This window comes from Heterocephalus glaber, unplaced genomic scaffold (genome assembly GCF_053883595.1).
Source record: "Heterocephalus glaber isolate CG9 unplaced genomic scaffold, H.glaber_assembly_v1.0 deba00001465, whole genome shotgun sequence".
Classification (NCBI taxonomy): Eukaryota; Metazoa; Chordata; class Mammalia; order Rodentia; family Bathyergidae; genus Heterocephalus; species Heterocephalus glaber.
In genome coordinates, this window is record NW_028258312.1 from 22967171 (window position 1) to 23255528 (window position 288358).

Here is a 288358-nt window from a genome sequence, read left to right on the forward strand (position 1 = left end):
CTGACATTGTTTTGGCAAAAATATTCAGTTTAAAGCTATTTTAAAATACCTATGCTGTTGGGCCGGGGATTTAGTTCAGTGGTTTTGCCGCCTGCTGCGCAAGCACAAGGACCCGAGTTCGATCCCCGGTACCAAAAAAAAAAAAAAACCTATGTTGTTAAATACAGATGTAAATTGACTCAAGAAAGGTAGCATACAACCTGCAAAATAAATAGGGTCATCATTTCTTCTAATCCTCAGAGTTGCAGTTGTTTTATTTCCCACTTTAGCTCCTCTGGTTGCATTAAGTAGCATAATGGTAAATTCTTCGGTTTCCTCTGGAATCTTTGGGAAAACAGTACATATTTTAAGTTGAATGGTTTACACATAGAATTGAATTATATGTTCTTAAATTATTTCTCTTTTTTAAAAAGTTCTATTAATTGTGCAAATGTTCATTTCCATTTCTAAGGCAGAAGCTTCCTAACGTACTCCTATGAGATTCAGAACGCTCCTAAATTATTTAAATGTTCATTCATCTAAGCAACCACTTTAACTAACCATAAAAACACAAAGCTTCTATTTTTTCTGTATGCAAATGGGAACTACGTTGTCTATAGAAAAAAATGGGACAGAAACATTACTTTTTTACACACACAGAAGAGTGTTCTCACTAAGCTCAGCCACCACTCAAAGGCCTCTTACAAACTACTGAGCCCCACATTAGTGGGCATGAAGACCGTACTTCCACCTCCTAACAAGGTAGTATTCCCACACCACTGAGCCTACATGAGGCCCTGTGCACAGTTTCTCTTCCACACCATCCACATGAAATAGTCCTCTTCCCATTCTAAAACCAAAGTGCCCGAACTGTGTCTTTTGAGGAACAGGCCTTCAAGGCTGATCTAAGTGCTGCCTCCTTGAGAAAGCCATATTCTCCAGTTTCCAACTTGTTTCTCTCTACTGTCAGGAGATGAAACCCCACCTGGGATTGTGATCCCCACAGCCCAGAGGCCTGACTCTGAGCACAGTAAACGGCCTTTCTTCAAAGGGCTTAAGTACAAGCAAAGGCTACACCTCTCCCCCAACTCTGAGTCCCTGATATTTGACACGAGTGTGTCACTGACCACTGTCAGTTCTAACAGTGAAACACGTGCTCAGGGAGGCCAAAAAACATTGTCCTTTCACCTTATAGTGAGACACTGTCATGTCTGAGTTCATCACAGAGTCTATTACCATGTACTTAATTACTTAATTAAAAATAATAAGCAATAGGCCAGGGATTTAGCTCAGTGGTTTCGCCGTCTGCTGCGTGGGCACAAGGACCTGAGTTCGATCCCTGGTACCAAAAAAAAAAAAAACCCTAAGAAACTAAAATAAGAAAAATGGAGAGTGACAAGTACAACATTTACCTCATCTGGAAGGGAGTATATGGTGATATTTTTTGAAAATTCCTGATCGCCAAAGAAAATAGTCCCTTGCACAGGAAATACATCTTGTGTAAAGTCAGGACTAATCACCCATGATATGCTAACGTCACCAAAGTTGCCTCGATTTCTTATTACACCATAAACAGCTATGAAGTACAAACATAAATTATAATAAATATGAACACATATACCAAACTTTAAAACAAGTAAAGAAATTGCTCAAAATAAAAATGACACCTCTTTTCAATAAAAGCCAATTATTTGTTCAGCACATTCTCCAAGGCTCATATAAAAATATACTAGCCTAGTCATCCTTCAGCAGTTAAACGATTAATAAAAAAATAGAGTTAATCTTTTCCATCACCATGTGGAATTTAAGAGTCATGTGGCCCAGGGACAGAAGAGTGGTCAGTTTGGTGCAATTACAACGAGGTCCTATAGAGGACCCGAAATGTCGAAGGCCTTTAGAGGAAGCTTCACTTGCCCACCCAGAGTGATTTTCTCACCATGAACTGCTTTAAAAGTAAAATATTTCTCATTTTCTGCCACTGAAATAGTTTACTAGCAGTGGCACTTACTTTGCAGGTTTTTCCAACTTATTGGACTTGATTCATCCCTGGGTGTTCGAACTATATTACATATGATTAACTGAAATCATCAGTGTCCTTCCAACACTTTGTAAGAAATAGAAACTGCAATCCTAAGTATGATTTTTAAAAAGACCAATTTCTATACTACTTGTAATTGCTAAAGCACGATGGGCAAATGAAAAGAACTAACTGCTGAAGAAGTGAATTAAAAACATGATTCATTTCCTATTCAGTAGATGGAAATAAAACATAAGAAACAATAAATTACCACTATAGATATCGTCTCCTTTGCTTTCATTTATCATCACAGTGAGCCCGTCAGAAACAAACTCTATAACTCCATGAGGGTCGTCGTTTTTTAGAATCGTTATGTTAACAACTGTCGCACTTCCCAACTCGCTTTCCCTTTCACCGTGGCTGCTGAGGACCACCCAGTAGTACTCATCCAGCTAAGACGAACAGGCCAGATGAGAAAATGCAAAGACATTTTCACAAGTAAAATGTGCAGGTATTTGACAATAGGAATACGCTCAGTTTTTCAGAAACACACAATGCCTAAAAAGGCAAAAGAGCTGATATTATTCCTAGAAATATTTTTAACATTCCCCTATCAATTAAAATATATCAGGATAAGAGTACATTATCCAAAAAAGAAAAAGATGAACACTGACACTTTTCTAAAATGGCAAGAAGTTAGGGTCATGTTGCTGACAATCTACAGTCAGCTGTGCACTGGTGTGTAAACATAATGGTACCATATGGTACCTGATTAAAACTTAAATCCACTGGCAAACTTAGTGCAAAGCCACACCATTAAAAATTTAGTCAATAAAGATCACATAAAATAAGGCTGATCATAAATAAAACTTAACTGATCACACACAGTCTCACTGTTTGGTGGGTTTAGTTATTTCTTTCTGGAGGATAAAAACACACCTTTCTAATTAGAGCGTCTATCTAATTTTCCAAACATGGGTACTTGTCCCTTCTTATGTCTTCTTGCCAATGTTCAAAATATTTATTTCATGATATACCAGATACTACCAACCTTCCATAAAACACAAAGGAAAAATGCAATCCAGTACCTCAGGAATGCCATCCAGTCTTGAGAGCAAGGTGATCACTATTTCCCTTTCCCCGGGTTTGAATTCCAGGACCCCCATGTTTCCATAGAATTCATTGCTATCTCTTGGCTCTACTCGGTAGTACAGAAACTGCTTTACAAGAGCTCCCCGGGATCGAATAATGTGGAGCTCTACAGATTCTCCTTCCTTAAAAAAAAAAATCACAAAAGTGCAAGTCCTTCTACATCATTCCTCTGAAGTGGTGAACACAGAATGAAGTTTAATACTTACATGTATAACATAGGGTCCTCTGGAAGCAGGAGAAAATTCAAAAACTCCCCCAGGATCATCATTTTCCAAAATAATTAGGTCACAGCTAGTATACCCAGATTTAAGCACCTCATTTTCTACATTAGCCCTGGAAGTCAGAGGGCAGAAAGGCACTTGTTAGCAGTAGTCTTACTTCTGAAATCTGCAGGCACCAAAGGCAATTCACAAGCCTTTCAAGTAATTAAAAAAAAGGTGATTAGAAATTAAACTTTAAAGTGAATCACTTAAGACACACAGTTTTACTCATAACCTTGTGGAAAAACTAATTTTGGCTTCATTAAATCTTTTTTCATTTGAATGAAATAAACACTGCATATGTAAACCAATATAATACCCAAAAGCTGTAGATATTTATAGCATATCAAAATTTACAGATTTTATTCCAGTTTTAGAAATATTTAATCTGTAATATGTAGTTAGAAAATATTTTAAAACCAAACTTTTAATTTTACATACATTGGAATTTCTTTTAAAATCTCATTACATAAGATTATATTGACTGACTAAAGTTATATACACATTAGGTCAAATAACTATACAAGCTAAAGCAAGCCACAATAAAAACTAAACACAATCATAATTCGGTTTTGAAGTATATTTTGTGGCTTTCAGATCCCTTCTTATGCCTCAATTTTTAACCTCATACATTTTTTCTTTTAATCTAAGACCTAGATGGAAGAAAGAAATAAAATGGGTCTGTGACACATAACATGCTATAACAATTTATAAACGTATCTCAAAAGAACATACTAATTTTTTTTAAAGTTCTGGCTTTTATCCTCAGTGTAGAATTGGAATGATCAAAGAAACTATGTGCTTCTGAGGGTGTAACAGCCAGCAAGCTCTTAAGAATTTTCAATCCTGCAACCAGGTCTAAATCTTTCCAAATGTGACTTCCTATTGAACCAAAAACTATTCATGATCAGACCTCAAAGTCACAATTAAAATGTAGGAACATGGAGAACGGTCAGCTCAGTTCCTACATAATAAATAACATAATTCCTTAGCTTTTGGAAATCTGACAACCAACCCTAGCATGCCAGTGACCACAGATGAGATAATTCAAATAAAAGGACAATTATTTATTATATTGCTAATTCTGTCATACAATTTTCAAAGCAAATCTGCCCATATTTCACATATATCACTATCCTAATTAAAATTTCCTGTCCACATTTAGCTTATGTAGACATGAAAGCTGGATCAAAATGTAAAATATGAGCATTAAACAAATGAATTTATTTTAAAACTTTCTTAAAATATGCTACCCATATATAAAATGCAAATTCTGCAAAGTTCTATATATTTAACACTCTGATTAAAGCAAAATTGCTTAGCTACATTCATAAAAGCAATAGAAGAGTTTAAGTTATTCATTGCTAATTCTTTGTTATACATAAAAGCTTCCACAATAAAGCACAATGATTGTGCTCTAGGTTATGTGTAAGCTATACGGAGATTTACAGTTTTAAATTCCTCAAAATATTTGATAACTAATTCTCAAACATTTTATCAAGCATTTTAAATGTATTCATATTTTACAACTCTTAGGACCAAATAACCTAAAAACTTCATAAAAGTCCATGTTAGCATTAGAAAATAAAGCTACACACAGGCATGCACAGGCAAGTGGACAAGAAAAATTTCTCAAGACGTGATCATGCAGAACAGCAGTCTGTCCAAAAACAATCACTAGCACTACAAAAATGTCAAATCACCAAAAACAAGCCATTACTTTGTGCACTTACCCAAAATGCACGACAAATCTTTCAGTCTCTACCCTGTCAATACAGAAAGAATTGTGGGAGGGGGCAAAGGAGGTGAAAGCACCATTTGCCAAAATCTCACGAATACTGCTAGAAATGTAGAGTGGCAGGGTAAAAATAAAGCTACAGAAAGCCTTTCTTTCTTTCTTTCTTTCTTTCTTTCTTTCTTTCCTTTCTTTCTTTCTTTCTTTCTTTCTTTCTTTCTTTCTTTCTTTCTTTCTTTCTTTCTTTCTTTCTTTCTTTCTTTCTTTCTTTCTTTCTTTCTTTCTTTCTTTCTTTCTTTCTTTCTTTCTTTCTTTCTTTCTTTCTTTCTTTCTTTCTTTCTTTCTTTCTTTCTTTCTTTCTTTCTTTCTTTCTTTCTTTCTTTCTTTCTTTCTTTCTTTCTTTCTTTCTTTCTTTCTTTCTTTCTTTCCCGAGAGCCAGTAATCTTGGTGTTATGGAAACTGGGCACAGGGCTCTTTGCTCTTGACAACTGCTCACAGTCCCCACTCAGGGAAGATGACCCTATGGCAGCCAGCATGCCAAGACCCATTCACAGCATTCCTTTCCTGGCCTCCTCTGAGCACTGCCTGCCAAGCACCTTACAGGCTCTCAGACCACAGCAGCTGAGCAGATTTCATTCAGCCCTGCTTATAATCACTTAGTGGCTTTGATTAAGTTTTAAGAAATTCCATCCTCGGATCCAGAGCCAGTTGTCCCAAGTTAGTAAAATCAAATCTCTGTAAGCACAGAAATCTGTGCCTTTCATTGTTTACACATGAATGCATCCAAGAAGTTTTAAAATATAACTTTCAATTAAAACTTTATCAGGAAATCTAAATATGTTTTCAAATATCCAATTTACTTCATTTTCAAATAAGCCTTTGGAACCCCATGTCAAAATGTAAAGATTATGAGCTTAATTTTTACAGTCAGATATACCATTTAGAAATAATGGCTTATATACCAATTACATTTAATTAATTACATTTCTCTAAAATAATCTGGTATAATGAAATTGTTTCTGATTTGGAAAAAATTAAACAGAAGTTTTTCAAGTGGTATAGTATTAGAAGTATCATAAATTGTTTAGTAGGAAGGCAACTTTTGGCTATACAGTACTTAGTTGGTATATAAAGAATTTCACTTGACATTAAAAGAAGTTATGAACTGTATTGCAATAGTGTTATTATTTTTGTTGCAACATTGTATTGCTTCATTGTAATCACACAACCACTCATTGCTTCACTTTTGTTAAAATTTTGCACAAATTAGAAAGTTTTGATATAATAGGCACTTCCAAATCAGACTTTATTCTCACATTCATTTAAGTAAATCTTTGAACACTGAAGCATAATTTCTTTATTCTTCTTCATGCAATAGTTACAAACAGAATTAAGACATTTCAATATATTTTAATCAATTTCTTCTATTTAAAACGAATCAATAATTTCTAAAATTTTCTACCTTAGAATTTGTACTCCTTGCATACCGTTTTTAACTCCATAGGAGAAGGAGAAAAGAGTAAAAGCAAAAAAGGAGGGAAAAAAGAAAGAAGGAGGAAGGAAGGAAGGAAAGAAAGGAGGAAGGAAGGGAGGAAGGAAAAGAAAATAGAACTTTTAAATCATTTTCATTTTAATTTCAAATGTTTACATGATGTGATAAAAAATGACTACTTGAAAAAATACGAAAAGTCACTATGAATTTGCAAAAACATGATTTAAAAAATTAAACATTCAATTGAGAGCAAAAACTCTTGGCTGAAGGACCAAAGTTTTTATGTATTGCTTTTGGTTTATAATCACTCAATTTTTCTGTGATTTTCTCCAAGACTGTTCACTGACTTAGTAGGTATTCACACCTAATGTAAGGCAAAAAGGACATACATAAAAAAATAATTTTCAGTTTACTTTACATTTCACTGATTTTTTCCTCATATAAAATACCTTTTCTTAAGATGACATCTAAAAAATATACTAGGCAAAAAAAAAAAAAGTACAAAGAAAATTTAGGCCAGGGATTTAGCTCAGTGGTTCTGCCGCCTGCCTCACAAGCACAAGGTCCCAAGTTCGATGCCTGGTACCAAAAAAAGGTATAAAAAGTATACTAGGCCCATGTCATTTGAACTGTGTGTGCATGATATTTGGTTTTCATTTTTTGGTTTTTCTGTTGTTTTGTTTTTGTTTTACTTTTCATGGAAGGGAGAAAGTAAACATAATGTGGTTCTGAGAACAAAATAAATCGTGGTCATCCAATAGATTTGTTCTCTGCAGTCTATATTTTTCTTCACATAAAAATAAAAGAACAACTACTCATCAGGGTTTTAAAATGTGTTCAGACAAAACACCTTCATAGAAATAAAACCTAATAAAGACTGGTAATAGGATATAGAAAGGTCCAACAATTATATAAAGTAATTTTTAATCACTTAATACTGGAAGAATATAGTACAAAACAGCTCATTTACCCATGAATTTTACTCTTTCTAAATATGAAGTCTGCAACATCTTCACTTCACAGTAACCTCCACTAATCTGTATCAGTATCAATACAATGAGGTCCACACGAGATGAGTTTGGTTTTGATTTTTAAAAATCATTAACATCAATTAAACACAGTTTTTTATTTTAAAAAATGATTTTCTAAATTATTGGGGGAAAACTCTCTTCAGAGATTGTGATAGTAACATAAAGTACATTGTCTCCAAGAAATTCTAACTTCTTGTATAACTGAAAAGTACCCTTCAAATTTATGTAATTTTTGGCTGTCTAAAAAATAGGCCTTAGTCTTTAAATTCAACGCAAAAATAATGAAGATTAATGCTTTCTTTTTAACCAAGAAAGCTCTGATCCTCTCCTCTGTCGAAAATGAAACCATTTTGGATGTTTTCCTGCCTTTTTAAAATATTGAAGTGTACTGACCATGCTTCAAATATATCTGATATTCCCCATAAATTCTCTAATGCTCCTTCATGACAAATAGCAAGGCAAAAGTTTACTGAAAGATATAATAACATTCATAGACTAACCAGAAGCCATCAATAAATAACAAAAGTCAGCATAACACTATTTGATTTTTTAAATTTCATATAGAGAAAACAATTAAAACAAAAACAAAATTATTTAAGAGAACTCAAACATATAAAGGCTACTAAACAGTACCTAGGTGGATTATTACCTGTCTAGAGAAAGTGTTACAGTTTCATTCATTTCTGGTATGTCATCGCCTTTGACAGTAATGTTGATTGTTGTGTCACTTTGACCAGATAAAAATACAACAGAGCCGTTAAAGGGACTGATGTCATCCTTGGTGACTGCTTGTGAGTTAAAGCCTGAGGCCTTCAAACTCCAGTAGACAGTAGCCTGGCCATCAGTTCCATCCCGATGCAGAGAAATGTATACCTTATAAAAACAAAGCAAAACAAACGCACAGAACAATTTCTGCTAAAATATATGCTCAATGCATTCCATGCATGCAGTATCATCAGGTGGATATGTGGACTCCAGAGACGTAAACTATTAAATAACATCAAAAAGACAATTGAAGAGACCCTCTCTAACCGTGAAGACAATTTAAGATACGTTTTTTAGTTTTGCTGATCAAATTTATTTATAAGGTCACTCCCACACAAAAACATGTGAGACTTGGAAAGCCACGGAATCATGAAAAACAGCAACCCTGCTTAAAGAATAATTTTCCATCAGAGATTCTCTGGAAAAGGAAGCAATAATATCAAAATGTAAACTGAAAAACTAACTTTTATAATTAAAACTAGAAAATTATGTTATATGAAATGCATCCTAAAGTGACAGGTGGTAAAATAAGAAAACGTTTCTAATCAATACTATATACACAGCAAAAATAAAATCAGATATTGTTGCATGGCTCCTGGTTACCCTGGGCAAGATATTTAATATGATTTTGATTTTCTGGTGCGTACTGAAGCTAATGATTCCCAAGTTTGCAAGCTTAGTATGAGGTCAAGAGATAGTTTAAATAAAGCTTCTAGAATACTGTCTCTTCGCAGTATGAGCTACATAAATGGGTGCTAATTCTTAAATCCAACTTGGCAGTTTTGTTCAAATGTACTACACTTTAAATATATACAATTTAAAAGGCTCACTATTGATCATAATGAAGTCTTTTCAATGAAACAAATAATGGTAGATATGCTATTTTATGCTCCTAAAAGAGCCATCATTCTTTTTCTTCGCCTTTTGACACACTTCATCGTGGGACACGCACAAATATGTTCACCCCTGACCATTCTGCTACTCATGGTCAGAAACTGAGACCAGTGAGCCAAGTAAGATTCTCTGGGGAGACAAGAAGACTAACACCGGGCTGACCCTACCCCACCTGGGGAGTGCATATAGTCAAAGAGAAAAAAGGGAAACTCCTAGTTTTAATGCTATTTCCTAGGAGAGGAAGAATGCAGATCTAAGGAGCCCCAAACTTTTCCTAAAAGTTAACTTTTCTCAAAGGAAAAGGCTGAAATGGTAAATGCATAGATTTATAAGATAAAAACAACCAACCCACTCTTTTAAGAACAAACAAATGCTAAAAATAAGAACTAAGATACACCATGTAAAGATACAAGATCCCAACGAGGAATGTAACTGTATTTTATACCTAAAATGTACCAATAAACTTTAATGAAAATAAAAAAGAACAAACGCTTTTTAGTTTTTGAAGAAAACAGTTTAAGAAATATGGAAAATCACAACTATTTTGAAAAATGGATTTTTTCTTTTTTGTTTTGTGGTACCAGGGATCGAACTCAGGACCTTGAGCTTGCCAGGCAGACACATGCCACTGAGCTAAATCCCCGGGCCAAAAATGGTTTTTTTCTGCCCATTTACAGAATCTAATATACAAACAAAGGAAACTGCATATTCAGATGTGAGGCTTTGATGACAAACTCTCCTTATTCCTAGTCTAAGTTGCAACCCAATTTAAATCAAATCTAAGTGTGCGGGGCTTAGAGAGGGTCTCAGACAGATTGTGGCCCATGGATTAGTAAGGCAGAAGGACAGAGCTGTCCCTTGATAGGTGGAAGCTTGGGAAAAAGTTGAAACAGGTGTGGGGGGCTGTTCTGTATGTGACTATGCTTGTATGTGTATGCAAAAATGTACATGTATACATTTTTTCAATTCCAAAGTTTCAGCGTTTCACAGCTTTACCACTATGGCCTCCAGCATCAAGCACAGGACAAAAGGCTGCCACCGCTGTCTTACCCAAGGCTGGTGTGCGGACTCCTGATATGCAGCAGGTCAAGAATACCTGTGCTACCACAACCTGATCATTAAAAAACTGATTTATGTTCACTATCATTGTCACATGTTAGCAGACTATTTGAAAGTAGTCCCATTTAAACCTCCTACTCTTACCATGAGCAATTCATTTTAATTTTATTGTATCAAATATAGGAAAAATGATGGAAAAGTCACACATTAGTGACATGTTTAAGTTACATATCGAAGGCCTGCTGTAAATGGTGAAGCTTTTTAAGATCCATTAACTTTATACTGGAACCCTACAAGAAAGTGTCTGTGCTGTGATAGTTAAGTGATTGCTGGCTTGAATGTATTAAGATGAGATTTCGAGGGTGCTGATGGACCAGCCCACTGATGAGTTCACAGATGAATGTAACTTAGGAGGCGGGCCTGCTGGAGGAAGTAGTTCACTGAGGGTGTGCGTTGAAGGGAATAGCTTTCTCTGGCTCTTGCCTTCCTTCTCTGCTTCCTGGCTGCCACGATGTGAGCAGCTTTCCTCTCTTGTGCCCTTCCACCATGATGCTTCAGCCTAAAAACAATGGAGCCAGCCAACTGTGGACTGAAACCTCTGAAACTGTGAACCAAAATAAATCTTTCCTCCTTTAAGTTTTGTTATGTTAGGTATTATGTCCCAACCACAGAAAGCTAACACACGGTATGAATAACTTAAACTCATTAAACTCCATCAACAATAAAGAGCCTACTTACCACTTCAGTCGCAGAACCTTCTGGTTCATGCAAAATGATCGGAAGATTGCTAATAAAGCCAATTTCTCCATTTGCAATGGCTGGAGTAACCAGTAAGGAAATATTTCGGATTTTCCCAAATCTAGGACTCACAGGTGGAATTGGGGGAAATCTGTTCATCAATACCACAGTTTCCAACTATAATAAACAAATAAAACAATACAAACAGATAGCATAAAACATTTGTAATTTAAGAAAAACCTTGAACAGCACTGGATGACAGTAAATGTAGGTAAAGGCCACCGATAACTTGACAACTTTGTTCTCCTCCTCCCTCATTCGCCTTTCCCTTTCAATCTGATCTTCAATTATTATTATTATCTAAGTCCAAAAACTATGCACCCTTAATAATCAGCTAAGCCTACCTGTCTTCTGTGGAAATTTCCTTGAATTCTCCAGGTCTCTTTGTCTCACTGAGGAGCTCTACTGCTATCTCATTAAACATAGGCCTTATTATAAACTTCGAATAGTGCTTGTTCGTCATTATTACCAGGTTTATGGTTTCTAACATGCCTGCCAAACTCTTTGAGGGTCTACAGCCTTCTCAGCATTTTCCCAATACCTGACATAGACCTGAAGCCACAGCAGCTACATGGTTAGCATTTTTCAATTCATCCCTCCAGCACGAACCAAGCCCCATAGGAATCCTAATGCAGCACAAACCTTCAGCCTCTCAGATATTCTAACTTTTCAAAATCCAACTTATCAATACACTCAGTGTCACTAGAGGTATGTGGCGATACAGAATCATTTTAGAACTGCAAAAACCACAGGGATTTTAAGTTAAAATGCAATAAACTTAATGAAACATGACACATCTCCCACTCTGTAGAGCTCTCCATTAGGCTTTGTAATGCTGAAATGTTTATCAGAAAAAAGTATAAAATTAATTCTAGAGGTGGTATTCTCTGAAAAATACAAGAAACTGTACAAAGTTTACAAAACAAACTGATCAGAAATGCAATTTTACATCAGCATGGCTTATTTCCTAGTCTGTAAACATTTTTTGGTCTAGGTTCCTTAAGCATCTGCTAAGTCCAACTGTTCAACTGCTCCATTCACTCATGAACAATCATTCTTCGCATTCAGATCATGTGCTATGGGACAGCACACTGGCCTCCCAAGGCCTGCCAAAAGCTGAATCTCAAACTGATGGATTTAGCTGAGCGAGTTACCAAAGAATGAGGCCTGCATGTCTCGGATTCTCCTTTCTTCACTCCCATTCAGCTTTCCACACAGTCTCATACTTCTTGTTCTTGGGTTGTGCTTCCATTATGCATGATGCAAACCTCACAACCTTTGGGCTTCTCCCAGCTCTCCAGACCCTACAGCTGTTTTAACCCCAAGGAATCATGTCAGTGACTAATAGGCCTTTTTATCCCCTGGTGTTACATTAACTGTATGCAGTGGGAGCCTTCTGTTTCTTAAGTGAATGGAGAGATTTAAAGAACTGAGTCTGGAAGTAGTGGTGCAAGCAACTTCCCAACCAAGATCTCCAAAACTCAGGCATCATATCCTTCCACAAGTCCCCTTAGTTTTCAAGGGTCATCAGAAGCAAATTCAGGCATTTTTATATAGGACGGTGGAGTGAAACAGAATTAGAAAGTTAGAAAGTTCTTAATGAAGTTTTCTTTATATAAGAATTCTCTGCAGCTACTTTGAAAGAACTAATGGATATTTTCAAAACATTAAAAGTGCAAGGTTACTAATATTAGCATAGATACCGAGATCTCTATCCACAGTAAAAACTGGTTCTGAGGCAACACAAGAAAAGAAATTAGCCAGAAAAAAACATGTTTCTGCATCAACAGCACTCATTTATATCACAGGACTGGATGGCTGTCCAGGATGCACAGGACAGGTGAAAACAAAACAACAGTGTAACATATCTGCCTCATCCCATGTGTTTTAATGATTTGCTTTTCATATGAGTTGTAGCCTATGCAAGAGCAGAGACAGAGGAGAGAACCGAACACTGAGAAGTGACAAATGACCTTAAGCAGGTACTAATGAGAACATTAGAATCCACAGGACACCAACAGCATATAGGAAAGCACTGGCATCAAGAGCAGAATAAAATAATCTACAGTAAATCCTGAAATACCACTCACCAAGTTATGTCCCAGAAACACTTGAAAATTTGGGAAAAGTTACACTAAGTGTGAACTGATAAAGTTAGTGTGCCTTTCCATTCAACAGAATCAATTTAGAAACCAAATGAGTTATGGCATGATTTTTGTAGAAAGGTAAACTTAAAGTTGTTGTTTAGTTGTCGAACTAGATGTCTAAGTGTGTTCTGGCCACAGCACTCCGGTTACTTTAATTCTTGCTCAACGGGGCCCTGGGCCTGGGCTTGGCCATCTGCCCTTTTCCACTTTACAGATCCAGAGTCCCTGCCACCTGCATTCTCAGGCATCTCACGAGGGCATTCCACAGGCCTCAGAGGAGAGGCCCACAGCTGTGAGTGAAGCTGTGTTCTGGACACATAGCTGTCCACGGGAAATCCAAGGGTCCCCCAGGGTGGAGATTGTCATCATAGGCAGAAGCACTCATGATACCAAAACCACTTGCGGGAGACACAACAAAACAATAATAATAATGAACAGCAAGATAGGGATCTTCCACCATTAGTGATGTCAGCAAGAGGGCAAAGGCCTCCCTCTGAACAGGGACACTGCAAAAAGGCTACATCCTGACAGATCAGACGTCCCTTCAATGAGCCACCCACTAGGCCCCTTGGCCAAGAGTCTTCCTGGAAGGCACAGGGAACGAGGAATGAGCAACAGCTCGGCCTCCAAAAGACAGAAGCTTACTGAAGGAAAAGCCCGCCCCGCTGAGTGCTGCGCAAGGAACATTCCCTAGGAGAAGCTCTAATGAATTTCCATAGGTAAACAGCAAGTCACCTCAAGGGTAAATCGTTTTTTTCCCTTCAAATTTTTCATCAGGAACTCTAGAAGCTAAAAGGCAATACCTTTCAAGTGCTGGAGAAATTATTTTCATTGAAAAATGTCAATCTAGCCAAATTATCAATGTGACTATAAATTTTCACAGCTTAAACTGCTCAAAGACCCAGCAGGTTGACCTTTAAGTACCCTTTCTGCACGTGTATATCTCAGTAAACTAAAACACAGTTCAGGAAGGGAAAGGCAAGAGATTAAGAAATTAAAGAATGCAGTAAGAAATATCTCAAGCAGGCAAGAGAAGTGTAAAAAAGCATGATAATTCGACATACATGTATAAGACAGATGGAAGAGCTCAGTAGCAGAGAGAGGGTGGCAATATAGAAAGGGGACAGTCAGACACTCCAGAGAAAGCAATAACAAATCATAAAACAAATCTATACAAAAATATGAAATAAATTTAAATGTGGCAGGCATAGTTCAAAGAAATTAATGGAATATTATATTTTATTTAGCATATAATGCTTCAGGTGACAAAATGAATAGTGCAATAAGATTTTAAATTTATGGATCTACTCACACTAGCTGATTCTATATAAATGTATTTAATCAAAATTTGATTATTTAATTTGATTGTTTTCTCATTTTCATAATCAGCCAGTATCAGCACATGGAAAACATAAGAACTGAATGCAACTACTTTAAATTTTGATAATAAAAATAATGTTTTAGTTAATAAGAAGTTGGGCAATAAGAGTGATGAGCTGTAAGGATACAGTTGTGGGTCCTTACTTCTTATTAATTAGTTGAAACTTCAGAGAGTCTATCTACAATTAACATATAAGGAAATATTTTCTTGAGTCTATTATTTAAAAGAAAACCATTTTCATCTTCCTATTTTAAATTCTGAAATGTCTTCCCTGTAGCATCTATTGTGAAAAACATTTATTCCATAAACCTCATTCCTATTTTCCCAACTTAACTCAAAAGAATGGTGACTCTCTCTTTCCTGCTCCCTGCTATAAAAGTCTGTTAAGTTACTCCATTATGTCATCCCCTACAATGTAATTCGCACTTCATGTCTGGTTAATTTTAAATATCACCTGATAAAAATACTAATTTTAGTAGAACCATTGTCTTATTCAAGATTATGCATCTCAGGAGTGACACAGTCTCTTTTGATTCCCTAAATAACTTTAAATAATAAATAAAAATCTAAAATATGAATGAAAGCAAAAATAACTGTTGGCAAACTCATACAGATAAATATATGGTCAATTTTGGACCAAAACGAGATGATTTTAAACCCTCAATTACCTGTACTAGGAAGTGGGCCCCATTTTGAAGGAATGCATCATTTCTTATTGGTAATTTTCTAGCCACTTGGGTCTTATGCTCCGGGAAAATGAGGCGGTTTCCCCTGGATGTGTTTAAGACATCATCTTTTGCTCTCAAAGGGTCCACAGCTCCGGGAGGAATATAAAGTGCAGAATAGAGCACCCGCACATCGCCTTTAGCTCCTCCTAGTCTTGTAAAAGTCAAGGACAAGCATCGTTCACCTGGACTGCTTTCAATCCTCTGGTTTTCCATAGGAAAAAATGTTATCAGTCCATAAACATCATCACTATCCTGGATGTAGAACAAAAGCTGCAGACGAGAAAAGAAAATATTGAAGTGCAAAACTGTCACACCTGAGATTCTCAAACTCTGTATTTTCTAGGCTACTTTGATTTGCAGTGTTTATTTATATATCATATCTAAAATTATCACTTCTCATATGTAAGAGAGTAAAAAGAACCAAAACAAAATCTGAACAATTTCCTAAATCACAATCTGTGAAGCTTGTTGAAGAGTGCAGTGCGAAAGTCGGGGGTGCGGCTCTGAGGTGAAGCACTTGCTTAGCAGGCACATGACCCTGGACTGAATCTCCAGCACCACCACGAGAGAAAGAGTAAAATATTTACTTGCAGAAGGGACAATGTCGAACAAGAGAAGCAAGCCTCATTTTCAATGTCCTTCATATCACACTGAACTAAACATAAATTTGATTATATTTGGTTTTGGTTCTTCTATAGCACAGAAAAGGTGGCAGGAGAAAGTCATATGAGAGCTCTACCTCTGCTGGTTCGCTCACTTCGGCACCGCCACTGATGGTGTGGGGCAGGATTCTAAGTAGATAAGCTTCGGCCTCTTCCGGGAGGTCATCCTCAATGACAGTCAGAGGAACTGAGGCCAACATCTGCCCTTGTGCAAAGCGGAGAACCCCAGAGCTTGGCCTGATATCGTCGGTCACCGGTGAGGGGTCACTGCTGTTCCGTGTCAACACCCAGCTCACAGAGACATCCCCATGGGTGCCACCATTTCTAACCACTGAGATGTCTTCAAATCTAGAACTGTTTAAGAGGAATGCATGTTGTCACATTATACACTCTACATTTCCCTTAGACAGGCTTTCCCAATGCCAAATTGGTTGTTGGACACTGGTGAAAGCAGAAGCCATGACCCAAAATTGATTGTTTTCAGTGTGAAGGAGTGGATGTGTGGATGTCTCCTAAGAAACTACTGTAATAGGAATTCATCTGCATATTGAAATCATACTGAAATTATAAAGAATATAGTGAAGTCAAGGTAGAGAAAATACAAAACTAACCATTCAGCACAGTGTCTAACATCACAAAAATTAAATCTTGTAATAATATAGTAAAATAATTGTAGCAACAGGTTTAATATAAATCATACCTTGATGTTGCATCTTCATCGATTATAACTGGCCTTTCAAACAGGATACTGTTGAACGAGAGGACGCCGTAAGGCTTGTCATTGGGCTTAATGGTGACTTGCACGACAGAAGGCCCTATTAGCACAGCATCTCCCTGTAAGGTCTCCTTTAATAACATGATGTGAAATGACTCAGCGATCTCTGGTATGGCATCATCAATTATTTGAAATTTCAGATGTGACTCATGAATAAAAGGTGGAAAAACAATAGTTGTATTTGGCTGAAGGTCAATAAAGTCTAAATTTTGCTGGGCATGTGTTGTTGAATTCCCAGTGGTAACTGTGTATCTGATTGAAGCTTCATATTCATTGGATCCAATCAGATTTCCATTGTCATCCTTTCCACGAGCCACTGGAATCATAAGTATGTGATCTTCCTCAGGTACCAAGTAAATGCTCTGGAAGAATCTCACGGGAGCATCATTTTTCTTAATGATGATCTCAACTGAATTCCTAGAGATGTTAATCTCAGCTCCTCCTTCTATACTTTTGAGTTGAATCAAAAATGTTTCATCATTTTCTGGTACCTGTTGAACATAAACAGTGGTAAAACATCAATAGCCAAAAGATCTGCAAAGAAATCAAAGTATAAAAAGTTACTGTTTTTCAATAGAATTATATAAATACAAAATAATCTTTAACTGAAGGGAGCAAATAGAAAAAGGCTTTTTTATTCTCCACTTACTAAAATATTTTCCAAAAATAATCTATTTTAGATAAGAATGGAAAAGCTAACCAAGCAAAAGTGAAATCCCTGCTATGACTGTGAACATTTTAAATACGCAAACAAAAATATCAATCACAACAGAATTTTCTTGCTTTTATAATAGGTAAGCAGCACTGCTCCTATTCAGACATGAAATCACTAACAAAAATCAAATATCAGAGTTCCCAAGATGCTTAAAGTTTTGTATTGTGTGTGTTTGTCAGTTATATTCCTGTTCATCGTTTTTAAATGCACATTTTTTTGGGTGGTAGTAGAGTTTGAACCCATGACCTCCCATATGTTACGCAAATGCTCTACCACTGAGCTACATTCCCCAGCTTAGATGTACAATTTAATGTTAATTAAATAAGGTAAATAATAATAAACTATATCCCTCAATAGCTAATAGCTAAAGTATGATTGGCCTTAATTTACAAATTACAGTACTAATTTATAAAAGACTGTATTCTTGAAAAACTTCAAACACTATGATATATCACACAGATTCTCTATCATGTCTATAACAGAGTCCTTGTCACCTCTGAGCATTTAATAATGTCTTACCTCATCATCAAGCACTGTCAAGTTGTAAATTACTGTTGCTCTGCCCGGGGGAAAGGTGATATTTCCACTAATTGGACTCAAATCTTCTTCAGGGGGGTTTGGGCCACCCTCTACCTGCAAAGGAGTATGTGATGCCATCAATAAATACAAAGCATTTCACAAGACAGGTGAAGCATTATGGTGGTGCCAGCTGACAATAATCTCAAGTTTACCTAAAGATGCTCTTTAAGAATTGTACAAGCCTGTACATAAGCCTGCCCTTTTAATTTAACAGTCAATGTCTATAAGGTATTTCTATATCTTGACCATATTTATGTTCCACTATATAGTTCCTAAGATATTTTTATTTTTTCTCAACCATTATATTAAATTTGAGAGGGAAACTTTATAAATACTTCTTCTTGAGAGGAAGGGTATTCAAGATTAGCAAATTCCCTCAAAAAAATGGGATCAAATACAAATCAGTTCCACCACTGACTGTGGGACCCTTAGAAAGTTATTTAAAACTCTGTGCAGCATTTTGCTCATCTTTAAAATAAGCACAAGAATTTCCATTTTGCATGTTTGATGTGAAGATCTAATAAAAATCAGTATTTCAAAAAATATTGAGTACTCAGTGCCTGGTCTTTTTCAGCTACTACTAAGAATATAGCAGTGGGCAAAGCAAAGCCCCTTCTACACGGGCCTTACAGTTAATGGAGGAAAACAAAAGATGAGAAAACACATGTGTATGTGCTAGATCGTGGCAAATACTATGAGGAAAAACTCTAAGAGGATCATAACAGAGCCCGAGTGCTGGGGAAGACTGCTTTTCTGTATGCAGCAGTAATCATCGTAAGGCACACAGAGCAACACATGTCAACAGAAGGTGCTCCACAAAGGTTACTACAACTATTTAACAAACCAAAGGCTACACACATCACAGATAAGTTGAAAATACTGTAACTTTGATAGTGTATCCTTTCTATAGCCAAACTATTTTCTAATTTTCTGTATATTTATTTTTAGAAGTATCTTCAACAATTTATTATCCTAAGTGTATGAGAAACTGCTTGAGGCTTCCTATAAAGAACTTGCAAGAGTACTGTATGTTTAGTTGGTTTTTACTACATATTTTATGCTTTACTGTGATAGTCATGAGCATAAATAGAACTCTTCAGTGCTACAACAGAACTGTATTATGTACATCGAAGTGTTTGCTCTTGCAATTAATAATTAAGATAGAAACTGGTTAGTTATTTTCTAATACTCTAAGGTTTGAAAACAGCATATCTGATCATGTTTTGGATCTCATAAAAAATCATTTGAAAACTGAAATGTGAATTTCACAGAGCAGCGTGTTGTGGCAATGTTCAGTGAGAGGTAAAATGAATGTAGTTAGCACCCAGAAAATGGTCTGCCCACAGCCTCACTCACCCACACGTACCTACGGGTCTCCACAGCAGAACCAACACATCCACTATTATTCCTGATGTGATTTATTATGACTGCATATCTAAAACACTTTGTGGTTCACATAAACATAATACATGCAAGTAGTAAGGAAAATATGTTTATATTAACCATGAAATTTATCAGACAGCAAAGGTATTTTTATTAAGTGATGTGTTCATTGTACAAAGAGACTTTACTTTTAAAACAGCCATCTGGTATGGCCTCTGCAGTGTCACCCTTTCAGGCGATTTCCAGGTAATCTCACCTCAAAGGCCACAGTGACCATACCGTAGGTCCCCTTCTCCCTGAGGAGAGTGAGAGGCACAGACTCATTTCTGCCTCTTGGCTCCCTCGCTGTGACTGATGAGGGCTGTTGGGAAGAGCAGAGGCAATCGGGGTTTATCAAGTGGAGGTTGGAGGTAGTAAAAATCTGTTTACTTAAACACTACATTTCCCCACAGGCAAATCAATTCATATTGCACTGTAGGAAAAATGGTATTTCTAGCAACAATTCACTGTAGCTAATAAAAATACTGAAATCTTTAAAAATAATATTATAAAGGGAACATAAAACTAACCAGGCAGGTAGGTCTTGAACTGATTCTACCACCCAATATCCATCCCACTGAGGAATCCTAAAGGTGATCTAGCTGAAAGCAGATAAATTAAATTCCTCCAGGGGACCCTGGAGGTCCTGAGCTGAGTTAATCCTCCAGAGCAAGGCAGTGGCCACTGGGACACACTCGGCCTGCTTCCACCACCCCTCCCTCTCACCAGCAGGCTTCCACTGAGAAGCACAACTGATAATGACTCGCCAGACACAACCACTGCCAGAAGCAAGAGTGAGAACTTCAAATGTTGAAACTCGCCCGCTTGGCCGACAGTAAGTCCAAGGCAGAGGAGGAGGTAATGAGCAGCAGCCACCTCTCAAGGTGACACTAAGGCTTAATATCTCATCCACAGATAGAGAGAGGGACCCCTGTCCCAACGGGCTTGATGAGGTTCCGATCCGATCATTTTTCTCAAGTGCTTACCCAGAACCTAACATGGGCTGCTTCCTAACAATTACCTTTTACTCACATAAAAAGATTAATTTCATTAATGTGTGTGACAATGGAATTCAGGTTACTAAATATCTACTTATTAAACTGAGGTTAGCAAATACTCTTTTCAATGAAGATAATTCAACTCTAAAACTCATATAGCTCACTGTAATTCAAAGATAAGGAACTAAGAAAACAACATAAAAAACAATGAATCGTAACAGTGATCTAAACTAGAAAATAACTGAAAAGCTGGGAAGTATGGCAGCATGCTGTAATGATACTCTGTAATATTTTTTCAAAAGACTATCAGGAAGGTTACTGTAGCCTAAAATTTAGCTTATAAATGTTTTGTTTTGTTTTATTTTAAGAGCTGGAAACAATCCTCTCAAGAAGGGACCCATCTTCTATGTTTGTTTCAAAACCTAAAATCTTCTGAACATGAGACTGGCCAGAAGCATAAGACAGGACTTTGGTATTAAGGGAGAGAAAGTAAAGTGAAACTGGGGGTACAGGGGTCGTGGAGTTCATAAAGCATGTATCAGCCAGAAAATGTTAGGGCATGCACTGACTCTAGAACTTTGCAGAACTGTAACATCTGCTACCAAATTTTAAGTACTGTAGGTGTTTGGTATTCTTTTGATGTATTTTCTCATTTCATCGTCACCCCAAACATTCAGAAGGGCCTAACAAAGGGATAGTGCTTACTTTAAGCTATTTGGAGGAATCGAGCAAAAGGCACATTAGAGCTACAGATCAAAATAGGGAACAAATGAGTCAGAGAGAATGATCATCAGAAAGAAATTATGAAAAGGGATGACCATGATCATGGAAGCCTCTTCAATTTGCAAACATCTTAGGTAAAACAAATGAAAGGTCTACAGAATGTGGGACAGGACGGGCTTAATGCAAGTTTTATTTAAATATCAAAAGACAGGATGACATGAGCTAACGTGAAAAATAATCAAAAATTAATGTACTACTACCTAACAACTATGAGACTCATCAAACTGTAACCGTACCATATTAAATGAAATAACTCCAAACGCGTTGTCATTTGATAATATTGTTACAGTAACATTCCTGGGCCACCCAAGTTTCACATTTGCTGAAGGTTTCTAAGATAAAAGTCCAAAAATAAAGTAATAAATTAAACAGTAGAATAAGAATAATCATTTTAATAAAATCTGTATTTAAGCAATTATTTAGAATATGAATAAAAAATATTCTTTCAATGCACAGATTAAGAAAACATATTCAAGTTAAGTCAACATCTTAAAGAAATTCCAAATGAGAATTTCTTAAATTATAAAACCATCACTTTTAATAATATATAATTGTATAATTATAAGTAATAACTGACTAGTAATATTATATTATAAATTATGTTATGATTACTACAATGTCCTTACTAATTTACAGAATTAAATGTGCAATATGAAATTCTACTAAATGTGATTTTTACACTATAGATTGTGCTATATTTAAAAATTAGTTATTCTATCAATCAGCAAGCCACATGAAAGTAAAATGCTTAGCAATTTTTCTTATAAATCTAGAGTTTTCTGCAATGTTTCTGTTGAACAGCAGCAGAAAGGAACATAAAAAAAAGCAAACGTAACTGTTTCAAGTATAACGTTCATAAAAATTTCAGTCCTACTGACAGAATTATTCTTTAAAAAATTCTCCATGCCCTCTAGAAACAGTAACTATCCTGGTGCTAGTCGTCACTGCTTCAGCCTAACAGAGCAAGCCACAAAGTCCAATGTACTCAAGTGTTTTCTCAGAGGTGCTGTGGATTCATTCTAAGCAAAGGAACTCCCACTTCCATGCTTGCTTTTTTTGTATCCTTCCCCTTTGAACTCCAAAGTCATGGTCACTCTTTGTGCATCTGGTGGTAGGGGAGGAATAATAGAGAAAAGGACCAAAGGGAAGACGAGGTTTTCCAGAGCATCTGTCCAAGCGATTCCCAGCAAGTTGAATGGACTCAACTCTACAGGACCTTCTAAACAGACTGGGGTTGCCAGAGACGTTTTATGAAAACCACTGCTAGGAGCTCATTTCTAGATAAAGGCAGAGTCTAAGACCAAGGGGGAAGAAAGACCTACCTGTAATGTTAAGTGAAAAGTAAAAGTCTCATCCGGCTCTGGCAGGTCATCATCACACACTGCTATGTACACTGTCCTGTTTGTTTCTCCAGCAGGTATAAAAGCTGCAGCATATGTGTCAAAAAAGTCACCAGTATCTTCCCCATGCAGCTATGAAACGCAAACAGAGGTGGCTTTTCTTACTTAACACAGAGTTAGGACAGGCAAAACTGACACTAATTGGAGCAATGGAAAGAAAATGTAAAAACCAAGTATCACTGAGATTTACAGTAGGATGTACAAAAACATAATATTTCACAAATGGCAAAAGTCATCTTCAGAAAACAAAAGGTCGCAGGAATAAATAATTCCACATAAAAGTATTTCTTTATATTGTGAAAGAAAGAAATACACAGGAAACTAATAATTGCATAGAAAGTCATGTAGTAGATTTTCTCCTCTGATTGCTGGTTGATCTGGAGTGGACTACATCGACACTAACAAGAAGAACTGCAGCTAAAACTCTCACAGAGAAGAGGTGGATGCAGCCTGCTGAGAGCTGGCAGGAAAAGCAATTCCTTCTCCAATTAGTTTCAAATAAAATGCTCTTTCCAAAACTCTCCACCCGAAGTTGTATTTATGTTGTCCCACAGCAATTCCAATTAAGACCCAATTCTTTTAGCATGCTAAACTTCTTAGTGATTATAAACTTTTCTTAATTTTGTAAGATTCTATTCTGTAAAATCAGCATTGCTAATAAGATTCTCAGGGAAGTAGCAATTATGAAATTATGAAGTAGCAATTTATTGTGCAAATACAAATGAGATTTTTCACATATATATATGATTTAGGACAAAAAATTAACAAAATGTATAGGGAAATTTCAGTAAACTTGTAGTCCTAATTTATAGAAATAAAATGTTTTAAAATACTTTATTAGTCAAAATAGCTGGGGATTTAGCTCAGTGACACAGCACCTCCCTTGCAAGCGCAAGGTCCTGAGTTCAATCCCCAGTACCGAAAAAAAAAAAGAAAAAGAAAAGAAATTTTAAAAAATTGTTGGGCCAGGGATTTAGCTCAGTGGTTCTGCTGTCTTCCTTGAAAACTCAAGGACCCGGGTTTGATCCTCGGTAGCCCCTCCCCAAAAAATGTTAAATAACTAAATTGTCAAGGGTACTGGAAAACTTATTCTCACATATTACTGTAGAAAATGGCACACTATCAAGAGCCACCGAAATAAACAGAAAAATACAGAAATGAAGCTATAAAAATCATTTGACAATCCCAAATAGATAGGTATATAAACGGTTTCATCACAATAACATTCATAACAAAATTGGAGGCAACCTCATTGAGAGCAGTGGAGGGCTGATTAAGACGACTTAATGATGATATGATCAAGAAAAGTGAAAATAATAAAAACCTACCAGGATACAACTGAAATAATATGAAAATATTATCAAACAGAATGTATACTCAAACTAAAAATAAATACCCTCTATATCATAAATACAAGCTAAAAGCAATGTACAAAATTTTAACATTGGGTTGATTTCATAAGTAGCTTTTCTTATTTTTCTATTTCTACAGTGTTTCATATTGTGGCAATTTACCCCACTGATGAAAGTTTTATTTTTGTGAACAAAAACTTCCAAGTACTTCTGTCAGCAATATCTTCAGCTGGTCATACGACATTACTTTCTGCTTAAAAACAAGAGACATATACACATGGCACACACAGTTGGTCAAAACTTAAACTATGCAAGGTAAATCAAGTTTCACAAATTCTACTTAACTTTTATCTCCATAAAAGAATTATCTAACAGAAACGAGGTTTCTTTTTTTAACTGCCATGTTTTCTTTTAAATGTTCATTAAAAATACACAATCTACAAAAAGCTACAATCATTTCTTACCGATACAAGTGCAGTAACATTTGCTGGTTCTCCTATTCTTTCAATGATAAAACGAATAACTGTTGTGCTTGTTTCATTAACAACAAATTCTGTTTGTCCAGCAAACCTTATTTCTGTTTCTCCAAATACGAAAGGGATGAGTAAAGCTGAAAGAAGATTTACTAATAAAGATGCAGAAGGCATCCCTATGGGAAAAAAGAAAAAAAGTAAGATATATCTAGTACATTTTCTTTAGATTCTGTTGTCCACAGATGTAAATACAGAGTACATTATTACACAGAAAACAACAAGGACATAAATACATCAAATAGTAAACCATCCAATTCAGAAGTTAAGGAAAAACCTTTATCTCTTCTATGGCTCTCCTTTTGGGACTGTAATTACTTTTTGTTCTTCAGCTTCTATGTCCAAATACTCATAAGGTAAACTTTATTATTTTATTTAAAAATTTATTGACATGTTAGTCTAAGAAAAACAAGGAAAAGCAGATAAAGTCTACTTCCCTCAAATGAAATGGTTTGGCTTTGCCAAAACTAAAACTGTTGATGCTAAAGCTTTAACAACAAATTGATTTCTTGGTTAGTGCCTACATTTTCCCATATATTTGTCTCGAGTTTTTTTTTTATTTTTAGTTATTGCAAGGAATTGACAATCCTTTCAAAGAAGAGGTTAATTTTGAAAGCTTAAATTTCTTCCATTTTACTAGTTAAAATGCTAATATCACTTCTTAGAAAATGTCCATGCTGCTTTAAAATAATCAAACTGAGCAAATAAGGAGAGTGAATACTATCTTCTTCTCCCTAACTCTACGGCCTTCTTCCCACAATGTGTGTGTTTGTGAGTCATAGATATTGTTCCTACTTTTAGTGCTGTGATTCAAGTGCTTTCAATAGTACAGAACCGCAGTGGCCTCTTGAAAGCACTGCTGTTTTGTGATGTAGATGCACCTCTAAACATGTGAACAATTCATCTCATGGGTCGTTAAGATTCCAATGGGTCTACGTGAGCAGTCACACGAACATAACAAGTTCACGCATTTCAGAGGGGAGTTGCACTACGTACACCGGGAGCCAAAATTCTTCCTATTAATCTTTACCTTGGCCAAGAAGTGATAAAACTTTCATGCATGTGGTATTTCCACATAACTACATGTAGTGTTATAATTAGGAATCACCAAATACATGAATTCTTGAAATATTTTAGGATATAAATGCAGTTTTCTCAGCCAACTACATTCAAACAACCCAGTGTGAGATTGACCAATGAGCTCTTGCATGATCTTGACTGCAAAATCCATAGACAGACATACAGAGTTTGGAAGGAGTGGAAGGAAAGGAGACTCTGGAGGACTAGGACATGTCTTGCACCTGTCTCTGCTCTCCAAGCAAGCCTGCCTTAAGGCTAGGGGATTTGGGAGAAGAAATTACAAAGGGAAAAAAATGAGAGAATGGGAAGGCAAAAAGCAAAGCAAGGGTCAGAAATGCTCCCCCACGATTCTCATGGGTGAGGCGGTTCTGAGTCAAATCACAGCATGTGGAGAAAATCTTTTGTAGAATTCTATAGTAGAATGATTTCACACGTCACTTAGGACAAATAGTGGGAAAGAAATACCTAGATATGGAAAGAAGGGACAATAAGGTAGTAATTTAAACCTTGGTTACTCAGATTTCTGGGGGAAAAAAATCTCAAATCCTTGAACAGATGTGGAAGAACTTGAGGAAGTTAAGACATCTGACATTCAAAGTGAGAAAGAGTGCCAATGAGATTATAAGATGAGAGGAGGGAATTACAAACAGCTGTGCACAGTTCCCCAAATTTGCCCTGCATAAGAACCAACCCAGGTAGTTGTTAAAATGCCAATTCCCACTCCCAGAAACTCTGTCCAGTTGGGGCCCAGGAGCATGCATTTCATAAGCATCTTTGTTCACTCTGATTCAGCTCACCTTCGGGATACACTTAGAAATCTCCTCTCCTGGAGTGAGGAATGTGTCCTTGGATGGACCCACAAAGGCCACATTTCCAGCTTTAACTACTGAGTTTTGCATGCTATAGAGGTGAACTTACTACAGACTTCCTCATGTGTTTTTCTAGCTATTCTGACATTGCATTTTAATACTGCATGCATCCTAAAGAAAAATAGTAATGACTTACAGAAGTACTCATAAGAGCAAACGCTTTTATAGTTCTATTTTGGTACCTTGTAAACACAAATGTGTAATTTCCACAACATCTCTGTGAAGGTCAGAGCATCACTGGCCCTGTTTCATAGTTGTGGAAACTAAGCCAGAGACAGGTCAGTGAATGTGCACAGCATTCAGCTAAATGAGTGGCGAGGGAGGATTTGCCCCTGAGACCATGACCAGTCTTTCCCAGAAACCCTGGTACACGGCCTCTTCCACTTCATTCTTACAAATCTTCAGCTTGAATAATACGGTAGACTGTTCATACTACATGTTCCCCAGAATTCAGACACTCTAAACTCATGCAAAATAACCAAACTGCCACAAAACTCAATTCTGAGTCTTGTAAAAGTTTATACCTTATTATTCTGATAAACATTACATGTGCTTAAATGAAGCTACAGTTCTGTTGACTACTTTAAATATTTAACAACATCTTTTAATGTCAGGATCAATGAGCTCAAATGCTGCATTCTTGCCACTTCTCAGGCAATTAGAGCTCTAAGAGCTTGTGTTTATGTCAGTAAATTCATTTTGAATCGGTCCACATCAGTGAGTTTTGAGATCATGCAAGATGAACAAGCAAGCACGATGGAAATGCCTCAAGCTGCGTGACATCATTGCTAACAGCATCTCCTTCGCTTTCATCTTTCCACACTGTCAGAAAGGTTATTGGGGCAACGCCGGCATTCAGTAGAAACTGAAAAAATGAAAAACAACTTTGGAAAAGAGGTTTCCATTAGAAAAAAAGCCATAATTACACAAAAGCTGAATAGTCTCTGTTTTTTAGAGTAACTAGGTACATTTTCTCTTATCATACTGAAATGTGGTGTTTGGAACTTCCTTTATTTTTTATTAAACTCAGAAAACCAAGCATTGGTAACTGACATGATTACTAACATTACTAATATTTCATCTTACTTCTCCCTTTCTTTCAGTAATTGTTTTCCTTGTTATGAGTGCATGCTTGCAGTACGTAATGGTTATGCTCGCTGTGGGGGGTTGGTACAGGTACACAGCTCATTTTCAATTATCCCTTCCCCTCCACATCTCTTGGTCCTCTTTCCTTTTACAAAAGTTCCATCTTCCTGTTTCCTATAGTCGACTTTTACTTTGCTCTTTATTTGCACTCTGGGTTTCTCGTAGTCACATTAATTTTTCTCTTATTATATTTAATAAAAATTGTACATGCCCCATTAGACCACTGATTTAAATAGCTCTATTAGATGAGTTGCAGACAACACATTTTTAAGGATCATAATGTTCATAATTCCTGTTACATCACCATTGGGAAAGAAGGAATTTCAGAGTCACTGCCATTCTCCCTCCTCTCTGATGGCACGATACTCTATACTCCATATTCAAATCCTCTCGCTTCCAACCAACACCTGTGTCCTCCTCACACCTCCTACTCTTGTTTGGTGTGATTCACAGGAAATTCAAACTTCTTCTGCCAATGGAGCTCTTGCCTCTTAATAGATCTCCTATCATGTTAAGATGATGTGATTTGGGTTATTCTCTTGCTTCTTATTTCCTGAATTATACTATGAAGTTTTTATTGTTTTGATGATGCACAGGTACAAATACTCAGGCCCTTCAATTCCACTAATCATATTAAGGCTATCCAACTAGTCACCTAATTCTGCCCCCCAAAAAATTCAGAATTAAAATCTAGAATAGACTCGAGTAGATCTTCAAATGCAAACTGGTTGCTGAAGAGCAGCGTACAGCTTGGTATAACCTTTACATACGGAGTGCCTAACAAGGCTGTGCAATATTCTGTGCCAGTCACTGAGGACACAATAACACTTAAGATAGGAACCCTGGCTCCAAGCATAGGACTCGGATGAGGGAAACCAAAGCCCAGAAGGCAGACTCCTGAGACTGTCATTTACACAGAGGGATGTGGAGTCTCTCTACTGCTGGGGATGGGATTGTGATGACCTGGGCCAGTCTGCCCTACAATCTGGAAATGAAACCCACACAGCTGAAAACAGAGCCAAGAGGCAGAAAGAAGCCAGGTCTTGAGAATCAAGCTTAAGTTTAGGAATTCAGCATTACCCTGGATTTTTTAATTACTAAGGCAATAAGTTACACGATTTGCTCTAGCTGGCTTGAGTTGAACTTTCCATCACTATCTTCTTTGTAATTTCTTCTCCCAAATCCCCTAGCCTTAAGGCAGGCTTGCTTGGAGAGCAGAGACAGGTGCAAGACATGTCCTAGTCCTCCAGAGTCTCCTTTCCTTCCACTCCTTCCAAACTCTGTATGTCTGTCTATGGATTTTGCAGTCGAGATCATGCAAGAGCTCATTGGTCAATCTCACACTGGGTTGTTTGAATGTAGTTGGCTGAGAAAACTGCATTTATATCCTAAAATATTTCAAGAATTTTCAAGAATTCTAAATTTTGTTTATCTAGGCTAGTGTGTCTTTCTCTAAGAGATAGAGGACCTTAGCATGTTCTGAAAAAAATGGGAATAGTTTTTTTAAATGTTTTATGTTTATTAATCTATGTTTGTAGTGCATAATGATTACTTTCCTTGCAAGGAGTTGGTACGTAACACAGCTTAATTCTTTTTACTTCTCCTTCCCCTCTCTTCCCTCTCATTTCTTGTCTCAACAATTCTGTAGAAGTAGAACAGAATAAGGATGGTAAATTTTTAGAAATTAGAATCCAGACCCCCCCCCAAAATGGCAATGTAAAGAAAAACATAAGAACTCAACTGATTTTGCAGTAATCTACTTCCATAAAACCTTTTCCTCAATGTGAAAGTCCACTGTCCTTATTCAATTTCAGAACAAGGACCTGTACAATATTTATGAGTGAGGGGACAAGGTCCTGTAGAGACAAGGAGGACTAGTCAGAACTGAAGGGACACACTGACCTTTCAGCCTCAGGTTTTGCTGTCAAGGCCACCGTGAGCACCTTCCCATGGCGTGACCACCAGGTAATTAATACTGAAAATACGATCCTAATGGAGCAGGGTTTTCAAGTTTAGGATTACTTGAATTCTATTACATTTACTAAGGGGCATTCTAAAACTATAGAATTACTCCTGTGGAACAAGAGAAGTTGCATCATTCATATCATCAATGATTTAGCCACGAAGAATTCTTAATCTATGTCATCTGTATTTAGCAAGTACTACAAAAAATTAACCTTTACCTTTTTTACATCAAAATAGGATTAAAATTTGCAACTTTCAAAAGAAAAAAACAAAGTAGTAATCTAGTGTTACAAAGAAAAGGAATGCTCTTAATATATTACTGTTTTTAATTGACACATAACCACTGTTCGTATTTCTGGGGTACACTATGGTGATTCAATACATGGATACAACTGTAATGTTCAGCTCAAGGTAACTGGAATAACTACCACTTCAGACATTTGTCATTTCTTGAGTGTGCTGGGAACACTCAAAGTCCACTCTATTAGCTATTTTGAAATGTTCAAATTATTGTCAATAATAGTTACCTCCAAATGCTGTAAAACATCAGAAACTGTTCTTACAATCCAACCGCATGCCTTTACCCATTAACCATGCTCTCTCCACCCTTTCTCCCCTACATCGTTCCCAGGCTTTGGTGACCACTATTCTGTGTTCTACTCCTTTAAGATCAACTTTTTAGCTTCCACAAGTGAGAAAAATGCAGTTTTGTCTTTCTGAACCAGACTTATTTCACTTAACATAATGACTTCCAGTTCTACCTATACTGGCGCAAATGACAAAATTTTATTCCTTTTTATGGCTGAATAATACACATACACACAGAATTTCTTTACCCACTCATTCATCAGTGACATCTAATTCCATATCTTGCCTGTTCTGAATAGTGCTGCAGTGGACATACAAGTGGAAATACTTTTTAAATGATAAAGGGCTTGTGCCGGGGATGTAGCTCAGTGGTTCCGGCGCCTGCCTCACAAGTGCAAGGACCCAAGTTCGATCCTGGTACAAAAAAAAAACAAACACACCTCGTGTAAATGATAAAGGGCTTAATCACTTATTCAGACAATGCCGAATATAATTACATTTCTTTTTACTTATGTTTAAACTTTAAGACATTTATCTTATTCTTTAAATAACTTATAGCACAGTGTTTAAAAGCCAGAAGGTTAATGGTGAAAAGTCAGTCTCCCACACAGCAGGCACACAAGCCATACACTTCTCCAATCTGGTCAACTACTGCTGCCAACTTCATCAGTGTCTTGCTGGTGTTTATAAATACACAGTATTTATACGTGTATCTAAAGCTCTGGGACATTTTTCTCTTCTGGACAGACTACAGGACTTCAGTGCATCTTTCCCAGATGTCTTAGCAGACAGCTGCCAGGCTTCTGAGCAGACATTCATGCTGGGCAGACTTTTATTGTCTCAGCTATTCACGATCTCACTGCAGACCACATCAATAAAATGATGGTTTCCACTGACTTTCATTTACTTATCAATTCACTCTGCAAGGAAGCAGGAAGCGGGGACACGAATATGACCCCTGGCACTTTCCTAGACCACACACTGACACACCCACATCAGTCAGAAGTGGCTGCCCTCTGTATCTGGGGAGCAAGTAATCCCGGGGTCCCCCATGACTCTATCTTGGGAATGTCTTTGATTCTTTCCTGTGTTCAATCTCCTGCTTGCTGATCTGTATTTTCTTCTTTCTTGGTCAGAATTATTCTCTCCTTTTGATGGAAAACATTCCCCTGAAACCTTCTGAGTAAGGGTGTGTAGGGATGTTTTAGGTCTTTTTAGGAACTATTATGATAGTATCTTTCCACTTAACTGATAGCTTCACTGGGTATAGAATTTAAGGCAAAAAAAAATTTCCGTCAGAATTTTGAAAGCCTTGGTCCAGTTTTCAAGCTTCAAGTGTTGCCTCTGAAAAATCCAAAGTCATTTTGGTACTGAAGTGTGTGTGCCCTGTTGTTTGCTGGTGGGTGTTCTCCACTTCCTCTTTTCGAAAGCTCTTCTATTTTTTCCCAAGTGTTCTGAAATTCCATGAGCATGTATCTTGAGATTAGTGATCTTTTTGTCCATTTAGCTGAACACTCAGTCTCCTTCAAGCTGACATTTATGTCCTTCAGATCAGAAGAATTTTCTCATATTACTTCACAGTGATTTCTGTCCCTGCCCATTTTCACTGTTCTGTCATCTGTACTCCCTATAATTTGATACTGGGACTCTGAGACTGTTTGCTCATTTTCCTATCTTTTATTCTAATTTCCAGTTATTTGGTTTTTGCTCTACTTTCTAATAATTTATTTCAACATTTTGGAGTCTCCCCTTGAGTGCTTCTTAGTTTATTTTCATCACCTTCATATTCTGAACTAATCTGTCTTCACTTTTTCATGTACTTTCATACATTAACCATAAGAGTAACAGTAATAATAACTGAGCACTGAATTGGGAGTCAAAAGACCTGAGAAACAGTCCCAAATTGGGTGAACTTATTTGTTTCACTACACGACTCCTTCTACTTTTGTGTAACACTTTCCAGAGTCAAAATTTCCAGAAAATAATCTCCAGCGGCTTCCAATTGCACTCAGAATAAAATGCAAACTCAGAGCCGTGGTCTAAGTCCCAGCCCGGGAGACCCCACCTTTGCTGCCTGGCACCCATCAGCCCCCTCACTGGACAGGCTGCGCTGGCCTCGCAGACCTGGGATGACTCCAGCCCTTGCCCTGGTTTCTGCCACAGCTGGCTGGTCCCACAGGCGGTGACTCTCTTCTCTCCACTTTTCGCAGGACCCTCTCTCATCTCTCACATTTTTGCGTAATGTTCCCTGGTAGGAATGATGTCCTTTATGTAAAGAAGCTTATCCTCTGATGATAGTCTTCTCTCAGCTTTCTGTTTTCTTCACTGTACTTATCACAATTCGCATTTATTCCGTCTCCTTACAACAAAAATACACTCAGGACAATGACCTTCTTCATCCTGGATGCTTCTGCATCCCAATGACCTAGTACACACTCTGGGATACAACTGGTCCTCAAAACATGTTTATTTAGCCCTCTACCTGGAACTTCCTGGACCCTGTGAGTGCAGACGGCGTTACCTGGACCTTGAGCAGCAAGCATCACGCGGATATCAAAGGTCTGATGAAAGGGTGATGGAACTTTTCGGCAATGGCCAAGAACAAATTAAGAGGGCAAAAGTCCAGGAATGTATTTCACATAGCCAGCCAAAAGAACTTGAAGTCCAAAAACAAAGCGAAACCAGTCACCACTAATCTTAAAAAGATAAACACTGTAAATGATGAAAAAATTCGTAGAGTGAATAATGCTTTTGTAAACATTCAGAAGGAACTTGCAAATTTCTCAAAAAAGGCTTACTCTTGAACCACTGGAGAAAGAGCTGAATCAGCAGCATCATGAAGATGAACCAGTTAATGTTGATGAAGCTGCAAGATTAATGGCTCAATTGTAATACAATGGAGATGTATCAAATTCCCCCAAAAAACTCAATAAAATAAGTATTTTATACAAAAAAGACATGTTTATTTAATGAGAAAAGGGGGAAAGGAATAAATTACCCCATCTTTATGCACAAGGGAGACTGGAAGTATGATGTGAGAGCAAGCGTGTGTCTTATTTAGTTGTGTATGGGCCAGAGAGACACAGCTGTACTTTGATTCTAATAGCATGGGCTCAGCCACGAGGCTCATAGATACTGATTAAATTATGAAAAAAATCCAAAATTGGGATATAAAGCAAAAAAAGTGTGACTGTTACTTTCAGTATCATGCAGGCCACAGACCTACCCAAGATTAAGAGAAATATATTCTGCTTAACCAGCAATTATTCATTATTGATTAAAAACATCCCAGACTCAAAAAAGCTAAAAGCAAATCTGGAAATTTCTGTCTTGTAAAAAGTGCAAGCAATCTTTGTTCAGTGAAACAAATAATCCATAAGTTATAGTATTTTTTTTTGCCTGATAGGACATTAACCAGCTTTACATCTAGCACAGAAATCTTAATATTCCTTTACTAATTCACTGATAGAATCTTTACTTCCCAAATGCTCTCTGAATTAGTATTGCTACCCTATTAGCTCCCTCATTAAGTAACAAGGTACATAAAATATTTGAGATTGCTTTATTTTATGTTCGTATGAAAGTCATGTTTGAAACTTTTGCAAAGTGTACTTTAAGACAAAGTTTTCAACAGAAACCATGAGATGGCAAATTACCTTAATACCTACAGAGAACTTTGGTTCCACAATAGTACTTCAGTGAGCAACAGTGCAATCTGGACTAAAAGCAACCTTTCAGTAATACAAACAGGTAAGTTGGTTTGTTTGCTTTTTTTGGTACCAGGGATCGAACTCGGGTCCTTGCACTTTTGGGGCAGGTGGCGGAACCACTGAGCTAAATCCCCAGCCCATAAACAGGTAAGCTGATACTTGATTCAATACATAAACTCTTTTAACTCATGTATCTGGACTTTTGATCTCTCTCTTCTTTCCAAAATATGTGTGCTTGACATTTTCCAGGAGACCATCTACTCCCATTTGTATGAGTCACCAAGAAACAGATCAAGAAGACATCAAGCTGCTCAGATCTGGCTCACACATGCCTATCAAGGAAGCAAGAAGAGCCTCTGTTGTGCAGAGCTTTACTTCTGGAGCTACCAGGGGCTCTAGAAGATTATGGATCTCAATCTTGCTTTCTCTATCTCACTTTTGTAGAGTACAAAATCAGAGTCTCACTATTCTCAATCTCTTAAGGCAAATTTGGAAGCAATGACAGAAGTCAAGACTTGTCCATACAGCTGAGCAATCTGATATGTGCCAGAATCTCTACATTCTAAAGAGTAATTCACACTTGTCTTTTGGTGAAAATAAAAATCAAGTGCTTAACTAAGATTTCTTGAGTCACCATTAGATGGCACCCCTCCATCTTCAAAAGCAACCAACAATTTCTTGAATTACAAAAATGTATCTTAAGAAACTAAAGATTTCTGCCACCTATGTCTCTTCACAAACAAAAATAATTTTGTAATTCCACATACATCTCAAAGACAACTGTCACAAAAAGCAATTTTCGCTAAGATTTCACAACAAATAGCTCTCATCTGTTCTGATCAAGCAAAAGTGGTTTTTCTCCCCTGAGATTCAGTATTACCTAAGAAAAGAAAGAATGCTTTCTTCTAGGCATTCTGTCTCCTTTGAACCTAGTTACTGAAGATACTCTGTTTTGTGCTGAAGAATTTAGGTTTGGACCTGAAATTCCCCCAAACCCTCATGCACTCAGATGCAGGGCTTTGGATGGTGGCTGTATCAGGAGAGAGCTATCCTCATTGGCAGATTCATCCCTTGTGAGTTCAGTATCTGAACTGCTGTTAGGAGGTGGGGTCTGATGGGAAAAGGCAGGTCACTGGGGGTGTGACCTGGAAGTGTGTGTTTCCCTTCTCTCTGTTTCCCTGCCACTATAACATAAGCAGCTTTCCTTTAAAGCAGGTCACTCCACCATGCTATTTCTCCCTTGGTGCCTACTAACCATGCACTGAAACTTCTGAAACCATAAGCCAAAATAAACTTCTCACCCTTAAAGTTGTAGATGTCAGGAATTTTGTCTCAGGGACAAGAAAGTATCTAAGACAGATTTTGGTAATAAAAACAGAGTTGTTGCTATGACTATTATCTAAAAGTGAAAGCTACTGCTTTGAGAAGAGAGCCACAAAGCAGCAGAAATTGAAGAAATGGTTCCTCAGGATTTGATTCACAGATTTTGGTTCATCCAGGCATTCAAGGGTCCTGTGCAGTCACAATCCAAGGGGGCCCAGCTACTGCTTGAGCTGGCAGTACATCTTGTCATTATCTAGGTGGCTGTGATTTTACTGGTATACAGAATGCATGAGTTATGGGATCAGGGAAGCTTCCACTCAGATTTCAAAGGTTATGAAGACCAGGCAGGGTAAGAAAGAACCTGTAAGAGTGACACCAAAGGTGCAGTGGAGAACATAGGAAGTTGTAGATACTAGGAATGATGATCATCTGGTGAGAAAGTCACAGATAGCAGGCAAAGCCAACCTAAGAAACAGGCTAAGAGGGCAGCATCTGACAATACCACAGGGGCAGGGCCACCTAAGTCCTTTGGAGTTCACATCTCACCACATGTTGCCCTCAGTATCGGACACAGACCTACAGGATTTAATTTTTGCCCTGCTAAGTTTGGATCTTGCTTTTGTCCCTTTACTTCCTATTCCTCTATTTCTCCCTTTTTTACTGGGAATGTTTACCCTCTGCCATTGTATTTCAGCAGCATTTAACTTTTATTTTTATTTTCAAAGGGACTCACCATTAAGAATTTGCCTTGAGTCTCACAGGAGACTTTGAATTTGGACTTTACAGCAACACTATAACTGTTAAAATTTTGGTGTCTCTTAGAGATGGACTAATTGCATTTTGCACAAAGAGATACACATAAGTCTTTGGGGGGCCAGGGGTGAAATGTGGTTTGGACCTGGAATGCCTCCTAAACTCTCATATGCTCAGAGATGGGGCTTCTGGGGTGGTTGGATGGGGGCAGATATGCTGTACTTAAGGGTGGATTCATCTACTTGTGAGTTCCAGCAACTAAGTGTACTGTTGGAAGGTAGGGCCTGGTCAGAAAAGATGGGTTACTAGGAACATGCCCTGATGTATCTCCTTCCCTGGCTCCTCCCTTCCCTCTCTCTGCTTCTTGGTCACCATGATATTAGAAGCTTTCCTCCAAGGCAGGCCTGTCCACCTTTCTGTTTCTCCCTTGGAGCCTGCTGAACATTGACTGAAACAGTTTGACAAAGGTCAATACCTTGTTCACATTCCTTACTTTTTACTTACTGTCCTGTTCTAGAATGTCTTTAAAGGAACTACATTACATTTAGTTCTCATATTTCCTTAGACTCTCTTGGTTGTGACAGTTTGCTAGATTTTTATTTTTGAAGACCCAGGTAGTTTCAGTACTTCTCAGGTGTTTTTAGTATGTCCCTCGACTGGGATTTGTCTGATGACCTTCTCAAGATTACAGTGGGGTTTGGGATTGGGTTTGGGAAAGACCAAACAGGTTTAGTCACATTGAAACTCATTACATCAGCATCTACTATCAATATCACATTGGTTTTGAGCTTGATAAACTAGCTGAGGTAGTGCTTGTCAGTTTGCAAATTTACTTTTTTCCCCTCTATTTATGCCATACTCTCATAAAGAAGTCCTTTTGTATAGCATCTCTCCTCACCCTCTTTTTAAAAGAATCTTATTATTTTACTTTAAATCAATCTCACTTCCACCAAATCATACAATCATACATTTATTAAAAACTGTAGCAGGCACTGAATTGTTATCTTGATGTGCTGTACTGTAAATCTGTGGTGGCATCTAATCAGAAGATGCAGAGGGTACATATGGGTGTTTAGTGAAATTAATAGAATACAGAATCATTTTAATGTATGTTTATGAAGACATGTTGCCAAAAGGTTAATTGACAATTTCAAATTTTGTTCTTCAAATCTCTGAAGTCACATATGTCTAAGCTCATTGTTTCTTCTGTTAATAAACTGTTGAATGGAATGTCCCAATTTGTTGCAATGTTTGTGCATCCATCCTTCTGATTGCCCAAGCAATCCCAACTGACCGTTTATTTCTATGATATTTCAATTTCTTGAAGCAACTGTAAAATACCCAGCAATATCATTTACAAGCCACATTCGAGCTATTAAGAGTTTAAACTGTTCACCAAAATTCAGACTAATGGACTAGTCAGTTAGTGTCAATCTTCACGCTAAAGAACAGGCAACAGGCCCTATCGGCGATGCCCTCCGGATGCTCTACAACTTATCAGCTGGCAACTCTGTGCATCACTGAACCTCATGAGTCTCCCCCTCATCTAAGACTACTAGCTGCACCTGGTTATTCTGTGCTTGGGTTTATTTATATCAAGTCCACAAGTTTTCTGTTCTTTAATTCACTGATTCCTTCTATAGTCTTCATTAATTCTCAGGTCAACTAAGTTTATTGTGGTATTAAGATTCATAAATTGAAAACTAATTTACTTTTCATTATTCCTTAGCCTCTAAAAATATGTCTTGCCCCAGAGATAATTGTAGCTGCTCTCCAGTTTTGATAAGCTGAGTTTCTGATGTTATGATATTCTGAGTTTTAGTTTAGACACTGCTGCCACTGATCATCCTTATTTAACACAAGCGTTGTTTAAAAGAGTTGGATTTTCTCTTGTTTCCAAGCAGAAGGATTTTTTCTGAATTTATTAATTTATTTTTTAATGAAAAGCAGACTTTAGTTTTGCTAACAAAAAACTGTCTTCTGGTCATCCCTTTTTATATTAACAACACAAAATAGATTTATGTGAGCATGGTAATATTTTTTTAAACTTTCCTTCTTTGGTATTGACTGAATTTTGTTAAGGTAAAGTAACTTCAATAAAGTGGCCACATGGGCTAAATGTGGGATGTTCGAATGAATTAGACAAGTCACTGCATGATGACTTCAGGTCCAGCCATGTAATACATCTTTCCCATTTAAGTTTTTTATATGCTATGCTACATATTGTTGGTAGGAACCATTTTCTACCTTAAACAAGAAACCTGTTAGATACAAAATCCCTTCAATAAATAATTTTCAAATTTTTCTCAAGGCCTGAACAAAATTCTGTCAAAACAGGAGCTTTAATGTTAAATGAATATATCTGAACACACTCTACTCTTTTCCCCAACTCCTACAATTCTCAGTGAATTTGAAACTTGTAAAACCAAGTCTGGTTTACAAACATTTCCATCCCAGAAAATTTGAGGCCAACAACCTAAGGTATTAATATATTTCTCTATCTGGCTCACAAACACTGAACTTAAGGGAAATGTATTTCAGGTCACCCCTGCAGGCTACAGTGTTTTGTCATATACTTTTGCACTTCTAAAGAAAAATCTCTGAGCAAGGGCTTCTCTGGCTTCCCAATATCAGAGTGGTTGATAAAAAAGTATAACAAGACCAAGATCTATTTTTGGTGAATTTTTTATAATGGTTGACAAGATTACCAAAATATGTAGCAATCAGGTGAAGATCTTCCTGATGCTAAAGTGAATCCATTAAAGATTTTAAGGGCTGGGGATTTAGCTCAGTGGTTCCGCCGCCTGCCTCGAAAGCACAAGGGCCTGAGATTAATCCCCAGTACCAAAAAAAAGATTATGAAACACCCTCTGGAAGAGGCACAAACTCCAGGACAGAGTCATTCCTGACTAGCTTTTAACAGCATCTACTGGACATTTAAAATTCTACATCAAAATATGAAAATTTTCCAGGCCAGAGAATTCCTAAAAGATTATTAATAAAGGATTGTTCAGATGGGCCTGCACTATATAAAACATTTTGTAAGATTTCTGATTTGTAATTTTAAATCAAGTATTTATTAGGTTTGATTTAAATTTATCTTTAAAGAAAAGCAACATGGGTCCCAAGTGGGCTGCCGAGAGCCCCTGGTGGGCTAGACCGCCTTTTGTCCCTTCCACTGGCTGCAGGCTGCATGGGAAGGACTCCAGGGACCAGGAGCCATGCAATGGAGGCAGCAACTTTTGAGGATGTGCCTGTGAACTTCACCAGGGAGGAGTGGGCTTTGCTGGATCCATCCCAAAAGAAGCTCTACAGAGATGTGATGTGGGAAACCTTTAGGAACCTGGCTGTTATAGGAAGAAACTCAGGTGACCAGCAAATTGAAGATGAGTACAAAACTTGCAGGAAAAGTCTAAGATTTTCCTCCATTCTTACAAAGAAAATTTAAGCCCCAAGAACACTGATCTCCACCAAAGCCATAAACCTCATAGTGATCATTTCTCCCATGGTGAAGGCCACATGTTGGCATCGGTACTTCACACATCACAGACATGAAGTTCAAATATGCTGCTCATGACTAATGATTTTGTGCATCTTAGAGACACTGAAAACAACAATGTCAATAAGTCTACCATATACTAGCCCATAAAGCATTCCTATGTAAAAACAATAGAATCAAAATTATTGCTTGCATATTTTCAGATCAAAGGACAATGACACTAGAAATGTATAGAAACTATGGGAACTTGAGAATATAATCTTCTATTAATGAGTCTCAGAACAAATTAAAGAAAACATGAGTTTCTAGAGTCCAGTTATAATACCATTTGTAGGAAAATGGAAGCACCTTGAGACCATAATATTAATTGAAGTAAATAAGACACACAAGCTTAAATAATACCTGGTTTCTCGTAAATGATAACCACAATATATAACTGAAGTGCAGAATAAAAGATAGGCAGTAGGAAAAATCAAAATGAATGTTTGGCATGTGGGTAGTGAACTGAGAGATAGGAGGAAGGAAGGGAGGGAAATGAGATCAGAAAAGAGTGACAAATTGTGAAGTGCTGTGTACACACACCAAGTCCCTATCAAGAATGTGCTCATCATGTACTACACACATACTGTAACTATACATAAAGAGGCCCAGTGGATTCAGGGAGGGGAGGGGAAGGGTTAAAACTGTATTACAAACTATGTACATGTACCAACTCCTCACCATACATGTAATCATCAAGTACTACAAACTTGTACTACCAAGAAACAATTTGACAATTAAAAACATCAGACTTGGGCTGGGGATTTAGCTCAGTGGTTCCACTGCCTGCTTTGCAAGCACAAGGTCCCGAGTTCAATCCCCAGTACCAAAAAAAAATCGGACTTGCAAGCTTAAATATTACATGGTCTGCCATATATGAGTAACTAAAAATAAAAATAATTTGAAGAGAAACATACAAAATACATAGTAGAAAACAAAGAGAAAGTTCTTTTTCCAGAGTTGGGGTCAAGGGATCGATGGAGGGAGAAAGATGGAGAAGTGGATGAAAAAAGATGAAGATCTGTTACATGTGTATGCACCAACTTTCCACGATGAATGTGATTATTAGGTACTGTGAACATTTACTGATACAGATAAATAATAAAAAAGAGAAAAAAAAAGAAAAGCAACGTGCTTTATACCTGTGCTTTCCTTAAACAATTCACTCTAACTCAAGTCATTTTTTTCCTTTCTTTCCTTAAAGTTCTAATCATTAGAGTTTTTTGTGGTCATGATCTGCTGGTGTACACATATTCCAAAATTAAATGTTTCTCTTTTGTTCTTACTTTTACAAGAGCTACCATTTGTATTATATGAACTGTACTAAATCCAGTCCAAACCTGCTTGAGTTCTATGCTCAAGTTTTGGTGATTCAAAAAGTCCACTAAGCAAGGACACAGTGAATTCCTATTAGTTGCTAAAAAAAATTTCAACTTACAATGCTACTGCTGGAAATACCCTTGTAAAAGTTTTATGCTTTTGTTAATGTAAAGTGAGTAAATTAATGATGATGCACACTTATTAAGCAGTTACTGAGGGGCACTGTGCTAAGTGCTACACACATTATTTCACTTAACCTTCATCATGACCCTTTAAGGCGGACAATTTAACTCTGTATTTTGAGGTGAGAAAACAGGTTTAGAGGCTGCACTGAAATTTAGAGATGCCGAGCCATGACCAAGGTAACAGAGATGTTAAAGACTGAGCCTGGCTTTAACCTAAGCAGTATGATTTGGTTAAATGTGACTAAAATTTCATTATGGGTGTGATGTGATAATCCTAGGAACACTTAGTATGAACGAAGGATGAGCCAGCCAACAATAGCCATGGTGTATTGTTTCTCCAAATTAAATTAAATCCTCAATATGTCATGCGCCATGCAGGCATGAAGTCCACTTTACTTCCCTATTTAAAAGCTCCGGAATTCCAGTGGCTTATGCATTCCTAGAGGAGGCCCAGCGTCTCCCAAGCGACAGTGGTCTGTCTGACACTAAGCCTCAGGGCCCGATGCCCTGTCTGAAACTGGTCTTCCTCCATGTGTGTGCCTGCCTCACTGTGACCTCCTGGCACAGATGCGTGTGACCATTCAGAGATGAGCCCTGCTACTACCTATGCCTCTCCTTTGGTGCAGTTTTCCAGCCACAGGGTCCCTACACAGCTCTCTCCAGCTACAGAGCTTATGGACAAGTCCTTTCAAAAGCTTACTCTTCACAGTCATATGCGCAAGTTTCAGAGCTTAACCAAATCCCATGTGTGAGCCGCCAGCACAATGATGTACTGTGCCTGTGTCCACAGTCACTCCTCATTCTCTGACACCCAAAACACACTGTCTGTCGCTGCCATCTACCTGACACTGCCCAAGGCCTGTGTGCACAGCAGTAAAGACGATCAAAACCAAGACGCTTAAACAGAACTTCATCTTGAGTGAGTTATTTCCTAAAATCTATTTCAATCGGCCTTTACCTCCTTACTGTACCCTTTACACTACTGTGTGAATCATTACTGAAAAATGAATGGTGCATCTTAATACATGTGAAGTAATGTCTGTTCTTATTTTCAGCACTACCCCAGAATCTCCATCCATATTAATTGTCCACCCTTAAACTGTTCTAATAGTTCAAACACTTAAGGGGCCGCTACTTTCAAAATTCTCTCCCCCTCCAGTTCCACGAACAGAGCAGCCTTACATTGCTCTATGAATAATCCATACCTTTGCTCCTGACTCCATTCTTTCATGTTTCTTTGCAATATTAATTTCTCTTCCTTTTCACTTCCTCTTTTCTTTTCCATCCTTCCCCTCATTCGTCTCCACTCTCCATTCTCTTCTTTCTCACAAACAGCTCCCTATTCTCAGCCTGACTTCATCTTCAAGCTTCTGCCTCAACTCTCTGCTTTGCTTCCACCTGAGGTTTCCATGTTCACTCAGTTTCCCTAGTCTCCATTACTAGTCTTCAAAACTACCGACTACAACTTAAACTTTTCAAATGAACTCCAACCAAGGATCCTTAAATCGGTTCTATGCAATGCTAAGTCCACACCTTCATGAGAATAAGAGTTCTGTTATGAAATTCTTTAGGAAATAAATCTGTATAGATACTGCATGTCCTCTTAAAAATTGAAAATAGTCATAGTATATACTGAGGCTTTAAGCCTAAAAAGAACACAGACTCAACTTCATCTAATCCTCCATTTCCAAAATCTTAAGGATGACAGAACTGACCCCTACTGATACTTACTTACCTCCTGCAAAACTAGAATCATATTCTTAGCTATGAGACCCTTCTAGTTTCCCCACAGCCTTTAGCAAACTATTTGGACTACAGAAGGCCATAACCCTTGTTAAATAAAGTGCCAATCACAGAGCTGAGCTTGAGGCTTACACTTGCAACTCGCTGCTGTGCATCTCCACACAGATTCTCTCACCAGTCCCTCAGCCACATCTCAGACCCAAGCTGTCACAGCTCCCAACTGCCCTCAGCCTCTGTCCCCTGCCTCTGCATCGCCAGAGGGAAGGAGCACTGGGCGCCACTCTCTGCTAAGTTGCTCATAATGTTATCCCTTCACTTACTACTACACAGATCAACCACTGTACTTTGGTCTCCTTAAGACAGAGCAGTTATTTCTTATTTATCACTGAATCCTCCTTACCCTGATCCCAGTTTTATTCCAAGCCATTAATCAACATATTTTAATTCCAAAAAGGCACCATACTACACAGATTTACAAATACTTCTTCTAAGTTCACATTATTTAGTTAGAATATATGCTCAGTCTTTACCACCTGTAAGTAAGCTTGACTAAAAAATCTCAGATGTCCCTTTAAATCTTCTTTCTCATCTAAATATGTGGGGTTAAATCATCGACTTCAAAGAGCGGTTGTGAGGTTTAGACAAAATTATATATATAGTACTCGGCCCAGTGCCTAATTTATAGTAACCACTCAATAAGTCCACATTAGCATGAATTTATCCAAATTACAGCAGCAAAGGAATGTTTCCACAAAGATATTTCCAGAAAGTAGGACTTTGAAAGTGCTTTTAGCAAAGAAGACAGGAACTCATTTTAAATGTTCTAATTAATTGACTTTTTCAACCATTTACAATTCTCTAGTAGCTACTTAAACACTGAGCCACTAGCAGTTACTTTTCTTTTACCCAATCTCTAGTTATTTTAGCTCTTCATATTAGTTTGCTTAACCTCTCTACAATTCAAAGTGGACAATTTGTTTTGTCATTAATATAGTAACACTATTAAATAATCTTTCTGCAAATATATATTTTCATAAGTAATATATCAGAATAATAGGAAGTCATTAAAGATACTTTATAAAAATTTATAGAGGTGGGGAAGTGGTCAAGGATAACAAGTAGGACAGTTACAATATTATACTTTGATAGTATTTTTATTTTAAAGCAATAAAAATTAAACACACAAATTCCAGTCCAATTTTCCAGCAACAGTATTTAAATTAATACATAATATGATGGGTATGGTTACTATTATAGAAATCAGAATGAAAGTACAATAAAAATTGATGACACAGATTACAGATGGCTGCAAATTCTTTGCTACTCCTCCCTTTGAGAATGGAGTGAATTCATCTCCCCTTGAATCTGGGCTCCACTGACTTGCCTGACCAATAATACTCAGCAGAAACATGACGTTCTGGGTGTTCTGAGGCTGAGTCCTAAGAAGTTCTGCAGCTTGTGCCTCAGTCTTCCCACACTGGAGGGCCTCAGTGGAAGCCACCACTAGGTAAGCAAACCTGTTACGGTTTATATGTAGATGTCCACCTAAAGCCTCATGCGCTGCTAGGTGGGCCATTTGGAGGGGGAGATTGGACTATGGGGGCTTACAGCTGACTTGATGTTAGGAGGTGGGGCCTGGGTTGCTGCTGGCCAGACCCAGAAGGTTGTATCTCTCTTCCAAGTTCCTCTCTTCACTCTCCCTGCTTCCTGTCAGCCATGCTGTGAGCAGCTCTCCTCTGCCACGCCCCCCTGCCTTGCCATCCTGCCTTGGAACCGGCCCACTATGGACTGAAACCTCCATAAACCCTAAGCCAAAATCAAGTCCTCTTCCTTTAAGTTGTGGGCATCGAGTATTGGGTCCAAGCAAAGAAAAAGTGACTAAGACAAAGCCATGTGGAAAAGCTACACTGGAAGAGAGAGAATGCAGACATGCTCCAGTTGTCCACACAGGGCCTGTCCAGACGTTAGACATGAGAGCGAGTCAGCAGTCAGATGACTGCAGCCCCAGCCATGATCTGCTTACAAGTCCGTGATGGACCCCTAGCAAGAAGAGCTCACCTGAGCCCCCCCAAATCCCACAACTTCGAGAGAGTATCATAAATTTAAGCCACTAAGGCATGGAATGGTTTATTATGCAAAAATAAAAAAGTAACTGGAATATCTGTTTCTGACTTTGCTGTTTTTAATATACATTAAATCTTCAAACCAAATACAATATGGGCCACTTTAATTCTTATGACACAATTATTTAAAATAATGAAGACAGTTACATTATGAAATAGAGTATATTTCATTTAAAATTTAAATCTATGACTCCATGTTAATTTAAAATAAAATACTTTACATTCAATAAATAACAAACATACACAAATATTTATGTATATAAGAGAATATGTACATGGAAATGCACTGGAAGATAGCAGTCAACCTTAGCTGCTTCAAATGCTTTTGGTATTTCTTTGTCCTTTTCTATCTTTCCCATAGTGTCACACTGAGTACATTTTACTATGGTCATTTATGATGCTGTTTTTGGACAAGCAAAATACTAGGAGTTAGAACTCTGAACCCAAAACTTAAAAACAGGACCATTTAACATCCCCATTTTAACACTTGAATCATGGATATGAACCCCCAGGGCTTAATTACCACCTAAGAATTAAAATCTTGGAATTGGAATTAAATGAATGTATTCAAGAATGGGTAAGTTCTTGAAATGCTTCATATCCAGGTGTTTTTTAATAAAATAAAAAGACAAATGTCTCCTGTGGTCAAAACTGAGAATCCAGACACTGAAACGAATCTCCATCATTTGTTGTATTTTCCCAAGTGATTTTCTTATCTTCTATGCTCCATCGTCTTCTAGGCTGCACATGACTTGAGAGAAGCCAGTTTCCCTCTACACACAAGTATTTCACATCCTTCTGTGAAATGCTTTGTACCTAAAACTTACCTCTGAAGAAAACTCCAAGTATAAAGAAAGCCTTTACTAGAATTCATTGTGTGTGTCCACCATGACGACACCTTCCATCTTTGCCTTCACCTTAGGAGCACTGGTGTCCGAAACTGAAATATGGGAAGTCTTTTTCTAATATTACACACTCCCTTCGACTTACTTCCTGCATTGTTTTCCCTTTGATCAGTGGATCCAGGGTACAGAATACACTAAAGTTATACCACCTGCTCTACCTTCACTTTATAACATAATTGTCTGTCTGTTCAATTCTAAAATTTAGGTTACTTAACACTTGGATTTTTAAAAAGATATCTTTCTCATTTTATGCTTTGTTTCTTATAATTCATGAAAAACAATACTTTTTGTTCCTTTGTTCTTCTAATACTACATTTTCATTAGATCCGCTTTTAGATTTGGAGTTCAATTTAAGTTCAGCAAAACTAACTGCAAGTTTTGAGGTCATAAGCAAATAGTAATTGTACAAGAGAGAAGAAAATTATAATAAAATTTTAAAAGTTATGTAAAGTCTCTATGAGATTAAAATTAAACTTGAAATATTAGTTATTATCTCATGACTCCTTTCTTTGTAGAATTATATATTTCTCTGTCCATTGAAATGGCTTAGGAACAATGACAACTCAGTAACAATAAGCACCACAAGCACCTAGATTTTTGTCACTAAACATCATTCTCCCGTAAAAGGAACCAGGGTAAATTACAGAAATAACTGGTATCTGAGGAGATCAATATGCAAAGTGAGCCAGCAAGGAAGCTCCTGAAGATTAATGAGGCCATACCAAGAGGACACTAAAGAAATATGAAAGGGCTCCCATTGCTCCAAAATTAAAATTTTTGAGTATCTAAAAATATTGTGACTATATTTTTGAAACACATTAAACACATAGATCCATATGTTCCTAACAATAATAAATAAATTTCAGTGCCATCATGGAAGGTAACTAGGGCAACAACCTCTTACTTTGAAATTAATATTTAAAGGGGAAGAATTAAACATTTATCCTACTTATCCTAGTTAAACTCCTTTCCAGTGAACCTAATAGCCAACCTGTAAAAGAAAAAGTTTTTCCTCACAGAACAATCCCCGCTAACATGACAAGAAAGAAAACCACCTGCGTATATTCTCTAACAAGATCATAAATGAAGAGAGCACTGTTGGATGAAACAACTAGATGAAAAGTTGAGGAGAAATTCAACAATAGAGGGATTAGGCTTTGGCTATTTGAACTTTGCTGAATCCTAGTGTCACTAAAGGGACCAAGCCACACATGCTGTGGCTGCTGATATGATACAATGTGAACTTCAGAGCACCACCTTGGTAGCGTTCTTGCCAAAAAAAAAAAAAAAAAGTAGAACCTGATCCTAACAGAGGATGACCTCTAGTTTACAAGAATGGAAAACAAAGAAATACATTAAGTAATCCCAAAGGAGGGAAGCAAATTCAGAGCATGGACATTCTGTAGGACAAACTGTCAAACTGCTTCAACAAATTATGGTATGTCAGAGAGGTGGAGATCCAGAGATTTCAAGAGTCTGTCAGGTAGACTATTTAGAACTTACTTAAACCATAATCAAAAGAACCCAACTATAAAAAGCCATTTTTGAGACAAGAAAATTTGAAAGTAGACTCATTACTGAATGATACCATGGAATTACTGTTAATTTTTTAGGTAGTATGATAATACTGCAGTCATGTAAGAAAATGTTTGTGTAAGAAAATGTTGTGACATGCAGACATTCCTAAAACAAGTATGACAAAAATCTTGATCATTGCCTATTCTGGGCCATGAGTGTAAAGGGATCCTATTCTCTGTCCTTTTTTGCATGTTTAAAATGTTCATAGCAAAAGAAACATGTAAACTAATAATCAGAACTCTAACCTAGTTACCATTAACTTCTTTTGATCCAAGTAGGGGCTCTGATAGGCTGGGGCTCACTTGGCAAATAGGTTGTCCTTCTTTTCCTTTTGCTTACCTGCAGTTCTCGGCCTCCCCACCTGACCAACTGGACTGCCAGGCCCAGTAAGGGCAGAGAAGCTGGCTGGATGAGGTCAGGAATGGGAAGAGGTAAGGACGCCAGAGGGCTGACTTGCCTGGACTGCCAGGAGGCCTGTTCTCCATGGTGCTGCCTGAGTCCTTCTCAGGGGCTCCCTCATGGCTCCACAGACCTTCAGTGCTGCCCCCCTCAGCTTCATTCCCCACACACAGGCTATGCACTTCTCGCTGGCTAACCCAGCCTCTGCCCTGGCAATATGCCCACAGCGGATTACTATTGGGCTCTCCTCTCATGAACAGAGCACCATCTTGGCGAGATCCCGACCTCTAGCTAACGTCCCTTGGCTGGGTCTTGCAGCTGGTCTTCAGGCTCACTTCTCTTTGTGCCACTGTGGTAGTTGGGGCAAAACTCCCTGGACTCATCCCTCTATCCTGCTGTCCTGGGCCACCTTAGCTCTCTCAAAACTTAATCAGGACTGTTTTGCTGTCATCCTCAAACACAAGCCAAACTCTCCAGGCAGTCTTGCTGAAGTCTCTCTCACTACACTTGAAGCAATGCAGATGCACTTGAGTGGCAGGTGACCAGGCATATTCACAACACTTCCACAGATCTCCCATTATAAATTCTCCTCAGAAAATCACCTCTCATATTTCACTCCTTTGAAATCTTTATATAACTGATGTGAGGAAACTTTTCAGTGTGAGGGAATTCAAAAGTTATGCCAGTGGTTTTCTGTTATTCTCTCTGAAATTCTGGGTCTTTATAATCTCTCACAACTCATTTGACATCAGATTATGGGGTGTGATTAAAAGATAGGATTACTTTACATTTTTAAAAATTTATTAGAAACAAATCCCCATTAATTCCTCCCAAAGCTTGCTTTGAATACACTTTTTCTATCATTCTTGCTGCTTTGTGACGCAGTTCTAGAAGCCCTCTTTCACGTGTCTTTAGTGACACACTACATGACTGCCTCAATGTGTGAACTGATTCAAAACAAGTACCTTTCCTGGTCATTCTGCCTTTGGAGAAGAGAAAGAAGTTGCACGGTGCCAGATGCAATGAGTAAGGTGGGTGAGGACACACCATAATGGTTTTTTTATTACCTATTTTTTTTGTAGCAGAACATTTATTGGTGACACCATAATGTTTTTATGCCTATGTCTTTTCACTGGATGGCACCTATTTGTGATCATATCTTATAAAGATATTCATGAAAGAGGACTTCCAGAACAATGGCTCCAACAAGAGGCAAGAATGGTAAGTGTGTTTGAAGCAAGGAGGAGTATATTGAGGAAGATAAACAGCACTGTATCTTAATGTAATCTTTTTTTTTTTTGGTACTAGGGATCAAATTTGGGACCTTGTGTTTTCAAGGCAGGTGGTGGAACCGCTGAGCTAAATCCCTGGCCCTTAACGTAATCTTTTTAAAAACTTTAAATGGGACCAGGGATTTAGCTCAGTGGTTTCACCTCCTGCTGCGCAAGCGTAAGGACCTGAGTTTGAAACCTGATACCAAAAAAATTTAAAAAAAAAACTTTAAATGGTCACCGTATATTTTGATCATACTGCCTATGTATGTATATGTGCATATATATGTATAGGTATATGACTTAGTTAACATTTTCCATTTAATAAATGCATAAATACATGGTCTTCAGTCAATGGAAGTAGTTTTTCTAAAGTAGTCCATGTAGCTACGTTTTGTTAGTAACAGCAGTTTCCTGGTTTTAAAATATTATCAGCATCTGTGATCCCAGCTACTCAGAAGGCTGAGGAGGAAGATCACTTAAGTTCAGGAGTTTGGGGGCAGCCTGGACAACACAGTGGAGCTCCACCTCAAAAAAAAATGATCCTACAAATTTCTGACACTTCTCCATTGAGAAGCAGACTAATATGTCCCCTCTTACTAGATCTACATTCTCTGGCTGCTTGGCCAGTAGAACACAGAGGAAAGGAATATGCTGCTTGCTCATGGACCACAGTCACCATGAGGAGGCCCACATCTCCCCGACGAGATCCACGGAGAGGAACTGACAGTCAGCATGGACTTACAGCCATCGAGAGCGAGGCGTCTTGGAAGAGGATCCTCCACCCCCAGCAGACCCTGTGTGGGGCACAGATGAGCTATCCCCACCCAGGCCTACCCAAGTGCAGGCTCATGGACATTCCGTGTTAGGGTGGTGGCAGTTATGTCTGCAGTGTTTATATCTTGGCGATCCTGTCCTAGTAGAAGACTACAAAAATAATACAAATGTCAGGGGCTGAAGCTTCAGTTGCAGCAGTGTTAAAGTAAATTTACATCTCTGGGAATCTGGAAGAGGACAAAGGAACTAAGGAAGAAGGTAACCTTCAGGCACCCTAACCACCAGTGATCTAGATTTTATGTGTGATGGTATTAGCTACGGTAACTGCATCTAACTAGTTCAGTGCTCAGTGTTATGCTGTGTGAACTGTGTGAACTCATTTAATCCTTAAAGCAATGATATGAACCTAGGATAGGTACAATTATGCCCACTTCAGAGGAGGACCAGAGATAGAGATTTTCTGTCAACAAAGTGATCTTACTCATAGTCACATAGGACAAATAATTTGGAATATCACTGTATCTGTATCACCTGTCATATTCAAAAAATCATTAAATGTGGGCCAGGGATTTAGTTCAGTGGTTTCACCTCCTGCTGTGCCAGTGCAAGGACCCGAGTTTGATCCCTGGTACTAAAAAAAAAAAAATCATTACATGAAAGACACAAATTTTATTCTCCTCTACAATCAAATTTGGTTTCTTATTGGCAGCATAGTTTGTTTTGGGCAATATTAATTAACAGAAGAGCCCCCATGCCTAATAATTATGTGATAGTATGTACAACTTCAAACCCACAGTGATTTGCCATTTGCAAGGGAAGTGGGTGCAGGGAAACAGGTTATTTGTGGCTGGGATGATACTTCAATAGAGCAAAAGCAATGAAAGGTGGCAAGCAGAGAGCGAGTCCACGCCCAGCTGTGTGACTGTCACAGCCCTCTCCTGTGCCCAGGGCAGCAGGGACAGGGGACAGGTGGCTCAATGGGGAAGCCTGGCACTTCAAATGGGTGGTGCCCAGAACCATAAGGATTTCTAAATGTCCCCTAAAAATCACTATAATCCAGGGATAAGTTTTGAGGTCCATAGCTACTAAAATGCCAAAGTTGAAATCAGCAGCAGCTCAGTGTGATTCTCAAGTCTGTGTTAGAGAGCTTCAACAAACAACAGGTGAATGACCAACGCTCAGTACAATGCCACTCATGAGTATCAGTTAGAAATAAAAAGGGAATCATGTAAAACCCACTGGAAGCTACAACAGCATTCAGAAAAGTCTATTCATCATAAGAACTCAAGTAGTAGGCATTCTGGTGAGTTACAAAAGCTAGTGTACTCAAGTCACCTAAAGGCTTGAATAATTTTTAAAGTTTCCTGTCTTACTATAAAGATAGGTACAGTACTTAAACACTACATAAAGTTGCCACACAAGTATCAAAGTGCTTTACACTGATATTTTTAAATTATTTTCAATTATTTGTAACTGTGAGAACAGATGTTCAAAAGAACTAAATTCCTTGCTGAGGTTTGAAAATATTGTTATAGTAAGGCTGTCAATGTAACACTACCCAACGGAAAGGTCTAGCACAGATGTGTTTATATTGATATGTTTATTTACACTAGGGATAGCAGACAAATGAATCTATTTTAAAGTCAATTAAAATATTTTTGTGAAACAGTGAACAACTTTGAACACAAAATTTAAAGCCACAAAAGGCCACATTCACTGGACTTTCAAAGGAATTTTGTTGACTCTCATAAATCTAGTTTCATCTGTAAAGTAAAAATAGTTAATAATATGCAATCATGCAGTTATTAACATTACATGAATTAATTTATGTGAGCATATGTTGTAATTCATAAGGCACTAAGCAAATTCAATTTTCAGGTTCTTTCTGAAGAATTTAAAATATTTTTAGATTATCAAAATTAAACAAATTGGTAAAATGACAATTTGTATAATAAAGTATATCAGACCCATGTCAGATACTACTTAAGGTATCAAATAAATTAATGCACAAACACACACTCATGAATTCACGTTCTTACACAGCTTGGTTAACTGAATGACAGGTCCCAGGCTCACGTGCGAGGCTTCCCTATGCCCGGACAGTGAGCTTAGCAAACATACAGAAAAAAAGGCCTGAATTCCTTCTAAGACTGCCGGGCCTCTCACACACCCTCCTGTTGGGTGGAAGAGGAGCGGAGATCCTCTGACACACAACCCTTTCGTGCATTCCCTTCTCCTTCTACTTCCTCCCAGTTAGATAGACCCTTCTACTTTCCCCAGGGCTAATCCCAAAGTGCACACCATGGCGGGGGGGCGGGGGGGCGGGGGGGCGGGGGGGGCAGGCCTTCACACATGAGCATTCCAGGGATATTTCATACCCAAATAATAGCAAGTAATCACGGAACTTAACAAAAGACATGTAAGGACTGTGCACTTAAAAACTACAAAACATGGCTGGGCATGGGTGCTCATGTGTAATACCAGCAGTTGAGAAGCTGAGGCAGGAGGATCATTGTGACTTTGAGGCCAGCTTGGGCTCCACAGTGACTTCAAGGCCAGCCTGAACTATATAACAAGACCCTGTCTCAAAAACACAAACAAACAAAAAAAGAAACATGATAAAAAATAAATGGAAAGCTATCTGATGCCCATGGATTGGAAGAAGATAGTAATACTGAGATGGTAAAACTTTCCAAATTGATTTACAAATTTAATGCAATCCCTATGAAAATCTCAACATGTTCCTTCTAGAAGCTGACTATTCCTCAGTGCATGTGGAAATACAGGGGACCCAAGGGAGCCTTTCAGTAACAACAGAGGACTCACACCTCCTATTTCAAGAGTGACTACAAAACTATAATCATCAAGACTGTGAAGCACTGGCAGACAAACAGATCAATGCAGCAGAATTAGGAGCCGCAAACCAGTCCAGCATTTATGGTCAGTTGGTTTTTTTATAACTATCCTGAGCCACTGATGAGGAAAGAACAATCTCATTAATAAACAGTACATGAACAACGGGATATTTACATGCAAATTAAGGAAGTCGGGCCCCTAATTTAACCTATACAAAAAATTAACACAAAATGTAATAAAGACCTAAATGTAACAGATAAACTCATAAAATTTAGAAAAAGCATATATATAAATATCTCTTTGGATTAAGCAATGGTTTCTTAGAGATGACACCAAAAGCACAGGAATGAAAGAAAAAATTGATAAATTGACAATAAAATTTTAAACTTTTTTTGCTTCAAATGACCTGCCTGATGAGAGAAAATATTTGCAAGTGATATATCTGATAAGGGATTTGTATCCAAAATGTATAAAAAACCTCTTATGATTCAATTTAAAAAACAATTTAAAAATTGCCAAAGAGCTTGACTAGACATTTCTCCAAAGACAATATACAAATAGCAAATAAACCACATGAAAAATGCTCAAGGAAAATGGAAATCAAAACCACAATGAGATCCCACTTCACACCTACTAGAATGGCTAGAACCAAAAAGACAGACAAGTATTGGCAAGGATGGGGCAAAACTGGAACACTTGTATATTGTTGGTGGGAAAACAAGATGGCAGACACACTCTGGAAAACAGCTAGCAATTCTTCAAAAAGTGAAATATAGGTGACCATAGGACCCAGCAATTTCACTCCTAGATATACAACCATGAGAACTGAAAACATAAGTCCACACAAAAACTTGTACACAGATCTTCATAGCAGCATTAATCATAATAATTAAAAAGGAGAAACCACCCAAATATCCATCGATTGATAACTGAATAAAACTGGTGCATGATACATGTGTGAATTTTTTTTTGGTGGTGGTATTGGGGATAGAACCCAGGACCTTCACACTGAGCTACATCCCCCGCCTGTTTTTCATTTTTTATATTGAGACAGGGTCTCACGTAGTCCCCCACAATGCTAGGCATTCACTGCTAAATGAAAGAAGCTAGACACAAAAGGCCACATAACTGTGAGTTATATCCTAACTTTAAAAAAAAAAAAAAAAGCACTTCCAGCTATCTCTTCCTCTTCCTTCAACAGTTCCAATCAGGTAATTTACAATGTAACTAGGACAAGACAACTGGATCCTTTTCGCCTCCATACCTTCTATCCAAGTTACTGCTCAGGCCTTTCCAGACCTGTGCCCTTGTCTGTCTTCCACCATTCTCTGCACTCCAATCAAGGCCCTCCTCTTCCACCCCACTGCAGAGGGCACAGAGGACCGGTGAGTCCTCTGCGTTTCCTTCCTACTTAGCAACACTGCTGAATTTAGTTGCAGATACTAATGACTGTGACTCCAGCTACAGACAGGGCTTCCTCTGTGTAACCACAGACTGAAAACGTAGACAACTACCCCATTCTTTCATATGTTCCCAAAATTATAACTGAGCGCCTCCAAGGTCTGTATCTAAAACATTTCTATTATGTGTTCTCTCAGTTAAACATTATCTGATGAGTAAGAAATATATTATTTTACTTCCAAATAATTGCATAAGTGCAACTGTGCCAAAACAGTGTTGTCGAAAAAGATAAACTAAGTTGATTACTGCCCTGTGATATAGATTAAAGGGTAATATCATTCCAATCGACCTAACAAAAGAATTAGCATAACATACAGTGGATCTTGCAACAGAATATGAGAAAACACATGAGGTATTTTAATATCACCTAATTACCAAAATTCAACCAAGAAGTTGACAAAATCTTATTTTCAAAGAGCACACAAATATAAAATATAAAAATTTTCCATAATATGCCTCAGAGTACCTGTTCATTTGTTATAACCCTTAAAAATCTTTTTCTTTAACTCATATTCCCCTACAGAGTTCTTTCTTGCATACGGAGAGTAAAGGCAATATAAATAATTAGAAATTTCTTTATTGTTAACATTGTATCATGCATTTTACATGAAGAAATAAACTATTAACAGTGCCACACAATGCCTTTTTGGAGTATTTGAAGCTATTTCAGATCTTTCAACCTGTACCACATTTCAAAAATGACTATTTATAATTACAGTCATCCTCTTATTAGCCTGGCATTTTATTTTCCCTACCCTCTGGCACCCTACAATTGAAGGCAAGGAAAATTCTCCGTTGATCAGTTATTTAAGATCAGGAACAGTAACTATGCTGGAGAGAAGGCTACTTGGAGAGGATTATATAAGAACTAGCACTCAACAGCCTCAGACAGAGAGCAGCAAATTATAAACCCAAGTACTTCATTGCATGTAACCAAATTGGCTAGTTGAAATGCTAATTGCCTTTCAGCCAAACTAAAGACAGACAGGGGACCTTGTGCTTCTGAGAATGAAATGCACTTTTACTCCAGGACTGTGCCATTGTCTTGCTGAGAATCATTTGAAATCTATTCATAAAGGTAGCTCTTTCCCTAAGCTTAAAATGTGGGAAATGTATTTAGCCCTACCAGCACTCGGACATGCTGATGCCAAGATGTGAGATGAGAACAGATGGTTGGATTAAAGCCATGCTAAGCCCCTGCTAGAGGAAAGCATGAAAGAACTCTAGGCTCACATATACAGCATAAGCCAAGAAATGTGCCTGGGGGAAAGGAGTTTTGGATAAAAAATAAATTTATGAAATTAAAATAATCAACATAATCTTATGACGTAGATTGTCAATATAATCACATGTCCATGAATGTGGAAAGAGCTGTCAGTGGCTCTCTCAGAGATTCCCAGCTGACCTTTATACCTAGTAACTTTGCAGCTATGACTGCAAAACTCACTGACGGAGAGTTACTCCAGCAGCAATGTAAGAGAGAGGGAGAAATGCCCACCCGAGCCCTGCCCTCAGTCTGGGATACGGACATACTCATGCCTGACTGCACCAGAAAAGGCCCGTGCCCACCTGCCCGGCAGCTGGGGGAGGCCCAGGCAGTGTGTGCAAAGTGGATAGTGAGCCACAGCGGGATCAACCAACACAGCCTCTGTCCTACTACAGCCTCGTGGGACCACCCCGCCTTCTCCTCTGCCGCTTCCCCCCAGGGCCACAGAGCAGGGGTGCCGTGGGCTTCTGTGCGGCCTGATGGGGAACTCTCCATCCTCCGTCCAAAGGTGTCTCCTGGGCTCCCAGGAGGGAGGGAAGCAAGCACAGGGTGTGGGCAGCATTCTCTACCACTTCATTCATTCACCACGGAGTCCAGTCTGGGTTATGGGTATCATGTGTGTCTGCGTTTCTCAGTAGGTCTATTTATTTACATAAAGTCTCATCGGCCTGGAAGTGATAGAATACTAAGGCCAAATAGAGCTTTAAATCGTAAATGATGTCAATAAATAATTCATCTCCCAGCTTGATTCAACAGGAGTTAAGGGAAGAAAGACATCTCTCTGGCTGGTTGTTCCCCAAAACATTTGAACAGGGACCTCCTGGGATTTTTCCTTATTTCTTTACTGTCTGAATTTCCTCTGTGACTTTGCATTATCCTTACAATCAGGGGGAAAAATGTTATTTCCAAGTCAACCAGAAGAGACAGCAAGAGAGAACAAGAGAGGCGAGAAAGACAGAAAGACACACACACACACACAGAGAGAGAGAGAGAAAGAGAGACAGAGACAGAGAGAGAGAGAGACAAGCAAAACTTAGCTGTGATTCCCTTCAAACTCAGGGAGGGAAATATACACTTTATAATTAAAGAAAACAATCACTAAGGAGTGAAACACACTTCACAGTACCTGCAAACTGTCTAGTTGCCCACTGCATGAAGTAAAATTGATTTCACAGTGCTTCCACTGGGCAGATTCATACTTGGTATATAAAATAATGAGCTGTTACAGGCAAACAGATTAACAAGACCATTTATTCAACAGCTTAACAACTTTGTTAACCACATAGATATGAGAGAAATACACAGTACAGTCACTGTGTTCAAGAATTTGGGGTTCTAATTGGTGCAACCTTGAAATTTTCAATAAAAAAGGGCACCAATATAAGAAAGGGCGTGTGGTGGCATGTGATTGAGTGGTGGAAAATCAAATGATTAATGAACAAGTTTACCAGTTCAGACGCTTCTCAGCCAGGTGCAGTAGTCCATGCTGTAATCCCAGCCCTCTGGGAGGCTGAGGCAGAAAGATCACAAATTCAAACCCACCCTGGGCAACTTAAGTGACTTAGCAATACCCTGGCTAAAAATAAAAAATATAGTGAAGGTGTGGGCAATTGGTACTTTGATTTACTGCTGGGAAAATTACAAAGAATGATGAGCATTTTGGGAAAATAGTTTGGCTGAACATGGGCATCCATCCCCCGACCCCAGAATTAATTCTACCCAAGACACATACCCCTCAGAGATGCCTGTGACTGTTCACCTAAAGATGTGCTCTAAAACATCCCACGGTAGCACCATCGTGACAGTCTGGAAACTATCAAATGCCCACCAGCCATTGATTGAGTAGATAAACCAAACACCAGAAGGGATAAGAATGAGTGATTTACAACTAGGCAAACATTTGACAAAAATGATATTGCACAAAGGAACCTGGACACAGAGGAGGACCTATGTGGCGGTGAGATCACCCTCAGTCACTCCTGCCTCTTGATGTTTACGCCCTTGTTTGATACCCACCCCTTGAGTTTGTGCCAGACCTAGTGAGTCATTCTTATGATAAAAAAGGAAAAAAGCATAAAAGGTCACCTCTAAGAGTAGGTTACAAAAGACTTCGGATTACATCTTTGCTGCTCCCTCATTCTGCCAGTCACTGCCCCTGAGGGAGGCCTGTTGCCATACTGCAAGCTGGCCAATGGAGAGGTTCGTATGGCAAGGAGCAGAGGGAGGCCTCAGACCAGCAATCTGCCTAATCTGAATCTCACTGACAGGAACACAGGATCGATATCAACATGAACATTAAAACTCCACACTGGGCTGGGGATTTAGCTCAGTGGTGCCCCCACCTGCCTCAAAAGCACAAGGTCCGAGTTCGATCCCTGGTACCAAAAAGAAAAAAAGTCAACATTAAGCCTGGTGTGGTGGTGCATGCCTGTAATTCCAGCATTCTGGGAGGCTGAAGCAGGAAGATCACAAGTTCTAGCCCAGACCCTGTCTCAAAATAAAGAGTGAAAAGGGGGGTGGCTGAGAATGCAGCCCAGGACAAAGTCCTTGGTTCAGTCTCCCATACCACAAAAGCGAACACATAGATAAATCACCACCAAACTGGGCAGTACACATCTGTACCCCAGCACTCTGGGCCACTGAGACAGGGGGTCACAAGTTCAAGAGCAGCCTGGGCAACTTAGTGACTTAATGAGATTCTGTCCTAAAATACAAAACAGAAAAAATAGAAAAAGGGCTGGGGGGTAGCTCAGTATCGCACACACCCAAAACTGATAATACAAAACAATGAATCTTGTCCACAGCTGCCAACTGGGCCTGATGGTTCCCCTGCTGAGTGTGCAGATTCCAGCACAGTCCTATCTTCAGCCCGACTGTAAATTCATGACAGACTTGGGCCAGAGCCATTAGCTAAGCCACATGTGGATTCTTGACCCATAGAAACTGTGACATAATAAGTATTTTTAAGCTGTGAAAAAAATATATATACAAGGGGCTGGGGATGGGGATGTAGCACACTGTGAGGACCCTGGGTTCAATCTCCAAGTACTGAAAAACAAAAAGATGTTTCTCACTTAATAGTTTCCAAGAAGGTATAGGTAATTAAACTCATAATTTGGAAAATAGAACACGTGACCTTTTAGCTTTTCTAGGACCCAGCTTCCTCCAAGATAACCCTGCCCAGTTTGGCTCTACGTCTTCTCCCAGTGTTGTATAAGTTCATGTTGTGTTCAGAGCCTATGAATTTCTGATCAACAGAAGATTGCACACCTAATCTAAGACAAAAAGTATTTTCTTCGTAGCCCCTCTGCTTCTTCCATGCATATCAGGATGATAAATTCATGGTTAGATGTAGTTATTCCATTTAAAGGGCTTAGTAGAATTCCTGGTGTGTAGCGTGCACTCGATAAATGCTGCAACCATTTCCATTCACCATGGGAAGGCGAACGAAGACTTTGGCCATGGGTAACTCTGCCCCGAACGCCCTCCCCCTGGGTGTAGTGTTCTTCACAGTCATGGCCGTGGGCCGCTCCAGGCAGAAAGACAGCTCCCATACTTTGACTTAAATAAGCTTCTTCCTTCCCACATTATTTCTAACAGTTATTCTGATTACTATAAAAGTACTTGCATTCCCAATTACTGCATTATTCCCAATTATTATTCCCAAGTACTTCATCTCACATTATCAGTGTCTGACAATGAATGCAATAAGCATCCAATTTGATAAATAAATGTAGAGCATAAAACTATAATTACTTTTTTTTTTGGTACCGGGGATCGAACTCAGGTCCTTGCGCTTGCGCAGCAGGCAGCAAAACCACTGAGTTAAATCCCCAGCTCTATAATTACTATTAAATATTACAGATTTTGACCATCACATCATTTCTATATCTGACACAACAAGACTCAGCATTGTCCCGCAATTTACCTTTGCCTCCCCTTGGACTCACAGTGTCAGCTCTAAGCACTTTTGGCTTCTAGCCTCACATGTAGGTGCTAGGAGAGTCTGGCAAAGATCTCTCCCCCAGCTCTTGCTGATGGGGGATTTGGGCAGGGAGCTGAAACAGTCCACGCCTCAGTGCCATTTTATTAAACTGTGACAATATGATTTATGATGGTGATGTGTTAAATAGACAATGCACATGAAAGACTTCTAAATTCATTACTTAACAGGTACTAATAAGGGGTGACCTATTTTCACCCATCACGGAAATAAGAACAGTAAGTCATACTTTTAGTGTATATACTTCTTTTAACAGTTACCTTCAGTGATACATCTAGATAGATACATGGATATCTGAAATAAGTCTTTGCAAAATCCTAACCATTGTATAAAGGAAGACACTGAGGCCCAGATGCATGGTTCAATGTCCAAAGTCACCGTAAGTTAACGGTGGAGCCAGGATGTTATACCTAATTGCATAAACTTATTTTATTATAACACAGTTCAGTGTGCATTTGGAACCTCTCTTTAGCCTCCACTTTTCTGGAACAACATAGATTTAAGCATGTGCCACTTAGCCTAGGAAATTACCCAAAAAGAAACTCCTGGTGTTATGCATCTTTAAATTTAAGTATCATTTCTAAAAGCGTGCACTCCTTACTTATAAAAACATTACATACATTTTTAAAAGGTGCGCATTTCGTGAAATGTGAAAAGTTTTTGGCTTAAAACAAAAGTTCCACGTGGCGCTGGCACAGGCCCATAGTCCCAGCTATCCGGGAGGCAGAGGCAGGGGGACTGCGAATTCAACCCCAGCCTGGGCAATTTACCGGACTCTGCCTCAGAATTAAAGAGGGCGGGGGCTTGGCTGTGGGGTAAAGCATCCCTGAGCTTGCCCTGCACAAGAAAACTTCAAGATAGTTCAGGACGTCTAAAACGTCCGAGCTTTTTAAGAAGGTATGTATTATGCTACCGCTCCAGGTTCATTCCAGACTCCCTGGAATGAATGGGCAGATTCCCCTGAAGTTCTCCAAGGCCGAGTTCACTCTGGGACACGCAGGAGACCCCCGAGCCGACCGCAGCCTCCCCATCACTGGTTATGCGCTTCCCTGGGCGCGCTTTTCTGACCCCTTACTTCCCACGCAGCCGGGCTGGAGTCCGACGCAGACCAGAAGGACGCGTTCCGCCCCGCTCACCGTCTCGGGGCTCGGGATGGGGAGCGCGCGGGCAGAGCCGCTCGGCCGCGGGGCGCAGCCCGGGCGAGGGCGCGGCGGCTCGGGGGTCCCCCGCCCGCGGCCCGGTGCCGTCCCCGGCCCGACCCCGCCTCGCGCAACAGGTGCCGCAGACGCGCACAGAGCCCCGGCAAGGCCGCGGCGCCTCCCGCTCGCGCCTACCTGGCTCCGGGGACAGCGACATCCGCGCGCCCTGCGCCCCGCCCGCGGCCGCTGCTGTCCGCGCGTCTCGTCAGCCGCGGCTGCTCTGCCTCTGGCTCCGAGCGCGGCTGGCCCGCGCGCGCCCCTCCGCGCTGCGCCAATAGGACGCGTGCCGCCCGGGGCCGCGCTCACCTGACCGGCGGGCGGGGGTGCGGGCCGCGCCAGTGCGCCCTCCTCGGCGCCACGGGCTGCCGGAACACCCTGCCCGGCGCCCCTAATGGACTCTTCCAGCCGCGCGACCGCGGCCTGCGCCCCGGCTCCCGGCGCTGGGAGCTTTCTTGCCTCCGGGGCTCAACTTTCGGGCTGTTTCCTTGGGCACCAGCGTAGCAGGGCGCTTCACTCTGGCTCTCACTGTCAGCACACCTCGGTCTTTTCAGAGGGAAAACCTGTTTACTGAATCTTGTCCCATTCCTAAAAGGAACATTTTAGCCTTCACTGAAGCACTCCCTGGTGGTGTCCATGGGAGAATGTAAGCACAAATCGATGGAATATTAAAAATGAAGGCTCCAATTTAGCGCAGTGGTTCCACCGCCTGCCTCACAAGCGGAAGGTCCCAAGTTCGATCCCCGGTACCAAAAAAAAGGGGGAAAATGAAGGCTCCTACACACCACCAACAAACACACGCGCACACACACACACACACACACACACAGAGCGGGGACTGAGGTCAACATCTGGGATGACTTACCTATCTCCTCATTTATACATAGGACTGATCCCTACCTCGTGCGCTGTTAGGGTTAAATGAATTAGATCCCGGGAGAAGTGCAACTCCTTACCATACACCTGGCGCAAGGTAAATGTTGGCGGTGCCACCCACCAGGACTTAAAAGTAGAGGCTCAAGTGCTAGACTATAACATCAGCAATGGGTAAAACCCTTCTGCATTGGATACATCTAAGTATTAATGCCACATCATTAGAATAAAAAAGGCTCAGTGGAAGGAAGGTGAAAGATCAGCCGTCCAACACTATGGCACCACTCTATGGGGGGAGGGGTAATAAAGTAGGCGAGGACGGCTACACACAGAGCAGGACCGGGTCCTAGTTCTCCCAAATGCAGTGTACATAAGAGCCTTTCCTAATGAATCAGAATAGGAATACTATGAACTCTCAGTTACAAATGCTATCCAGGGTACTAATGTAGCGTTCTGATGAGCTTGTACTAAATACTTCATCTTAAAGCTGCAACATCTACCAAACAGCTGGATAGCAAAGGCGGTGTTTATACAGGCAAAACAGAGACTGCGCAGGATTCAAAGCGCCACACTTCCAGACACTACTAAAGGGGTGAGAGAGCAACCTAGATGACCCAGGCGACTGGACAGTTTTCCTGGGAGGTGCAACTCCAAGGCTCCAAGCTGGGTCTAGCAGCAGAAAATCCAGGAGCACATTAACAAGCAGACACAGACAGGCAATGCCTCCCAGATTCTGCACTGCTGGAACTGGAACTTAAGGCAACACAAAGATCAAAAGAAAAATCAGTCACCCAGGTACTCATACTGCAAAACAAAAAACTATGACAACAAAATAATATTTTCTTGCTATCTAAAATGTCTTACATTTATAATATGCAATGTAAAATATATTTGAATAAAATATATATTTAACCTACGTTTGCTCATTAGCGTATAGGAAGACTTTGTGGCTGGGTGTTACTTTAATGTCTTAAGACACTGAGTGTCTATTGGTCAAATCTTCTGCCTTAGTCGGTTTTCCTGCCTCCTCTCTATGCTCGCTCTCCTCCACGAATTCTTTGTGTGACGTCCTCCCAGACCCCGCGATGACATGAACTGAAAATGTACATTCCCAGCGCCCTCTCATCTACTTCCGGGAACTAAGTCCTTTATTAACGGTTATTACAGAGTGTTTCGGAAGCAGCAGAACCCGGAAGGCAGTGTGGGGCGAAACAGCCACCTCGAAGCGCAGGCTGTTTATTGAGCTCGCACTCTTTCTGGGGCGAAAGTTTAAATCGACCAAGAAATGAGAATATGCCAAGCAAAACAAATTCAGAGAGTGCTACTGCTTTAGTGCGTTAGGTACTCCAAATGTGTATCAACAGAAAAAGCAACAAAGAACATGTTGTCAAAGGCTGACGCTCTCAATTGCGCTTAACTCTGGACTCCTTACCGGGCCCGGAGGACTCTCCGGGATTCCGTCGCTCTTTCCTCTCCAGGCTCATCTTCTACCGCACACATTGACCTGTCCTCAGTTCAAACACAACAGCTTCAGAGCTTTTGGGGGGGGGGGTGATGCATGCTTTGATAAGGAAAACATAGACAGGAAAAGGACTACTGGGCACTTAGAGGCGCATTCCGGCAGATGCCACCTACAGGGTGTGAAAGGAAAGGTGAAGGTCCTGAAGACAGCTTAATTTCCAACGCTGCCTAAATGCCGTGTCCAGGAATAGAAGCCTTTCCCCTACAGCCATCTTCGTGGATGACTTGGGGAGGGGAGGTGTCCTGGGGATTGAACTCCGGGGTGCTCTACCATTGAGCTACATCCTCACCACCCTTCTTTTGTGATCTTAAACAGGGAGAGTCTCACTATGTTACCCAAGCAGGACTTGAACTTGTGATCCTCCTCCCTCAACCTCTTAAGTAATCGTCAGCAAATCATTTCAGTAACTCTAAGCATAGCACAGTAAAGAGTAATTAGCATCTTAAATCCAATAAGAAAAGCACCAATGTCAGACCATCCTCCCCCTACTCCAGTGAAGCTCATCTTGCTTATTAAATAATCTTTCAGAGCTTCACATATTTAATTTGAGCGTGCATAAAAGAATTTCACCGAAGCAGCAGAACCAAGCTCAGTCATTACCTACTTTCTTTTACCTGTTCCCTTTCAATCCTCGCCCCTGGAAAAAAGAATTAGGATATTCTTCCAAAGTGCCCAAATCTGCCTGCCAAAGGCTCCTTCTGTCTGGGCCCAAGGTCCCAGACAAAGAAAAGAGAACAGGGATTCTCTAGGCCCCTCTCCTCATGCCCTGGACAGACCTACTTGAAATCTAGGAATCTGGTCACTCCAGCCCTCCACGCTTGTATAGCAAGATGTAGTAATGTTCTTTGATGTAGATGTGATTACTGTCTTAGAACCTCATGACAAAGAAACAGAGTTCCAAAGAGCTAGAGGCACATTAACCGCTCCAGAAACTTCTGTCCAGTGAGTGGCAAAGGGGGAGGAGGAGGAGCCCTCCAGCAGAGCCACAGTGGGAATCCGTCAGCCAGAGGAAATCCTTCCTCCTCCCAGAGGGAGCTGAGAACCCACTTATCAGAGGAGAATACTTGAAGCAGAAGAATCTGCTACTGGATCCACAAAAGAGCCTCTGGGGAATAAAAATTCTCGGAAAATCTGAGCAAGTCCCAGCACAGTTTCATACAGAGCCAACTCAGGGCCACCACCCCTCCAACACTCTGCTCAAAACGGATGCTCAATTAACTGATGTTTTGCTTAATAAAACTGAGAAGTCTGCTGCCTCTGAGGGCCAGACCTTGCTTGATGTTCTCCTCCCATGGTGTCGCAGTCCTGCCTCTGAAAGGTAACAGTGAGTGAGGAAACCGTGCCTGCTCTTAGGACTCTTTCTGTCCAGTCCCACGGATCCGTCTCTATAGCACATGTTATATGTGCTCTAGCCCTGATTCAGGAAACAAATCGAGGCCACTCCCTGTAATAAATAATCTACTATTGATTTTTGCTCTGCCTAATTTCTGATCAAGATCTTCATTTGAACTTTACAACTGCTATACTTCCAGATTCTGGATAACTTCTTGTTTGCAATGATCTAAAATTCTGACTTTCAGCAAGTTTCCATGCTTAACTTCCAAAAAGAATCTAACAACAACTATCTACCACCTAAAGCTTACGATCTGCCTCCTGTGGACATTTTATGATATGATCAACCAGTGGACTATGCTCAGTTCCTCTAGAACTGAGGCATTAGGCCTAAGCTGAGACCAAGGAGACAAGAAGCACAACACTTCTAAAGAAAATTGTTGAGCATTGGAACAGACTCCCAACTCTGCCTCCACAGCTTTGTGGGGGGGGGGGGGCAGGTACTGGGAATTGAACCCAAGGCTTTCACACTGAACTACATCCCCAGTCTTTTTTGAGCAGGGTCTCACTAAGTTGCTTAGTGGCCCAGGCTGAGTTTGAAGCTGTGATTCTCCTGCCTCACCTCCCTGAGCTCTGGGATTACAGGAGTGCACCACCCATGCCTGGCTCTCCACAGCTGTTTAAACGTGATGGCAAAAATCAAATGAACAACAATGAAAGTCTTTTCTGTCTTTTTTTTTTCAAGAAAATTGTATTTCACATTTTTGGTGCTGAATTATGCTTCTCTTTTCTAAGTTTCAATGTGTTTAATATGTAATTTTTCTAAAATTAGTAAGCCAGGGCTGGGGATTTAGCTCAGTGGTTCTACCACCTGCCTCAAAAGCGAAAGGTCCCAAGTTCAATCCCCGGTACCAAAAATAAAATAAAATTAGTAAGATAACATGATGGATTATATTCTGTTGTGAATATCTTAATTCTTTATAACTTTACATCAAAAAAGTTTTTCCTAAGAGCTCCATTTAAAGGATAGGATATCTGAGTCTGTACATCAGTCAGCAGCACAGTTTCTATTCAGAATGAGAGAAGAGCAAATCTAAAAGCATCTCACATGATTAAGTCCAGTGTAGATTGGTTGGGTGAATTTAAATAAATTTGTTAGTCTTTCACAGTTTAGTTTCCTTGTCTACAAAATGGAGATTCTTATAATACTTACTGGCACAGGCTTGTACGTAAACTGAATAAGATAATGAAGAGTGGTGAAACAGTAAGATTTCAATATTTGACAAGCAGAAAAACAATGCAATAAGATTTTTAAAACAATGTATTGTAACTGTAGTTTAGGTGCATTTGAAAACATTTTTCTTTAGTCAACCAATCTAATATTAAAAATACTACATTAATTATTCATAAATAAGTATACTAAAAATCATGTATTTCAAAACAGTTTCATACTAAAAACTTTAAAATAAGTTCTGTTCATTGTTCTGATCTGAATTGTATCTGCTTTTAATATATCTGGATATATTTTAATTTCTACTAATAAAGCAAAGAGCATATTTTAATTGCAAAATGATTCCATTAAATGAATAAAAGATTAAGGAACAGCCAAGTGTATGTGTTGCTTCCTAGCAAATAATCTCATCTCTCTAAAAATCTAAACATATATCATTGTAGCATTTGATTGCAGATTATGTTTTATTACTAGACCTATATAATATTTTATTACATTACTTAACAAAGGATGAATTGAATATAATTTTATGTCCAGAGGAAATTAAGTCTCTACCTTTCCAAACTAAAGACAGTTTATCTTCAAGAAATCTTTTTACAAAGAATACTAAGACTTTCAAATCATGAATAGTTTCTCTTTCTAAGCAAGAAACATATTTCTGAACAGGTTTTCTCATATTCAAAAAGGAATTTCCCTATAAATCAATGTATACAGAAATTTTAACCCTTTAGGAGAGCCAATTAAAATCCTTTTTCTTTTTTTCCTAGTTGCTGCTGGCTTCAGCAAGCTGTGTGTGGCATTTCCTGTGGTTTGTCCTTCTTCTCCATTGGGAAGGGACCCTCAGGGCTCACCAAGGATACTGCATTTCCAAATGTCACCATGGCAGCATTTGTCCGCCTGTCTGAGTCTCTGAAATGACTCAGCCGTTCACTTTGTTGAATCAATATTGAAGCTTTTGAGATTTATTACTCTGGGCTTGGGAAGAGATGGGGCAAACAAATCCTTCATTTGTAAGTAACCTCAAGTACTGCTTGGGCCAGGGTTTCTGTCTACCTTTTATTATGAGACATACACAGTAAGGTTTCCACTCCTTGCATAATTATTTTGTAAAAAGTTTGTAGTTACATTCTTGGTAATATAATGAAAAAGAATTTAAAGTTCCCAAAAACATTCTGTGGGTAGTAGTAAACATATCACATACTGAATTCAAATTATTAATTTCCTGGGAAGTACTGGGGCTGATACAAATCTTTTGATATAAAAATCTATAAATCTCTGATATAAAATTCCTTAAATTCTACTTTTATATATGCCATTTTGGCATGTAGTTAATAAGAACCAGAATGAACAATATGTGTGCCAAATATTCCTGTTAATCGCTTCTATTTAATAGTTTTCCCACTCAAATATAAAATTATAAAGCTGATTTTTTTTTTTACTGAGTTTTCTTCAGAGACTTTTTAATTCTGTCATAAATTTCTGGTGCATTGAGTCCCAAAACGAATCTGCTTTCTCACCCTAAGCCTCTGCTGAGTACATTTTCAGCTCTGGGCTAAGTTCAGTGCAGCTATCGTGAACGCTGCCCGAAGGTCAAATTGTGAGGAATTCTTGAGACGAAGGCTCTGCCTGACGGGGTTCTGAAGCCCTCTGAAGATTCAGTGACTCACAGTGCCAGGCTAAAGGGAAAGAGGACAAGTTTCTCTTCGCTGTGCCTCCTCTGGACCCCTTTCCAGCGGGGAGGGGCCTCCCCCCAAGCTCAGTCCTATGCGGCTCCACGCAGGGGGCTGTTACCCAAGCGTGGAAAACGGGAGGAGCCTACACCACGTTCATTCTCTGATGAAGTCCTCTGTGTTGGGGTTTAGGAATTGCTCTCCCAGGACCTCCAAGCTCCATCAGGGCCTTCACCAACCTGAGGTCATGTTTATTTTCCCCGTGGCTGCAAGCAAACAAAGCTATCGCAAACAAAGCCCCCAGTGTCTCTTCCCACAGTGGGTGGGAAACTCACGCCCAGCAGGAAGAGAGGTTTGACGGATGGCACCATTCCCTGGGCATCATGCGGGGCCTGGCGGAGATTTTATCCTCAGTGTCTCGTCCACTGAACAAAGACATCTCTGCTGGCAGTTTTGGACTTAGGTTTGGAGTGCTCTGCCTTTCCAATCATACTGCAATGCATGTAACAGTACCCTGCAGAAAGCTGTCACGCTTTATCGGCAACTTTTATGAGTCAGGTCCTGTCAGGGAACTTACACTGGAACTATCTCACTTTTTATAAAATAAAATGCTTTGAAGTTTTCTTCTGGGTTGGGTTCTGAAAAGGTGGAGAGATTGGAGAGTGTGCTTGCCTGCAGACAGGTGGCGCTTTAGCACCGGATTACAGCGCCCCCTGGGGAACACGCCGAGTAAGACGCAGTTCCCTAATACTCCTTAGTTCTTTCCTTTTCTTTTTCTTCCAAAAGCAAGGAAGTGAACTGTATTTCCTACAAGGAATGCTGAGTGAGTTAATTTCTGATAATTAGAAAAGCATGGGTGGCCACCAGTTCAAAAGAAAATCTTTCCCAAATAAAACCAATTATGGGCACAGACTTTAACTGCATACCTTTATTCACTGCCAAAAGGCAGAATCAATAGAACAGAATGTGAAAGCTGTGGCTTTGATATGAAAGGCACTGAAAGTATTCACCTTTTGGTGGTTGTCGTGCCACCATATGGACTAGAATAAAAGAAAAAAGAAGTATGCAGCATCAAGTTGAATTATGCAAGTGGAGAGCAGGAAAGGCAAATCATAACCAGATGCATGTTTATGCCTAGCCTAGATGTAATTTTCAAGTTCTCCTTGATATCAATTGCAGCCAATGCACTCCTCTGACAGCGTGAAGTAACTGAAAATAATGTAAAAGCAAAACACTCTGGGAGGCTGAGGCAGGAAGATTGCGAGTTCAAGCCCAGCCTGGGCAGCTTGGCTCTTACTGAGGCCCTGTCTCAAAATCCAATAGTGATTATTCATTCGAATCTTTGGCACAGTTTAGGTGTACAGTATAATGGCATTCATTGTTGGAAATTTGCACCTTTACGTACTCTCTTGGTTCTTATTTTTCACCCTTCTCCTGCCCTCCCTTCAACCCCTCCATCCCTCCCTATTTACAAAGATTTTGTTCCTATTTTTCCATTTTCCCATATTAATCCCATTCCCTTCTATCCTTTCCCCTAGCCCTCCCACTTCCTTCCCCTTTGCCCCTTTTCTTCCTATTTCACATTACCTGTTATACCTTTTAGTCCTTATTTACACTTTCAGTTTCTCACACCAGAGAAACTATTCGGTATTTATACATGTGTGTCCTATTTATTTCACTTAAGAGTATGGCCTCAATGTTAGAATGAATAATCGAGAATGCAAAATAGGAAGAAAAGGTCTAAAGGGGTAGGGGTAGTGGGAGGGGCAGGGGAAAGGAAAGAAGGGAAAGGAAAAATAATGAGAAATGGAAAAAATGGAAATAAAGTCTTTGTAAATAGGGAAGGGTGGAGGGGGTGAAGGGAGGGCTAGGAATGGGGAAAAAATAAGAACCAAGATGCATCATGTAAAGGTATAATTCCCAATGAGAAATGTAATTGTGTTGTGTACCTAAAATGCACCAATAAAAGAATTTAAGAAAAAAAATCAAATAGTAAAAAACCCTGGGGGCTGGGGATGTAGCTCAGAGCAAAGGTTCTGGGTTCAATCCTCAGTAATGCAAAAGAAAGAAGGGAGGGAGGGAGGGAAAGGAATCAAAAAAGAAAGACCTATTTGTTTTGGTTGAATTCTACTGTTTGAATATTATTGTGGGTTTTTTCCCCTTGCATTGTTCTTCTTTGAATGGTTTCAATCTTTTGTATGTGTGTGTGTTTGATAATGAAGTTATTTAAAAAACATAAAAAAGAAAGGCCTAGACTAACATATTATTATTCAAATAGAAGAGTGTTTACAGCAAGAAAATACCAGAAATATCTTTAGAACATCAATATTAGGCTGAACCACACAAAATTGATATTTTCCTTTTTAAAATGGTTAAATATAACAAAGGGGTTGAGTAATAGCAATGTGATATGGTTCAAGCTGAAACACAATTTTCTTCCTAACTTAAAAAGGCAATCTACACTGATCTTCGTCATCATCACTCAAAGGAGTGAAATATAATTAACTTGAATTTATCTCACTTAAATTTTAAGTTGATAAGCCACATCACAGAAAATGATTCCCAAACACATAAGTCAATTGATATGGGCTTTTTTCCCCCTTTGAATTAAGAAAGATTTTAAAGCTGGATTTCTTGGAAAGTCCAACTCCTGCATCCGCAGCAGACTCAGTATCCCAGTGAGTGGCTCTATTCAGACAACTGTAGTTGTCTCCCATTGCAGAGGCACAATTTGGGTAGCAAAACTGAAAAAAAAAATTTCACCTTCTCACTGATAATCAACTCCACCTAATGCTCAAAAGAATTCTATTTTCAGTTCACACAAAGACAAAACACCACACAATTCTGGACAGTCTCCCAGGAGAAGAATAACCCTTAACCAATCCCTTCTACATCAGAGCTAAAGGTGAGCCACAGCATGACAGTAACTGAGAAAGTAGTTCTTTCCCAAACATCAGTAGAAGACCAGCCTGAGGAGAAAATCTGGAAAGAATTCAGTTCTCAAGTAGCCAGTTCATTGTGTTAACTCCATTTCATTCTTTCTCACCACTGACTAGTAAACCTGTACTCTTAATCATTCTCTTCTGTCCTAGCATGAGATCTTGGGTGGATCCTGTGTTTCGCATTCATTTTCAGTTATTAGCAAGGCATCTCATTTCTCAGGCAGTACAAACCATAGCTTAGCCTCCCACTTAAGCTTGGAGATCTAATTCCTTGCTTGGCCCCGATTGTAAAACCTATAGAGGGGAAGGAGAATATGGCTACCCTTTTTTTCTCAATTCCTCCCAACTCTTATATTTATCCCCTTTCACTGTGATCTTTTATGAATCCTGCAGGGTTGGAAAGCAAGAAAAGAGATAAAGAGGTGAGAAAAAAATCCTCCCCAAAGGAGTTCTTTGGATATTCGTGTCTGTGAGGATACCTGACATGGACTCACTAGGGCTTCCTGGCCAGGCTGCCTGCGATTAACTTCTCTGTGCCTACCTCCTGGTAGCCTGCCACAGATGCTGTCAGTACTCTTCCCTCAGGAGGTCTCGCAGGCAGAAGAACTTAGAAATTGAGAGCATCCATCCTGTCTACAAATGACCCTCAGAACACCACACTTCCCACATGCAGTGCCTGCAAGGCACCATAAGCTCACCATCGGACTCACCCAGGAGAATGCAGGTACCATTCTCTCTGCTCCTCAAACTCCCTGTCAGGTGGTCCAGGTAATTCTCTGACTCTTTGCTACTGCTGTGGAAGGATGGTGGAGGTGCATGCTCAGCTCTCCCTACAGGAATTCTCACCGTGGGCTTTGGATTCACTTTCCAGTCTCTCCTCAGAGGCGGTGGAGGTAGTGGTGAGCTCAGAATCACACAATCAGCTGTGTCTCTTCACGGTGTAGTTATTGGCTGGCAAATCCTACAGATTCTGGAAAAAATGAATTCTGAACTCTGCTCTACTGTTTAGCAAACACCTGTCCTTAGACAAGATGTATAGTCTCCCAGGATGTGCAAAGGAATTTCATCTATAAGGCATAGAAATGGTAGCCTCAGCACAAGGTTGTTTTGGAAATTAAATGCACAAGATACTTATAAGAGTCCCCTGTCATCCACAATGAGGTGTTGGACATCGTGTGCCTTCCAGAAAGATGCACTGAGATGAGTCTAACATCGCCAAGGGAGGGTAACTGCTGGAGAATAGTTAACCTGAATCTAAGCCCGAGGAAACAATTGAATAAATGCAAGCTCAGACACAGTCTACAAAGCAGTAACAGCCCAGATTCTTCAAAAATATAAAAGTCATGTCAGCACCCCCCAAATCCAGATGGGGGAGGGGAGGAACTGAAGAAACATGACAAAGAAATGCAATGCATGATCCTTGATTAGGTCCTGGACCTCATTTTAAAATAACCACAAAACAAAACCCAGATAAAAGGCATAGTCTAGGTAGTCTTGGCTATGATATGAACTAAATATTGGGTGATGTGTTTCTTGAGTGAAAAGTATGTGCAGCTATGTATAAGAATATCTGTTTCTAGGAGACATTTGCTTGAGGGTTTAGGGTAAAGGGCCATGATGTCTGGAACTTATTCTCATATCACTCCCTAAAATATTGTATTAAAAATAAAAATAGTCCCATACATAATAAATCTTTTAGAATACCTAAAATATAATAAATAATCACTATGTGTATACTATGGATTATTAGTATACTTAGACAATAGCAAAAATCACATTTCAGATTATTAGACATATATTAAATTGAAATACCGAGTGGATCCATGAATTGCTTAGGCAGCAACCTCTTCACCCACCAGCCACCGTTCCTAGCCCACCCCCATGACGGTAGCGGCAGACTCGGCCGGGCTACTGACCCTTGCTGCATTTGTCCTGATGGATCCCTGGAACTCTCCTTTCCACGGGCGCCTTCATTCCAACTGTACCACTCTACCTTTCTTCTTCTGCCTCTCCTTTTTTCAACTTCCCCACTCCTCCCTTCTGACCATGCATGCCTCCCGCTGGTGAGGTAGCTTCTACGCTTCTAACCTACACTTTGATAGCCACTAGGATCAAATGAACATTTCTTTTAGTTATACTTAATATGCAATATTAAGATTCATAACTGACTTCTATTAGACCATCTTTTGACATTGAAAATGGACACAGTAACTTGGCTTACATAACTCCGAGGTTATGCCTTAGATTTTAGTCAAGACACCTTTGCTGTCTTAAATATGGAAGACGTAAGTGTTAATGGCTTGAGTTGAGGATGTCCTCCACAGCCTCACGTGCTCACAGGCAGGGCTTTTACAGGATGAATAGATTATAGGGCACGATAGCTGACTTGCTGGTGGGAGGTGGGGCCGGGATGGAGGAGATAGATCACAGGGGCATTACCTGGAAGGGGACATCTCCCTCCCGGGTGTGTCCTTTCTCTCTCTCCTTCCTGGCCACACCAGTTGGAGCAGCTTTCCTTCAACCAGGACCTTACACCCTGCTGTTCTGCTATGGAGCCAGCTGACCAGGGGCTGCAACCATGAGTCAAAATTAACCTTTCCTCCTCTAAGTTACAGGTACCAGATATTGTGTCCCAGCAACCAGGAAAGTGACTAAGCTACCAATATTTATAATAGTTAAAACTAAAGCTAACAGCAATTCAAAATATCTATTAACTCAATTAAAAACAAACTCATGTAAAGTTAATACACATAATAAATTTTATGAGAATATATTTTGCAAAACAAAAATACTTAGTGTCATTGTTCATCATTTTACAAATCTCTTGAATGTCTAGCATAATAGAAGATAGATTCTTTTTAAAAAATTTGTAGCAAAGCACACAGAACACAAAACTTTACCATTTTGACCATTTTAAAATGTACTTAATGACATTTAGTACATTCACAATACTGTGAAACAATCAACATTATCTAGTTCCAGAACATATCTAGGATCCCAATAGGAAAATCTGTAACCATTAAGCAAACACTTCCTATGGCTCCCTCCCCCACCCCCTGGTAATAACTAATTTGCTTTTCATCTCAGTGGATTTGCTATTCTGTATATTATCTGTAAACAGTCATATAATATGTAATCTTTTTTTGTCTAGCATCTTTCACTTAGCATAATCTTTTCATGGTTCATCCATGCTATCACATTATGGTATTTCATCCCTTCAAGTCATAAATGCCTTACACATTTTGTTTAGCCATTCATCTGTTAATGGCCATTTATATTATTTCTGTCATTTGGGCATTACAAATATCTCTGTAATGAGCACACACAAGTTTTTGTTTCAACACCTGTTTTCAATTCTCTCAGGCTTAAGTCTTAAGAGTAGAATTGCTGGATATTATGCTAATTCTACTTTTCAACTTTTAAAGGATTGTCAAACTATTTTCCATAGCACCTGCACCATTTTACATTATCAGCAGTAATTTATTAGGGTTCCAATTTCTTTATCGCCTTATCAGCATTTTTCACTTCAAAAATTATAGCCAATCTAGTGCATATAATGGCCCACCTCCTTCTGATTTGCATTTCCCTAATGACTAATAAGGTTATGCATTTTTCGTGTGTTTAATGGTCATTTGTACATCTTCCCTGGAGAAATGTCTATTCAAGCCCAAGACTCATTGCTTAATTGAGTCATTGTCTTTTAGTTGTTGAGCTGTAAGAGTTTATATATTTCTGGGTACTAGAACAGAGAGACATATTATTTACAAATATTTCTCCCATTTTATGGGATTCTTTTCACTCTCTTGATAGTGTTTGTTTGTTGTTTTTTTTTTTTTGGTACCGGGGATCGAACTCAGGACCTTGAGCTTGTGAGGCAAGCGGCAGAACCACTGAGCTTTGAGAGAGGTCTTAATCCCTAAAAGGGTTTGGTATTGATGAAGTCCAGTTTATTTATTTTTCTTTTGTTACTTGCACTTTTGCATCATATCTAAAATTTTTTTCAAAAATTCAAGAATATGAAGGTTTATGCCCATGTGTTAAGTGTTTCTTCTTATATTTAAGCCTTTGAGTTAAATTTTGTATATGCTCTGAGGTAGGAGTCCAACTTGATTCTTTTGTATGTGTAGAATCAGCTCTTCTATCCCCATCTGTTAAACAGGTTATTCTTTTCACACAAAATGCTTTGGTGCCTTTGCGAAAAATAAATTCATCTAACCAGACATGGTCAAGCATGCCTCTGATCCTAGCTATTCAGGAAACTGAGCCAGGAGGATCATAAGTTTGAAGCCAGCCTAGGCAACTTAGTGAGACCCTACCTCAAAATAAATCAATAAACACAAAGGTTGGGGACAGAGCTCAGTGCTTCTCAGGTTCCATTTCCAGTACCGCAAAACAAAGAAACCACAGATGTATGGCTCTCATTCTGAACTTTTAATTCTATACTATTGATCTATATGCCTATCCTATGCCAGCACCCTACTGTTTTGATTACCATAGCTTTGTGGTAAGTTTTGAAATTGGAAAGTAGCATCTTCCAGCTTTGCTACTCTTCTCTGAGATTTTGACTATTTAGGAACTCTTGTTATTTTATATGAATTTTAAGGATGAACATTTTCAATTCTCAAAAACAAAAGGGTCATTGGGATTTTGACAGGGATTGTATGGACTCTGTAGATATTTTTAAGGAGTATTGTCATCTTAACAATATTAGATCTTCCAATTCATCAACACGTCTTTCTATTTACTTATTTTTTTAACTTTCTTCAGCATTGTTTTATAATTTTCAGTATAAAAGTCTTGTACCTCCTTGACTGGATATATCTGTAAGTAGTTTATTCTTTTGATGCTGTTGGAAATAAAAGTTTTTTGTTAATTCTCTTTCCAGATTCTTCATTGTTAGTATATAGAGACAACAGTGATTTTTGCATATTGATCTCATATCCTGCAACTCTGCTAAAGTCATCTATCAGCTCTTATGGCAGGGGTATTTTTACATTTGCTCTGCATTCAGTCTCTTCCTGTTATAGCTTGTATTTAGAGGTGCCCCCAAAGCCTCAGGCACTTGTAGGTGGGGAGTTTCAAAGATGGCTGAATCAGGGTGTGTAAATTTGGAGTAAGGATATGATTCTGGGATTAAGAGGGTGAATAATGGAAGCCCCACTTTGGGTATGATTGGCTTCAATCAATAGGCTTGCAGCAGGCATGGAATATAAAGGAAGAGAGGGCAGGCAGGGCTTACTGTTGCTGACTCCTGCCTGCTGTGTGATGCCACTCTGCCATATGTCCTTCCTTGGAGCCAGCTTGACTTTTGGACTAAAACCTCTACAAACTGTGAGCTGAAATAAACCTTTTCTCCTCTAACTTCAGGCATCATATGTTTTGTCTCAGCAACAAGAAAAGTCACTAGACACTTCCTATATGTTGTTTTGACCCAGGTATACAAAAAAAAAATCTGGCCTTCCACAAATATATAATTGGAGTAGATAGAGGAATTTTAACAGTTATATGCAGTTAATTGTGGTTATTTTTCTTCGACAGCATATCAAAACTGAATAAATTATAGTTTCTTAAGGGTTAGTTACAATGTAGTATCTGAAGTCATATCAATAATCTTTTTAATTTAGTTATGTCAAAATCCCTTGAACTTACACTTTGATTGAATCTTTCATCAGTACATGATTGCATAGTATTATACATTACTTATTTGGAAAAATATTGACTCACTGATTTATGCAGATTTCCCAAGTGTTGGCAAATTTCATTAGATGATATTTGAAAAACTGTATTATTAATATTATCATCAATCTTGTCACAAATTTTTTTTACTTTTGGGAAGCTACTGCCTACACAGAGGCAATAAAAATCTTCTAAACATTTTTATTGAGAACTTTAGTTTTGTCCATATAATCAAATAATGTCCTGTTTTTCTTGAATTAACTGGCCTACTTTGTTAATTTTGAAGAAATACCCACCAAATATTCAGGTCTGATTTACCATACTTTCTCCTTCAGTCATTCTTTCTATTAAAAATAATGCCCTCTATAAAAGAAAAAAAGTGGTTTGTTCTGTTCCCAAATCACACAAAGACACCAGAGCTTTTGCTCCTGTGACCACTGTGCTTTTCTGTGTGGCAGGGCATTGTGTGTATTTCTCATTTCATCAGAAAGAATAAAAATTCATATGCTCAACAACTGAGATTTAAAATGGTGAATACTTTTTTCCTGCTTAATCAAGGAACATTTTAAGTGAACATTCTTCTTTATTTCTATTTGTTTTTAAATGGGGATATAGGAGGGGAAATGCAATGTGTATTGATATAGCTCCATGACCTTCCTTGATTCATGCTAAGGATTCCCTATGAATGTCAGCAATAACACAGTGAGCAAATGAACAAGATTTACTGTGGAGACACTTGTGGGCTCTATGGCGGACACTGGCAGAGGCCGGAAGACCACACTTTGATAAGAGCTGTAGGGATAACTAAAATGATAGTTTTACACAGATTGCCTTAACTTCATAAATGTTGGAACAGGTAGATGTCACCCACTTTATCATAATCTCCTTGTGGACATTTTTCAGTTCCGTAGCAATGCATCTGTGTGCTCTCATTACACACATACAACATGTAACTGCAATCTCTCCTTTGAGTTTTATGAAGCCACAATTTTAATGAGTAAAGGGCAGATGTTGAAAAAGGTGACCATGACTCATTGAAGGGCACAGGGCAGGAAGGTAAAAGAATTTACTATGAACTCATCATATCCTCCAAGGTATGAAATTCTTAGTGCTTGTTTCGGCAGCATATATACTAAAATTGGAAATTCCGTCTTAGTCATTTCTCATTGCTGAGACACAATACCCCTAACTTAAATGAGGAGAGGTTCATTTTGGATCATATTGAAGTCTGGCTGACTCCAAAGAAGAAATGGCATGGTAGAGAGGCCTGGTAGAGGAAAAGTTGCTCTAGTCATGGCAGCCAGGAAGCAGAGTGAAAGGGGGAGCTTGGGAGGGAGATAGACCCTTCCATACCACACCCTCAATGACACAGCTCTTCTGATTAGGCTCCACCTCCTTATCAGAGACCTGTGATAGGTTCTGATCTTGTGCTCCATGCTACAGCAGAAAGCTGAGAGTAAAACTAAAAGACAGAACTAAAGAGACAGAGAAATAGGGAGGAGCCAGGACAGCCAATGTTGCTTAACCAGCAAAGGCACTGGTCAGTCCAAGTCACTGATTTTTATTGGTCACCAATTGGGGTAAAGGCAAACTACGTGCGAGGATGTGCAGTGGTGCAGTTGCCATGGACACCAATGCAGACAAGGCTTGTAAAGGAAAAAACAAAGCATTTTCAAATTATGAAAGGAATAGGAAAAAATATAGGGTTGTAATTAGACCTTGTCCTTCTAGTTAAGAAGGTTTTAGTGGTGGGAATGGAACTTGGGTGTGAGTCACTCTGATCTCCGCCCATAGGCTTCTTTCTGCAGGACTTGCTTCTTGAAACAAGCCAATTGTGGGGTTAACTCTTTACAGCCTGCTTTGGGCATAATCAATATGGCGGGTCCCCCACACCTCCCAACAGCACATTTAGCTATAAACTCATCAGTGGACTAATACACCAATGAGTAGAGCATTCCCATGATCCAGTCACCTCCCTCAAACCCCATCTATGAGTGTATGAGCCTTTGGGTAACATCTAGACATGAACAATAACACCATATTCACTTCCAAACTTTATCCTACATATTTGCTAAAATAAACAAACAAAACAAAAAAGAAGGACTACGGCATCAATTTTATTAGAATAGATTATGTGTTGTTATTATGGTTTTGCCTTAGCAGCAACCACAGTATTTTTATACCAAAAAAACCATGTTTCTGAAACTAATGTTTTCTTCACCATCAGCATTAATTATAAAACCTATGCAAATATCTTTCACAAAACCAAAAGTAACACCCAAGAAATTTTCTTTAGTGTACTGATACAGTAAAATTTTTATCTTTCAAAGAAATGATTAAAATACTAAGATTTAGAAACTTTTATAAAACAAACATTCACTTATTGATGTTGTGCTATCTAACCAAATCATCAGCATGAGCTTAAGGACAGAGTATTACAAGGAAGTTAATCAAGTTCCAGTTAACACAAATTGTTTCTCCTACAAAATAATAGATTAGATTTAGAAGTGAAAATCACTCCAAAGGAAAACATGTCCTTTTCAAAACAGCAAATCAAAGAAATGACTTTCTATACATTTTTTTCTTAACAGGCTGCTCATTGATCAGCATGTATCATTGTCAGATTCACTAGTTTTCATGGGAGGAGGGAAGGCTTCACTACTTTTGCTGTGTATCCCATGGAGTACATCCAAGAGTGAAACATGCTTTGAAGCCAGCAGGCATTCTTTGCTGCAAATAATTCTGAAGGGATTTAGAAGCCAGATAAGGATTAAAGCTTGCGAGGAAGGGGAAAAAATTCCACTCAACCTTAACTATAAATGAAAGAAAACAGAGTGAGAAAGGAGAAGGGAAAGTCCTTAGACCCAACAGTTACTGAGCAGTAAATTTCTCTTGTTTAGAATGCATAGGGAAAGGAGATCCTAGGTACAGAGGCACTATCTATGCATGCAAGAAAGAACTGGTGAAAATCTTCATTTTGTTTGGCTTTGTTTATAGCACTGGGGATCAAACTGGGGGCTTTGTGCACACTAAGCAAATGCTACACCCCCCAGCCCATGAAAAACGTTTCTTAAAAACAAAACTGAACACCCTTGTGGAATTGGGGGCTTTGAAAAAATGTTTTAAAATCAAGTGTTTTTAATCCACATCAGCCTGGGTTCTTGCTCCAGCTGTCTCCTAAGCTACCCTCCAGCTTCCATTCTAATCCTCCTAGGGACCCTTGGAAAAGGTAGATTATGTTGTATTTTGCTCGACCACCTCCACTGATTTCCTGTCTTGTCCAGAGTGAAAGCCTAAGTCCTTGCCATGGTCTACATGGCTGCCTCAGATTTCCTGTCCTCTCCTACTTAATTTCCATCCATCCATCCACTACCAGCATCTAACACATTAGTGTTTCATTTACTTGTATAATTTTATGCATCTTCCAGCCCAAGAATGTAAGCTCCACAAAGCAACAATTTGGACCTGTTTGTTCATGCACATCCCTAAGCCTCAAGCTGCTTAATATTTGGCCACTGAACAGATGTCATTTCTGTCTTTATTTTGCCTGATAAACACCACCTTCACCTGAGGTATGGACACCTCACTATTCTACGATTTTTAATATAGGCAAGGAAACTGCTTTTCAAGTTCTTGTTTGGCTTTTCAGATACTGTTGGTGAAGCTGAGGACTATCACAGAAGTGGTCCCTAACTATCTGGAAAGACCTAGAACAGAATAAGAAGATGCTGTGGCCTCTTCTGTTCTTCTTATGTACTCTTCCATTCCTAACTTTCCAGACTCTGTGAGTATACAACTGAAGACCTACAAACTCTGTCCACCTTCTGCATTCTTTCCTACTTGTTCTTCCCTCTGGGTGATCACCTTCTGCCCTCACCCAATTCCAGACTGGGTCATGTCTCGTGTTTTTTCAGTGCAGTGGACTTGACTGATTCTGACCAGCTTGAGTATTTGGATGAGCAGGTACACCCACAAGTAGGCTGCAGGTTCTGGACACATTCACCCGCACCAATTTGCCTCATAGCCACCATTATGGTACAGACTGTGTGAAACAGTATTTCCAGTTACAGTCTACTTAAGTATAGGCATAGAGCTACTCCCTTCTGCATGCACTAACTACCCAGCTAAGGAATTTAAAATAGTGTATATGAGGCTAGCTTTCACTTAATAAAGTTTGCATTGGTGGAGTCACTGGAGATGGTCATTTTCATGTCATATTTAATATCCCTGAATGAATGACGAGCATCTATGAGCAACTCTTTATTCCTAAGCTATATTTGACGCTCCCTTTTATCTATATTATGGAAAAGCTGTGATTATAATATCACCATGTTTAAAAGCACATGGTGACAGAAAAGTAGGGAGGTCATCCAATACAGCTGCTAGCACAGAATAGATCTAAATCATTTAGTCTATTTTTCCAAGACTTCTAGAGTAGAGACACAATAATTCTCTCCATTTGTAGATTGTTTAAAGAACAGAGATGAGTACACCCTATAATCCAATTGCAAATTCATCTGAAATTACTTTAAGGATTTCCTTAGAGTACAACAGTGTTTCCTAGGTTTGCTCTGGAAAGTAAAATTAGGGAAAGTAAAGGGCGAAAAGAGGACAGAGGAAGGGTCAGAAAGTAAACAGCCAGACTGAAAGAAGTCAGAGGGAATCAAGAAGAAATGTAAAAAGAATTGAAGTTCTCTTTCCCTTTCATTTTTTGATTTCTAAAGGAATTGATCTGGGTCTTTCCCCCAGGCATTCATTACTTGAACACAAAGTACAAACAGACTCAGGAATGATAAAGAGGTGCATGGTTAACACTGAAAAAACAAGGCCAGTTATCAAAAAATAAAACGTGTTCACTCTTTTTTCTTTTTTTCGGTACCATGGATCGAACTTGGGACCTTGTGCTTGCGTGGCAGGCACCAGAACCACTGGGCTAAATGCTTAGCCCAAAGGATCTGGCAGTGTGTTCACTCTTAATATTTTTAATAGCAAGAAAAGCATGCAGTGGTCAAAATTCAATCTATACAGAGATACCTGAAAGGAAAAGGAAATATCTCCTGCCTTTCTTCCTGCCACATCTAGTCCTTTGCAGCCACTGTGTAACAGTCTTTGACTAACTGTCCAGAATGAAAAGTTAAATGCAACTCCTGCATAGATAAAGGTGTGAGGGGTGGAAGAATAAAATTTAACCTTTTATTCCAAAAGGAAAACATCATATCTCCTATATGGTAATTAACTTTTTAAACTTTAAATTATGTTTGGAGATCTTTCTCTGTGCCTCCAGTCATGCAAACTCCATAGCTAAAGGACTTTGACTTTCTAAGCACAGTATCTGCAGGGCCTAGAACAAGGATCCTGTATATACATTTTTTTCCACAAAAATTTTTAGATAAGCAAATGAATAAAACAACAAATAAAGATTAACTCTTTTTTTTTTTTTTGGTACTGGGGATCGAACTCAGGCCCTTGTGCTTGGGAGGGAGGCGGCAGCACCACTGAGCTACATCCCCAGCCCTAACTCATTCTTTTGATCCAAAGTATAATACTGCATTGTCTTGACATACCAGAACTATCTAGCTGGGTACTGATGAATATTTAGAATGTTTTTTTGGCTCTTCTTTTGATAAACATTCCTGAATAATCTGTTAAATCTCCTACACACGTACATCTACACGTGAATCCAAGGTAATTGCTTAGCAGTATAAAAGTTCAATCCATTTCTGACTTTGATAGGTATTATATTTCCAAATGACACCCCAAACAGGTTGTATCAATTTATACCCTTTCCACAGCTTTTACTCTGGGGCAACTCAAAACCTAACCATTAGTGACAAAAACACATATTTCTATAATCTAAACAGTCTTTCAGCTACAGCTTTTTAATGGAAACTATATCAGATGAGATCTCAAAAAACTCAAAATCTTTTTGGCTTTGCTGAGCATTGAGGACATCCTTTTTTTTAAAGACAAAGTAGTTGTTCCTGCTGGTCAGCTTTTTGGAATGCAGCCAAAATTCACGGCTAACTGCTTCCTTTGTATATTTTAATAATAAAATATAATTCTATTATGGCCTTTTGGTAAGAATTTTAATTACTGCACTTTTGTGAAATACAAATCATGATTTAAGAGCAAGTGGACATCACTGAGAAAGTATGCATAAAGGATACAGGTAGCAGTTGTATACAAGTGCTGGAAACTTCACCACCCAGGCTCTCACAAGGATTCCACTGCCCATTGACATTAAAATAGAAAAGTAACCTATATGCAGAAAGAAGGTTGTATTCCCATTAACATTCATGAGGCTGAGCAGCTGAAGCCCTACACGCCAAGTAGGGAATATATCCTTTGTCTACTGATGAGAAAATGTCCCAGTGATAAATGGTTACAGACAGGCGTGTCACAAGGCCAACAGCACACAGAACAGTTCCGAAGAACTTCTTTTTTTAGTCTTCTGCAGCTCTTTTGTAGGATTGTGGAGCATGGTGCCTATCCCCTCAAATAAAAGACTAATCTTGTAATGCAGGATTCCTAATCTTCACGAGGCACTTCTCAGAAAGCCAAAGGCAGACCCTTTGAAAATAATTTAGAATAAAGTTTCGAAGGCTTCACGAGATACTCTGAAATGTTGTGCACCGGCATCCGGGCTATTTGTGCCTAAAATAGACATTGCAATAAGAGCATGGGCATACAAGGGCAATGCCTGTAATGCCAACAGACACATTCTTAAAATGCTTTCTATTCATTTACATACATGCAAACATTTGATCACACTTATTTAGCAAATTTGTGAGGAAAAATAATATATGAAGATGTTTCCTATTTCAGAAATATCACATAGACTCCTGCAATGACTACCAACGACTTTCTGTTAATTTTCAAATCAAAGTAAGTCCCGTTACGATTTGTTGACAACCTTGTCCCTTTGAGCCCGAGAAAGAGCTTCGGACACACACGTTCTCACTTCCGCGGCCTGGCTCTAGGTGGCAAACTTCCCTCACCTATGATCACCAAGACCGAACCCCACTCCGCAGTGTTCGCCCCGTCCCAGCGGTCGGCGCCTTCCCACAAGGGCAAAAGCATAGCACCTCCCTAAACCAGGCCTGTTGACGCTGTCCTTTCGGCTTTCGGAGCGTTCCTCCCCAGCCTAAAGAAAACTCTCAGGCAAAGCAAGAAGTGCACAACAGCTGCCCCAAAGAGCCTCAGGACCGCCCTCCCTGCAGGGCATTTGTTAGGGACAGCCTCGGCCAAGGCTGCAGCCAGCAGGCCGCCCAGGGTCCCGGGGTTGGCGCCGGAACCTAAAGCCTCAAGGGGATGGAACCTAAAGCCTCATTGGCCCAGGGCCTCCCCTGGGGATGAGGGCGGGACCGGGAGCGAGTGGGCGTGGTTGCGTTCAGGCCCCGCCCCCGGGACCAGACGGCCACCAGGCGCCTGCGCCCCAGGCTGGGGCTGTGGTGGGCCTCCTCAATCCGGGCTCACCCTGGCGCCCCGCCCCCGCCCTCCTCCCCCTTCCCGCCCACCACCGCCCACTTGACGCGATGACGCAAGGGAGGTTTGCGGACGTGGCGCACTGTCCAGAGGGCGGAGACGTAGGCGGCGGCCAGCCCGGACTACCGCGAGCTGAGCCTAGGTCATGAGCTTGCTGGGGTCTGCGGCGATGGCGGCGGGCCCGGTATCTGTGTCCTCGCTGCGTGTCCCCTGCTAACGGCCAGGTGAGGATGGCGGCCCAAGGTGCGGTGCGCGGGTCCGGGCGGGCGGGGTTGGAGCAGCTGAGGGTTTCCTCGAGGTGCAGCCGGGCGGCGGCGGGGCTCGGGCCGGTTCCGTGATACGGACCCCCCGGAGGAGAATGGCAGGACCTTTAGTGCTGGCCTGAGCTACTTGTCGCACTGGGTGGGAGGAAACAGACTCAGAGGAGCGACGCCCTCCTACCTGCGGGATTCCCGGGACACCGCATTTCCGCTCCAACTTTGTACTGCGTCTGGTCCACCGTCCGAGTGCGACGCTGGGATAGAAAAATCAGAGATGTAATCGTGGCTGGAGAAAGCAGGGAAAGAAAGAAGAAAGAACTAGGAGCGAGGAATGGAGAGGGATGCTTTTGAAAACAAAATTGGACCTGGCGGATCCGTGGTTCTGTCCAGGTGCTGACCCCGTTGGGCTCTGCTGTTCTTTGCTTCCTCGCCCCCTGAGCGGGGAAGAGCAAAGGCAGACAGACACCCAGCAGCAGCCACCGCATATATGGTACTAAGGTTGTCTGGAAAACCGTTGCCAGGTACAGACCCAGCAGACGAGAGCTCTACCACTGCATCCGCCGATGGTGACTTTTTCTGGCCACTTGTGATCCGTTTAGCAAGCAGGCTTCTCCCAGTTCTGTGAGGAGACTTTCGTCCCTTTTTCCAGTCCTTAGAATCAGAGAGGTAAAGAGGACTGAGCCAGATGCCTTGAATACTACTTTGTACTTTCTAATCCCAGAGTAGCTGCCCAGGTAATTACCTGCCTGGGCCAAAGTCTACCTGTTCACTTTGATTATAGACAACCAATTCTTGATTATTCAGATAGGAGTAGCCAGTTTGTGGTAATCTGCTACCTGCATTCATTGAGAAGGAGAGTAGACAGAGTGAAACAGGTGAGGTTTTAAATATTAGCAACATATTATGGAGAGAGACATTAAAATCAATGTCTGAATGCCTACAGGGCATTGCTCAGTGAATTTCAATTAACTGTGCTAAGCTAGTTTTGAGGTTCTAAGAATAAATTATCAGAAAAAGTCTAAAGGAACAGCATAACTAGGTCAGTGTAGCGATGTATGAATTTCTGTATAATGAATGTCAATTTTTTTCAGCATGGATGCCTTTTGAAAATATGAAACATATTCTCCCTAGAAAAATGTACATGTACATGTATAAAATTTGCCTGTCATCCACAGAGCACCCTAGATCAGTGGCAGCAAACCATTTAGAGCTTTCAGGGGTACAGACAGCCCACTGCAGCACTTGTGCAAAGGTTGACGACCACTGGGCTAGATTAAAGGCATTCATGGGCTAAAAATGATTTGGTCAAGTAAGTGGAAATAAAACTTATCCTTGAAGTAATAGCTGTAATCATGAATGCCTTTTGAGATGTGACATATGGATAGCTTTCTTGATCAGTGACTCAAGTTAGTATAGTAACTGTACTTCTTGGTAATAAATAATGTAGAACCTCCGGGAACAGTTGAAATAATCTAGTTAATACATAGCTATTAGTTACTGTATTAATAGAATCCCTTGAATTTTTAAAGTATTACAGTGCTGCAAAAGAGGAGGGTTAGAAAGTGGCTTTTAAGGAATTTGATTCAATTATATGAAATAGGTTGAAAACATAAGTGTGTGCCTACATAGAGAAAATAATTTGTTTTTGTCAAGTTAACAAATTCAGACTTTTGAGTTTTTTCTGATTTGTTTTTTCTTTCCTTTTTCACATGGTACTCATCCCTACAATTCAAGACAGAACTGAGTCCTCCTGTGGGGCATCATTTTGCTTCCTTGGCTTCCATAACACCTGTATGGTTTCTCCCTCCTCTGAACACACTTTCCATCCTTGCAGGCAGGTTTTAGTATCTTCACCAAGTTTTCAAGTTTTGAAATTCTTTAAATCCTGATCTTGGACCCTCTTTTCTTACTTCCTACCAAGATTTAGTGAGAGGTGTTTGCCTAGTGACTAGATAATCTCATCTGTACTTGGCTACAGTTTCACCTTTGTGCAGATTAGTCATGACACTGTTTTTAACCCAGACCTTTCCCCTGGACGTCACTGTACAGCTCCCCTGTCTAATGGACAGTGCTTTCTGCCAGCTTAGGGCAATTCATTATCATTGCCACGCCCCCTCCCAGCTTCTGTGTTTTGGCGAATAGCACCACCTTTTACTCCGTTATGCAAATCAGAAATCTTGCCAGGATCTTTAACTTCTCTTTCTATATCTGAGCTATATTAAAGTTCCAATTATTTATCACCAAAATGCCTCTTACGAACACTTTGTTTTTTACCACAGTAACCAAGCTGTCATCTTTACTTGAGTGCATTGTTAGGTTTTTAGGTTCTTGCATTTTTTTTTTTTTTTTCTGGTTCCGGGGATTGAACTCATTGGATTTGTTTTTAATGAAAATAGATCAACTTGGTGAAGGTGTTGAGGGTGAATATGCAAGTAAACAAGAAGTATTCATCGATACCTGTTTTAAAATTAGGCCATCTCTCACTCTGCCTTACTGTGTTTTTACTAAATATTAATGAACAGTCACCAAAAATCTGTTCACAATCTTTATGGACCATAAAGTAAATCTGATGAAGAGCCTTAATTGGGATGAAAAGTTTCCAGAAGATGAAAAATTCTTGGCCAAGAGCAAACTCGTGGCCTATATAGAAGTCACACACTACGCTAAATAGAAATTGTGACCAAGAGGTAAACGGTGCAGTGACGCTTCAGTCCCAGGCGAGCCTATTCTGCAGAACAGGCAGGGACATTTCCTGAACATACTGTGTACGTGTATGAACATACTCTGAATCTGTCAGAACTACTAGTTATAAATATGAGCACAAGATTTTAGCACATCCAGAACATCATTTCCCTTCTTTACTTCACATTCTCTGAGTAAGAGGAGCTTAATTTTTAACCTAATACTACATAGCACTGTGCCTGCTGCAGATGGGATTACCCCACATGTGTCATGAAGTTGTGTGTTAGGGCACCTCTTCCTCCTGTGCCATGGTCTCCCCTGCTAAATGTTGGTTGCACTTCAGTGTTTTGAAACCTAAGTTTTTATATAACTTAAATCACTATTTAAATAATGTACGATGCCTCTAAATCAGTCAAATGAATCAGCCACAAGCCAAAGTGGTTTTTTTTTCCTTCAGATTTGAACATCATGGCAGGGAGGCATCAGAATCACAGTTTTCCTCTCCCTGGAGTGCAGTCCAGTGGTCAAGTACATGCTTTTGGAAATTGTACAGACAGTGATATTTTGGAGGAGGATGCGGAAGTGTATGAGCTTCGATCCAGAGGAAAAGAGAGAGTCCGAAGAAGTACATCAAGAGATAGACTTGATGACATTATTTTATTAACGAAAGACATACAGGAAGGAGACACTTTAAATGCAGTAGCCCTTCAGTACTGTTGCACGGTAAGTTTTAATTTAGTTTTACATAATGTAGTCCTGAATAAATCATTTCTTGCCCAACCCAAATTGAAATAAATTCCATGTGGTTTTTATCTTGTTTGTTCCTTTTTTCTCCTTTTTTTGCTTTTTTTTCCCTCTCTACATAGAAGTCTGTGTGATGTCAATGGACGTTAATTTTTTGAAATTTTAAGTAAATACTCTAATTTGTTTATCTCTAAATCCATTATCTTATCAGCAGTAGTGAAAAATACCCAAATATTTTATTCACGGTAAGGGAATGTAAAAATATATAAGGAAAAGTGTTTCTCTGCCCCAGTTCCTTAGATAACCAATGCTATTACTTTGGTGCATTTCTTTCTGTAGCTTTGTTTATGCCTGTAAATATTTACATATACTTGTATATTTGGAGTGTGGTTATTTTTGATTTTAAAATTGATATATAGTATAGTATGCATATTATTCTGCATCATGTACTTTTCATTTCTTAGTATATCATGGACAGCTGTCATAATCATCCCTCAAAACCTTATAGATTCTAACTTTTCTAAATAGCCATATAATAATATATGGACCTACCACATTTATTAAGCTGTTCCTCTATTCATGAATAGCCAGGATTTTCTTCGTGTTTTACATTGTGCAGTGACTATCATTACAACCATATCTGAAGTGTTGGTACCTATTTTCTTTTGGATAGAGTACCAGAAGGGGAATTACTAAGTAAAAAGGAAAGGTATTTTTTTGGAAAAATTAATTGATATCGAACTGTGTTTGAATTCATTTCACTTGTGTCATGTCCATCTTGGGTCCGTAGTAGGATATGTTGTAATATAAACACACTGACATTTAGGCGGATTTAAAACATCAGTTTTCTGACTTACTGTTCTCATACGTTCAAATTAGTAGAACTTAAAATGTATCTACTATTTACCTCCTTGAGTATTTTTAGGTGAACTTCTTAAATTCTATCTAATGACTCAAAATAGTTACAAAGGATATATTTTCCAGAATGTTGTCAGTATTGACATTGAAAAATAAGACTATTAGAATACTCCTTTAATGTGTCCATGGAATTCTAAGTACTGTCAGACGTATTACCTGAAATCTTCATTTAAAATGTGTGTGCGTGTGTGTGTATACAAGTATATATGTGTGTGTGTGTGTGTATATAAGAACTTTGTTTTAGCATGAAATTCTGTATTATTCCTTTTCCTTATTTTTATCCTCCCACAGGATCTTTTATTATATAAAATATTTTTGTACTTGAAAACCTTTTATTGATTGCTTACCATCCTACTATACAATAGGAACATAGCATTTCTAATTTCATATTATATGTTTGAGTTTGTATCAATATAAATTGAATTTAAAAAAAACTTCCTATGGCCATAAGATTCTATGTATTTTTTTCTGGGTAATTATTGCAGTTATTCACAGTTTATCAAAACAAATACATTACAGATTTTGATTTAAAAATTAATAAAATATTTTATTGAAATGCATTTAGTGACGAGATAAGATGAGCGGGGTAATCGTTCTTGTTCCAAAATGTGCTTATGTATGGCAACACCATTCCTGTTGTTACTGAATTAGAAAATATCTCATTTCAGTTTTTAGTGCAAATACACGTATGAAGATGTATTTTTAAAATTGCGAGGTCACTGAGAAATAAATGGCTGAGTGTGTCTTAGGTCAGAGGGGCAGTGCCAAAACAAGGCAGACACCCACGAGGGCGGCCCAGTAGCTGTCTTAGCTTGCCTTTAATACACCTGGCAGATACTCTTTGGAAGGAAATTAGAAGGCGCTGTTCAGTGGTTAAAAATAAGTTGTAAGTCCAGTGAAGTAGAACAAGTGTTTCAGGCGTGGGACAGTTGTGTAGAGATTTCAAGGAAGAAAATGGCAAACAGTGGGAGGAGTTTAATAGAGTTTCAGGAATGGGTGGCGCAGACTGACTGAGATGAGGCACTTTGAGGAAACAAAAGCCAAGTCTGTTCCATGTGACAGGAGCGGTGAAGAACTCATCGTGAGGTTTAACGTGAGGGAAACAAAATCGCAGAGGACCTTGCTTATCTGAGGGAGGGATCCAATAAAGAGATCGCTGGAATAATTCAGATGAAGATGACAAGGACTACACTAAAATATATGCAACAAAGTAGAAGCTGATAGAACATATATTGGGGGAAAATCACAAATAAGTTAGCTGATTCATCATTTGAAAGGAAGAATGATGACAGCTGGTTAGCTTAGCGAAGAGAAGGGGATTGGGCTTAGTTGGTGGGAAAGTTGATACAGCAGAAGTAGGGGATTAAGACACACAGGCTCCCTTTTGATGGGAGCTCAATTAGCAATGGATGATTAACCATACAAAAGGATTTGTCATTTAAAAAAATACAGTAAGGGTTAGTGCTGTACTCCAGCTGTAGTCTTAAGAATTATTAAAAATATGCCCTTTGTGAGACAGTGGTGAAGGGAATAAAAATGCAGGATTGGAATCCCAAGTGTAACCAGGGAAGTTAGCAAACAAAACATTTAGAGAGATAACCTAGGTAGGGGCTAATCCTTGGAAGCCTGGTTCAGGGAGTGTTGCGAAGTTACTAGTAAGAGAATACAGTACCAATCCAAAGAGCATATAAAGAGAATGAGTTTAAGCTTTGAGGTTTGTCAGTGAATCTTCATTTACTTTAAAACAAAAGGGTTCCAAAGTAAGATGACCAACAGCCTTTATACTGGTTCATCTCCTAGATGATACTCAGTCCTCTCCATCTGCTCTTCCACATGTGACACTGGGAGAGAGTTTTCCAGTACGACTTATTCTGGTCTTCACTCATCACTACTCTACAGTTGATTTCTCTTCACTACTTCCTCCTAAAAACTCTCTTTGCTTAATCTCCTGTGCTCTGCCCATTTCTGATTTTCCTACTAAATATGCACTAACAGCTAACGTTTATATGGCGTACTTAGATCACTGTTCTAATGTACTCTGCAAACATTTTAATTCATTAATATTCACCCTGCCTGGATAAGCTAGGTAATATTGTTACTGACATCTTGCAGCCGTGGAACCTGAACGGCAGAGAGGTTAAACAACTTGCCCCGAGCCACACACCTAGAAAGTATGAGTCATGCTTCCAATCTTGTCCTACTCCTTTCAGCCAGTGTGGTATAATACTGCTTTCCTGGCCTCTCTTTTTAAATCTCCTTTGTGGATTTTTCATACTGAATATGTCCCTTAAGTGTGGGCATCCCTTGGGGATCTAGTCCGTCACCTTCTGCCAGACTTTCTAGTGACCCTGATTCTCAGGTCATTCTCACGTCTGAAGTGGGTGCCATAGACTGAGATGAAGCACTTGGAGACAGCGGGAGGACAGTCGGACCGTATCATAGGAGAACCTACCTCGTAAGGTTTTAACATGAGCAAAGCAAAATGAGGGAGGACCTTGCCTGTGAACTGCAAGATCTGACATCTGCTTATGTATCTCCAGCCCCTCACTGGCATTATGACTGAAATCTTTGTTCATCCTCTCCTGAGCCAGCAGTCTCCCTTCTCTCGGACAATAACAGCAGCATCCCACAGAGCTGACCAAACTAACCAGAAATCTAAGTTTCATCCTAGACTCACTCACTTTACCTCTCTGACAGTTAGATAGAGCTGATTCAACCACTGGTGGAAAAGACAAATGGGACCAGGGACTTACGGGTGGTGAGAGAACCGGACGTGTACTTGCTACTTTGAGAAATGCTGTGCCTTAGCGCAGAGACAGAGCATACAGACAGGTGGAGACGCAAATGTATGTGGGCGATTGCCAAGATGGTTGGATAATATATTCACACTGAGGGCTTCAGGAGAAAACATCGGCTTCAGAGGACAAAGTAAAGGGAAGAAATCACTGTATTTTATTCTAACATGCATTTTTTTCACACATTTTAACATCTTTGAAGTTAGGACGTTGGCATCTTCATTATATTTGGTGGGGTTTTCCCCCTTAAATAAAATAATAATACATCTTAGAGTTGATGGCATCTTAGTTGGATAAAATACGGACTTTTAATGGTAATATTTGCCTATAGGCCAGTTGGAATAAAGACCACAAGCACAGTAACTGTAAGCCTTCCTTCACGCGTTGCTCCCATGCGCAGCTGAACTGTGGTGTTTTTGTGTGAGGTACGGAGGGAAGCAGCACAGTAGAATATACCTAACAGTGAGCGTTAGTGTGTTACTATACCATAGAGGCAACTATAAAAAGGAGTTGGTGATTCCTGAGGCTTGTAAATCAAAATTCAAATCTCTTATGGTAACTTAATACTAGTAACTAAGCTCAGTTTTTCCCCCAAAAGTAAGTGGGATGAATGATGATTGTTACCTCTAGTTTGAATTAGAATACAGTTAAGTATTGCATTTTTCTTTCCTACAGGTAGCAGATATCAAGAGAGTTAACAATCTCATCAGCGATCAAGACTTTTTTGCCCTTAGAGCTATCAAAATTCCAGTTAAAAAGTTTAGTTCATTGACTGAATCACTATATGCTCCAAAAGGAAGACAGGCTTCACGTCCTTCAGCTGTTCAGTACGCTCCAGAACAACAGGAAATCCTGCCAGCAAATGACTGTCTTTCTTCCAATGAGTCGGCTGGTAGCTTTTTAAAAGAAGTTGATCGAGACATAGAACAAATAGTGAAGTGTACAGACACCAAGAAGGAGAACCTTAATGAGGTAGTGTCTGCCTTAACTTCACAACAGATCCGTTTTGAGCCTGATAACAAAAACACAAAACTTAAGGATCCCTATTACGGAGCAGATTGGGGAATAGGGTGGTGGACAGCTGTAGTGATAATGTTGATAGTAGGTATAATAACACCAGTATTTTACTTGCTGTACTATGAAATTTTAGCTAAAGTGGACGTTAGTCACCATTCAACAGTGGACTCTTCACATTTGCATTCAGAAATCACACCATCATCCCAGTACAGGGAAATGGAAAATGGCATTGCTCCCACCAGAGGAATCCATGTTGGCCAACAAGATGGCCACAGACTGTACGGTGAAGATCCTCAGCCAGCTGCTGCTCGACACAAAACATAGCAATTAGCTCCTCAGTGCGTTGCATCTGGAATGTGGTGAATCACTCACACTCGGTAACCACTGCAAAGACAATATAGGGTGACTGAAGATGCTGTTTTTGTTTTTACCTTTTGAAAACTTTGAGCAATTACAAGTAGATTATATATAAAATCCCTACAGTTGATGGTTGTTCAAGTTAAGAGCACTCAGTCCTTAAGTCTGTTGTTTCAGTGCTTAAAGAAGAAAATGAATTTAAATGTGTTTAGGAAGCCTTTGGAAGATGAGTTATTTTTCTTACTCAAAGATTATGTTTAAATTTGATATTTTAAGTAATTATTTTTTATTTAAGGTTATTCATGTTACATTTCAGAAGCAGAATAATGATAACATCAGATGTCTACAACTGAAGAAAATTTATTACTGTGAACCACCAGATTAGTTGCAAAAAAAAGTTTGATCCTAAAATTGATAGCAAGTACTTAACATTCCTTTTTGAAACTTTTATTAAAAAACATGTAGCACCTATGCTAGGAAACAGACATGTTTAATTCTGAAAGAGGCTAAGAAATGATTAAAATATTTTTAAGACCACCAAAATAATGTGGTACAATTGAAAATTTGGCACTTGATCACTGGAACACTGGAATAGGTTAAAGCTAAAAATATTTCTTGTCTTAATGCTTTTAGATCCTTTAACCTCACGTCTGCCTGTTTTTAATATTTTAAAGCACTTTGTAGTTCATCGTTGAAGTGTTATAGTACAGATTAGCATTATTTAGAAATAACTCCACATACTGTGATGTCATTGCTGTTACGAATAGTAACAAGCCTTAATTACATTTAATGCCTTATAATATGCTTTATGTAAGTTAATGTATATTCTAGAATTGAAGTAGAATTTCAGATGTCCAGTTGGATTTATTACATAGGCTATGTAAATTCCACTGTACCTTCACATTCAAGCACAAGTAATGGGTTCAGTACAAGTCTTTTTTTTCTTTTTTTTCTTCGGTACTGGGGATCAAACTCGGGTCCTTGCACTTGTGAGACAGGTGGCGGAACCACTGAGCTAAATCCCCAGCCCTAGTACAAGTCTTTATTGTTTGCCTGTGAGGTCTGCTGCAGAAAATGGTTCATGAAGCAAAAACAAAGCATTAGGAGGCATTTTCTATTAATAACAAAAATGGCTTCACTTGTGGATCCCTTACCCTGCATTTTTCAGAGAGAAAATGTCCAGGTCAGACAGCTGGTGTCCAGATGATGGCAGGTTGGGGAACATGGCCCAGAGGTGAATGGTTGGGTGAGAGGGCTTGATAGTGCCACCTTCTAAGGTCTGCCACGCCACAGCTGCCGCCTGGCTAATAAGCATTTGCCTATCAATTTCCATCCTTCACCTTTTAAAAAGGTATTTGTTTATAAAATGTAACTAAAATGATTCAATAGAAGCGAGATTTGGTGGAATCCGGATTGGCTGTTTTGTGTAAAATAGTCACCGTCAGATACATAATACCAACACATTTTCCGGGCATTGCTTCCCAATCTTTAACGTTTCAGCTTTTTGATGAGACAAGTCAAACATTCTAAAGCCTTGCATATATCAGAGGACTTAGGGAAGTTGCAGTGAATTGATTTAGGAAGTCTTTTAGCTAAATAATTTTAAGTTATTTTAGTGTGCCCTGAGCATCTTGGAAAGAGGATTATTTTTTTTTTTTGGTACTGGGGATCGAACTCGGGTCCTTGCGCTTGCACAGCAGGCGGTGAAACCACTGAGCTAAATCCCCGGCCCAGGAGGAGTGATTTTTAAATTTATGTTCAGTGTTAACTTGAGCAGTTTACATTGTTTATTTTTGTTTTTATTTTGGTACCAGGGGATTGGACTCTGGACCTTCCGCTAGTGAGGCAGGTGGGCACCACTGAGCTAAATCCCCAGCCCTTCCATTGTCTTTAAGCCTGCTGCAAAACCCAGCTTGGAGCAGAAAATGCAGACTATTTCAAGACAGAACAGGCTGATGTCCTTTGAATGCTCTGTAAACATCGAATTGGTGAAATTAGTCACTGATTCGTTTGTTTTACATTGAAATTGTGACAGAGGGGTCCGGTTCAGGATTCAAGTAAGGGTATGCGTACTCATTAAAACTTTTCTGTCTTGCAGAGTATCCTTTTTGAAGGAAATACAACATATATTCTGATGAAACACGATTTATTTTTTTCTGTATATTTCAATTATATACATTTTAATAATATAATTAGAATTATATATAATTCTATATACAGGTTATATGGAATTAGTTTAATCTTTGTTTTAAAAATATTTAATAGAATCCAGAATTTTATCTTTTTAAAAATACCAATATACATTAAATTTGTAGCAAATGCAAATTGTATAACTAGACAACAAGCAGAAGTACTGTTTAATAATTGGGAATTTGGTGTTAAAAGGCTTATTTGAATTCATTTTGAGGCTTTTTACCTTTGTGTTTGTCTGCAAATTTAAAGTGATGGAACTGTGAATCATAGCACTGTGGTTCACTTAGAAATTTGGAGTAGCAAGTGAAAAATCTGATAGTTTTAGGACATTTTTAAAAATGTCTGGGTGACATAGTTAAGTTTTGAACTGTGAAGGTTGGCCATTTAAATGAAATATTTTGGCTGTCCACTTCTAACATCTGCTGGTCACATTAAGAATTAGAAGTGTAAAGTCATATCCAACTGTCTTCTCCAGAGGACTTTGTGACCTTTACAGCTTTTTCCGGGACTCTACCTATTCATTGGCCTTAAAAGTCGTTTTCAGTGAACCACTATGTAATAATTGATTCTTCCTTCAAGGTCTACTTCTAGTTGGAAATATGAAGAATACAGTTAGAAACATGAAGCAAAGATCCAGTCAGAGTGTTACAGGGCTAAGTTGAGGGTATTTTTTAGTTTTTGTTCTGTGGTGCTGAGAATTGAGCCCAGGGCCTCCTGTATGGTAGGCAAGTGCTCTATCCTGGATGTGTGTCCCCAGCCCAAGGTGGAATTCTTAAGCCTATGCCTAAATATGGTGCATTATGACAGAAATCATTCTTATTTTGAATTACAACAATGTTGCTCAGGAAATCAGTATTTTTCTTCTCAGTATGTGCATATTGCACTGTTAGATCATGGAAATATTTGAATGCTTTATTTCATTTTATGTATGCAAACTCTGTAAATCTTGTATAATGTATTTTGTACAATTGGAAAATGTAATAGTAGACTATTGTTAGCATGTACAACTGTAAAACTTTTGAAACTTTATGCCCTTTATTCATATTTTTAAAAGATCTGAAAATGTAATAAAGTTTCTATTTTATTATTCAGTCTAAAGTGAAAAGCTGGTGAATTTAACTGGGTAAAGCCTACTTTCCCCCTTCTACTTTCTAATTGTTTGATACAGAGATACAAGGTAGAGCAAGTTGCCGGAGGTCTCCAAGTTCAGATTCCAGTTTGTTCCACTGGATTACTGGTAGGACGTAAGTGAAACGAAAGCTCTAGGGTTTTAGTTTAAGGGAGTAAATTGTGTTTTTTTCCATGTGTTTTTCCATTTTCGAAAGCATCCTAAAGTATTTAGGTTTGTTTTTTTTACTAAGTTTTTGCTAGCTGCAGACTTTACCATCTTAAACCAAAGCCACTGACACTGTACACACAGAAATGCACACCTGGGAGGGGAGGAACGTTAACAAGAATCTCGGAATGGCTTACCATTCTGTGACAGTCCAGGGAGTCAGTGGTTATGCTAATATTATACTGCCTGCAAATCACTGTCCTCACAACTTTTTCCTAATCCCATCCTAGAGTTTTCTTTTGTTGTTCATGGCGGTGGTTTCTTCAGCAGTGCATGATGCAGGCATCTCTGCTCCATAAATATGTATTTCACTAAATAAAATGTTATTATCAAACTCGCTTTCTATATCAAACGAAGTTAAAAGCAAAACATCTTAGGGGCGAGAATTTAGCTCAGTGGCACTGCACCTGCCTTGCAAGTGCAAGATCCTGAGTTCAATCCCTGCTACCAAAAAAAGCAAAACATCTTAATAGTAAATAAAATGACACAATTTTACTTTGAAAGAATTTAATGTGTAAACAAATACAAAAGAAAAAGCATTATAGTGACCAGTTTGGTTATAACAATTTTAAAGATGCTTCACCAGTAAGTAGTTTTCTACATATATAAAGAAGCTATTGCTGCAAAATATTGTTTACCTTCCTATGGAGTAACTTCAGTCTCAGATCTTAAACCAGAAAAATAAGGTTTATCCTGGTAAAACAACTTGCAGATTCTGTCCTCATCCTTTAAAATTATAAAAAGATCTTCCAAAGGGGGAAGAATATACCTAGCAGGGCCTCCTAGGGCAAACCCATGCCCAGAGGGACTGCCCTACCACCTGCAGGACTAGCCCAGTGAGGATGGGCTGAAATCTAGGAAAAGTGACCTACCTTCAGTGCATCTGCCTGAGTCAAGAGGTTATCAGCAGACTTGTAAGAAAGCAAGAAAACAGTGTAGAGATAAGATTCCTATGAACTAAACAGTAGTATTTGGCTGTGATACCAAAGGAGTGGAAGAGTAAAACAACTATGTTGATTATCATTCCCAAATGACAGCTCTGCCACTACTACAGAAAACTTCATGTGAGGTTTCCATTCTTAGGAGATTGCAGCTTGAAGACTTTCAAATTAGAATCTTAAAGTGTGATAAGCCCCTTTAAACATTAAGTTATATATAATGAATATAGCACTGAACTAATAAGATGGGCTTCTAACCCATCTTGGATTATTCGTGGAAGTGTTGCCATTGAAAGATCTTTTTCCTGAAACAGTCATTGTGCAAAGTCACACAAGACAACACAAAATTTCTCCAGTTTTCCCTACAAATAACAATTAGGAAAATCTGATTACAATAATATATTTTATGAGGAAAACATGTTTCTTAAAACTGTGTTTTCAGTTACAGCTATGGCTGATTAGAAGGTAAGAATCAAATTTAAGACCTGATTATTTTTATAAGCAAAGAGAATGTATACATAAGTTAAAATTCTGGTTAGTGTGTAAAAAACTTTTATGGGAAACTCTTTAGAAGTGGAGAAACTAAGGCACAGAAACTTAACCATGTTCAGGTTCAAGGCTGAATTTAATATTCTAGATAGAAATAGAATTTAGGGCTCTGGTGCTCAGGCAAATGGGTGATAGCTTCCCAAAGAGAAAAATATATTTATTTTGGTGTGTGATACTACTAAGTTGTTTTTGAAATATATAATATGAATTTTTTTGAAAATATTTGGCATTTTTAGTTCTGTGGAGGCTGAGGTTTCTAGGTATTTTCTCCCCAAAATATAAAATCAAAGGGGAGCTAGCTTTTAAATTAAAATAGGATTAATCTTAATTCCAAAATGACCTGAGTTCATTCTGCATTATTATATAAGCAGCAGTACAGAGGCTTCCCCCCCAGCTCACACTTAGGTGCTTCTGTGAAGCTGATATAAGTGGAACCTACTCCACACTGACATAAAGTACAAAATTAAACAGGATGTCTCAGTCTAACTTTTCATAAACTCAACTATTTGAAGATGTCAAACTTATTACAGTGAGATCACATATAGTGGTATGGACTGAAGTAGCCCAAAATCCAAGTATTCTATTCATCCAACATGAAAACCTCTTCATACTGAGGAGTGGACTGTGAACTTACAGATCGTATGGACATCTTTCCCCATGTGTATGTTTTAATCACAAAACTTTAAGTTTGCATCTGTGAGAGCTCAGGTAAGTATCTGTAGTCATAATGTAGTGGTACAGTGCATTCCACGTAAGGGTAAAAAACAATTCTCAAGTTTGTTTTTAAAGTGCTCCATGTGCTGTATTGTCAACTTTTACATTATAGGAAGCCATTAGGACTCATAATAATCTTTAGAAAAGATCAGCAGTTAAAGAAAAATGATTTGTTCAAGTATGGATACATAGATTAAGAGATGCAAAAGCTCTTTAGGCACATTCACATCCAATGTTTTCAAAAATCCACGAGCAGACATAAGAGGGATGGCAGAGGTATTTAAGAGGAATGTCAGAGTTTCAGAGATTACTTTACAAGGTACTAGTGTGTAAACTCAGAGCAGTTTACATATTTTGGTAACAAGTATTTGTTCAGCAAAACAGGGACAAAAAATAAACTAGGTACTCATTCCTTATCAGAAACGAAACAAATCAAGTTTGTCCAAATACTCAGAAGGTGAATTATAAACATTTTTAAAAGAAATTTCATGGCTAATAGGTGGCTTCATCCATGTTGTCATCACTGTCAGCACCAAAATCATCCTCGTCTTCAAAGTATAAATTAATGTAGTCATTTTCCTAAGAGAAATGATACATTCCTTAGTACAATTAAAATGAATTAATAGCATTATTATTAAATAATACAGTGTAAGCTATCCCTTTAAGTTTATACCAAATTTAATAATACAGCAGATTAAAAGTTTATGTATTTAAGAAAAAATATGAGTTTTCACCCATGTCTACTTGTGCTGCTTTCTTCAAGATGGTACCTCTTACCATTCTAAGGTATCAACCAGATTCGAGAACAGGAAGGGCTGCTCCTTCACCTTGGCGGGATGATAAACGACTGCAGCACTCCTCAGTGGGGTGACACATGGGCTACTTAACTGAACTAATAAAAAGTACTTCACCAAATACATGGACACGCAAGAAACAAAGCCAGTCTACACTGACGTTCATTGCACTGCACTAGAACTGAGGCTCAGTCACAAGGCCTAACAGTGAGCACAGGAACATTTGCATCCCATCAACAGAAGGCCTCCAAGCAGAGCAAATGTAGAGGACACCATTATCCAGGCCCTCTCTGCTTCTTTCAGGTAAGATAAGCCTCTGGGAACATCCTAGCTCTCAGGACCATAGTCCATACAAATGACTCAGAAGATAGCTGCTGTTTTAAATAAAAAATTCAAAAATCCATCTTGGATCTAGATGAAGAGTTACTAATTTTGTCTGTGATTGCAGTATGGGTTGTATTTGGATTTTGATTGAAACAAGATTTTTTTGAAGGGATTAAGAAAATTTAACACTTGAACACTAATATTTACACAGCAGAATAAAAAGAACTCGACACTACGAACGGAGAAAACATACAAGAAACGAGAAAACACAAGAAACGGGAGGAAAACAAGGAGCATTATATCACAAAAACAATGGGAAATAGCCATGTTTGTCTACTTCCTGGCACCTAGCACAATGCCTGGCATGGAGTAGATGCCTATAATTGCCTTAAATTGATCGGTTTAAATAAAAGAAACATTTTAATTAATAGAATTGTTAGAAGTTTTTCAAAAATGTTGAATGCTGTAGAAAGGCCAAGTAGAGTTAGAACTAAAATTAATCTCTGGTGAACTTGGCAGCAATAATTTGAATCCCATGAGGTGGGAATCAATAAAAAGAGCTAAATGGGGGAGGGGTAACCAAACGATGACAGCTAACGCAGCTTTCTAAGATAGTGAGGGGCTGGAGGGAGAATGTGGGGAACACTTTTATAAAGGGAAATGAACATATTTTAATTTATAAATGGAACAGACAAATAGAAAAAAATACTAAAAAATATAGAAAGGAAAATGACCTGAGGATTACAGTCCCAAAAAAGGGCAGGGTTATTATCTCCCAATAGGATGAAAGAGATTTCTTCCGCTGATAAGAAAGAGGAGGAGAGGAGAAGACACTGAGTTTGAAGACAAGGGCAATGAAACTCAGCTTGCTGGCAATAGCTTCATTTTCTGTATTTTTTTTTTTTTTTTGGTTTTTTTTTTTTTTGGTACAGGGGATCGAACTCAGGACCTTGTGCTTGCCAGGCAGGCAGCAGCACCACTAAGCTACATCCCCAGCTTCATTTTCTGTGTGAAGGTGCTTTCACCTGTTAAGAGTGAAAGAAAAAGTAGTAAAGAGAGGGATTAAGAAGAAAAAGGCGATTGAATAAATGAGATGACTTAGCAAGAGAAAGAGAATAAATGTTAGCAAGCAAAACGGCGCTGGGTTTGTTCTAGCAGCATTGATATCTGTGGTTCTTCAGAAACAGTACAGTGGACCCTAAATTAGGACCAACCTGACAAAAAAAACTTAGGTTAATTAGGATAATGGAAGATTCATCTGCCTCTTGTTATCTATAGCATGTACCCCGGTAGACGTCCAGATCTCAGCTGTACTGACTTACAACCAACCTGAGTTACAACCAGCCCTCAGGAACCGATCGAGTTTGTAAATCAAGGGTCCACTGTATTTCTGAAGCAAACTCCCGGACTTAGAAGACAAGAGTCATGACAGGAAAGAGGATGAAAGGTGAGTGAGGATCTCAGCTCCGTAGAGAAGGAAATTAAGACTAGGAACCAGGAAAAGGGAACTAAGAACCAAAAGGCCCTACTGTCCCAGTCATGTCGGAGTGAAGTAGGAAGGAAACAGTGATCTAGAGAAAAGGTGGAGACAAATGAGGTATGGTAAATTTAAAAATGTTCAGACTTAAAGTTCATTGAGAAGCAGAAACAGAATATTCAGGAAAATTTTGAAAACAGTATTGAGAAGACATGCCCTAGAAATAGTAAACAATCAGAAGTTTCTATTACTAACTGGAACAGCATAGTGTTGTTCCATAAACAGATTAATGGAAACAGAGCTGAAAAATACATCCAAGTAGATATGGGAATCGAATAGCTAATAAGAGTTCCAATCAATGAGGAAAGCAAATTATTTAACAAATGAGGTTAGAAACATAAAAATATATCCACACCTCTCCCTTTATATCAATATAAATTTCCAAGAATACAATATCCAATGCAAAACCATATTCATTATATGTAATTAAAGGATGTAATGAAGATTTCATAGTTGGAGCAGTTTCGGGTGAAGAAAAGATTTAGTGTGGTGTAAGAAGCTGAAAGGAAGCAAAGACAAAGATCACTGGGATGGAGGAGAATCGCTCAGCCCAGGCTTACTGTGTGAAGGGGCTACAAAGTCCCTAAGAGGCTGTGACTGTAACAAAGGCACCCCCATCAAAATATCCTGATTCCAGCTTTTGAAATGCACCATGTTTCTGAAACTTGGAAATCTCAAATCCAAAACATGGAGTCTTAGCCAGGTCCAAGGTGGATCATCCGTGCTCTCTGACAGCTCCACACACACTTCAGAATTTGAAACACAACACCATCAGAGATTCCCTTCTAGACCTACATGCTGAAGCCCTCCCATCTTCTTAGTCGTCAACTTAAAATTTTATTAAATCTGAATTGCACTCATCTGATCAAAGTCCTTAGTTTGCGGACTTCTACTTACAAAGTTGTCTGTGAAGGTACTGTTCTCTCATATATTCAGGTTGGCACCCTTAGCATTTCAATGCTAATTCTCTTGATACCAAGAACTGATGTCGGTGATAAGAATACACTTCCAGTTCTTATCAATTTGGTTCCCATGTGTTGATCTGTTATCCACCACACACGTGACTCCTTCTTAGATAACCCTTAAGGCAAGTAACTGTTCCCCTCCCCAAACTTCCCGTTACCTCTTCTAGCTCTTCTTCATCCTCGTAGTCTTCCTGTTGTGCATCATCGTTGTCATCCTCGTTGTCATCACCTTCTTTTCTTTTCTCTTTGCTTCCTTCTTTCTCTTCGTATTCCTCATCAGATTTTTCACCATCACCTCTCTTTTCCAATTCCTGGTATGAGTGAGTTTCATTAACTTACAGGGAAACCACTAGACTCTGACACCCTGAGCAGCGGGAAGAGAACACAGCTCCTGATCACCTCACTCTAACCCACCCCAGGGGTCCAAGTTGGAGTTAACTCTGGAAAGGAAGCGCGAGTGTCCGATGACCACACTAGGACTTCTTCCATTGTGTTACTTCATAACTGGGTCTCAGCTGATGCCGGCTTATCAGCTCTAATGTGTAATGCTTCATTTTTATGACGCCTATCCCATCTCCTCCTAAATATTTGACATATTATTTATAGAGAAGAACTTTCAGAATATTATTTTATTTTTCTTCTAACATGTAATGGTAATATTTCAAAATGTCTGTGTTCTAGGTTTTTTTTTTTTTTTGGTACTGGGGATTGAAGCTGTGTTCTAGTTTTATAGGTGAAATAGTTGAAAACTATCAAGGCATCCTAGCTGCAGGTCACCCTTAGGGATAAATTACCCTAGCACAGATTCTCCCTGTGTGTTTTTCTTTTGCCCCTCATTGTCTACTTTCCACTCCTAGGAACTTTTGCTTCTTAGTATATCTAGAAGGTTGGGCAGAAAGAAATCACAGTCAACTCTAGCAATTATTAGCAACTCTAAGACAAGAGGTAAAGGAGAAAAACAGGATTAGAAGAGCTTTCATTATCTCCTGGCTCTACTTACCTACTCTGTAGTCATTACTAGCACACAAGTTTACCTTTAAAACTGCATCTTTATATTTCTATAAGAAATGTCAATGAGTTTTTTACTTGCTATGAAGTGACCAGTTTTCATTACTGTCACTATCTGTTCACCAACTTGTACAATGTTCAATTTGTATATACAAATGATATGCTTTCTCAAGTTTTTTACAAGGTGGGCATAACAATAATTTCACATACTAATATTCATATTTAAGTCTTTACTTTAGCTATTTTCTTATTATTTTTAAACAGTAATTAGAGTACCTGCTCATGAATCTACAAATGTTCCATCTCTACTATAAGATATGTGCTTTATAGATTACATAGGAAGAGAAATAAATTTCATATCTGGAGTGACTATAACTTAGATATTCATTTACTGGTTCTTAAATGTTCATTTTGAAAGACTTAATTACATCCAAATTTGAATTTAAGGAAATCAAAGGCAATGAAAAGACTACATCAGACACTAACTCAACTTCTGCTCAAACGTGAAGCCCCTCTCTTCCTGTCTGCTCACACGATTCAGGCAGACAAAGATGAAGGAAGATGATTCATCTCAGTATCAACCCTGATGTTGTCTTCTGAGTTATTTATTTATTTATTTATTTTGGTACTGGGGCTCGAACTCAGGTCCTTGCACTTGCACAGCAGGTGGCGAAACCACTGAGCTAAATCCCCAGCCCTGTCTTATGAGTTATTACTGTAATGAGTGCAATCTTCCCAACTGGCAATCTCCTCGGGAAGTTGCAAGTAAGCAGAATATGTTTACAGATCTTTCAAAACATCTATAAGATACGCACACATGTATAATGCTATGTTAATATTAATTCATATACGGTATTGTTTTCCATTTTAATCAGATCATAAGTAAAAAGGCCTATATCCACAAGTTTACATAGTTAAGGTGAACTGTATCGCTGTATTTAACTTTGTGCAAGGTCTACACTGTATGTGAAAAAAATCATGTTATTATTATTTCACTGTTAGCATATTATTTCATACTTAAGTCAGTTATGTAAAAATTTTAAAATACAGAATTCAGTGTGAATAGGGACTACTACACTTACATTTCTAATGTTGTCACCTCAAACGTATTTAAACTAATAACCTCATCTTTATTTCTACAACTAAGATCCTAATCAAAACCATAAGATACTTAAATAAGTTAAGAGAAGATTTATGCAATTTTCTTAAAAGAGATGATCTTAAGAAAGACATTTTGTCTCATCACTTCATTCCTTTTGCATTAAGCTAGTTTCACCTTTTTCTATTTAGTAGTTTCCATTTTCTCTTCAAGAGATTTCACTACCTAAGCTTATTACTTTACAGATTGTATGCTAAGTAGAAATAAGAAGCTCATTTGTTTCCTACTGCCTGATTACTTGTGTGATCTGGATGTATGTTGCTATCTCTTCATCCATAGAGATGCTGTATTGTAATAAAACTTGAATAAACTTCTTGTGCTATAGAAATGAACTTTAATAAGCTTCTTTTGCTTTAGAAGTGGACAATCAGTCATTCACAAACAACTTTTGCTCTATTAAAACTGCCTACATGCCCAGATTTTAAAACCCACTTTTAACAGTGTCCTGGAAGGGTGTGAAATGGAAGAAATGAAGAAATACAATTTGTTGAGAAGAAGCCACACCCGAAGATGCGGAGTCATCTTCCTTACAGCACCTTGCAGTCATCTTATCAACTTTCTGCAGGAGGCTTTCAGGGCAGCCAGAACGTGCCTGTGAGTAGAAGCTGGCTAGTCCTGCTACCCATCTGTCATCCCACCACCGTCAAGAGTGACGATTATTGCTGTTCCTTCAGCAACCTTCTGCCTTTATTTTCAAGACATGCTATCTCCGGTTCACGTAGTGGTCAAAAAAGAAAAGAGCAAAAGTAAGAGTTTTTGTCACCAAGTGGCTGTGCCATGCTGGCCTAGCAAGTATTTTAAACCTGTGATTGCATCCTCTGTATGAAAGGAATAATAAAACCTGTGTCTCTCTCTGTGGCTACAAACTCCTAAGGACCTGGTGTACGATAAGAGCTCATCAAAGAGCCTGGTGCAGGGCTCTCAGTCAGCATTAACTGCTATCGTCATCATCATCAATGCAAGGGAGCGCATGCGCCAAAGCAGGGTAAGGCAGCATAAACCCCATAGGAAGCAATGTGATGATACTGATTCCTCTCGTACAGTGCACAAAACGGACCCAACAAGCCCATTTCTCCTTGTGCGAAATGACACTTAACGTGAATTCATGGAAGCATCATTTACAACAGCGAAACAGAAGAGATATAATGCCCACGAATGGCTCACTAAATAAATAAATTATGGTTCATTCTTACAGTTGCCTCGTTCTCTTTTCTTGGCTGCAACTGTAACAGTCTGATATGAAATTACCTCTGAGATAGTTTGGTAAGTGATAAAGTGAAAATGAAGAGTGTGATCTGCTGCCTGCTCCTTTTATCATCAAAAAGGAAAAATTCTGCATTTCTTATACATAGAATTTTCTGAAAGGATATGTAAGAAGCGGTAACATTGGTAGCCTACAAAGGGGAATAAATGGCTGGGTTAGGAATGGGGGGAGTCCAGTGTATTAACTTTCTGAATTTTATATGTTTCTTTTTGAAATATTTTTAAAAAGATGAAAATAGTTTCATAAGATAATAGTTTTCCCTCAATAGAGTTTTCCATACATATCATAAGACAGAGAACCACCCCAAATTTTTTTAAAGTATGTATACACCAACAGGGAGAATAATGAGATTTTTAGAAACACTATATTTTCGGTTCAAAGACTAAAGAAGAAGGCAAAAGAAATACAAAGTTTTATACTTTTCCAGTTCACTTTTATACTAAGAGGAAAGCCTTACCTCAATTTTTTTCAGCACATCTGCAGTATCAATGAGTGAAGAGACTTTGTCTGTACCTTTTGCGTTTTTGGATTGTAGGTCTGCTGAAATAAAACCACCAGTTAACATATTTTTCTTATAACGGCAGCAGTGATTATGTTTCTATGCCTTTTCATATGCTGCCTAGCACAGTAGTGTATTATACTAGGCAATCACATAATTTTCAGAATGAATTAATTTTCCTAAATAATAAACAAAGTAAATAAAATGAAACACCTCGCCAGTTTCCAATGAGCAAATGACAACTGGTTCAAAAAGTATTTTTTGTGACTGCAGGCAAATATATTTTTAGTAAGTACTGCAAATTTGTGCTGGCAATTGATCTCATTAGGGACAAAATTGCTAATGTGTTAACACATGCAGAGCTACTAGACGAATGCAGTGGTAAAGGCTCCCATAAATCTATATGCATGGGCTTCCTGTTCACTCATTTTCATCAAAAAATGTTTATGAGATTTGGAAAATAAAAAAGTAGTGCAGGAAAAACATGAACTTGCTAATAGTAAAAAAGATGAAAAAAGAGGTTATATTTACTGCAACAAAGAACTATCTTTGAAGATGAAAAATAGTTAAGCTAAGCATATCCATCATATGAATCTCAAAACTCAAGGCAATACAAATGAAATAAAATGTTTTAATGCCTTTGGAATATATAATCTTTTCATTCATATCAAAAATATTACATTTTAAGGCTACTCTGAAACTGAGGGAAGTCATTTCACATATGGATTCTGCCAGTCAGTTACCAAAACATTATGATATGCTACAAAGCTGTCCCATCATGATCAGGAAGTATTATAGCTCTTTTCCAAAATCAAACTAAATACCTAAAAATTACTTCATAACAGAGGAAAATATGGCCCACAAAGATGTAATTTTGTTAAAGATTAACATTTAACCTATCGAAGAGGCAATGTTTAGATTGTGGTGACGACCCCTAACTGATGGAATTATATTCTACGGTGCTACCAACTGCCCCTGGAGGAGCCCTTGGCTCGGAGCTTCTAACCATGTATTAGACAGGTCTGCTCACACAGAATAAGAGGTGGCGAGATGAGTAACTCCCTTTGCCCTCTGTGAGGGCAAAGACTGCTTCATATGAGCACAAAAAATACAGCAACGCATCGAGCCAAGATCTCAGGAATATCGTAATGTTGACACCCCAAGCTATTAGCTAAGAATGTAATTCATTCACATGATGAAGTCTTTTTTCCTAAGGACTTTTTATCAAATTCTTTAGTTTCATAATATGTAAGCCTGCTAAGTAGATACTATACACAATGGTCAGGAAATATACTTATAAAAATTACTAATTTCTAAACAGAAGGTCAGATGAAGATACAAGTCCGCTCAGCATTCTCTGCTACTCATTATTTAGATTTTATTCAACACCTAATCTCTGTATGTATAATGGAGGGACAAGTGTCAAATTACCAAAACTGCTAAAAGACTGTATTAACCCCAAAATATGAACATGAACTTTTTTCTACCTTTAGCCAAATATATGCATATACTTGCATTTTTTGGTGTTTTTTTTTTTTGGTACCGGGGATTGAACTCGGGTCCTTGAGCTTGTGCAGCAGGTGGCGAAACCACTGAGCTAAATCCCCGGCCCTAAATTTTTTGGTTTCTTTTAACGCCTATCAGTAGCTGGCTGGAGAAACTGTCTTTTTCTTGCTTTAATACAAGGAAAGTATTAGAACAGAATGGGGGAAAGTTTGCTGCTGTTGCTTTTTTGGACTTTTACTAGCACACAATGAGCGTGTTTGTCATGGGAGCTGGTACATGGACAGAACACATCTGGACTCTTTTTAAGTCCCCTTCCCCTCCCCCCATCTCTTGGGTTACTGTTTCTTTTCTCTTTGTTTTTTTTGTTTTTGTTTTTTGGTACCAGGGATCGAACTCCGGTCCTTGGGCTTGGGAGGCAGGTAGCGGAACCACTGAGCTAAATCCCCAGCCCGGCCCGGGTTACTGTTTCTTAACAAATGGAAATTCTGGCACACTGAAAGGCCCCATTTCCATTTCAGTCTGGATGCCACCCCTGCAGATCTTTTAAAAAGCTCCTCCTAAGGGCGCTGGTGTCCTATGTAAGAACATAACATCCCCGCTCTTCCTCCTTGACCACCGGGCAAGGCTGCGATCTTGTTAGCCTCACTGAGGCCCTCTGCACACTCTCCAGGCTATGCCTCCGCCCTCCTTCTCACTGGGTACTTCTTCCTTTCTGGGCTGATTCCACCTCCTTTCCAGTCTCCCTCCGAGCTCTGGGCCCCTCTCCCTCTACTTCTCTAACCTCATCCTAGATGGTTTCAGGCCTCCCCACAGCCTCAGGGACCCCGTCTCTGCTGACGGTGAACACCTCCATTCTCAGGTCCATGCACCTGCATCCAACAACGGCCACGTCCCCATGTGTGTGTCTCGAAGGCAAAGGACCCCCGGGAGCCAGGGCATCAGGTTTTCCTTCCCAATCTGGCCTCTGTCCCGTGTCCCTCCTTCCACCTCACCATAGTAACCTCTCTACCCATCCTTCCACCTTGACTCCAAATCTGTTTCCTCAGAGAACCCTTGCCGTGCCACCCTGTGAGGAGCAAGGACAGTGCCATGCCATCCACTGCTCTGTTCCTCTCGGCAGGGTCTGGCAACAGGAGGTGCTCAGCTATCTACTGTCTGGAATCACCGGCGAAAACCAAAACATAAACATTCGCTTTGCTATTTCTATATACAATATAAAGATCTATTTTATCAGTTCTCTGATTTTAAAATGTTTTACTTAATAACGTAGAATGCATCCAGTATCATAGACTTTTTCAGATAAGCAGATGAAAAGGTCTATATTACTGCACAGTCTTTCTGGCACATTAAGTCTCTGCAGTTAAAGAAAAGACGACTCAACAAACAACCTCAAAAATACAAAAAAAAAAAGGCACTGAACTTCAGCAAAATAATAAAAATGTCAGATTTCAAGAAAAAAAATCGGTATAACTTCAAGTTGATAATTTACATGAACAGAATTTAAGCTGGGTGTAATGGTCCACATGCGTAATCCTAGCTAATCGGGAGGCTAAAGCAGGAGGATCATAAATTCAAGGGTACCTGGGCATCTTCGTGAGATACTGTCTCGGAATGAATCTTTAAAAAGGCTGGACATGGAGCTGAGTGACAGCGTTGGCACAGCGGGTGTGAGGCCCTGGGTGCGATCCCCACCCCCAGCCCCATGAGTTTCAGCAATGATGTTAGTCAATGTACCTTTCCTGCATTTTTTCCGAGGCATCATCTCTCTTGGGAGTCTTCTCCAATCTACGTGTACAGAAGAAGAAATGTAAAACTTAGTTTCCTTTAGCAATGAGTGGCACTTGATATAACTATTTAAAGAACATAAAAAGAACATGATGACAGTTGCCCATGCAATGATATAATATTTCTTAGTACCTGACTATAAGGATTTAGGCTGAAATAAAAATAAATATAAATATAACAGGCAGTGGTATATTTTCTCCAATAAAGAAAAGAAGTTCATCAAAACTGCCTTGAAAAGTGCAGTGAAATTTTCTGGGATACAATCTTAGGCTAATTACTGTGAATTTTAGGGTTACAACTGTTGTTAAATATTATTTAATTACTTTGTTATTTGACTACTTTGTAAGTTTTCTGTAGTTGATATACACTTCTTACGTAACAGCAATTTTTTTCAAAAGTTAAAAGCATGTGACTACAATCCAAACACATCTGAAATGAAATAAAAACATAATAATTATCTAAAAACCTCAAAAATTAAATGATTTTTGCCTGCATTAACTAAAATCGATTCCTCTCATTTTTCACTCTAATTTTTTTTAGGTGGGTGGGGGTTCCTGGGGATCAAACCCACGGCCTCACCCATGTAAGGCAGGCATTCAACCACTGAGGGATGCAGTGTGAAAAACACAGTGTTATTTCTCAATGTATTACACAGCAAGACACACTGTCATTAACAGCCCCTCTCCTTCCTGCAAACACGCTCAGACCCGCATTCTTGCCACTTCTGAAGCAGCTCTGAAGTCCTCTTTTGCAAGTGTGTCTAGTTGCCCTGTTGTAGCTGCTCTGATATCCTGAATGGATAAAGAAACTCTTACCTTTCATGGTCATTTTGTCATTGGGGAAGAGCCAGAAAGACCCTGTGCCAGAGCCAGTGATTAAGACGGATGAGGACACGTCGCATGTTTGTGCAAGCCTGCCCTTCTTCGGCTGGCACTTGGCAGCCACAATCACCGTGTTTTCCAAACCCACCTTATGAAGATATGAAAGAGGACTTTTGGAACTGCTTTAGAAAGTGGCAAGAATGATGGGATGAGCGTGTTTGAAACTAGGGGGAGTATTTTGAAGGGGATTCACGGCAATTATGGTAATCAATTACTTAGGTAAACATTCACCATATATTCTCATCACATCTCATACATTCCCAGCCCCTACTTTTAAGCATAGAGAAAACAGAAAATTGAATCAATATAACATAGATTTTTAATAAAGAAATTTCAGTACATTTGTGGAAAACAGTTAAATCTAAGTCATTTTAGCTGAGCAAATAAATTTTGCTTTGAATATAGTTAACTTTATAAATTACTATAGATCATAAATTTGTAAAGAGACTCATTTGGGAGGTGACTATTAATGGAGTAGAACAGAATGTGAAGGATCTAGGAGTGTTTCCAGGGGCCCCAATGTTATCAACGATCACCAGAGACGACAGAGCGCTATAAGCTGTGGAAATGTTGCTGCTGCTCGTGCCACTGGTGTTTCCAAGAGGGCAGTTTCTATAAGCCCCTGAGGACAGAGACACAAGAGAAAGGACTCTGAAGGAGGTGACCCAAGTTCTAGCAGTATTGGCAGGGACCCTCACAGGTTGCTTCAGTTCTATGGCAGCTCTTTTCTATCTGCAAAGTGGATGGGGGCAGATGAGGTCACCTCCACAGGTCCTGCTGCCCTCTCAGAATGTTTGGATGCTGAAAACAAAACCTTCTACTGAAAAGGCGTGTTAGCAACTAAAAGTAGTCCATGTCTGCCTGACAGAAAGGAAGTCTACAAGCTTTGCTTAAAATATCCTTCCAACTAGATTTCTGCTTTTTCAAAAGCTTCCAGATTGCTCAGAAGCAATGAAGTAACTGCTCGTTGGTATCAGAAATTAGATTGTGATTGTGGCTAATGAAATCAGAAAGTCAAAAGCCGTGGCAAGCCCTAGTTTTATAAAACTTGTACTTAAGAACTTCCACAAACACATTCTTCATTATAAAAGTCTTTTTGGGCCGGGGATTTAGCTCGGTGGCATCACACCTGCCTTGCAAGTCCAAGGTCCTGAGTTTGATCCCTGGTACCACAAAAAGAAAAACAAAATCTTTTATTCTCAGTTTTCAAAAGATTTACATTATCTATTAGGAAAAGTACCACACATTTTTCGTACAGTGAGAACAGAAAACTTATCCCACAAAAATATGGGGTAGGGAGACAGTCTCTCAAAAGTATTTAACACTATCTGTTTTGTCATACCTGGTATCCATTCTTCTTTGTATGTCTGCATGTATTTTTTACTATACCTTTCAATATCTAGGGGGGAAAAACAACAAAATACATTAGAAACATCAAGAATAAACCAGAATTTAAGGCACTCCTAAATAACTTGGAACAGCAGGTAACATCTCTCATTTGACATACAGGTTAGATGACGACCTTCACTGCAGCTCTTAGAATGTGCCAATCTGCCTTACTGGGGACCCACAGACACCCCGCTCACATGTGAGGAGCGGGGAGTCCTGCTCAGCACTCTGGGTTTTATTTGTGACAGTGACCGCCAGCCCTCATCTAACCTGGTCTCACGGGGTGCACTAAGTACCTGGGGCAGTGGAGGGCTCGAGAGCCCCTCCAGCACTGGATTCCAGGATATCCTTTTGTTAGGCTCCTCCACGAGCAACTTCCAAACCCACTGGGGAGGAGAATGGGAAAGGCTGGGTCTGCTGAGCGGCTGTCTGGGACATAAATGAGCAAGCTGCAGCCTTTCACGAGCCACTGAAAACTGCACAGAGCCTGGGTTGCTTGTGGGTCCGGGCTTCAGATCGGCCCTATTCTCTAGCTGAGCCCCGAGCCTCCCACGCAGCAGCCGTTGCCAAGCAACCCTGTCACACAAGAGCCCCCAAACACTGCCAGCCCTAGAGAGCGGTTTAGAAACAGCATCGAAAAGGACTGAGTTTCCATGTCAAGAAAATGCTTCTAAATAATATAACTATGTGTCAGAGAAAAGTGACTACAACAAATGGACCGGAGACCAAGAGACAGGCTTTTCTGGGTATTTACTGGAGTTTAGGTTAAATGTTTAATTTTGCCACCAAATTTCTTATTTTTTAAAAAAAAATGCCCTACATAAATGAATTAAAATTATTTTTTTAGAATTTCCTCCAAAACAGATTCTGTATTTTGAATAATTTTAACCCTCAGCACACCAGGAAAACCTTTTTACCATTTATCATCTGGGCCCAATGGACCATTTAAAAAATATTTTTCAGTATTTTAAGTTACTTTCAAATAATTTACAGAATAAAAATACACTGAAAACCAATTCTTGGAAACCAATTAAAAAGGGGAAAAGACATTTCTCCAAAAGCACATGATAAGATGCTCAATATCAATGGCATTAGGGAAAATTCAAGTCAAAATCCCAAGGATACTGCTTTATACCTACTAGGAAAGCTAGAGTCAAACAGGCAGTAACAAGTGTTTACAAGTGTGTGAAGAAATTAATTGCTGATGGGAATGTAAAATGGTTCAGCCACTTAAAACACCGTTTAGCATTTCCTTAAAATGTTAGCATATGATAGAGCTAAGATATGATTCTCAATATATGCCCAATAGAAATAAAAACATATGTCTACACAAAACATGTACACGAATGTTAAGAGCAACGTTATTCAGACCACTCCAAAAAAGAACCGACCCAAGGATCCACCAAATGAGAGGTAGATAAGTAAAATGTGGTATATCTATACCAGGGGTTAGTATACACACATATATATTTTTATATACATAAAAAGGAATAAAGCAATGATACATCCTATACCATGGTGAACCTTGAAAACATTATGCCAAATGAAAACCATCACAAAAAGATACATTACCTGTAATTCCAATTACTTATACTTTCATCATCAAAATGCAATAATTTAAAAAATACTCTGATGGGACCTGGGATGTAGCTCAGTGGCACAGCACATGACTAACATGCTTAAAAGGCCCCGAGTTCAACTCTCAGTACCACAAAAATAGTAATATAAATAAATAAAATTTGAAAACATTGATGGTTCACACCTTGGTTGAAGAGAAGATGGCCCAGCCACCTTCTTTGCTCTATACTTGCAAAATAATTTCATTGTTAAATGTATAACCACCAATAAACTCTTTCATTTTCATATGTTCAACTTCCTTCCAATCATTTCTCTATGTGTTTTTGCTTTCAGCACTTGTCCAGTTACAAACCACACAGGATAAATTCTGTTGCACAAAAAATCATAAAAGAAAAAAATACAGTCACGTCACTTTAGCAAAAGGGTTCTCATTACAAAATCTTACGTGATGAAATCCTTTTCAAAGATCAACTGTAAGAGAACACCAAATTTTCATTCTGAGAGATACTCTGTCTACTCACTGATTCTTGAATTTCAGAAAATCCATCTAAGATACTTTCATATGAAGATTCATCAAGTCTGAGATTTTGCTATAATCTGTTCCCCTCAGTCTTAGCCTAGAGAGCCGCTATCCACCTCGTTGCATTCATCTTACTTGTCTAAGAAACATCTTCCTATGTAAATTCTTTTCTCTCTGCCATTATGGAAAGAAAATAAAAAATTCTGAATTCTCATTTAGCCTAAATAAGACAAAACAACTACAAAGATGAGGATTTCTTTTCTATGTTCTTAAAAATTGATATAGCTGGGCACAATGGCACACTCCTATAATCCCAATATTTTGGGAGTCTGAGGCAGAAGGATGTCAAACTCAAGCCCAGCCTGGGCGATTTAGTGATACACCAAAAAGACCTTGTCGCAAAAATAAATTAAAAAATGGGCTGGGGTTGTAGGCCAGTGTAAACGCCCAGGGTTCAATTCCTGGGTTGAAAAGAAGGGAACAAAACAAAACAAAACTGATGTAGTATTTTAGAGAATACTAAAACTAAAGTATGATGAAATCATTATGATTTATTTCAATATTTCACTGTCCTAAGAATTTTTTTTTGAATTTTAGTCATTTTTCTTCATCACAATGGGAAATACTTGATAAAAATGATGAAATTATTACCATCATGAAATAGTGTCAAGATATAGTAAAAGATCACTCAAATTTCACAATGTACTTTAAATTTATAAAAGGACCCTATATACTAATGTACAGATAAAATGCATTTTCTCTTAAGTAAATATTTTTTCTGCTTTGGAAAACTTCTATGAACAAGTTATGCATATCAATCTTTACAATCAGTAGGAGCTCATTAATAAGAAACCAAAAATTAAAGCTGCTTTTCATGGACTTGTGATAGTGTAGCAAGAATAAATAAAACAAATTCTCCTTGAATGGAATGTCAGACTTTGTGGCTGTATCACTTCCTTGAAGCTTCTGAAGTTCTGAACCATTAACACTACATTGGGAAAGAAGAAAATGTGAAGATTTCAAGAAAATTCACTGGTATCAATTTGGAAAATTCTATACAAATTTCTCCTAAAAGAAATAAAAGCAAAAGACCCTGTATATTTTTATTTTATTGCATACTACTGATGATAAAGTGCCCTTTTGATGTAGGTACAAGCCAACTACTCCCACAGACCAATCACATTATGTTCTTAATGACTCTGTCCAAAAGACTCACAGAAATGCTTGAATGATTTGATACACTTTTAAGTTAGACATGCACTTTAATAATCACATTCAGTTAAGTAAATCAGTCCCATAATCTAGAGAAAAGAGTAATTTTAAAAGACTAAAATATATCCTGTACTATTTTTTTACTAATAAGTATTTATTAGTTTATTTGATTTTACTTTTTAAATCTATAAAAGGAGAGCTTTAATTTCATTTTTAAACCCAGACAAAAGCATGTAGCATAACCATGAAAATAAAATAATTCACTATTTCTGAGGTTAAAAAAACAATTCTTATCAAATTGTTATATAACTTCAAGCAGCTATGCTTTGAAAAATGAACCTGTCTAACATGCTTCTCACAAACACATGTAAGATCATTTTATAAGATTTCTTTTTTGATTCTTAGCCAATTCTAAGTCTTTCAGAGAGAGGAAAAATGGAATGCACTTTTAACACTAATGGAATAAGATGAGTTGTTTTTGAGAATGTGCAGATGATATTGATCTTTCTAATTTGAACAATCAGGGGCAGAAACTGAAAATCAATACAGCTCTGCTGCGCACATAACCACTTGAGTGGTTCACTTCCTCCAAACCACTTCCCGCTTCCAGTCTTAAACCGCTGCGCCTTCTTGTCATTTCTCCTCCCTGCCCTTACATTCAGAAATGAATACCCATTTTATATTTTCTACCATCAGATATATAAAAAATAAGACAAACATCAATTTTTTTACATTTTTACCTTAAATATTAAATAATTGGAAGTATGCATAAAAACTTACATAAACAACAGTAATCTCGGCATCAAATAAATAAGCAAAAAACTAGAAAGAACCTTCAATCTAGTTAAGAATCAGCTACAGATAATGTTATATCCATCCAATGAAATAATGGTCATTGAAACTTGTATTTTCCAAAAATAGTAAGGACATGTATAAGGGCTAATCTGTTTAGTAAAGAAGATATAAAATGAGTCAAATTTAAAAAAAAGAAACACTCAATGGGATGGGGATTTAGCTCAATGGTTCCAGTGCCTGCCTCGCAAGCGTAAGGTCCCGAGTTCGATCCCCAGTTCCAAAAAAAAAAACAAAAACAGAAAGAAACATTCAAAAAATTTAAAATACACAGTAAAATATTATTAGTTGTTCTCTGGACACCTGTGCGGGTAACTTTTACCTAAAAAATTCTTTTGGTTTTCATAGAACATGTACAGTTTCTACTGTGAAACATGTGTTTAAAATATCAAAAACTTTATTTTTCTGTTAAATCAACCATAAATGTTTTTTGCACGTTGACTTAGAATCTGATCAAATCGCCAACACCAAATGATCACATATTTTATGATTAAACACTGTATCATCCACATACACTAACCCACAGCACTAAACAGCCTGTTACACACCTGGCTTTTCTTCAGGTTTTTCAATAAAATAAGGCTTTCTTTTCATTGTTTCTCTCAATTCCTGCTTCAAGGCCAGCATGTAATCTTCACTTTCTCCTGTTTTCAGTGGCACTGGCTTATAATCTGTATCCTACTTAAAAGACAAATTTTAAAAAATAAATTTAACATTTTAACATCTCCTTTCTCTATATTCTAGAAAATATGAGTTTTATCAGAAAATTGTTTTATAGGCACTAAGTTTTACAATTACCCTAAAAGGGAACCTCTGAAATCTAATCATTGAGCCCATTTCCTAGGTTGTTCTTATTTTAGAGGTAGGAAAGATGCATAATTTTCCTATTGACACAAAAAAACCTATGCTGATAATCATTTTGTTGTATTGTCTGTTGACTAACGTGATCCACATTTTAAAAATCAAGATACCCAAATGATGGCAGCCACTTTAGTGTCTGTTAACTTCAACTAGGTTACTGGTGGAAGCAGTAGGACAAAAATAAAATAATAGCATTTATCATTTAGCAAGTCGTCACTATAACCAAGATTGTCTTAATACAGTATTCAACATCTAGTATCTCATTTAAAGTGTTAGCAATATTTCCAAAAACAAAACAAAACAGTGAAGACATGGAGAAATGAAAAGTTTGTAATGAGTAAACGGCAAAACAGGAGATTGAAGTTTCATTTTATTTTATTTTTTTTCCTTAAATTCTTTTATTGGTACATTTTAGGTATACAATATGTTTACATTTATCAAGGTGCTTGTACCTGTGTATATGATGTATCTTGGTTATTCTGTCTCCATTATCTGTGCGCCCTTCATCCCTCCACCCTTATGTATTTATGTAGACTTCATTTCTATTTTTTTTCTTTTCTCATAATTTTTCCTTTCCCTTCTTTCCTTTCCCCTTCCCCTCCCACCACCCCTACCCCTTTGGACCTTTTCTTCCTAGTTCAAATTATCAATTATTCATTTTCAATATTTTAACTTTTGTTTACACTTTCAGTTTCTTACAACAGAGAAACTATTCAGTATTTACACAGGTGTGTCCTATTTATTTCACTTAAGAGTATGGCCTAAATATGCATCCATTTAGCTATAAATGACTCTAGTTTCTCGTTCTTTATGGCTGAGCAGTACTCCATTTTATAAAAAAACCACATCTTCTTTATCCAGTTTCCAGTTGATGGGCACTTAGGCTGTTTCCAAGCTTTAGCTATTACAAACTGTGCCACTATAAACATGGGTGCACATATATCACTGTGGTATGATTCGTTTAATTCTTTGGGGAAGATACCCAGCAGGGGAATAGCTGGGTCAAATGGGACCTCTAGTCCTAGTTCTTTGAGGTATCTCCATACTGATTTCCACAGTGGTTGCACCAGTCTGCACTCCCACCAACAATGGAGAAGGGTTCTTTTCTCCCCACACCCCCACCAGCGTTTGTTATTGGTTGATTTCTTCATAGCAGCCATTCTTTGTGGGGTGAGGTGGAATCTCAGTGTTGTTTTCATCTTCATCTCTCGAATGACCAGTGATGTTGAACATTTTTTTCATGTATTTATTTGCTGCTTTTACTTCTTTGTCTGAGAAATGTCTTTTCATTTCAGATGCCCATTTTTGAATTGGGTCTTTGAATTTAGGGGGTCTGATTTTTTTAAGTTCTTTATATATTCTAGATAGCAGACCTTTGAGGTACAGCTGCTAAAAATTTTTTCCCACATTGCAGGTTTTCTCTTGGCTCTGTTGGTGGTTTCTCTTGCAATGCAGAAGCTTTTTAATAAGATGAGATCCCAGTTGTTGATTCTTTGTGCTAGTTCCCATGCTACTGAGGTTTTGTTCACAAAGTCTTTTCCTATGCCAATGTCTTCAAGAGTTCTACCTAACTTATGTTCCAGCAAGCTTAGTGTTTCTGTCTTAATATTTAGATCTTTAGTCCACTTTGATCTTAGTTTAGTGCATGGTGATAGGTATGGGTCTAGTTTTAATCTTTGGCAGGTTGAAACCCAGTTTTTCCAGCACCATTTATTAAAGAGGCTATCTTTCCTCCAGTGAGGGTGTGTGGCTCCTTTGTCAAAGATGAGGTGGCCGAGTGTGTCTGGAGTTGTTTCTGCATCTTCTAATCTATTCCACTAATCCCTGGGTCTGTTTTTTTGCCAGTACCATGCTTGAAGCTTCATTTAAAAAAGAAAAGCCCACACATACACACAGGTGCATGTCTCTATACCTAATTATACACATACATGCTCATTACAAAGTACCTCCCAAAGTACACGGTAAGGATACATTTCCAAATGTGATTAGACTCTACCCATTCATTCCACGATTTCCCGAACACCAACTCCAGGCCAGGCAGGGATGGACCACAGGAAATAGGGTGAAGAGCTGGTCAGAGCCCTGCTCAGGTGGAGCTTAGAAAGACACAACAAATAAGCCACCCAGCCAAGCGAGGTCCAACCACAGGCAGCCAGGAGTGAAGTGGAAATGAAGGAAGGAGGGCAGCGAAGGGGCGAGGACCTGGGAGTGTGGGCGGACGCGGCCGACCTACACGGGTAAACGTGCACTGCCTCGGGGAGGAGTCACATTTGGAGCGGAAGTCTGCACAAAACCAGGAAGCCGTCCATGAAAGCCTGGAGGACAGAGGGTCCTGGACCGGGAAGCGGCAGGGCAGAGGCCCGACAGAGCAAGGGCCAGTGAGGCTGGGAGCGAGGCAAGAGAGAGGCCCCACGGCTTAGAAGGAACCTCCTCCCACGCGGTGAAGAGACCACGGAGAGAGAAAGGACGGCAAAGGGGCGCTATTGCGCCACAGCGCTGTGCTGCGCTGGGTACCACAGAGCAAAGTACCAGGAGCCAAGGCCAGAGACTCCCTAGGTGAATACCTGCACCTCTCCCTCGGGGCTGCTCAATGCAAGTCCTTCAAGGGACTTTTCCATGCCAATAGGGAAAAGATCCGCGAAGAGAGGAGTTTCTTTACTTGCTCTTTTTTAAACCGCAGCACAGACACATCTGGAAATGTAAGCTTACCTGTCCAACTAAATGGAAAGCAAAACCAGAAGACACGATGCCAGTTAGGTCCGCAGCACATTCACGCAATTTAAAAGCAACACTGAATGCAGCAGAAATGTCTACATTAGGAGAACTAACAGAATTCAAAATGACTGATACAATAGGAAAATAGCAAAACAGTTTTTTCCAGTGGGAAAAATGGTCAAGATGTATGCTAAGGAACAAAATTAAAGTTTATAGATATAAGATGTAAAGAAAATCACTACGTAAAAGGGTGGCAGAGTGCGAACCTTTGTAAAACCTAATACCACTTTGCAAAATATTCTGGTAAGTGAAATACATCAGTAACAGCCATAAAAGATGAAAGAATTTAAAAATTACTGTTTCACACAGTACAGTACCGAGTTTATTTGAGGGGAAGTTATACAGTATTGCTTTCTGTATTCTAAGAAAGCACTGAAAATTAGAAAAGGTTCCAAGAACTATGGGAATATTTACATTAAAGGTAAGTGAAACAATCTCTTTCACCTTCTTATACTTGTGGATATTACAGTGGTAATATGCATTCAAGCCCTAACCAGAATTTTAACCTTCTCTGAAACATGAAAACACACATTTGGAGAATTTGGCTGTCAAGGTACTTACAGGAAACAGTGGCGGTGGCTTCAACGCTACATCAGGCAACTTTTCACCTTTGCTGAAGCCAACAGCCTCAATATTAAAGGTATAGGCAGCACGTCCTCTTCCCTTATTCCCAGCCATCAAAGCTAGTTGTACCAGAAGAGAGGGCAAATACTGAAAGACACGACAAAAGATTAAGATTTACTGGCTCATATGAAAAAGGAAATCAACACTTTGAAACAAAATATAAACTCTGCCTCTTATACCACATGGCCAATTTAAAATACATTTGGAAACCAAGACATGCAAAGAAATAAACATGTGATGAAGAACGGCTGGACTCCTCGTGCCAAGAAGTGTCCAGCAGGTGGGGATGATGCCCTCCACCCCTCACCAGGAGCTCACCTGAGCCTCCTCTGAGACGCTGCCCAACCAATGCCAGGCACCCGATGAGCTTCGATTCTCTCTGTCCCGCTGTGGACCGGCAACAGGGCCTTACACAGATGTGGGGTACAGAGAAGAAAAGTCTGGACCAACGAGGGAGGATGGTCCCTTGCTTTAGTGTATCAACGTGAAGACTATCATCTTTCAGAAGTTAACACTGACATGTTTATCCCGGAATTTGAGTGTAACAAAGGATCCTTCAGCTCTAGCCCAACACCCTCCTTTTAGAAATGTGAATGGGATCAGTAAGACTCTGAAGGGGTCTGCCCACACCAAAACAAAAAAATTTTTTGAGAAAACAGCTGAAATCATTAAATTAAAGGTAAATGAAGACGCCTGGGTGTGGTGGTAACTTAGTGATTAAACAATATCCCATGTCAAAATAAAATTAAATACATAGATAAATGAATCAATGAATAAATAAATAAACAAACGAATGGTCCAGGGATGCAGCTCAATGCAAAGGCCGTGGGTTCAATCCCCAGTACCACAATAAATTAATTAATTGGGAGTCATTTGTAGGAAAATGGATCTACCTCACGGTCATGTTAAGTGAAATAAATTAGACACAACATGTACTAACTTCCCACAATGAATGTAAGCATGTACTGCAAACATGGACTAATAAAACAAAAATTTTTGAAAAAATTACCTGTACACTCTTCAACTGTGGGGACAGTAGTGATGCCACATACTCAAGTCTTGCACTCAACTTCTGAGCCCTGTGCGACACGACTGCACCCTAACACACGGTGAGCCTGCAGTGCATACAGGGACTCCTCCACACGCTTTGCCAATGGAGTGCTGCACACAACTGAGGTGACCCCTAACATGCACTCCTTACCTGTCTCTTCCTACCAGGAGTACTATCATCCCCCCCCCCCCCCGAGTCCAGCAGAGTCTCGCTACGTCCTCTGGACACTGAAGACGACACAGAGTGGCTTCTATTTCTGCTTGCTCTGCCCAGTCCAATTTCTCATCCGCCCTTTGCCCTCCTTCCTAAAGAACACGAGCCTCAGTGCTTCACACAGCTGCTACATTCTTCACGGGTGTCCCGCTGGGACAAAAAGGCCATGACTGTCCCCACCTCAGTTCTGCCACATTAATGATAAAGGAACACTCCCTAGGGCCAACAAAGGACTGCTTCGTATTTGTCCACTATCCACAACTTGAATACACTGGTCCAAAACCCTAAACAATGTCAACTCACTGTATCACAGGGCCACCACTCAAACCAAACACGTCCCTACCTTGGCTGCCGTTAGATCATTTACAGCTTAAAAGTCTAGAGCAGTGGTTCTCAAGAGTGCTGTCTGCAGCAGCATCCCAGAAACTTGTCAGAAATGCAAACTGTGGGACCCCATGGCAGACCTAAAAAACAAAATAACCCCCAGAGGTGGACAGGAGTTTTTGTTTTGACTGCAGTATTGGGGACTGAACCCAGGGCCACATACGTGCTAGGCATGTGTTCCAGCACTGAGCTACATCCCCAACCTGAGAGTTTTAGGTTCGTGTTTGTGTTTAAAAAGCCCCGTGGGATAGCTCAGATGCAGGCTAGTCTGTGAACCAATCGAAGCAAGCTCTCTTGGGATGAAGACTGGGCAACAGTGGTCTGAACAGTGTTCCAGCTGATTCTAACGGGATAAGCGCTGAGTACAGGGAAGAACTGCTCTGGTGGGAGTTGCAGCCACTAAGCAACAGCTGAGTTAAAATACACCTGTAGAATCAGGGCCTTCAGAGGGGCCACCTTTGAGGTTTGAAATTACACATTATTCTCAGTGATCTCAAGAAATCTGTCCCAAAGGTAAAATGACTACAACTGCTGTAAGTCGAGTTGCACTCAGGATGTGACAGTGCGACTTTTAACTCATTTGTGGGGACTCTCATTATGAAGGCATTTCACCTTCAGGCCGATGACTGGTAATTTTAACACCCTCACATATTTAAGCTCCGCTCACACAAAAATCAAATCCTATATTCAGCATCTTTGCATGATGAAATATTGTTTCCTCTTTCCCATGAATTACTCTGGCCGTATGACAATGATTTGATAAAATGGCTATGGTACTGGGAACTTTTTCGGACACAACTGTACATTGTACATTTTGTCAACTCCTGGTTACTTACCTCCACATTTCAAAGTCTCCCCTCACAACTGCTTGAACATTAAAGGATAATTTTATTATCTTTGCTGTTGTCATTGTAAAGTACAACTCTATGGCTTTGCACTTACTTTTACCAGGCTGCTCACATATACACAAGTAGGGAGAAGAGTGTAATAAACTCGCTGGTGTCCATCACACTGCTTCCAGTTATCAATCTGACTAATTTTACACATACATTCTCCCTCTCCCAGACTCAAATTATTTAAAATTCTTCATTATGTATCTTTTCCGGAGGTTAAAGACTTTTAAAAAGTTATAACATCATGTCTAAGTTTATAATTCTTTACTATCATCTTATGTATAATCAAAATTCAAATTTCACATTTTGTACAGTTTGTTCAAGATACAAAAAAACCAACATGTGACATCTGACATCTTCAAAGGTTTTTGTAAAATGTAACACTTTCCCTTCTTTTCTTCTTATTTATGAAGACACTAGGTCACTGTCCTGGGCAGTGCTTCTCAAAGTGTAAGTTACAAGCAAATTCCTTAGAAGACTTGTTAAATGCAGATTCGGATTTGGCTGGCTTGAGTGGAGCCTGGGAATCTGCATTTCCTCAGACTCTCCCAGAGACATCAGCATTGCTGGTTTGTAGACCATAACCCGAGAGAAGCAACAGCATCCCAAATTCTGCATACCCGAGATGTGCCTTAACATTTATTCACTGTACTTCCAATAAACATGTGCACTGGGTATTAGAGGTTCTCTCTGATTTAGGTTTGATTTTTTTTTTTTTTTGGCAAGAATAGTTGAGACACCTGCTTTTTCCTATGGCATCACATCAGGATGCTCCTGGAGTCTTTAAAGATGTTTACATCTTTAAAAATGTATTACTGTAAGCAACACATTGCCACGAATCCCCCTCCAAACACTCCCCCTCGCTTTGAGTACACCCATCCCATTATCCTCGCTACTTACTGAAGCAGTTAAGTGCTATTGCATGAGTGTCTTTATGAGGTGTGACAGGAAATAGCAGAGAATGGTCCTGTCAAGTGCTGTCCAACAGAAAGGCAGGCTCTCAAAGACATCATGGTGTGTCTTCATCCACCTTATTCACCACGTCTGGCACTGTGGAACTTCTGACTTTTTCCCAAAGTCAAAATGACCACGAAACGGAAATGTTTTAAACTGATTCAGGACACTCAGGAGGCTATAACAGCGCAAGTAAAGACACTAACAGATGTGGACTTCCAGAACTGCTTCAGAAAGTGGCAAGGACAAAGGGATAAGTGTTTGAGGTGAGTGTTGGGGAGTGTTTTGAGGGAATCAGTGGCATTAATAATAATTAATATCTTTTACTGTAAGAAAACAATTTGTAAATTTAAACATTCACCATATGTAATTCTGATCACCACTCATAAGTACCTCTCGGTTTTCACCCTAATGACTTTAGCAGCCGCTACTCATGACTGCTTAGATCTATTATTTCATTATAGATTGCAAAATAATATATACCTTTTATCATTCCTTCTGTCTTACTGATAACTATACCAGAGATTAATTTCCCCCACCTACTGCTTAGTTACCTTGAAACAAAGTTCACACAGGAAACTTATTTTAGTAACCAAGAACATCCCATCTGTCCACATTAAAAGAGGGAAAATATCCAAATGGCCTTGTTTCAACTGCTGAGTCACTGAAGCAAATGCCGAGCCTACAGAAAGCAGGTCTTCCAAGTGAGAAAACCCCTGAGCAGAAGGGCTCTCCGTGCACCTAGAAACAGGTGCAGGTACCAGCAGGCATGGGGAAAACCCCTGGGCTTCGGGCCAGGCCAGGATTTGCCATTAATTGAGAATTAGGAACAATTCTAAGTAAAGTTCACCAAGCTCGCCTGATTCTCGGGATTAACTGAGGACCTGACAAACACAGGGTCTCAGGGGACCTCAAGGCCTCAAACCGCTATACCGGAAGGAATCTTTGAACATCAGACCATGTGGTAGTCTGTGTGCTGAGCTACATCCCAAGTGCACTTTTGAGTTCTTGAGACAGGGTCTTGGTAAGTTGCTAAATTGCCCTGGCTGGGCTCAAACTTGCCTCCCACTTGCCTCGAACTTGTTGGGATTACTGGTGTGTGCCGCCTTGCATGACTGTTTGGAAAACTCACCCTAAAAAGAGAGGGTTTCAGCTTACACTGCTCAGTGGAACAGCTGCTAAGAAAGAACAATCCCTGCCAAAGCTAACTTGCAATTGTTGTCAGGCAATCGGGGTGTGCAAATGCACGCCATTAGCGAACTACCATCATTGGCAGAACTCATCTAGCTCTTGAGATACTTCTAAAAATTACACGGAATCCTGGCCTACAGCCCATCTCTTTTAAGTTGGGTCCTCCAGAGTCAGTACGCCAGTGAGAGGTTAATTCATTGTCTTTCTTGATTGGGTACCTGCAGGGGCGGGGGTAGCTCCTGCATGCGGCCTAAGCATCCTCTGAAATCCTTTACATTATTTCACCCACTGGCCCCCACCCTGGTCACCCTGCCACACTTCCTAAGGGAAGGGTTTCTAGCGGCTTTCCCCCAGAGCCCGTCAGAGCGAGCCACCTCTCCACCAGTACTGAGCATTCCCAGGCACCGCACCAGTGGCCAGCTAGCGCTGGCGGTTCTCCCGGAGTGTCCCTTCCTTTGCCGAGTCTCCACCCTAATGCACCTCGGTCCTGTTCCACCCACTCTGATTAACTGCAAACTTCATGGCAGCTCTGTTCAATTGATTCATTCACATGATTCAACCTAGAGCACAGCTTTGATATTGCTAGAATGAAATCCAAGTCCCCACCTAAATGCGCAGGGCCCCTGGAAGGTGGCTGCAGCCTGCCCGCCCCACCAGTCCCTCCCCTGTAGCCCGACACCTTCCCTCCCCACCTGCCCTGTCCCCTTCCCCTTAGTGTCCCGTGAGATCTCTTGACATCTGTAAGCCACTGCATCCCACCCTTCCCTGAGAAGGACCCTCCTCTTAAAATAAATGGATTTCTAAAAACTGAGGTGATGTACATTGCTACACACTTCAATTCTAGAAGAAATGCAGATAACTTTTTAGTAAGTGGGCCTTTTCAAAAAGGCATTTGTTTGTTGTTTGTTAGCAGCGGAGATGTTATAGCCCTCACTGTCCAGCACACTGTTTCTATGCATCAACTGTTCCACAATTAATTTTAAGCTTTCCTTATTCAAGGACCACAGATTTTCTTTCTGACATGGCGTCTCGCTATGTAGTTCAGCCTGGCCTTGTATTTGCAGCAATCCTCCTGCCTTAGCCTCCCAGGTGCAGGGATACTGTATGTACAACTTCACAGCAAATTTATCCATAGAAGTAAAATTCAGTTAGTTTACTTTCAAAGTCTTTTTGTTTTTCTAAACTTCCTGAACTATAAAGTTAAAAAATCAAAAACCAAAAAACAAACTCACAGGCTCCAGCCCAGAACAGCAAAATCTGAATCTCCACAGGAAGGATTTGGGCCTCACTGCTCTTCAGAGATCCCAGGGAACTGCAAATGTTTAACCTAAAAACCAGTGTAGATTAAACCTCCCATTTTATAGAAGAGGAAAGTTCAGTTAAGAGATTAACCGAACTGGGCTGGAGATTTAGCTCAGTGGTGCTGCCGCTTGCCTCGCAAGCGCAAGGTCCCATGTTCAATCCCTGGTAGCCCCCCCCCCAAAAAAAAGAGAAAGTGAGATTAACCGATAACCAAAGGATACAAAATCAGTTCTTATCAATGGCAGGAAAGGATCATGGTATGGTCTTGGAAGAAACTCTCCGTTCTCTCCTAATCTACACCACACCGCCTGGAGCACGCATCTGGGTTGGCTGAAGACCTTTTGAATCCCATAGATGGCTTCAATCAATGAAATGAATTAGTAACTGCAAAATACACTAAATTTTAAAACATGGCACTGCCCTTTCGTTTCAAGATGCCTCCTGAAAACTCCTATTTAGAATCTGATCTGAGAGAATGGAAAACAGGTATAGTTCAAGCATCCCAGAGTGGAAATATGAAAGTCCATTATAACGAACTATAAAAGCAACCTCCTCCTTAGGCTGAACTAATTTCTGAAATGTCTACCAGCCCAAAAATGTAATGAGTTTTGATTGTAACTTAGGTATCCTATCCCTGTCTTACACATATCAGCTAGATGAATAATTACACGCACAAAAGTAAGCAGGCACAGATCACAGGGAGGTGTGAAAGCCAGGTCAGTCTCCTGGATGAGTGGCCTTACACTGTGCCAATCAGGAGGCGACAGTCCTCCTGCTCTGAGCCCCTTGTGTAGGTAGAACAGCTCTGTGCTCTCATTCCCCATCCTCCAGCTCTGTGTTAATTTCAGCCCTCCACATCTCTCTCTGCCCTCTAAATTGGAACACATTTCCCAAGGCCAGACCTCCTCTGGATCCTGTCTCGGGCACTGGAGATGTCCTTCTCCTCACTTAACAGAGCTTTGTAGTCCTGCTTTCTGCCTCTCAGTACATGCACCCCACACTTGCTACCCTGGCCCTTCTCGCGGAGTTTTACTCCCGCCACATCGACCAGAAAAGGCCCTGGCATCTTGTAAGGTGTCATGAAATGACCACTTCCTCCACCTACCTCTCCCCTCTGTGTTTCCCAAATACTACTCCGCTTTTTATAACCTGTTTGCTATCATGTTGCAACTGGCAGTTCTTGTCTGAGAGCCTTGGATCATCCATCCAAGCCTTCATTGAGCACTTGCAGTGTCACTGTCTTCCAGGGCCTGGGAACATGGCAGTGAACCAGACAAAATCTCTGCTGTCTTGGGGCTCATACTCTAGTCTGGGAAATGGGCCAAACACATCTTACAGGAAGATGTGAAGACAGGTCAGGCGGGAAACATCAGTGCTACTGTTGAAAAGACAGCGGAAGTGTCTTGCCTTAGTAATGTTTGAGCAGAAACCTCACAGAAGAGAGGGGCAGAGCCAGCCAGAGAAGCAGAAAAGGATATCTAGGGGAGGTGACAGAAAAGCAGAGGGACCTGTAAGTGTGCAAGTCTCCTTGGAGACTTAGTCACATTTTTATGCCCTATCACTAACCACGGTTTGGCAAAAATCCGTAATGGAGAGAATTACTGCTGAGCTCAGGGCCTAGAAGGATATCACTCGACTTCACCTCTAGTGCTTCCCTTCTGCCTAGGGGGAAAATACGAAACTACAGAGAGCGTCGCTTCTGCTGAGATGCCCTAATAGTAACCATTCAAAGCTAGCAAAATGCTACTCCTCAAAAATTCCTCCTATCTATATCCTTACAGCACTTCATTTTACCTACTCTGTGGTTCATCTATATTGCCTTATATCGCTGGTATTAACATCCCTCAAATTCTTTGTTTTTGGTTTTTTGAGACAGGGTCTCCCTATATAGTTCAAGTGGCACTGAACTTACTATGTAGCCCAGGCTGGCTTCAAACTCCCTGGGATCCTCCTGCCTTAGCTTCCTGAGTGCTGGGATTACTGGCGTGTGCCAACATGCCCAGCTTAAATATCTTCAAATTCCTGAGAATCCAGATCATGACTTTTTTTACACAATCCCGTTCTTCACACTTCATCTGGCTCAGGAACTTGCGCTTAAGGGTGGCCCTCGATTGAGTACCTGCATAGTGCCCACCTAGTCACCTAGCGGAACAAAACACACAGGCATCACCGCCACCAAAGGCAGAGGGGGGAGTGGAGGAGAGTACTTCTCTTTCCCCGAAGGGTTATTACTAGCCGCCACAATCAGGGTTTGCCCGATTTTCTTTTATAATGCTGTCTCACGGGCCTCTTTATAATCTCTCCTGGCTAAAGAGGGATATTAGTCAAGTTCTCAAGGGAATTATTCAGGCTTCAGAGATCCCTAAACATACGCATCAGCTGCTAGGAGCGGGGGAGCAGCAGGGCTGCGGACTTGTTCAAGGTGGGGCATTTTGGGGGCTGGCCAGGCCACACCCAGTCATTACCACGTCTCCCTTCCTCACCAGGTGCTGCACCTTTCTCTAGTTGAGCTTTTCCACTTACTTTCTTTACTTCGCTCCAAGAGCAAAGAACCCCCCTAAAGGGAAAGAGATGCCGAATGTCAGGTTTTTAAAAAGACAAACCATAGTTAGCACTCCCGCTCCGTACGATTAGGGGTAAAGCGGCAATCGTCAAGAAAACAGACCAAGTGGTCTGTCCCTAGCTGCGATCTGCGGCAAAGGCAATGCCTGAAGCAACCGTAAAGTCGCCGGATTCGGAAAGTCTACCAGCAGTGAGCGCCTCAGTTCCCATCTAACTCGCGGCTCCCCGGAAGAGCAGAATGTAAGATGTGGACAGGACTTTACAAAATTCCCAACGTCTCGCTTTGAAGAATTCCCGCCCCTCAGCGACACCCCCCCCCCCAGCCCCTCTGACTTCCCTCTAGCCTCGCCATCCCCTCCCGGCTCCTCCAAGGCTCCATGTTACCTGCTCACTAAGTCTCCAGCCTTGGGCAAGAGCTGTGTAGTCCAAATGCCGGCCGGGCAACCGGGGGTGCGAGCAGCGCGGATGGGGCCGCAGGCTGCACCTGGGAGACACGCGCACCGCCTTGCACGCGGCCAGGGAGCACACTCCGAGCCCTGCCGGCCGGCCCCGCCCCTCAGCTGGGCCCCGCCCCCTGGGCCAGGAGCTTTTTAGCCCTTGGCAGGCGCCGTACTCGTCGCCCGACGCGCGGGGCCCGACTTTTTCTGCGCTGGCGGAGAGGGCGCATTGCGCCCGGCCAGTTGGGGGCGGCCCGGGGCTTCCCACGCGGCGCTCCGTCCCCGACAGTCGGACCCCTGGTTGGTGAAAGGGCCGCCTCCTGGGTCTCCAGTCCGCTGCAGCTGACAGGTGCGCTAAAGCTCGCCGGCGCCGTAACACTGCCTCAGCTCCCAGCGGCCCTGGCGGGAGCGAGCATAACGCATGCTCAGAGCTGTGGGGCCCCCGCGCGCACCCCTCCCCCTCCTCCGGCCCCGCCCTCGCGGCCCCGCCCCTCGCTCTGCGCCTTCTCCCCGGCTGCGGGCTCCGAGCGCCGCACCTCCCTTCACCGCCGCAGAGCCCCGGGTCTGGACTGCCCGTACGAGGCACGCGCGCCTGGCCGCACCCCTGCCCAGCATGTCGGCGCTCGAGTGGTACGCCCACAAGTCCCTGGGCGATGGCATCTTCTGGATCCAGGAACGCTTCTACGAGTCGGGCAACCGCGCCAACATCTGGCTGGTGCGGGGGTCGGAGCAGGACCTGGTGATCGACACAGGCCTGGGGCTGCGCAGCCTCCCCGAGTACCTGTACTCTTCCGGCCTGTTGCAGGACCGTGGGGCCAAGGAGGATTCGGCGCGCCGGCCGCTGCTGGCAGTGGCCACCCACGTGCACTTCGACCACTCGGGAGGGCTCTACCAGTTCGACCAGGTGGCCGTGCACCACGCCGAGGCCGAAGCCCTGGCTCGGGGGGACAACTTTGAGACGGTGACCTGGCTCTCGGATAGCGAGGTGGTGCGGGCGCCCAGCCCCGGCTGGAGGGCCAGGCACTTCCGCGTGCAGGCGGTGCAGCCCACCCTGGTCCTGCAGGATGGTAAGGGACCCCAGGGCGCGCGCTGTTGCCGGGGCAGGGGACGGGGAGGGACCGTCCGGGGACTGCGTGCCGCAGAGCTGTGGCCGCGGTGGGATTCTCCTGGTGCATCGCGGAGACACCGTTTCTGCCTCACCCTGGCCTGAGCAAAAGCCCACTCGGGCCGAGCCGAGGCCACCGTCGCAGCCTTCTCTGCCAAGAGACATCCCCGGCTCTCTGTGGCTGCTCTCGTGGTTGGTTGGATGCCGGCACCACCCCCTAGCCAGTTTCCTGTGTGTGTTGCAGTAGTGACACTACAGACACTTGGGATTGGGGGTTCCCGGTTTTCCCAACACCTGCTTAGCATTTCCACGCGCTTTGGTAGCGAGTAGACTTTAAAGGAAGCACGGCTCGCGAGGAGTGCAGGTCTCGCTCTGCTTTTGAGAGCTGCGACTTCTTCGCTGTGTCCCCGTCGGGTGTGAGCGTTCCCACCTGTAGGCTCTGGAAGCCGGCCGCGCAGGGATTCCAGTCTGCACCCACCAGCTCTTCAGTTGGGCTTTGTTTTCCTGATGTTGCTCCACGAGAGGAAAAGCCTGACACGAACATAAAAACCCAATCAGTCTTCCATTCTGATATGTAGTTAAAAGCAAAGCCTGAGAAAGATGATGAAGGAGGGTATTTCCGGTGGAGGTGAAGACAGGATGCGGCTCAGAGAAAAAAATATGGAATGAAACAGTAGGGACCCAGTCCTCTTCTTTGCAGCACGAATTTAAGTAATTAATTGAGCTAATTAGCCACAGCAGCAGTATTTCATATATTAATTTCCTATTTTCTTTTTCGAATACTTTGGATTTTATTTTATACTCAGCACATTTGAAGAGAGGCTACTGACCCCCAATTAAATGTCTTGCCTGGAGTCCAAGCAAGATGGTGATAAAGCTAGGGTTTGAATGAAGGCCCAATAGATCAAAGCATACAGAACACACATAAATCCTAGTGCAGAAATATATTATGCTAATTCTGAGCAGAATGAAAGGCTTACCTTACTCATTTTAATTGCCAATTTAGTTTATTAAAATCTCTGTATAAGGTGAAAAAAATTCTGCGGTACAATGAAGCTCACTATAGGACTAAACATTGTGGCAAATATATTGTAAAAATTAGTTTACTTTATAGATGAGCTCTTGATCATGTGTGATACTAAAAAATTATAATTCTGTGCCTCATCTCCCCTGACCAACAAGTCTCTTCATGAAATTTTTAAACCTAAAGATTAAAACTTTTTAAAATAACTGTTTTACCTAGGAGTTTTACATTATCTGACAGTTTGGAATTTTTTAAAAGTACACTTACATCAAATATACTTTTGATTATTGTATTTCTTGCTAAAATTGATAATTTTAGCAGTAATATTTTTATGCAGTTGATGGGGATTCAAACTAAATTCTGGCACCAGGGCAAAAAATGTTCAATTAATATTTAAGTTGTTCAAAGAAAAAAGTTGTTTTTTACTTATATACTTTTGATTCTGTGCCAGCAATGGAAGTAAGGGTAAAAGAATGGTAGGGATTATAGTTTTATGCATGAATAGAGGCCATGCAGGCCTGAATATCATGCCCGAGGTCACAGAACCTGGGAAGAAACTAGTTAGAGGACCAGGTTTCCTGAATCCTAGATGATGGTAGGGCCCTAGCATTTTTTGGAGCTAAGGAGTCCCTGCAGGGCTGTGTGGTGCTTTCAGTCTGAAGGTGTGAAAAGAAAGCTTCATATTTCCCAAACACTTTAAAGGTGATAGTAAGTACTATGTTATCAGTGTTTTTCATTAGGACCTGGATATTTACCCTCTAAAATAGCATCCAATTTCCTAACTTCTCAGAAATATTAATTTCCTGTGGCTTCTGAATGATGTGGTCTGCTAACTTGCTATTAACATAATCCGGATGCTTGGAAGGTGATATAAACTATATTAAAATTTCATATACAGTTGCATACACACAGCTCATCCCCAATGGCATAAAGCCTTCATTGTTTTGTTAAGATACAAGGTGGCTAGAATCACTTACTACATTTCATTTATTGATTGATGATCACTCATCACGGAAAAGCATAAATCTGTGCACTATATCTGTAACCCAGAAGCTGATTTGTAAATAAGGGACAAGGAGGACAAGGAGAAAATAGTCTTATCTTCCAGTGCATTGCTTTATTAATAGTGAACTAGTATCTTTGTATAAAAAGATAGTATAGACCTTAAATACGGCACGTATGGATGGCCACATGACACTTTGCCTATTTTTCACAATATTTGAATATTGAAGTTATTACATTTTTGAACATGTTATGTATGTTTGAACAATTTGCCCAGAGTCACTAAGATATTATCTTAGAGAAATGATTTCAGGTAGACTGAAGTCATTTGAGTGTTTAAAAATAAAAAAGTAGAGATTCCAGAAAAATAGTTAATTTGGCTCTTTTCCAAAGCCCCACTAGTACTATTAAGAGACCATGGTTTGTTTAAGTACATATCCACGTTGGCTGAGGTGACTATTTTGGGTGCTAGAAAGTACATGTGGTGACTTGAATTAGCAGTTTTATATCATGCTAGCGAATCAAGAGCCAAGACAGTGTACACTGGAGAGGCCCAGAAATTAGCAGCAGCTGGTATCTCAGTGGAGTCAAAGGGAATATTAAAATAAGTAGAATTGATTATAAGCATTTTAAGAAGCTGCTAAAATCCTAGGAAGGAAGCCTCTCTTTAAGTGAATGCCTCTCCCCTATCCAGCTAAGTTTTTATTCTCTGGGGAGAGTAAAGTACAGTGGTTTCTTTTTTCTTTTTTTTTTTTTTTTAGTACCGGGGATCGAACTTAGGTCCTTGGGCTTGCACAGCAGGCGGCAAAACCACTGAGCTAGATACCCGGCCCAGGACCTTGCACTTTTGAGGCAGGTGGCGGAACCACTGAGCTAAATCCCCAGCCCTACAGTGGTTTCTTGACTGAAAGAGACTGGGACTCTAGAGCCCAGAGGTTCTGTATGGAAAGTAGGAGGAAGAAGAAATAACGTGTGTATATTCCCTAGAAATCCAGAAGTTTGAGAGCCTTTACCCTCCAGGAAAGGAAATTAGAAAGATCTTATCTGGGGAAGCTGACCCCTGGAGGAAAGATTTTAAGGTGCCCTTGAAGAGGAACTCCTAAGTAATCCCTGGCCTGATCCCTCTGTCAAGCCTACTTCACTAGGCCCCATGTGTGTGCCTCAAGCAGTATTCTCATCTCCCCTCCTCTTATCAGGAAACCAAGGACTATGAAAAATCTGAGAAAATCCTCTACCATGCAATCAAATGTTAAAACAAATACCATACAGCAGTGGTGGTGAACCTATGGCATGCCTGCCACAGCGAGCTCTTTGTATCATTGAAAGCTCTGAAAGGTTCACCATCACTGGCACAAAGCAGCCTGAGAATGAGGGACTACCATCTACATCACCAAGGGCATAAGACAAGTGTATTCATCAGCTTTCCCATTGCTGCAACACAATACCCAACACTTAAAACTTAAAGGAGAAGAGGTTTGATTTGGCTCACAGTTTCAGGGAATTCAGTCCATGGTCAGCTGGCTCCAAGGCAGAAACATCATGGTGGAAGGGAATGGTGTAGCAAAGATGAGCAGTTCATGACAGCCAAAAGCAGAGCAGGGGAACACTGCCCAAGAGAAAGGGACCACATATAGTACCCAAAGTCCTGTCTTTATAACCTACTCAAACAGCTGTTGGTGTCCTGCCAATCCCCAAGCCAACATCCCAAGCCAGTCAAGTTGACATTAACCACACAAGCTTAACTACCACAACACACTTGCAGTCTAATTTATCAAAGAGATAATAAAGATGCTTTCACAACAACAGAATAATATCCAAAAAACTCTTAGAGTTTAAAACATTAGAAATCACTTTGTAAAAGTATGGAAGATAAAGTGGAAAATTTATAAAAAGCAGAAAACCAAAATGGAAACTAGAAGAGAAAAGATTAGGCAGAGGACCAGTTTGGAAAATTCAGTGTTGGAATGATAGAAACAGAGGTAAAGCAATAAAGGAGAAGAAATAGAAGCAGAGGTAATCCAAGAGTATATCACACAGTTAAAGGCTAAATGTTTCCAGATTGAAAGGGCCCATGGAAACCGGTGTGGTAGTATATGCCTCTTGTCCCAGCACTCAGAAGCTGGGGCAGAAAGATTGCCATATTTTGAGGCCAGCCTGAACTACATAATGAGACTTAGTCTCAAAAAACAAAGCTGTGTGTTGTGGGTGCCACAAAGTTCCCTGAAAAATGAATGAACACATGTCCAAACCAATGCACATTACTGTAAAATTTCAGAACATTGGAGTCAAAGAAGATGCTATAAATTTCTAAAAATTTAAACAAGGATCGTGTATTCAGATGAGAATGGCTTTGGAGCTAGAAGAGATTTGGCCTTTGAATGACAGTGATTCCCAACCTCAAACTCTAGAGTGATTCAAGTTATCAGAAAATTATTTTCCAAATACTGTTACTGAGGAAGCCACTGGGATATCTAATGCAAAGGAAAGTCAAAAGAAAGCATCAGTCTGATGTAATAGATGACATTCTGACAATGCCACCCCAAGCACAGAGAGCATCACATTAGAGGAACTGAATTGTAATCCACTTGTGTGGCTGGGTGGCGAGGATGAGAAATGGATAGCTGTATGTGTCACAGTGCTCTGTGGAGAGAGAGCAGAGAAGGCTGGAAGTCCCTCTTGGTAGAAATCAGTTAACATCAAAATTTAAAATCAAGAAGTTACACATGCATGAAATCAAAGGAGTGTATTTAACTGGTAACCCAATTAGCAAGGCCTGGTGGCACACACTTGTATTCCCAGCACTCTGGTAAGCTGAGGCAGGAAGATTGGAAGTTTGAGGTCCGCCTGGGCAACTCGACAACTCAGTGAGACTTTGTCTTAAAAATGAAAATAAATTTTAAATTTGAAAGGAGATGAGATGTAGCTGAGGGCAGAGGCCGTGCTTTCAATCCCCAGCACCCCCATCAATAAAAAAGTATAATCATTATTTGGAGATCATTATGTCTGATGTCCTTAACTGTTAGGAGAAATATCCAGAATTGTTAAGAATTGTTACTTTTTGGAAGCAAGGTGGGTTATAGAGAATGGGGCAAAGATTTATTTTTAATATGTACACATTTCTTTTATTAAAAATTGAAATATGGCCAGGGATTTAGCTCAGTGGTCCCGCTGCCAGCCTTGCAAGTGCAAGGTCCCTAGTTCACTCCCCGGTACCCAAAACCCCCCAAAAACAACAACAAAAAAATTGAAATATGAAAAAGTAGAGGATGTCAAGATGAGGAAGGGCATTTGAGAAGCCAAGATATTTAGTATGACTGGGATCTGGACTAGGTGAGTATATGCACGTGTGTGTGTGTGCAGACATGTGCATATATGATACACTTCATTGGCACTAATGTTCTTGTAAGAAAGGACATATAAAATACCATATCTGAGCATTATGAGCATATGGTAGGCACTTCTGAAGCCACAAGGGAATGGCAGAGCTAATGATATTCTTCTGCCACCATGGCCTTATCAATTGCTTATGGTTAATATCTTTGCGCAGTTGCTTATCCATTATTAAATATTTTGAATATCACCTCGATATGAATAAAGATCAGTAAGGCTCTATCCCTACATTGATAATTCTCTTTTTAGGATAAAAAATATCCCACACACCTCTCCTTTATATATACATCTGTTAAATAATTGGTCTCCAACAGTTCTGTTAGTAAATTAACTTAGCAACAATTTATTTGACTTACGTGCAAATCATACATTAAATGATGGTGGTTTTTAATCCTCAGAGGCACTTTAAATCTGTATTAATTATCCCATATGAGAATTGTGGCCCCATACCAATAGATTGTGGAGAAAGTTGGGGGCATCATAATGTCATTTCTGGGATTTAAGACAAGATAGGAGGAAAAATAAATAAAAATAAAAATAAAAAAAGACAAGATAGGAGGAAATAACAAATAAGGCTCTTTCTTTGCCCTGCAATAGGATACCCAGGATAGATTAGAGGGTACAAGTGTCGAGGTTGGGATGCTGAAGGGATGTTTTTTCAGGTGAGATCCCCAGAGAAGAAGGCACGTGGAGCAGTCACTGGCCAAAACAATAATAAAGCTCTTTGTTGCACGGCACTTACAGTGGCTGTTATCACATAGTGAGCTATGACAGCTTTGTGTCCTTGCATGGCTGTGTTGCACATATGTGGTTGTCTATGCTGATTCATTTTTGTATAAGGAAGCTAGTCATGTGCCTGCACTAAATGACAGGGTCATGTCTTCCGAAGTCCTCAGACGCCTGGGCTTTCACTGACATATCTTGCAACGGCTCCCATATCTCACCCCCTCAAAGATCGAGAGGTTACCTTTTCTTGTGAGTGGTGCACAGGGCTGACCCTTGTGCCCAGAGTCCACAACAACGATACAGTATTATATAACCATGAATGGTTATCACAGCACCATTGAGAGCCACCCAGTGCCAAGTGGATCCTAGAGATTTTGGGTCAGGGGGTCTTGTTGCAAGGTCTGGATGGTGGATACCTCTGTATCCGTTTCTGGCCAGGCCTCTTGTATTTAAGTCTGGTGGTCAGGAATAAAAATGCAACATTCTGCATACAGGAAGGCACAAGTGCCTCTTTGAGCTGCGTTCAGCAAGTCCCGAGTCATGTGGTTCTGTGACACCACCTTTTTCGTCTGGGACGTTTCATCCATGAGCAACAGCAGAGATGGGTGCATGATATTCAGAGCCATGTGTTGAGCCAGAGCTTCGACCTGGAGGGCTAGGTCTATAGACCACGCCCCAGTGTCGTTGCCATAGAATAGAATCATCAGCCCATCTGTTTAGCTCGGTGCCATGTGTGATACACAGCATCCCAGTTGTGGGGTGTGTCTGAGAGTGGGCCTGATAATGCCCTTAATATAGGGAAACCCCCAGGTGCAGCACCTCTTCTAGTGCATGGGGAAGTACGGCCAACCAGCAGTGCCATAGACCCATAAGGCATCCACAGTGGACCAATTAGTGGGCACTGTACCTATGATCTTATGGCCATCCCACCGGACATTTGTGTCATTCACCCATTGTGTGTTTTTACACAAGTTCAGTGGTATCCATCCCACTGTGCAATTACCCACGCATTGACCTGTTCAGTACACAATGGGGTGACATCTAGCAACATTACTTGGTTCCCCTGTCATCTGCCCCCAGCTGTTATACATCATAGATCCCAGTCCTCGTGGGGTGATTGTGCTTTTTTGGACCAGCACCTTGATAACCTGGTGGTGTTGACCCCAGGTGAGTCTAGCCTGGTTTTGTTGTCGCCAGTCTGTCCAATTGAGCAGGGATGCCGGCATAATTCTCCACAGAAGGCCCTCGACCATGTCTGTGGGGAGTTCAGTGCACACCCAGCAGTGTGAGTGCTGGTACACATGAGCAAATGTGTGTGCTCAGGAGACAATGCTGTTGGCTTGATTCATCTTGGTCGGAAGGATAGGGAAGAAAGGGAAACTACCAAAGGGAAGTCTCTCCTTTCAGGGAGGATGCAGGCCACATGTTCATCCATGATAGGATGGTGGCCAGGACCACTCTGCCTCCTGGTTTAGAATACCAGACCTGGGTCCCCATTGCCACTGGCGGCAAGGGAGTTGGAGCCCACCAAGTCTTATCATCCCCGGGACAGTAGGCTATGCTGCCGTAATGTCACTTCTCTTCAGGAGGATGGCCCCGGCGTCAGGTGGGGAGTGCACTAAGGCCTCCAGGGGCCATGTTGAAATCCAGGGTTGCACCTCTATAACATGTTCTCCCTCTCCCCAGGGCTCCGAGAGGCACACCTAGTAGGGTGTCTGTGGGCCATTCCTAAGTCCATTGCTGCATAGGCTCCAGCAGAGGGGACGATTATAGCCTCCTTTACCGTCTTAGGACTTTGTTCTGGCAGTCGAATGTGCAGTTGAGTCGCTGTGCTTTCAGAAGGTGATCCAGTGGGCAGTCACGCATACACCGGGGCTGGTCACTGAGCAATTGAACAGCCTGTGGTAAGACCTACACCCATCCAATAAACTTTGGAGCTAAATAGACCAGCTTGGTTTTCAAGAGCCCATTATACCTCTCAATCATACCAGCAGCTTGTGGGTGGTAGGGCCATGAAAGTGCCAGGTAATGTCATTGTCTTTGGCCCACTGTTGCAGCTGTAAAATGGGTTCCCCAGTTGGATGTGATTCCTAGCTGCATCCATGTGCTGCAGTCAACCACTGTAATGCCTTAATGGTATGGGCCTAGGCAGCAGAGGGCATGGGATAGGCAAAGTCTACGCCCACGGCAATAACCACAACAGTCAGAGAATACTTGTGTTCCTGTGAGAGAGGCAGAGGCCTGATACAATCCATCTGGCATTGGCAGGGGGTGAGGTGCTCGAGGTATTGCATCCAGTTTCATGGGCACCCTCCTCGTCTGAGGAGCATGTTGAAGGTATGCCTTCCTTGCTGCTCTTGCCTCTGGAAGTCAACTCCAAGTGCCATCTCTTACTACAGCTTGCATGGTGTGGGGCCCTACATGTCCCAATTTCTTTTGGAGCCCTGGTGCCATCACTGAGGGTGGCCCTCGGAGGGCAGCTACCCTTGGCAAGGTGTCTGACAGATCATTCCCTGGGGAGAGGAGAGACCTATGCTCTGGCACATGGAATACCACATGTGTTACAGTCTGGCCACGCTCCCATAAATCTCACCGTACTTTAGTGCCCCAAAGGGGTCGATGTTCCATCTGCCAATTTTGGGTGGCCCAGGTCAGTAACCAAAGCATCAGCCCTTGGAATATAGCACAGCTGTCTGTACAAACATGCAGAGGTTTGTTCTCATGTGTGACTTGTATCCATACCATTCGCAACCCTGCCCATTGACTCAACTTGCCTGTTCCAATTTCAAATCAGAATGTTTCCATACCAGGCTGTTCAGCAACTGCCATCCATTGCAGGGTTGTGCCATGAGTGGACCCATCAGTATACCAGGCCTCAGCTGGTGGTCCCTCTTTCCCTTCCACACAGGGGTAGGGATCATAACCTGTAGTCCATCATCCTGTATGGTTTCTTGGGCAGCGTATGTCACGGGTCCCAGAACCGCCACCAGTTTGGCCACCAACAGGCTGGCCAAAAGGGAGGCTTTGTGCTATAGACATGTTCCTCCTCAAGCCAGGGTGGAGGCTTGGGCCACTTGGCTCCTGGAACGAGACATCACTGTGTCTACCCAGCCCTCTGTTGGGTACCTAGTCTACACTTCCATAGTCTGCTGCCCCATCATTCTTGCACAGGCATGCAATCTGTCTTATTTGCCGCTAAGCCAGCTGCGATCAGGTCTGCCCAGATTTGGCATTGGCTTACCTTTAACGGACCAAGTGCCTGTCCCTGCCAGGTTGGTCCTGTTCAGCCTGAGGCTGCTCGTTTCTTCTCCTTTGGTGGCTGGGTTTTTATAGGTCTTGCCTTACCCTGGTGCTTCATTTCTACATCACCCAAACACACCAAGGCATCTACTGAATCGGGCAGTCCATGAAAGGCACCAGCAGGGCTGCCATCGTGTTTGTTGGCCAGGCCACTGGCGAGGATCAGATCTTTCATGGGCAGTGTGAACAGTTCCTCATCAGGGCTGCAACATCGGACAGCAAATATCATCTGTCGCATGCCCATTTCTCACAGCATACCTACCTAGTCCAGGTAGTTGTCCATTTAGTGACTTGCTCTGGCAAGTCACTTGGGTTTGCCAAACCAAATGGGCTGCTGCCGTCAGCCAATTTAGCATGGACCAATCTCTGTGCACCCTGCAAAATGCAGTGTATGGAGGGGTTGCCAGCTATGCTAGCTAATTGGGCCATCTCCTATCGGTTTAACTCTGTCTCATCAGCTCCTTCGTCTCATAGCCACAGCAGCCATGTAGGCAGTATCTCACCCACCCTTTGCTTTGTTTTGCCAGCTCCCACTATTCCAGAGCTATTAGGTCGTGTATGTTGTGTGGCAGGTAGATCTGGGTGCTCCCTTTGGTTCCCCACCTTGGGCCAAGGGCTCCTCTATTTTCACCTCTTGTTGGATAGTGGGCCTTGCCTACCGCATTAAAGGACCCTCCTAGTGATTGGGACTTATGCTCCGGGAGGTGGCAGTGCCCTCTGCCCTTCAACATGACCTCCGCAGTGGCCAGACATTGGTCCAGGCTCTCCTGTGTTCCTTGCAATTGGTCCACCTACCGGACAAGATCTTTCACTTCCTGCCTCACAAAGCGGAAGAGAGTAAAAAACAACTAAGCCATCTGCCCCTGCTGATTCACAGTGGGGAAGAGGAATCTGTGTTTCCAATGTTTCCAAACCCCCTAAAACATCTCCAGTTGTCAGGCAGACCATCTCCCAGTCCTCTGGAGGTTTCCAACTTGCCAAGAAGGTAGCTATCGGCAACCAGAGCAAGGCTGGGGGGGCTCATGTCAGCAGCTCCCTGGAGTTCTACCTTATTGTCAGGCACTACTTTCACAGATGCCGTGGGGACACTCACCTCCACATCCTGTGGACTATGCCAAGTCTCCAGGTTACAGGGAGCCTGAAGGGGTATTTTTTTCGGGTGAGATCCCCAAAGAGAAGGCATGTGGAGCAGACATTGGCCAAAGCAACAACAGAGCTCTTTATTAGACAGCGCTTACATTGGCCATTATCACATACTGAGACAAAACATCTGTGTGTCCTTGCATGGCTGTGTTGCACATCTGTGGCTGTCTATGTTAATTCATTGTTACATGAGGAAGCCAGTCATGTGCCTGTGCTAAACAATGGGGTCATGTCTTCCAGGAGTCCTCAGACACCTGGGCTTTGACACATGTCTCACAATGGCTCCCACAACAATCTTCTTGGTCTGTTGTCCTTGGAGTAGCAGAATGGAGTTCTTTTAGAGCCTTTGGGCCTGTGGTTACACATTGCTCAGAATCGTGTAGACAAGTCGCTAGATATGACTGTGTTGCCTGTGCAAAAACAACCATTTGGGGAGCTTGTTAAAAAATAGCAATTTCTAGGCCCTCATACCCAAAATTTTGGATGGTGTATGACTGGTGTGGGGCAAAGGAAGCCATATTGTTAACAGAGTCCTGAGGTGATTCTGATGCAGTGTGTCTACATGCCATGACTTGTGAACTCTGATGTATTTTATAGAACATTGCATAGACGCTTATACAGTCTTGGTGGTATGCTGCTTCTACGTCATCCTTCTCCACATGATGTCAACACAGCACAGTCAGTGATCTCAGACCAGTTCTAATAGTGTGATCCAGCCTCGGTGCTGGCTGAAACTTGTCAGAAATGCAGGTTCTTGGACACTACCCTGCACCCACCAAGACAGAAACCGGGAGTAGGACCCAGCAATCTGTGTTGTAACAAGTCCTAAGAGCAATTCTGAGGCACCCTGAAGTTTGAAAACATTTGGTACCATTCATTGCTTCACAAATTTGCTGATAATGAGAATTGTTTTAGTTTCTTGTTCAGCGTACAGATTCCAGAGATGAATCCGAAGTGGGGCTAGGAATGTTTGCTTAACAAGCCTTGCAGGTGATTCTTACTGTCAGGTAAACCCTAGAGATCCAGCTTTGATTTGCTTTTCAAACTATAGCATGTATGAAAAACACCTGGAAAGCTCTTCCTCTGCTGCTGCTGCTGCCGCTGCTGCTGCTGCTGCTGGTCATACTGATCCTGAGATCGTACTTTGACCAGAACGGCTGTAGAGACAAATTAGATGCAGAAGAAAAAGTGATATGGATAAAAGTACAGATGTACTTCAGAAGCAAATCATTAGAAATCTGACATCTAGAAAGACTCTTAGGAAAACTGAGGAAGGCCCTGGATGTTTTTGTCCAAAGGAGTCTTTATATGAGAAGAAAATATCAAAGTATAGGCTTCAGTATTAGTAGATTACTCTTGGAACCATGAGCAAAATTGCTTATCAGCTACCAAAAAGGCTCTTTATTGATAAGAATCCATGATTCAATATAATAACTCTTAAAAATGAAATTCCAACCAAACTGTTTCCCACTGTTTACTATAAAATTTTGGTCCCTGCTTCTGGTAATTATTTTTTGTATTAATGATGTTCACCAACACAGGATTTCTTTACTTCTTAATTGAGAGATGAAAGAATGTGAATTCACTGGGGTTGCAAAGCAGAAGCCAGAAGTACCCAGCACATTTAGGAAATGTATTTGAAGTATTATATATATTATTATAACTATTACAATTCACCCATTTAACGTTGTCTAAGTCAGTGGCTTTTAATATATCCACAGTGATGTGCATCTGTCACCAAAACCAACTTTAGAATATTTCTGCTACTTCCAAAGGAAACCCCATACCACTTGGCCACCACTGTCCCCATCAGCAGTAACCCTCCAACCTCTCTGTGCCCCACCCCACCCTAGAGATTTCTATTCTGGACATTTGGATAAGTAGAACTGTACAGTGTATGGATCCTTGTGCTTGATTTCAAAATGACTGCAAGGCTTATGCATATTGGAGGATGAAATAGTATTTCATCTCTCTTTACTGCCAAATATTCCATTTTATGAACATGCACCATATGTTATTTATTCATTAGTTGATGTATATTTGGGTTGTTTCCACTAATTATTTCTTAACAGCCTCGTTATGGTATTTTATTCTATGAAATATACCCATTTTAAGTGCATAGTTTGATGATTTTTAGGAAAGGTCTGCATAAATGCAACCAAAACCACAATCAAGATTGAAGAGTTTCATCACCCCAAAGAGTTCCCTCCTGTTCCTTTGCCACTATCCCTGTTCCCACCCCTGGCCTCATGATCTGTTCTGTATCACTAGAGTTTTAATGATCGATTTTGTGTCACTCTAGTTTTGGTTTTCTGAAAAGTTTCTGTAAATGGAATCGTGGTGTTCAGTCTTCTGTGTCTTCCTTCTTCCCACTGGCACGTTGTGTTTTGGAGATTCGTCTATGTCATTGCAGGTATTAATAACTCCTTTCTGTTTTCGAGAAACTTTGGTCTCAGTCACTTTCTCATTATCGGGACAGTATAGCCGCCACCCACAATTTAAACGAGGAGAGGTTTATTTTGGCTCACAATTCAATTCAGTGTTGGCAAGATCCAAAGAAAGAAGAGGACGGCAGAGGGGCATGGTGGAGAAGAGATGCTCATGGCATGGCGGAAGGGAAGCAGAAAGAATGAAGGGCGGAAGTGGGAGAGGAGCTAACTCCCTTCCAGTCACACGCCCTCTGCCTTACCTCTTCCGGCCAGACCCGGTCTCCTAACATCACGGTTAGCAAGAGCGCTCCCACAAGCCAGTCAGTCACCTTTCAGAAGCCCCACCTCTGAGCTCGTGAGGCTTAGGGGGACATCCAGATATAAACCACAACATATTCCACTTTATGGGTAGAACGTTTTTCTCTGGTGAGGGAATTTAAATCTTGCGAATTGGGGGCTGTTATAAATGATTCCGCCGTAACGCTTGCATACAAATCTTTATGTGCACACATTTTCATTTTCATTTTCATTTCCAGAAATTTCTCCAAGTATAGTTATTTATCCTTATTTCAGTTATGTTAGTTTTTCCTTCACACACTTGTTCTGTTTTAGGTGAATATATTTTTATAATTTTTAAATGAATTTACCTAACATATCTTCATACAAATTTTCCTCTTCAATTCCTTATGTAAAATCCTATTTTGTCGTACATTAATAGAGTCACTTTAGTTCCCTTATCATTAATATTTGTGATATAAATTTTTCAGCCTCTTTGTCTTTGACCTTGTAATTTCTCTTATTAACTCCATATTTCTTTCTTTTTAATCCAGTCTGATTAGTGTTTATCTCATTCATTCATATTTAATATAATTATTGATATGGTTGGATTTTGACCTGTTTTATTTGTTATATCTCATTTCTTCATTTTTATCCCTCTGTTACTTATTTATTGTTTTCATTTGATGGTTAACAAATCCTGATTATTATACTATTTATTTAATTCCTCCACAAATTTTCTTTCTCTCCCTTCTTCCCTCCCTCCCTCCCTCCCTTCCTTTGTTTCTTTTTTCTTTCTTTCCATTTTCATTGCTAGGTTATTGAATCTAGGGCCTCGTGCATGCTAGATAAGTGCTCTATCACTGAGAAACATCCTCAGCCCCATCTATTAACTTTTTAGCTATATAGTTGATTTTCTTCCAGTGATGTGTTTGCACTGGAGATTATAATATGTATCTTTTAATACATCATTATTTAGTTCAAATTAGGCTGGTTTAATTCTAGTGAAACAGCAGTTTTTTATACATGTTGCTCCATTTCCTCCCACTGTCAGTAACCTTTATGAGCCTGAGATTTTACCCTACTTGAAAGTTAGCAAAGCAACCTACCACAGTTCAGTGGATTCTGATGGAGGACTGAGGGTTCCTGCTCAGAAACAAGGAATAATGTATTACTCACAGCAACAGCATCAGCCAGAGCATCATGCTGTGTACCAGTTCCTGGAGCCTTGATTCCCACAGCGTGACGCAGCAAGGGGAAAATCTAATACAGTTCACTAGAGCATGATTCATGGTTTTGCCAACAGGATAGTGGGAAAATAGATGCTCTGCAAAGTAAGTTTGTGAAATTATACAACTATATTTACCTTATGTACATGTACAATGTCCATTGTTATATTAAAAGCTCTTAGAAGTCTTACAGAAAAGTAAGCTATTTAATTTTCTTTGAAGCAAGAGTTCCCAAAATTTTTTCAATCATTCGTTTATAATCATAACAGTGCAGAAATAGTGTTCTACATTACTCACTTTGACAAACACTGGTCTAGCAAATAAGAGAATAAAATATAGGCTACTTGTTTTTAAGTCATTGTTAAGAAATTTGCTATTTTTGTAATAAAATGAACGTTGTTCTTCCTAATGTCTTTGAGCTGTTTAACATACTTCTGTTGCGTAAGTGATGGGAATCAAGTATGCATCACATTTATCTGTGGACTCTGTTTCTGTCTGTAGGCGACGTACTCAACCTCGGCGACAGACAGCTCACGGTCATGCACATGCCGGGCCACTCCAGGGGCAGCATTTGCTTACATGACAAAGATCGGAAGATTCTCTTCAGTGGGGATGTGGTCTATGACGGCTCGCTGATTGACTGGCTCCCGTACAGCAGGATAAGCGACTACGTGGGCACCTGTGAACGTCTGATAGAGTTAGTGGACCGAGGCCTGGTTGAGAAGGTGCTTCCTGGGCACTTTAATACCTTTGGTGCAGAAAGGCTTTTTCGATTGGCTTCTAACTATATTTCGAAAGCTGGCATATGTCACAAAGTATCTACTTTTGCCATGCGATCTCTTGCAAGTTTAGCCCTACGTGTAACAAATTCGAGGACCTCACCCTAGTATCGACACTGGTGCTCTATTTCTATTAACCATATAAGTTAACCCATTTCATTTTGTGCTGTTTAAAATGGTTAACATGAGCATTTCAAGAAGTGCATTTATACCGCTATTGTGTGCTACAGGAGAAAAGATTGAGAATGATAAGCCAAAAAAAGGAAAAGTCAGTGTTTTTCTTTTTTCAAGTAAGAAACCACTTAAATAAGCTTATAATTTGCCAAAGCTGTAATTTTGTAATATTTGCTCCAAAAATGCCATAAGAGAACGTAGAAAAGCAAGAAGGCATTTTATAGCAAGTAAAATAATTTTTCTTGCCCACTTTTATTATTTCCTAGGTCACTTAGGAAAAAAGTCATATGGAATTTTACACTTACACTCTAAACTCGGTTTTTTTGTTTATTATTTAAAGACAAAGTTCCTTGGGTTCAAGATACACATTAGAACTCAGTGCTAACAAATAAACTAACAGAGTGACAAGTCAAACATCCCATGGTATGGTCCTCAATTTTTAATGCTTCCTTTAATTTATTATTTATGTAATTATAGCATACATTATATACTGTGTAATTTAACTCATGAAAAATATAATAAATTTTGTTTTATTGCAAAGCTTTAAATATAAATCGCAGAATGCTTCAGTAAAAGGCTACTTATATATTGTTGTCTGTTATGTAAGTAATATTTTCAATGCTAAAAGTAAAACTCAAATATATGTAATCTAGTTGCATATTATCGGATTTCTCAAAAGGACACTGTCAGGCAAATTTGAAAATATACATATTGAGAATAATTTTTTATTATATCCTATTTTAATATTAACAGCTTACTATAAACAAAATTTCTCTTGTTAAATAGCAACTTCAGTATTGTATCATGTTTTACAGAACTATAGAAATCTATGACATCTTGATATAAACCATTCTTTTACTTAACACTTATATGTATCACGAAAGGATTTTCAAATTAATTGCAGAGTGTGTATTAAATATTGACTCAGAGTGAATTGCCTTTCTTATCCTGATTCACAGCACCTCTTCCTGTTCAATATTCTTTGTCTCAAATGAAAACAAGTCTGCATTCACAGAATCATAGGAAAAGTTAAATTATTACTTAGTAAAATGTTTTAGGTTGGTGCTCTTAATAATAATTTATTTAAAAATCCTTTTTGGAATATTTCAGAAAAGTTTTTTAAACAGTTTTTCCACTACTTTTCTATTATTGACATGTCTAAAACCAAATAATACAGCTTTGGAAATTAGATTTTTCGGTATTAGGAAGGTCCAACAATTTTGATTTCTGTCAAATTATGTAACTTTTTCTACCCTACAGTCACCTGGATTCTTTAGGTTTTTAAAATTCACTTAGTACACACACACACACACACACACACACACACACACTCCACGTACATATATGCATAGCCACATACATACAGGCACAGCACTGCGATAAACACTGTGGAAACTTCAAAAGTCAGAGACATTATAGCTGGACGTTGAAGGCACACAAAATATGAGTGGTTATATATGCAAGTAAAATTTAATGTAAAAATACATGCGTGTAAGGTGCATAAAGGGATGAGTGTGAAGTTTGGTTAGACAAAAATATTCTGGAGAAATAGTCAGAAATAGAACAAGGATTTGTTCAGTGTCAAGGTAGGAAACAAAAAGACTCAAGAATAGGGAATTAAGAATTACTGTATAGTTTATTCCTTGTGACAGTATAAATTTAAATTTTAGGAATCCCTGTTGTTCCAAGCACCATGTATTCAGCATGAGAAAGATTGGTTTGTGATTGTGTATACGAGTCATCCCTAATGATAGATGTGCTGAACTGCCACATGCCACCTGAGGAACCTTTATAGAGTCAGATAGGAGGCCGTGATTGTTTCAAATACAGAATCCCATGAGAATTCTCTGGAACAGTCACTCAAGGCAGTTGGTCGGTTTCATCTGATAGTGCAACATCCAGAATATAGATTTGGTTCAGGGCAACTACAATCACTTAATGAGCCTTAAATATAGCCATTATTTTTATATTAGTAGCACAAAAGAAAACCAAAAGTCCTTAACCACTGGCCATTTTATCATATTTTAGGAATTTTTTAAAAATCAGGGTATAGTAGGCATTAAGTTTTATTAGGAAACATTGACTCCTGCTGAGGGATTTCCATATTTATTAAAAGTGCAATTTTTTTCAGAACACATTGACATTATTTTTTAATTCTTCATTTTTTCAATTTTTCAAATTATAATACAACATAAGACTGAGATATTTTCCTGTTGCTACAATGTGAATAGAATGAGAATAAATTGGAGGAAGGATATCATTGAGTACCCATGCTGTACATTTTGAGCATGCATTCTTTAATATAACCCTTGTCCCAGCACTGAGAGGTAATAAAGCAGCCTCACACAGCAGGACTAGGGACAAAGCTGGTAACTGAACACAAGTCTGTCTGCCCCTAAACTGTGTTCTTTCTCTTGTACCTGCACAACACTTAAAATTGGCAAAGTGAATTTTTACTTTCCAAGAAGCCACATGTGCCAAGAATAAATCAAATGATGCTAAAGCATAACATATTTAAAAATAACTTTTAAATATATATTTTCACCCTGACAGTGACCCTTGTTATAATTTATGATTTTTGGAAGTATTAGTATGTAAGTATAATTCAAAGTCGTCGAAATGTAAAACATTTAGGAATAACATTATTAGTAATTAATCTTTGAACATTCATTTTCCTTACATGATGTCTCCTTTTAACTGAGAAGTTTAAAACAAAACCTTGTGTGTTATCCTGATATAGTTGAATAAATGATTATGTGTATTTGTTCTTATATGGATAGTAATATGAATGTGACATGCACATATTGTCCTCATAATTTCAAAGAAGTGTAAACACTTGTGTGATAAATATTAAAGTGGACATTTATTTCAATCTGTGATTCATACTTATTATAATAGCAGATTTTCATTTATTTCTTATAAGGATATTTTCTGTTTAAGATGAAGTTTTGAAGTGTTCATAGTAGTAAATGTCAAATCTATGAGAAAGAATACAGAACTCAAAAACTCCTAATAAGCCATCAGTAGTTAAGAAATAAGGCATTTCAAATCAGTAGATAAAAGATGGACTATTCCATAAATATTACACTTTTTGATGGGGGGGGCTTATGCCATTATAAAAATAAATTTCAAATGGATTAAACACCTAAATGTTGAAACTGGAACTCCATGTGCATTGAAAGAAAAAATCATGTATCCCTTAGGATAGGGAAGATCTGATTTATACAGAAACAAAAAGAACAATTACAATGAAAGTATTAATGCGTTAGAATTTAGATGCCATAAAGGAAAGAGACACTAGCAGAAAATACAACTTATATAACAAAAGAAAAAGCAAGTGTGAAGAATACCCACAAATTGGTAAGAAAAAGATCAGTTACTGTAAGGGAAGAAAAATCTTTCCTTCCCCCTCTTAGGTTCTGTGCCTAGGCCTGAGAATTGCACTGCCAAAGGACAAGAGAAAAGCATAGACGTTTTACTTTGTTAATATTTTCATATGTACATGGAAAGCACGTAAAATGAAGACCCACAGAAGGAAGAGGCCTGAGAGCTTATATACCATTTCAACAAAGAATGATAAATTCTAAAAGTGTGACAAGACGGTAAGACAGGGAATTTCAGCCAGGGGTGGTAAATTGTGGGCAAGTGAATAGGAGATGTATGGAAGATAATAGGTGTGTTAGTGCATTCAGGTTTCTAGGGGAACAAAGTCATTTAGGAGATTTACTATCTTGGCTCACACAATCAGAGATTGGAAGTCCCACAGTGGCTGGCAGCAGGCTGGAGGACCGAGGAAAGCAGTAGCTGCTAAACTCAAGAAGCTGGGAGCCTCAGAACAACAGGGACCAGTGATGAAGCCCAGTCTGAGGCTGAAGGTTGAGAAGTCCCCTGGAGAAAGGCTTGTGGGAGTCCACATTCAGAGGCTGAAGAATCTGGAGTCTGACATCCATGCAAAAAATGCACAGGATGAAGAAGAATCAGCTTGTGTGCAAGCTTCCCTCTTCCACTTTTTGTTCCAAGCTGAAGTCCAGCTTATTGGACAGTGCTGCCCACATTCAGGCAGGCCTTCTACCTCAATGTGCTGACCATCCACATGCCAGTTGTGTCTGGACACACCCACACAGACACACCCAGAAATGTGCTTCACCAATTTTCTAGGCAGGTCCTAATCCACTCAAGTTTACAGTTGAGATTGACCACCACTGTAGCTTTGTTCCTACAGATTCAACTTAGTGTCGATTCCCCATCTCAGTGATGAGAATGTTCTTTATCTAGCATGAAGAAGGCACTTCTCTCCTGAGAAATTTTAGGCTCTGTTTTTAGGAATAAAAGCAGGAGGAGGTCAAAGAGGCCTTATGCACCAGCTATTGCTCATTTGGCTTTAACTCAATATGTGAAAGCATATTCTGATACCTTCACTACTTATTAAAATGACTAAATTATATAAACAGGTTATTCATCCAAGAGGAAACACAAAAGACCATTAAAATAATTCTGATCCTCACTATTGATTAGGAAAATGCAAATTAAAATAGTGAGCTGGTTTAACGAGACTGAGAAATTTTGAGAATATGGAGTTAAGAGTAAGTGAATGTTTCATGAGTGTGTTAGGAGTGCAAACTGCTCTAGTTGGGACAGTTTTGAGGTGTAACTTGGCATATTCGGACCTGGGGTTACGAATGGCAGAGTGAACTCTTAAGATGACAGAAAAAAGGCATTTTTTTAAATGGCATGAAGGAAAAATAAGAAAGGAGAAACAGCAACAGCAGCACTGAATAGTTGAAAGCTGATGGGTAAATGAAAACTGATTTGGTAAACTCAAGAAATCTGGAAACCAAGCCAGGAATGAGAAAAGCTGAGTGATGATCTTACAAAGAGGCACGGGAAGGGTTTATTAGATTTAGGATACACTCAAGAGTGGAGTGCTGGCGCTCAAAGAAACAAGACACATTTCAGTTTGGAATTTGTGTTTATTCCTCTTGTGAAGAGGTGGAAAAGCCCAGGAAAAGGTGATCCACCCTTCCCACCGAAGGGTATTAACTCATTCTATAGGTATGGGTGTTTTAGTTTTTTTCTTTTAATAGGCAATTTGAATGTTCTTTGGTTTCACTCAACCTGTTTCTTTTTCTTGGAATCAGGCCCCTGTTTCTTACATTTTCAATTAAACCTGTTTATGGACTTTTAATATTTTTGAGAAATTTTGGGTGTGGTGGGTCTGATAGGGAAGGAATCTAAATTTAACCAAAGGGATGTCAGTATATACCGCCTTGGGTAACTTTGCTGATTCCTAAAAGGTGTGGTCTTAAAAGTATGATTTTTTTTTGGTGTCTTTTAAAAAATCTGTCTTTTATTTCTTCTACCTCAGGAGGATAAAGCAAAGTATCCTATGTTAATTTTGTATTACTGTAACAAATACCCAAGATAATCAGCTTATATACAGGAAAGGTATGTTTTGGTTTAGAGTTTGGGAGGTGTTAAGTGCTGCATTATTTTAGGCCCTTTCACCTCATGGTTGAGAAGTGAAAAAGAGAGAGGAAGGACTGGCCCCCCACAGCAGAGGACAGCAAGGGCAGCACAGTGAGGCTCAGACATGGGGGTCTGTTACCACGGACAAATGACTTCCTCAGCACTGTCAGATCAGAGGACACCCAGCTTCCCCTGGGTTCAATTTTTATATGCTTCATAGGAAGTTCCTAGACTTGTCCATGTGTTTACCTCCCCTTATAAGTGTTAACTTCAGTACAACACTGATCCAAATAGCTAAAATATAGTTTTGGTGGCTTTTTCTATATTTGTTAGAAGTCTGACAGCATTTTCTTTAATGATATAAGGGAACACTTTATTGTTAATAGCCATAATTTCAGTTATCTTAAAAAATGCTCACTTGCCACAACTGTAATTATTTGAATCTAGGACTTATCTATGGAATTTTATGTAAATATAGAAGTTCAGGATCTATACCAGATATAGTCTCATTACTGAATATATTCCTAATGTACTAGGTGTAATGGCTTGAATCTAGATGTCTCCCCAAAGCCTCATGTGCTCATAGGTGGGGCTTTTTGGAGCTGGCTGGATCTAGGGTGTGTGATCCTTGGATTAAAAGTGTGTGGTGCTAAATTAGTCCACTGACTGGAGTTAGCATAGTTCTGGGGGTGGCTGAATGGATTTACTGAACAGAAGCCCCACCCTGAGTATGTGAAGCACCACCCAAAAAGCTTGTAGTGTGGATGCAATAAAAGGGAAAGACAGACTTGCTGCCTGCTGCTGCTGCTTGCTGCTTCCTGTCAGCCACACCATGGACTGTTTCTCCTCTGCAATGCCCCTCTGCCATGCCACTGTGCCTTGGAATCATCAGACTATGGACTAAAACCTCTAAAAACTGTGAGCTGAAATAAATCTTTTCTCCTTTAACTTTGGGTGTCAGGTATTTTGTCTCACTAACAAAAAAAGCAACTAAGACACTAAGTACAGTATATTATTTCTCAGGATTATTATATATGTCAAGATTTTTTTTTCTGTTATAAAAGTATGTTCATTTTTTGTGGATCAAAGATAACATTCACCACCTTTTATGAAAATAATACTAATCATTATCCTTAAATACATTTTTACCTTTTTTACTAATGCATATTAGATACACAGAATAATAAATTTTGTTTGGGAATATTCATACTTCCATATAACACATTTTGATGATTTCCTCCCTACCCCCATTCCTCCCATTCCCTTTCCCTTGATCCCTTTCTCCTTCTCTAATAGTTTCCCTTCATGTCATCTCTCTTTTACATTTTTTCAAGCTTTTTTTTCTAGATTCCTCATATGAGAGAAAACATGTGAAGTTAGAATTTCTGAGTTTGGCTTATTTCACTTAGCATGGTGGTCTCCAGCCTGAAAATGGCATGATTTCATTCTTCTTTATGGCTGAATAATAATCCATGCTATAGATATAATACATTTTCTTTATCCCTTGATATGTTGATAAATCCCTAGGCTGTCTCCTTAGTTTAGCTAATATGAATTGCCCTGCAATAAATACAAATGCACAGGCATCACTATAGTGTGCTGACTTTAATTCTTTTAGGAATATACCATGGAGTAGTGTGACTGGATCAAGTAGTAGTTCTAGTTTCAGATTTTTCAGGAACATTCATAATGATTTCCATAGTGGCTGTACTAATTTACATCCCACTGACATGTAGAGGATTCCCCTTTACCAGCATTTATTTTATTGATTGATTGATTGTATTCCTGATGATAGCTACTCTGACTAGCGATGGAATCTCAAAGTACTTTTGATTTACATTTATTCAATGGCCAAAGATGCTGAACTCTTTTTCATATTGGCCTTCTGTATTTTCAGAAGTATCTGTTTTGTTCACGTGGCCATTTATTGTTATTTGGTTCTCTTTTTTGGGGGGAGGTGTTAAGTTTTTTAAAATTCTTTACATATTCTGGATATTAACCTTCTGTCAGAAATTCTTTCTCATTCTGTAGGCTGGATTTTTACTTTTTTTCCTTTATTGTGCAGAAGTTTTTTTAAATGTGATACAGTTCCACTTGTTAATTCTTTCTATTATTTCCTGTGCTAATGGAGTCCTATTTGGGGAGTCTTTGTTGCCTATGGCTTCAGTGATTTTTCCTATGTTTTCATCTAGCAGTTTCAAATTTTCAGATTTTAAACCTATGTCTTTTATGGGGTTTTTTGGGGGTTTTTTTTGTTTTTTTTTGCTACCGGGGATCAAACTCGGGTACTTGTGCTTGTGAGGCAGGCGGCAGCACCACTGAGCTAAATCCCTGGCCCTTCTTTATTTTGAATTGATTTGGGCACAGGGAGAGGGGATCTAGTTTTAATCTTCTACATATGGATATCCAGTTTTGTCAGCACCACTTGTTAAAGAGGCTATTTTGTCCTCAACATGTTTTTGATTTGCCTTTTTTAATGGCTTTATTATTTTGTTTTGGATGCTACAGAAAAGGCCAGTTTTCATGGGGCTGCTCCCAAGATCCAGTAGAACAGAATTTCTTACACAGTACTAAAACGCTGAAAAGGAACATTTTATTGTGATTATTTGTTTCAAATGTTGACGGTGTCTTAATGTTCTATTTTCTAGACATTTAAGGAAGTTTCACTCATTCTGTCTTAAGCTATCTGTAGCCCACAGAAATTTAGTAAATTCTGCTTGTTGAAAACAAAATGAAAACATTTGAAAATGATACCTGATTCTCATAGGCTACTTTTGACCTCAAGGTTCAGAAACTCCTATTGAATTACTCTACTTGTTATTGTACTTTAGTTATTTGCATAATTTCAGTAGGAATCTTTCTTCCTTTTGGCCATAATATAACTGGAACAATCACTAATACAAGCAAAACCTTGCCTATAATGTCATTTTTGAGTATGGTGCTCTTATTTGGTGAGTGACTTTTAGAAAACTAATATTGGCTTTGCTTGTGGTCTCAATATCTATAAAGTCCTTTTATAAAAGCTTGACTGTGCCTGGCTTACAGGGTGTGAGACTCCTCAGAGTGTAAGGAGTGTCACTTCTGGGAAGGCGGGGAACATTGGGATATTTTGGAAACTTCAAGAATGAGGGATTTCTCCAAACTCTTTAGTATTATCTGTGAAACTCAGATGTGTGGAGAGTTTCTTGGATCTTGTTTCTGAAGCTTACAACAGGAAATAGATCCAATCTGAAATTCCTGATGGAAATTTAGAGACAGAAGTGAGTTTTGGAATTAACCATTAAACTCTACTCTTGCCATAAGTTTTAATTATCAGGACTAGTCTTGAGCCCTAGAGACAGAGATTTCCCAAGATAAATCTATAAATCAGTTTCTGATTTGGATTTCCTTAGAGCTTGAGTAACTAGGGCAAACAGCTGTTAGGTTCTAACAGCAGTATTTGCAGTGATACTGGAAAATGTGGGACAGTTATAGTTATGAATTTGGCATTCTTATATTGCCTATCCCCCCTAGTGAGTATCTTAAGAGTTTAGCTTTGTGAGATCATGGATATAGGCCTTGATAAGAGTAAGTCACAGTTATGAGTTAAAGACATCATATTATAGAGATACATGTCCACCCATGTTTATAGCAGCACAATTTAATAGCTAAATCTTGGAAGCAGCCTATATGTCCATTCCATCAACAGATGAATGGATAAAGAAAATGTGGTATTTATCCACAGTGGAGTACTACTCTGCCATAAAGAAGGATAAGCTTGTGTCATTTGTAGGAAAATGGATGCACCTTGAGACCATAATGTTAAGGGAAGTAAATCAAAAACACAAGCTTAAATATCATGAAGTTTCTTTGATGTGAGAAACCCAAAGTATAAATAAAGAGCAAAATAAGGATAAATGATAGCAAGGAGGGAGGTGGATTTTGCTAAAACTGGAGGGGGATCATGAGATGCAGGGATGGGGAGGGCAGAGAGGGAAAGGGATGGAAACAGAATTAAACTGTGTCACACAGCAACTGCGCACCGGGAGTGTGATCATTATGTACTGCGAATATGTGCTAATGAAAAATAAAAACAGAAACAAAGAATAAATCACCGTGCCTAGAAATGAGGCTCTACCGATCCGTTCTTGGAGAACCCTGGCTCCACTCACATTTCCAAATCTACTTCAATTTCGTGACTGATTAGCGATACAGATTCTGTTCTCAAGAAAAGATTAAACTATGTTTCATCAACTGCTTAGGTAAACAGGAAATCTACAGAGCAATTTAGAGCAATCAGCATCACAACAGTGAAGGCCGGTTTTGAAGATGAAAGGTAGGATCATAAAGCCATCCAGAGCACTGCTAACCAGAATGTTTTATTTCCCAAGGTGTCCGTGGAGCTGAGCTTTTATTACATCAATTAGTGGCCTTCCCAGCACTGCACGGAAGCCCACTCACCAATATTAAATAAAGCGCTGCTGCTCTTCACTCTGAGTGTGCTGCACTGTGACGCTTCCTTAAGACTGCGCAAAGCTGCTGTCATGTATTGATTTCTGCAGCTACTCTGCAAATGGACCCGATCCTTCTCAAGTAATCCTGGGACCCCCGGAATGAATCACAAGGATTTCATTAACTCTAAAATTTATACCAGACCTGCCCTCCAATTAAAAAACCCCAGAAGTCCAGAAATATTTCAGTGGTAGGAATATAAATAAAAAGACATTTTAAAGTATGAATGCCTAGGACACACATAAACAAACTACAATAATATCTTTGTGGGTCTGGAACTTGAAAAGTCTGGATCAGGATTTTTCCTTTCCTTTCCTTTCCCAACACCACTTCTTAGAGTCTATTCTTTCCCTTTTCTGACTAGTTGATCATACAGGCACCCCCTCCAACCTCAGGGCTCTGTATTCTGTTTTATTGACTTGTGTATTTGTTTTAATGCCAGTATGATACTATTTTGTTTCTCAAAGCTTTTTAATATACTTTGAAATCAAGAAGGCTTCTTTTTCTTGCTTTAGATTGCTTTAGCTACTAGAGGTCTTTTGTGGTTCCATACACATTTTAGGATTATGTCTTCTATTTCTTTAAAAAAATTCCACTTGTATTTTTGTAGGTCACTTTGGGTACTGTGAATACATTTACAATATTGATTGTACCAATTCATGAACAGTGGATATGTTCTCATTTATTTCTCTTCTTCAATCTCTTTCATCATATCTGGATGTTTGTAAATTTCATTTTCTTGTGTAAATTTTCTGCTTAGGACTTCTGGTCCTTTCTCTTGATTTTTGGGGAAAGAATTTGAGTTTTAATGTTATTTAGCTGGCTGGTGGAAATCACCAGTAAAATCTTCCTGCTTGCAATGTCCACGAAGGATGCCAAAAAATTTGGTGAGGAGCCATTTCCTATTTCATAGTCTTCTATCTTCTCATTGTAGCTTCAAATGGTAACGATGGGGGACCTCTCTGGAGTCTCTTTTAAAGAGAATTAATCCCATTCATGAGGGCTTCATGCTCATGACCTAATCAATTCCCTCAGTCCCTATTTCCAAATATAATCTCATTAGGGGTTGTGCTTCAACCTAAGACTTTTGAGAGAACACTTTCAGTCGATAGCACAACTCTTTTGATTTCCTCAGTTCTCTCACAAATATCCAGAGTCAAATACTCAGTCTGGTTTTTTGTTTTCTGGGTTTTTTTGGTACCGGGGATCAAACTTGAGACCTTGCGCTTGTGAGGCAGGCGATGGAACCACTGAGCTGAATCCCCAGCTCCACTCAGTCTGTTTTTTATTAAAAATGCCATCATCTTCATGATGTCACTTAAGCTTGTCATTTACTTTTTATCACACTACCTTCCTTATATTTCAAAGTTCTACTATGCCTACAAGGAATACTGTAGAAGCATCCTTTTGTTCTCTCTCTTCTTCCTCTCTCTCTCTCTTTCTCCTCCCTCTCCCCAATCTCTATCTTTCTTTTTCTCCCCCTCTCTAATCCTGAGCATTATTATTAATTTCCCTAAAGCACTAGTTTTAATAGATGCTCTGAAACTCAATAGTCTTTAATGTTTAAGTATTTATTTACTGATGGTAAAAAGTAATGAAACTTGCTACTTGAGGTAGAGAAATTGAAGAGTCTATTCTTACGGCTATTCATAGCAAAATAATAATAATGAAATTTAATTATATGTTACATAATTGTTCATATAGCTATTGAAATTAAATATAAAGCTATTTGCCAGTAAAAGCCTGGGAAAAATGTTTTTTCAAAGCTATTTTTATGCTTATGTATGCATCTTGTACAATTAATTTGAATCTTTATTTAATACATACAAGATACATAGCACTGAACTAAATACTGTGGTAATAAACAAAGGAATATAAAGTAAAACAACTGGGAATGTGTTCTATATTAGGAAAGCCAACAAGATTCTGATAAGCTAATGTGAAAAATAAAACACAACAGAGAAAGGAGAAAAAAAAGAATAATTGAATCAGTGGTCAAAGAATCAAAGAGAAATATATTTATATTGAAATGAATAGTTTCTGTTGAGGTATTTAGCTTATTTAAGGTTTTCTTTTTTTCTTTTTTTTTTTTTTGGTACTGGGGATTGAACTGGGGTTTTGCCCTTGCAATGCAGGTGGTGGAACCACTGAGCTAAATCCCCGGCCCCAATTATTTAAAGTTTTTAAAACTACCTCACCATAAAATGACAATAAAATGGAATACTTTTTAAATATTGCTTTTTATGGCTAAAACTGAAATATTTACAACCTTCAGTGAAAGTCTAAGAGCCATCAAGAATTTGATTTTTGGTTTTGTTTTTTGTTGGTACCAGGGATTGAACTTGGGACCTTGCACTTGTGAGGCAGGCGGCGGAACCACTGAGCTAAATCCCCAGGCCCAAGAGTTTGATAATTTTAATGGAAATGTGATGATGTGGCGAGGGTTACATAGACAAGACCAAGAAAGACTCAACTTGACCCTGAGGTTTTATTTCACTTCATTTCAGCAACACTTCCACTTAATCTTTGGAGTCATAATGTTGAAATCATTGGAGGAACAACTCTAAGAATCACATGGTGATGCAGCATGCTCCCAGGTCCGGTAGATGCGGCCTCTCCATTCTGCCCAGAAAGAGTTCTTGTGTCTGATGGTGCAGCCAGGATTACCAATTGTGTGTCAAAAGCAACAAATGGACACACAAAGCAGCATCAATAAATGTGAGATTTATCAAAAGAATAAAACTGGCCATTTCAAAAACATGTGAAGAAATGAAATAAAAAAGGGTGTTTAAAAACTCATCAGTTCCTTTCATCTCTCTCAGTGTGTCATGACCTCTCCTTGTGTCTGTACTTACTTTTGCCATCTCTGTGCCCCCATAAATAGTTTGATTTGCTAGCCTTTGTCCGATCTTGTCCTGACCATTCAGTTCAAGGGTGTAACACTGTCTGGCTCATTGACTCAATCTCCACCTTCAGAAGTCCTGGGAAAAAGAATCTGATTGGCTCGGGTTAGGTCACGTGTCTCCAAGTAGGCTAATAGGCGGTGGTAGTGTTGGAGGCCTTGGAATATATTTTTATAGGGACTTTGGTAAGTAAAATACACTTGCCATCATCTGCAGTTTTGTGAAATCCTTAGGGAGTAAAGCAGGCTGTGGTTATAGTGCCAGTTCTATTCTAAAATTTTATTATTAATAGCTGAATCACATCTTTCTCCCTACTTAATTTAAAGAAATGAAGGCCGCACATGCATGTGTGCACACACACACACACACACACTCACACATCTGAGTTATAAAACAGTTGACAGAAAGTTAAGGTTGCTCCACTGATCTCTCCACTTGACTTATCTGAGTGACAAGTTAGTCAGCAAATATTTATTAGTTTCTTTCAATAAGCTCAACACCATACAGCGTTGGAACCCTGGGGTAGGAGATGAGGAGAATAAGTGATAACATTCATCTTTGGTACCCAAGTTTTGTCTACATTATGAGAGCTTCAACTCACAGAGGCCCCTGCATTTCTGGGGTGCCCAGTTGGCTCATAGATACCTCGTCTATACATGCTTATTTTTTGCCTGCTTATCACTGCTGCTCAGGTTTTTGCTACTCCTTCTCCAAACACAGTTCTCAGAATTCAAATACAACTTACTTTAAATGGAAGAGGGCTTCTGGGAAATTCTCTAAGGCAGATTTGTTCAGGGAGAAAGGAAGCCATTTCATTTTTGGTTGTTTGGTTTGGTTAGTTGGGTATTGCTTGTTTTGCCTTTATTAAGTGGAAAATATCTTTAAAAAATCAGACTAGGGGCTGGGGATTTAGCTCAGTGGTTTCACCACCTGCTGCGCAAGCGCAAGGACCCGAGTTCAATCCCTGGTACAAAAAAAAATAAATCAGGAGACTATACATAATGCGGTTTTCTTTTTTCTCTTGAAAAATATGAAAATCTGGGATCAACAATATACCTGATTTGTTCTAAAACTAAAGACTGTCTTATTTAGGAACAATTTTTTTAAATTTCCTAGGGCATTACTTCTAGAACTAAGAAAATCCACTGTTTCCTTAAATGCGTCAAAATTTAATGATAAAATATTTATTCATTGGTCCTGTTGACCTTTTGTGGAAGAAACCTAGTGCAACAAACGCCTCCTTGTGGTTTTTCCTAATACTGCAGCACATGGAATAAGGTCTCTTTTCGCTACTGTTCATCCCACCAACGCAATTACTGTATTATTTTAAATGTCAGTGTTAGGAAAATTATCTACCAGTTGGGAATGGGCAATATAGATTATTGACTTTTGCAAACCTTCTGGAGACTGTCTGACTTTCTAGGATAATTGTGTACCTTTCTATTAAGGAGGCTATTTTACATTTCAATATGGGTAGAAAATAACTTGCACAAAATTAATAGTGATGTAATTCTTCTCCATAGCAATGCAACTTAATTAATTTTATTTGTTAGAATACAATTTATTTCTACCTTCTAGAAAAGATTACCACAAACATTACATCGTATTGCCTTATAGGAGGCATGGCTTGTGAGAGGACAGTGCCCACAGGTGGCAAAAAGAACTTACCAGTAATAGCCAAGGAATATAAAAAAGTTAAGAATTTATTGATAAACTGCAAGAGAGCATCCAAGAGAAGACCACACTATGAGGGTGACAGGCTGAGATTTTTATATTTGATTTTAACATGAGGAGGGGGTCTGAAAACATCCTCACAGGCATGCCTTCGTCAGGACATGGTGGTCGTGTTGTCCATCCAACTTAGTTCCAGGGTAGTCGGATGTTGTTTAAAGACTGACAGGATGTTTTTGTTGGACAGGGTCCAGTGCCCTTGGTGTTGCTAAAAACATTCCTGGGTAAAATTAATTGACAAATGTACAAAGATTGACTAATGTTAGTGGTCAAGAGGATCAGAATAGAATGTATGTGTTTGCACTTGGAAAGGACTTTTGACTTTCTATTTTGATAGGGGAATAATCGGTCTTCTTGAAGACATGACAGGTAATTAGGACATCCACATGTAGTTCTCGTGTGTAGCTTGCAAGATGCAACATGAATGATTTGCTACAGACTCATCACTCAGCTGCAATGTGGCCTCGCAAGAAGCATTGGTAAAAGAACCATGATTTCCCACAATTACTTTGCACCAAACTGTTCTTTTCAGGATTCTTGAGTGTATGTGTATGTATATGTGTTCTTAAAATTTCTCATTAAACTTTACCTCATTAATTAATAAGTTGAATAAAACATTTCACATGTGTTCATTTTATACTTGCATTCTAGTAAAAATTATATTCACTTTTTGAACATTATAATTTAGTACTAACATACTTGATGTGTTCATGATTATATTTTAGTAGTCTCAAAAAGGAAATTCAGACTACATAAACCTAAATGAAGCCAACATTAGTGGTAGTGACTGTAGGGTCGAAAGAGCATTTGGGGAACAGTGACAGTAGTTCTTGCAAGGAGCGTGTGAAGTTTCTTTAGGTGGAACATGAACCACAACTGTTATGTGGACTCCAAAATCTTCCTTTCATCGTTGTCTGGGGTTTTTAATCCACAAAGGGGAAAACGAAGTTTTATGCATGGTAAAATTAGGTGAGAAAAGAGCAAATAGTGGAAAGAAATGGGGACAGATTCAAGAGCACTGTTTGGCTGTGCTTTTCTGAACGTGGTCTCCTTAGAGGCCTGGCTCCACGGGAAGCTATTGCTTTTCCCCCTCAGTGACCAGCGGCTTCCACCCTTAGCAGGGAGGGACATTATGTGCACAAGCGCAGTCACAACACTTGAATTGTGCTAAAGTTTTTTCTTCTTTCTTGGGGGTTTTCTTTCTTTGATAGAATTGAGGAATAACAGTTTGGTAGGTTTTAAAAATATAATCGAGCGTTTTATTCGAGAGCCAATTGTTCAGTTGATGCACAAACAAAAATGTTGCCATCTAGTGGTTTAATTGAGGAAATTCCGTGAAGCAATTTTTCTCATGAAGTTTTACCTAATACTGTTTTTTTTGTGTGAGTGGCCTGGAATATGAAAATATTTATTTATAGAAAGCAATTATTAATAGAGTTTTTAAAAATAGCATTTCAAATTTGGCCATTCATCTTTTCCTTTTCGGTTCTATTAAACTCAGTAGGATATGATTCAGAGCACATGAATCCTTTTCAAAACTGAAAAAAATTTAATGAAAGAAGATATTTCACTGAATAATTACCAGATGTTAAACAGCTTAAACAAAATAATAAAATTAAATTAATGATAAAATTAATAGTTTATAAAAAGTTAAAAAGGAAATACAGGAAATAAATGAGTATACATTAAGAACAGCTATATAGTAATCTTTCTAAAGCATGATCTAAATCTAGAGCTCTTTGCTTTTATGAAATAGCTCCAGAAAGCAAAAATGACTAAAAAAAGAATATTACATAAATACTATGTTATTTGTATCATTAACTTTTATTATAAAATAAAAAATGTATTTCCATAAACCTCTGCCATCTTTGACATTTAAACTTATAAAAAGTACATTAACAAAATTTTATTTGTAGGTAAACTCAGAAAATTCACAGATATTGTCATTTACTTTCTGCATGGCTATGAATCTAATAATCCTTTGTAACATAGAATTGCTCTATTCCACCATAGAACTGTTTTATTCTAGTGAAGTATAAGAGACAAGTGCCCCTACAGATATTCTAATTCCACTGGGCCATGATGGGGATTGGCTTGTCTTGGATATTTCAGCTCATCCTTAACCCAGGGCTCATGAAGTGGAAATATTTTACCCCCAATTTCTTATCATTCTGATTCCACCTTTAAAGCACATTTTACAATTTAGGAATGCTAATATCTTAACCTAAATGAAGCAGAATGGAGCTCTTCTTACCCTTGGTCTGGAGAAGACCATGGTCACCTCCAACCATCCTGGGACCAACAAGATACTGGCTCTTTCCAGGACATATTCTAGGGCACTTATAAAAGCCTGGAGGGGAGATGTCTAAACAGAGGGACAGACAGGCTCAGTTTATGATCTCAGTGCAAAATGATAAAAACTTCCACTCTGAAAAATGGCCCGGGCCAGAGCTGCCATGACACCCTGATAGTTTACGAGAGGTGGGAGGAAGAAAATAACATTCTTCTCACCTTCCCACCTCCTGGATTACCATCCCAGATCCTGCCGGATTGTTGTGGAAAATAAGAAATGACTCCCTTTGGAGCAAGGCATGATTATGACATCTGCAGGAAGGAAGTCCTGTGGCACACACCAGCCAAAGTCAGGTGACCATACTTTCACTTCTTGGCTGGTGTTGCTGAGCATGTAATCCACTTTCATACCTACCAAGAGGGAACACAAGATCAAACATCAGATTTTCCTAAAGTACACTACGTTACTAGGCAAACTGACCAAGGTAAAATATTGTAACACTGCTCAACTTTAAGAACCATTCTGAGAAGTATGGAGATAACCTCTTTTGAACCAGTCCACAGCACCTATATAGAAAAATAAAACAAAGGGAGTTATCTATTTGTAGAAATGCCATCCTGTTTTCTAAACTATCTGTATGATAATGTAGAACTATGTATTATAGGGGGAATTTTTTCTTCAAGATCTTATTAAAAATACAGAGCTTTGTTCTGGGGATATGCGTAACTCAGTGGTAGGATGCTTGTCTAGCATGAGAAAAGCCCCTGGTCCAATTCCCAGCACCTCAAAACAAAGAACAAAACAAAGCAAAAATAAAAAAAAAGATGCCTTGCCCCTCCTCTGTCAAATAACAAGTTGAAATCTTTGGGATTGGAGTTCAGACACATTACTATTATTATTATTTTTGGTACCAGGGATCAAACTCGGGATGTTGCGCTTGCAGGGTAGGCGGCAAAATCACTGAGCTAAATCCCCGGCCTCAGACATGTTATTTTTAACAAGCTCTTCAGGTTATACATCTGAGTTGGAAAGCTGCTCTTGTGGACTTCACACTAAACTGGTAAGACTAAATAATTTTCATTGAAAAAGTTTAAGCTAATCAAGGGTGAAAACATGGAACAACTGGTCAAATTTAATAGCCACTTATCTGAAGGACTGGCAGATCACCAGTGAGATTCGCAATTTACAATACCATCTACGCAGGGAATAATCTTTTAATGAGTCTCATTACCCAGGTGGTAACCCTGATAACATCTCTGCGAAAGAGTGACAGTATCCAAACTTACACGATTTTGTTTATTAACGCAAGTGTTACTTATTGAGTACCAAGTACCTGTGAGGAACTGTGTCAGGCACTAGAATTACAACAAAAAGTTTTTCCCTTTAGGAAGCTTGTAGCGTAATAACATGATTCTTAGACTTCAGTGTGGAATAAGAATTACCACACGAACTTGTCAAGAATGCAAATGTTCAGTATCTGATTATGAATAATAATGTTGTAATTAGGAAGACAGAAAATAAATAGACATTTATAATGGAATTGGTAAGTTTTAGGACAGACATGGAGATGCTATTTGATTACTGATCCAGACCAAGAGGGAACAGTGAAAAATCAGGGATAGTTTTTTCAAAGAAAACTCTAATTCATGAATAAAAAATAAAAGTGTTCTATGTAGAGAAAGGGCAGGTTGGACGGTAGCACTGAATTATGAGAAACTGCAACACTGATGAGGCACTAACTCTCTTGGACTTAGGAGCTGAGGGTAAGGTACAGAGATGAGATAGGATAAATCACCAGAACTCAGCCACGAAGAGGCATGTGTCCTTAGCTAAAGAATTTTAATTTCACCCAGAAAGAAGTGGTCCATCATTGAAGTATTTGAAGTAGGGAGTGACCTCATCAGAACTGGGTTTTAGGAAAAGCAGTTTCTTAGCTCTGAATGAATGGGTCGTGGGAGTCTATGGGTGGAGTAGAGGAGGGAGAATGGGAAGGGCAATTGGAGGGCTGATGTGATATTTAAGGCAGGAGTTGTGCGATGCCTCCTAAATGTAGTGTCACTAGGATGGTGAAAAGGAAAGGGGGAGATGTGAAGTTGGTTGAATGATGCAACCTAGAGAAAAAAAAGCAAGAACTGGGGAGTGCTGGGAGGAAGGGAGACCGCAAGGTGTTATCCAGGGTGGAGTGCACTCACCTCATTGTCTTAGTAATAGTATTTCTCCTTTCAACTGGAGAAGCCTTGCTTTTTGCCATCCTAGTGCTCAGTGCTGTGTACTTTAGGACCCTATATAATTTGTTGAGTGCTTACTATGTTCCGGTCACTGCTGTGATAAATACAGTACATCACTGTAGGAAATGCTGTCAGTGTCCTGCCTGGAACCCCTTGGCCCCTGTGGCCTTGGTTCCTACAAAATATAAAGCTTCCTATTTCAAACCCTGGCTCTTTCTGTGGAAGGACTTTCTCTTCTGTGGGAGTGTGCTTGACCCAGGGTCAGGGCAGGCAAGAAGTGGGAAGGGAGTTCATGGCACCAGGTGGCAATGAGAAGCAGCAGTTGGAGGTGACTACCCTGCTAATCTCCTCAGCCTTAGATGAGGGGTCCATGGGGAGGCTGCTCCCAGCTCCTTGCAGTGGGGATGGACTCACTGACACGGCTGTTACTGAGTTTTCTCCCCTCCCTGTTTCACTTCACCCCCTCTTGTTTCCTGGGCTCACTCCCCAAACTCCTTGCAGCCAAATCCTTGCCTGACAGCCTGCTTTGCAGGAAACCTAAAGGAAGACACCAACACTCATAACAACCAGATGTGGATGGTAAAAGTGACTCCTGTGGGCACTGATGCTTGCAGAGGTTCAGTCTGGTCCAACCACAGCACTCAGCTGGGAAAGGCCGAAGCCTGGACTCAAACTCAGATCCCATGACCTTAATACTGTGCTCTGATGTCAGCCCTGAGTTCCAAGATGCAAACTGGCATCGCCGACTGCCAAGAGGCAGACTGTCTGCGTCTTTTAGGCAACATTGAAACTAAGGCTCTGATTCTAATTATCATAGATGCTGATCCTGAGACTTATGTGCCAGCATATCGTGCCTCTTCTCATGCCCATGATAGGAGGTTGAAAATGAGTCTTGTAGTTTCTTTCTCTTGCTGAGCATAGAATAACTTAGAAGCAGAGCAGGTTACTTCTGTTTTTTTGTTTTGTTTTGTTTGGTACTGGGGATCGAACTCAGGACATTGTGTTCGCAAGGCAGGCGGCAGAACCACTGAGCTAAATCCCTGGCACAGCAGGTTACTTCTGAAGAGGCCAAATGTGATCCTCTAATGGCAAGAAGGGGTATGAGGCATCATCTATTCCCTTCTTTCCCCCTAAATAAGACCCAGCCAGAAAATAATCAGCCTTGAAAGCTAGAAATCAAAAGTGCCAGCTGGGCCTGGGATTTAGCTCAGTGGTTCCACAACCTGCCTCACAAGTGCAAGGTGCCAGGTTGGAGCCCCTGTACCCCCCCAAAAATAAATAAATAAAAGTGCCAGCCCCGGTCAGCCTATCCCGCCTTACCTGCTGCCGCTGCTCTGTGAGGCAGAGGATGGGCCCATTGGGGCTGGCATTTCTGAGTGAGAGCTTTCAGAGCTGATTAGTTCCCAGTAGGTCTTATTTTCGGGGAACCATGTCTTAATCTTCGGCTGTACTTGTCACATTTCACCTCAGCACTTTCTAGGTTTGATTCTAGGCTAAGGATACGATGGGAAAGTGAGTGAGGAAAGGAAAGAGGCAACTGTTGCTTCAGGTTAAGAAAAATATGTCTAGAAATGAGTGGAAATCTTTCTCCTTGCCTGTTTTGCAAATGATCCACACTGAATTACAGAGGAAGACCCCGAGAAGAGAAGCTCCCATCACCAATCAGCTCTGTGAAGCTAAGTAACTCAGGTAAACGCCTCAAGATCTCAGAGGCCCTTTCAGAAGAGGAGTTTCAAATGTGGATGATCTCTGAGTTCCTTCCTACTTCGGACATTTCTGTGGTTCAAGGCCGGAGTGAGTTACTTGGACAAGGACTCTCGGCTTCAAATATGCTAGGCCCCCTTGCCCCTCCCTGCACGGAGTTTGTACTTTCTTAAATTCACGCTTTTCCCTCCGATTCTCCTCCCCTCTGGAATGCTTTCTCTTCTCTCATAAAATTTCAAATCAACTTTTTCAATTCTTTGTCTTCATGATTGCAGAAATAATCGTGGCCTCCTCTGAATCCCTAAGCAATTATTATCACACCACTCATTTGTATGGCACTTAGCATTTATAGCACAAGAAAACTCTGCAAGAGACATTCACGTAGGCGCAGAGTACGGGTTTAATTGCTAGAGAAGTGATTTGGAGAGCAGTTCTCAACATGTGGTGGACAAAATCACATTGAGAATCGCAAATCTAAGACCCCTACTCCCTTCTCTCTCTCTGATCAGACCCACGCTAGCATGTCAGACTCTCCAGGCTGAATGTAATTAGTGCATAAATGCATTAATATACCTATACAGGCCATCGTGCACAAAATGAAGCAATACATTTGCAATAAAACAGTGAGGGAAGGGCTTCAGAGAAAGGAGAGCCTTACTCTTACCTGTAGGGGGCAGCAGTGTCTTGGCTGTGAGAGGAACAGCACAAGCGTTGCTGGATGGTTTTGGTGCTTCAAGAAGAGTAGGAAATTGAAAGTCTTTGTCCTTTGTTCAGAATTTTTAAAGGTTGGCAACAAAATCAGGCACTTTAAACATTTTTCCGCGGGTCTTGCATAGCAGTGGGTTGTCTCTCTGGTCAACTCGTTCTCAGACCGATGCAGTCTGGCTGGCCAGAGACAATGCACTAAGGAAAGGTCCCTAGGCCAGCTTCGTGATCCCAGAAAGTCACTTGTCCATGCATCAGGCCTCGTGCCTGTCATGTCGACCTCACAGGATAGCTGTAAGCAGTATATGAGGAGACACCTAGGAAACATAAAGACAGACCATAGCTCACCGTGCTCCATGAATGTTTGTCCCCCGGTGCCCTACCGTGCTGCAGGCTGGATTTCTACCTTAAACACCTCACCGCCCTTCTCCCCGCAGCGCACGCTCTTCTCCCCTCACCCTCTGAGCTCTAGCTCCTTGGGTAGCATGTCTTTTCAAGTCCTGTGCAAGTTCCTCGATGGTAAAGACTACCCTAGCTTCTCCCTTGCATTAAAAATGTTTTTGTTACGAACCTCAGAGACACACAAATGTAGAATGAGTAGTATTATCTACCCCTGTCACCCTTCATCCTCCACAGGGTCTTACAATGTGGGGCAGACTACTAAGACTATCTCTAAAAGATGAAAATTGTTTGCGTCAAAGCTTTAAAATTTTAGAAATTCCATAGGAGCCAACACTATACAGCTTAGACAAAATACATGAACAAAATTTGGTCATAAAATCATTGTTTGCAGCCTTTATTACTCCATATGTGTGTGTTTGTGTGTGTGCGTGTGCGTGTGTGTATGAAGGCACTGCACCCTCAGCCTCATATGTAGTGAGCATGCTCTCTCCCATGGTGCCACGTGCCAACCCCTTCAACCATTACCATAAATAATAAATGGAGATGGGTGAGAAGGAGAGGATAGACTCATAATTGTGGTGGGTTAGAAGAAGACCTTTCTTCAATTACCAGGGAAACCTGTGAGTTTAAGATGGTTTCTACTCCACAGTTTTCATAATTAGAGAAATGATTTCAAAACACATTCTGCATAAATCTTGGTTAACCCATAGAAACATTGTGATTGTTCTGAAGTCATCTGGCTTCCAACACTAAAATATGCTCTTGTTGGGGTTACCAATTTTGCTGAGTCCCCCTGGGGACTGGCCCCTTGCTTTTCTTGGGTTTCCAGAACATTATTTTTCTCCTGGTTTTCTTTCTACTCTTCTGACCATACCATCTCACATGCCCTGGTTTTGGTCTAACGCCTTTTCATTAGTTTTTAACCTACAATGCCTTTTCTAGTTGATTTTGTCTAGCTACATAACTTCAAAGACTACCTAAATACCACTGACCCTTTTAAATTTGTTCCCAGCCTTCACTTTTCTCTGAAGACCTAGATACTTACACAGAGCTTATTTATCATTTCCACGCAGATGTCTAAAAGACACCAGAAACTTGCTGTTCCTATATTCAGCTCGCTTCCTTTTCCCAAACTCATATTTTTTGTCTTCCATTCTTTCCATCTCTTTAAGTGACATTGCCTTTTCCTAATTGCTCAAACCTAAAAGCTAAGAAAGTCTTGTTGGTTCTTCCAGTTGCAACCTTGTCTGACCTTGGTTATTTTATTCATTCTATTTCTCAGTGATACCTTGCATCTGCTCCTTTCTCCCTTCCCGTGGCTGCCCTCTAGTTTAAGTCACCATCCTTCGGATTCTGCCTCCAAGTCTTTCCTGTGCATCCATTCTGGCCTCACCCCTCCACTCTGGTCTAATTTTCCAAACATTCATTCCCCTCCTTCTTTATTAGCAGAACCATAATTTAGTTTGAGACAGAATTGCTTCAAATTCATGCTTCTAAGGCTCCCTTACAGCTGTAGGTGTCTTATAAATGAGATGAATTATCTCTGTCAATTTTTGCCTTAGTTTTACAAGGACTATTCTTTTCTGCTCCCCCTTATTTTCTTCCCCCATGTGAAAAAATAAGACAATGAAGACCTGAGTTGGAACTAAATGCCTTTATCATTTAGTTTATCATTTAGTGAGGCCTCTCCTGGGTCAAATGGCAATTTTTGAATATTGGAAGACTATTTTCTCATTCTCTTGTGCTATGCACAAAATAACAGTTGCTAACATAAGCTTCTTTCAAGTTTAATCTACCTTGTCAACATTTTCTGCATCACTTCTTCAATCTAGACAATTGGCAAAACAAAAAATTAAGCCCTGATTTGTAGCAGTTGCTGGTATGTGTGGTGTAAATACTCCCAGAATAGCTAATTTCAACCCATCTCTGTGAGATAATGGAATATGCAGTCGCACACTACTCTACAGAATTTCCACAATGCCTACATCCAGCTGATACAAATACATAACGTCAGAAACATAGTTAATAATAAAATGCAGTAAAATAATTAGGAAATCATGAGTTACAAAATTTCTGGAGATTAAAAATTCCTTAATGAGGGCCAGGGATTTAGCTCAGTGGTTTCGCCGCTTGCTGCACAAGCGCAGGGAGCTGAGTTCGATCCCCAGTACAAAAAAAAAAAATTCCTTAATGAGTAAAAAAATGATTAAATGAAAGAAAGAAGGGAGATGTATTAGACAAGATGAATGTCATAAGGAGTAGCAGAAGGAAGTCAAGGGAGGAAAATAGGGAGAAAGAAAAAAGAGTTATTAATGATATCATTAAGAAAAAACTTGGGGAGGGGGCTTGTTATTAATTTCTAGTTTTATGGCTTTGTGGCCAGGTAATAGACAGATCAAAGCACCAAGTCATTGTGACACTCCTGGGGCCCTGTTTATTTAAATATCTTTCTGCAATTTTTAAAGGAATAAAATACAAAGACAGGTTTGCACACACGGACAAAAAGATTTCAAATCCTTGGAGTTGCGGCTCTTGCCAGATCCCGGACTCCACCTGGGCAGCATCCTCTCTATTCCCGGGTCCTGCTGGGAAGTTCCTGCTCCGAGATGCTTTCGTTCCCTCCTTCACTGCTCTTCTCCTCTTGGCCAGCTCTGCACAAGCCTGGGTTCTGAACTCGGCTCCTGGGGGTAGAGGGGTAGAGGGGTCTTCCCTGCCCGCTCCAGCCAAGCAGCTTCTCTTAATTTAGTTCTATCCTTTAATTTTCCTTTATGCTCTTCATAGAAATGTAGTGATTGTCAGTTCTGAAAAGGCATTAATAAATCTATGGTATTTATTTACTTAAATGTGTGATTCAACCTTATGTCAACACGTGCGCGCGCGCGCGCACACACACACACAGAGCACAAAAATGTATTCACAGGGGGACCTCAACTTCCAGAAAAATGGAGTAGGAGTAGGTATACTTTTTCCATTACAACTAAAGACCCTAGGCATAATGGATAAAACAAATCCATGAGGATAGATAAGAAGAAAGCAGAGGAGCTAAGAAGGTGGTGGCTGGCTCCTTGAGTCTGACCTTTTGCTCCACTTGTCATATCCCAGAATAGGGGCTGGAAAAGCCGGCAACCTGAAAATGCCAATGGGCACAGATTTCTCTTTTTTTAAACAAAAGCTCTAGAAAAGATGTGCTCCCTTAAGCCAAAGAACCACATGGGAAAAACTCACAAGGCAGAAAACTTTCTGCAAGTAACCAGTTAAATGCCACTGGACATCACAGGAAAAATGATGGTTTCCTCCTCACCATGCCAGGGAAGACCAGGATGGAGATTTGGGTATAGCTTCACCCTCCCACAGCCCACCCTCCCAAGTCGATAAAATTGTTAATACTCTCAATAATATTATTGTCTCTGCTTCCTTAAACCCTCTTTAAAGCTTGTTGAATTTATTCTTTTTCACTGGGAGGGGGATGGTACACCATAGGGAAACTTGTGCTGGGGGTGTCCCAGAAAGAGTGTATAAAAAAGGCTTCTTAAGGAGTCGCTTTGGTTCAGTCATTTTGAAGAGGGTTTAAGGATACAGAGACAATAGATTTACACACATTATATGCACATGTGCAGGTGTACTTAAAGGATAGTTTTTGAGAAGTATGTTGCTTCAAAGGGATTTTGTATGTAAAAGTTGGATGCATATCATCTCCAAAGCTTCCCAACAAAATTTCCCCAAATGACCTAACCATCAACAATGCTTGCAAAAGCCTTGTCCTGGTATACTTGCCACAGTAAATTTGTATTACCAAACCTAGATCTTTGCAAATCCAATAGGTGAAAATTTGTATCTTGCTGTAGTTTTTTGACATTCATCTTATTTTTAAAGTTCAGCAAGTCATGTGTTTAAAGCTATTTGTAGATCTCTTTAAGTGTGGCTTCTTGTCAAATGGTTTAGGTTCTATTATACTACACATACATATTATATGTCATGATAACAACATATAATATGTTTAAATTACATGGTGAAAGTAATCTTGTATCTTATGATTTCACATAATATCCTACTGAATGTTGCTTGCGGGGTTTGTTACATAATCTGGAACATATTATATATTTCCTCATCCTACCCTATGAAAGCTCTGACTGTGATTACTGGCTTCTTTCACCTGTATTTACAAAGTTTGCCTTTAGGGTAACATTCAGATATTAACTGTTCAAGGCTTAAACGCTTTTTGAGAGTCTCCGTTTTCTTTCAGTCACCAGTTCTGACCCTCGACTCCAAAGGAGACACTTTTCTCTTCTTTCCGATTTACTGTCTGTTTAATAATCTAAAGTTCCTTTGCTTCTCCACAGACTCTTCTCCCTCTTCCCTCTCTCCTCTTCCCTCCCTGCTTCTACCCTTCTCCCCCCTTCCACTCATCTCTAAGCTGCTGCCACAGCAATCACGTTTCATAATTAGACTCCCCAATTTGGGGAGGAAAGAGAAGACTTTCTCAGGAACATTATGGTTTATTAAACTAAAAGAACCATTATTTCGCTCCTGCTCTTGATGTTGTCTTGATGTTGTATGTAGGTGGTAGCTAAAAATAGCCCTATTAATATTCTCCTCTATATTGTATTCACTAGCATGTTTAGTGCCTCATTACTAATGAGAATTCATCAAAAAATAATGTAAAATTCTTTGTTTCTGATGGTTGTAATAAGAGCACCATTTGAGTTCAAAGACATTTTATGAATCTACAAATATGCATATCTAAACACAACCTGCTTGATTATAAGAAACATAAAGCCAGACAAAGAAGAGAGGCTATGAAATTTCTTTTTCTTTAGCCAAAGCTCACAGAAGCAAGTTTCAGATTCATTGCTTGCTACTCAATATTCTGATTTGAAGAACAGCACTAAGATTAATGTCATTTTCAGTTTTATGCAGTGCTTCATAGGAAAGCACACAGTAGGGTGACTACAGATACTGATAATGTACTGTGTATTTCAAAAAGGTAGAAGAAAGGAGTTTGAATGTTTTTGTTATAAAAATAGTAAATGTTTAAGGAGATAGATATGTTTGATCTGATTTAAATACGGCACAATGTTTTCATGTACTGAAATATCACATGGCACCCCACAAATATGTACAACTTTTTAAATGTTTGCATGTATCAAAGAAGAAGATAAATTAAACTTAAATAAATAACTCAAAGGCCAGAAGGTTTCATTTTTAAGTGGTAAACAGCCTCTTAATGCTGATTTATAGGCCCTACTTTGTTTTTGTTATATTTGTCAGCATACTCTGGTCCTAAGTTTTGCTCTTTCTAGTCAGTAGTACTGGAGTCTACCTGCATTTCCTGTTGGAAGCCTGAAGGGGTATCATCCTAGACTTTACTATGACCAGCCACATTGCCTTCGTTCTGGGCAAAAGAGGCCCCTGCTCAGGGCGCCATGCTTTTGCACCCACTCTGGTCTTAAGCTGCACCCTGTCACTCGAGGTAAGGAGTCTCCAGTTATAAGGAGATACTCTCACTCAGATCCCACATTCATTCTTTCTGCCTCCAAACACTTGGAACCCCAGAATTTTCTGCCCCAATGGCTCTGAGCCACTTCTAGTTCTTTTGTGCATATGTTCCATGCCATAGGAGAGTACATTTCTGTATTAGGAAGCTTTTCTGTTGCTGGGACAAAATACCTGACATATACAACTTCAAGGAGAAAAGGTTTGATTTGAGCTTGTAGTCATAGAGGTTTCAAGCCATGGTTGTTGACTCCAAGGCAGAAACATCATGGCAGAGGAAAGCTATTTATCTTCTGGGTGGCCAGAAGCAGAGAGAGAGAGAGAGAGAGAGAGAAACAAGAGAGTAAGAGAGAGGGGATGGGATTGGGAACAAGATACATGCTCCAACCTCCCCCCTCCCCTGGGACCTACTGCCTTCAGCTGGGCCCCATGTTCTAGGAAGTCCAGCTATGAACTTGATGAAGTCAGCACCCTCAGAATCCACCTCTAACAAGCCCCAATATACTAGTCTCTTAGGACATTTCATATTTAAGCCATATCAACCCATTGGGCCAGGAGTGATCGAGGGCGAGAATGAGCTTCGAGTTGCAGAGTGGAGCATCCACACCTGTTCGCTAGAGGCGTCACGGTGCGCTTCACAGGTGGGAGATGGGAGAGGAGGCAGGGTTGTTCTAGGTCTTCTCTCCTCACCAGGATCCCGTGTGGAGCTCCAGGGAGCTGAGAATTCTAACTTCAAAGCTGGTCTTCGCGTCATTATAAGCTGTGTTTGTTAAAGGCACATAGAATATATTTTACCCAATGATTTCCTGGCTTGATTTAGAAACTTTACCTTTTTACATGTATTTTGGTCCTCATCGGCACTAAACCTCACAGATGACAGGGAGTGCCTGTTGATGGGGTTCCTTAAGTCTTCATTCAAACTTATTCACTGTCGGGTTGGGGATTTAGCTCAGTGGTTCCGGTGCCTGCCTCGCAAGAGCAAGGTTCCGAGCTCGATCCCTGGTACCAAAAAACAAAACAAATAAAAGATTATTCATTGTTTTCCCACAACTTTGTGTGTGTGGCAGTTTTCAGCAACTTTGATCCATTTTATTTATTTCTTTATTTCTTTATTTCTTTATTTAATTTTTTTTTTTTTTTTGGTACCGGGGATCGCACTGGGGTCCTTGCGCTTGCGACCTTTGATCCATTTTAAAGGAGAGTTAAACAATAGCCCATTAAACCTTGACAGCAACTCTGTGAAATAAGTGTACTTCCCACTACAGACAGGGCTGAGGAAAGTTCACAAGCAGCTTGCTCAGGGTTTCATTCCCAGGTGACGCTGTGCGGAACTTGGCTTCTTGCAGCTCTCTCTGCACCTCTCGCCATTTTTCTGCCACATCTGCCGCTGACTTTCAGTAGCTGCATCTTCATTTTCCTCCTTTGTTAAAAATGTTGAGGCCAGGTACAGCGAAAGTTTTCACGTTATCTTCTATCTCACTGTCTCTTAGTTTCCTCACCTCATCTTCTCTCTCTTAGTTTATGAGGTGGTTTCCTTCTTTTTATTTAGATACACCTTCCATTTTTCCCTCAGACATCTGTCTTTATCAACTTTCTCTTCTCTCTGACTTTCTTCTTCAACCACCACCTCCCACTAATTTCTTCTCCCCTGATAAATCATTCAAGCTCTAAAGGAATCTGAAAAACATTTTTCTTCGAATCCCTGATGCTCTTCCTATTTCTTTGGTTTTCTCCTTTTCTTCACATCAAATTTCTTAAAAGATAAATTTATTTTCACCACGCAGTTAGTACTGATCCCTTTATGCTACTGACCAGGGATGGCAAAACTTTTAGAACTTTCCCTGATAACAGCCTGCTGTAGCACATGTGCCATAGATTTTCCACCACTGATTAAACTATTCTCCCTAATTCTACAAAGAAAAATACAAAGGCCCATTGATAGGTTAATACTCTTTGATGGATAATCTACTTGATAAAATTCATAAAATGTACTAATCTTGACATGAAATGATTTTTACACGTGTACCCATCCAGCTAACCACCATGCAGATCAAGAAAGAGAACTTCTCCAACCTCCATGTAGTTCCTCTCTGGTCCTTTTCAGCCACCCACCACTACTATCTCCATCCCTGCCTGCCCAAATCTGATTCCTGTAAACTTTTATTAGTTCTGCCTGTTCTTTACATGCTTTACATACGTGGACTCATATACTACATTCTTATTTGTGTGTAACTTTTCTTATCTGATTTATTTCAGGTGAAGTAATATCCACAACCCACAACTAAGTAGATGTTCTATTTTTTTATTACCTGTATTTTTCCATTGTATGACTATATTGAAATTTTTTTCTTCATTTACCTGGGTTGTTTCCAGGTTGGAGATATTACAAATAAAGCTGAAATGAACAGTTTTGTGAAAGTTTTTTTTTGAGGATATAGTATTCTCTTAGGTATATACCTAGGAGTGAAATCACTGCATCATAATGTAAATGAGTTATTAATGCTAGACAGTTTACAAAATGGTTGTATCATTTTACATGCAGACTAGAAGTACTAGAAAATTTACCTATATTCTGGCTACCATTTGATAGTGTTAGTCTTTAAAACTTTTTATTTATTTTTAGCCATGTTGGCACATGTACAATATTAATTTTGGTTTTAACTTGTGTTTTTCTGATAACTGATGATAAACACTTTTTTCATATGTTCATTGGCCACCTAGCCACTTTTATAAAGTGTCTACAAATATTTTGTTCATCATTCTTGTTCAGAGTTTTAGCTATTTAATAATTGATTTGTAATGGTTTGTTACATACATATGTTGTACATTTTTTCTTCCAGTCTGTGGTTTGCCATTTCACATGTCTAATGGTGTTTTTGATTAGCAGAAATTATAAATTTCAATGTGTAATCAATCTTTAACTTTACATTAGTGCTTTTTAAGTCTTGTTTAAGAACTTTTGTCTGCCCCCAAAGTCACAAAGATGTTCTGTTTTTCCAGATGCTTTACAGTTTTTTCTTTCATCTACCAGTCTGTGATCCATCCAGTAATGATATTGTTCAAGATAGAGAAAGCATAAGAAGGATTTTGTAGGACAATGATTTTTGTTTTGGTAGCTCATGCTCTATGGAAGTAGGAGTGCATGACCACACAGAAAAATGTAGGTTTAGAGAGTAAGGATGGAGTGCAGGAGATAAAATAGCTGAAGGATTTTGAGGTCTTTAGCATATTAGGGAAACTTAAGAGGTTAGAGTATCTAACGATAGTATGAAATTATTAAGGATGCTAATTCTGACAAAGAAAAACATTTAGTGAATGGATTAAAAACATTTAGTGAAAAGCAGCCAGCAGGGCAATTGGAGGAGTAAGTGGTTCAGGTGCAGACGTGATTCTGGGGACAAGTGGGATGGGAACTGAAAAGGAGCAATTGAATTTAGCAGGTAACAAGTCCTTGGTAACCTAGTAAAACCATTTCCAGTGGAGAAGAAAGGGCACAAGTTAGATTTGCTGTTGGGTTGGGAGAAAATATGATGTAAGGAAATGGATGCTGGAAATATAGATTAGTGTCTCCTAGAGTTTGAGTCTAAAATCTAAGTCAGATCATCATAATAGCTTAAAGCCTCATAATGTTTTTCCATTTCACTTGGAATAAAATTCACCATCACATCATTGTCTACTGGGCTCCATATGCTTAGGACTCTGCTTATCATTATGACTTCTTGTGCCATTTTACCACTCTTGCGCTTGAAACACCTAATTCTTCCTCTTTGAGTGTGCTGATCTTTCTCCCACTGGAGGGCCTTTGCCTCTGCCGTTTCCCTCTCCAGACATGCTCTCCCTCCAGATCTTTGCAGGGCTAATTGGGACCGAAATGCCCTATTGCTCAGATTTGTCTTAGGATCAGAGGTAGCACATTCTGGGGCCCACATGTTCCTATGTACCTCAGCCTTCTCTTCTGCACCTCACTTGGCCTTGGGCTGTGTCCAGCCAATGTTGGGCATAGTTCTAGGTGGCCGGTGCGGGTAGCAGAGCTCTACCCGTCCTGTGCAGGACTCCTCTGAAGGGCAAGTTTTGATCTGGAGCTCTTCACTGGCCTGAGACTTTGTCAAAATTGTGCTGCACTTCTAAGTTCCTCCTCCCCAACCCCCCCTTCCTGCTCTGGTTTCTCACATTTCAGAACTACACGGAGGTTGTCCTTTCTTCTTCTGCTTGCTACACTTTTGTTTTTTACAGGTGTTTCTTAGTCTCTTTTATGACTAATTCTACCTTGTCATCGAGACCTCAGAAGACCTGAACTGACACAGTTGGCAATCATTTAATATTTCAGCCTAAATGTCACTTTGTCAACAACCTCCCAGATCTATAGTACTCAACTCCTGATTACCTCCCATCTCTTCCCCCTTATTTTCTTTATAAAATTTGTCATTGTACCTTTGATTTTTTTAACTTTTTCACATGCTATTTTAAAGTAAATTACAGTTTGAACATTTCACCTTGAAACACTCCAGTTTGCATCTCTAAAAAAGAAGCACATTTTCATACATGGACAAAAATATTATTAGATTGCCTGACAAAATTAATAATAATTTCTTTTTATCATTGAATTCCTCATTCATATTCAAATTCCCTCAATTATCTTCAGAATGCCTTCTGTAGCTGCTTTGTCCATACCAGTATCTAAACCAGGAGATGGCATTTTATCTGGTTGTTACATTCCTCAGGTCTCTTTAATATAGGTCAGTCCTATTATTCCTGCATTGACTTGTTAAATGTTTTACTATCTGGACATATCCAATTGTTGCCTTGTAGTGTCTTTCTATTTTAATGGTTCCTTTATATTTATATTTCTGTCATCCCAAAGTGAAACTCTGTACTCATCCCCCATTCCCCTACAATCCACATTCCCCATGATTCTTCCTCCCTCTATGAATCTTCCTATTCTAGGTACTTCACGTAAGTGGAATCACATAAAATATTTCCTTTAGTGTCTGGCTTTTTTCACTTAACACAATGTTTTCAAAGTTCACCCATGTTGTAGCATGTATAAGGATTGGATGTTATAAGGCCTAATAACATCCCATTATATGCATGCACTGTATTTTGTTTATCCATTCATGTCTCATTGGACATATGGATTGTTTCCACATTTTGGCTATTGTGAATAACGTTACTGTGAACACAGATATACAACCATGTTTGGGTCCTTGCTTCCATTTCTTTTGGAAGTATTATACCCAGATATATACCCAGAAGTATTATTATTTTAGGAATCATCATACTATTTTCTGTGGTGGCTCTATTTTCCATCCCCTTCTGCAGAACACAAAAGTTCCAATTTTCCCACATCCTCATTAACTCTTGTAATTTTGTTTTTATACCTGTTATTGTTTTAAACTGACAATTGTGCAAATTTATGAGGTACTGTGTGATGTTTTGATACAAATATACATGGTATAATGATTGAGTCAGGATAAATAGCATATCCATCTTCTCAAACATTTATCATTTCTTTGTGGTACAACATCTGAAACCTTCTTTTCTAGCTATTGAGAAATACACAACACACTATTGTTACAGTCACCATACTGTGCAATCTTTCACCAGAATTTATTCCTGGCATTAATTAGGACTTAGAACCTTTTGACTGGGGTCTCCCTGCTCATTTCACCCTAACCTCAGCCTAAGGTAATCCACTTCCATGAGATGAACTACAGCAGCCATTTTTTGAGCATTTTGCCTCTAAATTATACTCATTGTGATTTTGATTTTCCTTTCCCTAACGATTTGTGATATTAAGCATCTTTTCATGTACTTATTATCTGCATATCTTTGGAGACATGTCTATTCAGGTCCTTTGCTTATTGGGTTGTTTTGTTTTTGTTGTTAAGTTACAGGATTTTTACACCTTCTTAATCCTTGATCACATACATAATTTGCAAATACTTTTTGCCATTCTTCCATGCGGATTGCCTTTTCACTCTCTTGGTATATCTTTCCACATACCAAGGTTTTTAGATTTGATAAAGTCCTCTTTTTAAATTTTTTCTTTTGTTGCTTGTAATTTTGGTGTCACAACTGAAGAATCATTGTCACAGAATATCTCTATTGCCCTTTCCTCTGCCTTTCACTGTTTCTCTCTAGAATACTTGATTATACTGGTTGATTTAAAAACATAGACATTTTACATCTTTGTATACTGTGCCAAATTTATCATGCTTTTATGGGTTCTCACCTTGGTAATTATGCTGAGAAAGTCTTTCTTGATCCAATTGTATGTTCTTGTAGTATGTTTTTTTACAGTCTTTTAATTTGTCTTCAGTGTATTTTGACACAAGATCTGCAGTGTGTGTCTAACTTTATCTTCTCAATGGAGTGAAGAATACATTTGTCCAAATGAAATTTTCCTTCAATTTCGCATGTTTATCAAGGTAGTTCATGAACATGATATATTAAGTGCAGAAAGGCAGTGTCTACCTGCTTCATCCCTTTTCATTTGTCATTTCAACTGTGAAACAGTTGTGGGAACAAAATAAGGAATACATAAAGTTCATCTGTCATGTACCATTGCTGAGTTTCTGCAGCAAAAAGATATATCGGAGCAAAAAAAAAAAAAGTAAAACATGACAACATGAAGGTAGGAAACATGAGTAATGATGGGTTTACCCTAGGAATCCAGTGAAGCAACAGGGCTGCCAAGCTCAGTGGTGTGTGCCTGTAATTCCCAGCTATTCAGGAGGCTGAGGCAAGAGGACCCTGAATGTAAGGCTAGCCTGGCCAATATGGTGAGACCTCATCTCAAAAGGAATAGGAAATCAGTGTCCCATTTCCCAGAGGTAACCAGTTTCAAGCACTGTTAAAAAGACAGACTTTACTTTCAGAGTAGTTTTATGCTCACAGCAAGACTGAGCAGAAAATAGAGTTCACACACATGCACAGCCCCCGCCACTACCAACATCTTGCACTTGAAAGGTATATTTATTACAACCGGTAAATCTACATGGATGCATTTTTATCACCTGACATCCATCATTCACATTAGGATTCACTTATTTTTATTAGTACATAATGACCACACTTATTGTGGGGAGTTGGCACATATGCATACTTCTTTTTGCTTCTTCTAACACTCTCCTCGCTCCCTGCTCCATCTCGACTCCCTTCCCACTTGCAAAAGCTCTATCTTTGTAAAAATTTTCCTCCCTCCCTTTTCCCTCCTCTCCCTTCCTACTCCTCCATCTTGTTACCCTTCCCAATTGAAAAATATCTCCCTGCTTCCTATTACCTATCCTTTATTTTGGGTTTCTCATATAAGAGAAACCATGCTATATGTAGGCTTGATTTCACTTACTATTATGTCTTAAAGGTGCATCCTACTCGGCCATAAAGAGGGACTCATTCCTGATGTCACACATTGTGTGGTTTCTGATAAATGTGTCATGACATCTATCCACCACTATAGCACCACACGGAACAGCTTCACTGCCCTTGAGCTGTGTCTCTCCTAGCCAGTTCTCCTTTTCTCCAGTTCCAGTCATTTGCGGATCTTCTCACGGCCTCCAGTGTCTGCCTATTCCAGAATGTCACACAGTTGGAATCATATGATATGTAGGCTTTTCAGAGTGGCTTCTTTCCCTTTCACACTGACATTTGCATTGCTTTCTTGTCTTCTTATGGCTTGATAGCTATTTCTAAAGCTGAATATATTCCATTGTCTGGATGTACCAGTTCATCGATCCATTCACCTACTGAAGAACATCTTGGTCGCTTCCAAGCTTTGGCAATTATGAATAAAGCTGCTATGAAGACCTTTTCATTTTCCTTATTTCTAAGAAATCCACTGATTTTCTTTAAAATAAGTCCTCCATTTCATTTTAAAAAATCTGAGTCTCTAAAACTGGGCTACCTCTTTGTGTGCTAATCCAATGCATCTGTCACATTCTTGTTCTCTTTTATTCTGTCAGTTGCTTGTGTTTTAGGTAGAATCGTCCAGGGGAAAGACTATGAGACAGATGAGGTTGACGAGGAGGCCTTAGAAACAAGATCTGTGAGAGACTGAAAGAACGGGAAGGAGTTGAACAGTGCTGAGCTTAAAACAAAAGCCTCCAACAACTGTATGAGGAGCTCCGAAGATAGAAAGGCCTTGAAGAGTTCCCCTGAGTTGAGAAAGGAGACCTAGCCTTTCCCTTCTATACTGACCAGGCTTTGAATATGTCCTGCCCTAGGGAGGATGCATAATGTTGTCCAAGGAAACTACCTTTGGTTAAAGAGAAATTTCCCAGGAATTGAACTGCAAGTTTTCAACAGCCAAGACTCTTGGATGCTAGAGGACTAAACTTCCTGATTCTGAAGGAAATAGTGGTAGGTCCAGTATTGCATTCACTACAGCCAATCCTGCATTATTTTGTTTTATATAATTTAAAAACCATGATATTCTAATTTTTTTCAAGGGTTTTCTAATTACCTTATTTTTTTTTCTTTCACAAATACTGTCATATGTCATTGAAAGCATTCACCACCTCTTTACCCACTTCATCTATTGCCTGGGACTGATCCAGTTTTTGTTTTTGGTTTTTTTCCTTGAAAACATCCCTTCAGGTATCCATCCACATATTTTGATCAATTGCTTTTGGTTTATCTTCCCATTTCTCTTTTCACTGACTTATCAAGTGTATCAGTTTCTACTGCTGCCATAACAAGTCACCACAAGTTGACTATCTTAAAACAACATCCATTTATTATCTCACCTTTCTCCAGGTCGGATGCCTGGGTGCCGTGGCTTCTTAAAGCAAAAGTTTTCACTTACTTTTGGCTCTGTCTCAGGGCTTTCTATTCTGACAGTATATTTTAATATCCTAGAGAAAGTATTAGAATATCCCAGAGAAAGTACTGTAATTCTTTCACAATTTTGTAAGTTATTTTTATTGGTATTCTTGAAATAATCTTTAGCGTAATTTTGTTAAATCCAATAGAAATAAGAGTTTAAATTTTGATTGCACTGAATTCACAATTTAGAATATAATCAATATTTTTATAATACTGAATCTTCCCATCAAAGAGTAAAGCTTCTCTGAACTTCTTCAAATACCATGTACTTTAATAGAATTTTGTGATTTTCTACCTATTGATTGTATAAATGTCCTGTTAAATTTACTTCTAGAGTTCATATTGCTATTGGTAGTTGTATTATATATAATGACTGATTTTGCAATTTTTATTAATTTTGCATGCCTCCTAGTCAGGTACTTTACTGAATTTTAAAAAATCATTTCCACTAGGTTCTTTGATTCTTCTGCATTTTCCCAAGTAGTCATACATCTATAAATAATGTTAATTTGATGATTTTTCTTATCTTATTCCATCATTGACAATTTCAAGGATAACATTAATAACTGTTTTAATGATATCTGTGGCTGAGCTGCTAATCTCATATTTAGTAACAGATGATTTGACCTAAGTTGTAGTAGTTTTCCAGCTAAATTTCTTTCCTTGGTCTACCTTGCAGCAAGTCGTCACATAACTAGTTGTCACTAATTAAACATAAATAGTGATGTATGTAACTTCCCTATAATTTCTTTAAGAGGGTATTATATTGAAAACATTGACAGTTCCAAAGTTATCTGTCAACAAAATGAGCACAAACATCTCATGAAATTCTAGTGTTTCAGAAACCAGGTTTGAGAAACATTAGTATTTCAAGTATGTTGTTCATGTTTTTTATAAAAAGTACTTTCAATATCTGCTGTTAATAAATACCTTTATAGGAATAGGTGTTTGAATATTATTCATTGCCTTTTTGAAACTGAGGTAATCTTCATCTAGAATTTTGAGGGGGGAAGGGGAAAAAAAGATGTGGGATGTATCATGTACAGGTGCAAATTCCCTATGATGAATGTTATCATTATGTATGCTAAAATGTACCAATAAATGTTTTGCTATTAAGAAAAAAACTGTGAGAGACAATAAAACAAATAGGACAGTATCAAATTGATGTTGCTGAAATCTAAGATTTTTGGCCAAATGTTCACAAATGAACATCAAATACAAACCAGACATTGCAGAATACAAAGGTGAGTGACACGCCGATCCTGTCATCACTAACTTTACTTCCAGAGTTTTTAAAATGCTTTTGTCAGGATGCTGAGGGTTGTGTGAGCTTAAAAAAAAAAAAGCCAAATAATCTCCATCATTTTCTGTGCTTTAAGATTAAAGCAAGAATTAGCTCTTCAAAAATTTAAAAAATGGAGCCGGGGATTTAGTTCAGTGGTGCAGTGCCTGCCTTGTAAGTGCAAGGTCCTGAGTTCAATCCCTGGCACCGCCAAAAAAAAAAAAAAAAAAAAGAAAGAAATTTAAAAAACTCACTTAGAAATCTGAGTGGGTCAGATATTTTTTGAGAGCACAAAACTTTGGTATGTTTTTTTTTTTCAGTCAGTGTAGAGTTATAGACCAAATTCACTTTTCTTTTTAAAGTTCTCTTTTCTTTGAAAAGTATTATGTACTTTCAGCATGAAATTATAAATTTTAATAATTTTTAATTCTCTCTCTCTTTTTTTTTTTTGGTACCGGGGATCGAACTCTGGTCCTTGTGCTTGTGCAGCAGGCGGCGAAACCACTGAGCTAAATCCCCAGCCCTGAATTTTAATAATTTTTAAACTACCAACTTTCAATGGCAATGTTCCCTTTCTTATTACACTTCCCCAAAATTTGTGGATTTTATTGGTATTGCTAAGAACTAGTTTATAAAAGTATATTTACCAATATATTAATATCTCTTTAAACATTGTTTTCTAATTGCTGTTTTTTATTCTCCCACAATTTGTTACTAATTTAAAAGTTGATTTTGCCCTTTATGTCTAACACCTTCAAATACATAAATGCAGTTTATTTTCATCCTTTCTTATTTAATTAAAATAATTTTCCTCTAAAGTCTGGTCTTTATTTTAATAAATAAAATTTAATTTTAATAGTTTTTCAATGTCATTACGTTCTAGTGTGCTGCAATCTTTAGACTGAAAAGTGATTCACGAGGTACTTCAAAATTTAGTTTTCTACTTTTTGGGGGGTCTACTCCACAGGTATCGTGAAGTATATTCTATTTTACGATCTTCACTTGCCCAAATTCAAGTCATTCTTCCAGGTCTAATATATATGCCACTTCCTTCCAGAAGCCCCTATCTAGATGTTATTCTTTCCGCTAATCCTTTCTATACATCCGCTATAGTTTTTTCTATCCATCTTGCCCTCTTCAAATTCCCACCCTCAGGCTATTTCATTCACGCATAAGAGCTATGCCGGTTATCTCAATACTTCATAAGTCTTTCACAGCAAGACTGCACTCTGCGCAACAAATAATTAATTTACTGAGCACCTATGCATGAGGGGTTTTAAGAGGCCCAAGGAAGAGCGTTAAATGGAGGAGAGAATCCTGGCTTTCAAGAAACTCAGTCTAGTAGGTGAGAGGTGCAACACACGTAGAAGTATTAATTACCCAAGGTCACTTGGTGTGCAGTAAAGATAAATCACGTGCAACTGGAAAATAAGGGGAAGGAGAGGAAACCTTCACCGTAAATAGCTAATGATCCAACCCAGGACTAACCCAAGGCTATAGCAGCCCATTGCACCAGCCTTACGAGCACTTGAATAGTTTGTAAAGGGGAAAATGCACGTTTTCACTTCCAGAAATCAGAACGGAGAAAGCCGCATTTAAGCCTGCATTTTAAACAAGCTCCCCAAGCACACAGGCATCCTAAGTTTGCCATCAAGGCAGATTCACGTTTCGCATACCTCGCTCCCCAGGTACTACTTCCTTCCCGCAAGAGCAGGTGAGCCCGCAGTCAGACCCTCTCCCGCCCTCGGAGCGTCGCCCCAGCCCGGGCCGCTCGCCCACCACCTGCAGCAGCTTCTCCGCGCCTGCCACCCACTCTCCCACTCAGGGACCCACAGGCCGGCCGCGCAAAGCATTAGGGGAAAAAGCATCTGGCCAATCTAACGGGCCGAAGGGGCAGCAGGGGAGACAGGCAGAAAGAGTTCTTTGATTGACGTGGAATTTGACCAATGAACACAGAGGACTAGTGAAGCATTTGCCCGAAGGGACAGAACATTGGCAACTGTCAACCAATCCCCATTCAGAGGTTTCTGTCTTGTGGGTGGTCCTCGAGGCCGCTGAGGTCGTTTGCGTCTGTTGAACTGCTGGTAGGAGTCGCGCTGCGTTGGGTTAGGGGTGTGAAGTCGTTCTTGAGCGGAACGTCTCTGCCCAAGGAGAAAATGAGTTTAGCTCTGAGGTCGGTAATGAAGAAGCGGCAGTGCTCTCCTCACCCTGGAGCGGGACTGGGGGCGGACGTCTGTGGAAGGGAGGCCGGGTGCGGCCCGCGCGAGGACGGGGAGGGCTTGCGGGACTCGGAACTGGAGCCGCGGGCGACCTGCGGGACTTCTCCCTGGGGCCTGGGCGTCCTGCTGGTGACGAGCCCGTGACCTCCGGTGAGCTGCTCCTTGCGGGAGCCCCTGCCCGGACCACTTTGTGAGCGAGAGGGAGCGAAGTCTCGCGAGATTTCCTCTCTGCCCGAGAGCTCAGCCTTGGCGACTCTTGCATCCTTTCGTCCTTCCAGCCTGGTGCACGGTCCCGCCTTGGGCTCACTGCATCACCCACAGAATTTGGAAATAACACGAAGCCTCCCCATCTCCCAGGGCCTGCTTGATGTTGTCCCCAGAGTCCCATTGTAGTTATTCATTTTTATTTTTATTAGTCCGAATTTGCAGTAAATAATGATTACACTCGTTGTGCAGAATTAGTACATGTACGAACCATTTTAGTTACTTAAACTGGCCATTCCTTGGCTGGATTTCTTGTTTTATGTTTTTTGTTTTAAACCTTTCGTTCATTTCCAATCTTGAGCCCTCTAGATCTGTTGCCACCTCCCCATCTAGACGTAGTGCCTTAAAAATTCCATGTAGTTCCTTCCCAGCGGTGTGCTCTAAGAGGTCACGGGTGTGTTCCTGATGTGTCCTCCCGGAGCATTGGGAAGGGAGTGAATGACAGACCCCACAATGCCCAAGTTTGTGTCAAGTCAGGTTAAGCATGGAAGAAAGATCTTCCTCAGTGCTGCACCTGTTGGTCACTTTCTTGCTGTCTCTTGCCTTTTTTTGGATACATGGTCAGATCAAAATGACTCTCAATTGTAAATAGTAACATTCTAGTACAGTTAACTGGTGTTTACATTTTAAAGCTTTAGAAGTTTCCAGTTTTCTAAGCTGTGCTTGTACACATGTTGTACCCTCAATTTAAAATCTTGGAGCACTTTTAGATTGGCAGCTCCTCAGACATTTCTGGCTTTAAAATAAATTTTACTTTTAATTTTCTTTACACTTTCCTAGAGATTTTATTAGACAAGTTTAACCTACAATTTACATGTTAAGTGAAAACTACAAGACTCTTCACATTATCGTATAGAATTAGGCATGAATATTATGGACTACTTTTCCTGTTTAATATTGGTGATATGTTTAATGCCCATTAATATTTTAGCTGATTTGTTAATAGTAATGGAAGAAATTACAAGTAAAGTACCAAATTGTTAGAAACGTGTAACCTAACATTTTGAATTTTTTTCTTTTTTGGTACCAGTGATCAAACTCAGGACCTTGTGCTTGAGAGGCATGTGGCAGCACCACTGAGCTAAATCCCCGGCCCTAACATTTTGAATTTACAGTGCCAAAAAAGTTTATAAATTAGTTGATAAGGTGATACTAAGGTAGAAATTTTGAGAACTTAATTACATGGACTATCAAAAGTAAATCGAGTGCATAGTGATTTAACTTGGGAATTTTAATTTTATTTGGAGAATTTTTTTCCTGTTTTTTATGCTCTTGAAGAATGATGTGAATAATAAGTATGAGTGCTTTGATTTTTGGTTGGAATTTTGAAAATAATATTTTTTGCTTATTCTAATATTTTCCACAGTAATACTAGAGGTAAATAAAAAAAGGTAGGAAGAAGGAGGGTTTAATGCTTATTTCTTTCAATAATAGCCTGTAAAATTGTTGAGTTTTGGGATGTGCAAAATAACCAGGGCATTGACTCATGGAGCAAATTTCTTTTTCTCAAAAATACTTTCTGTTTTTGAAATTTAGAAAATCATTCCTTGGTTAGTTTGTATAAGAGAATTGGATTAAACTGGACTAAAGACTTTTTCTTTGCATTTAATAGAAGTGATCTTGTGGTAGACAAAACAAAAAGGAAAAAAAGAAGAGAACTCACTGAGGAACAGAAACAAGAAATTAAAGATGCTTTTGAACTATTTGATGCAGACAAAGATGAAGCAATAGATTATCATGAATTAAAGGTAATAATGTATTTTAAGGTACATATTTCTCCATTATAATGATTTACATTTTTGACAAATGCTTTAAAATATATTTCTAAATAATTATTTTAACTAAACTGGTTTTGGAGCTATGAAGTGATTTTAAGCACTCCAGTCAGTTGCTATAATAAAACTGAATAGAATCCCTAACATGGTTTTTAGGTCCTTATCACTTGATCATAATGAACATAATTAAAATATTTCAGATTATGGGATTTAAACTGTTTTTACAATATTCTTCTCTTTGGTTTCTTTTTTGGAGGGGCAGTGCATACTCTGAGATTCAGGAAGTGTTACTTGTTTTTTACTCCTTTAATTTTCAACATATTAATCATGTAGCCTCAGCCTGCCTCCCAGGATACGAACAGTATAAATTGTCTGTCTGATGTTCACATACACTAATGGGGAAAATTGTCAACTTTTAAGGCTTAGAATTATTTAAAAAGATTTAAAAAGGGGAAATTGGTGTCTACGGTCATATAGGTCTTACATTCAGCATAATGAAAAAGATAGCATTTTGAGATTTTAAGTAGCCTTTATAGGTGAGTAAAAATGTGTGATACTTTTGGTAACTCTGTAAGGGATTTTAAATGCAAGAATTCCAAGAGAGGGGTTAAGTATTAATGACAGTATAAAATGTGTAAAGAAAAATGGTAGACTTAGAATTCTAGCCCTCTCAGTCTCGTTTAGCTGTTTTTCCACTGTTTTGGGGTCACATTTTTAGTGCTCTATTATTAAGAAACCCTTCTTAAATTTTTTATTGTTAGCCCATATTTGCAATACGTAATGATTACATTCATCATGGGGAGTTGATACATGTACATAACACATCTTGGTTGCTTTTATTTAGTTCTCTAATTCGAAGTGTTCTTCCTTTATAATGTCTCTTCCATTTGTGCTAAGGACAGTCTTGGTTTGTGACTTTGTTTCGTAGCTGGAGCTTTCTAAATTGTTTCTCTACTTCTAGTTCACCTTGTGCAGTACCATTAGAATGCGGTCTTTCTTAAATTCTTTCTGTTCATTGCTCATAAACGTTTACTGACTCTTCTTTGCCCACTGCATAAAGTTCAGGTTTCATTGCCTTGCTTTCTATGAAATACTCTGTAGACTTTAGCTGCCACGCCGTCTTCTCACTCGCTGTCTGCTCTCTTCCACGTGAACTCTTCCCATTCAGAATAGCAAAATAGCTCTGTTCACTGGCCCTCAAATCTCTTCTTTGTTTCAGTGTTTGTTTTATTACCTGTCATCCTTTCTAAATGCCCTACTACTTCTCTTTATCTATTCATTAAGGAACAGTCAGAATCTCTCCAAGCGAGACTTTGAGAGACTTCATCAGTAACATGTCTCTTCTTTCTTGTTACTACTAGTAATAAGGCACCAAGGAACAATCTCTCCCTCTTCTTCTCCCTCTCCCTTTCCCTCTCCCGCTGTGTGCTCTCCTCATCCCTCCCTCCTTTCCTGCCCACCCCCCACTGCTCCCCCAGTGTCCTGGGCTATTGCCGGGACCCAGGATTAATCATATAGTATCTGAGGGTAAATTTTTTTTTTTTTTGGTACCGGGGATCGAACTTGGGTCCTTGGGCTTGCGGGGCAGGCGGTAATTTTTATCTTAATGATTTGATCTCTTCTGTTGTTCAGTTTTTTAGAATTTATGCTGTCTTTTTCCCATTTTGATTTTAATCCCATGAGAATAAAGGGATAGATTGGTAAAATTATCTGTGGATTCAGTACAATGCATAGTATATTCTGCAAACACTTGCTCATTAGTTGGTCATATAAAAAAGCAAAATATAAATTTTCTATTTAATTTCAGTAGTGAAGAACAACCACACTATCACTTTATTTTAGAAATGTTAAACTTGCAAAAGAATTATATCTTATTAATATTGTCATCTTTTAAGCTATAAAAATTTAAGAATCAGAAATCATTTCTTTTATAAAAACAGCTTTCTAATTTGCTTTTCCCTTTAAATCCAAAAGGTGGCAATGAGAGCCTTAGGGTTTGATGTAAAAAAAGCGGATGTACTGAAGATTCTTAAAGATTATGACAGAGAAGCCACAGGGAAAATCACCTTCGAAGACTTTAATGAAGTTGGTGTGTATTTTAATAGTCTTTGTAACCAGCAGTTGTTAAGAAATTATAGGATCAGTATGCTTTCTTAAAAATTCTCTGAGTTACGGAATTTTGTTATTAAATGGTGATATATAATATTGTTCTTATTTGGGTATTTTTTTTTCTTTTGGTACTTTTTTCCCTCATGGTTTTCATTTTAAAGTTTTGTAGAGCTTTGTTGTAAGATTTATAGTTTTTTCTTTTTTTCTAACAGGGAACTATTGTGTAGCTTTCTGTGGAAAGATGCTTTTCCAAGTAATGTGTGTTTATATTAATGTGTATTAAAACTAAAAGGGTGATTAAAAATTATTTTCTCTCAGTAAAACAAAGTTTGGTATCTTGCTATTTGGAAAGTATTTCTTGAGACCTTTCTGGTATGTAATTTTTCTTGGTAAAGTAGGCTAAGAAGAAACGTGTGGGTACTTTTGGACGTAGATGAAGCATATGCCTTTAGGTTGACAGTTTATGAGGGACGGCATACTCTGGATGACCTTAGTCTCTGAATAAAATCATCTGTTCAGAGTCGAGGGTGAGGAGAGGATTATAGTAAGGGAGGGAGTCGGCTGACTGGAGGCAGGAGAAAACATTTTAGAGCCACCTGAAGATAGTGTCACGTGCTTAGCGTGGTGAAGTTTTGTAGATTTATATAATTGTAGAGTTCGTTTTAGTGTATTATTTATAGGATATATAGATTAGACTTTTTCAGAGTGGTGAATTTCTGGAGGGCCAGAAACACTGGTAACACTTTATATGGGTCATGTTATTTTCAGATATTTAAAACATTTGGAAACTAATGGAATTATACATACACACCCCACACACAAACCCCTTATTTTAAATATTCATCAGGAAGCAATATGAGAAGCAAAAATAAATGTCAGTAGATGCACAGAAAATAGGCTGACATCATTAGTCATTTTTCTAAAGTCTGAAAGCTCAAACCCAAAGGAGGAGACAGAAGGTAAATAAATAAGTTCAAGAGATAGAAACCATAGCCTAGGAGATCCCCCACTTATGAATTGATGTATAACTATTTAGAGAGGCAGCTTGTCCCTTCTGCAAGCATCTTTTTTTTTTCTTCTCTTATTTCTTCTGTCCTTGAGAAAGGGAGCTACTTTTTTTCTCCGAATACAGGCTGTCTCCTGAGGTTTATAATTGTTGTATGTCAAATATCAACTTGGAGTATTTATAGGCTTTAGGATATGTGGAAATGAAACTTAAGAAAGAGCTATACTTAAGGTACATCTGGTAGAATGTAGTGCTTAGCGTGGGCTACCTTGCAACCAGATTGTGTTTCAGTTATTGGTTTTGCGACCTACTAGTCCTGTAACTTGGTCATTCTACTTCTTTTTGAACCCTGTTTTCAACCAAAATGAGGATAGGTGTAATGTCTCATAGGGTTCTTATGAGAAATAATAATATAGAATATGAGGTCCTTGGAAAAAGGCATATATAGTAAGTGCTACCAAGTATTTGTTGTTTTTACTTTAGAAAGTAGTCCTTATTCCATGTGTTTTAGAGGCTGGAAATATATATATATATATGTATATATATCACTGGGACATAAAAGTGTTCTACTATGTATATTTTTCTTATTTTCTTTTTTTCATACTTGCAGGCTCTTTTAAGTTCTGTGATCATCATTAATAATTTTACAAAATACTGTATGCTGTCTTAAATGAATACAATTTTAAATTGTGATTTTTATTAGCAGTTGGAGCAGAGTTCCATGATACTTTCACCTTTTCCCAACAACTTATCTTATCCGTTTATCAAAGGAGAAATAACTGGGTTGCTCCTAGAATAAAGAGCTACGATAGGATTTGAGCTCTGACTCAAAGACCAACCTTTTGACGTAGCTTACTTTAGCTATCCTTAAGACTGCCTGTTGAGAGTAGTAGCTCTCACAAATTTATTAGTGTTTGGGAATCAAATAGGAACTGTCTCTCTCATTTGCTCATTACTTAACTAATAATGGGTCACAGATTAATAGATGTTTTAAACTTTGACACAAATGACTGAATCAGAATATTTGAGCCTTAGTTTTATGTACCATATATGGCTGCCTAAGGACACTCTCCTACAAATATTTCCAGATGAAGTCCATCCTTTACCTAGGTTTTTCCCAGTACTAGAAAAAAAGCATTAAAATACATTTCATGTAAGTGTAGAGCAGTGATAGTGAGCCTATGGTACATGTGCCACAGCTGGCCGTGTGTTACCATGGCAAGGTCTAAAAGGTTCACCATCACTGGTTTAGAGTCAAGGCAGCCTGAAGCTAATGGGTAACAAGTGCTTTAGGAATTGCTGTCTTTAAGACTAAGGTAAGTCAAATATTTATATTCCATCTATTTTTGGCATATACAATTTATTGTTTAATTGCCTATTTAGAATTAAACACTGACTATTTCCATTTTGCTTATTTTACAAACATTTACTAAATTTTTTGGCATTAGGTGCTTTGCTGATGGGCAGAAGAGAATTAAACTAAGGAGCTGAACAATTAATAGGTGACAAGTTATGGTACTGTATGGTACAGTGTAATTTTGTGCAGGGCAGGAGTTGGCAGACAATAACCTTGGGCTGAATTTGGCTGTACTGTGTGCAGTGCCACACTCATCCGTGCTGCTTTGTGCTGTGATGGCAGAGTGAGTGGTGTAGACAGAGACCTGATGGCCCTCTGAAGCCTGCGATAGTTGCTGTCTGGGCTTTTGCAGGGAAGATTGGTCAATTTCTCATTGAGAGGAATGGAAGAAGACTTTGCAGAGAGGATTTTTGGCTTAGTCCTTTGAGAACGTGACTAGCATTTCCAAGGAGAAGATTGCAAGAGTAGAGAAGAGGCATTCCAGGCATAGAAAACAGCAACAACAAAGAGTGGTCCTAGAAGGATGGCCTTGTTTGGGAGTCTTCAGGTCGTGGACATGGGGAAGTGACTGGGCAAGTAGATATGAGCCAGATTGGCAGTCTTGCATAACACAAGAGTTTGGACTTGAGTCAGGAAAGAATTGTTAGCAATTTTTAAGGAATGGGATATGATATGTCTTAGATAACTGATGAGAAGAGAGGGGAGGAATAGAGAGAGAGATGACCACAGACAGAAAATACTAGACTTTCTATGCTGAGGATGGTGAGGGTGAAAAGAAAGGGGTTACATTTCCAGTGAAACAGATTGTGCCTTCAAACTCAGGAGCTAGTCATTGATGAGATGTGTGGGACTGAGAGGGATTCAGGTTTTTCAAATAGGGGAAAGTAGCTGTTACTGCTGCTGCTGTCTTTTGGGTGTGGTCAGGGAGGCAGCAGAGAGTTGCCATGGTGGTCTTGGAAGGAGTTTGGAGTATAATGTGATGAGTGTAAAACAAATGTGGTTGGATAGAACTTCCAAAAGGCACTGAGAAATAGAGTTGATACTCTAGCATTACCTTTAGTGATTTTAAATTTCCTTTAATGTGATGTTTTAAAATTTACTATATTCTGAATTGACTTTTATATAGATATGTAAGATTAATTATTTTGATGAAGTACATTTTTTTTTTTTTTTTTTTTTGGTACCGGGGATTGAACCCGGGTCCTTGCACTTGCGAGGCAGGCAGTGAAGTACATTTTTGATTCTCTACTTAAATCATTTGAAAACAGAGTTACACGGACAGAAATTTGGTGTTTCATGAAATAGAGGAGACCCACCTTAACTACTTATATGTCACTTGGCTTGCTTTCATTGAAAAAAAATCTTTAAATTCTACTTTGTAGAAAAGAATACAACATGGAGTCATGGAGAAGTGTCATCAAAAAATTATTTGCTGGGTAATTTGTTAGCTGTCCAGAATTATGGACATTTATATTCCTAAGAAAAGTCATATTCTAAGCTAGAGTATTGATAGAAGATTATATAGACACGTCGATCTGAAATAACTAACAAAGTACTATTGGGATAAGAATTTATACATCTTGGAGCCCCATCTGTTCCCCCAGATCACCCTGTTGCTTCTTAAGCAACATTAATACTTTCAGCAAGCTGCTTTTTTGGTTCACCTGTCATGTATATTATTTAATTGGTGAAGAAAATTTCTTAACACTTTTTTTCCTTGTCCTGCTTTTTTGTTGGGACTAAATTCAAAATAAGTTGAGTGTGAGCCATAGAGTTAAGTGTGGTATTTTATTTTGGTGTTATGGCTGTATATATGCCAATTCCTTTTTGACTGAATATTTATGAGCTTTGATAATTTGCATACTTTTAGTAATATACTTCAATTAGTTACTTGGAAGCTTTTTTGTATAAATTAATGGATAAAAGAAAAGTATTGAATATATATGTGAATGATTTAACATTAGCTTGAATAGGTGCTTGTTCAACCAAATACAGATGGAACAGCAGCAAAATAATAAATTGTTGTTTACCTGGATTGTGTTTTTTCATTTTAGGTTCATTAAGCATTCCAATACCTTCCAGCTACCAGCAGCTATAATTTTCTAATGATTTAAACCTCAACAGCACTAAGTTACTTTTAATGGTATAATGTAAATCATAAATACCTTTTCTTACAGAGGTAGAATAACTTGTAGAATTAACTTCATAGGTGTTTAGTTAGGTATGTTCAGTATTTTTTCTACTATCTTAATCGTTTCTCGGCCTTTTGGCTAAGATCAAGTGTAGTATCTAATAACTTAAAATTTTATACCACAGAGTTTTACTTCATTTTTGTTATTGTAGCTTTAGATTATAGACTGGCAATATTCAAAATATGTAAGCTTACTATATTGTATATGATTATATTTGTAATACTAAATGTATTACTACTATTGAGATCTGAAATTACATTTATCCTTAGCTCAAGAGTTGTTATCTTGCTGGGCAAAGTGGATATGAATTTAGTGAGATCTTTCTAAAGTTTTCTTTTGGAGAGTCTTTCTTACTATAATCAGCCTTTTAACCTACTTTCCACAGTTAAGAAAACCAAGACTTCTAATCATGAAGATATTTGTGGAATTTTCATCTGCTGCCTAGGATTGTGCCTAAAGCACAATCTGATAGTAATTTTTGTTAATTCTTCAGGGTTTTGTTGTTGTTATTTGCTTTTAAGCTGGATTATATTCGAGGAAAAACCAGTGTATTAAGTTCAGCTAACATAAAGCTTTTATCTAGTTAGCTGTAATTGTTTTGTTGGTATGTCTCTATACAAAGCCATAAACTCTTAGACTTATATATGCTTGATGTCTGTGAAGCCTACTACAATTCTTGGTAATATAGTAGACCTTAAAGATGGTATAATCTTCCTTTTCTTTTTTGCTTTTGTGTGATAGAGTTTTGCTTACTCTTGCAATAAGAGAAATTATTGCTACTAAAAAGATTAAAGCTTGAAATAAGAGTTTAGTTTTTCTGATTTCGGGTTTTCTCTGAATGTGTAGGGGATGTAATTTAACATTTTATGTATAACAGTATTTTAGACTAAATGTTGATAGGTTGAAAGCTTTTCTCATTTAATATTTAGCTGATTTTATAAATGAATGCATTTGTGATTATACAGGTTGTTTAAAAATTTTTTTTAACTGTAGTGACAGACTGGATATTGGAAAGAGATCCACATGAAGAAATATTGAAGGCATTTAAACTATTTGATGATGATGATTCAGGTAAAATAAGTTTGAGGAATTTGCGACGTGTTGCCAGAGAACTGGGAGAAAATATGAGTGATGAGGAACTTCGAGCTATGATAGAAGAATTTGATAAAGATGGTGATGGAGAAAGTAAGTTTTGCATGGAACATATTTTCTAAGCACCCCTGATGCTACACAGGTCCTAAAATTTTCTAATATCAAATGACTTTCAAGACCCTTTGCAGGGCTGGAGATTTAGCTCAGTGGTTCCGCCACCTGCTTCGCAAGGGGAAGGTCCTGCGTTCGATCCCTGGTACCAAAAAACAAAACAAAACAAAACAAAAATCCCTTTGCAGTGTGCCTTCTTTTTTTGTTTTGTTTTTTTGAGAGGAGGTCTCACTGTGTTGTCCAGTCTGGTTTTAAACTCTTGGGCTGAAGAGATCCACCTGACTCCGCTTTCTGTGTAGCTAAGACTGCAGGCACATGCCACCATGGCTGGCTTTGAACTATCATTTTTAGTCAATGTGCTGTTCATTGTTTGGTTTTTTAAAAAAATGTTTCACAAGTTTGATTTAGAATGAAACAGATCTTTAAAACCGATGCTACAGATTATAATGTGATGTGCCATACTTCAAGAAGTACTTTACTTTGCTCTGAAAATGCAACGTCAAAATAACAGGCACTCAGAATTTTAGACTATAATCCTTTTCCTGTCTACCTTCTTGTACTTCTATTGATTTTACCCTTCAGATGTTTTTAATCTGTTCTCTTTTGGTCCACCGCTGCTGTCCTAATTCTGGCCCTACTTCTTAGGAAAGTTCCAGTAGCCTCACTTCCTCTTTCCTGCCTGTTAGACAAGCAGTGTCCTGTTGCTGACTGGTGCAACACAGTGAAGGAGGCAGGTGTGGTCCCTGCCTTTATTTAATCTCCCTTACAGTCTTCTGGGCCTGGAAGTCTCTAATCTGTTTCTCCCTCCTTCTGTAGATTGCATTCTTTTCCTAAAATACAGGTTCAATGACATCATTCTGTGTTGAAACATTTAGAACCACTCTTCCTGACCGGCAGAGCAGTGTGCAGAGCTGTCTGTGATCTGTCCCACCTTAACTACTTTTGTTTCCCACTGTGTTCTTTGCTTTTCTGTTTGAACCTTCACCTCCCATGCGTTGCACACTGTTACAAAGTACTCGTATCCTGAAAGTGGTTTTGATTTTCTGCCTTTCATCATGCTGTTCCTTAATTTTAGAGAGCTCTAATTACCAATTTTGTCTGCTAAAATGTTATTTATTTCCCAGGTACATTTTAAACACTATCTTTTTCTCAAAAGCCTCCCCTAATGATGTGTGTATGAATTACTGGCTTCCATTGAGGGCTTATAGCATTTAGAGCAACAAACTGCTTTGATTCTTTTGTATACTTAATGTGGATTCTTTGGATTGCAAACCAAGCTGTGTTGAGAGATATAAACTGCAATCGTTTTACTAACCTACTAAAGATCATAAAATTCTGCTGCTTCTTTTGTGGGCTTCAGTAATTCATCTGCCTTTGTGAATTGTTCATGCTGTTCAGTTTTTAAGAGCAACATTTTCTGATAAAAAATTTGGATATTGAATAATAAATATGGTGGATGTGAAGTTAAAGGTAACAGGTATAGAGTTCTACAAGACAGACATAAAGCTGTGGCAGTAATATATAATATATGAAATATGTAAAATAAAGTACATAAAATAAAACATGTCTTTTTGGAAAAACAAAAGCATTTAAAAAGCCGTAGTGGATCACTTTTAAATAGTGATAACATTTATTTAGCAATTACTGTGTGTTTGATCTGTACTCAGAGTATAAAATCTTTAACAAAACATCAGTATTTTTTTGATTTCGGATATTTTAATTATGCCTCTGTTACATTGTTACAGTGATTTTTAGTAAAATCATTCTAGGGCTGTTTTTATGATGTTGTATTTCTTCAGAATTTACTCTTGCTCCCAGTTACATTCTAGCTGCCTCAAACTAGATTGCCTAAATTTTAGTTAAAAACTGTATTTATTTAAACTTGTTTAAAACTTAGGTGCACAGAAGGATCATCGTTTTCTAAGGCATTCCAGTGTACTTAACTGCAGAGGTTAAAGGTCACTACTGTATTTTCTAAGATCCCTTAGGGTAGTTGGTGAGTGGATAGACGTTGTGTCCTGTTCTTGCCATCCCTGCACTGTGCCTCGGGAGTGTTTAATACTGAACACCTGGACTCCTTGTTCTCTGTCAGCTGCTGGACAGCTCATCTTTCTTAACCCACTCCTTTTTGCTAGGTAAATGTAACTCTCTCTGTAATTGTGTTTCTGATGGTCTCTCCCACCCTAGCTCTCTTTCCACCTCCTTTCCAAATCCTATATCTTTATTTCAGAGTCTAAATCATGATTTACAATACTTATGCCTAAATTTTTCTCATTAATAATGATTTTTCCCACTGATACATTTTTCAACATTGTTTCATCTTGTAAATGATGGGTCATATTTTGTGTTGTACAATATTTGTTCTGTTTCAGATCTAAAACTAACATAAGTTTTGAAATTAGTCTTCTGTGATTTTTGGCAGTATATCTTCATTCCCAATACACATGTTTTATCTCCTCAGCATATTTAATTGATTTTTTTTCTTTTTGTTATGAATAGTCTCAAATATAGAGAAAAATTAAGATTTCTACAGTGAACATCATTGTATCTCTCCCCTAGATTCAGTAATTAATATTTTACTGTATTTGCTTTATCTAGGGAGTATATTTTTTTCTGAACCATTTGAAAATGAACTCTGTATTTATGTATCAAGAACTTGACACCTTATATTTTGGCATATATTTACAAGGGATAGAGATACTAGCCTTCTGAGGTGCACTGTTGTACCTAAGAAAATTAACAGTAATTTTATAATTTTGTCTATTTTCCTCCCTTTGATTTACATAATAGGAACTATGGTGTCTGTTTTGCTGTATTCACACCACACCTAGTATGGTGTTGGCATTCACTAGGTGCTTACAGATATTTGGTTCAGTGGGGTGTTTTCATATACTGCCACCTAGGATTTAAGAGAGTTAGAAACAACCTAAAACACCATCCCACCATAGTTCAGAATTTTCAGATGAAAAAAAGAAGATGCAGAAATGTTCGGTGTAAAGCTGTGACTAGAAATCAGGTCTTTTATCTCTCATGGGGTGTTCTTTTCCTGTCATCAGAATTATCATGTAACACTGTGGCATGAGAGTTCTATTAGTCCTGGGGCCTATAAACTCATCTCTTTACACAAGAAAGCATTCTTTTCTGAACACTAATGGATGTGTGTATTGCTTTTTAAAAATTATATTTAATATCCAATTTTGTATTCTAGGTTGCTGTCTTAAATATGCTTTGTAAATTGGAGGTTTTTACTGAATTTTATATATAATTTGGTAAAATAATAATTATTTGATATCTGATTATTTCCTGCATTTGGATCTATGTCTTACACTTGCTTTATTGCACAATAAAATCTGTATCTTTTCAAATTGCCCTTTCTATCAATACTTTTGAGCTATGGTGACTTGGTTTCAATTATTTTTTCTTTGAAGTAGACTTTTAAATATATAACAATTTAAAACAACGGTTTGACTTCTTTTTCTATTTGTATCTATTTTTATTCTTTAGAATTCTGATTTACATGTATGATGTGTTTAAGCTTACTTATGAAGGAAGGGCTGCTAAATGAACTAGTAGAGTAAAGATTATAAAGAGGGGTTGTTTACTCACCACATTTAAAATGTCACACTTTTAAAACTCTTTTAGGAAGTGTGTACAAATGTTATGACTTTTGTGGTAACATACACTATCTAGTCTTTTCCACAGTTAATATTATAGAATACTAATTTATAGTGTTTATCACATTTTATATGTTTTTGCATTCATGCATTTCTGTTTAATAAACACATTAAGCTTTCTAACAAAGAAGTAAAAGGCTATGTTTTATTAAGAATTTTGTACAATATACAATTAAAAAATAGTGAGAAATGGTAGTTGTATTCTCTGAAGAAATAAAGTCTGTGTATTTCTGACTGCTACTTTTTTTCTTACCACAGTAAATCAAGAGGAGTTCATTGCTATTATGACTGGTGACATTTAAAGAATTCCAAGGATAAACACTGAGAATATTGCAGTTACCATCTTAAATTCTATTTTTGTGCCTGGAGCTATGTTAAAAAAGAAACCAGCTGAATTCTTTTTTTCCAAAAGGACCAAAACTAAACATCTTCTGTGTTTGTATGTACTACTGTTAAGTTTCTTTGTATGAACAGTGTTGTTAGTATTGAAATAGTTTAGCTTTGTATTTGTAATATGGGTTTTATATAAAGTTTTAAAAAATCAAATCATGTGGTATATATTCTCTGGAGGTTTTTTATTTAACATTAGTCCACTTTTATTTTGGTGTACACATTTTTCAGACTTTCATTAATAAAATGCTTATTTTAGTATTTTAAAGTTTGGTAAATTTCCTGTTTTATTTTGATTTCTAATATTTATTAATCTTCAATAAAATATTTCTAAAACCTTTTCTTTATACACTTGTACTAGTTTCTAAAACAGGAACTGAAATAAAAATTACAATAGAATAGCACATTTTTTCATTACCTACAATTTTATCAAGTTTGACATTCTGTGTTTGAATACAGGATGGCTCAATATAAGCCTAATTCCTTTTTAAAAGTTATGCCTTTCAGTTTGGAGGGAATAAGCATTGTGTGCATAGGCCCACTTACCCTTGTGTGTTGTTTTAGAACTCTTATAGGTATGATAGTTAAATCTGAATATTTCCTCAAACTAATTGAATGAATATAATTTGACTCATTAACTTCTTGACAAAGGGAAAGATGTAAATTTTGAAATTTTGATCTCTTAAAATAATGATAAAAAAGAAAATAGTAAGCTACAGAAATAATTTAAGGCTATGTTTTATCCATATAAAGGAACATGTGTTATGCCCCAGGAAATGGTTCACATAGCTTTCCAGGCATTGGTGCTCTCTTCTGCTGTGGAAAGTGTATCCTGGGAGGAAAACAAGTGATCGTAGAAGCCAGGTCACAGGAAAATGGAGTCCACGCCAATCCTTCACTCATGATACCATTCCTGGTGATGCGGACCTTCAGGAAGAAAGTTGTTGATTTCAGTGATCCTTCTTTAAGCTTTGTATTTAACATAATTTGAGGCAGTTTAAATGCTGTGAGCCTCCCAGAGTGTAGTGTTATATTAAGAGTGTTCCACCAGAGATTTAACAGAAAATCAGAAAGGAATGATAGAACTGTAGCAGTATTTCAGAGTTACTGCAAAAGCAGGTTAATTGTTCACTTATAGTAAAACTTCATTTCAGTATGAAATCAGTGCTCACAGTAGTACCTGCTCAGAGCGCCACATTGACATTGAAGCTTAACATGTTTTATTACTCTTTCTGATGAATTGCCTTTTGAGTCTTGGTCATGAAATACATTGATGTCTAGGAAAAGGAAGAATAAAGTAAAAGTAAATCTTGGCTTGCTAATCTTCTACCACGTTATTGGAACAATAACTCAAGCTACTTTTTGCCACCTACAGAGGTACTCTCTTTATTTTTAATATAAACACTTTCTCTTGGGAAGTCAGTAGTTTTATTCTGCTCTAAACTGGGCAAGGAAGAGGACTCACCTAGGCCCTTTGTGTTGTAGAAAGTTTGTATTAGAGTAGGATGTGAGCTACTCTCAGATCACTTCCTAGTGTTAATAATCAGTAACTGCAGAGTTGAAAGCTGATAAAACCGGCTGGGAAAAGTGGAAATATGAAGAAAGGAGTGAATTTCCTATAAAGGAGTCGGGGGGGGGGATTTGTCATGTTTACCATGCAGTGGTATTTTGCGATGGGGGAAAATGAATTTGCCTAATGCACTGCTGCTCTGATGTTCTGGTGAGCTTTGCCTGCTTGAGATTTGTCAACTAAGTTCTTTAACTTCAGTACTTCTGTGGGCACCAACTAGTATAATTCAACTCAGTTCTACCCCATGTCTAGGACACACTGTAGGATCCAAGAGATTAATTACTTAGTTCCATATGATTGCCTCCCACTTTAGATGCAAATTATGAGCCTTAGGTTGTGGGCCATGCTCTGAGAGGTTAGAAATTGGAGCGTACCACCTAACCTCCTCCCCTCTTTGGGTTCCATTAGTCTGCTAGGATGGTTCTCAGAACTCAGGGGTATTGCAAAGCATACAAATGATTGGCCAGATGAAAGAAATAGGGCACGGTGTGGGATAAAGGGTGAGGAGCTTGCAGCCCCTCCTAGCCACACCATGCTCCAGGCATTTCTGTGTTCAACACTTCAGAAGCTCTCGGAACCCAGTCATTTTGGGTTTTTATGAAGGCTTCTTTAAGTAGGTGCCATTGATGACACCATTAGCCATTGGTGATTTACTTAACCTTCAGCCCCAGACCCTTCTTGGAGGTGGGGGGTTGTAGCAGACACCTCCGTCCAGTATTAGGTTATAGTGGCACAACCTTCTTGCCCCTCCATAATTCGGCTGTGTTACATTGGAAGTAGTCCCATCAGCCAAGTCCACCCAAGGTCAACTGGGCTCCAACTGAATTCCTCCCCTCTACATTAACCATTTGTTCTTTTCAGCGAAGATAGGCTTGTGCCCTCCTTCTACAGTCCTGCCTGCTTGATACTTGTTACCAGCGGGTGTCCCAAGGCCTGCCCAGCTTCCCCCTTCCCACCCTGTAATGAATAAGCACTGGGTGTCCTGGGAGTCCTTTGTCTTTGCTGCCCAGAGCAGCTTAGATCAGCCCAAGACTCAGTTTCTGTCAAGTCTCTGTCTCTGTGTCTTTATTTCCCACCTTCCTATCTTGCTGACGTCATACTGGCTCGCAGGAGACAGACCCACGGCTGGGGTTTTCAGTAACTTGTCTCAACGTCCCCTTTCCTGATGCCCATAGGGGTGGGACAGAACTTCCGACCCTCTAATCACAGTGATGATTTTCAGTAGCGCTGCAGTTTGAATGCAGAGCTGTTGCTCTAGGGATGCTGGTAGGAACAAATATGCAGGATCCCCCCCACGCTCTTCCTTTTTTCTTGCCTTAGTCTTATTAGTGAGGTCCATTAAGAGATTGAGCTGGCAGAGAAGTATCATTTTTCATAGCTGCAGCCCTAGTATTACATATTTGAACACAGGATGGTGTTGTGTTATGAGGAGCAGGAGAGAGGCTCGGTTGTCTTTCATTGTTTGAACAGGTTACTTTTTTTTTTGGTACCGGGGATCGAACTCAGGTCCTCGTGCTTGCGAAGCAGGCGGGGAAACCGCTGAGCTAAATCCCCGGCCTGAACAGGTTGCTTTTGACTGAAAGGATGAAGGAGGGAAGCGATTATACTGGGACAATTGGTGTAAATAAACTGAAGGCAAATGAGCAAACTGGGGCATATGATCACTCAGCCTCTGGGAATAGTAATAGGGAAGATGTATATTTTAATCTGAACTGTTTGGGGTAGATTCTCTTTGATTGTCTTACCACACAACAAAACAGGTTTGGAGGACCTAAGGTAACGGGCAGTAACTAAATTGGATTTTGACCCCAAGCTTTCTTACTTCAGTTAGGAGTCTACTCATAACTATGAGATGTTACTTTATTCTTACAGTAACATTTGGAGACTCTCAAGGAATGTGGGATCAGAATTTTAAAACCACAAAACATAAAAGACAATTTGGGATTCAGAACCTCGGCAGCAAAAACATTTATTAAACACTTATGGCTAAGTTAGCATAGTATTGCATCATATATTATTCCACAGAAGTTAGTGTTTACTATCAGGCCCCTGGAAGCTTAGAGTCTTAGACTATACTTTAATAGTCACAGAGGCAACATTGAAAAGTAGATGAGTTTAGAAGAGACTACATTAAAAATATAATGTTAGCCAAATGCTTATTGATAAATTGCATATTATTGAACAGTAAAGAGTCAGAAGACTTTCATTTTGAGGATAAAATTTAGGAAAGATTTTTCCAGTTAATCTTTGTAGAGATGATTTTAGGAGTTACTTGAAAAGAAACCTGGGTTTAGGTGAATGGCTGGTAAAAGGTGCGTGAGAAGGTCTGTGAAACATTAAGCCAGGGAGGAGGAGGAAGCAAAGTTTATGGACCTAAACCTGATAGCTAAAATACAGCTCTGGTAGGTCACAGAGGAGAGGCAGTAGTTCAAGGGAGGTGAACAGAACTCAGTTTAATAGTAGGATTAGGAATTGCTCAGAATTTGAGTGGTAGGAAATCTCAGAATGAAATATATCAGTCATCCAGGGCAGATGCTTAGTTAAACCTTGGGAGATCTCAGGCAAAATAGGCCCTTCTTATGGAATAGATTTTTAGTTGGAATAGGTAATTTATTTACAGTTCCTATTCTGAATTCAGTAAATTTCGTAGTTGAAGCATTCATTGAACACTTCAGCCTAAATAGTATGAAAAATTGCCAAGGAGAATCTAAAAGTAGTGAAACCACGTCTGGTTTACTTGACATATGCTTATGTTAAATTTACCTCTGTGAGGTGTATTCTAAATATTAGGTGTAATTACAGTGTTATCTAATTGCTTACAAAATCCAAATTCTCTTTTTCATTAAAACTTTGGAAACCTATATGATCTGTGCCGTTCTGAGACTATGTAAATATTTTTTCATTAAATGATGATTTTAGGAACATTACTGACATTTTATGGAATCAAAGATCAGCAGGGTTACTTCCACTTTATACTTAATTAAAATATTTAAAAATAGATTTTCTTTATTCCATAATAAAAGAAATCAAGGATACTTAATAGAATTCCTGGAGTCCGACATTTCTGATTTTAATATGCTTGTAACATTTGTTCAAGGTGCCACTGTGTTCTTTGAAAAGAGCGATCATTTTCTCTGTATGGCATTACCATAGACTGCCTATACCCAGGGTCTTCCGAAAGGTCCATGTAAGCCTGACAGCAAGGAAACACGAGCTGTTGTAGAACATAAACACTGGTGACTTATTGCTGAAAGCCTACTTTGGATAGATGGCTCTTTCGAGTAAAAATCAGTCTACATTAACTAAATGCTAAGTGATAAAAATATTTCCAAATCATGTTTCCTACCATTGAGAACCTCCTTAAATTTAACAGCAGGTTAAAGGTTTGTGTATGGCCTGCTGAGAAGCAGTCTTTCATTATAAAATATGAATTTTGATTGTTTTGAAAGTTCATGCATTTGTAGTTTCTGCCACACAGGTACAAGTAGATGTAACCACTAGATATAGATGTAGGTCTTTAAGCAAGACCTACAATTTCTTTTCCATTTTCTATTTTCTTTCATTTTGTATTAAGATTAAAAATGCTCAGTTAAATTTGAGTAACTGTCCAATACTAAACTTACCAGGAGAGTTTTTCTATACCAGTCTTGCTGGGTGATAATTGTTGCTAATCTAAGTCCTAAGGGATGGTGCGACATTTTTCAACATTGGCAATAAAAACATAATAACTCTCAGAAGGGGTGGGGGAAAGAAGGAAGATTTGGATTCTAAGTTTTCTTTGTGAAAGAGAACTATTCAAATGTAGCTGGTTGGTTTCTACTACTGTAACAAACATTAAAAGAAAAAAACAAAACTGGGAAAGATTTTTTAAAAACTAGAAAAGTGAAAATCTGTTGTAACTACCATTTGGTTTTGGGAGAAATGAAATGGAATTATATTTATGAAAATGTTTTGCAAATTGCAAACATTATGTGAAAACAATTGTTTTAATTGGGTTTGTTTTGTAGTTTGAATTATTGGTCCATGGGCGCAACTGCCTGTATTTCTACAGCTTCACACTGAAAGTGCTGGGATCTCCAGGGTCCCCAGGGCACTCTTCGGTGTATTCAGACACAAGGAGCGAGGCGATTGCTTGGAGCTAAATACTAAACTCATTAGTTTCTTCAGTGCATTTATAAACAGGTAAGCAAGCCAAATGTTCAGTCCATTGGGAGGAAATAGGATCATAGCCTGGATAAATCATATGCTATTAACATTTGGTTGAAATAAGCTTAAAAATCATGATTTATATTTAAACTTAAGTCATTATGGCAAAAGGTTTTTTAAAAAATTGTCAAAAGCGAATCTTGCTTCCTAGCATCTATTAGAGTCTCCACTTCTAAAGGGTTAAAGGAAGAAAAAAGAAAAGGCAACTTTTTAAAAAAGTTCTTCATCTTATTTGTAAGTTCAAATATTTTTTTCCCAAATAAAGATTTGTATAGAAAACTTCTTCAGCATATATACAGTAAGGTCATTAAATTAAAAACAGTAGATCACAAACCAGACAAAGAAAGGAATAAATAAATACAGAAACAACCTTAGTCATTTGGGGTCAAATGGAAGAGCTTTCAGATTAACTGTGATTGAACAGACACAGTAGAGGCCCAAGGCTGACTCCTTGGGTCAGCAGTTGCTGCCTTTTACCACCCTCCTCTCTCCCTTGTTGCCCGTAGGACTGGAGATGTTAACTGTGTTAACTAAGAGTCTCTGAAGCGGGGGTGGGAACAAAGGAGAAGCTCCAAGCACTGTAGGGGAGGGAAAAGGCTAAGCCTCTGTTGTGTCTTAGTGTTGTTAAATCTATACACTGGTCAGTGTGTTCCTGTGTAATCAAGAAACGTGTCCTAGGAATCCAGGCTGAGTAAGGCCTAGTAAGAGAGAGTTTAATGTAGAAAATGGCTTATGGTATAGATGTAGAAGTTTCCTGAAGTGCTAATTAATTCTCATTGGCTCTGGGACACACCTCATATACTAAGAGAAACATGAAATCAAAGAGACTAAGGTTGGTATAATGTTTGACCTGGTATCTTTATATGTGGTTCAGGATTCTGATGAATTAGGAACTGAGGAATACACAACCATATTGATCATGGCTAAAGGATTCCCAGACTTTGGGGAAGCCAGAGGTTTAGGGTCGATGTGGGGAACTGTTGAGTGGCAGCAGGACACTGAAGGCAGAGAAAAGACCACCAAATAGTTACCGGCCTCTGTGTGCAGCTGAATTGCAATTCTACAGTCCGATCTTGGATGTTCTGAAATTTCTGGGACTCTTAGGGTGTGAGAAACAGCTTAAAACAAAAAAGTGACAGTGTCATCTAAATTTCAGTTTTTGCCCTGGTTTGACACTGCTTGAACATTGCTTTTCAAGAGGGCACAGAATGAAATCTGAGTTCCATACTGTTGGGAAGTGATTCGCTGCTGGGTGGACCCCCACTGATGGCACTGAGTGGGAACATGCCGTTCTGCTTTCAAGAACTTTGGTTTCATTGACGCATAGAAGTTGGCACACATTTCTACTGTTATCACTTGATAGGGTATCAGCTAATGTAACATAACAATGAAAATTGTACCTCTTAGTACTTGAATATGGAAATGTTCCTGTGAGTTTTCAGTGAACAATGGTTGCTCTTTTCTGACTAAGGAGCTGTTTGCCTAGTATACATGAATAGATATAGACAAATAAGAGGAATCATTAGCCAGAGTCTTGTAATCTATGAACATGATTTTAAAAAGCTTCGTTATATTGCATGTTCAATTTTGTTGGTTTCAATCAAAACTTTATGTTTTGAAGGTTGTTCTTTTTGATGGAAAAGGTTTTGATTTCGGCAATTGTGAGTATTAAACACAAATTTATACTCAGAGAATATGACTGTCTACAGACCTTCTAACCACCACCTTTAATCAGCCAGTTTTTCTTGTAGAGCTTCCTTCTACATTTCTTCAAGGAAGAACATCATGCAAGCCAACTGCTCAAATTAAGAGTAGTGATTTGCAATGGCAGGAAAAATAGGACAGGTATATTTTCAGTCTCCACCAGGGGGACCTATTGCTGCAACTAAAAAATGGAATCAGTAAGAACATGCTTTTCACAAGACATTTACATGCTATTATAGTTTTTATTTTTTAAAGTGCATATACTTTCTTGAAAAAATTTTCATATTCCACAGTGGTATTTTACATAATTTTATTTTGCATTATATATCGTTAAAATGTAAAAATAGAGAAATAAGACAACTTTTTTGACTTGATACTGATACTTTTTAAGTAAAATGAGATGAAAATACAAATTCAAAGTATATGAAAATAATTTATTTCAAATAACTACAGGATTGCCTACATAAAACATGAAAAAAGCTTTTATCTTAAAGCATTGTTCTAAATTTTGTTAATTTAGTATATTTTATTTCCTACTCCTAGATTTTTGTGTGGGATTTACAGGCTTACAGTTTTTTTTTGGAAACAATTTTATATGATCGTATTTAAAATAACAAAGTAAGTAAATTCTGTTATCAGAAAAAAGTAATTCTATCTTTTTGCCTCACTTCTGGTTGTGAGTACATTCATTTTTAAGCTTTCAGATTATACATGCTTTCTTAGGATCAAGTACTACTAGTCTATTCATTTAAACTCATCTCTCTTAATATTCCTTAATGGTTCAAATATTCCTTTTACAAGGGCTGTATAATTTTCTATATTCTGGATGTTTTTACCTGACGCAAGTGTCTACGTCCTTCCTGATTTGAAAATTTACATTAATGGTCTCAGTGGTAAATAGTTTGTAAACATCCTGGGACAGATGTTACTGTCCTCATTTTTCAGGTAAGGAAATGGAGGCTAAGAATGATTACTTGGCAGATGTAATGTTTTCTGCCTTGAGATTCTAAGCCCAATGTTCTTTCCAAAATACACAGTTGATTTTAACATATCCCAGACACAGACTAACCATTGTTCTGAGCATATTTCTTCAACCTAGACTAGACTAGTGAACTCGTAATTTGAGTGCTAGTGGGCATTTGTCCCAGATATGCTCTTCTGTATGAGAAATGCCATGTTCTGGATGGCCTACTTGGATAATTTCCATTGTCCTTAATAAATATCAGCACGTGGTATTTTAGATGTAGCAAGAAATATTTTAAAAAATATTGTAATTTTATATTTGGCAATGTAATGATGCTTTGAATGTCTTCTTACAAGCATACACACAAACACACCATTTTTCTTCCAAAGGAAAAGGATTGTCTGTTATGAAGTACAGAATGCAGCTCAAGCATAATGAAATAAAAATGTATCATAAACATATGAAAAGTTTCATAATAAGAGAAATGCAAAATTAAAAGTATATTTGATACCATTTTACTTCCTCAATTATTAGTATGATATACTTTGTTAAGTGCTTGGAAGTAATGAAATAAACAAATCAGATTTTCTTCTACTATTGTGGCTAACTATTGGTACAATGTTCCTGAAGGACAATTGGTAATATCTATGAACACACCACCTTACCCAACATGTATCTTGAAATTTAGCCTATGTATATACTTCAACACATAGAAAATTATTTATGTCCAAGACTATTCATTGTAGGTTTGTTATAGCAAATATTAGAAACAAAAAAATAGCCTTCATAGCAAGTTGATCAAATGGAATACTATTAAAAGTGCTAAGCAGGCACTCTATACTATTTAAAGAGCTTTGAGCTGTATTAAATAGCAAAGTACAGAAGCTTAGAGTAAGCTATCTTGTGTAGAAAGGAAACATGAGAATATATATTCATATTTATCTTATTTTAGTTTTATTTTATTTTGAGGTACAGGGGATTGACCCCAAAGCTATCACACTGAACTATATCCTTACTTTTTATTTTGAGACAAGATCTTACTAAGTTGCTACATTGCCCAGGCTGGGCTTGAACTTGTGATCCACCTGCCTTAGCCTCCAAGCATGCAGGGATTTTAGGCCTGCCCCATCACACCCAGGTAATAATTCCTTTTATATCCACAAGGAAATTCTTAACACGGCAGTAAAGGGCTATTTCTAAAAGGCATACACCCACAAGGACAAAAAGAATGAAAATGAAAAAGCAAGAAATAGCGAAATTTTGGAAGCTAGAAAGCAGATGAATGAATGGTACTGACTCAGCAGACCTGGAAAGCCAAATTCTTTGCTGACAGTGGGAAAAGCTAGATGCTTTCACACTGCAGAATATCTAGAGGTTCACACTTGGCATTTCCAGGTACTTCTGAAAATTAGTTTGAAGGTGGTTCTGAAAATAGGAGGACTGGTTGAAAGCCTATGAAGCAGTTAAAGCAATCTCCAGTTGCATAATCAGGCAACATCCCTTCCCCAACATGACAGAATATTGGGAGTTTGGTTTCTAAAGTGAGTAAAACAAAAAGTAAGCACTCTCTGGATTGAATTATACCAGGAAACGTGTGGGAGGGAGGGGCAATAATTTGCTTAAAACAAAATGGTTGAGCATTGGGATACCAAATATAGAGACCCCTCCCCTCTTCTTCCCATCTCTCTGTTCCTACTTGGCTGTCGTATGTTGATAATCTAGTCTCAATAGGAGATATTTCTCATGAAATCTGGTCAGTCAAGAGAAAAGACAACCGAGAAACCCAATTAAAACAAGCCAAAACACCCTACCTACAGCAGAGACAACAGTTTATGAAAAGCTGAAGATAACCAAGTAACTGAGAAAAGCTTTTGTATTAGTCAGTTTTCCCTTAGCTGGGACACAATACCAGATGCCTACAACTTAAGGGAGGAGAGATTTAACTTGGTTCACAGATTCCCGCCATTTAGTACATGGGCAGCTGGCTCCAAGACAGAGACATCATGGTGGAAAGGCAGGGTGAAGCCAAGCTGCTTAGTTCATAGTGGCTGGGAAGCAGAGCAGGGCAGCTACACCAGAGAGGAAGAGGCAAGGCACCAGCTACAGCACCCAAGGCCATGCTTCCATGACTCACCAGACCCACCCAGAAATGTTCTCCACCCATCCCTTGGGAAGCTCCCAAGTCAATCAAGTTGAAACAATCCAGCTTAACCATCACATCCCAGCCTTTGTTAACTTGACAGACATGTTTCCTTAAATCATACTTAGTTCCCAAATAAACCTAAGCTCATAATGCTGCTTAACATAATAGAACAATCCTAAGTACCCAAAAATGAAATAATCCCTCTCCCAAAGTCTCAAGAGTTTCAAAATTTTTCAAAAATCCAAGTCTGTGTCTCTTCTGAAAGTCAAGACAAACTCTTAGCTGTGAATCTCTGGAAGAATAATAAAAAGTTACATAATCTCTAAGTATAATCTAAACATTCCCATTCGAAAGGGAAAAATGCAATAGAAACAAAATGCACCAAAATCCAGCAGGGCAAATATTAAATCCTGTAGCTGCCCATCCACACTCAGGATGCATGGTGGTAAAATGTGAATTCCAGAAGGCTTGCAGCCCACATGGCATCTCTCTTCAGCTGGCTCCACTGACAGTCTGCATCTTTCCTTGGCAGATGACCCATGTTCCTGGCATCTCTGACTTCCTGGGGTCTCCACTGGACCTTTGGCTTCATTCCCACAGCTTCACACACTGCCCACTCAAGGGCTCCTTGCCTGGCCTCCCAGGCCTTTCTTTGAAATATGGGTGGAAATCTCCCTGAACCTACACCTCTTGCATTCTTTGTGCTGGTAAAAGCAACATCATATGGATGACAACAAGGTCTGCTGTTAGTGGGAGCAATAACTAGGCCCCCTTGGACCATCACTGCAGTGGCCTCTGAGTGACTGGATGGCTGAGCATGGAGGAATAAATTCTGGGGAATCAATTCCCTTGGAGGCCACCTGGAGCACGGGGACTGGGGACTATTATCTCAAATAGAGGTTTACATTTTTGCACTATGGAGCCTACATGGGGGGTTCTTGCTGATTTCTGAGATACTCTCAAGTCATCTTTCTTCTTGGCTTTGTAGAATGTACTTGGTTTCATTTTAATGGTTGCTAATCCCTTCAGCAGCCATACCTCCTTTGGCTCCAACTTTACACATGGTTCCTTGTCAGCCAAAATTTAAGTTTTTCAAGTTTTTTTTTAAACTCTGCTTTTTGTCCCAAATCCTTACTATAAATGTAGCTAAAAGCAGCCAACATGCCACAGCTTGAATGTTGGGCTGCCTTTGAATTTCCTCTGCCAGATCAGCTTTCACATTGCTGGGACACAATACCTGACACCCAGAATTTAAAGAAGGAGAGGCTTAATTTGGCTCATGGTTATAGGGGATTGAGTCCCTGGTTGGCAGGCTCCAAGGCAGGAATATCACCATGGAAGAGCACGGTGGAGCAAAGCTACTGAGCATGTGGTGGCCAGGATGCAAAGCAGGGAGCAACAGGCAGGTGAGGGACGAGATAAAGTACCCAATGTCACACCTCCATGACTCACCCAGTCATACCCAGAAGTGTGTTCCTCTCAGCCCCCTGGACAGAGCTCAAGTCAATCAAGTTAATGCAAGCTAACCTCTTTTAATGTGGAAGATAAAGATTGTAGAAGATACCATGTGGTGCTGCCAACATCTGCCCTTCCAGGACTGAGGCAATCTCTAACTGCCAGCAATGCCAACTCCCAGAGGTTCACAATGCAGTGGCTGAATGGTGCTGCCTTGTCCTTGGTCAATCCCTTCCCCAGGAGCTGCCCATGTGCAAACCTGGCTGACATATAGGATAAGACTGGGGACACAAAGTCATGCTTTCCTTGCTTTAATTGTAAACGACTCTCAAGATCCATCCCAGTTCAAACCCACCCCCAAGCTCAATACAGGTGATGGCAATTGTGTCACCATTCAGTTTGTTCATTGGTGCAGTCCTGCTTCCCTCACTTGCTTAGTTATTGTTCTCAAGGGTGCTCCCCCAATTAAGCATTTTCCACTAATTTCAGCATCAGAAAACCCTACCTATGACAGAATCCAAAGCAAAAAGTGGGCAGAAAAAGATTAATTATCTCAGATAAGAGGAGATACTACATCCGTAATACAAAAGCCAGGCACAATGAGAAAGAAATACTCACAGAGCACAGAAGATATATGATGGCAGAAATAAAAAAACCTCAATAGATGAGTTAGAAGATAAAGTTGAGGAAATCTCAGAAAGTAGAGCAATATGCCAGCCGAAAGCATCAGCATTTAGAAGGTCAGTCTAAATATCCCGCATCTGAATAAAAGAAGTTTCAGAAACAGTAGAGAAGTGTCATGGGGGAAAAGCCATTATCAGCCAAATAAATCAAACATTTTTCAGAATTTAAGGAGTTTGTAGGTTGAGTGCTTGACTCAATTATGAATATAGGACACCTCATAGCAAAATTTTAGAATACAAAGGGGGCAAAAAGAAGAATCTGCCAGCTTCCAGAGAGAATAGAGAGGTGGCATATAAAGAATTAAGAATCAGGGTTGGGGAGTGGCTCAGAGGTTGAGCCCATGCTCAAGGGCCTGGGTTTGATCCCAGGACCATCAAAAGGGAAGAAAAAGAAAAAAGAATCTGAATGACTTCTAAACATACTAGAAGCTTGAACACAATACATAGATTGACGGCAAAAATGACAAAGAAAAATTACTTCCAAGCTAATTCCAAACCCAGCAAACTATTAATTGTGAGGTAAAGACAGATTTACAATGGAAAGTTCTCAAACAAGCTTATTTCCCTGTCTTCTCTAGAAGATCCTGGAAGATATTCTCCTAAAACGAGGGTGTGGAAAAGAAACTTAAAGAGCTGGGGTCCATGAGAGAAGGAATCTAACATAGAACAAAATAAAATTTCCATTATACGGGTTAAGGAAAACACCAAGATGGTGGGGTGAGAGAGTAAACCATCCAAATTAGAGTAGGTCCTAAGGCTGTGACAGCCATGAGTAAAAATCGAGAGATTTAGTAATTTTCAGAGAGTTGGAGGAGGTTAATGATAGCTACACAGAAAACTAAGCAAAAGTAAAAATAAGACTAACTCTGGGGGAGATGGAGACTTACACAAGTGAAAAGTTAATAACGCTCTATATTGCTTGACTGTATAAATCCTCACATAGTCATAAAAGGCAGGCAATTAATACTGATCTAATTAAAATTTATGACATAATACTGGCAAGATGAAGTGTGTGTGTGTGTGTGTGTGAATATAATATAGATCCTACATATAGAGTTGGAAAGACACTCATTGTTCATAGTGAGAACTTACAGTGTAAGGGTGGTGTTCACTTTCATATTCAGAACCTAAAAGTGGAGTCCAGATTGCCTAAATCTGAATCATAGCTCAGTGATTTTCCAGTGCTATGACATTGCGAATGTCAGTTGACCCTTCCATGCCTATCTGTAAAGTGGGACAATGTTAACTCACATCTTATAGAGTTATTGTGTGGGTACTGTATATGTGAGATTAGAACACCACCACACTGACATATAGTAATTGCAATATAAACACTTTCAGTGTGTGTTATCTGTTATGGAGTGAATTGTGTTGCCCCAAATTCATATATTGAAACTATACCCTCTAGTACCTTAGGGTACGACTGTATGCGAATACTAGGGTTCTAAAGGCATCACAAGTTAAAGTGAGTCTGTTAGGGTGGGTACTGACTGATCCAATCTGACTGATACCTTGTAAGAAGAGGAGGTGAGGACATTCAGGGCGGGCCAGCAGGGGGCGCAAGCACACGTGAAGGAAGATCATGTGAGGACACAGCGAGAAGGTGAGCATCTGCAAGCCAAGCAGGGAGACCTCGGGAAAAACGAAACCCCCCGCTACCCTGATCCTGGTCTTCTGAGCCTTCAGAACGGGGAGAAGATAAGTTTCCGTGCTGGCATCGCAGACCTAACAAACTAATGCATTGTCATGTTGTTAAAAGACTTGGAATTGAACACCAAAGGATCCCATTTAAACTTTCACTGAGCTAAGAGTGGTTATCTGTGGGAAGCAGAACATGATGGCAGGAAAGAGGCATTCTTGCTTTTTGAAATAAGAAATTTGATGAAGTCATTTACTCCTTAAACTATATACATATATTGGATATTGAAAAAGTGTGTTTGCGCACACACACACACACACACACACACACACACACACGAAGAAGGCTGTGATGTTAGATAAACAAGGGTTATTCCTTGTCCCTTTTCATCGGTGATATTAAGTTTCAAGCATTGTAAAAGATGCCACCTCGTAGGGACGAATGGCCCTTCATGTGTTTGGTATTAATGGTGGTGTGTCTGAGTAATGGCCAGGTAGGTAATGGCATTCGGTGTTCTTGGCAGGGCAACTGGATTCCCCCATAACTCTTTTGTAGCCAAGTCACTTTGGAAAGAATTGTGATGGGGTAAAATTTCACTCTCAAATTACTTGACAAGACATGTCATATATTTGCTAAGAAAGTAATGAAAAATGTCTTTTCCTTTCAGGTACTGGGAATTGAATCCAGGGAATGCAGTTATATCAGAGACCTTTATTTATTTATTTATTTTTTTGATACAGGGTCTTGCCCTTGCTAAGTTGCCCTGGCTCAGCTTGAATTTGCAATCTTTCTGCCTCAGCTTCCCTGGTGAAGGTAATGTAATATCTTTATATTTCCTGTATCTATCTTCTGTTTTCTCTCTCTGTGGCCCTCTGAACACTTTTACCCCACTGTAGACTGAATGAGTAAGTTAGTATGCTTTTGGTTTCAAGGAAAAAAAGCCAACTAGAAGTGTTTTACTCTGCAAAAATAAAGAGATCTTGGATGGGTGGTTTTAGGTAGATCCCTAGTTTAATTGCTCAATGATATTATTAAAGACCTGAGTTTTTCCGTAATTCCAGGCTTCCAGTGAAAGTCTCCAGTAAATGTCTCAGGCTCCTTTGAACACACTTCTTTCCCACACTGGAACAAAGTCATGACTGTGTCAGTAAGGAATCACAGAGCTGAAGAAATACACAGTTTTGGATTTTTACTATTCATTTTGTTTTAAATTTAAAAATTTTTTATTAGCACATGTTTGCAGTACATAATGATTACTGGGGAGTTGGTAATGGACCTAACACATCTTAATTCTTTTCATGTTCCTTCCCCCTGCCTCCCTCCCCTATCCCCCCTCCCTCCACCTCTTCTTGGTCCCTTTCACATTTACTAAAGATCTACTGAGACAGTTGTGGTTAGATAGGAAAGGAAGGCAGAAAATTCTTTCACTGGGAGGGGGCCAGAGAGAGAGGGTAAGGCTCAGGGATGAATGTTCTGGTCTCCGTTTGGGGCTTAAAACTGGGGAGAAGCATTGTAAGTCTAGCTGAGCGTGACAGAAACACACAGATGCCTAGAAGTATCTTTTTATCCTGGATTCTCATGACGTAGCCTGGGAAGTTGTCTTTTAGAGAAGTCCTGAAACTGGAATAAAGTCACATCCAAAGTGTCCTTGTGTAAGAGCTAAGATGGCAGAGGAATGGTGCTCGGTGAATGGGTCTTCTCTGGTGTGCAGTTTCTGGGTCTCAGAACTTCCTGCCAAAGGCAGACTTTATGCCTGAAGACTGGGCAGAGCCCACAGACTCCCCTGGCTACATCCAGAAGAACTGAGAAAGCATGCAGACCACAAAGGAATCTTCTCCACTATCACTGCCTGAGGGTCCTAAGCCTCACTCTGGTCCACTTTCTAGGAAGGGGAGGGCAGAAGGTATAATGAAAAACAGTCCCGGCTGGAACTTTGAACTTGGCATTGACTGAATATTCATAGTTTTAAATGCAAATAGACTGAATTACATTTAATTGACAAATTTCTGTTCTCCTGGACTGAGGCTCCAGAATAAGAGATCAATTACAGAGATAAATTACCATTTTCCTCACTTTAGAGTATATGAACTTTAGTCTTGCTCTACTTTGTATATTTCATGATTATCTTCCTATTCACCTTTAAGGGATCACTGTGAGAAGGTGGGGAAAGAAAGAAGTGCTGTGAAGGTGGAGGACTCTTGTGAAGGCTGGGACCCTCTTGGAAACATTTCAGAGAACATTATTTTTAGGGTTAAGTAAAAATAATATAAAATTATCTAGCCAGTGACTTTTCCCCTAAAAGTTAGTATGTTTAGTAAAATAGTTTTAATATAAAGAAAGCTAGCATAATCTCATTTAACTGGGTTTTAAAAAATGCTTGCATTAAAATGGTTTTTTTAATTATGATGTAAAGACAACCATGATTCACTATAGAAACAAGCTACCAGGTTACTTATATTTATTTTGTTTGCATTATGTTTTCCCTTGACTACATATGTTTAACCAGGTGGAAAACAACAGAAAATTTCAATTTTTTAAAACAAATATAACCTGGTCAGGAATCAACTTTACATTCTAATTACATTATAAAAAATCAAGAATGTTTATGGTGGCATCTAGCACCCAGTTAAAACTCAACACATGCCTAACAATAATAAGAAAATTTGTTGGCCAAAGTGTTGTAATAGCTACTAAAAATACATAAATACATTTTAATCTCCAGACAGGAAAAAACAGACATGCAGGGTGTATTTGAGGCACATGTATCATTTGAACAGGAGCCAGAGTTACGCAGCTAGAGATGAAAGTGTGATTTAGAGATATATTCTACTCCACATGCACGTGTGTTGCCTCCATTAGCATTAATAGAATTTACACGCACACAGTTACAGGAGAGAACTAAAATTTGTTGAAAGGCAAAGGAGGAATGATTTTTAACTTTGCCTATAATTCCAGGAGTGTGGGACTGTATTATTAAAAGCTCCGTGAAAGGCCTTAATTTAGGAACTGAGATATAGAAGCTCTATATCAAACTACTACATGTGTGCTTCGTTTATATTATTAGAGAAAAGAGAGCAGGAAAGCCAAAGGGTTTATCAAAGACTGTCCTGGGATGACGGTACTGTATAGAAACGGGAAGCCACATATGCATTTTGTAGGTGGATTAATTAGAGGAATATGAACAATTTTTAATCTGGGCCAAAATATGACTGATAGTATTGTGGAAGTGGTGTACATATGTGTCAGTGTGTGTGAACTCCCCAGACCCCCATATACCCACAAGATTGCTTTTATTATTTATACTCACGTATAAGCATTTATTCTTTTTTTTTTTTTTTTTTTTTGGTACTGGGCATTTAACTCGGGTCCTTGTGCTTGCACAGTAGGTGGCGAAACCACTGAGCTAAATCCCTGGCCCAGCATTTATTCTTTATGTTGGCTTTAGGAAATAGAAATACTTCTAACCAATTGAGTGCGTGTATTGTGTTTTCTTGCAAATTGAACTTTAATGTTCTTGGAAAAGATTTTCAGGAATTGGAGGCAAAAGTAAATTAAAAAAAATTTTATTTTATTGCTACATTTTAGGTATACAATATAATGATATTCATCATTGGAAATTTGCACCTTTACATAATCTCTCTTGGTTCTCATTTTTTCCCCCTTCCACTGCCCTCCCTTCAACCCTTCCATCCCTCCCTATTTACAAAGACTTTGTTTCCATTTTTTCATTTTCTCCTATTAATTCTATTCCCTTCTTTCCTTTTTCCTACCCCTCCCACTTCCCCTTCCCTTTTGCCCCTTTTCTTCCTATTTCACGTTATCTATTATACTTTTTAGTCCTTATTTACACTTTCAGTTTCTCACACTAGAGAAACTATTTGGTATTTACACATGTGTGTCCTGTTTATTTCACTTAATAATATCGCCTCAATGTGCATCCATTAAGCAATAAATGTCTCTAGTTTCTCATTCTTCATGGCTGAGTAGTACTACTTTTTATTAAAAAAACACATCTTCTTTATCCAGTTTCCAGTTGATGGGCACTTGGGCTGTTTCCAAACCTTAGCTATTACAAACTGTGCTGCTAAAAACATAGGTGCACATATATCACTCTGGTATGATTCTTTTAATTCTTTGGGGAAGATACCCAGCAGGGGAATAGATGGGTCAAATGGGACTTCAAGTCCTAGTTCTTTGAGGTATCTCCATACTGATTTCTACAGTGGTTGCACCAGTCTACACTCCCACCAGCAGTGGAGCAGGGTTCCTCTTTCCCCACAGCCCCACCAGCATTTGTTATTGGTTGATCTCATGATAGCAGCCATTATTTCTGGAGTGAGGTGGAATCTCAGTGTTGTTTTCATTTGCATCTCTCGAATGACCAGTGATGTTGAACATTTTTTCATATGTTTATTTGCTATTTCTACTTCTTTTTCTGAGAAATGTCTGTTCATTTCAGATGCCCATTTTTGTATTGGGTCTTTAAATTTGGAAGGTCTGATTTTTTTTAAGTTCTTTATAGATTCGAGGTAGTAGACCTTTGTTTGAGGAACAGCAGGTGAAAATATTTTCCCACATTGTGGGTTGTCTCTTCACTCTGTTGGTGGTTTCTCTTGCTGTGCAGAAGCTTTTTAATAAGAAGAGATCCCACTTGTTGATTGATTGTGCTAGTTCATGGGCAACTGAGGTTTTGTTCATAAAATCTTTTCCTACACCAATGTCTTCAAGATTCTACCTAACCTCTGTTCCAGCAGATTCAGCATTTCTGTTTTAATGTTTAAGTCTTTAGTCCATTTTGATTTTAGTTTAGTGCATGGTGAGAGATATAGGTCTACTTTTAATCTTTGGCAAGTTGAAATCCAATTTTTCCAGCACCATTTATTAAAGAGGCTATCTTTCCTCTAGTGAGGGTGTTTAGCTCCTTTGTCGAAGATGAGGTGGCTGAGTGTGTCTGGAGTTGTTTCTCCATCTTCTAATCTGTCCCACTGGTCCTCAGGTCTGTTTCTTTGCCAGTACCATGCTGTTTTTATCACAGTAGCTTTGTAGTATAATTTCAAGTTGGGGGTTATGAAACCCCCTGCCATGTCTCTGTTACCTAGAATTGCTTTTGCTATTCTGGGTCTCTTCTTGTTCTAAATGAATTTTTGGATTTTTTCCTAAGGTCCATGAAGTATGGTGCTGGGATTTCAATTGGGATTGCATTGAATCTATATAGCATAGGCAAAAGTAAATTTGTGTCCTCCCATCTACTATTTCCCAGGAAATGGTTCCTCTTAAATACACTTGTTCTTTTAGTATGTATGTATGTATGAGGAAGAAAGAAACCAGGTAAATAATGAAGCAGAGAAAGTTGGCAACAAGTGATATATCTAACTTTCTTTTAAAAAAGTTTTATTTTTTTATTAGTCTATGCAGTACATAATGATTACATTTATTATGGGAAGTTGGTACATGTACATTACACATCTTAAATTTTTTAAACTTTCCTTTCCCTTGCCCTCCATCTCTAGGTTTAACTATGTAGGAATGATCATATTTGAGAGTATTATTTATTTGAAAAGCTCTAACCCATACATTCATTCTCTCATTTAGCACTTTCATAGTACATATCTGCTATGACCTAGTAAATTTTCTGTCCCAGAGGCAAATAAGATAAAGTTCTTGACCTCATAGATTTCTACCAGTGAGAATCATGCTTTAAGAACTCTAAAACTGCCCATACTTTTTGACTTAGCTATTACATTTTTTAATTAATCTAATCTTATAAATACTAAAGTGATTTACAGACTGATGTATACAACTTTCCATTTTATCTTTACTTATAATGCTGACAAACTCTAATCTGTTTAAATATGCAACAATAGGAGAATGCCATCTATCAAATGTCTACACATTTTTGCATATTTTTTTTGGAAGTGTTATGGATTAAGCTATGTCCCAGCCCATGCACATATTTTGATTTGTGGATAAATGGACAAGTCCAAGTAGGAAAATATGGATAACTTTTAATTGTGTTGATGGTTTTTTTCCCTCATTAAAATCCCTAAATACTCTTTTTTACACTAAAAATGATTTTAAGGTTCAGATGTAAAACTGTTAACTTTGGTGGTAGAAGATATTTCTACAAAGCAAGAGCTTAACTATTTCTCTTCCTTGCACAAATCATCTACGTCTGATTTCTGAAAGGTTGTCAATTTCTGTGTCGGAATTCCTTAGTGGACTTCTCTGTATCTCTTATATAAGCTACTTTAGAAGTGTTTTAAATGGTAATTATGTTTGGGCCAGACTTGAGTCTTAAGTAGGAACTGACTATGGAGAAAGATCAGGAATGTTTTGCTACTTCTTACCAAAAAATGTGAATTGCCAGGTTCTCAGGAGCAAAATATGTCGTGGTGCATTGGTAAGTATTGCAATCTATTTCCAGGCTTGGAAGGACTGATTTTCCTCCACTTTCTGACACGAGGTGGACTGTATTACCCGTTTTGACTAATGAGATCTGAGCATGTGTGCTACGTGTTAACTGGGTGAGAGGGTGTGTGAAGAGCGTGTCTCATCCATCGAGTTCCATTGCTGTGATGAGCATGATGCTATGTGTTAAGATGGAGCTCTCACCTGGAAGCCTGGTTCTCTTAGTGATTTAAGACTGAAATCTGTGATCTACTTTTGGTATTTTTGGTGGAGATAATTAAATTGGTTTCAGTAAGCTGTTATGTTTTGGGGATGGTTTATTATCACATCAGAGTCTAGCCTTGTTGGGTCAATGAAAGGAAAAATGATGATTTTTAGGCATAATAAAATCATTTAATGAATAAAGTATTCTTTCCAAGGAGTGGTTTGTTTTTTTAAAACCCCAAATGAGTAAGGAAGAATTACTGATCTTAATAATCTCAGACATCAAATCGTTTATTTTTTCCACACGCCTTTTCTAGGCAGGATGCATTGAGATCCTTCTAAGTCTTAAAGGCAGCTTTCTCTGGGGGCCATATCTGTCACCCACAGTTCACCAGGCAGTGGAAACTGCTTCAGAGAAGCTTACTGTCTGTAGTCAAGGTTCCCAGTGAGGGGCCAAGGGCAGCCTGTCGGCTCTTCTGTGGCTCAGCTGCAAAAGCCATTCACAAATACAACCATTGGGCCAGGGATTTAGCTCAGTGGTTTTGCCACCTGCTGCACAAGCACAAGGACCTGAGTTCAATCCCCAGTACCAAAAAACACCCCACAACCCCCCCCCCCCAAATACGACCATTGCTTATGTGTGGGTAAAGGACCTGAAACCTTGGCCCTGGAGAATGCGTAGTGTTTTTATTTATTTATGTACTTATTTTAATTAATGCTAAGCTACAAGTTTCTGAGTATAATTCTGTGGCTCTCAATCTACCTACTACTTTATAGCCATCCTATTGTATTTTGAGTAAGTTGTCACCAACTGAAGTCACTTTTCTTTGTTAACCCATAAAACATCTATTATAAAGAGATAGTGAGCTCTTATAAAAATATTATTATAAAGTACCTTTCTAAGGTTATACATACTTTTCATGATGGGTTCCATTTAGTGCTTTCTTTCCAGGTTGATTTAAATTTTTTTCCATGTAAATAGCCCAAAGTTCCAGAATTTATATGGCCTCAGCCGTTTTGTTTCTCATGATTACAGGTTATTGCACCTGGTAAATCTGAACTCTGTCTGCCCCTCCCAGCTGCTGAGTTCCTGAGCTCCAAGAACAATCAGAACCTGTTCCTACATCCTGTAGGCCCCCATCTGAGTCCAGGAACAATGCCTACTCTGCTAGGACAGGTCACACCCATCCCACCGAATCAGTCACAGCGCCCATTGCTATAGCCATGTACTTAGCCATCTTGCTCCCCCACTTCCTGTCACTCCACCTAAGCCAGTCCCATTAAACCCTTTACCCTACCCATAAAAGACCCAGCTCAATAAACTGGACTCAGACTCTCCTTTATAGTTACTCCAGGAAGTCCTGCCCGGAACCCCCACATTCAGACTAGCTGTGTTCTTTATTGGGTGTCATCATGTACCTAACAGCACCAAAAGAATATCAGTGAGAATCAGCTAAAAATAGCAACACATTGCAACACATTGAGTGAATCTGAGAGGCTTCCAAATGTGAACTTTCTGGTATCTTTTCTCCATGGAGTCGGGATACACCACTGTCCTGACCCAGTGATGTATCACAGTACACAGCAAGTGTTGCCTGCCAGGAAAGCTCACCACACTTCCATGTCAGGTTTTTATTGCGATTTCATTACACAGGAATAGTTGGTTGAATCACTGGCTACTGAACTCAATCTCCAAGGCTCCTTCCTTCCCTGGTCAGGTGACTATCACATGGCCTCAACTCTGTAATCACATGGTTGGTCCTATGGAGTGGTGGTCCTACCCCGAGTCATTTCATTGGAACAAACTAGAGGGCCACCAGGCGTCACCTGGCGAGCATAAGCTTTCAGGGACCATCAAGAATAACAAAATCACGCCTAGGGAAACTTTCAGTGTACCTTTTAGGAACTGGGGTTGAAGACTAGCTAGTTCTTTATTTTTTAAAATTAATTAAGTTTATCGGTACATTTTTAGATATACACAGTGATCACATTCATCATAGGAAATTTGTACTTGTACATGATATATCATTTTTTAGTAAATAACTTTATTATCACACACATACAAAAATTTAAAACCACCCAAAGAAGAACAATGCAAGGGGAAAAAACTACAGTAATATTCAAGTACAGTAGAACTCAACCAAAACAAAACTGAAAAGCACTTAAACATTTTTCCATACAACTTTAAAAAGCATCTCAAGCACCAACAAGACACCAGAGGATGTGATTTGTTTCAGAAAGATCCCCAAAGCCAACACTGAACAAATAACGATCTGGAAAAAACCCTCCAGTTAGCATGATACATGTAAATGATATATCCTGATTTTTCTTTTTTCTCTACTACTCTCCCCTCCCTTTAACCCCTCTTCCCCTCCCTACTTACAAAAGCTTTGTTTTCATTTTTTCTTCTTTTCTCACTGTTTTCTTTTCTCTTCTTTCCTTTCCCCATCCCCCTGCCTAGTTCTCCTTCCCATTTGAATATCTTCTTCCTAGTTCACATTTTGGTCTTTATTTACCCTTTTTGGTTTCTCATGCCAGAGAAACAGTGTCTCCAGTTTATACCTATAGTTCACCCCACCTCATTGCCCTGCTTTCACTCATACTACTTCTGATCTTAACTATTGGCAATTTCAATTACTTTTGTGGTTATTTTCAACATTAAAATCTGTCAGTTTGTTGAATTTCTCTCATTTAGTGATCCCATTAATTCCTGTAGTCATATTATAGACCTTGCCACCTCTCCATAATTTGAATTTCATGCATTCCATTCTGTGTCACGTTTTACCTTTCCATCTTTCTCTCTCCTGTATCTATCTCCAGTAATCTTCATCCCCACTAAGACTAATCTGTTGATTCTACCATTTCTCTTCTCATCATCTTGATATTCTCTCTCCATTCCTAAGTTTATAAAAATCATGATTCTCCCTTGCTTATACCCTTGACACCATTTCTGGTTTTTTGATTCATTGTCTTTGCTGAGCCAAAACCATATTCCTGGTTAATCTAACCTTCCACTTGTTCTGCTTCTGTACCCATGAGTGTGTAGTGAAAAGCTGAATGTGGTTACTGAAAAACACACAACCTTACTGATTGCTTTCGTTTTAAATTCATGACCACAAACCTTATGTGGGAATCTAGTGCTGGCAGGTAATCTTGACATAAATCCTTAGTTTAGGAGGTGGGAGAGTTAGTGGATAATTATTTCACACTTTTCCTCTTATGGCATGCTTCTAATACTTCCCATTCTTCTTCTTAGCTAATGATGTTTCTTCCCACTTTACTGAAAAGTTGAAGAGAACTTCCACAGAATCCCACAGTAATGTCTACCAGCATTTCCACTCATGGCTTCTGTTTTTACCATTATTAGAGACAAACTAGAATTGCTTAGTCCTACAAACAGTGTCCTGGGAGGAAAATCTGATGGAAAAAGCTCTGATCTAGGATCTACCTCCAGCTCAGTTCATTGTGGTGTATAACATCAGGCCACTGGACAATGTATGGCTGCCATGACCCATCTTGATGGGGCGGAATATTTGTTCTCAGAGATAGAAGCTGACAGATTATATATGTCACAGAGCACAGTCAGGACATGGTAGAGTCTGTTCTTAATGCTCTTCAGAGTTTTGTCTCAGGATCTACTAGGCATGCACACTAAATTTCAGTGGAATCTCTTGAAATGGAGCCCAAGAAGCTGCACGTTCTCCAAGTAATTTTTTTGATATAATAAAGTTTGCTCTGCTTATGAAATGGAGTTGGTAAGATTTCCAGTGACAACTTTGATCTACAAAAATAATTTTTTCACTCATGATTAGTTAACCAAGGACTGTATTAAAACAAAACACCTCCTAATTGTTCTGATTAATTGCAGCTTTATTGTATTACAATTGGTTGATTGATTCTGCTTTGAAGATTTTTATTTGTATCTTTTTGTCAGACAGTGAATGAGGATGAATATTTCATGACTATTTTTTGAGTCAGGCATTATGTTCACGGTGGAGAGGCACAGAGTAAACAATATACTCTGGAACTCAGATTGCCTTTTTCTTGTTCCAGTGCTATTTGTGTTGGTTTTGGCTTCCTAAGATTGTCTGTTACCTTTATACTCTGCTTTCTCCATCTATAAAATTAAAGCCACATTCAAATTGTTCTTATATATAATATATATAATTAAAACTATATTCAACTTGTTTGATTTCAGGATTTTCAGACTTTATTAGGAATGTTTCTTGTTGTGGCATAGTAAAAAGAACATTAGCTTTGAAATAGAATTGCATGTGATTTCCATTTCTACCAGTGACTAGCTGAATGACTGAACAAATTGAGTAGGTTCTCTGAACCTCAAGCTCCTCATCTGTTAAATGGGGATCATAATGACTACATTATATGATTATTGTAGAGATTACACAAATGAATACTTACATTCTTTTTTTTTCCCCATTAACTTTATTGGTACATTTTAGGTATAAAATACAGTTACATTCATCATTGGGATCTTGTACCTTTAGAAGAGTATCTTGGTTCTTATTTTTTGTCCCCTTCCCTTGCCCTCCCTTCACCCCCTCCACCCTTCCTATTTGCAAAGACCTTGTTTCCATTTTTTGCCTCTTCTCATATTTTTTCCTTTCCCTTTTTTCCTGTCCTCTACCCCTCCCAATTCCCCTGCTCTTTTAGACCTTTTCTTCCTGTTACACAATATCAGTTATACATTTTTTAAATTACAATATTAAGATCTAGGAGACATTACCACAGATTTTACAGAATTTAAAAGGATATAGAAAGCATATTACAAAAATCTGTTTTGAAATAAATTGGACAACTTCTAAGAAGTACCTTGGAAGACAAATTAATGAAGCTAACTCTGGAGGAAATATAAAATTTGAATAGCACCTATTAAAGAAAGTATATTCCTAGCTTGAAAACCTACCTATATGACAACAGCAGGCTCATAAACATTTTAACTGATAAATTACATCAAACAATTAAAGCAGAAAAAAGAAGGAACACTTCTCTCCTCGTTTTAGGAACTCAACATTGTGCTAATCCTAAAACTGGATAAAGATAATAGAAGAAAAGAGTACGAACACAGACAGAAATTTGTTTAACAAAACAAACTATTAGAAGTCAGATCTGGCAGGATGTAGAAAGTGGTTTTGTTATAGGGATGGCAGTGTTGGTTCAGCATTGGAAGATCCACCCCCCAAAGTCATCATTTTAACAGAGGAAAGGAAAAAGCCATATGATCTTGTCACTAGTTGGAGAAAAAGTATTGGACCAAATTCTACAGCTGTACATGGTAAAAGCTATCAGGAGACTAGAAGTAGAACAGAAACTTCTCAACAGATTAAAGACATGTACTCCATACTTCCAGCGAGAATGCCTTATATGAATGGAGAAGATACAATGCTTTCTCCTTAAGGTGGGGAACAAGGGCAGATATGCTTACTCTTTATCTGTCTATTAAACTTTGAAACTTAGTCCCCACTAACATAGTCTGGCAATAAAATGACACAACTAGGATAGGATTGGCTGGGCAGAAGCAAAATCTTTATATGTAGATGAAATGATCATCTACAGAGAAAATACTAAGAAATCTCTAGGAGCCCCTAAAACTTGTACTTGAATTTAGCAGAATTAGAAAACACAAGGTATATATAAAAATTCAGGTCTGTGTATACTTGCTATAAATGAAGAACTGGATACTGAAATTTAAAAGTTATGTAGGAGTACAAAGGACCCAGAAAAGCCAAAAACAAAAACAAAAACAAAAACAGTGTTGGAAGACGTTTAGCACCCAATTTTAAAACTTCTTCTAAAGCTACAGTAATCAAGGCACTGTTGGTGTAAGGAAAGACATATAGATCATTTGAATAAAACAAAGAATCTAGAAATAGAGCCACACATATATGGTCCACTGAGTTTTGAAAGATTATTTAACATTAGCATTTTATAGAATATAAACTCGATTCAAGAGCCGAGGAAGAGATAGTGTCTTCAGCAAACGGCACTAGAACACCTGGTATCTGTACATAAAAAATTAACCTCAACCTTTTTTTTCCATACATGAAAATAACTTGAAGGGATCTATGAACCTAAATAAGAAAGCCTAAAAGTATAAAACTTTAAGAGGAAATTATAAAGGAAAATATTTATGAATTTAGGGTAGGCAAGAACTACCTAGGATACAAAAAACATGATGCATAAAAGAAAAAAATTGATAAATGAGATTCCATCAAAATTTAGAAGTTTAAATGACATCATTAAAATGAAAAGTAGTCCTTAAACAGACCATATTTACAATGCATATAACCTATGAGCAGAATATATAAAGAATTCTTAGAGCTCATTAATAGACAACTCAACTAAAATGTAGACATAAGAAGATGATAAATAGCCAGTATAGCACAAGGAATGGTGTGCAACTCTAGAATCAGAAAAATACTAATCAGTACAATAATAAGATTGAATTATACACTCATTAGGGAGATGAAGTTAAAAGTTTTAAAAGCCTTGTCATGACTTTCTTTTTGTTAGATTCTCCCCCTTTGCATTTAATTTGTCATGCCCAATGGATTCATTGTGCTGGGTTTCCTGGGGTTGTGATCCTCATTGTCTTTTCCTAGGGTATTGTCTAAAATATTTTGGAGTGCCGGTTTGGTATTCATGAAGTTCCTGAGGTGCTCTTTATCATGAAAGTATCTTATTTCTCCATCAATTTTGAAAGAGTTTTGCAGGGTACATCAGTCTGGGTTGGAGGCTGCTTTCCTTTAGGGCTTGAAATACATCACTCCAAGCTCTTCTTGCCTTGAGGCTTTGCATTGAGAAGTCTGCTGTGATTCTGATGGACTTTCCTTTGTATGTGATTTGTTTCTTATCTCTCACTGCTTGTAGAATTTTGTTCTTCTGTTGGATTTCTGGAATCCTAACTATTATATGCCTATGTGTAGATGTTTTTTGATTAAGGTTAGCTGGAGTCTTATATGCCTCACTTATCTGTATGTCAAGTTCTTTTCCCCTCCTTGGGAAGTTTTCTGCCATCACTTCTGTGAACAGTTTTTTATGTCATCTGCACTCTCTCCTCTTTCTTCATTGACTCCAATCAGTCTTATGTTATTCTTCTTTGCATCATCTAGCAGCTGCTGGACTGATTTCTCATGTTCCCTTACAATTTTAAAGCAATTTTTCTTTTCCTCCTCACTAATTGCAATCTTATCTTCTATATGTGAAATTCTATCCTCACATTGGTTCATTCTGCTGCACAGACTTTTGATGGAGTTTTTAATCTCTTGGAAATCTGTTTTTATCTGTTTTATGGATTCCATTTGTTTCCTATGTTGGGATTCCATCATGTTCCTCAAATCCTCTATTTTTTAAATCTGTGTCCTCTCTATATTTATTAATCATGTCTTGCACCATGAGCAAAATCTTTGCTGTTATCTGAGTAATTATTTCTGATTTCATTTTTCCTGGATCCTCTTTTGTTGCCAGTTCAGAGAGTCCAGGTGGTTGAGTATCTGATTGTTACATCTCATTTCCCTTTGGGATTGCTGTAGATGATCCAGAAGTCTGTTTTTGAGGCTTGTTCATGTGTCTTTTCATTTCCACGGGGGGTGGGGGGTGCTTCTGGCACCCACACGGCTCACTTTCTGTGCCCTAGGAGCTTGGGATGGCAGCAGGGGAGCTTCCTTCTGGGTGCTGGGATCAGCTCAGCTTCTCTGCCATCGGGAGCCTGGGATGGCAGTGGGGGAATACTTACCTTCTTGTTTCTTTTCTTTGTCCCTTATACAAATTTTGGCTAATTTTTGTTTTTTTTAAATTAATTTGACTAAAGGCATTTGTCATGTTTACATTTCCATTGTGTTCATATTTTTCTATTAGGCAGTTGGAAGATGATTAAGGGTATTTCTTTTGGTTGATTTGTTGTTCCCTCTATTCATAGTATGGAATACTGATCTATCTTTCTGCAGAATGAAAACATGTATAAAGTTGCAAGGTAATGAGCATTCTTTGACTCCAGCTATCGTACTGTCCTTTAAGCAAGTGCTGTGGTATGTGATTCGGGAGGGGCAAAGAAGAGAACTGCAGCACATGATTTTTACCCTCAGATATCTTAGATTTACAGTGGGAGAGACATCATAAACAAATAGAAAGATAGATAGAAATTGAAGATTTAATAACATTGAAAGCAACTTTAAAAGCACTGCCCGATAGTACCTGAGCAACTGTCAGACCACTGTTAGCTTGCATACCATTCTCTGAAGATAGTCAACTTTTACATGAAATAAAGGTATCCATCTGAAGTAATACTGGGAATCAGAATTACATTTCCCACTCCTGTCTCCAAGGTAACCCAAAGAGGGAAAAAGAACGCTGTCTACAGTTATTTATTATGAGACATAAAGTGGGACATTTTCTCTTAGTGTTGGAAAATGTTCTTGAGAATAGCATTGAAGTGTGCATTATTTAATGCTTATGTGTAATGGCCACAATCAACAAATAGAAGGAGGATTAAAAGGAAGTGGATGGGATGTTTCCTTTTGCCCTTTTGGTCTTTGATCGTAAATATCCTTCAAAATATGGGTGGGGAGATGGTTCTGTCTCTTCAGGCAAAGTAGAATCAACAGTTCAACAAAAGTTTAATTAATTTACAGTCATGTGATGCATAATGATGCTTTAGTCAGTAACAGGCAGCCTAAACTACAGTAGTCCCATAAGATTATAATGGAGCTAAAAAAATTGCTATCCCTAGTGATGTCACAGGCAGTGGCACAAGACAACACATTACTCATATGTTTGTGGTGACACTGGTGCAAACATATCCACTTCGTTATCAATCCTATAAAAATGTAGCACATGCAATTATGTGCAGTGTATAATATTTGATGAGATAATGACGATGATATGATTTGCAGACTTGCCGTCCTATGCTTTTATCTTTAAGAGTCTGTTCTTTCTGTTTACTAAAACAATTGTCTAACAGTGTAAAAGCAGAGTCTGAAATAAGAGATGACTTATTTCAATCACAGGAGTTGGAATAGATCAGATCTCCCCATGTTCTTCCTTAGCAGTAGTATTTTTAAAGAATTTCACATATTTGCCATCTTCTTTATTTCACTTAGGTATTGTAAGATTTGTGTGTTTGTATCTGTAGAAACTATATCTCAGCATTGCCTATACGTGACCAGAGAAGGAAGAGAAAAGGTTAACTATTAACATTCATCACCACAAGGGGGTGTGATTTGCAGGGAGATGGAAAACAGGGATTATCTTTGTAAAAACTCTCTATTGTTTGACTTGTTAAAATAAATGCAGATTGCATGTAATTATATTTAAAAATGAAAGAAAAAATATAAGAAAAGGAAACACAAAAACAAAATAATCTCACAAGATAAACTGGAGTTTATTTCAAAGGAGACATTCTTACCAGGTTAAGTCTGGCTGGTTGTGGGTTGTGGCAGGTCCTAGGAGAGGGTGTTTGAAAATGATCTCTGCTAATCTGACTCACATTTGCCACACTTTCCCATCCAGCCTCCTATTTCCACCTCAAACTACGACTACCACGGAGAGCAAATAAACCTTCCTGGCATATTGCTTAATACACCCCTAAGGGAATACCAAAGGAAACATTTTCCTTCCATTTGTAAGAAGTCTCATGGAAGAAGTTACTTTTTGCTGCAGGATCTTTAAGAGAAGTGGGAGTTATCCAGAGGGAAGTGAAGAAAGTGGGTGAACTTTCCCATAGATGCAGTTCTACGTGGCAAGTGTCTCAACTGAGGGAAGAGAAAGCCAAGAATATTTTGGAATTGCACAGTTTAGTATGACTGCGGTATAGACTGCATATATGTACTTGTAAATGTGGGGGAAGTGAGCACGAAGCTGAGGACAGTGTGATCCAAGAGACATGTTGAGAAGTTTGGGTTTCATCTAGAGACCAAGGGATATTAAAAAGTTGTAAGCAGAGCAGTGTTATGATTGTGACTTTTTATTGTGGGAATGACAATGGGGTGTTTCCAGAGCAACTTGAGGATTGTCCTCCAAGTGTTAAATTATGATGCATGCATAGATATGTGCTAAATCAAGTGAAAAGAGGAATAGTCACTAGGCTAAAAATGGACTTCAGATCCTAAAGAAGGTAATCAACAAAGAGGAAAAGGTAAAAAGCGGGAATGTCTTAGTGGAAGCTTTTGCTTGCTTTGTGGCTGTATTAGTGACCTTTCTGTCACAAAACACCTGGCACTGCAACTTGAAGGAAGAGGTTCACTTGGGCTCATGGTTTTAGGGATTTAGTCCATGGTTCCCAGGCGGGAACATCATGGCAGAAAGGCGTGGCAGAGAGAAGTTGCTCACTTCATGGCGGCTAGAAGCAGAGAGAGCAGGAAGAGAGCCAGAAGTGTCACATACTGTCCAATGACACCCTCAGGGACCCAGCTCCTCCACCTGGGTCCTACCTCCTAATAGCCCATTCAGCTATGGATGCATCAATGAGGTAATCCCTCGATGAGGCTAACCAACCCACCATCCAACTCTTTCCCCCAAACCCCACCCTTTTACACAATATTTTGAGGAACATTTTAGATCTAAACCATAACAGTAGCTTTAAATAAATTCTTTTCTGAGAAAAAGAGTTGCTGATAGTGTGCCAGGCTTTTCCAGTAGAATTTGAGGAACACCAGTGTTATACCTGTTGCCATCCCAGCCATTACATAGCTTGCAGTTTGTACAAACACAATTTGTCTAGTAAGTTGCTTCATCATGTGACTTTATTATTCCAGCATCCTCATCAATTTATTCTTATTATTTCAGAAAATTATTGCCCAAGTAGCTAACGTTGTCAATAACTTTATTGTTCGTTTCCAAAAGTTCCTTAAACTCCACTTAAGCAAATGTTAGACCATGCCAGTCACGGGAGCATCAAATAGCTGTTTACTCTTTAAGAATTGCTTTGAAACTCTTTCTCCTAAAGCCCTCCTTTTATGTTGACCACACCAAAGTCATAATCACACAGTTGCCCGATCATAATCAAGCCCAGCAAACAGTCCTCTTAAACCAGGCTCCTACCTCTCAGAAATAGGCTCTGTTTGCCTTTCCTTTTCTGAGACAGGACTACGATTCTTCCTACTCACTATTGCAAGTGATAAACTCAGGTTTGCCTTGCCAACCCGTTTGAACAACATTTTCAGGGAGGAAAGTACCTACAAGAGTCATTTCTGATTTTGTCTTATGATTTATTTTCCATAAACGGTGACCTACACTTTGAGACCACAGATCTATGTGAACAGATTAAGCATATCTCATTTAACCTTCCGGTTGCTTTCAATCTGACACATAGCACCTATGGGCAGGGAGGCCTCCAGCACTGTCATTCATGGGTCAGCCAGAATTACTGTTTTCCCAATTAGTGCCTCTGGGAGGGTATCATGATTACAGGATCAAGTAAGTGAACTCTGATTCCCAGCCAATCAGCCTACATCAACCAAGAAAGACTTTTGAGAAGAAAAAAGCTATATAGATTTTATGTAAATTTGGTATTTATGAGCACCAAACTTTTAGCACTGACATCTGCCTGAGAAGAAACTTCATTTACAGCAGTGGCAGAATTGAAGTTCACTGTGAACTAGTTTTGGATACCATATGCTTTAGCAAGCCGAAGAGGAGGGGGAGAGAGGCACTTTAAAAACAGACTTTCTGCTGCTTCTGCCCGTGGGTGATGTCACAGCGTCATGACATCACCACTCACGTGCTTTTCCCTGCTGGTGCATCAATATAGCGCAAGGGGTGTGACAGCACCTTGGGTGTAGGGTACTTTCCTTCCCTGGGACTTAGGCACGTCACAGGCATTTTCCTCTTAAATCTCACAACATCTCTCTAAGGTATTGCCAAACGAGAGACAAATTTCACAGTTTAATCATGTGGAACACATTGGTAAATATAGATGTGCCTTTTAGAAAGTTGCTTCAAAGTGTATTTTGCAGCTCACCAGACGTTTCTCAGGGTGTAAACCAGGGGTGTAATGTAAAGCTCTCGGCCTCCCCACGTGAGCCGGGGATCGATGTGTTTGGCAGCAGGCTGCGGAGCAGGAGGAAGGGAGGGCTGCGGGGAGAGGCGGGCTGGCTGTTTTCTTCCCTGTGCGTCCTCCCCCTGCTTTTGAGACCTCCAGGGCTGCATAGGGTGCCTCCTGTCCCTCCTCTTCATTCTTTTCTTTTCAGCATCAGGACAAGAAGACTGGGTTATAAATGTAATTTGTGATTAAGTGTCTGGCTAGATTTCCAGGGCCAAAGACAAAAGCCCGTTAATGCACGGGCTTGTGGACTGTAATCCTGGCAGTCTAGCCGGTATTTATAATATTGTGTTAGTGGGAACCTGAGGTGGGAGAGTGGTAACACTGCAGACACGTCCACCCTTTGCCCCCTTCTTTCTAAACCCAGTGAAAGGGAGTCGGCTTATTCTCAGAATGCTTTTCCCTCCCAGACCCTGCCTTTCTCCTTCTGAGACCCCACTTCTCCTAGTTCCCTAGGAAAGACCCCTTGATATGGAGCAGACACCTGGATGGGATTTTGCTTGTGTTGCTTAATAGCTGTGGAGACCCTGAGTGAGTTTTCAAGCCTCCTTGAGTTGCTGCTTCTTTGTTTGTAATTTGCATATAATACCTAACTCACAGAGCTGTTGGAAAGATTAAATAAAATAGTATGTGTTGTAAATTCCAGTGATGTCCAGGTGAAGTGCATTTTTCCTTAGAGCTGGAGAGCTGTCCAGCAGATATGAATAAAGCCAATCAAGGAACATTTCAACTGTCCAGTTTTCTTCAGATGATTCACATTATCTTAAATATTAAAAATACTTCTCATTAGTCTATGTTTCACTACACAGTAAGTGTATCCATCGTGGGGAATTGGTACAGCTCCGCATCACATCTGGGTCCTTTTTACTTCCCCCTCCCCTCCTTTCTCTCCCATCTCCCTGCAGTACATTTCCAGATCCCCTTCCCATCTCAGCAAGGTCTATCTCCCTGTTTCCTATTGTCTGTCTTTTATTTTGCTCCTTAAATTATTTGAGAATTGTCCAAAGGAGGCAGTTTGTGAGAGTGAGAAAATGAGTGATCAATAGTTACTCCAGGGCAAAACGAGAGCTAAACGAGGACTGTGCCAGGCAAATCAGGATGTAGAAAACCTTTGAAGGCAAAGCCTGTGCCTAATCATACATAGTATTGTCCATAAGAATGTTTGTAACTTATGAGTAAATATATTTTAATAAAATGCTTGTATTTTACATATACCATATTGTCACGTATCTCTTGAACCTGTAGTACATGTCTCATATTTTTATAACTCTTATAAAGCTCGCTTTTCTCAAAATATGGCACAGGGAAACTGGTGGTACATGAGATGATTTTAACTGGTAGACAGCAACATTATTTGTTTAAACCATCATATCATATTTATAATTCTGGAAATGAAAAAGTTTTATTTTAAAATAAATTTATTTAGGTAAAAATGAATTGATTTAAAAAGAGTCAAGTAAATCTTAATATCATTGGATTTCAGATGCATGAGATTGGCCTGGGTGACTGATACCTGGGAAGCCCTGTTAGATAAGATGCAACCAGAATGAAAGATTATGCTACTTAGTATTTGAATAAACATCATAAGAATGCTCACCTTTTATTTAAGCAAAGTACTTTGCCCAGCTTGGAGATAAGACCCCTCCAGGCATGGGAATAGAAATGGAGTAATTGCAGCTAAAAATTAGCCTAAGATACATTTCCTGGTAAATTCTGGGCTGTGGCATTATTTTTGTATTGTATTAATGTAAATTATGCATGAGAATTAACAAAATTGGTAAAGTCTTATACATATGGTAGTTGACTCTTTGTAGGGATACTTTGTTCACGTTGATGCTTTCAGAGATTTAATTTAGGACAGAGAGTGAACTGGTCTTGTCTTGAGAATATCAGGAATGAAGACCCCTCAAACTCTTTGAGTAGTTTATTTAGTTTCCTGAAAAATCAAAATTTCTTCCTGATATTTGTCCCCAGCTCCTTCTACCTTAAGGGCAGTCCCCAAAGAAACAGTCAACTAGGAAAGATTTTGCTCTTCTAGTCCTTATATTTGGGTATAGAGACCAGATCACCATTGGATTTTATGACACTCACCTTATTTTGTTTATATTTGTCTTTTTGTTTGTGATTTCTGTCAGGGCAAATGTGACCAAGGTTGGGTGACTCGAGATTTAAAATAGGGAGCTGTTGGCTGACTTGCTGACATAAGTGAAATCAGTAGTTCAGGCCTTGTATTTCCAAAACCCACTTTCAAAATCACAATGTTTGTGGGCTCCAACATGCTGCCTCTCAGAGCTTTGTGCAACTGAAAAAATAAAAAACAAAAACAAAACGACAAAAAGAAAAAAATAAAAAAAATACAGAACTCTTCTCAAGGAGTTAAGGTTCAAGGAGGGCTTCTTACTGTTTTTGTTTGCTTAAAACAGAGATAATGTAGATAATATATCAAGAATACTTGGTATAAATGATCAGAAGTGAGCATTTAGCAATTACACTCTTTCCTAAAACCTAAATTCTTGAGAAATGGTCATTTTCAGGTATCTGTGCACACCAGAGCTCAGGGTTTGTACAGGTTTACAAGTATTTATGTATGATTTTATATGTATTTTCAGAGTTTTTTTTTCCTTGTGGAATTTTGAAAAATGAAGAGAATTAAGTTGTTTCTAAAAAGCCAAAGCAGCCTGCCATCTCTCTTTTCTGGGCTACAGTCCAATTTCCACAGCAGTTGCAAAGAAAAAGCAAACGCATCACTAGATTCAGCGAGAAATATTGTAACAGTATGTAATCTCTGTCAAGATAAAATTGCTTTGTGATTTACATTACAATAAATCCTGACCTTTAAGTGCTGCAGACTAAGCTAATCTGTGAAGTACTTTATTCCAACACTGAATCAGCGAGTGCAGCTCAACTGAAGTGACTGTATTAGTTCCACCATGGTGTGGTTAAAGAGCCTATATATATCGAAGCAGATTACAGAGTATTGTTCCGTGTGTACTACAATAAATAGAATAATTGAAATATTCAGTCTGTTTCATCATTGGGAAATAATAGAATTATTTTAACCTCCCTTTTGTTTGCCTATTATGGGAATTACAAGTACCTACTTTTAAATATCATTAGGGTCTGATTTAGATTGATTAGATCAAGGAAATTCAGAATTACAATTAAAATACCATATGACATTTCAATCTTAATTGACTTCTTGGGCTTGTTATTTCTTTTCTTTTTCTTTCTTTCTCTCTCGCTCTCTGTTTTTTTTTGGTAAAATAGTTCAGATGTTGTGTTGAACTTCCCAGTACAAGCTTTGAATTCTTTTTGTCTTTTGTCTGTCCAGGTCAAGGACTATGTTTGACAATCAGAATGTTCTCAGAGATATTATGAATTTTAAAAAGAACTAGAATTTATTAAATGTGTGAGATTTTAAGCATTTACTTCTGCAAATATTTTTTTCTTCCCCTCTCTTGACTTCCCTCTGGAGTTCAGTTACACCTCTATTAAACAACTGGATACTATCCCAAACATAATTCATACCTTTTAAAAGTCTTTTTCTTCCCTCTATACTTCATGTTGGATAGTTTCAATTGGATGTCTTCAAAACCACTGATTTTGTGTGTGTGCGGGGAAGAATGTACTGGGGATTGAACTCAAGGCCTCCACACTGAGCTCTATCCTCGGCCATTTGTTTATTTGTTTAGTGACAGAGTCTTGCTAAGCCACTAAGTTTCCCTGGCTGGGCTTGACTTTGTGATCGTCCTGTCTCAGTCTCCCACAGTGCTGGAATTATAGCATGTGCCCCCACATGAAGTACCCTTTTTATTTCAGGTACTGAATTTTCCATCTCAGAAAAGTTCCATTCTAAAAAAAGGATATCTTGCATTTTTCTCTTCATCATACTCTTTTTAGCAATTCCATCAACCACCAGGCAGATCCAGAGCAGTGTGGAGGGTGAAGTTGGCCCCACTGCTAAGACAGTGCCGGTCTGAGACTCGTCCTAGTACTTGGCGTACATCACAAGATTGGGATCTTTCCTCTCTGGCTGGTAGGAACATGGATTTTCTCCAGCCTGCAGGAGCCTGCAGAAAATTGATTGGCCTACCTTTCTCCTCTCTCTCTCTTTTCTTCTCCTTCTCCTTCTTCTTCTTTTACATACTGGGGATTGAACCCAAGACCTTTGCACTGAGCTACATCCCCTCTCCTCCTTTTTGAGACAGGGTCTCTCTAAGACACTAAGTTGCCCAATCTGGGCTTGAACTTGTGATCCTCCTACCTTGGCCTTAGAATGCTGGAATCCCAGGTATACACCACCATGTCCGGCTCTCTGATGCTACTCAGTTTGCCCAGAGTTACTTTATTCTCTTGCATGTACACATCCACACTGGCAGAAGATCTGAGGGGAGAACTCCCAGGTCTCTGGAAATTTCTGTGTAGCTCCCTCCTCTCGAGTACTTTGCCCACAAATCCTGCTATCTTAGCTTAGCTGAATCCACCCTCAGTCTCTTCTCTCAGAGAGCCTGGGGCCCAGTTTGGGCTGCCCTTCCTTCCAGAGGTCTGAAATGCTTCAGGTTGTCGCTGGGGAGATGGTGGGGCTCACACTGTTCCCCTCTCTTCTCTGGGGCGTCACCCCTCTCAGCTGTGTATCGCTGAACATCGGAGCCCAACCGCTTCCAATATTTTGTCAAGTTTCCTCATTGTTTAAGGCAGAAGTCTTTGCATCACACTATCAGGATCAGAAGCAGGTGTCTCAAATTAGCTGGAATTCAAAAGATGGTTCAAGACTGTTGTTTAACTACAGTCACGTGTCACTTGACTCAGGCGATACATCTGAGACAGTGCCATTAGGTGATTCCTGAGTGCTCACCCCGTGGTGTGCACTTACACACACAGAGACAGCTGCACGTCGCCGGGGTTCTGGACCTGCAGCACTGCCTTTGTGTTTGCCCCCTGTCCTTGGCTGAGACGTCACTGTGTGGGGCAGGGTGTTTCTGCAGCCAGCACAGTAGGTGACCAGAGTCCGGACATGATGCACTGTACTAATTATTGGTGCTCTCTGTCCAGCCACAAAGCAATGCAGCAATTGCTGAGCACAGAGAGCCCCGGAACCTCTGCAGCTCCGAGAACGTTTTACTCCTTTCGGAATTTCCAGAGGCCTCTTCCCTGGCTCTTACGGCAACTGTTGCTCTGCTCCATTTAAAGGTTACGTGGAGGGAGAGGAGTAGTTTTAATTTTAGCAAGACAAACTTTTTCTGTTGTTTTGTGTTTTTTAATTTCAGATTTTTATAATACATTTATAGGGTGCCCGGGGGGCAGCCCCATTTGCATCGTAGGGGGCCACTTGCGCCAACTCACCAGGGACCGACCACTCTGTTCTGCCTCCGAGCGTTCCTGCCTGCAACCAGAATTGTTCATGAGCTACTTCCCATTATAAACAGAGACGTCCTCGGGGCACCATACCACTGCACACCGGGGCTTCTCATGCATTCGGACGGGAAAACAGCAATTTTGATATCCCCAAGATGAGAGAAAGTATTCCTCATGCTATCCGGGTTCCTCAGCACTTCGCTGAAACATTAGGAGTTGGAAAGGTCAATTTCATAGTTGCAAACAATTAAACATTAAAATGGCAGTTTTCTAGAATCACTTGCTTTTGTGGTAAGAGTATAAGAATGATTGCTTAAAAGGAAAGATAACACAAAAAAAGGATAGATTGATATAGACAAGGCTACATATATACATTCTCTTACGAGGCTATTTTTCTTGTCAATTTTTAAAATACTGCCAACTAAGAGACTGGTATAACTTGTTGACTTACCTATATACAAATGTTACGTGACCTAATATTCAAACTAGGTATAAGAATATGTCACCAATCTTTTGCGGTATCAATCTAGTTGAAAAATGCATTTAAAACAGCAATTTTATTTTTGAGTGATTTTCCACTTTCTCTAACATCCTTCACCTCTTTACACAAGACTAAGCCCATGCAGATCCTGTGGCTATTGAGATTTTATCCCCTTCTGCTTAATTAGGGGGTCCAGTAGATAGCTCATTCACCTCTTTTGTTTTTGATGTTAGTCTGTGGGTTTTTGGCTTTACTGTCATTATTATTTTCACGTTGGAATTTGGGGAAATTCAAAACCACCCAACTTCTAGTACTGTCTTTCTGCCATTCCCCTCATCTTGATTTCTTAACACCTCCATTTTGCCTGCTCAAATATGGAAAGACAACTGAATTACCTCCTAACATCCTTTCCAACTCTAAAATCTGTGAATGTACCAGTTAACTCTATTTTAAATCAATTAAATGCACAATTGTTCAGGAAGGTATACATGAGGTAGTGAGTACATCACTAACATGTTTTCAGTTTTTGTAGCTCTATGATTAAGTTACCATATCTTATAATTTGTCCCTTGATTAAATATGTATTTTTATATCCATCCATCCATCCATCCATCCATCCATCCATCCATCCATCTTCCTAGTAACAAACAGCATAGCCTCTGCTATGTGTTAACTTTGTTTCTACAGGTACTTATCTAGTTTGCTATGCTATTTGAAACTACAAATTGCCATACCATGAATAGTATTTCTCAGATGTATAATTACCTAAGCAGATTGCTACTCGGAGGAGAAATGTGTGTATTATGAAGGTTTTTTGTTTAGTTTAGTTTTTGTTCTAAGATCAAGGATTCCAGCTTTTTGACAAAGAGAATTTGTTGTCTGCTACTGCAATCCTGGACCAAACAAGCACTCAAGGTTTCTCTAAGATTTAATAATCAGCTAAAGAAAGCCAGTTGATCTCAGCAGTGGGTAGTAGCTGGACTCCTTATAGAGTTGGAAGAAATGAAAAATAAACCTAGGCCTCCAACATGTAACTGGGGAATAGTATCTAGAGAGATGTGGTAAGTTTCAGTGTTACCAAGTGGCCTTATGGGGCTGGTTGTCCGCTCTGCTCCATGGAAGGAGGGAAGGTCCTGGACTCAGAAATCATCTGTGGGTACAATTTCAGGCAATGCTTTGCTTTGCAGCAGGACCCTACAAACATGCCTTTCACCAGATTCTGTGAGGCCACATAACCTCGGAAAGAAACACTTTCGGAACACCTGCCACGTGCCATTCACTTTGGTAGAGACTTTGTTTACTTTTTTATTTCCAGATATTTTTTTCCTATTGAAGTCCTATTTGCATATGCTTAATAAATCAAAGAGTACTCAGACTGATAAAACAAAAGCTGGCTCTGTTTTGTTTCTTTCTTCTAATGCTTTTGCTCCAGAGGCCCTATTTTAAGTTTTTAACTGTATAGTCTAACATTTGCTTTCATATATCTAAATATCTCTTTTATTTCTATTTCTTGATCTATCCAGTTTAAATAGTTTATTCCTACTTCTGGCCATAAAAGATTATGGTATGATCCTCTTATATCCCCATTTCTTTGACACAGAACTATTTGCCTCTTCCTTATCTTTCCAATAAAATTAGTATATTTTTCTTTTTCGGAAGTGGTGGGAATTTAACCCAGGGTCTCTTGAATGCTAGGCAAGCTCTCTACCAAAAGTTACAGCCCCATATAATCATTTTTATTTAAATCAATATTTATTTACATTGGTAGGACCACATAACTAATTTTCATGGACAATGAACCATATGTTACATGGTTTTCTTTTCTTTTCTATATAACACGTTTTCTTAATGAAAATCTCCTTCAAAGCCCATGCTTAGCAAGCATAAGGCCCCGGGTTCAACCTCTAGCACCAAAAATCACATTCCTTGCTTTTGTTCCCCTTATTTTTCTACATAATTCTACATAATTTCTACTAATTCATTCAAATTCTCTGGAAGAACTGAAGTTCTAACCCTTTGAGCACCTGTCTGGGCAGTGAGCATTATAGAAATCCCTCAGGGGACCCCAGGATTCTTCCCCAACTGCCCCTGGCTGCTCCTTAGGCCAGAGCAGAGCTGTCCCCCAAGCTGTCACCGGAGCCGTTCCCTTATTTGTCTGCCACACCTCTTTTCCGTGCCCCATTTAACTCCCATGCTTTCTGACTTTTTCCCGTTTTAAATTCTCTGTGTGTTCCACATTTTATTATTTTTTTCCTGGGCCATTTTCCAATTCATTAAATCCCTTTTTATGCTTGTCTATTCTGTTATTATACCCATCTACTGATTTCTTAAACTCAGTTATTTTATTTTTCAGTTCTAGAATTTCTAGTACGTGTTTTAAAATACAGATTGTCAGTTCTGATGAAATTGTTCATCTTACCATTTGTTTTAAAAATATATTATTATAGCTATTTTAGATTCTCGGTTGATAGTGCTGATACCTTGATTACCTACCTATGGGTGTTTCGATTTTCTATTTTTATCTTTCTGTATTTAATCAGTTTGTCTTCCTAGCACATCTGATAATCTTTTTACTTAATTCTGGACATTGTACATTAAAAGTGATAGAGGTTTTAAGTGATTTTATCTTTTTACAGAGAGTTATTTCCTTCCTTTGGCAGGTGTTAAGAGGAGGGATAGATCACCTTGGTCCGTTTGAGGGTAGTCTGTTTCCAGTCTGTTCTTACTTCTAGGTATTTCCTTTTGTGGCTCTCAGCTAAAAGTCTGGAGGTGTTTACGAGCCCTCTTATTTTTGGTAAAATTGAACTCAAATTTTTGTTTTTATGATGCTATAGTCAACTGAGAACACTACCTCATTTAGCTTCTAACTACAGGTTTCTGCTTGGTTTTTTGTCATCTTAAGAATCTGCACCTGTCTTGCAGGGAAGAAGTTCCAAGAGATGTCAGGTTGCAGAAGTTGAAGGAAGAGCAGAACCAGCGGGAGATTTTCTCTCTCTCTCTCTCCCTCCCCCACTCTGTCCATCTAGAGAAAGATTTATTATGGAAATTAACTTATAATGTGATTATGGTGGCTAAGAAGCCACAGGATCTGCTGTTGGTGAGCTAATGAACCAGGAAAGCTGATGATGGTACAGTTCAATCTCAGTCTGAAGACCTGAGAACCAAGGGAGCTGATGGTACAATCCTCACCCCTCACCCTTGAAGGCCTGAGAACTGAGGGGGAGTTACCCATGTGAGTTCTGGAGTCTGAAAGCCTGAGAACCAGAAGCTCTGATATCCACAGGCAGAAGAGAATATCCAGACACACACACACACACACACACACACACACACACACACACACAGAGACAGAGACAGAGACATGAGTTCATTCTACCCCTACCTTCTGCTTGTATTTAGTCCCTCTATGGATTTTCTTCACCTGGCCTGCTAATTTAGAGCTTATCTCTTATAGAACCCCCCTCACAGACATATAGATATTATTTCATCAGCCATCTGGGCATCTCTTAGCTCCATCAAATTAACACACAAAAAATTAACCATCATACATGTTCACTACTGTCTGTAGCCTCCCTTTCTTTGGAATTTTGGCTCTTCACATTTTGGGAGCCTGAATATCCCCAAACTTGAATGTGAGTTTCTCAACTGACATACACTCTGGGCCATCCTTTGTATTCAGTTTCAGTGTTTCACAAAGCAAATTAGAAAATTCCAAAAATTGAGGTGAGACATCCCCTGCTCCTGGATAGGAAGGATTAATATAGTGAAAATGGCCATACTTCCAAAACTGCTATATAGATTTAATGCAATTCCAATTGAGATTTCAGCAGCATACTTCATAGACCTTGAGAAAACAATCCAAAAATTCATTTGGAGCAAGAAGAGACCCAGAATAGCAAAAGCAATTCTAGGTAACAGAGACATGGCAGGGGGTATCACAATCCCCAACCTGAAACTATACTACAAAGCTACTGTGATAAAAACAGCATGGTACTGGCAAAGAAACAGACCTGAGGACCAGTGGAACAGATTAGAAGATGCAGAAACAACTCCAGACACACTCAGCCATCTCATCTTCGACAAAGGAGCCAAACACCCTCACTGGAGGAAAGATAGCCTCTTTAATAAATGGTGCTGGAAAAATTGGGCTTCAACTTGCCAAAGATTAAAAGTAGACCTATATCTCTCACCATGCACTAAACTAAAATCCAAATGGATTAAAAATCTAAATATTAAAATAGAACCTTAATTAAATATTAATCTTTAATTAAAATATTAAAACTGAACCAGTTGGAACAGAGGTTAGGTAGAACCCTTGAAGACATCGGTGTAGGAAAAGATTTTATGAACAAAACCTCAGTTGCCTGTGAACTAGCACAAACAATCAACAAATGGGATCTCTTCTTATTAAAAAGCTTCTGCACAGCAAGAGAAACCACCAGCCATGTGAAGAGACAACCCACAATGTGGGAAAAAATCTTCACCTGCTCGTCCTCAGACAAAGGTCTACTATCTCGAATCTAAAAAGAACTTAAAAAGATCAGACTTCCCAAATTTAAAGACCCAATCCGAAAATGGGCATCTGAAATGAACAGACATTTCTCAGACAAAGAAGTAGAAATAGCAAATAAATACATGAAAAAATGCTCAACATCACTGGTCATTTGAGAGGAGAGATGCAAATGAAAACAATGCTGAGATTCCACTTCACTCGAGAAAGAATGGCTGCTATCATGAAATCAACCAATAGCAAATGCTGGCGGGGCTGTGGGGAAAGAAGAACCCTGCTCCACTGCTGGTGGGAGTGTAGACTGGTGCAACCACTGTGGAAATCAGTATGGAGATATCTCAAAGAACTAGGCCTGGAAGTCCCATTTGACCCCCCTATTCCACTGCTGGGTATCTTCCCCAAAGAATTAAAAGAATCATACCAGAGTGATATATGTGCACCTATGTTTTTAGCAGCACAGTTTGTAATAGCTAAGGTTTGGAAACAGCCCAAGTGCCCATCAACTGGAGACTGGATAAAGAAAATGTGTTTTTTTTTTTTATAAAATGGAGTACTACTCAGCCATAAAAAAAGAGAAATTAGAGACATTTATAGCTAAGTGGATGCACATTGAGACAATACTCTTAAGTGAAATAAATAGGACACTCATGTGTAAATACCAAATAGTTTCTGTGGTGTGAGAAACTGAAAGTGTAAATAAGGACTAAATGTATAATAGGTAATGTGAAATGGGAAGAAAAGGGGCAATGGGGAAGGAAGTGGGAGGGCTAGGGGAAAGGACAGAAGGGAATGGGATTAATATGAAAAAATGGAAAAAGAGGAACAAAATCTTTGTAAATAGGGAGGACTGGAGGAGTTGAAGGGAAGGCTGGGCAAGGGTGAAAAATAAGAACCAAGAGAGACTATGTAAAGGTGCAAATTTCCAATGATGAATGTCATTATATTGTATACCTAAAATGCACCAATAATTAGAATGAATAATCGATAATGTAAAATAGGAAGAAAAGGTACAAAGGGGTAGGGGTAGTGGGAGGGGCAGGGGAAAGGAAAGAAGGGAAAGGAAAAAATGATGAGAAATGGAAAAATGGAAATAAAGTCTTTGTAAATAGGGAAGGCTGGAGGGTGTGAAGGGAGGACTAGGAATGGGGAAAAAATAAGAACCAAGATGCATTATGTAAAGGTACAATTCCCAATGAGAAATGTAATTGTGTTGTATACCTACAATGTACCAATGAAAGAATTTAATACAAAAATAATTGAGGTGGAAAAGCAGTGGGGACTATATGCTCACCTCAATGCATTTCCCTTTTCTCTGTGATCCTGGCTCTTCAAGTTGTGGTTGTCTTATTTCCATGGCATAAACAGCCATTTCATCTGGCTTTTATAGTTGTTTCAGGCAGAAGGACTTGGGTGAAAATATACACATACACAAGTAGACACTAATTGTGACTTTGTATATGTGATATTTTTGTTTCCCTTTTCTCTGCAAGCTACTACTAGCATCTTCTCTTTCTCTTTAGAGTCAACTATACTCAATTTTCATAGTGGGGCACCTTCGTGTTTCTCATTCATTTCACGAGAAACTCCACAGAACTTTTTAGCCTAGAAATTTGTGACTTTCAGGATTTGAATGTTTTTTTCATGATTTGTATCTCTTCATTTTTATTTTCCTTTCTGCAATTCCTTTATCTTAGTTATTTTCCTTGGTGCTGAGCCACACTGACATCAACAAATTAAAGGAGGAAAGATATATCTTAGCTCAGATAGCCAGCTCATAGTCAGATAGCTCCAAGGCAGGGAGCATGCCAGAGGAGAGTTGCCTATGTCATGGTGGCTGGGAAGCAGAAAGAATGAAGGGAGGAGCAGGGAAGAAGATACACTATGCCCTTCCAGGCTGTTATGGCTTGTACCTAGATGTCCCCAGAAGCTTCATGCAATCATAGGTGGGGCCTTTTGGAGGTGGCTGGATATACGGTTGTGTGAATATGGATTAAGGGTGTGTGACAAATGGATTAGTCCACTGATTGGTTTAGCATAGTTCTGAATGGGGAAAATGGGAATCTCCACCCTCGGTGTGAGTGTAGCCTGTGTGAAATAAAAGGGAAAGCAGAAGGGGGGCTGCTGCCTCCTGCCTACCCTGCCATGGACTGTTTCTCCTCTGTGATGCCCCTCTACTGTTCTGCCCTCCTTTGGAGCCAGGAAATTATGGACCAAAACCTCTACAAATAAATTCCTTTAACTTCTGATTGTTGAGTATTTGATTCCAGTAAGGAGAAAAGTAACCAATACACAGGGCATGTCCCAGTTTTCTGCTTCCTCCAACCAGGCACCACTTTCCAACATCACATTTAGCTACAAACTCATCATGAGTATCATGGTCCCATATTCCAACCACTCTCAAAAGCCCCACCTATGAAAGCATGTGGCTCTTGGGGACATCTCAATATTAACTATGACAACCTGATATTTTGATAGTGGATCTCTTAGATGGATCTCTTAATTATTAACCTTTTTCTCTCTCACTTCCATGCCTTTGTCTTTTCCCTTTGGTCAGTTTATTCAGATATCTTCCAATCTTTTGTCCTCAGGACTGAAATTTTGCTGTCAGTGCTCTGGAAGCCAAGGGAATGTTGTTCAGAAATGTGGCTGCCACTCAATGCTCTTGCTTCCCACTGGGTGCAAGGCCAATGCCATCAGTATTTCTCCTGGCCCTCAATACAGAGCTTTCCTCATTCATCCTCTGAGAGAGTAAACCTCATCTTCTCCACAAATGGAGGAGGAGGAGGTGGAGGAAGAGAAAGAAGCCTGTGCTTTCAGTTCTTCCCTACACCCAGCATTCACAGATACTTGACATGGCCAGTTCTTGAAATGTTCCAGAATTTGTGGCAGAGCTAGACTGCAAACTGAGGTTTTATCTGTTTCAGATATGTTGAGATACTTCATCCACTTGCTTTTCAAATTTTGAAATTATCTTTCCTGTCTCTTAAGTTCTTTTCTTTCACTTTTGTTGTCCTTTTGAATTGATGTTTGATTTTTTTCTTTTCTTCTTCTTTTATAAATTTAGAATTTTAGAGGAAGAAACATACCAGGTGTGTTCAATTCACCATAGTTAAAAGGAAGTTTAGGTGCTTTATATACATCATTACACATTTCCACAGCAGGTATTAATGTAGATGAAGAAAATGTTGAAGTTACACAGTAAATGACAGAGTTAGAATTAAAACTCAGTCTATTTGGCATCAAAGCCCACCTTTTGGAAGACTTTTTTTTTTTAACTTTGAAATTTCCCAGTTTTACTCACAAGTATAATAAATCCACTTTTTCAAAACTAAGTAATTCATAAAATTAAAAATTTCCACAATATACACTTCCTTTACTTAGCCCTACATTTTTACATGCTTATGATAGCACAATGAATTATAAATTTTGAAAGTTGATTATAATTTTACTAATAAATTTTTATTATAGCTTTGTTTTGTATTTGAAATTACTAAACCTAAACTCTAGAGAAATTATCTTCTAACTAAAACTTTTCTCTAAGTCAGAATTATGTCCCACAATATACTATGTCTGTTATTTAATAGAGAATAAAGTTCCTCATTTAACCTTTGAAATGCTCTTTGCTAAAGCCTGAACATTTACAGAAAATTTCTTATTCTGTTTCCCTTTGGGCTGTTCCAGAATTCTCCTTTGTTTCCTTTCAACATATCAAGGCTATTTCTGGAAACTCTTGGTAAAAATTTCCTCATATCCTAAACACACAATTGATGATTTACTCTTTTCATGGGAAACAAGTAAGATCTGGTGAAACAAATAACAGATTTTTCAAAGAAAATTCACACATTTTGCAACAAATGGAACATGTAATTGTTGGAAAGTTTCTGTAAGAAATCTCCATCTGAGAATTGTAGCACCTTACACTTTTATATTTCTACTAAGGAATGGGACAGCCCCTGCTTTGTGGAAAAAGCCTGCCCTGGAAAAGGGGAATGAAGATAGGTTGTTGTCATTTTCAAACATTTTTGTTCCATGAGAGATTTGAAGGAGCATGTTCCTCTTTTGAAGTAGTCATTTACTTTCAGACAAAACCTCTGTTTGAACTTTGCTCCCTACTTTTCAAAGGTTAGGTGTTGCAAGCATTTATAGAAAAAAAATCCAGATAATAAGATAACTGAAACCAACCTGGAATCATCTGATAATGTACAATGTTTGAATTAAGAATAAATTGGACCTCGGTCAAATTATTTCATTGGTCTTTAAGTCTCTTGGAATGCTGAAGCCTCCACATTATTGTTGTTTAAAAACAATAAAAATGATTTTCTTTTGTTGAATGCCTGCCAGAGTTTGTACACTTATTTCTGATTTCTCCTGCCCAGGAACTTTCTTTCACCCCACTGGATCAGAAACACTTGCTCTATCTTCTCTGAGTGATTTGTATATTCAGTTGACGCTATCTGCTTTTCTTTCAAATCTACACTTCATTATTCAGTGGTGGTCTTAAATGGTTCAGTGGTGTACTAGTTCTCCCAGCTAGACTGCAAGTTTGTACAGTTAAGAAAAAGGGTGCTGTGCTGATTGATAGCCATAAGTATGCTCAGTAGCTGTTGTTCTCCTGAAAACAGATGATTTATATTTGTATTTTAATTTTTTAAATTTTGGAGACAGGATCTTGCTATGTAGTTTAGACTGGCCTTGAACTATGTAGTCCAGGGATGTGCCACCTCTGCTGGCTATGTTTTAATTTTGTGGTGCATATTCTATGGTGGACCTGATGAAAGGAACTGATGACAGCTCTGTGTCTGCATGCGATCCTCAGTAGTCAGCCATGAGCAAAGAGACGTGTGGCTCAACTTCTGGGGTCTTAAAGTATGCCAGTGATATTTAGGATATTCTTGAGTAATGTCCTCTGGGTACATACAGACTGGAAGAAAATAAAAATTAACTAAATAAATACTCAGATAAAAGGAAGACACTTCAAAGATAAAGTAGTGAAATTCTAGCTGGTGCAGTGATCACCTAGTAGAAAGAGGCAAACTGAAAAGTTTTCTAAAACAAGTAAGCAAAAAAGCCCCTAGAAACCACAAAAAATACATCCGTAGTTCTATTATAAATCATGGTGACCTCTGCTATCACAAGGGCAGTTTCCAACAGGAAACACTGGGTAAGAATTTAAAAATTGGTATTAAAGTCAAGTTGAAGAAAAGTAAAAGCATAAGCAAGAATAGCTTCAAAATGGTTTTTGTTTCTGAGGCTTTAATAATAACAACAAAATTGTAGCAAAGAGGAATAAATCCCTGAAGAAAGAAAGGTACCAGGAAGAATAAGGATTAAAGTTACAAAATGTTAAAAAAATAGAATTACAAATTATTGCAATTTTCTCCAATTGTAGCAGATAAAAATATCTGAGAGGAATTGCCTCTCTTTGATATAAGAATTATTTTTCTTCTAAGAATACATAAAAATTCTGGGTTCAAACATGGATCTGCATACCTTGCCTTGTATGTGTCTTCTGCATGCCTATTTGGTTGCTCAGGGAAAAAGACTGTGACTCTGCTGACATGCTTGCGAGGACTTGCTTCCATCCCAGCCCACACTGGAGGGTGAGACATCACACACTTCAGGGCACAGAGACAAGCTGAGGAATAGCAACTAGGAAGGCAGGGGATGAGAATAAGATGCGGAGAGATGTGGTACAAGCAGATGGTTACTAGTACCTCCCACATAGCAGGGTCCAATAAATATTTGATGAACTAATGAAAAAAATCACTTATGAATTCTGGAAGAAATTGTTCTAGTGTTGATATGTACACTGAAACACAATGAAAATAGTTACAGTTTGTCAAGTCCTTTTCACATGCTAAGGACTATTCTAGGCATTTTAATATCTTAATTGTAAAATCCCTTTAGAAGCTAAATATTTTTCTCAGTTTAGTGATTAGGAAATCAAGGCTCAGACATTCAATGTCCAGCCCAATGTCTCTAATCTGTAGCCACTGGAACAAAGACCGGAATCTCATCTGGACATTCCAAAGGCCATGGTCAATAGTTCATGAGCCTAAAACTGAGCTCATTGTCTTTTTCCCAAGCTGTTCCTGCTCCTCCTCCCTACCTCCTCATTCCTTCACTTTTATTATAGTTAGTGGCACCATGATGTACTGAGGAGCCTGTGAATGATTCTTCTCTCACAGCTTCTATGACCAATTGAGTCATTAAGTCCTGGCTTTTTACTTCTACTACCATGTGACCATGGATCCTGAGACATCAACTTGACTGGATTAGGAAATACCAGCAGTGTAATAAGGCACATTTCTGGGTGTGTCTGTGGTTGTTTCCAGACAGGATCAGCGTGCAGCCTGACAAACTGGTGGGGGAGGGCAGAGGACCCTTCCTGATGGTGGTGGGTGGAACAAACCAATGGACTTGTAGTCTGGATGGGATAAAAGGGAAAGAAGGAAGTTGGTATGTGTTATGGAAGCTCCACTCTGCTTGAGTGGGAATGATTTTGCTGCTGCCATGAACACCACACTCAGTTGCTTTAGCTTCCAATGCAGACTCATTCCAGCACCTCCCCAGGGAGCTTCCCAGCCTTTAGCTCTGGCCAGTGCGCCGTCCTTGATCTCTCTTCTTCTGTAGCTTCCATTTTCTTGGGCTCATCAGCCTGAAGAGCTACTGTGGACTCTCCTGCCTCTGATCCTCTAAGCCTGCCTAATCCATCCCCTTGCATAATTAAACACATATTTTCTATGGATTTGGTTCCTCTCGAGAACCTAGTCAGTGCATACATTTATGGAGTATGAACCTTCTTTCTATTCTTGGGCTACTGATGTGCTTATGAGACCCTCCTTCCCCTCTCTTGTCCTGCTCCTGAAGCTGTGGATTTCTTTCGCTGTCTCCCACCAGTGTCATCTCCAGCTCAACTTCAGCAATGCTGATGGAGTCCTTACCCATGGTTAAAATAACTGCTACTCTAGGGAAAAAGAAATCTCTTTTGCTCCCAGTCTCATTCATCACGTATGTGAGGACAGACTGCACACTCATCTCTAGCCAGATTTGTCTTTGGAGCTTTGACACTAAGGTCTCCAGCTCAGTAGACAACAGCACCATCCACCATCCACCCAGTGCTCCTGACTTTCACTTTCTACACACCAGTTACAAGTTCTTGCAGCTCTGCTTCCTCACTTGCCTTCTTTTGTGTCCATTTTCATCACTCTAATTGCCACTGCCCTGCTCCAGTCTCCCACCTCTGCAACAGTCACTAAGGCAGCTTCGGCAATTGTCTTCTAACTTGTCACTCTGTACCTCTGGTTTCCTCACTTCTAACCTATTTTCTTTCCACAAATATTTTCCTAACTACTGCACATTTTTTTCCCATATTAACATCTATGAAATCAGAATGTCTTAAAATTTATTATGTATCAGAGTTGAATTAGCATATTATGTTATATATGACAGTGTCATTTACAATCAATATCTTCTTGAATCTAGTGAGACTGACAATAGAAAAGATCATCCTTCTGGATGTGTTTCTGCCCTGAAGAGGACCCTGAATGCTTACCGATTCTCAACATGTGTGGCAGGTCCTGCTGGTTCTGCCCCTTGCTTACCTGTGTAGAATCATTTTGAGCTACTCTCCTCCTTGTTATCCTTCAGCCACACTCACCTAATAGTACTTACTGGGTGACTGCTGTGTGCCAGGCACTGTACTGAAATGTTAATGAGCCAAAGACACAAAGATATGGTCACATGGTGCTGCCTTCTGTCACCTGCACAGGGTCAGGTCCATGAAGGCTGGGACTGCATCATCCCACTGACAGCATCCACCGCAGCCCTTTTTCCAGAGCCACATTAGAATCTTTCTAAGTATTTATGGAATGCATAAGTCTTGAAATTGGAAAAATGGATTCAAAATTGGACCATCCTGAGGTACTCTGAATTTTCTACTCTTTTAGTGAGTATATTATTAAAGCAAAGAACTGCCGTCAAATGGGGTTACTTGAGAAGTTCTAGGTTGACAATTGAGGAAAATGTTAACAACTTCGTGCTAGGATGCACACGTTGATATTATTAGAAGGATTCTTTAAAATAACCATTACCATACTCCAGCATCGTAATTTTCATTATAATCAATACCAAAATTTGTTCAGTAGTTTAGGTCATATGCCTCCACTGCCAGAGTTAGAGGCCCCTTTCTCCATGGTCTGCCCCTGTTTTGAAGATAAGCTGCTTGTGAACATTTATGTCATCTGTAAAAATATAATGTGTTTAGGGCTGGGGATTTAGCTCAGTGGTTCTGCCTCCTGCCTCGAAAGCACAAGGTCCCGAGTTTGAAAGAGTTTTCATTAGAATTCAAAGCAATCTTTAACCACTTCTTTTTTTGTTTAGATATACATTTCTCTTCAATTATGTATACTCTAGTTCATTATGCAATTGCACGCATCTTATAACTGCCTCTACATTTATATTAGCATAATCCTCCTCTGTACAACCAAGGAAAAATTTGAGAAATAGTACAAAAAATCTTACCCTTAAAATGCTCCAAAATAAATAAATAAAGGACCACAAAATTAGTTTTCTTGGTTGCTGAATTTTAGCTCTCTTATTTTTGGTGATATCTCCCCAAATCCTTGGATGAAAAGGCTATAGAGTAATATTTGAAAGATTATTATTGCAACCTATAGCAACTAACGACTCAACATAGGCACAATCAAAAGGAAAATTCTTATAACTACATTCATATTCAAAGATCTTGTGATATAAGCCAACCCCTGTGGGGGTATTATTTTCAAGCCTAACAGGTTGACATTATATAATTACACACTGCTGGATATTGAAATATCAGAAAAGGAAAAAGTGCCTACAGTAGTACAGCACACTATTATGAATATTCACATTTATCCACACATTTTTACAGAATTATTTCTAGTTACATATTACAGACTTTAGCAAAGATTTAGTGATTTATTTAATATCAATATTAGGTTTTGACATTAATGTCTTAGAAAGCTTAGGGAGGCATGATTCTAAGACTCACTTCCACTCAATAAAGAGCCCCAAAGTAAAATTCTTCTTTGTTGTTTTGTGTTCAGTTTGTTAAACAGACATTTCACGTATGGATATATAATGAGTATTCAAGATTCCACCCAATTACTCCTATAATTCACACTTCCAATCTATTTAATTTTTCCCTATTGTTCTTCCTACCTTATGTTTGATGATGACATTGTTTTTTTTGTATAAATTCCTCTTCTGATTCCATTTTACCATCCACTTCCATTTCACGCATCTTCTATAGAAGTGATGAGGATTTGTCAGAATGTTTGATTTCTCAAATTTCTTTGTCATTATTCCGAAGGCTACTTTCCTCCCGTTTAATCTCTGGATTGTAATCAAATTTTATTCTTCCTTTCAAAGGTCAGGTTTCTGGTCTTTCCATTTTTTTTTTTCTTTATGTAACCATTTTGTCTATGTGGTGCCTCATGGAGTGCAGTTTCATAGGCATTTCGGCTCCAAATGCTTCCTGGAACTTAATTTCTTTCTCAGTTTGGTGAGCTTGATAATCTTGAACGTGCCTTTTCTATTCTGTTAAGTAGTAATAGTTTATTAGCTGCTTTTGGATTTCTTTTCTATCCATACTCCTTGTCTAAAATAGGTTGCATATAATTATAGTGTATGTAATTCCTTATTTAATAGTCTTAGAAATTTTTCTAAAGTGATTTACCTGTGGATGATAGAGGAGAGAGAGGGAGCTACAGCAAGTGTCTAAGAGACAAGTATCTCTTTTGGGGGAAACACTAAAGTGGCATAGCAGAGTACTGACTATTTAGGAGTAAAAATTAGTAAGACAACAAACTGGTACTACTTACAGTAAATGGAGAATAGGGGACCTACTCCTTCCCCCATTAAAAAAATGAACAAATCAATCTGCCAATCAACCATACAATAGCAGAACAGGCTGTTTAAATTAAAGACGCTCAGATTTAAGCAGGTCAATAACAGTGAACCAAAGAATGTTTATGGTAGTTTAGTAATGATCGAAAAGGCCCAGGATTTTACTAGGCTAGCCTTAGTCACTAACTATCATTTCTGCTTTTTAGACCTATTTTGCTTTTTCCTTCTATTAGTACAAGCTAAGGCTCAGGATGCTGGAATTTTAGATGAAAGTCTTTATCATTTCTTCAATCCTCCACCTCTAATCTGTACAGGGACAGAGTCATACTCACAACTGATTTTCAATACACCTTCATGGATAGAAATAGTAACTTGGAAAAGAACCCTTGGTTGTAGGGAACAGGGAAAGGGGACGTTACTAGAACCTCTGCAGCAAGTCCTAGTCTCCTGCGAGCCACGGCAGAGCAAGGCGAATTACAGGAAAGGTAGAAAAATTGAGACTGAGAAGAAGCTGAGCTTTGTGCCTGATCAGTGCTGCTCTGGGCGGCAAAGACGGAAGCCCCCAGTTTACTGCACCTTTTATTCAGTACATCGGGTAAACAAATGTAACAAATGACTTGCAGAGAGTTCAGTACATTCGGGTAAACAAGATGTAACAATCCAAGAACAACGAGGAACTGAGTAGATGTTTGTTCCTCCCAGGATGTTTTCAGCTCCCAGAATGTTTCTTGTCCTGGAGAATCACAACATCACTGGATCATTGAGTTCTCAGTTGTGACCGGGGGCCAAAATGGAATTATGTCTTGGAATTCCATAGCTGGTCTGTAGGCAGGAGAACCAAGCTAACCAAATGATTTTTCCCTAAAATTATGTAGCATTGCTCCCGACACTTGGTAAACCTGCTTTCTTTGTTTGGTTGCTTTTATAAATTATACCCCGAGAATCTTTATTAGGGGGATTTTTACTGGCCATTAAAAATTTCTGTGGGTTTTTTTTTTTTTTGGCGAATGCCACTGAAATAATTACCTTTCAGCAGAAGGAAAATAGGAAAGACTTGTTATCACTAAAGAGTTAGAAATAAGTGAAAATAGGCATCAAATAAAAACCAAATGCAAATACCCTGGAGATACAGTGTAACTGTTTGGTTTTATTTCCTATAAAAATCTGCTCTTCACACCCTTTATTGCCTCTTTGGGGTGTTGGTGTTCATGAATAAAAATATTACTTTAAACACACAACAAAAATTTCTTTGCCCTAATTAGGCAAAATGCAAGCCTTCTGTTACAATTTTTATTATTAAAATTTTGACATTTTCTAATGGCATAAAAGATGTTCTATTTTTAAAAAGTCCTGTACTAGAAAAGTGCTTTGAGGACATTTCTTAAGTTCTAGTGAGGCTTGCATTTTTGTAATTATTTGCTACCAAAATTATGGTGTAATAGAATAATTTTGATAGCCTTTGTTTCCATTTTAAGTAGTGATTGACCTCTAAAATGATATGCATCCAGAATACTGTGACTAGTGATTAAGGTTTTAAAAGATAATTATTAGAAGTTACACACAAAATAGAAATTGTCATTTCTGAGCAAAGGAATCTTGGATGTTATGCAGTCAACCAGAATTTACCCATTATCAAGTCTACTTAAAGAATTTTTAAATTTGAGGTTTTATGGACCCGTAGAATTGTTCAAAATGATGGAATTGTACTCGATAGACTTTAACGATGTAGCACAACTTCTGATCCTGACTGTCAGTTCTTTCCCATAGGCACTGGTGATAAGTCTTAGTGTGGCAAAGAGGACCATCTTTGCAGGAAGTCCAGACATCTTTTCTTCCATTATTTACTGATTTTTAAAAGCAGCGTATCATATAGCATCTTTCCTAGTGTATTGTTTTTATGCACTGGGGCCTTTATTAAAATTTTTGACATATGCAATTCTAAATACCCATAGTTTAGCTCAAAGTCTTTTTGGAAACTTTGCTTTTTCCAAAATATTTTCTCTTTAAATTTTAAAAAGTAATGGCTATTTTATGTTACAATTTTGTCTCGTTCGAGCCAAGACATTCTGAGCCTGTGCTCATTCTATTTATTGAGCACCTATGATAAGGAAACCTTATGTGAGGTAGTTGTGGATGCAAGAGGGAATTAGAATTCCAGCCCCAAGGGACCTTACATGCTAGTGGAGAATGCTAACCAACAAAAAGATAATTACCATCAAAGAAAAAGTTATGCTTGGGGTAAATTGAGAACCTTATTAACACATAAGAAGGGCTTCTCTTTAGTCTTCATGGGTTAGAAAGGGTTTCCCAGGAGAAGAGGCGGTGAAATTAGACCCTGAAGAGGGAGCTAGATTCAGCCAGATCAGGTAGAAAGGAAGAGTGGAAAATTTATTTGAGAAACAAAAATTTCTTATGCACATTTTGCCACCCCTCCTCCAAGGATTGAACCCAGAGCCTCTCACCCACTGAGCACAATCTCTACCACTGAGCTATACCACAGCCCAGCGCATACTCTAAAACTGACCTGGTTTCTCTTCTTTATAAAAGAGCTGCTAAAACCGATACCTCCACATGGAGATACAGGAAGCTTTCTGCTAGAAATAGCAACTTGGATACATGGATGGCCTAATCACTTGCATACACTAGAATGAAAGCAAACCTAATTATCAGGTTGCTTATGCCTACCTAGCAGGTATGCTCATTAAGAAACTGCACAACAGCTAGGTATGGTGGCTCATGCCTGTAATCCCAGCAATGTGTCAGCGTGAGGCAGAGGATCCCAATTTCAAGCCCAGCCTGGAAGATTTAGTGACTTAGTGAGAACTTGTCTCAAAAACAGAAAAAAAAATAAAAAAAAGGGCTTGGGGTGCAGCTCATTGCAAAGGCTTTCAATCACCACTACAGAAGAAGAAAAAAAGGAGAAAAAAGAAAAAAACCTGCAGAAAAAAAGGTAATTTGGAAGGAATATGGTTATTAACACTTGAGATGTTTTTGACTGTAAATAACGACAAAAGAAAAACAATTTAAATTGGCTAAACAGTTATGAAGTTTATTTCACAAATTTCCAAGAGTAAGGCAGGCTTCCTGATACACTATTGCTGCTGTGAAGGCTTTAAGGGCCCAGATTCCTGCCTCTAAACTCTGCCATGTTCAGCACCAGCTTTGTCCTTTGCCTATTTTCCCTTTGTTATAATTTAGATCTAAAATGTACCCCAAAGTCTCATGTGTTTGGAGGTTGGGGCTGGTAGGAGCACAAGTCACTGGAGACACGACCTGAGGAGTGTATGTTTGTCCCAGATCCTCCCCTCTCTGTCTCTCTGCTTCCTGGCTGCTACAGGCTGAGCAGCTTTCGGCCACCCATGCCCTTCCCCCATGCTGTTTCTACCTCAGAGCCAGCTGACCATGGACTGAATCCTCTGAAACATGAGCCAAAATGAACCTCTGCTCCTTTAAGTATTGAGTGTCAGGTATTTTGTTCCAGCAATAGGAAAGCTGACTAATATACTTTGTGGTTGCCATTAGGACCATCACTGATACATGATTTCTTCTTTTTACTTTTTGGTCTCTTTCTTTTTCTTTAAAATTTCCTTTTATTTTAGTTGACAAGTCATTGTATACATTTATGGGGTACAATGTGATAGCTTCATATATATTTACGGTGTGGAATGATCAAATCAGGCTAATTAACATATCAATTTTTGTGGTGGAACATTTAGAATTTAATCTTTAAGCAATTTAGAAATATAGACTGCATTAGCTATAGTCATCATATATAATAGGCCCCTAAACATGATTTCTCTCATCTAGCTGAAAGTTTATGTTCTGATCACTTCCCTTTTCCTATCCACTCCTCTCTTTTGAAGCTTCTGTAGGCATCACTCTGCTTTAGTTCTGTAAGTTTGGCTTTTTAAGATTCCATATATAAATGAGATTACATGGGTTTCTCATTCATACCCAACAGGGAAGGGTAAGGTATTCTACCTCAAGTAGGAAATCAAGTCATTCCTTTCAGTCTGACTGGTCCGACTTGGGACTTGCCCTACCATGGACCAAAAGTGAGAGTTATATCATGTTTTATATGCTCAATGGACTCTATAATACCAGTTTACTATTAGTTTTATTGTATTATTATTATTGTTGCTGTTGTTGCAGAACTGGAGATTGAACTCAGGGTCTTTGCACTGAGCTACATCTGCAGCCTTTTTAAAAATTAAAAAAATTTTGATTTTGAAACAGGGTCTTGGTAAAGTCCTTAAATTGCCCAGACTGAGCCTGAAGTTGTGATCCTCCTGCCTGAGCCTCCCTGAGTGCTGAGATTATAGGTGTGTGCCACCATGCCCGTACACTGAGAGAGGATTAGTGGTCAGGTTTTTCCTTCTGAGCCATGGAGACGAGGCATAAATACCTAAGGAAAATCATAGTTTGGATGAGAAGAATGGAGGGCAATGGATATGGGACAGGCCAATAACCATGACTAAGTTGTTCACCACTGCTTCATGTTTGTTAAATTTAAATGGAAGACAACTGCTTTACCAGAGGGAAAAAATGCTCCTATGTCCTTGGGGAAAAAGCAAGATTCTAATGGATTCTGTCTGTAAATTATGTGTGGATTGATAATGAGGGACAGATGAAGTAAATGTGGAGCTGTGCAGACTGCTGTTTTATCTTTCCTCTCCTTCCTGAATTGTACATTTGAATTTCTACATTGGTTTCTGTGGTCCACATTTACCATAGAGTAGAAAGAAATTGCAGGCATTTATTTTGCTGTAAAAGTATTTTTAGACGTTTTGTGGGCTGTGTATCAATTACTATATAACATAGAATTATGAAGGAATGTGCAAAATATATTTAGCAACCTTTGATAATATTTTAAGACCATTTGATTCTGACACATGGTATGTAATTTATAGAGATGCAGGTTACATCATCAAAAGGTTGCACATTGGGAAATCTACAAAAAAATCCTTATAAAAATACCTTCTTGAAACACAGACTGAGGATATTCCCTCAGAAGAAACTATGCCATGATTGCTCAGGTTTTTCTTTTGCTTCCTCTTTATTTCCTTTTTGTACTTCCTATGTAAGTACAGTTTTGTGGCTTCTCATCATGACACATAGATGAGTGGGTTAGAAGAAGTGAATGTCAATTGGATGGTTGACCTTTATTGTTTATTCAGTTCTCTTCTTTCCCTCTGGCCACTCAAGGTGGGGAGCTTTGCTTGCCAGAGGCTGGATACAGATAAATATATTCTGTTATGAAAGTGGTGGAAGACAAGAGGGATAAAGCAAAGCAGAGGGTTTGTTTTTGCAAGTTCGTTCAAGACAACCTAGGGATAAACAGAAGGAGAGTAAAACTAATCTCTTCAATACTGGAAAAGAGTAATTTTCAGCTAATATTTGCAATTTGACATATTTTTCAGAGTTCTTTTGTATACATTCTCTAGTATGATGAAGTGACTCTTAGGAGGGAAGGCTGCAAATATTATAACTATTTACAGATTAGGAAACCAAGGTATATTGAAGTTAAATCCATCTCAAATAGGACAACTGGTTTCAGGAACTCAGACTTCTTGTTTCTTTTCTTGGTGTGTGTTTTCTAGTAAAACATTTTATGATTTCTTCTTTTAATTTGAAAGAAAGAGAACAAAACAAAATACAAAGAAAACAAAAGAAAAAACAGGGAGAGTGTAAAAATAACAATGAAGCCCCTGGAATCCTAAACCCATAAATCGATCAAGCCTTAAAGAATATACATTTGCTGCATCATGTGCTCTGGAGACTAGCAACTGTGGAGTGGTGGACATTGAATGACTTAAAATATTTTTTATAATACAATTTGAAATACAATATTTGCATTTTTGCTCTTGTTTCCCCATCAGGCAGGGGGGGTCACATGTCTGGCCATGGTCAGTGTCCCTCACTGCATTTATTATGCTTTCGCTTCTATGTTCTTTCTTTTCAACCCAATTTAAGCTCGCCTTTCTCTTGTAAGTGTTTGGGCTTCAGATTACGTGTGAAGCCTCCACTCAAGGCCTGGAGGAGCACCATTAATGGGCCTCTCAAAGTCTTTGGAGAGAATTCATTCAGGAAAACATAATAGTGGGAAGGTATAGCTGGGAGTCCTTGAAACTATATATGTGACATGGTGGTTAGCCCTTCCTGGAATGCCCCCAGATACAATCTTAAGAACTCGATGATTGACACATAGTTGGCCCACAAAAAATACCCATGGATAACTATTGAGCTTGATGCTGGAGTGACTGTGTTATGAGATTTTGTGCTTGCTGAATACAAAATAGATCTTTGAGTATGGTCTACTCTTTGACAGCTGCTGATAACATCTGAGAGACAATTTAATTCGTCTGCAACTAGAGTGGCAGAAAATAAAAAAGCATCACTACCCCTGCCTATTTGATGCATATCAATAAATATGGATGAAACACCTGAAGGAACACATGAATGCCTAGTTAGCAAATTTGCCAAGTATGCAGACAATGGGCATACTGCATGATTATGTTTGTTGAAAATAAAAAAGAAAGACACATAAATAGGGTGAGGGAGAATGAAGATTCAATGACAGCATTGCATAATGCTCATGAAGCATCTTTCATCCGGAGAGCTGAAAGCATTTTAAAAGTGTCCTTATGACACCCTTCTTGTGCTAGTAGGTGGTAAAGAAATATCAACTCCATTTGCATTAAAAAGCACACTGGAAGGAGGGTTGAAAAGTTAAGAGAATTGTGCATTGTCTTGTTCTCCAATATGGAGGCTGTGTCTGTCTGTGGCAAGTGGATTGTGTCATTTGCCCCCAAACAATCTTTTTCTAGCTCTGTATAAATTATCTACCTGGCAAAAAGAAGGCTGAAGCTGGGAGCAAAAATACTCTTCTGTGGGTGTAATTGTATTCACGGCCAAATAGAATTTGGACTTCTTCCATTAGCAGGAATGCCTGGTGGTAGTACTAACTTTAAAACCTGGAATTGCCAACAAACAGAAGGAGCCTAGCTGGGCAGGATCAGAGAAGAAGAAACGGAGAGATGTGATAAAGACACAGGGACTTCAGAGGTTTCGACCTAACACTTCCTGGAGTGGGAAGGACCTGGTGAAGGAGTATATTTTCAGGGCAGGGCTCATTTTGTTTCCTTCTTCCCTAGCTACTATTATTATCTCTTTTTGTACCTTGGCTTCTCCAAAAGTGTCAGAAAGCAGAACTGGGAACAGGTAGAATCCAGGGTGTCTTCCTTGCAAAAGGTAGAAGTACTAGTGATGTTCCTGCCTTCTGATATTTTCTGGAGAACCTTCCCGGGTCATACTTCCCTTGTGTCACCTTTTCCTTCTCTCTCGTCTGACTGTCTGCAGGTCTAGCTACAACAGTTCTTGCTTTTGCTTAAGTACACCAGATGTGTTCCTGCTGTGGCTTCTTCTCTTGGGTATCCTTTTCCACAGAGACCCACTAAGAAAACACTAATTATGCTTCATTTCATTTCCATGAGTATTTTTTTTTCTTTGTTGGGGGGGGAGCATAAGTCTTCACTAGAATGGAGTGAAACCCTGAGCTGACTCAAACCCCCATCCATGAGTATTTAATGCAAAGTAAGTATTACATCTTGGGAGTAAAACTCCCCCCCAACAAGCTATCATGGATTTAAGGTCTATTTTTTAATTATGTAAGGGTGACAACATTCTAGACAGGCCGGTCATAGTTCTTTCCAATTACTGAAGGAGATTGCTCTGTTTTTAAGCAGCCCCTATGGAAGGAGAAGCTGGATTGAATTTTATAACTCACACCTTGCTCTGGTGACCTCACTCCCCTCGTTTCATGTCACAGCTGACAGACTCAAGGAAGGGCATTCACTTCCGTGCCACTAGGCAATTTGCTGATTGGTGAATGGCCTGTGAGGTGACTTTGCATGGAAGTTCTGTCAAAACACAGATGATGTTGCTATTTAGGGCAACTCAGATGTTCTATTTGGGGACATCTCACTGAAGATGTATGGAGCAAGCGAGATATTTTGTTGGCAATAATAGGGCTGAGTGAGCTGAAGTAACAAATAAGCAGAAGCTATGAGCAAGCAAAAATCACACGTGAGCGGAAGGCAAAAAACATATAGCACAGAGTGTGAGAGAGCTGGCTTGGTACTGGTGAGAGCAGAAGTGGAGGAGTTGGTGACAGAGGAGGATCCACAAAGAACTCCTGTTGAAGGTGTGAAAGCTCATGGCTCCCCCATTTGCTTGGAGTCCTGCAGTGTTTGACCTGTTCCAGATTCCAGAGGGCTACTCCATGGCTGAGCTTGCTGGGATGATGTCAATGTGTGTGCACACAACAAAGCCTTATTATTTGTGGTAATTTCAGTGCATTCTGTTTTTTACCAGCTGGAGAACTTAGGGGCCACTTCAGAACTTGCAATATTTCCCTTTGTATTGGAAAGAAAAAAACAAACTTTGAGACTTGATGGCTGGAAAATAATTTCATTCATCATGATAAGTCCAAATTTTTCAATCAAATATGTAATACTTTTACTCCAGAAATATTTTTAAATAAATAAGTGGAGAAAGATCATTGATATTTTGTTTCCTTTTTCTTTACTAAGGTGTATCTCTCAGACAATAAGAGGCACAGATTTTAAGTGATTGGTTTGATGAGTACTAGTAACTGAGTTCATGTGTTAAGTACCACCACAGTCAAGATGTAAGGCATTTCCATCATTCCCAGAGCCTACTTCTGCCCCTTCCTGCTTTCTGCAATCACCATAGACCATTTTTTGCCTATTCTAGCACATCACATAAAAGGAACCTGCAATAAATATTCTTAAGTATTCTGTTTCATTTGTTCTACATAATGTTTTTGAGATTCATTCATTCATGTGTTTCAGAAGTCATTCCTTTTTGTGGCTGGATAGTATTCCATTATAATTTGTTTATTCTTTTTCTTGTTGATAGATATTTGGATTTTCCCTCAGTTTTTGACTAAAAATATTCCTGTTTAAGTCTTTTTGTGAATATATACCTTAATTTCTCTTGCATAACTACCTAGGAGTGAAATTACTGGGTGGCAGTGTACATGTAAATTTACTTTCAAAAGAAATTGTCAATGTATTTCTCATCTGTAAATCTCTTTTACGAATTGTTGAAGCATTTTGCTCATTTTAAAAGTTAGTCTCTTTATTGTTTGTTTCAAGAGTTTTTATGAAACCTAATGCTTTTTATCAGATATGCATATAAATGTTTATGTATACATAAATATTTTCCCCAGTCTTTAGCTTGTTTATTCAGCTTCTTAATGCTGTGCTTTTGATGAGCAGAAACTTTAAATTTTGATCCCATCAGCTTTCTTAAAAATGTTAAAAAACTTATTATATGAATCATAGTAACTATTTTTAGTCATCTTTGAGTAAAATATTTCTGACACCATAGGGAAATCAGCTTTACTGGTAATATATATATATTAATATGTATATACAAATATATTTAATACATATAGATGCAACAAACATATGTTTTATATATATATATATATATATCCCTGGAAAACAGATTAGTAGTTTGGGACCAACAACATGAATTCCTTGTACATCATCTATATCTGACTCAAATTGATCAGTGGTAATTGTTTCATATTAGTGGTTATTTAAGAAAACCTATTTTTTAATTATAAAACTATTTTCAAGGAAACAACACTTTATGCTTTATATAGAATACAAATGAAAGTTTTCATATCAGCAAACAGAACATGCATTGCTTTTAATCAATAGACCTTTTATTTTTTATTATTAATTCTTTTAAAAAATGTAACAAAATTAGTTTTGCATACCTTTCTCCTGTTAATTAACAGTTGAATTTTCCCCCAGTTTCTGGCTATTTAAAATGTGGATGCTGGGGGCTGGAGATTTAGCTCAGTGGTTCTGGCCCCTGCCTTGCAAGCGCAAGGTCCCAAGTTCGATCCCTGTTACCAAAAATTAATAAATAAATAAATAAAATGTGGATGCCAGCACAGAGGAGGCTTCTGGGCCACCATACCACTGCTCCCAGGACAGAGGAGGTGAGTCACGTGGGAGCCAGCAGTACCCTGCCCCCCCTGAAATGAGAAGACACATAAATAAGGCTCAAAAACAGGCTTCAAGATCACCAAGAGCAAACCCAAAGGAAAACGAGATGGAGCACTCTGATACACAACCATCTGGATTTCCTGAACTGGCAACAAAAGAGGATCTGGAAGAAATGAAATCAGAAATAATTTCTCAGATAACAGCAGAGACTGTGCCCATAGTGCAAGACATGATTAATAAATCTAGAGAGGACACAGATAAAAATAGAGGAGCTGAGGAACATGATGGAACATGATGGAATCCCAACACAGGAAACAAATGGAATCCATAAAACAGACGCAAATAGGTTTCCAGGAGGTTAAAAACACCATTGAAAGTCTACACAGCAGAATGAGCCAATGTGAGGACAGCATTTCAGATATAGAAGGTAAGATTGCAATTAGTGACCGGGAAAAGAAAATTGGCTTTAAAATTGTAAGAGATCACAAGAAATCAATTCAGCAGCTGCTAGACGATACAAAGAAGAATAACATAAGACTGATTGGAATCAATGAAGAAACACAAGACAGTGCAGATTACATAAAAAAAAACTGTTCACAAAAGTGATGGCAGAAAAATTCCCAAGCAGGGGAAAAGAACTTGACATACAGATAAGTGAGGCATATAGGACTCCAAATAGCCTTGATCAAAAAAAATCTACACATAGGCATATAATTCTTAAAATTCCAGAAACCCCACAGAAGAACAAAGTTCTATAAGCAGTTAGAGAAAAGAAACAAATCACATACAAAGGAAAGCCCATCACAATCACAGCAGGCTTCTCAATGCAAGCCCTCAAGGCAAGAAGAGCTTGGAGTGACATATTCCAAGCCTTAAAGGAAAACAGTCTCCAACCCAGGTTGATGTACCCGGCAAATCTATCTTTCAAAATTGATGGAGAAAAAACATACTTTCATGACAAAGAGCACCTTAGGAACTTCATGAATACCAAACCAGCACTACCAAAATTTTAGACAATATCCTAGGAAAAGACAATGAGAATCACAACCCCAGGAAGCCCAGTAGAATGAATCCATCAGGCGTGACAAGAAATTAAATGCAAAGGGGAAGAATCCAACAAAAAGAAAAAAGTCATGACACTGATAAGTCAATACGTATCAGTTATAACCATCAATGTTAATGGTCTCAATTCACCAATCAAAAGAAATAGACTGGCAGAATGGGTCACGAAGCAAGATCCAGCAATATCCTGCATACAAGAAACACACTTAATTCAAAAAGCAACTCATAGACTGAAAGTTAAAGGGTGAAAAACAACACTTTATGTGACAGGAACCCAGAAAAAGGCAGGAGTAGCTATCCTCTTTGCAGATCAAGTAGATTTCAAACCAACACTGATTAAGAGAGACAAAAAAGGACACCACATCCTTGTAAAGGGAACAATCCAACAGGAAGAGATGACAATCATAAATATATATGCACCAAACGCTAGTGTGCCCACCTATATAAAACAAATACTAACGGACATTAAAAGTCATATATGCACTAATACAATAGTAGTGGGGGACCTCAGTACCCCACTCTCACAAATAGGTAGATCAAATAGACAAAAGAAAAACATCAAAATACTAGAACTCAATAGAACTCTTGAACAAATGAACATAACAGATGTTTACAGAGTGTTCCACACCCTACAAAATCAGAATACACATTCTTTTTAGCTCTACATGGGTCTTCTCCAAAACAGACCACATATTCACGCATAAAACATGTTTAAGTAAGTGCAAAGGAATTGAACTTATCTCCTGTATATTATCAGACCATAGTGTGATGAAATTGGAGATCAATAGCAAAAGAAACGGCAAGAATTTCATAAACACACAGAAACTGAACAACACTTCTGAATAACCAATGGACCACAGAGGAAATTAAAGAAGAAATCAGACAGTTCCTTCAATTAAATGACAATGACAATACCACATATCGGAATCTACAGGACACAATGAAAGCAGTCTTATGAGGGAAATTCATAGCAGTGAATACTCATATTAGGAAAACAGTGAGCCCAATTGAACAACCTGGTGTGGAACCTCAAGCTTCTAGAAAAAGAAGTGCAGGACAATCCCAATGCTCAAACAAGGGAGGAAATTATAAAGATCAGAGCAGAAATCAATTCAGTAGAGACTAAGAGAATGATACAAAAAATTAATGAAGCCAAGAGTTAGTTCTTCAAAAGAATAAAAAAAATTGGCAAACCCTTACCCAAGCTTATCTGGAAAAGGAAAGAAAAGGCCCAAATCCATCCAATTAGGAATGAAAAGGATGAAATTACAAGGGACCCAGCAGAAATCCAGAGGACTATCAATACCTACTTCAAGAACCTATACTCCAATAACATGGAAAACACAGAAGAAATGTACGGATTCCTAGATATATATGAATTTACAATGTTGAATGAAGGAGTCCTAAAAATTCTAAACAACCCAATATCAATCAATGACATTGAAAATGTAATTAAAAACTTACCAACTAAAAAAAGCCCAGGTCCTGATGGCTTCACTGCTGAATTTTACAAGAAATTTAGAGAGGATGTAATGCCACTACTGCTTAAACTCTTCAGTGAAATTGAAAGGGAAACAATACTCCCAAATTCATTCCTGGAACCAAGCATCACCTTGTTCCCCAAAGCAGAGAAAGACCCAACCAAAAAAGAGAACTATAGGCCAATCTCACTAATGAACATAGATGCAAAAATCCTCAATAAGATACTGGCAAATATAATGCAGAAGATCATCAAGAAGATCATACACCCTGACCAAGTGGGATTCATCCCAGGGATACAGGGATGGTTCAACATATGCAAATCAGTGCAATACACTATATCATTAGAGCTTAGGACAAAAACCATATGATCATCTCAATAGATGCAGAAAAAGCATTTGACAAAATCCAACATGCATTTATGAGAAAAACCCTACAGAAAATTGGAATAGAAGGTCCCTACCTCAATCTGATAAAAGCCATCTATGAAAAACCAACAATCAATGTCATACTAAATGGTCAAAAACTGAAATCCTTAATAGCAAAATCAGGAACAAGACAAGGATGTCCCCTATCACCACTCCTTTTCATTATAGTTTTGGAAACATTGGCCAGAGCAATTAGACAAGAGAAAGAAATAAAAGGAATAAAGATAGGAAATGAAGAAGTCAAATTGTCATTATTTGCAGATGACATGATACTCTATATAGAAGCCACCAAAAACTCCACCATAAATCTTCTAGACTTAAAAAGTAAATTCAATATAGTAGCTGGATACAAGATCAACACACAAAAATCAATAGCTTTCCTCTACATGAGCAACAGACTCACTGAGACAGAAATAGGACAAACAATTCCTTTCACAATAGCATGCAAAAACTTGAAATACCTAGGAATCAACCTAACAAAAGAAATCAAAGACCTCTTCTCTGAAAACTATAGCACTCTGAAAAGAGAGATTAAAGATGATGTCATAAAATACACATCTGGTTAGGAAGGATCAACATAGTGAAAATGGCCATATTTGCAAAAGTGCTATATAGATTCAATGCAATCCCAATTGAAATCCCAGCACCATACTTCATGGACCTTAGGAAAGAATCCAAAAATTCATTTGGAACAAGGAGAGACCCAGAATAGCAAAAGTAATTCTAGGTAACAGAGACATGGCAGGGAGTATCACAAGCCCCGACTTGAAATTATACTACAAAGCTACTGTGATAAAAACAGTATTGTACTGGCAAAGAATCAGACCTGAGGACCAGAGGAACAGATTAGAAGATGCAGAAACAGCTCCAGACACACTCAGCCATCTCTTCTTTGACAAAGGAGCAAACACTCTCACTGGAGGAAAGATAGCCTCTTTCATAAATAGTGCTGAAAAAATTGGATTTCAACTTGCCAAAGATTAAAACTAGATCTATATTTCTCAGCATGCACTTAACGAAAATCAAAATGGATTAAAGGTCTAAATATTAAAACAGAAATGCTGAATCTGCTGGAACAGAGTTTAGGTAGAGCTCCTGAAGACATTGGTGTAGAAAAAAATTTTATGAACAAAACCTCAGTTCCCCATGAACTAGCACAAACAATCAACAAGTGGGATCTCTTCCTACTAAAAAGCTTCTGCACAGCAAGAGAAACCACCATCAGGGTGAAGAGACAACATGCAATGTGGGAAAAAATTTTCACCTGCTGTTCCTCGGACAAAGGTCTACTATCTTGAATTTATAAAGAGCTTGAAAAAATCAGACCTCCCAAATTTAAAGACCCAATCCAAAAATGGGCATCTGAAATGAACAGACATATCTCAGAAAAAGAAGTAGAAATAGCAAATAAACATATGAAAAAATGTTCAACATCACTGGTCATTCAAGAGATGCAAATGAAAACAACATTGAGATTCCACCTCACCCCAGAAGGAATGGCTGCTATCATGAAATCAACCAATAACAAATGCTCGTGGGACTGTGGGGAAAGAGGAACCCTGCTCCACTGCTGGTGGGAGTGTAGACTGGTGCAACCACTGTGGAAATCAGTATGGCGATACCTCAAAGAACTAGGACTGGAAGTCCTATTTGACCCAGCTATTTCCCTGCTGGGGATCTTCCCAAAGAACTAAAAGAATCATACCACAGTGTTATATGTGCACTCATGTTCATAGCAGCACAACTTGTAATAGCTAAAACTTGGAAGTAGCCCAAATGCCCATCAACTGGAGACTAGATAAAGAAAATGCGAGTTTTTTCTTGTATAAAAAGGTGTACTACTCAGCCATAAAAAATGAGAAATTAGATATATTTATAGCTAAATGGATGTACATTGAGGCTATGCTCTTAAGTGAAGTAAATAGGACACACATATAAATACTGAATAGTTTCTCTAGTGTGTGAAACTGAAAGTGTAAATAAGGACTAAAAGGTATAATAGATAATGTGAAATAAGAAGAAAAGGGGCAAAGGGAAAGGGGAATTGGGAGGGGTAGGGGGAAGCAAAGAAGGAAATGGTATTAATATGAGAAAATGAATAAATGGAAACAAAGTATCTGTAAATAGGGAGGAGGGATGGAGGGGCTGAAGGGAGGGCAGTGGTGGGGGGAAAAATGAGAACCAAGAGAGATTATGTAAAGGTGCAAATTTCCAATGGTGAGTGTCATCACATTGTATAGCTAAAACGTACCAATACAAGTAAATTTAAAAAAAAAGAAATGTGGATGCCCTAAAATCATTATCATCTTAAGTAAATCTTTTACTTTCTCACTTAAATAATTATTTTCCAGGGTAGAGTATTTTACCACTTTGTTTCTAAACACAAGTAGCCCTGACCTCTTGGCCTGAGGCACATGCAGTAATAGTCGTGTTGCCCTGAGCTTGTGCGGGCTGTGAGCAGGTGTCCTGAGCCAGGAAAGAAAGTGCAGTCATCTTCAGAGCCCTTTACACTTCAGGTTTTCTGAGGATGCCTTCTCTGTGAAATGTATCTGACGCCCTGTGCAGAGCATAACGTGTGAGCAGACTTTGGGATCTGAGTGCCCGCTCGAGAGGTCGCTAGCTGGGTGACCCTGAGAGGTGACTCACACTCTCTGTGCTTCATCTGTAAAACAGGGATGGCAGCATCACTGTCTCGTGATGGGGTTGGGAGATGTGGAGGACCATAGCAGTGCCAGGCGGGCGGAGAAGGCACTTTGTGGCCTTGTGCGGTTGTCACTGTCGTCACTATTCCTCCCTAAGAAGCCCTGCAGGGGCCTGTGTGTGCTTACCAGCTTCGCAGATAGCACGTTGTGCAGCATCTTCAGCTCTGCCTCCTCATGCAGGTCCACTCTGAGTCCAGCCTCCTTCTGCTCAGAATGCAGCTCCGGGCCCCTCTGCACCTTCTGTTTGCTTCCACAAATTGGCACAGGTGCCTCCCTTAGTTTTCTATATTCTTCCAAAGATCAGGCTGTTAGTTTTATCAAACTACACTAAAGACTTCTGGATGATATAAAGTAAGAACATCAGAGGTAGTAACTTGAAATTAGTATCAGATGAATTCTGGGTACTAACAGAAACAACAAAAGAAGAAGAAAAATCCACAAACTGATATACTAGTATTTGAAATTTTATTAGCAGTGTTATCTAGCACAATTAAAAAAGAGGGAAAAATTTAAAATTATACGACTAGAAAAGGCAAAAGCAGTCTATGAATGAATAACTAAAACATTCCAAGAGAATCTACTTAAAAAATACTACAAGCAAAGTTGAGAAAAATAGCAGAATATGAAATTAACATACTCAAATAAATAGCCTAACCAACTAGTTAGAAGAAATAATTCAAAATAAGACTCTATTATAATAGTAATAAAACAATAAAATACAGTGCTTACATAAAACTTCAGAAGTTGCAAATCTTCTAAATTGTTCTATACATTTAGGGCAAATCCAAGTTGTTTCTTGTTTTATAAGTAAATAAACAGTCAAGATGTGTTCAGGAAACCCAGCATTTTTGTGTTGTTTCAGGAAAAAAACCCTAAAATTCTTTGTTGACATTTTTATTCAAATTACATTAAATTTATAAGTGAATGTAGGGACATTGCAATGGTTTTGTATGTCAGTGGGGATTTAGCTCAGTGGCGCTGCGTCTACCTCGTAAGCTCAAGGTCCCCAGTTTGATCCCTAGTACCAAAATAAACAAGCACAAAAAGTAATTTTATATGTCAACTTGACCAGGCTGTCACGTTAGCTGGTGAAATACTGTTCCTGGCTGTACCTACGAGGGTGTTTCCAGAACACGTCAGCATTAGCGTGGCACCGCAGGACAGAGCAAAGGTGAATCCTCTGCAGTGCGAGTGAGTGAGTGAGCTGCATCCAATCTACTGAGGGTGTGAATAGGGCAAAAAGACAGAAAGGGTGAGTTCTTTCTCTCTTCTCCAGCTGGGACATCCGTCTTCTGCTCTCGGAGAGCAATGCTCCTGGTTCTCCAGCTTTTGAGCTCTAGGACCTATATCAGTAGCTTCTGCTTCTTGGGCCTTTACACTTGGAATGAATCATATCCTTGGCCTTCTTGGGTCTCCAGTATCTTGGGACTTCTCAGCCTGTATAATCTCATGATAAATCTCATATTGTCTGTCTGTCTGTCTGTCTGCCCATCCATCCATCCATCCATCCATCCACCTGCTTAGCTAGCTATCTTATATCTCACTGGTGCTCTTTCTCTAGAGAACCCTGACTAATACAGAGAGCTTACAGATCTTAGTAACTGAGACTAAAAAGATCAGGGATCCAATAGGAAAACAAGAAAAGGGCACGAAGAGACACAACACAGAAAAAACCCCGCATGTTTTGCTTAGACATATTGGGATGCACAACTTCACGTGCAACAAGTGAAAAAGGTAAGTTCAACATGCCATTTCCATCTGTCAGATTTGGAAAAACCTAAAAGTTTGGTAACAGAGTGTTGGCAGTACTGTGAGAAATTTTTCTACACTCTTAGGGATAGTGTAAAATAATACAACTTCTACGGAGAGAATTTGGCAGTATCTAAAAAGGACCAGTGAGTTTTCATTCTTATCTAGCATTAGGATCTTATGGATAAACCTGTCCAAACCATTAGAATCTCTTTTCAGCTGTGAGGAAGTCAACAGGGTTGGCACATTCAGTCATATTGGCCATTATATGGCACAAAGCGATCAAGTCTTGTTAGTTGTAATCCTTCTTCGTAAACTGTAGTTTGGGTGCTCCCATGCAGATTTTGTGGTGACCTGATGCCCCACTTATGAAACATAGCCTTCTCATGACAGCAAGGCCACTTGTAATGGCAGATTTCCTGTCCAGGTCTTGAGTGGAGGTGAAGCTGTAGGTGCCTTCTTTCTGTGGCACTGGCTGTTCCCACAGACACAACAGTCTGGCTGCTGCTATGTTTCCCTAAATGCAGTCTGGAGTGTCCCATGGCTGGCAGGACCTTCCAAGGCCCAGTGTGAGCAGAGAAAATGTCACCATGCGAGCCGCACACATGCTATCTCAGCCTCTTTTGGCCTTGTATCTTCCCACTTCCACTTCTTTTTTTAAGGAAGTTTCCAGTCTTAGAATGTGCCTGTTGTGTTTGCTCTAAACATCACATCAGGACGTGATAGCCCAACAGCAGATTATTTTCAAAGTCTGGGGTATTTAGTCTTAAATTATACTGCAGTGGAGTTTCCTGCAATACACCACAGTGAAAGGCTTTTTAGACCTGGCTGGGCTTCAGAAGCTTGCGCAGAGCTTTCTAAAAATATAGATGTGCAGCCTCCATCCCCAGAGCGTCTGGTTCACTTTCCTATCTTTGAAACTAGTAGAATATCAGGTGTGTTTTTGGAAGTTCTAAGGCTTATTTCCTGCTATTTTGCAGGAAATGTATCACACATTTACCAGGAGAGCAATAGTGGGCAACAATAAAAATATAGAATTGAAAAAAGCGTTTTTCTTTTCATACTAAGGATTGAACCCAGGGCCATTCCACTGAGCTACATACCTAGCCATATATATATATATATATATATATATATATATATATATATATATATATGTATTCTTTTAAAGACAGGGTCTTATGAAGTCACTAAGATGCTATGGCTGGGCTTCAAATTACAATCCTCCTGCCTCAGTCCCCTCAAGTGCTGGGGTTACAAGAGTGTATTACCTTCTGCCAGCTGCATTTTTCTTTTAACTACAGAGGCTGAACTCAATCTTTTACATTATTTTGTTGAACATTTTAGCTCTTTGGAGCCACACCTTCTCAAACATCACAACTTAATACTTACTATTAAAACAAGGAGTCTCTTTTCTGTTTTTGTTTCTGGGGATAGAACTCAGGACCTTGCACTTTCCAGGCAGGTGCAGTGCCACTGAGCTAAAATCCCTGGCTCCTCATTGTGGTATTTTGGCAAGGACAAAGGAAGAAGTGGCATGTGACCTTTATATTTGAAAACCTAAAGTTGCTTAACGTTTGCAAGTGGCAGTTTTTCCAGCTTCAAGGATCGCAAGAACTCTGAGCCAGTGTAGCTCATAAGTACTGTATTTGCATACCTCTCTTCCTCTTGGCTATTCCTGGACCACCTGATAGGATGGCAGGAAAGAGGTAAGTCAAGAAGAAACACTCTTCCTGTTACACAATTAACATCTTACTAACTTTGCCAAAAGTGACTCAAAACCAAATAGGAATAATTTTCTTTTTCTTAAAATGGAGAATCTCACTATGCTTCCCAGACTGCTCTCAAACTCCTGGCCTCAAGTGATCCTCTTGCCCCGGCTTACTCCCTGTGTCTCACCCTTTTCACTGTGCCTGGCTAGAAACCAAATTTTTATTTTTATTTTTTTATTTATAGATATATTAATTGGTACATTTTAGGTATAAAATACATTTACATTTATCATTGGGTGTTTGTACTAGAACATGATATATCTTAGTTCTTATTTTTTCTCCCATTACCTGTGCACCCTTCATCCCCTCCACCCTTCCTTATTTACATAGACTTTGATTCCATTTTTTTTTTCTCATAATTTTTTCTTTCCCTTCTTCCCTTTTCCCTTCCCCTCCCACCATCCCCTAACCTTTGGACCTTTTCCTATTTCAAATTATCAATTATTCATTTTAATCATTTTCTTCCTTATTTACACTTTCAGTTTCTCACACTAGAGAAACTATTCGGTATTTACACATGTGTGACCTATTTATTTCACTTAAGAGTATGGGCTCGATATAGATCCATTTAGCTATAAATGTCTAGTTTCTCATTCTTTATGGCTGAGTAGTACTCCATTTTATAAAAAAACCACATCTTCTTTATCCAGTTTCCAGTCGATGGGCATTTGGGCTGTTTCCAAGCTTTAGCTATTACAAACTGTGCCGCTATAAACATGGGTGCACATATATCACTGTGGTATGATTTTTTTAATTCTTTGGGAAAGATTCCCAGTAGGGGAATAGCTGGGTCAAATGGGACCTGTAGTCCTAGTTCTTTGAGGTATCTCCATACTGATTTCCACAGTGGTTGCACCAATCTACATTCCCACCAACAATGGAGAAGGGTTCCTTTCTCTCCACACTCCTGCCAGCATTTGTTATTGGTTGATTTCTTGATAGCAGCCATTCTTTGTGGGGTGAGGTGGAATCTCAGTGTTGTTTTCATCTTCATCTCTCGAATGACCAGTGATGTTGAACATTTTTTCATATATTTATTTGCTGTTTTTACTTCTTTGTCTGAGAAATGTCTGTTCATTTTGGATGCTCATTTTTGAACTGGGTCTTTGGATTTGGGGGGTCTGATTTTTTTAAGTTCTTTGTATATTCTAGATAGTAGACCTTTGTCTGAGGTACATCTGCTAAAAATTTCTTCCCAGATTGTAGGTTGTCTCTTAGCTCTGTTGGTAGTTTCTCTCGCAGTACAGAAACTTTTTAATAAGATGAGATCCCAGTTGTTGATTCTTTGTGCTAGCTCCTGTGCTACTGAAGATTTGTTCATAAAGTCTTTTTCCCATGCCAATGTCATCAAGAGTTCTACCTCTTATGTTCCAGCAAGTTTAGTATTTCTGTCTTAATATTTAGATCTTTAATCCACTTTGATCTTAATTTAGTGTGTGGTGATAGGTATGGATCTAATTTTAATCTTTGGCAGGTTGAAATCCAGTTTTTTTTTTAACACCATTTACTAAATAGGCTATCTTTCCTCCAATGAGGGTGGTTGGCTCCTTTGTCAAAGATGAGGTGGCTGAGTATGTCTGGAGTTGTTTCTGCATTTTCTAATCTATTCCACTGATCTTCAGGTCTGTTTCTTTGCCAGTATCATGCTGTTTTTAATCACAGTAGCTTTGTAGTATAGTTTCAACTTTGGGATTGTGATATCCCCAGCCATGTCTCTGTTGTCTAGAATTGATTTTGCTATTCTAGGTTTCTTCTGCTTCCAAATGAATTTTTGGATTGTTTTCTCTAGTTCTGTGAAGTATATTGTTGGAATTTCAATCAGCATTGCATTAAATCTATAAAGTAGTTTTGGAAGTATGGCCATTTTCACTATATTGGTTCTTCCTACCCAGGAACAAGGGATATCTTTCCATTTTCTTATATCCTCTTTGATCTCCTTTTTCAGAGAGGTGTAGTTTTCAGTGTAAAGGTCTTTTGCTTCCTTTGTTAGGTTTATTCCTAGATATTTCATTTTATTAGATGCTATTGTAAAAGGAATTATTTTCCAAATTTCTCTCTCAATGGGTCTGCTATTTGCATATAAGAAGGCTATTGTTTTTTGAATGTTGACCTTGTATCCAGCTACTCTACTGAATCTGTCAATTAAGTCTAGAAGACTTTTGAATGAGTTTTTTGAATCTTCTATGTAAAGTATCATATCATCAGCAAATAATGACAGTTTCACTTCTTCCTTTCCTATCTTTGTTCCTCTTATTTCTTTCTCTTTTCTAATTGCTATGGCTAATGTTTCCAGAATTATATTGAACAGGACTGGTGATAGTGGGCATCCTTGTCTTGTTCCTGATTTTAGTGTGAAAGTTTTCAGTTTCTGACCATTTAGTATGATGTTGACTGTTGGTTTTTCATAGATAGCCTTAATCAGGTTAAGATAAAGACCTTCTATTCCAATTTTCTGTAGGGTTTTTATCATGAATGGGTGTTGGATTTTGTCAAATGCTTTTTCTGCATCCATTGAGATGATCATGTGGTTTTTGTCCTTGACTCTGTTAATATAGTGTATTACATTTATTGATTTATGGCTGTTAAACCATCCTTGCATCCCTGGGGTAAATTCGACTTGGTCAAGGTGTATGATCTTCTTGATGACACTCTGTATTCTGTTTGCCAGTATCTTGTTGAGGATTTTTGCATCTAGGTTCATTAGGGAGATTGGTCTGTAGTTCTCTTTTTGGGTTGAGTCTTTCCCTGGTTTTGGGATCAAAGTAACACTTGCTTCCAGGAATGAATTTAGAAGCCTTGCTTCCCTTTCAATCTCCTTGATGAGTTTAAAGAGTAATGGCGATAGTTCTTCTTTCAATGTCTTGTAGAATTCAGCAATGAAGTCATCAGGACCTGGGCTTTTCTTTGTTGGTAAGTTTTTTATTACTTTTTCAATTTCACTCATTGTTATTGGGGTGTTTAGAATTTCTATATCTTCTTCATTTAATTTTGGCAATTTGTACGTATCTAGGAATCTGTCCACTTTTTCTGTGTTTTCCATTTTATTACAGTACAGGTTCTCAAAGTAGGTATTCATGATTCTCTGGATTTCTGCTGGATTTGTTGTAGCTTCACCTTTTTCATTCTTAATAGCATGGATTTGGGCCTTTTCTTTCCTTTTTTTGATGAGGTTGGCTAAAGGTTTATCAATTTTATTTATTCTTTCAAAAAACCAACTCTTTGGGGTCGGAAATTTAGCTCAGTGGTTCTGTCGCCTACCTTGCAAGTGCAAGGACCTGAGCTCGATCCCCGGTACCAAGAAAAACAACAACAACAACAACAAAAAACCAACTCTTTGATTCATTGATTTTTTTGTATTGTTCTCTTAGTCTCCATTGCATTGATTTCTTCTCAGATCTTTATAATTTCCTTTCTTGTATGAGCTTTGGGTTTGTTATGATTTTCTTTTTCTAAGAGCTTGAGGTTCTGCATTAGGTTATTTAACTGAGTTCTCTCTGTTGTTCTAAGATGGGCATTCACTGCTATGAATTTCCCATGTAGAACTGCTTTCATTGTGTCCCACAGATTCCTGTATGTTGTACTGGCATTATCATTTACTTGTAGAAACTGTCTAATTTATTCTTTAATATCCTCTGTCACCCACTGGTTGTTCAGGAGGGTGTTGTTCAATTTTCATGTGTTTGTGGGAGTTTTGTGGTTTCTTATGTTATTGATCTCCAATTGTAGTGCACTATGGTCTGATAATATACAGGGGATAACTTCAATTCTTTTACATTTACTTAGATATGTCCTATGAGCTAGCATGTGATCTATTTTGGAGAATGATCCATGTGCAGCTGAAAAGAATGTGTATTCTGATTTTGTGGGGTGGAACACTCTGCAAACATCTTTTAAGTCCATTTGTTCAATAGCTTGGTTCAGTTGTAGAATTTCATTGTTAATTTTTTTTCTAGTTGACCTGTCTATTTGTGATAGAGGGTTTGGAGGTCCCTCACTACAACTGTATTAGTGCTTATTTGGTTTTTCATGTCCATCAATATTTGTTTTGTATAGTTGGGGGCATTTGTATTTGGTGCATATATATTTAATGATGAATAGATTTGCTTTGTCAAAACATGTTCACTTTTATCTCCACAATGGCAGGGTAAACATTTTGGACCAGTTAATCTTTAGTCTAATAAATTCTTAATTTCTTTCATGTTTAAATCAACTCTGCTTTTATCTAGACGTCTGTTTATCTCAGTTAATTTTGGTTCCTTGAAAAAAATGTTTTATTTTATAAGTGCGTGTGTGTATGTGTGTGTGTTTGTGTGTGTGGTGTCAGGGATAAGCCCTATGGCCTTGCGCTTGCTAGGCACATATTCTACCCCTGAGCTACATCTCTAGTTCTAATAATCATTGTTGATTAAGGTAATTTTTAAATAATCATGGAAATAATTTACATTTTTTTTTTTTTTTTTGGTTCCAGGGATCGAACTCAGTTCCTTCCACTTGTGCAGCAGGTGGTGAAACCACTGAGCCAAATCCCTGGCCCTACATGGGTTTTTTAATTTTATAAATGACAATTCTATTTCTTTTATGGATTGCTTACCCATGTTGCAAATAGACCATTATTTCTTAGCTGGCTAGTTTGTTTCTGTGTTGGTCCTTGGGCTGGATTTTGAGGTGTGTGTGTGTGGGGGGGAGTTGTTTATCCTTATTGAAAATTTAAAATTATTTTGGCAAAAGTGAGTGAAGTTTCTCCTAAAGCTTGTGTGAATCTGTGGGTGGTGGTGTATGACATTATTGGGGTACCTCTTCTCAATGCTTCATGTTCCTCAATGCTATTAACTCACTTTCTTACTGTAAGTCATGTTTAAGTAAAATATTTATACTCTGATGATGGGAGTTACAAGACTAATTTATTAATAGACAAAATTATCACTTTCCCCCCCTCTTCCTCTCTCCCTCCTATCATTCTCTGAATTCATTTGTTCACTGTAAATACTATCAATGCTCTTAGATTTTTCCTTTTATTTATCAAAATGTTAGATGGAAAGAGAAGCTATTTACAAACAAATACACATGCAACTCTGGATAACCTTTTTTTTTTTAAACTGTATATCCTTTTATTGGTACATTTTAGGTATAAAATATAATGACTTTCATCAGTGCAAATTTGCACCTTTACATACTCTCTTGGTTCTTATTTTTTCCTCCTTCCACTGCCCTCCTTTCAACCCCTCCATCCCTCCCTATTTACAAAGACTTTGTTTCCATTTTTTCATTTTCTCATATTAATTCCATTCCCTTCTTTCCTTTCCCCTACCCCTCCCACTTCCCCTTGCCCTTAGCCCATTTTCTTTCTATTTCACATTATCTATTATACCTTTATGTCCTTATTTACACTTTTAGTTTCTCACACTAGAGAAACTATTCAGTATTTACACATGTGTGTCCTATTTATTTCACTTAAGAGTATCACCTCAATGTGCATGCATTTAGCTATAAATGTCTCTAATTTCTCATTTTTTATAGCTGAGTAGTACTCCATTTTATAAAAAACCCCCACATTTTCTTTATCCAGTCTCCAGTTGATGGGCATTTGGGCTGCTTCCAAGTTTTAGCTATTACAAATTGTGCTGCTATTAACATAGGTGCACATATATCACTATTGTATGATTCTTTTAACTCTTTGTGGAAGATAGCCAGCAGGGGAATAGCTGGGTCAAATGGAACTTCGAGTCCTAGTTCTTTGAGGTATCTCCATACTGATTTCCACAGTGGCTGTACTAGTCTACACTCCCACCAGCAGTGGAGCAGGGTTCCTCTTTCCCCACAGTCCCACGAGCATTTGTTATTGGTTGATTTCATGATAGCAGCCATTCTTTTTGGAGTGAGGTGGAATCACAATGTTGTTTTCATTTGCAAATCTCAAATGATGAGTGATGTTGAACATTTTCTATTTCTTTGTCTGAGAAATGTCTGTTCATTTCAAATGCCCAGTTTTGAATTGGGTCTTTAAATTTGGGAGGTCTGATTTTTTAAAGTTCTTTATAGATTCAAGATAGTAGACCTTTGTCTGAGGAGCAGAAGGTGAAAATGTTTTCCCACATTGTGGGTTGTCTCTTCACATGGCTGGTGGTTTCTCTTACTGTGCAGAAGCTTTTTAATAAGAAGAGATCCCACTTGTTGATTGTTTGTGGTAGTTCACAGGCAACTGAGGTTGTGTTCATAAAATCTTTTCCTACACCAATGTCTTCAAGAGTTCTACCTAACCTCTGTTCCAGCAGGTTCAGCATTTCTGTTTTAATATTTAGATCTTTAATCCATTTCAATTTTAGCTTAGTGCATGGTGAGAAATATAGGTCTAGTTTTAATCTTTGGCAAGTTGAAACCCAATTTTTCCAGCACCATTTATTAAAGAGGCTATCTCTCCTCCAGTGAGGGTGTTTGGCTCCTTTATCAAAGATGAGATGGCTGAGTGTGTCTGGAGTTGTTTCTCCATCTTCTAATCTGTTCCACTGGTCCTCAGGTCTGTTTCTTTGCCAGTACCATGCTGTTTTTATAACGGTAGCTTTGTAGTATAGTTTCAAGTTGGGGTTTGTGATACCCCCTGCCTTGTCTCTGTTACCTAGAATTAGTTTTGCTATTCTGGGTCTCTTCTTGTTCCAAATGAATTTTTGGATAGTTTTCTCAAGGTCTGTGAAGTATGCTGCTGGGTTTCAATTGGGATTGCATTAAATCTATATAGCAGTTTTGGAAGTGTGGCCATTTTCAGTATGTTGATCCTTCCTACCCGGGAGAAGGGGATGTCTTTCCATTTTCTCATATCATCTTCAATCTCTCTTTTTGGAGTGCTACAGCTTTCAGAGAAGTGGTCTTTGATTTCTTTTGTTAGGTTGATTCCTAGGTATTTCAGCTTTTTGCACACTATTGTGAAAGGAATTGTTTGTCCTATTTTTGTCTCAGTGAGTCTGTTGTTCTTACAGAGGAAAGCTATTGTTTTTTGTGTGTTGACTTTGTATCCAGCTACATTACTGAATTTTGTTATTAAGTCTAGAAGACTTTTGGTGGAGTTCTTGGGGTCTTCCATATAAAGTATCATGTCATCTGCAAGTAATGACAGTTTGACTTCATTTCCTATCTTTATTCCTTTTATTTCTTTCTCTTGTCTAATTGCTATGGCTAATGTTTCCAAAACTATATTGAACAGGAGTGGTGATAGTGGACATCCTTCTCTTGTTTCTGATTTTAGTGTGAAGGATTTCAGTTTTTGACCATTTAGAATGATATTGGCTGTTGGTTTTTTGTAGATAGCTTTTATGAAATTGAGAAAGAGACCATCTATTCCAATTTTTTATATGGTTTTTATCATAAATGCATGTTGGATTTGTCAAATGCTTTTTCTGTGCCTATTGAGATGATTATATGGTTTTTTTCTTTGACTCTATTGGTATAGTGTATTACATTGATTGATTTGGATATGTTGACCCATCCCTGGATCCCTAGGATGAATCCCACTTGGTCAGGGTGTATGATCTTTTTGATGATCTTCTGCATTCTATTTGCTAGTATCTCATTAAGGATTTTTGCGTCTATGTTAATTAGTGAGATTGGGCTGTAGTTCTCTTTTTTGGTTGGGTCTTTCTTTGCTTTGGGGATCAAGGTGATGCTTGTTTCCAGGAATGAATTAGGGAATACTGCTTCCCTTTCAATTTCATTGAAGAGTTTAAACACTAGTGGCAGTAGTTCCTCTCTGAATGTCTTGTAGAATTCAGCCATGAAACCATCAGGACCAGAGTTTTTCTTAGTTGGTAAGTTTTTAATTATATTTTCAATTTCATTGATTGATATCATGTTGTTTAGAATATTTAGGTCTTCGTTCATTTTGTAATTCATATATATCTAGGAATCTGTCCATTTCTTGTGTTTTCCATCTTATTGGCGTATAGGTTCTGGAAGTAGGTATTAATGATCCTCTGGATTTCTGCTGGGTTTGTTTTAATTTCACCCTTTTTATTCTTAATTGCATGGATTTGGGCCTTTTCTTTCCTTTTTCTGATAAGGCTGGCTAAGGGTTTGTCAATTTTTTTTTTATCCTTTCAAAGAACCAACTCTTGGCTTCATTGATTTTTTGTATCATTCTCTTAGTCTCTATTGAATTTATTTCTGCTCTGATCTTTATAATTTCCTCCCTTGTTTGAGCTTTGTGTTTGTCTTGCTCTTCTTTTTCTAGAAGCTTGAGGTTCAGCATCAGGTTGTTCAATTGGGTTCACTCTGTTTTCCTAATATGAGTATTCACTGCTATGAATTTCCCTCATAAGTCTGCTTTCATTGTGTCCCATAAATTCCGATATGTTGTATTACCATTGTCATTCAATTGAAGGAACTGTCTGATTTCTTCTTTAATTTCCCATATGATCCATTGGTTATTCAGAAGTGTGCTGTTCAATTTCCACGTTTTTATGAAATTTTTGCGGTTTCTTTTGCTGTTGATCTCCAATTTCATTGCACTATGGTCTGATAATATATGGGGATACCTTCAATTCCTTTGGACTTTCTTAAACATGTTCTATGAATGAGTATGTGGTCTTTTTTGGAGAACAACCTATGTGCAGCTAAAAAGAATGTGTATTTTGATTTTGTGGGGTGGAATACTCTGTGAACATCTGTTAAGTTCATTTGTTCAAGCATTTGATTGAGTTCTAGTATTTTGGTGTTTATTTTTTGTCTAGTTGTCTACCTATTTGTGAGAGTGGGGTATTGAAGTCCCCCACTATTATTGTATTAGTGCACATATGACTTTTCATGTCCATTAGTATTTGTTTTATATAGTTGGGAGCACTAGTGTTTGGTGCATATATATTTATGCTTGTCATCTCTTCCTGTTGGACTGTTCCCCCTTTTTTTTTTTTGGTACCAGGGATTGAACTCGGGTCCTTGCACTTGCGAAGCAGGCGGCAGAACCACTGAGTTCAATCCGCATCCCTGGTTTGTTACCTTTTTAAGGATGTACTGTCCTTCTTCCTCTCTCTTAATCAGTATTGGTTTGAAATCCAGTTGATCTGCAAACAGGATTCTACTCCTGGTTTTTTTTGAGTTACTGTCACAGGAGGCATTGTTTTTCACCATTTAACTTTCAGTCTATGAGTTGCTTTTTGAATTAAATGTGTTTCTTGTATGCAGGATATTGTTGGATCTTGCTTCATGACCCATTCTGCCAGTCTATTTCTTTTGATTGGTGAATTGAGACCATTAACATTGATGGTTATAACTGATACGTATTGACTTATCATTGTCATGACTTTTTCTTTTTGTTGAATTCTCCCCCTTTGGATTTAATTTCTTGTTGTGCCTGATGGATTCATTCTGCTGGGCTTCCTGGGGTTGTGGTCCTCATTGCCTTTTCCTAAGATATTGTCTAAAATTTTCTGGAGTGTTGGTTTGGTATTCATGAAGTTCCTAAGGTGCTCCTTGTCATGAAAGTATGTTTTTTCTCAATCAATTTTGAAAGATAGCTTTTCAGGGTACATCAATCTGGGTTGGAGGCTCTTTTCCATTAGGGCTTGGAATATGTCACTCCAAGCTCTTCTTGCCTTGAGGGTTTGTGTTGAGAAGTCTGCTGTGATTCTGATGGGCTTTCCTTTGTATGTGATTTGTTTCTTTTCTCTAACTGCTTATAGAACTTTGTTCTTCTGTGGGGTTTCTGGAATTTTAAGAATTATATGCCTATGTGTAGATTTTTTTCTGATGAAGGCTAGTTGGAGTCCTATATGCCTCACTTATCTGTATGTCAAGTTCTTTTCCCCTGCTTGGGAAGTTTTCTGCCATCACTTCTGTGAACAGGTTTTTTTTTTTATGTAATCTGCACTGTCTTGTGTTTCTTCATTGATTCCAATCAGTCTTATGTTATTCTTCTTTGCATCGTCTGGCAGCTGCTGGATTGATTTCTCATGATCCCTTACAATTTTAAAGCCATTTTTCTTTTCCTGGTCACTAATTGCAATCTTATCTTTTATATCTGAAATTCTGTCCTCACAGTGGCTCATTCTGCTGTGTTGTCTTTCAGTGGAGTTTTTAACCTCCTGGAAACCTATTTGCATCTGTTTTATGGATTCCATTTGTTTCCTGTGTTGGGATTCCATCAAGCTCCTCAGCTACTCTCTAGATTTATTAATCATGTCTTGCACTATGAGCACAATCTCTGCTGTTTTTTGAAAAATTATTTCTGATTTCATTTTTTCCAGATCCTCTTTTGTTGCCAGTTCAGGGAGTCCAGGTGGTTGAGCATCAGAGTCTTCCATCTCATTTTCCTTTGGGATTGCTGTAGGTGATCTGGAACTCTGGATAACCTTAATAAGATACATTCTTAGAGAACACTTCTGTTCTTTAGAACATCTTATGTTTCATTATACCAGGTATAAAATATGTCTCCCTAAGAAGATATACAAATTCTACTAGATCTGAGTAGTCATGCTCAAGTTCTGTTTCTTGCTTTGACTACTCTTAGTCATTTCATTTATATTGAAAGTTTTAAGAAATTCAAACTTCATAATAGTTTAATTCTAAATTCCAAGAATTAGAATTCATAGGTGTAAAAAATAATTGTTTTCTTTTACAGAAGAGATAAACTGGTGCATGGTGGATTGAGAGATAGTCTGTGGGAGATGATGCATTCATCAGCAAGTAGCCCTTCCCAACTAAGGCCGTTTCCATTTCTTGTGTGGAGTGCCACCTCAGGGGGTCAGCATACTTCCATGGCATAGTGTGGCTTGTTTCATGATTCTTTTCAGCTCCTTTTAACAAACAGTAACATGCGCAATCAATGATAACAGTGATCTGGGAATGCACATGCTTGTGTGAGAAAATGTGAAGAAAATTAGATGATTAATGTACAAATGTCAATTGTACATTAATGTACAAACGTCAACTTCTAGAAAGTTTCATGACACTGTATTTACTATATGTAGCATTCTTTTTACTGCTGTGGAAACAAGCCTAAGGTTATAAAAATTACAATTAATACAAACTTGGAGCTTTAGTGAATATATAAGAGAAAAGGATCAATGCTCACTGGAAAGATGGACTAAAATCAATTGGTTAATTTTTCAGATATTAATATAAAGTCTTATGAGTATTAAAGTAATATAAAAATTAAAAAATGTAATATTGAAAAGACCTTAGCATTATGGCTAACCCTAAATTGCTTATGTGATTGTTAAGATGTACAATTTCAGGCTGCTTAGTGGAAGCATGGTGTAGCCCACAGTTAAACTACACTTGCATTATAATCAGCACTGGGTATCATACTCTGGGAGAGATGTGGACATATGAGAGTATCAAACAGAAACTGAGCAGGTGTATAGTCTCAACAGTGTGTTATAAGAAAACACTTGAAATTTGTGGGGCTGTTTGGTTTGGAACCCAAAAGCCCTGGGTACACAATGGTGGTGTTTGAATATTCAAAAGACTGCCATGTTGGAGAAATAGATATTTATTTTTTCTTTTATTTGGAACATTTGGTAAAAAGCAGAGGACTAAGTGTAGAAACAAGGAAAATCATTCCAGTAATAATTACAGCTACTCAACAAGGAAGGGCTGTAATTCCCTATCATTGACTAGGAGAGCTTACCTGATTGTCCAGATTGAACTTCTGCCATATGCTGTTGTAGATGAAATTTGTCTACGACTCCTGCTCTGAAATATTTAGTGACGTAGGGTCAGAATATCAAGATGTGTGGGTGTATTTTTACTTTTGTGTTTGGATTTTTTTGTTACTGTATAGCATACTATAATTGTTAAACAGGGTCTTTGGTAATTTTTTTTTTAAGTTGCAACTACTCATAGTCTCTATGGTATAAAACTTAATGGTGATGTGAAAAATGAAATGTGTCATCTATGATAGATTGTAGCATGGATACTATGAAAGATCACCAATTTAACATAAAACAAAATCATGTAGAGGAAAGAAAACATATTGTACTACCTTGTTAAGACGTTTTTCTACTTGTTTGTCACCATAGATTTTCATTCAACTGATATTTCACAAATTCATGTTTATATTTTTTGTAGATTATTCAGAGAGGCTCCTACCTTCCCAAATGTATTTTGCCACCTTTAAAATAGTGTTTTTCATCCCCTCCCCCAATTTTATGTGAATCACGATGTGGAATTATAATTATCTCCTTAAGAAAATATTTTTCTTATTTTTTTCCCCATTACCTGTGCACCCTTCACCCCCTCTGCCCTTCCCTATTTACATAGATTTCATTTCCATTTTTTTTCTTTTCTCATAGTTTTCCCCTTTCCTCTTTTCCTTTTCCCTTCCCCTCCCTTCACTCCTTTGTCTTTGGACCTTTTTTCCTATTTCAAATTATCAATTATTCATTTTAATCATTTTAACCCTTGTTTACAGTATCAGTTTTTCACACTAGTGAAACTATTCGGTATTTACACATGTGTGTCCTATTTATTTCACTTAAGAGTATGGGCTTGATATGCATCCATTTAGCTATAAATAACTCTAGTTTTTCATTCTTTATGGCTGAGTAGTACTCCATTTTATATAAAAAAACATTTTCTTTATCTAGTTTCCAGTTGATGGGCCCTTGAGCTGCTGCCAAGTTTTAGCTATTACAAACTGTGCCGCTATGAACATGGGTGCACATATATCACTATGGTATGATTTTAAAAATTATTTTGGGAAGATACCCAGCAGGGGAATAGCTGGGTCAAATGGAACCTCTAGTCCTAGTTTTTTGAGGTATCTCCATACTGACTTCCACAGTGGTTGCACCAGTCTGCACTCCCACCAGCAATGGAGAAGGGTTCCTTTCTCCCCACAACCCCGCCAGCATTTGCTATTTGTTGATTTCTTGATAGCAGCCATTCTTTCTGGGGTGAGGTGGAATCTCAATGTTGTTTTCATCTGCATCTCAAATGACGAGTGAGTGATGTTGAACATTTTTTTACATATTTGTTTTCTGCTTTTACTTCCTTGTCTGAGAAATGTCTGTTCATTTCAGATGCCCATTTTTTGAATTGGGTCTTTGAATTTGGGGGGTCTGATTTTTTTCAATTCTTTATATATTCTAGATAGTAGTCCTTTGTCTGAGGTACAGCTGCTAAAATTTTTTTCCCATATTGTAGGTTGTCTGTTAGCTCTGTTGGTGGTTTCTTTTGCAGTGCAGAAGCTTTTTAATAAGATGAGATCCCAGTTGTTGATTCTTTCTGCTAGTTCCCATGCTGCTGAGGTTTGTTCTCGAAGTCCTTTCCTATGCCAATGTCTTCAAGAGTTCTACCTAACTTATGTTCCAGCAAGTTTAGTGTTTCTGTCTTAATAGTTATATCTTTAATCCACTTCAATCTTAGTTTAGTGCATGGTGATAGGTATGGGTCTAGTTTCAATCTTTGGCAGGTTGAAATCCAATTTTTCCAACACCATTTATTAAATAGGCTATCTTTCCTCCAATGAGGGTAATTGGCTCCTTTGTCAAAGATGAGGTGGCTGAGTATGTCTGGAGTTGTTTCTGCATTTTCTAATCTATTCCACTGATCCTCAGGTCTGTTCCTTTGCCAGTACCATGCTGATTTTATCACAGTAGCTTTGTAGTATAGTTTCAAGTTGGGGATTGTGATTCCTCCAGCCATGTCTCTGTTGCTTAGAATTGCTTTAGCTATTCTAGGTCTCTTATGGTTCCAAATGAATTTTTGGATTGTTTTCTCTAGTTCTGTGAAGTATATTTTTGGAATTTCAATTGGCATTGCATTGAATCTATATAGTAGTTTTAGAAGTATGGCCATTTTCACTATATTAGTTCTTCCTACCCAGGAGCAAGGGATGTCTTTCCATTTTCTTGTATCCTCTTTGATCTCCTTTTTCAGAGTGCTGTAGTTTTCAGTGTAGGGGTCTTTTGGTTCTATTAGATTGATTCCTAGATATTTCATTTTTTCGGATGTTATTGTAAAAGGAATTGTTTCCCAAATTTCTCTCTCAGTGAGTCTGTTATTTGTGTACAAGAAGGCTATTGTTTTTTGAGTGTTGACCTTGTATCCAGCTACTCTACTGAATCTGTCAATTAAGTCTAGAAGTCTTTTGGTGGAGTTTTTTTTGGCTTCTATGTAAAGTATCATATCATCAGCAAATAATGACAGTTTAACTTCTTTTCTTATCTTTATTTCTTTTATTTCTTTCTCTTTTCTAATTGATGTGGCTAATGTTTCCAGTACTATATTGAACAGGAGTGGTGATAGTGGGCATCCTTGTCTTGTTCCTGATTTTAGCGTAAATTTTCAGTTTTTGACCACCTAGTATGATGTTGGCTGTTGGTTTTTCATAGATAGCCTTAATCAGGTTAAGATAAAGACCTTCTATTCCAATTTTCTGTAGGGTTTTAATCATGAATTGGTGCTGGATTTTGTTGAATGCTTTTTCTGCATCTATTGAGATGATCATGTGGTTTTTGTCCTTGACTCTGTTAATATGGTGTATTACATTTATTGATTTATGAATGTTGAACCATCCTTGTATCCTGGGGATAAATTTGACTTGGTCAGGGTGTATGATCTTCTTGATGACCTTCTGTATTCTGTTTGCCAGTATCTTGTTGAGGATTTTTGCATCTATGTTCATTAGGGAGATTGGTCTATAGTTCTCTTTTTGGGTTGGGTCTTTCCCTGGTTTTGGAATCAAAATAACACTTGCTTCCAGGAATGAATTCAGAAGCCTTGCTTCCCTTTCAATTTCCTTGAAGAGTTTAAAGAGTACTGGCATTAGTTCTTCTTTAAATGTCTTGTTAAATTCAGCAGTGAAGCCATCCAGACCTGGGCTTTTCTTTGTTGGTAAATTTTTTATTATATTTTCAATTTCACTCACTGCAATTGGGATGTTTAGAAATTCTATATCTTCTTCATTTAACTTTGGCAATTCGTATGTATCTAGGAATCTGCCCATTTCTTCTGTGTTTTCCATTTTATTGGAGTAGAGGTTCTCAAAGTAGGTATTGATGATCCTCTGGATTTCTGTAGGATCTGTTGTGACTTCACCTTTTCCATTCTTAATTGCATGTATTTGTGTCTTTTCTTTCCTTTTTTTGGATAAGGTTGGCTAAAGGTTTATCAATTTTATTTATTCTTTCAAAAAACCAACTCTTTGATTCATTGATTTTTTTGTATTGTTCTCTTAGTCTCCATTGCATTAATTTCTGCCCTAATCTTTATAATTTCCTCTCTTGTACGAGCTTTGGATTCGTTATGCTCTTCTTTTTCTAGGAGCTTGAGGTTCTGCCTTAGGTTATTTATCTGAGTTTTCTGTTTTCCTAATATGTGCATTCTCTGCTATGAATTTCCCACATAGAACTGCTTTCATTGTGTCCCACAGATTACTGTATGTTGTACTGGCATTTTCATTTACTTGTTGAAACTGTTTAATTTCTTCTTTAATTACGTCTGTGACCCATTGGTTGTTCAAGAGGGTGTTATTCAGTTTCCATGTGTTTGTGGGGGTTTTGCGGTTTCTTATGTTATTGATCTCCAATTTTATTGCACTATGGTCTGATAATATACAGGGGGTATCTTCTATTCTTTTACATTTACTTAGATATGTCCTATGAGCTAGCATGTGATCTATTCTGGAGAATGACCCGTGTGCAGCCAAAAAGAATGTGTATTCTGATTTTGTGGGGTGGAATGCTCTGTAAAAATCTATTAAGTCCATTTGTTCAATAGCTTGGTTAAATTGTAGAATTTCATTGTTAACTTTTTGTCTAGATGATCTGTCTATTTGCGATAGTGGGGTATTGAGGTCCCCCACTACAATTGTGTTAGTGTTTATTTGGTTTTTCATGTCTATTAATATTTGTTTTGTATAGTTGGGGACATTTGTATTTGGTGCATATATATTTAGGATTGTCATCTCTTCCTCTTGGATTGTTCCCTTCACAAGGATGTAGTGACCATCTTTGTCTCTCTTAATTAGTTTTGGTTTGAAATCTACTTTGTCAGCAAGTAAGATTACTACCCCCTGCTTTCTTTTGGGTTCTTGTGGCATGGAGAACTGTTTTCCATCCTTTTGCTTTCAGTCTATGAGTTTCTTTTTGAGTTAGGTGTATTTCTTGTATACAGCATATTGTTGCATTTTCCTTTGTAATCCATTCTGTCAGTCTATTTCTTTTGATTGGTGAATTGAGGCCATTAACATTAAGAGTTATAATTGATAGATATTGATTTATCCTTGTCATGATGTTTTACTTTTGTTGGTCTTTTATTTCTTATTTTTTCCCCCTTTCCCTTTAGTGTCTTACCTTGCTGGTGGCTTCCCTCTGTTGGGCCTCATGAAGTTGTGACTTTCATTGCTTTTTTTCTAGGATATTGTTTAGAATGGCTTGTAGTGCTGGTTTGGTGTTCATGAAATTTCTCAGGCGTTCTTTGTCGTGGAAGTGTCTAATTTCCCCATCGATTTTGAAAGATAATTTTGCAGGATACAACAATCTAGGTTGGAAGTTATTTTTTTTTAGGGCTTAAAATACTTCACTCCAGGCTCTCCTTGATTTGAGGGTTTGTGTTGAGAAATCTGCCTTGTTTCTGATGGACTTTCCTTTGTAGGTGATTTGTTTCTTTTCTCTAACTGCCTGTAGGATTTTGTTTTTCTGTTGGGTTTCTGGAATCTTGACTATTATATGTCTAGATGTAGATTTTTTTCATCATGGCTAGTTGGAGTTCTATATGCCTCACTTACCTGCATGTCCAATTCTCTACCTATGTCTGGGAAGTTTTCCACTATTCTCTGAACAGTTTTTTTTTTTTTTTATGTCAATTGTGCTTTCTCCTGTTTTCTCATGGACTCCTATCAGTCTTATGTTATTCTTCTTTGCATCATCTAGCAGTTGTTGGATTGATTTCTCATGGTCCCTTACTATTTTTAAGAAATCTCTATTTTCATGGTCTCTAACAGCAATCTGGTCTTCTATATCTGATATTCTATCTTCAGATTCCCTTAATCTGCTGTGGATTCTTTCAATGGAGTTTTTGATCTCCTGAATATCTGTTTGAATCTGTTTCATGGATTCCATTTCTTTCTTATGTTGGTGATCATAGTTTCCATTTCTTTCTTATGCTGGGTATT

At 38.8% G+C, this 288358-nt stretch overlaps 5 protein-coding genes, 1 long non-coding RNA gene and 2 pseudogenes across 14 annotated transcripts in view; 5 read left to right on the forward strand and 3 right to left on the reverse strand.

Moving 5' to 3' along the window:
* Window positions 1–60941, reverse strand: part of Adgrv1 (adhesion G protein-coupled receptor V1) — a 483421-nt gene extending 422480 nt beyond the window's left edge. For 6 of the 7 annotated variants that reach the window (XR_015438967.1, XR_015438966.1, XM_087180962.1 and 3 more), the window contains exons 1-17: window positions 60849–60941; window positions 24589–24773; window positions 22695–22844; window positions 21609–21704; window positions 19809–19913; window positions 18110–18223; window positions 16801–17366; window positions 16178–16454; window positions 15379–15708; window positions 11123–11299; window positions 8316–8539; window positions 5142–5174; window positions 3355–3481; window positions 3085–3270; window positions 2268–2448; window positions 1392–1555; window positions 201–324 (exon numbers count right to left, since the gene is read on the reverse strand). Coding sequence is in view for 5 of the 7 variants with exons in the window: in XM_087180962.1 (XP_087037088.1) it covers window positions 201–324; window positions 1392–1555; window positions 2268–2448; window positions 3085–3270; window positions 3355–3481; window positions 5142–5174; window positions 8316–8539; window positions 11123–11299; window positions 15379–15708; window positions 16178–16454; window positions 16801–17366; window positions 18110–18223; window positions 19809–19913; window positions 21609–21704; window positions 22695–22844; window positions 24589–24773; window positions 60849–60870 (3061 nt within the window). In the remaining 2 variants the exon portion in view is untranslated. The remainder of the gene's footprint in view (window positions 1–200; window positions 325–1391; window positions 1556–2267; window positions 2449–3084; window positions 3271–3354; window positions 3482–5141; window positions 5175–8315; window positions 8540–11122; window positions 11300–15378; window positions 15709–16177; window positions 16455–16800; window positions 17367–18109; window positions 18224–19808; window positions 19914–21608; window positions 21705–22694; window positions 22845–24588; window positions 24774–60848) is intronic. The other variant, XM_087180966.1, reaches the window with a different exon arrangement.
* Window positions 32894–33214, forward strand: LOC147826608 (ribosomal biogenesis factor pseudogene; annotated as a pseudogene).
* A 22563-nt stretch (window positions 60942–83504) lies between the features above and the next one.
* Window positions 83505–95498, forward strand: Lysmd3 (LysM domain containing 3). Of its 2 annotated transcripts, none has more exons than XM_013071175.3 (3): window positions 83505–83684; window positions 86841–87106; window positions 91516–95498. In XM_013071175.3, exons 1-3 carry the CDS (start codon window positions 83672–83674, stop codon window positions 92179–92181), a joined length of 945 nt encoding a protein of 314 aa, XP_012926629.1. In that variant the 5' UTR covers window positions 83505–83671; the 3' UTR covers window positions 92182–95498. The 2 variants fall into 2 exon arrangements, with proteins under 2 accessions (XP_012926629.1, XP_004841734.1); XM_004841677.3 differs by having other exon boundaries at window positions 83507–83665.
* Window positions 95499–98402: 2904 nt separating this feature from the next.
* On the reverse strand, window positions 98403–128627 carry Polr3g (RNA polymerase III subunit G). Of its 2 annotated transcripts, none has more exons than XM_021255762.2 (8): window positions 128412–128627; window positions 119415–119564; window positions 115766–115895; window positions 111009–111065; window positions 108735–108785; window positions 105453–105532; window positions 101723–101875; window positions 98403–98523 (listed from the first exon to the last, which is right to left on the reverse strand). In XM_021255762.2, the coding sequence occupies exons 2-8, from the start codon at window positions 119529–119531 to the stop codon at window positions 98437–98439; spliced, it is 675 nt and encodes a 224-aa protein (XP_021111421.2). In that variant the 5' UTR covers window positions 119532–119564; window positions 128412–128627; the 3' UTR covers window positions 98403–98436. The 2 variants fall into 2 exon arrangements, with proteins under 2 accessions (XP_021111421.2, XP_004841731.2); XM_004841674.3 differs by having other exon boundaries at window positions 105453–105535.
* Window positions 128628–128885: 258 nt separating this feature from the next.
* Window positions 128886–147913, forward strand: Mblac2 (metallo-beta-lactamase domain containing 2). The gene is made up of 2 exons (XM_004841676.4): window positions 128886–129531; window positions 144590–147913. The coding sequence occupies exons 1-2, from the start codon at window positions 128886–128888 to the stop codon at window positions 144973–144975; spliced, it is 1032 nt and encodes a 343-aa protein (XP_004841733.1). The 3' UTR covers window positions 144976–147913.
* A 13587-nt stretch (window positions 147914–161500) lies between these two features.
* LOC147826609 (uncharacterized) lies at window positions 161501–184500 on the reverse strand. The gene is made up of 4 exons (XR_015438970.1): window positions 184239–184500; window positions 173287–173456; window positions 166522–166879; window positions 161501–162335 (listed from the first exon to the last, which is right to left on the reverse strand). It is a non-coding gene; the product is annotated as an uncharacterized LOC147826609 (long non-coding RNA).
* A 77-nt stretch (window positions 184501–184577) lies between these two features.
* Window positions 184578–199019, forward strand: Cetn3 (centrin 3). The gene is made up of 5 exons (XM_004841673.4): window positions 184578–184735; window positions 186658–186793; window positions 188795–188909; window positions 194478–194669; window positions 198620–199019. The coding sequence occupies exons 1-5, from the start codon at window positions 184719–184721 to the stop codon at window positions 198661–198663; spliced, it is 504 nt and encodes a 167-aa protein (XP_004841730.1). The 5' UTR covers window positions 184578–184718; the 3' UTR covers window positions 198664–199019.
* Window positions 193543–193640, forward strand: LOC147826610 (U2 spliceosomal RNA; annotated as a pseudogene).
* Window positions 199020–288358: the final 89339 nt, after the last annotated feature.

Coding starts and splice junctions, on each gene's coding strand:
- Lysmd3 (XM_013071175.3), top strand. Junction 87,107..91,515: donor CCCTTCAGTACTGTTGCACG/GTAAGTTTTAAT, acceptor TCTTTCCTACAG/GTAGCAGATATCAAGAGAGT.
- Polr3g (XM_004841674.3), bottom strand. CDS start 119,531: ATGGCTGGGAATAAGGGAAGAGGACGTGCTGCCTATACCTTTAATATT. Junction 111,066..115,765: donor AAAACCTGAAGAAAAGCCAG/GTGTGTAACAGG, acceptor TTTCCCCCCTAG/ATATTGAAAGGTATAGTAAA. Junction 105,536..108,734: donor TCGGAAAAAATGCAGGAAAG/GTACATTGACTA, acceptor GTTTTATTTCAG/CAGACCTACAATCCAAAAAC.
- Mblac2 (XM_004841676.4), top strand. CDS start 128,886: ATGCTCAGAGCTGTGGGGCCCCCGCGCGCACCCCTCCCCCTCCTCCGG. Junction 129,532..144,589: donor CACCCTGGTCCTGCAGGATG/GTAAGGGACCCC, acceptor TTCTGTCTGTAG/GCGACGTACTCAACCTCGGC.
- Cetn3 (XM_004841673.4), top strand. Junction 186,794..188,794: donor TAGATTATCATGAATTAAAG/GTAATAATGTAT, acceptor TAAATCCAAAAG/GTGGCAATGAGAGCCTTAGG. Junction 194,670..198,619: donor TAAAGATGGTGATGGAGAAA/GTAAGTTTTGCA, acceptor TTCTTACCACAG/TAAATCAAGAGGAGTTCATT.